General features: G+C 39.5%; 13 protein-coding genes and 1 long non-coding RNA gene across 23 annotated transcripts; 3 read left to right on the top strand and 11 right to left on the bottom strand.

Moving 5' to 3' along the window:
- The first annotated feature begins 14,367 nt into the window (after nucleotides 1-14,367).
- Nucleotides 14,368-18,139, top strand: LOC129716824 (uncharacterized). Its single transcript, XM_055666659.1, has 4 exons — nucleotides 14,368-14,542; nucleotides 14,626-14,690; nucleotides 14,831-15,106; nucleotides 15,167-18,139. The coding sequence occupies exons 1-4, from the start codon at nucleotides 14,503-14,505 to the stop codon at nucleotides 18,029-18,031; spliced, it is 3,246 nt and encodes a 1,081-aa protein (XP_055522634.1). The 5' UTR covers nucleotides 14,368-14,502; the 3' UTR covers nucleotides 18,032-18,139.
- Nucleotides 18,083-31,003, bottom strand: LOC129716825 (protein twisted gastrulation). Of its 2 annotated transcripts, none has more exons than XM_055666660.1 (4): nucleotides 30,904-31,003; nucleotides 29,317-29,760; nucleotides 18,745-18,886; nucleotides 18,083-18,684 (listed from the first exon to the last, which is right to left on the bottom strand). In XM_055666660.1, the coding sequence occupies exons 2-4, from the start codon at nucleotides 29,744-29,746 to the stop codon at nucleotides 18,492-18,494; spliced, it is 765 nt and encodes a 254-aa protein (XP_055522635.1). In that variant the 5' UTR covers nucleotides 29,747-29,760; nucleotides 30,904-31,003; the 3' UTR covers nucleotides 18,083-18,491. The 2 variants fall into 2 exon arrangements, with proteins under 2 accessions (XP_055522635.1, XP_055522636.1); XM_055666661.1 differs by lacking the exon at nucleotides 30,904-31,003 and adding an exon at nucleotides 30,325-30,844.
- Nucleotides 31,004-42,036: 11,033 nt separating this feature from the next.
- LOC129726934 (pyruvate dehydrogenase [acetyl-transferring]-phosphatase 1, mitochondrial) lies at nucleotides 42,037-44,954 on the bottom strand. 4 transcript variants are annotated; one of them, XM_055684235.1, is made up of 5 exons: nucleotides 44,786-44,954; nucleotides 44,554-44,724; nucleotides 43,703-44,011; nucleotides 43,352-43,643; nucleotides 42,037-43,296 (listed from the first exon to the last, which is right to left on the bottom strand). In XM_055684235.1, the coding sequence occupies exons 2-5, from the start codon at nucleotides 44,683-44,685 to the stop codon at nucleotides 42,620-42,622; spliced, it is 1,410 nt and encodes a 469-aa protein (XP_055540210.1). In that variant the 5' UTR covers nucleotides 44,686-44,724; nucleotides 44,786-44,954; the 3' UTR covers nucleotides 42,037-42,619. The 4 variants fall into 4 exon arrangements, with proteins under 4 accessions (XP_055540210.1, XP_055540220.1, XP_055540203.1 ...); XM_055684245.1 differs by having other exon boundaries at nucleotides 44,554-44,719; XM_055684228.1 differs by having other exon boundaries at nucleotides 44,798-44,954.
- A 4,365-nt stretch (nucleotides 44,955-49,319) lies between these two features.
- On the bottom strand, nucleotides 49,320-63,781 carry LOC129726930 (rho-associated protein kinase 1). Its single transcript, XM_055684204.1, has 11 exons — nucleotides 63,185-63,781; nucleotides 62,977-63,122; nucleotides 53,349-55,310; nucleotides 53,144-53,292; nucleotides 52,845-53,066; nucleotides 52,084-52,785; nucleotides 51,740-52,026; nucleotides 51,465-51,649; nucleotides 51,291-51,402; nucleotides 50,957-51,223; nucleotides 49,320-50,792 (listed from the first exon to the last, which is right to left on the bottom strand). Exons 1-11 carry the CDS (start codon nucleotides 63,205-63,207, stop codon nucleotides 50,699-50,701), a joined length of 4,149 nt encoding a protein of 1,382 aa, XP_055540179.1. The 5' UTR covers nucleotides 63,208-63,781; the 3' UTR covers nucleotides 49,320-50,698.
- A 2,553-nt stretch (nucleotides 63,782-66,334) lies between these two features.
- On the bottom strand, nucleotides 66,335-69,120 carry LOC129733837 (uncharacterized). 3 transcript variants are annotated; one of them, XR_008729730.1, is made up of 4 exons: nucleotides 68,744-69,120; nucleotides 66,838-66,930; nucleotides 66,710-66,781; nucleotides 66,335-66,552 (listed from the first exon to the last, which is right to left on the bottom strand). XR_008729730.1 is itself a non-coding variant. In XM_055695365.1 (3 exons), exons 1-3 carry the CDS (start codon nucleotides 69,047-69,049, stop codon nucleotides 66,523-66,525), a joined length of 429 nt encoding a protein of 142 aa, XP_055551340.1. In that variant the 5' UTR covers nucleotides 69,050-69,120; the 3' UTR covers nucleotides 66,335-66,522. The 3 variants fall into 3 exon arrangements, 2 of the variants coding, with proteins under 2 accessions (XP_055551340.1, XP_055551341.1); XM_055695365.1 differs by lacking the exon at nucleotides 66,710-66,781; XM_055695366.1 differs by lacking the exon at nucleotides 66,335-66,552 and having other exon boundaries at nucleotides 66,580-66,781.
- A 9,188-nt stretch (nucleotides 69,121-78,308) lies between these two features.
- LOC129718347 (carbonic anhydrase 2) lies at nucleotides 78,309-89,544 on the bottom strand. The gene is made up of 5 exons (XM_055669043.1): nucleotides 88,931-89,544; nucleotides 79,201-79,365; nucleotides 78,801-79,137; nucleotides 78,691-78,746; nucleotides 78,309-78,631 (listed from the first exon to the last, which is right to left on the bottom strand). The coding sequence occupies exons 2-5, from the start codon at nucleotides 79,345-79,347 to the stop codon at nucleotides 78,404-78,406; spliced, it is 768 nt and encodes a 255-aa protein (XP_055525018.1). The 5' UTR covers nucleotides 79,348-79,365; nucleotides 88,931-89,544; the 3' UTR covers nucleotides 78,309-78,403.
- An 11,835-nt stretch (nucleotides 89,545-101,379) lies between these two features.
- Nucleotides 101,380-104,704, bottom strand: LOC129717954 (IWS1-like protein). Of its 2 annotated transcripts, XM_055668255.1 has the most exons (10): nucleotides 104,563-104,704; nucleotides 103,604-104,484; nucleotides 103,497-103,547; nucleotides 103,338-103,436; nucleotides 103,151-103,276; nucleotides 102,749-103,089; nucleotides 102,317-102,677; nucleotides 101,966-102,255; nucleotides 101,794-101,908; nucleotides 101,380-101,733 (listed from the first exon to the last, which is right to left on the bottom strand). In XM_055668255.1, exons 1-10 carry the CDS (start codon nucleotides 104,576-104,578, stop codon nucleotides 101,611-101,613), a joined length of 2,403 nt encoding a protein of 800 aa, XP_055524230.1. In that variant the 5' UTR covers nucleotides 104,579-104,704; the 3' UTR covers nucleotides 101,380-101,610. The 2 variants fall into 2 exon arrangements, with proteins under 2 accessions (XP_055524230.1, XP_055524231.1); XM_055668256.1 differs by lacking the exon at nucleotides 103,497-103,547.
- A 5,221-nt stretch (nucleotides 104,705-109,925) lies between these two features.
- LOC129718046 (uncharacterized) lies at nucleotides 109,926-111,568 on the bottom strand. The gene is made up of 4 exons (XR_008726796.1): nucleotides 111,485-111,568; nucleotides 111,298-111,366; nucleotides 110,438-110,653; nucleotides 109,926-110,377 (listed from the first exon to the last, which is right to left on the bottom strand). It is a non-coding gene; the product is annotated as an uncharacterized LOC129718046 (long non-coding RNA).
- A 925-nt stretch (nucleotides 111,569-112,493) lies between these two features.
- LOC129718043 (adenosylhomocysteinase-like 1) lies at nucleotides 112,494-126,445 on the top strand. 3 transcript variants are annotated; one of them, XM_055668444.1, is made up of 6 exons: nucleotides 112,494-112,654; nucleotides 121,059-121,452; nucleotides 121,514-121,833; nucleotides 124,479-124,828; nucleotides 124,924-125,495; nucleotides 125,558-126,445. In XM_055668444.1, exons 2-6 carry the CDS (start codon nucleotides 121,443-121,445, stop codon nucleotides 125,683-125,685), a joined length of 1,380 nt encoding a protein of 459 aa, XP_055524419.1. In that variant the 5' UTR covers nucleotides 112,494-112,654; nucleotides 121,059-121,442; the 3' UTR covers nucleotides 125,686-126,445. The 3 variants fall into 3 exon arrangements, with proteins under 3 accessions (XP_055524419.1, XP_055524420.1, XP_055524421.1); XM_055668445.1 differs by lacking the exon at nucleotides 112,494-112,654 and adding an exon at nucleotides 112,841-112,982; XM_055668446.1 differs by lacking the exon at nucleotides 112,494-112,654 and adding an exon at nucleotides 120,951-120,973.
- Nucleotides 126,446-126,507: 62 nt separating this feature from the next.
- Nucleotides 126,508-127,151, bottom strand: LOC129718045 (uncharacterized protein C15orf61 homolog). The gene is made up of 2 exons (XM_055668448.1): nucleotides 127,010-127,151; nucleotides 126,508-126,948 (listed from the first exon to the last, which is right to left on the bottom strand). The coding sequence occupies exons 1-2, from the start codon at nucleotides 127,112-127,114 to the stop codon at nucleotides 126,628-126,630; spliced, it is 426 nt and encodes a 141-aa protein (XP_055524423.1). The 5' UTR covers nucleotides 127,115-127,151; the 3' UTR covers nucleotides 126,508-126,627.
- Nucleotides 127,152-127,214: 63 nt separating this feature from the next.
- On the bottom strand, nucleotides 127,215-128,921 carry LOC129718042 (NADH-ubiquinone oxidoreductase 49 kDa subunit-like). Its single transcript, XM_055668443.1, has one exon. It carries the CDS (start codon nucleotides 128,751-128,753, stop codon nucleotides 127,347-127,349), a length of 1,407 nt encoding a protein of 468 aa, XP_055524418.1. The 5' UTR covers nucleotides 128,754-128,921; the 3' UTR covers nucleotides 127,215-127,346.
- A 2,193-nt stretch (nucleotides 128,922-131,114) lies between these two features.
- On the top strand, nucleotides 131,115-133,704 carry LOC129718041 (transcription factor grauzone-like). Its single transcript, XM_055668441.1, has 5 exons — nucleotides 131,115-131,334; nucleotides 131,395-132,320; nucleotides 132,375-132,825; nucleotides 132,881-133,077; nucleotides 133,130-133,704. Exons 1-5 carry the CDS (start codon nucleotides 131,212-131,214, stop codon nucleotides 133,659-133,661), a joined length of 2,229 nt encoding a protein of 742 aa, XP_055524416.1. The 5' UTR covers nucleotides 131,115-131,211; the 3' UTR covers nucleotides 133,662-133,704.
- A 13,609-nt stretch (nucleotides 133,705-147,313) lies between these two features.
- LOC129718044 (uncharacterized) lies at nucleotides 147,314-148,390 on the bottom strand. The gene is made up of 3 exons (XM_055668447.1): nucleotides 148,124-148,390; nucleotides 147,756-147,929; nucleotides 147,314-147,695 (listed from the first exon to the last, which is right to left on the bottom strand). The coding sequence occupies exons 1-3, from the start codon at nucleotides 148,197-148,199 to the stop codon at nucleotides 147,481-147,483; spliced, it is 465 nt and encodes a 154-aa protein (XP_055524422.1). The 5' UTR covers nucleotides 148,200-148,390; the 3' UTR covers nucleotides 147,314-147,480.
- Nucleotides 148,391-148,503: 113 nt separating this feature from the next.
- LOC129718040 (zinc finger protein 1) lies at nucleotides 148,504-236,508 on the bottom strand. The gene is made up of 5 exons (XM_055668440.1): nucleotides 235,415-236,508; nucleotides 203,079-203,185; nucleotides 202,483-203,007; nucleotides 161,660-164,090; nucleotides 148,504-152,205 (listed from the first exon to the last, which is right to left on the bottom strand). The coding sequence occupies exons 1-5, from the start codon at nucleotides 235,491-235,493 to the stop codon at nucleotides 152,006-152,008; spliced, it is 3,342 nt and encodes a 1,113-aa protein (XP_055524415.1). The 5' UTR covers nucleotides 235,494-236,508; the 3' UTR covers nucleotides 148,504-152,005.
- Nucleotides 236,509-270,537: the final 34,029 nt, after the last annotated feature.

The following is a 270,537-nucleotide window of genomic DNA, read 5'->3' as shown; positions in this document are numbered from 1 at the left end:
AACGCCACCAATATCCCCTATCAACTGTTGCATGATGTTTTAAAATATCTCGGAGGCCGACGCCAGGCCAAATGGAAGTCGCTTACAGCAGTATCGACCCCATGGCGTCCCAAAAGTAAGACACTTCGATGTACGGTCAGTCACTTTAATCTGCCAGAACCCTTTTTTGCAATCTAAAAGGGTGAATCGAACAGAACCTTTAAGGCGTGCGGATATCTCTTCTATTGTGGTAAGTGGATGATGCCTTCTTAACAGGTTCTGATTAACCGGCGTTGGGTCTATGCAGATTCTTAATTTTCCCTTCTTCCGGACAATCACCATGGCGTTGACGACAGTGACAGTGAATTTTCGCCAAAACACCTAGTCTTCCCATACTAGCGAGTTCTTTTTTAACATCTTCCCTGATGCTGCGGGGTACGTTTCATGAGGTACGGACTTCCCATATCGGATTCCCAATCAAATCAATATCATACACGTAATTGCGCAGACATCCTAGGCCTTCATTCTTCTGGCCCTTATATGTCACTAGGTTTCTTGTCATGGACGGCTCGATGACTTCCGGAATGTCCTGCAGAAATTTCATAGGCAGTACGTTGCATTGGGCGCCAGTATCCAGCTTCACCGACACATTTCTTCCTTGGACCTCAATAATTTCATACCAATCATCGTCCCCACCATTGTCCACGACATGTACATAAAACTCTTCTTCATCATCAGACTCGTCACATTCACTCACTTGCTGTGCGATTTCACTCACTTTTTTGTCGAATTTTTCCTTCGTTTTGCACATACTTGCAAAATGACCCTTCAGCCTACAGGTATTGCACACTTTGTCGAAGGCAAGGCAGTTACCCTTTTTGTGCTTTCTTCCACAGCGATTACAGTTGATCACTTCTTCATTCCACACTTTCGTCTCGTCGGGTCGTCTCCCCGTCCTTAACACTTCCACTTTTTCGTTTTTGTTCAACTCCCGCGTTTGCATGTTAATTCGAAATTACGGCACAGCTCGATTGTTTTTTGGAGTGAGAGCTCATCGTCCAGTAACTGAGGCACTAGTTTAGTGAACCGCGTTCCAATGATCAACTTGTCTTTTATGAGCGAATCATGTAAAACGCTAGTAGCGCACTTTTTCGCTTGCTCTCGGACGCGAGCTACAAACACATCGAAAGATACTTCTTCTTTTTGCACGATTCTGTTAAAATGATATCGCTAGTATGTGATGCAAGACTTGAGAGTGAAATACTCATTAAACTTTTGCACTATCACATTAATATCATTTTCTTGCTCTGGACGCAGTCCGAAAGTATCAAAAACACGTATACAATCGACTCCAATTACACTTAGCAGCGTTGCTGCTTGCACTGCACTCGGCTTAGCGTCCAAATGCGTTGCGATCGAAAACCACTTGAACTGACGGTACCAACTCCGCCACTGTTCCGCCATGTTGTCACTCAACACTAACGCTTTCGGTGGCTTTAGACCTGCTGTTGAAGCAGCAGCCTGAGCCCCAGACTCCGCCATTTTTCTTGTGACGGCAAACTACCCGATTCTATATGTAAAACAAAACTTTTCCAACCACCGTCGACGATTCACACGTTCGCGAGGGGGTATTCACTGTTCAGCACCTCTTATTGGCAATTCTCAACATTTTTCACGGTCGAATGTAGCAAAAACTTTTCCGTTTCTCGAAAGTCGCTTCTGACACCATGTAAGCTGTGTTAAAAACTGACTTTATTCAAGAGTGGTCAATTACTAAAGTAAGAGTATATAACAAGGTGTGGCACTGAGCTTAAAGGCACGCTAAGGTGAAACTACCCAAGTTAACATGTTACAAACGTCACAAAAGTCGTCAAATTGCCATCGCTTTTAACACTGTCAAATTTTCCTCCGTTTGAAGACGAATATTTTTGTTTTACTCAAGCACATTACTCAAATACATTTGGTCGCTTTTTACGCGGTTTGTATTACGCTGATTCCGAAATTTACACGGATTTTTTTTTACGTGGTATTCAAGACACGACCGCATGACGTCGACTACCGCATTCTTATATTCCATTAAAACAAATAGTAGAGGGAATTGCAACGCTTCTATTACAAAACTTCGAGGCCGGCACCAAAAGGTACCAGTTGCCGATTATTCTTGTTTACTGGTTAGTCCGTCCAGAACTCCAGCCATTTTAGTATTTTGCAGTAGCCATGTACTACTAACCGCCACCAGCATTACGGGTGAAACTGGCACGAGATGACCGGTACTCTTTTGTCTTTCCTCCTTTCAGCTGCTAACACCTAGCGTCCGTATGTAACCGGTACGGTTTAGTAATGAAACTAATGGAGTGAAATGTTCCTTTTATATCAAGGGTTCGTCAGTTAGTTAGAAAGAAGGAGGGGTTAAGTAGAAAATGGAATAACAAGGAACGTAAATAAGCATCGAAAACAGAAAGTGACAACAACAACTGTTAACAAAGTCAGATCGATTGTATCCGTTAGTGTCGACTGTGCTTGGGAAGAGAGGTGTGATTGGCTGCGCGGTATGATTTAGACAATCGATTTTAATTACCAACTTTTCAATAGTGTATCTCAAACAATAGTTTGTTTTTGTTACATAAATTCAACCTCAAAGGAATTTCTGATCGATTGATGCCAAAACCTCGAAAACCTGATTATAAATGACTGAAAAATGAGCGCTCATAACCTGACCACTTTTCTCTGGTTTTTCCTGGTTGAATTACTAGATTTTCAAATTCAGGCGCCTAACTTTGATATAGACGTTAGTCAACGTCAAAAGATTACCCTATGCAAGTGAGCTAACAACGGCCTGTCAGCATCTACAAAATTTACATCAATGTTATCAAAGGATAAACAAATTTTAACCGAAAATCCCGACATAAGCCAAAACTGTGAGGAACAATAATCCACTTCAGTGAACTTGTGACCGATAACAATCACAATCACAATTAAATTAATCATAATGTGAATGCTATCGACTGTGACGTGTATCTATTATTGCTTGGATTTTCGGCTCATCAGTCTTAGACTGATGAGCCGAAAATCCAAGCAATAATAGAATTAAATTAATCTCCAATATTGATCCGCTTATCAAATAAGTACACAAGCGTTCACATTGATTAAAGTATATCCAAAAACATGCATTTATTCGTTCGTCATATAAACATACGAAGAAATAGAGAGAGAGAGAAAGCTTGAGAGTGAGAGGTAAGATTCAAAGAGAGTGAGATTGAGTGAACGAGAGATATTGAGGAAAAGAGAATGTCTCCAAACTTAATTCGATAACGTTCAGAATGTCTCATGTCCACAATAGTCTTCATTCAAGGCGGAACTCTCTTTGTATATTTTTACAAGTGACACATTAACTATTTTCGAGTCTTGTACCTATTAAAATACCGAAACCAGCCACGTGGTTGCTCCTACAATCAGTGGCGTAGCTATGGTTTGATGGGCCTGGTGCGGTAACAAAAATGTGGACCTCTAGGGGTAAGACACTATTGATATATTGCGAAATATTCCCAATATTCAATATCAAAAAGTATTCACCGTTCCATTTTCGGGCATCCCTCTGTCTATATCATAGTCCATTGCCGTTACACCAAGCGTTACATGATCGTTGGAGGATGTCAATTGACAGATAACCGATAAATATCAAAATATATCAACCAATTTCATGAAAATACAAGTGTCTTGCCCTTAGGTGGGTCCCCAATCAAAATGACTGGGCAGTTTTTTCTTTTTTTAGGGAATTAAGACAAACAAAAATTTTGGGTTTTTCTACGCATCTATTTCGGTTTCCGCAAAATTGAAATAAGAGTCATTTAGATATCTACTTTCCGTGCTTTTTGATCAGAAATTACAGATTCAAAATCAATGGAATCCGCAGTGGTGGGCATCATTCCGTTAATTCGCTAATCGCTAATTAGCGGCGCTAATGTTCAGTTAGCGAGTTAGTGTTTTCGCTAATTTTTGAGCTGATTAGCTGACTGTTAGCGTCGCTAAAATTTTGGCCCTCGAATCGCTAATTCGCTAATTTTGTAGATAAGCGACAAAAAAACACTATTTTCAAGAACTGTGAGTCGCTGATGGCATTCATAAATTACTTCAAATGTTGAACATACCTTACTGCAAAAGTTATTTTTGGAAAAAATGTTTTATACGAACAGATTTAATTGTGATAGTTGTCTACACACTTAAAATTTATTGCCGGGTCTCGGTAATTTTTGCCGAGAACGGCACCACTGAGTGTTCGGTTAAAAAGTTAATGACAGCTGTCACATTGTTTCGTAAATCTCGGTTCACCTAACTGAAATTTCGGCACAAAATATCCCTAATCTCGGTAGTGATACCTCGGTATTATTTTGTGCCGAAATTTCAGTTGGGTTGAGTCGAGATTTACGAAAAAATACGACAGCTGTCATTAATTTTTCAACCGAGCACTCAGTGGTGCCGTTCTCGGCAAAAATTACCGAGACCCGGCAATAAAATTTAAGTGTGTAGAATTCCTTTCTTTACGACACAAGTGCTCTCAAGTAAACTCTCAAAACTCAAAAGTAAATATTTTCGTTTGTTTTTATAAGCAATAAACATATCCATATGACAATCTATGTATTAATATTGGCGATTGGCGAAAGTTCCGTCAGTATGGATTTAGCGTTTAGCGTTTAGTGATTATCGAGCTGAATTTTCCAGTTAGCGAATTAGCGATAAGCGTCGCTAAACTTTCAGTTAGCGGAGCTCACCACAGGGAATCAGTGATTCCACGTTCGGATGATAAAATGGCAAGGTAAGTTAATCTCAAGTTACTCATCGTTGACCTCAAATAGTTCTTAATCAATTTTAGAGAAACTTCTTTCGCAAGCTGCAATACCAATTCACATCGTTAAAAAAAAACTGAGAGCGATTTCTATGTTTGGTACCTAATCGATCAATTTATACCAATAAATAAAATTCAAAGCTTTATCACTCCACCTAGATGAATATTGTTTAATTCTGTTGGAACCGAAACGTAGTCTTAGAGCCGTTTTCGTTCAATAAGGAATTCGTCTCTATCGATTTCTCCTGAAGCCTTCTCTAGATCCAGCAACAGGATCCAAAAAAATGTCGAGTGTTAAAAAAGCATATTCCTCTGCGAGTTCGTTAATCTGTTGAGATCTTGTGGCAATTTCCAGGATAATTTTGTTAACTGATGATATCATTTCCCGTCTTAATTCTTTCTTCTAGCTTAGTCCAGCGTTTGCGCTTCTTCACCTGGCATTCTCTACTTTCGACAAACACGTTCTGGGTCAATTTAGAGCTCATTCCACATTTTTTTCTCGCTTATTGGTCAAAAACTTATGTAATGCCATTAACTTGTTAGCACACTCCTGTATATTCAGACTCTTTTGCTGCAAGTATTTCTGAGTATCGTTGATTTCAATTAGAATTGAAGCCCAAAAACCAAGAAGATGGGCATGTTGACCGGTTCGGTGTTCGCAAGATTTTGGGGCCCCTTTGGGTGGTGGGCCTGGTGCGGACCGCACCAACCGCACCCCCTAGCTACGCTACTGCCTACAATGTTCCACCTTGAAATCTCGTAATCTAAGTAGGTAAGCGATCATGAATTTATCTCGCTTTTTGGTTGAATTTATCTTTTCCAAATGCCATGGCAAAGCTGATCATGATGATGACACAGTGCAACAACTGTTTTGCCTTGGTTTTTATATATGATTTTTTGAAGAATTATGTAGCAAAACTAAATTTTCCCGAGTTTGAACATATTTCAACTTGAGGAGCGATGGCGGGGGGCCTAGCGTAGTTGAAAACATCTCCGCCAACCTCGCTGGTGGCCTGGGTTCGAATCCCACGTTCCCGTTTTCGATTTCTCAAAAATTCAAAATGGCTCCATTGTTGTCCCTCAAGTTGGAATATGTCCAAACACAGGGAAATTTGGTTTTGCTTGAAAATACACAAAAAATCATATATAGTATCCAAGGCAGAAAAAAGTCAATTTTTCTTGTACTGTGTAATCAGGGATCATAAAACACTGTCATACGCAGGTGTACGTGAAAAAAACAACCGAAAACAACGTGAAAAAAAAAGAGATAACACGATGAGTGTTAGATTTCCTCAAATTAACTAAATACTTGATGGTGCGATAAAACTGTGACTGTAAATCATAATCATATCCCAAATATAGAAGCCTGCCGATGGACCTCTTGGCACAAAACTTATCTATCAAACTATTCATTTTATGGCAGAGACTGAATTAACAGTATTCTAACGGACAAAAGGTCACGCGTCAACTTCGAACTCAAACTCGTCCAACTTGTTGGAAACCGGCTCTCAGGATAGTAGCTCCGATCACTGCTTTTGATAATGTGAAAATTTTTACTTCATTAAAAAAATCCATCGACCATTTATTTGAATAAAACTTTCCACACGATTCAATTACAACAAAATTTATTCTAAACTCGAGGGTAATTTTTTAAAGGATTTAGATCTACATTTATATTCGAAAAGAATAATGTTTTGAGTTTTAAGTGCTTCTAACGTAAACGAGCAAACTGTGCTTTGAGAGAGAATTTTAAAACCGAAACAAATATAAACTCTATACAAGATTGTTGGGTTGAAAGTGCTCGGATTAGTTGACCCCTTCACTGAATGTGTTTAGATATGTGTACATTGCTACTATTCATACATTTCCTGTTATTTAAAGAGCGTTTTTCATGCTATCAATGCACTGAAAATAAACTGGATTTTGAGCGATTTTTATTACATTTTGACTTGGAAGTTTTTTTATTTTTGCTTCAGATTTGTTCTTAAGAACAACATTTTTCTATTTTAAGAACTAATCTATGAACAAAATTAAAATAACGAAACGATTTTCATCTTTATTTTTGCATTTTTTTCCTCAAAGGCAATGTTAAGTTTCAATAATCTCAACAGCGTATTACATAGTTTCTTTTTTTAAGAGGAGGATTTGTTAGTAGCTTAAGTATTTATGATAAATATTAGTAAATAATGAATATGTGTGTCCAATCACAAATGGTGACTGTTAGAAAATTGTAGTTTTAATTGTTAGGATTTGTTTGCTTTCGCAATTAGGACTCATCATTCGTGGGGATTTACGATGCTGCCTAACAAGCCAGTCGTCGTAGGTTCGAGTCTCGGCTCGGGAGAGACTGTTAGTGTCAGTAGGATCGTAGCGCTAGCCCTGCAATTGTCCTGTATACTGAAGACAGTCGGCTGCGAAGTCTGTGTATTAATAAACAGAAGGTCAAGTTCCGAATCGGAATGTAGCACCAAGGCTTTGCTTTGCTTTTGACATCGTTAGTGAGTGGAAACTGTGTGGTGTGCGGCTTTGGGTCTTCGGACAACCGGAACTTATGGAAGTGTGAGGGGTGTTCCCTACGGTTCCATGCCGCGTGCGGAGGTGTTCAACGAAACAAGGAATACCAGATCAGGTCTTATATGATGCCAGCCTGTAATGATTGCCAGGAGCGAATCGCTATGGAGTTAAATTTCCGTCACCTGGTCCACCAGCAAGCTCTTCTTGCTGATTTAGTGAAAAAACATAGCGAAGCAATCATGGGCGCCGACTTCATTAAATTATTGGGGGGCCCAAAGAGCCTCGATTTATTTAGTCTGATTTATCTGATTCTAAAAATATATTGCTTAGAGTTTTTGCGTGATAGGAATGGCGGTTTTGAAAGTAACTGTCATAGACCACAATTATGCAAAATGGCGTGAGGTTTGTGAAGTTTAAAAATAACAAATAAAATCAGGAAAACGAAAAAAGAGACGTCAATATTCTAGAATTATTGAGGGGGCAAAACGATACGTTGCCCCTCGGAAAAAATATTGGGGGGGGGTTGCAAAAAGTGTCTTGCCCCCTTGAAGTTGGCGCCTATGGAAGCAATACATAAATCGCCGTCAACATTACAAAAAATTGGAATCGTTCAAGAGGCACTCGAGCGGCAAAAGACTCTATTCGGTGAACTAAAACAGGAGCTTTCGTCTGTAAAAAAGTAAACTCTCCTACAAAAGTAATGAGACAAATCAATAACTACGTGACGACACTTTTCGACGATGCTTTAACTTCCGCTGCAGTTAACATGACTGAGTCGCTTGGGATACTTAGCAACTCGATTACAAATAAGCTGACCAGTCATATTGATGAAATAACTAATAAAGTCGACGAACAGCTTGAAGCTGTTAATGAAAATTTGATCGATGTGGCCACTTCTAAGACTCAATGTAGTGTACCTGAGATCTTGGAAAAGTTTCGAATAATTGGCAGCAGAATTTCTGAGTACACGCCAAGAATGATGCCCATTGAAAACAGCATTGGTTATCCAAGTGTGGCAGATGAAATAACTGTGGCCCGCCAGCCTTCAAATGAGCATTAAACATTACATTACATTACATTACAAAATTACACCGTATTATGCAGCAGCGAAAACAAGCTGACAAAGCAAGAAAACGGAGGGCCAGGAGACGAAATCATTATAGGCGAAATAATTACAATAGAAACAACAATAACTCTAGGCATAACCATATCATTCACAATAACAACAACGATAGTAACAACAACAACAACAACAACTCTGCCAATAACAATAGAAATAACTACAACAATTAAAACTACTTCAACAATAATAACAACAATCAGAACCAGAATCGCAACCTCAACTTTAACAGAACTCTCAATAACAACCATCAAAATAACAACCGAAACATTTACCTCGACAACAACAATTACAATCAGCTACCGCCTGACCGTGTGCTTCTTGCTGCAGCGAAGGATCAATTCTCGCGGTCCCCATCCGATCCTCAGCTTATTAATTTTCAACGAGAAGAAGTACTGAATCCATATCCGGCAAGTTCTTCATCACCCCCCTTCTTACCTAATGCGACATGTACATGCTTTTCCAAGAAACTGACGGACCCCTTGGCGGAGGACAACAATTCAGTTGAACAAGATAAGTACTGCAACACCGAATTTAATGATAGTGAAGAAATAATTATTTACGGCCAAAACTTCAACAGGATGAAAAATTCCATCAAAATTCATGAAATTCACTAGCAAGTAACTACTTGTGACTATTCTATTATATTAGGTCAGCGGTTCTCAACCTTTTTTTATCCGCGTACCCTTTGGCAATATTTTCCAAATTAATTGTACACCCTGGCTTCTAATGTCCTCACAGAGTGGGAGAAAGTAGTGGTAGATCACGTTGTGGTAGTCTAGTCCAGGTTTCAAATTGGACTATAGTTTGTTGTATTGCTACAGTCATGTTTTGAGAGCAGGTTTGAACAACAACTGAAGTATTATAAAAAACATTGCTTTGTCCGCCTTTACTGATTTTTCTTTCGCGTACCCCCTGAAGGCTCTCGCGTACCCCTAGGGGTACGCGTACCCCAGGTTGAGAACCGCTGTTTTAGGTACAGAAACGAGTTGGGACTCTAGTGTTAATAATGAAGAAGTTTTCAAGGATAGGTATAATGTGTTAAGAGATGAGCGCGACAAATTTCTGTCTGACAAAAAGTCTGGTGGTGGATTATTGATTGCCGTTTGTAATAAATATAACTCAGAAGAAATCAAACCGAGTAAATGCAAGGAGTTCGATCACGTTTGGGTTAAAAACACAATTGGAAAGCAAATTCATGTTTTCGCTTCCGTGTATTTCCCTCCTGAACATGCAAAATAGGAGTCATGCGAATAATTCTTTAGTTTTGCTGAAGAGATTATTTCCAAGTCCGATCCTGAAATTAATAATCACATTTACGGTGACTTTAATCAACGAGCAGCATATTTTATTGCTGATGACGAAGACGAAGCTCTTATGTTACCAATTATGGATGACAATGAAACGCTTTATCCATATTCGACAAAAGTGCGGCCATAAGACTTAATCAAATAAATACGGTTAGAAATCATAACAACTTAAGATTTATTATTTACAAACATGACTGATGACTTCTGCGTCACTGAGGCGCCAGCTCCTCTATGGAAAAATGAAGCATTTCACACAGCCATTGAATATTCCATTTTTATGCATAACAACACCACTTTGCTAGATGGCGAATTGTCCGAATCATTCTTTGACTTTAAACAAGCCAACTATGAGCTTATCAAGAGCAAATTAAACTCTGTCGATTGGCAAACCCAGATTTATAACTTGAGTATAGAGCATGCAGTGAATAAGTTCTACGAAATTATATATGATATATTAGAACAGACAGTCCCAAAGTGGCAAAGAAAACATACTAGCACATCAAAAAACCCAATATGGTTCAACAGAAAAATAATCAATCCTTAAATTAGAAAACAAAAGGCTCATAAAGCTTACAAAAAGGATAAAAGTGATACGAACCTTTTATGCTATCTTTATGAATGTGACCAACTGAATATAGAAATAAAAAGTGCCTATGATAAAAACAACACTAAGATAGAAAACAACATAATATTAGATCCTAAATCATTTTTTAATTTTGCCAAAGATAAACAAAAATCGAACACCTTTCCTTCGAAGATGCACCTTGAAAATAAGATTGGTCAAACTAACAGTGAAATCAGTAATTTATTTGCTGAATTTTTCCAGGATGTTTACACCACTCCAGGATGTTTACACCACAGCGGTTCTCAACCTTTTTTTATCCGCGTACCCTTTGGCAATATTTTCCAAATTAATTGTACACCCTGGCTTCTAATGTCCTCACAGAGTGGGAGAAAGTAGTGGTAGATCACGTTGTGGTAGTCTAGTCCAGGTTCCAAATTGGACTATAGTTTGTTGTATTGCTACAGTCATGTTTTGAGAGCAGGTTTGAACAACAACTGAAGTATTATAAAAAACATTGCTTTGTCCGCCTTTACTGATTTTTCTTTCGCGTACCCCCTGAAGGCTCTCGCGTACCCCTAGGGGTACGCGTACCCCAGGTTGAGAACCGCTGTTTTAGGTACAGAAACGAGTTGGGACTCTAGTGTTAATAATGAAGAAGTTTTCAAGGATAGGTATAATGTGTTAAGAGATGAGCGCGACAAATTTCTGTCTGACAAAAAGTCTGGTGGTGGATTATTGATTGCCGTTTGTAATAAATATAACTCAGAAGAAATCAAACCGAGTAAATGCAAGGAGTTCGATCACGTTTGGGTTAAAAACACAATTGGAAAGCAAATTCATGTTTTCGCTTCCGTGTATTTCCCTCCTGAACATGCAAAATAGGAGTCATGCGAATAATTCTTTAGTTTTGCTGAAGAGATTATTTCCAAGTCCGATCCTGAAATTAATAATCACATTTACGGTGACTTTAATCAACGAGCAGCATATTTTATTGCTGATGACGAAGACGAAGCTCTTATGTTACCAATTATGGATGACAATGAAACGCTTTATCCATATTCGACAAAAGTGCGGCCATAAGACTTAATCAAATAAATACGGTTAGAAATCATAACAACTTAAGATTTATTATTTACAAACATGACTGATGACTTCTGCGTCACTGAGGCGCCAGCTCCTCTATGGAAAAATGAAGCATTTCACACAGCCATTGAATATTCCATTTTTATGCATAACAACACCACTTTGCTAGATGGCGAATTGTCCGAATCATTCTTTGACTTTAAACAAGCCAACTATGAGCTTATCAAGAGCAAATTAAACTCTGTCGATTGGCAAACCCAGATTTATAACTTGAGTATAGAGCATGCAGTGAATAAGTTCTACGAAATTATATATGATATATTAGAACAGACAGTCCCAAAGTGGCAAAGAAAACATACTAGCACATCAAAAAACCCAATATGGTTCAACAGAAAAATAATCAATCCTTAAATTAGAAAACAAAAGGCTCATAAAGCTTACAAAAAGGATAAAAGTGATACGAACCTTTTATGCTATCTTTATGAATGTGACCAACTGAATATAGAAATAAAAAGTGCCTATGATAAAAACAACACTAAGATAGAAAACAACATAATATTAGATCCTAAATCATTTTTTAATTTTGCCAAAGATAAACAAAAATCGAACACCTTTCCTTCGAAGATGCACCTTGAAAATAAGATTGGTCAAACTAACAGTGAAATCAGTAATTTATTTGCTGAATTTTTCCAGGATGTTTACACCACTCATAATGATAAGGATCTTGATTATCAGTTTTTTTTCATATCTTCCTGAGCCTTTGAGAGATATCACAGTCGATGATGTAACCCTCGGCGAAATTTTGTGGTAAATGTAGCATCCGGTGTGCCACAAGGCTCTCATCTAGGTCCACTGCTATTTATCTTATTTGTAAACGATGTAGAAAGCGAATTTGATGTTTTAATATACGCAGACGACATGAAACTTTTTCTTGAAATACGTAAAAATTTTGACCTTGAGGTATTTCAGCCGGAAGTTGATAATTTTCACACATGGTGTATAAAGAGCTTGTTGGAACTCAATGTGAGAAAATGTAATTCTATTTCTTTCACAAGAGATCATTGAGTAATACATAGGGCAATAACTATAGATATGAAAACAGATGGAAGGAGCAGTCAAATTAGAGATCTAGCAGTTACACTCGACTCCAAATTAACCTTTGATGATCATTATAATAACACTATATATAAGGCAAGTAATATGCTCGAATTTGTAAAAAGATTTAGTTTGCACTTCAAAGATCCATACACAATAAAAACATTGTACATTGCTCACGTTAGGCCCCTGCTTGAATATTGTAGCATAGTTTGGTCACCATATCATGATACACATATAAATCGTATTGAGTCAGTACAAAAGCAATTTTTATTGTATGCTTTACGAAAGCATCATTCTACCTTTAACTTCCTATGTGGCACGTTGCATGTTAATAAATCTAGATGGACTTTAAATGCGACGAGATTTCGCAATGGTAGCTTTTATAAACGATATAATTGCACAAAGAGTAAATAGCACAGAACTTCTAACGAATTTGAACTTTTATGCTCCCACTTGTTCTCTAAGAAATAGGAATTTATTAAATATCAGTAATCAAAGAACAAACTATGACCAAAATGAACCTCTCAACAGAATGATGTCATGTTATAACAAATATTGTGAATTAATCGATGTAACAATGAATAAAACTACACTTAAGAAAATATTTTTTTTCAAGATTACCTGGTTAAGAACGAATTGTAAACAATATGGTCTACTTATGATTGGCGACAAATAAAGAAACTAAATAAACTTGGTTTTCAACGTATTCATCTTCGATCCAACTTTTTCTGTATCATGTTACAGCTTTATGTATTGTTCGGCGAATGCCTGGAACATCCCTATGACAAGGTTCATATCGTCAGCGATGTAAATAAAGTAGCTGGACGTACAAAAGACCGTACTCCGCATGCTGAAAGCCGTGCAAATTCATAACACTATCTAGTGTTTTTTTAAGGCAGGAAATGCCGTCGCCTTGTCGAAGCCCCTTGCGTTTTTCGAACGGGGTTAATAACGCTCTCGAAATCTTCATACAGCACTGTACATGTCAGTTTCACGAGGAAACCATTTTCCTCAATAATTTTCAATAGCTTTAGACGGTCGATAGTAATGTAAACGGCCGATCGATGAATAGGTGGTGCGTGATGGCTTAACATTCGCGACACTTTTGAAGAATCCGTTGTCGATTGTCCATCCATCAGGCTTCATAACATTCCACAAACCTTCTTGATCTAGGAGAGCATCTCTTAGGCTGCATTGAGAATCGTGATCGCTCGGTAGTTCCAACTGGTTGCTCTTCTTGTACTGTTTTAAAAAGAAAAGCGTACCAAACAATAATTCCGTTTATTTGAATACTGTACTAAACCGCCGATATTTGAAAAACAAATGCAAATTAAATACTTTAGATGAGTTCCGATATGTCTGAATCAGTGCATGAATTGTGCAAAGCTGTCGTTTATACCGAACTACAAAATCTTCTCCCCACGCCTTTCCTAATGAGAGATCTGAGAGATTACGCCTCTCTGAGTACCGGTGATTGGTGGAGAACAGATGCTGCTTAAATGTAAACAATAACATAAAGAAATTACGCGTTATCTCGGACGATATCATAATCGTTGCTAATTTTTAGTATTTCAATTTGTTAATTGATTCTACGTTTCTAACGAAATAAAAACTATCCACAATAACCTTCCGTCGTTAATAAACGCAACTCGATTTTAATGCATACTTTTTCGTTGTTTGATTCAAGTGGATGAGACACAACGCCCGGAAATACTACTCTCACTGTTATCTCTGAAGTCCCCAATGCCATTGAAAAGAGAATCCACGACCGCTCGACTCTTCTCTCTTTCGACTTAAAATAGACTTAAGTCATTTTAATCAATAAACTCACACGGCATTCAGTTTGCGTTCTCTCCTTGTACTCGAAACAAGAAAAAACCATTTCATGCGGCATTTCACTTATCATTCCTATGGCTGTGCAGCAGATTTCTACATTGAAACTATCAAATTTAATTGATATCTGTAGCTAGTTACTATCAGGGGCATCAAGATGAATCATACAGAACCGGGGATCCCCACGGCGAACGCCGGTAAGTTAGTTTTCGATTTTCTGTTGATGCGTATGCGTCGAAGTATTCATTCGGTTGCTTACATTAATTTATTCAATCTACAGAAGCAACGTTTCTGGTGATGAATGAAACTCGCAGCAGTAAACGACTAGCGAGAAAAGAACTTCAGGTGAGCAAATTCAACAACCATCCAGCCGTGTGGTACAACATATCGAAACACTTTTAGTGTTATCTTTTTTGATAGCGCAATATTTATTTGTTCGGCCACTCACGGTTGTCAACCAGTCATTATTGTCATGTATTTTGTAGTTATCAATCCACGAATGCTTCCAACAAGCCTTGGACGGATCAATTGATAATGGTTTGGAAAAATTTCGCTCCGTACTGGAGGATCCGAGGATCGAAGTGCTTAGGAATCTAATCGAAGAGATGAAGTACTGGGACACTCAAACTACCATTCCGGAGCCAAAAACCTTCTTGTTTAATTCTAAGCTACAGTCGATCTTGGATAAGATGCTGCAAGATACTATCAGGTACCAACCGTTCCTAGAGCAGTTTATAAATCGTTTCGATTGTGCGAATGAGGTAACGCAACCAAACCAACTACTCTAGTAAAACTAGTAACCCTTTCTACCCTTCAAACAGCGAGTTCACCCAAACTTGAACGTTCCACTGCACTACGCCGTTGAACAGTTGAACGTCAAGTTCATCGAATGGCTGCTAGAGCAGCCAGACTTAATCGTAAACTGCCGGAATAAACAGCGTAAGACAGCTCTCTTCCTGTTGTGTGAGCAGTATGACGCCCTCATGAACAGCCCTAAACTCAAGAAAAGATCATCACAGGCTAGGGCAATAGCTCCACAAGCCCAAGACATCCGGAAGGTCATATTGATGCTACTGAAGAAAAAGGCCGACTTCAACATCTGCAGTGATCGACTACTGTTGCCATTTGAGCTCCTGTTGCGGAACAAGTCGGAAGAGAACAAACGATTTCTGAAGGAGTGCGTGGAACATTTCAACAGTGCCATTGTGATTAGTAAAACCAACGAGTTGAAAAAACGAGTCGTCTGCTTCTACCTAAACGCGGTGCCGGAATGTGTGACTATAGAACTGTTAGAAATTTATTTGCGTTTTGGAGAGGAAGATAACTTCGCCCAGCAATTGGAGAGACTAGACATTCGAGCAGAGGATGTTTCCAACATTATAAAGTATCTGTTACATATCGCAGTTGAACTTGATTTGGAGAAAAGCGTTAAAAAGATGGTGGAATATGCGGGAAAGAAGATTTTCCAAATAGTGAAGCCAGCTAAAAACCCTCGAACTAGAGTTTGCTTTCCTGATAACGATGAGGAAGACGTTAAGGGATCTCAACTGCAATATCGAATTGAGTTGAAAGGTCTGTTGAAAAAAGCCTGCGAAAAAGGGAATGTTAACACATTGAGCCTTCTGTTAAGCAACATAACCGACAGACTTCTTATCAACGATGATCCGCTTCTAGTTATCACTTTGAATCGAGCAAACGAACTACGCAATCGTTATGAAGAGAGAGCAAGAGTGCTGCAGTGTGCTGACCTACTTTCTAGGGACCAAAAAATTCACCTCACTCGAACCGACAACAATGGTAACACCGGCCTTCATAGTGCCTTGAAGTTCGGTTTCACCGATATTGCTCTAGAGTTATTGCAGCAAAAGTACGCCTTTCTAGGCGCTCGCAACAAGGACGGTCTGACGCCCCTACATTATGCACGCTACGATTTTTGGAAAATGTATTTTGACCAGTGTGTAACAATTGACGTTAAACGATCGTACTACGATCGAAACGAGATCCGATTTAATTTGAACGGTTTCGATCCGTACATCTTTAAGAAACGAACCGATAAAAACAATAACCCTAAGGATCGCAATAAGCCAAACTTGTGGCGAATCGTGGAAAAAGCTTCTGTATCAAACATGATGCAAAAACAGGAACCTACATTCGTTACTGAGATGGATCCAATCAAAATCATCGCTAAATCAAAAGATCTCAAGCCCTTACTTATTCATCCCGTTATCTACTCTTTCATCGTAGTGAAATGGCTCAGACTGACCAAATGGAGTTACCTCAATCTGCTCTGTACGCTACTCACCGTATGTAGTTTCAGCTTACACTCCCTGGACGCCTGCAATGGCGGCGATTACTCGATTCTTCTAACCATTTTCACCCTTATTGGTGCAATTTACATGATAGTTCGCGAAATTCTACAAGCCATGTTTCTCGGTCTCAACTATTTTTCCTCTTTGGAAAATTTTTTAGATATGGCCACTATTATATCAATGCTCATCGTTCTCTCCGAAGGCTGTAACTCAATTCTATCGTCCCTAACCATCGTTGCATTTGCCATGCAGCTCACCGTTCTCATTGGATCTCTTCCCTTCAACAGCCTGTCGACCTACATGTACATGTTCAAGACCGTGTCAGTTAACTTCCTAAAAAGTTTTCTTCTTTTCATCCCACTACTAGCTGCCTTTACATTGAGCTTCTTTCTCTCGTATAACGATCAAACATTCGCAGGCCCGACTAAGGCCAATGCATCCGATGACGATAACAGTTTCAATCAATTCAAAACGTTCTCAAGCGCGGCCCTGAAAACGCTGGTCATGACCACCGGCGAATACGAAGCGGCTGCCGTAGACTTCAGCGGAGGTAAAATGTTTCTTTTTGTACTGTTCATCTTCTTCGCACCGATAGTTATTCTCAACCTGATAAACGGCTTGGCCGTCAGCGACATCACCGCCATCAAACAGGAATCTGAACTGATCAGCATCAGCAAGAAAGTTTTGATTCTCGAACGGTACGAACGTGGCTTGCGAAACCTACCGTTCGATTTCATCCGGAAGTGGTTTCCAAGCCCTTTTTTTGAAAACCACTCGTACGTGATAGCAGTGAAACCGAAGGAATTCCGGAAGATTGTAGTGCAGCGCATTGCCAAACCAGAAGGTGGCTTCAGTAAACTTCCCAAGGGTGAGTGGGTGGTAGTTCCGAATCTGCCCTGCCGGTGGTTTGTACGAGGAACCGAGGGATACTACGTAAACCTAAAGCTTTTGAAATTTCCCTTGTTTTCGACGCTCGATGAACACATTATGGACGAAGCACTGCGAATCGCTGACCAGAGCATTATAGTGAAAGAAATCGTGGACAGCCGAAGATTCGAAATGACACCAGTAGCGAATGAGACGCTGGAAACAGAAGTGAAATTCCAAGAGCTCAAGATGGAGATGGCAAAAATTACTCGGCTTTTGAATAAGCTTGTAACGGAAAAAAGTTTCTCCAAGAGAATAAAATCCAGGGAAACCTCCCAAACTGATCTAGCCGGATTTGCGGTACCGGGAAGTCTAGTTCGTAGAAGAGTTTTAAGGAGAAAAAATGTACGAGAGAGAAACGATGGCTCAGAATCACAACCAGAATTGTTAAGAACGGTGCATGTTGTGGGTGCAGCAAAAAAATTTAAAAAATATCGGAAAACTAAATGATACCGAAGTGTAATCCGAATCTATACTCCACTTGTTTCCAGTTCAAAAACATTACAATACATAGTTAAAATTTTATTGTACATAAAATTCTTAAATATTAGTAGTTAAGTGATGTAATTTCTTGTTCGATTTTTTCCCTGCACAAAAAGTTATAAATAATGATAGATTTTATTTGTAAATACAAAACGTCACAAAAGCCGCCTAATTGCCTTCGCATTAAATACTGTCGAATTTTCCCCCGTTCGAAGACGAACCTTTTTTTGTTTTGATTCAAGTACATTACTCAAGTACATTTGGAATACTTCGTTTGTGTTCAATACAACTCTTCTGTCCAATCTATACACTTCAAAGCACAACCGCTAGCTAGTTTTAAGGCACATTTCACCGGAACCCATCAGTTTCATACACCAACCAACAACGCACTGGCAACCATCATCAAGATCCACCATGCCGAAATCATTCAGATGTTGGTGGACTCAACACCACCATTATCCAGCGGTCCAACCCCGTCCCCATAGTCCAGCTCGTCCTCATTGGGTATGTCGTCCAAATCCTGGTCCTTGTTCTCCGGACAATCCCGGCAACGAGAGTTGTTGATACCGTAGTTGATGCACATCTGACCGACGCATTCGCAGCATCCATCGTGGAACCACCTGTGAAGTGGTGGTTAAATATTAATAAAGCGAAACGGAACTGCCACAAGCGACACAAACCGATAGCTAGAGGATCCCATGGTGCCACAACTTTCCTTGCACTTGTTCCAGGACATACACTGCGCCATGTAGGCCACGGTGCAGTTGACGGTTATCTTTGTCGGATCCTCGAAACGTGGCTTCAGGTCGTTGTCACTGGAGTCTGGAAATGTTAAGCATAGAAAATATTTTACATTTTTACCACAACTCATTTGTGTATCCAAAAGCAAAAAAGATCGATATCGAAATTAATAAAGTTTAATTGCCCAAATAGGAAGATCTAAACCTGGTTGACTTGTAGTCAGGCCCGGATTTGAGGGGGGAGGCAAAGAGGGCAAATGCCCCGGGCCTCCCGATTCAAGGAGCCCCCCTAGTCCTGAGGCGACCTTTTTTTTGCTCGCCTCACAAACAAATTTGCCCCGGGCCCCCCGCCGTCTAAATCCGGCCCTGCTTGTAGTTGCAACAAAATAGCAAGACATGCTACACTGCACGTGAAACAATGGACATTTTGAGGAATTAATTATCCAATGAGTTTGTTTTCTTAGATTAAAGAACTGTTTGAGAGAATTGTTCTGAACAAGATAGTGTCACATATCCATGACAAATAAATTTCTGAAGATGTACTGTTTGGACAACGCCATTCCAAATAACTAGAAGTTTGAATTTCACTTAACAAACGAACTTAGAAGCTAGCATAAGGTTAGATTTCCACAAAACTTTCTTACCGAACAGCAAAACACCTTGGAAGAAGTTTTCATTCAAATTTCATTCTCAATAAAATACCGTCAATATTTGGAAGCAGCTTAAAAGTTCATGAATTCCTTTCCATCGACACCATGAAGTTCACATGAAGTTCGTGGCCATCCACATTCCACGTGGATTTTTGACGATTATGATTCCCCCACTCCTCCCTAAGCTCTCTAAGCCGGCCTCTTAGCATATCCCAAGACGTTGGTCATTTCGATAACGCCATACGGCATATCTACCGAAAAGTTTTAAATTTCATCGATTTTAATTTTTAAAACAAATGACAAATGCTAAAAGGTAAAAAAAAATTGAAAAGTTCCAATGCTTACCTAATTAGTTTTCAGTAGGACATTTTGGAACAAATCCACTGAAAAAATCAACCTTTTTCGATTACTCTGCCGACAAAACTGCATGTCTTTTTTCTGAACGTAGAAGTTTGAAACAAGTTCCGCGTCAGAATTTTCTGAACTTTCGAGTTCGAATAAAGTTTTGTATGTATTTTTTCTGAACATTCAAGTTAAATAAGATGCCCCAGCTATGAACATGAAAGATATAAACAACAAAAATATCAGCATATCGATGCAAACCTCATAGTGCAGAAGCGGACTAGTGGTATGGATCCAGGTTTCAAAGGTTAGACTTCAAACCGGAAAAGTTAAAAATTATAACTTTTTAACTATTCCTGTGGATTTTGGCGCCCCTAGTGAAGATAACTTTCTTGAGTTTTTTTATAAGCCAACGTAGAAGCGACGAAGCCGGGGAGCAATTACTGCGCGCTAAACTGTCGTGAAAATTTACAGAAAAGGTTAAATAGCTATAATCTTTTAATGGCAACTATTTTGAGCTTTGGGGTAACATTGTTTTCGCTTCTGTCAACCAGTGTAATTTGCCATTATTCTTCCAATCTAGATTTCTGGGTCGCGTTAAGTTTGGGAAAGGTAGAATTAAAAAAAATTCATTTTTTTTAATATTGAGTTCATTCAAATTCTCTTCACGAGATGAACAACCCTCTACATAGCGACTTTACCAAACCTAATTTAAACTTCTAGTTCGATTAAGAGACTGCATTATATGCCACTCGGAGTTGAATCATCAAATGGGAAGGTACCGTCAGTTACTAGAAAATTGAGCTGAACAGAATTCTATTCAGGATCCTTCATTTGACTTATTAGGCTAAGAGATCTTTTTTTATCGGATTATTTGCTTAGGATGGGCATTTCTAAACTCATCAATTGCTCAGACTCACTAATATTCCATTGGAGCTACTCTTCTAGACACAGAAACACTGAACTTTCAGTTTCCCAATTTCCGAAATCAAATTTAAAAATAAAATACTCAAGAGTCGCCACTTTCCTAGTGCTAAACTGAGAGGGGGTATGGGATACGTGAATATTCTACGAGAGGGGGGTAGGTGGCCCACGTGAACATGGACACGATATTCCAAAAATATATAATCTGCTAAAAAATATAATGGCCTAAAAAAGATCTGCAGACATTCTGGTTGCTTTTTAAAGATTGTTCAGACATGTTGAGAACCTTGAGCTTGAGCTTGAACGACCGCACATTTCGTGATCGATCTGAGCTAGTGAAGTTGCACAAGGAACCACTATATGGCTACTTGGGATTAGTTTGCCATCTTCAGTGTACAACGATTCAGTATCTACCGGTTTGTAAAAATCGATAACAGCGCCAACCACTTCCTTACGATCATTAAGGATGTTGTAAGAAAAGAAGTGTAACAGCCCTTGTTGTTGAAGACCGAGTTTACTTCTGCATCTCCACGACTGCCACGAAGAGGAAGGGTTGTATCACCGTGGTAAGTGACGGAATTAATCAGTGTTACGCGCGAAGTTAACTCATTACAAAGACGAACGATGAGTACCTCTCTTGTATAACATCGCGAACTTTTGTGAGCGGCGTGCCCCAAGACCATCCATTCCTAGAAGCATCCAAGTGTTTAAAAATCCGGCAATTAGCAATCACGATTTTCCTCCAGCAAGCAAACGCACCTGGGTAGACGCGGTTCTTTGAAAAGTATACATTTCTTGGCTGTCAGATTAATCACGATATTTTTTGGCCGAACGAAACCTACTCCGATTTGCGATGCGCTTATATAAAAGCAACGAGCGAGCAATCTTCGGCTAAACGGAACCGAGGCCGAGTTTATATCTGCATCTCCTCGACTGCGTTTTTATTATTTCGTTACCTTTCTTGTCAAACGACGCGATCCTATGCGAACGACGCACGTGGAAAAACTATCCGCCTCCCGGGTCCTTCAGGCATGTTGAGAACCTTTCAAGAACTTCAAGTTAAATGAGATGAATTTCTTGTTTTTTTTTTCTACTTAAAAAGTTAACGCTAATTTGAAATCATTTTTCGTAAACTTTGTTCTAACTCTTTGACATACTTATCCATGAAATCACTGTAAGCCAAATTTGAAATCAACTTTTTTCTTTCATTTGAAAGCGTCCTGTAATGATTAGGCTGAATTTAGGGTGAAACGTTAAGCCGAAAACGAGCCGACTTCGAATTTTCAAAGGCACACAAATCGGAAAAAAGATAGCCCTGTCGAAGCATATTTTCATGTTTGCCGTTTGAACTTGAATCATATCCTATTTTGGATTTTTCCTCGCGTATGAATTGTTTTATTAATTTGAACCAAATTTAAAATCATTGTTTTTATTTTTGTTTTTTTTTTATCAAGCATTTTTGGTTAATGTAGAATACTTAGTTTGCTTTATTCGATTTTTGAAGGATTTTTTATAATTTAAGACGAATTTTTCTTTCACACCATTTTAAACTGAATTTGGAACTCTTTGTTTTTATTCTTTCAAGCCTTTTGAAGTGTTTTCAGATATTTTAAACTAGCAACATTTACTAGAGTTTTTATGCATTTTAAATTAATTTTTATACAGTTTGCTCTTGAGTTTGGTATTTATTCTGATTTATAGTTGCTTTTTTAAGCTATTGGATGCTAATTTGAGATCAATTTTTGAACTGTTTTTGTAATATTGGATTTTTGTTTCAATTTGCAATTAATTTCTTTTGAGGTGTTTTCCCTTTTTTCATTTTTTAGGCATTTTAACTGAATCATGTTTCTAGTCGTTCTGTCTTCTGTCTTCTAGAGTTATGTTTATGATTTTTTATTTTTATGCTAATAAAGCCGCCTTTGGAACCTTTTTTCATCTTTGGTTCGTTTTCCCAATCCTCTAAAGTGCTTTCAGTTATTTCGGGGTGCATTTTTGATTATTTTGTTTCAGGTTTTTCAGCTTTTAGGAGCGCTTCAGGTAAATTTGGTTTATTTTTCTATATCTTTTCTGCTTTCTTTAGTTGTTTTGAAATTATTTGAGGCTTATTGAAAATCAATTAATAGCATACTCTAGTCCACCTTTTAAACCATTTCATTCGGTTTTTTAGTTATTCCTGTTCTTGACACCACTTCCAGCAAGATTTAGTCCACTTCTGCTTTGGTTTATGTTTCCCTTAATTTGCAAAAATTTCAAATTGATTTCTGACCGTTTTGTTTATTGACGTAGGACTACGTCTTTGTTTTCTATACTAGATTACATTTTGTGAAATTGAAAATGAAACTGGCAAATGTTGCGTCAGATTTCAAACGATTTTAGCAAGCGAACGACTTAATGCATCTTAGTCATTTATATGTCGGTGGATAGATAAAATGTGTAACAATTGTTTGATATAATGTTCAACATTGTTGCTTTACTGCTTAATGGTGAAAAAAGGTGAAAAGTTCCAAGGTCAAGCTTTCCCATACATTTCCCTCGCTATTGGCTTGCTTCCCGAGCACGAATAACAATAGCATGGACGGAATAAACTCCACTGCCTACATATTTTGATTCAACAAAGTGTTTTGGTTTGTTTGTCTTTCTCTAAGTTGCGTGGCCACGCCCTAATGGCAAAAATCTACTCTGAACTCGATACAAAAGACTGCGTGTAGAAAATTCAGCTTCAGTCTAGTTTGTCACACAATAGCGAGTAGAATATATCTGTTAGAGGTACGCGACATTGTGAAACGAGAGCTGCATACGAGTCATATTCCAGGCCCTGCGGAACATGTTACCTTTATTTTGCATACGGCAGAAACAGTTACCATCGTACGCTGCAGAATATTTAGCTGGCACAGCTACTGGAGGGCACAGCGGAGAGCAAACTTTATTATGCGCGGTCAAGCAAAATATTCAATGCTACCGATGGTGCGATCATCGGCGTTCTGTAGCACGAATTTCTAACTGAAAATTATGGAATCGATTCTTTTCAGAGCTATTGATGCTTGAAGATAAGAGTTATGAGAATTTTCGCAACTACTACTAGTGTAAAATTTTCATGTATTCATGCATCGTTAGTTTTACAATAACATTATTATGTTTATAGGTCAAGATTGCCGCGGTTTAAGCGATTAATTATTTAAATAAAAAGATTAAATGGTAAACGTTGAACTAATCGTGAGCGGTACTGTGAGCAGTCAGACGTCAATGAGCTGCAGCTAGTCGTCATCAGGTGACAAACGCATAAAAAAACACCCACTGGGGCTGGGACGAAAAATCTGTTGGGACTGAAGCGATATTGCGACCTTAATTAGAGAAAATGAAGAGCTAGTAAACTGCAGAAGCCTAAAACTGTTAAAGTTCGAGAAGTTGAAAACGTGAAGTAATCGAATCAGGAAAGATAGACTGATCGATCAGGTTCGTAGCTTCAAACAACCAGCCTCCAGCCGACGGCCAAACACCATTTTGCAATTCCCCCCAATTATACCCTTGCTGAGCGGGGAGAAAAAAGGAAGGAGACGGCGGACTTCAAAAAAGGGGCCACGAAAACGGAAGTAGGAAAGAGACGAGGTAGGAAACAGGCAATAAGGAAGTGGAAGTGCCGATGTGAATGAAGAAAGTTGTTGAGACGAATTTTAAGTGTTTAATTAACCAACCCCTTCATCTGCCCAACACCCAAGTGCGTTAGCCGACCCTGAGGCGGTGTAGAGGGGATTTCCAGCATTGCTGACTCCACCGGCTTGCTAGTTACAGCTTGAATTAATGCACTTATATTTGTGGGAAGTGCTTCAGGATGGCTCCAACAGAATTCGGAGTTTTTCTGGTTTCCTGAGTTTTAAAAGAAATTTTAATTTTTTAGACTAAATTAAGATCTTTTTTTTGTTCAGAAAAGCTTCGAACCGGTTAGAAAAAATCAAAAACTGCTTTCATTTTTCATTTTCCTTGAATTTTTGTGTGGGAAATGTGCTTTAAGTCACTTAAATTTATATTCAGAATTATTTTCTTTTCGACCTCACCAGTATTTTAAGATTGTTTTTCTTTGTAGGTATGCTTTCTTTCTACCTTCCAGAGACGTTTCACTGCTTGCACTTGATGCTCCGTAAAACACTTGCAAATGCTCCGCGGAGTTTATAATAAAAATCAAAACCATCCGAAAAACAGCCTTTTTTCGGTCAGCTTTCCAAATCGGCGGAATTCCTTTTTTAAATCAAATTTTTCAAAATTAAACATCAAAATATACCTCCTTTCTTGAATCAATGAGAGAAACTTCTGCTCGCTCTTGCCTTTGAAAAGTGCAGCAGGGACCCCATCTTTTTCAGCTGTTTTGTGGCTTTTTAGCTGTTTACAAACTTTCTCGACCTCATTCAAGCTTGGCGCATGCACAGCTTGCATCTTCTTTATTTTTTCTGTGTTTTTGAGGTTTTCAGCCTGCGGCTGGTTCACCTCATCAATAGCTCTTCCTTTTTCGCCGTTCAATCTCAAAATGTTGTCATCGGTTAACAAGTTTACTTCTGTGTCGTTGCACATGGCAGGGATTGGTTTAGTCCTTCCCTTGACCATTTCATGAAACCTAATGTGGTGCCTGCAGAACCACGCCCCATTTCCACAAGATATCTTTCCCATTACTCGCGTTTCTTGCGTTTATGGAGTCTCATTCGGCCACTACGTCTCTCTCATCTGGCTTGTCACACAGTTTGTTACTATCATCGTACGTGAATGGGCTTGGTATGGACGTTCCGCTTCGAACCACGTGTTGCGCATGATTCCTGGGTCGTGCCTAACGCCTCTCGTTCAGATCTCCGGTTCACTAATCCATTTGTCAACCTTCCGAGTGTACTGAAGAGCAACCTTATCAGCTAGCAACCGCTGAATGTCCAACCGTATCCTTCATGAAGATCTCTCGCCAGCCGGGCGCGAATTTATACTTTCGCGAAATGGTGACATATCGATGACGTCTACGAAATGCCATTCGTCAACCAGAATATGGGCGGTTTGAGAGAAGATTTCACATCCTGCGATGTGTGTTTCCGGATACCTCTACGTGTAAAATATGTGCTCCAGATGGCAATTTTGCTGACTGCGACGAAGCTCACCAACCTCTTCCTCACTGGTAGTATTGAGGCTGTGTCTACCAATAAATGGACGGAAGAACTGTTCCCGTCCAACTTATACTTGTATCTTTACATTATGTTTTGGGCACTCTTTGCATGTTGATCGACGAGCTCATTGGTCAAACAGTAATTGAAGAATCCTCGCCTCGTTCGCTTTGGTTTGAAAAAGTGCTCCGCCGAGTAAAAAATCTGGAAACTCCTGTCCTAATATAAGGTAAATGGAGCAGAAAATTGTGAATCTTGCAATATTAAATGAAGGCGCAGCTTATTGCTTTGGAAGTGAAGTAGCAGCTGAACTAAAAAGTTAGATGCTTCGTGTCAAAGAACAACTTGTAGAGTAGACTTCAATGTTTAATTTAGTTAACAAAAAAACTATGTTTAGCACACATTTCAGGGAGCAAATTGCAGTTTAGTTCCTAAAAAAAACATTTGATTACACATTTGTTTCTTTCGAAGCGTCTCTTATTCTCTCTAACTCGACGTTTTCAAGCCACTATTGATAACAAAATTTTCTCAGTTTCCCAAGACAACCAACAGAATTGAGCTAGCTATCATATTTCCTATGCTAGACCTCGTTAGAGGCAAACATAACCGAAAACTTAAAAAAATGAATAACGGTTAAAAAAGTGTAGTTAAATTTTGGCCATATGTACATATAAGGATTTTTATTTTTCATCAACAGATTTTAAGTCAGCTCCATAACACACGGCGTGTAGGATAGGACTGGCACCAAGGCTAACTAAGTGTTGTGCGCGTTCCGTCTCAACGTAAAATTATAGTAATAAAGGGTGTTTTCCGCCGAGTAATAATTGACTAATTAGTGAAACTGCGAAGTTCGGGTTCCCCTTTTATATAGAAAAGTGAAGAGAAGAATCAACGGTCCGCTCTAGGCAGGATAAGTATTGTTATATTTTCGAAGTTTCTTGTTTGTTCTACGATCACTAAAACTAGCCACAAAACTCATCGACCAAGAAGTGAAATTAGATACGCTCGCAGCGCCACCGCCGTTCGCTGGCGGGTAAACGAACTAACTGCCATGGCAAAGTTGGGCAGATTCGTACACTGAAAACGAAATAAATTTTTATTTCATACTCAACGAGATGCTTAGATGCATAGCAGAAGGAAGGAAGAAGGAGAAGTTGGTAAGATCGTTCTGAAATATATTAGAGGAGTTCATACGATCAAGTATTATTAAATACGCGCCACTAATGCAAATTAGTATGAAAGTGTGAATACAGTCAGGTTTTTTTACGCGGATTTTTGAATTAACGCGGTTTTTTCTACGCGATACCACGCTAATTCAAAAAAATTTTCACGAATTTCCGAATTAATGTGGGTTGGAACCAGAAACGTTTAAATGTTTATCTAGTAAAAGACTTAGTCCAAAAAATACTCTCCGCCCACCGAAAGATCCGGAATAACCGTCAAAGAGGACATCTTTAAATACTGGTTCGAGAGCGTCTAGGGTTTTTTTTTCTAAAGCCCTTCTTGCTGGACTACTTTACGCGGATTTTTAAAAAAAAACGTGTTTTTTTTACGCGGATTTTTGAATTAGCGCGTTTTTTACGCGGATTTTCGAATTAACGCGGTTTTTTTACGCGTTTTTTTTTACGAGGTACGTATCCCCCGCGTAAAAAACCTGACTGTACAATGTTATATCCAATAGGTATAACAACGTATTCATGCGGGGCTGAGTTTTTATGAAAGCGACCTCGGAATGTACGAGTATTACCAGGCATTCTTGAAATGGGTCGTTGGATGAACATTAGAGCTGTCACCTTTCATCTCCAGGGCTAAAAATATTTGCACCTATATATTATGTAATGTATTAAAAATCAAAATATAAATCAAAATATATATAGTTTCAAACTGCTATCGTACTTGTAGTACTTTTCTTACAAAATTAACTAACAAATTTCAAGTGAAGTTGAAAATTTGCGTGAAGAAGTTTAAAAAATTAGATTTACGCTCAAATAACTCACATATTTTAATGGAGTTAGTACAAACCTGTATATATTTCGAAAACTCCATTTTTCCCCTTTCCAAAACGGCTAAAACATTCAAAATCAGTTGAAAAACTAATGAATTGAAAATTATTTTCATGCGCTGAGGTCAAAATACCGGCATTTTGACCATAACTTCAAGTTTTGGGGGTGTTTGGAAAATTTCTAGTATGAGCGAAAGTTGCACTCGACTAACTTACAACCTTCACTGTGTCACTTCTAAAATTCTTGCATTTTCATTTTCATTTGTAGCACCGTAGTATCCTCTCGGTAGTTAGACGCTTTGCTGTCAGAATACTTTTTAATGAAAAAAAAAGTTGTTCGAAAGCCCGCGATTGATGATTTTCCGGAGGGTCCCAAATGAAAGGTAAAAAGTTATATTTTCGAATAGTGAAGATTTTGGCGATGCCCATTTATTTTTTTAAATAAAGTTGTTCTACGATACACGCCGTGTAACACCCTGTATAAGAGCATTTGCAAATCCTAAGATTTTTTTACTGGTTTGAAGAGAAGTCGACCAACATGAGCTCAACATTACAGTTCATTTTTAACACTTCTAGCAATATTCGAAATCATTATTGTTTTTACAGAAAAATTTAGAATCAAGTTCTGCTTTACACTTTTCTGGTGTCCATTGGTGTGTCGTAGCCCTTTCAGGCAAAATTTTCGAAGAATTTTTTTCATTTATGGCTTTTCTAGTCAAAGTGGTTCTAGACTAATTTTGAAATTATTTTTGATATTCTTATCACTTAAACAAACCACAGGAACAAACGTTTTTCAACTTTTTGTTGTTGAAAATGTGCATGCAGTTCACGATTATCCACCAGAGTTAAGGACGAATGACCGTTTGGGGTTAATGTCCCTTAAAAAGAAATCAATCAATCAACCACCAGAGAGGAAGAGGAGATCCAAAACGATGATATTTCTTTCCACGTGGATTGTGGACGGCCCCTGAACTGATCGAATTCAGCAGTTTGTCAACTAGTTCTCAAAATCTGATAGATTTCCGATTACAGAAGCTGTTCCACAAGGTTCAGTCTTAGGTCCGGTCCTGTACAACATATTTTTTCCAATCTTTTTGATTACCTCCAGGGTGCACAAAATTGTTGCTTCCAGTGACGCAATCATTTCCATAAAAAAAAAAAACAAAGTCTTCGTGGCATATGCAGTCGATTGCAGAGAAGCTTAGACATTCTATCTTCCTATTTACAAAAGTCAAAATTCCTCCCTATGCTTCTTAAACTCATTTGATCATCTTTCCCCATAAGCCTAGAGATTCTTCTCAAACCAAACAATAATCATATTTTCGAAATGGTTTTTTTAACTTATTCCGATATGGTTAAGTACGTGAGTCTTATTTATGATAAAAATTATTATATAGTACCGGGATAACAGATGTTGTAATCTACTTTTTTTATCATAGTCGGTAAAAAAAATTCTACTTACGCATTAGATACTTCATGCCTCTCTCGGCATTTGGTCCGTACAGTGCCGCATCGAAATCGATCGGAAAAGTGAAAATCCTCCATCGTTCCTCCGGATCGTCATCGGATGTGAGTACGTTGAACAAATTCGGAAATCCCTCCAGCTCCTCCACGTGGGACTGCTTGCTTAGTTCGTTGGTTGTCTCGTTCGGTTTCGGACACATCTCCAAACAGCTGCAACACTCGGTGTACAGATAGCTCAAGCACTCGGAGCATTCCTTACAACAGGAGCAGTTTTTCATGTCACATTTGCAGCTTTGTGTTAGCATACATTTGGACACGATACTAGCGCAGACCATTTCATTGCAGGAGTAGGCAAATTGGGCTAAGCATAGAAGTCCCAGTGCCGTACCCACTGTCACGAGCAGAATTTTTCTACTTTCCAGTTTCATTTTTCGTTGGTAATCTGCAATTCAATTACTCTAGTTAGAACTGCCTATTTCTATGATTTTCTTTAAAAAGAAGATCAAATCAAGATCAATGTCTAACAATTTGTATCCATCACAAAAATAATTCATTAGAAAACAGCCGTCAAATTGTCTAGCAAATTAAATGGAAGACAATTTTTCACTTAATTTCGATACGCTCATCCAAGAAATTCACTTCCCACTTCTGCGTGGATAATTAGAATGTAAACAAATCCGCTTGCGCATTTTAGTCGAATAAGTGGATAAGAGCGGCCCAGAAATAACACAGAAGATCGATAAACAACCCGTCACAAATACAGAAGCACATGCGCACGAGGATAGGATGGGAGCCATTCCACGCTGCTTCGCGAATTGTCCCGGACCGATCGTTTACGACTGAGTTGCGGAATTTGTACGTTTGTCCAAATCCACAATACAAAATTATAAAAATTCAATATCTCACGAAATGCAACAACAATATTATTTTTCGATGTGTATTCTTTTCAAATTTAATAAAAAAAATGTTTTGTCATATTGCATGAAATTACTCTAAAGGGTAATACCTTTATTTCCATAAACCAAGTGAAGAAGGTTTACTGGAAAAATTCGTGCTCATCGCAGCAAAAACCATACAACAATTTGCCATATCTTGAACTGTTTCAAGCTCCATTTAGCTTATATCTTGTTCTAATTATGGTTTAAAAAACAACCGAAAAAATATACAGTTTCTTCCTATGTTTCCTGTTGATTTATCCATGATTTCCGCTATCGATGATCCGAAGTTTTTCTTCCCTCTGGTATTGGTGTTAGCTGAACCATCAAGTTATGATCGTCGTCTATCAGAATTCGATCGCCGCTACCTGTGTGTAGGTAACTGCAATCACCCAACAGCCAACAACACCAACACACGCACCCATCCGTTTCAAGCACTCTCACGCGTACGCCAAGTCAAAAATTCCTTTCGATCCAGCAAAAAAGCAGCGCATCTGCACAAGATCAAAAACTGATCCTGGCCGCCCGAACCGGAAACGTACGAAACAATTCATACTCTGTATCGAAAACAAAAACGACGCAACACCAAATCACATCAAAACTCGTTCGATAAATGGTGTCCCCAAAACAAAATCACTTCCACTACACACCTTTCTAGAAAACTTCTCAACAAAGCTGCTTCTCAATGGAGAAGTGGAAAAACCTGACCTGTTCTCAGACACACTCGATCTTTACTGAAGAAAACTGAACTTGCCCTAGCAACGACGGCTGGCGATCGTCTCGATCGTCTCTGCAGCAGCTCTCACGCACGTAGTAACTCGGAGCGCAGATAAATCTCAAAGGTTGCATTTCATACTTTTTACCAGCTGTAATTTCTAGATTGTTTACCTATCGCTTACATTTGATTTTTTTTATGTTTATCTAAATGTTGTCTCAATTTCAAGAAGCATAAACTTATTGAGTTGAATAACAAAGCGTGTAATTCCATTTGATTTTCTTTTAATGATTCAAGATGAAAAAGCGGATAATCCTCAGCTGTGGTTTCCAACGATAAACGATAATTTATCTTCACAAGTCGTCAAAAGGATGCCGTCACGCCGATACTCCCATAGATCAGTTCTCACTTGGCGCAAACGCAGTGGCACTCAGAGCCGGTTTTCATTGATTAAAGTCCACTCTCCTCGCTCAGCTGTACAATCGCACGAGAGAAGACTCACGCTCTTACTCGCGCTCTTCGCATTTTGTCATTCAATTATGGGCACTTCACGCTAGGACTCTCTCACACACGTGCTCAACGAAAACGCGAAACATGCCGCGAGACGCCACCGATTCAGGAAGAGATACCTACGTTCTAGGAAGTCTGAGTGAAATGGAATTTTGGGACAGGAAACCACGGGCGGTCTACCTGAGGACAGCGTTGCTAGGTGGTAGGTACAGGTAAGCTTCGATATAGCGTACATTTCAATTTTCAAGTTATACCGAAGCAACTCTTATCAAAATTAACATTACGTTTGTTGTTTGTTTGATTCTCTTTTTTCCTCTTGGAAAATCTGCGTCAAGTTATTGTGGTTTTGAGCCCTTAAAGAAACGAATAATATTTTTTGTTATTTCGCAATTTGATTCCTTACCACAGTTTTAAGCAGTAAGTTAGGAATATGACAAGATCTAGTATATTGTTTTCAGACTCTTATTTTATGATCGCTGAGCGTTCTCTCTTGAGCTCGTAAAACCGTTTCAATTCCAACGTTACCGAGTGACTGATATTGAATGTCGTACTGAGATGGTTTTAAAATGTTATTGTAGTTTTTTTGAATACCTAACGCCAGGGGTATGTACATCTAATTATACCTACAGTAAATAGCAAAGAAAACTCAAAGCTTAGACTAAGGCTACTACCAGAAGCTAAGCTCATGGTCGCACTTCAATTTTATCAGAAAAATATTTTTCATCAGTTATTAGCAAATTTCTTCACTCATCAGTTTTATATTTTCATTTTCAATGATTTACATGATTCTTTTTTTACTGATTTGACTTAATTTTCACCCATAATTTATAATGCACGCATTATATAAACGTCAGGAAAAGGGTAATTGTACCGAAAAAAAATCGCTTTTTACCACGATGGCAAAGAAGTACCTTTCCTTACCGTAATAGTCGTTAGAGATGCAAAGGTGAACTCGGTCTCTGACAACAACTGTTGTTACACTCATTTCTTCTTTCCTTTGGCCGACCTTAAGGACGTAGCCGGCGTCGTTATCGATCTATACAAAGCAGAAGCTACTGAATTGTTGTGCATTAAAGATGGTAAACTAATCTCAAATTAAGCCAGTGGTTCGAAGAAACATTTTTGTTACTACGATGAAGTTGCTAAGATACAAGCAACAACTAAAGTTGCATCGCTGCTTCAAAAAATTTCACAGCAACAACGTAATTCGTGGTTTGATTTGTTGTTTAAACGTGTAAACGACATTTGAAAACCTAACCTTCACTGAATAGATCTAGTGGGTGAAGCATATAAGTTGCCAACGTGATGCTTGCGAGATACACAAAACAAACACACAACAATACTTCTAAAAGTTGCTGTCATGTTCTCAAGCTATGTAACAGTAACTTTTGTTCGCTCGTTTGCCTTATATTTGTTTTTGAGATGAGGTTTTTGCTGCCTTGTAACTTTTGGATACTTGGATTAGAAGTCGTCCAAACAGTGAGGGTTTCTAAAATGAAATGAAATAAATTGCTTTGAATTTTATTAGCACGCTGAATTAAAGAAGCAAAATTTAAAACTGAGAATGAGCGTGAGCATGATAAGGGAAGTAAAACTAAAAACTGGGCCATACACTTGCAAGTGTTTCTACAGCGAATGATGTAAATAGTAAAAACGAGAAAACTGAATAAAAATTTATAACTGGAGTTGAATCCTCATTAAATTTCTGGAAATATTCAAAGATAAATCGCTAAACAGACAATCTTTTTCCATTCTGATCATTTGCATTTTCGTTGCTGAAATATGACCATGCAGCATTTACCATGTTGTTATCAAATTCCACGCATAAGCTCATACACATTACTGTTTCATTCTTGAAATTTGTGTTGAAACAACGAAACTGTTGCAGTTGGTTCTGCCCCTTGCGCTTTTTTTGTCATTGTATAAGAAACTGAAATGTAGCGGCAACTTAGTTTCGCATAAGAATTTGTTGCTTGGGATATTTCTCGGTATAAAGGGTGTTACGATCAAAAACTGGTCAACTTGAACTTTACGTATTTTTCTTCATTGAGGACTGAAAAAATCTATACAGATATAAAATGTAAAGATGTGTGCGTGTACCGTCATGTCTAAAAGGCGAGTGTCTACTGTTTCATTTTGACAATTGCTCTTCAGTTGTGAAAACTGGTATCGAAGCGAAAGAAGCTACGCGCTAAAATTTTACTCGGGCGTTGCAAAAATCAAAACAACTTACACGCCAAGTTTGCGAAAAAGGTGAATGTGGGTAAATCAACTGTCACCATCGAAATAAAAGTCGACAACCAGGAAGACTGGATTAAAGGGAAATTAAAAGCCAGAGGCCACAAAAATTACGAAAAGAGTGGCTAACTGTTTCAGGCAGAACTCCATCTTTTCGTCCGAAATGTTGCATAACTGGAAGTGTCATCTACAACACTACAACCATGAATCTAGTTAATAAACAACTCGGACTGTAGACCACAAGAAGGCGGTGGCTCCGAATAGTGACGATAAGCAAAACACATCGGACAGAGTTCTATCGCAGAAGCTGTCTATGTAGAAGCTGCTTCCTGGACAGGAATCTTTTACGGCAGCCGAAGGAAGAAGAGTTTCTCAAACACATTAAACACAAGCCAAAGTTCTCGAAGAAATATCGCGTGTTTCATGCCATCTGTTCCTGTGCCTTGAAGAGCAATAAATACATCGCTTCTGGAACCATAAAAAACTGCCTAGTGGTTCTGAAGGACATCAAACCTCCCGACAAAGCTCCGCGCAATATAAAAATATTGGGTCACTGTCAAGCGGGACCTCATGAATAAAGGCATTTGTCAGCGAGATGTAAATGACCAACAAAACCTTACGAAACTTCAAGAAGTCAAACGGAAGGCCCGGTAATTCAAATCCGCTATAAAGAAAGCGCACTAATGCACTTAACGGTGTGACACTAGTGTTCGACATCGGAACGAAAACATTGGGTCCGCGTTCCGGTCCGGTCCGGTAAAAAATCGGAACCAGCACGTTCCGGTCCGATTTGGGTCCGGTCCGATTGGCTTCGTTCCGGTTCCGGTCCGGAGACCGGTCCGAAGACCGGGAACAAAAGTTGCCAGTTTTTTCGAGAGCGTTATTTAAGTGGAAAAATTATCATAAAGACTTTTATGCATGTTGGAACTAAATCAGAACAGTACAAACTAAATTTGGCAATTTGTTTTTCTATTTTTTAATTATTTTTTTTTTCTAATTGAAAAATTTGGAGTGTAGTAACTTTTTGTTTGGCTGGTTCTACAATTTTCTTAGTTTTGGAACATTTATTTGAGCTATTATTTTGGTAAAAGTAGCTGCCAGATTCTTTTCCTACTTAGTTTGTTTCTGCGTGATGTGACGGCGTCCCGTCCCGAAGAAAATTGGTGCATTCAATTAGGCAAAAACTCAGAACAAGTTGTGCGAGTCTATCAGTTGCAGGGCCAGCGGTTCATGTGGGTATTTTGGGTACTAGTACTCACTCGGAAAATATCCCTGTGGGTACTTATTTCTGTGCGTGTTGGCTCCTAGATAAAAAATAATATAGTTACCGCTCGTGGCAATTTTGTAGTCTTATAGATTTAATTCATTTTGTATTTTGCACCAACCTGAATAATTTTCATTTTCACCATTTTTTGATAGTTAATTAGGGTTCCAATGGAAAGCGACATTTCGGATTTCATTTACGATAAAGTTCTAAAGTTTGGTTTGGTTTTCATGTAAAAATTTTCCATGATAAATTTTAGCTTAATCGGACTTCGGGAAGTAGAGCCACAAAGCGGTCGAAGTTTCAGTTTTTTGATCGATGGAAAAAAATGTTTCAGCTGGGAGTGTCTTTTGTGTGTTCTGGTGCAGCTTGAGTCTTCTTAAAAAAAAGTGATTTCGAAAACTTCGAGAGCTATTCTTGTGCATTTTTTCGTTGGTCAAGACTTTGTAAGACTTTCACGACTGTAAGTGAAACCTTATCAGAAGTCCGATCAAGCTTAAGTTTTGCATGGAGATTTTTTCGAGAGAACAAAATGCTCATAAAATGCCGATTTTTGCACGGGTTTACCGTTACACGCACTGACGAAACTACTCATGCAACATCAATCATAATAACCCATGAATCAGTAGAAAAAATTGGCTCGAACTCTATCCGTGATGGTGAGAACAGTGAAACTACTCAGTTCAGAAGTGTGCGTGCTCAAAAAACGTTACTCCGCCGTGTCAAAAACGGACATCGTACGGAAAAGGGACACTGGTTATGCTTGTTCCGGTACCTACAACATCTTGGCACTGTTGGACTACAATCAGAGCATCACGAAAAGTGGCTACAGCGCTGCGTATGCTTGATCGGAAGGTCGGCGCAACCGGCCAGACAGTGAAAAAGTACATGGCGATTATGGACATACATGTCAGGAGCCGATAGTCCCGTCCATTGTTCTAGGAACTGCTGGCAATGAGGCAGGGGCAGCGGCTGAATAAGATGGTTCAGTCAATTTTTCGGCGAATCGCGACGTGATGGTGGTGGTCGACGCTGAGACCTTTCTTATCTTGGATGGCAACGACTGGCAGGGCACTTCGTATTTTACTTCCCCCACGAAGGAAGTGAGCTGAGGTGAAGTTCATTTCACACATCAAGTTGCCAAAGAAGGCGAGGTGAAGTTCATTTCACGCACCAAGTTGCTGACAATCAGCGAGAAGCTCCGTACTGGCCGTGAACGGGGAAATTTAAAGTACACAGTGCCATGGGAAACTCATTAAAATCAATTATCTGTCTTGGTTTTTTTCTATCACCATCTGAAAAGAGTCCATTTTTTAATGCAAACATTACTATTTAGGGTTTGCAGTATTCCCGGAAATTGGTTTCCCGGGAAACGGGAATGAAAAATTTCATTTCCCGGGAACCGGGAATGGAAAAAAATCTAGCAAAAATAAGATTTCATATAAAGTTTATCAATTGAAGGTATCAAAAAATCGTTCACGATATCATTAATTTGCATGAAAAACAATTTAAAAACAAAACTTATTCAAGTTCACATCGGAAATTCACGATCGATTTTTGTTGCAAATATAAGCAGAAAAGTAGGTTTTCATGTCGTCGAACAATCGCTTCATATCCGCTGACAATTTTCCGTCCAGCCCGAATAGTGTTGTTTCCTCTGTAAAACTTTGCTCAAATTCGCTGAATCACCGCTGCTGTTTGATATCTAAAAAACTTTTAAATCACCGATTCCAGCTCTTGTTACATTTCATTAGAAAGTGTCCAATACTTTCAGTTTGTTGAAGATTAAGCTGACTGTTAGGCAGGCATTAAACAAGGAAAATATTTACTATATTTGGTACTGTATTTTTTGGGCAAAACATGTCTTCGGCCTAATATATATGCTATATTATTACACTATAGCAAATATTTGCTCAAAACTCTATTTGTTTTAACGTAGAAAATCCTGTTCGCTTATTTTTTATCGATCATATTTTTGCTATACCATTACCCGATGCATTATTTTCAAAATATAAACCGCGTAGCAAATCTATTTTTCATTGGCAGAACAATGTTTCCAATATATTTGACAAATTATTGAAGCAATTAATTTGATATTACACGGCAAGTAAATGTTGACCGTCATTTCAAGCAAATATTTCGTGTAATATCCACTCGAAAGCTGCTATACACTTAGTATCGCGTTAGATCGGATATTTAGTTTTATTGCAATATTGTATGGGAAACTATGTTAAATCTAACGAAATTTTCCGAAGAACTCTGGAATCCCAGGATTCTGAGAACAAATATTTCTATTCCCAGGATCCGGGAATCCCAAGAAAAGGCAATTCCCGGGAAACCGATGCCGGGATTGCAAACCCTATTACTACTGAACGAAATTCGAAAATCTGTTTTCTCTTATACATTTCATTTCATTATATATTTCATCAACAATAGGGTTGATGCACTGTCGATTTTTCGTAAAATTATGCTCAGGTCAGGTCACTCATGAACCTTCCCTATTGCTTACTACTCACTCGGGAAAATAATGTGACACCGGCTCTGATCAGTTGTTCACTAGTTTCGAAGTGATAGAAGGATGATAGAATTAAGCATATATTACAGGTTAAAAAGGCGAGCTAGGCAATATGGGTTGACTTTTATTAAAAGCAGCCAAGAAAATCAAATAGAATGAACAACGAAAATGTCCGGAGTCCGGAAAGCATTACCCGGTCCGTTCCGAAGTCCGGATGGCTCCGTTCCGGTCCGGTCCGGAAAATAATCGGACTTTGAAGGTTCCGGACCGGATCGGACTTTTACCGGACCCTACCCGGTCCAATGTCGAACACTATGTGACACTCGGTCCATGGCAGCTTGTCTCCAGTTTCTTAAGCATCCGACACCAGTGTGGCAGCGAAAATGGTCATGTGGTGACCGACGAATGGTCGGCGACCATGTACATTTTCTTTATTGACCTAAAAAATGATCTGAGTAAAATTTCAGCGCAATCGGACATGAGTATGCCAAAAAAAAGCACCGAAGGAAAGGTGGCTACACCGCTGCTTGCGTTTGGTAGGGAGGTTGGTGCAATAAGCCAAACATTGAAAAAGTACCTGGCGTACATGGATATACATGTCAAGAATCGGCAGTCCCGTCCACTCTGTCGGAGCCAGAGTCAAGTCGATTTTCCCGGCGAATCGCGACGTGTTGGCGATGATGGACGACTAGATCTATTTCACCCTGGATGGTAACGACTAGCAGGGCACTTCGTACGAAAAATGTGAGCTCCGAGGTGAAGTTCAGTTCGCACACCAATTTCCCCAAAAGGTGTACCCTGGCCTCCATACACCACCCTCATATATTCTGCCGAAAACTTTTGGAGGATCTTCTGCAGCGTGAAGATTGATTCCAATGTTTATCTCTCATCCACAAAACCAGATAGATAACTTCCCAAAAGCCTACGTACTAGCGTCAAGCGACGACGAAAAATCTGGAAGAGCAGTTTGTAATCTGCGTTGAGAATGGTGATCGCTCAGTAATTCTCACATTCCAACTTGTCGCTCTTTTTCCGCATTCCTTCTCGGTAGCTGTTCTGTATCCCAGGTCCTGACTATTAGCTGTTGCAGACAGGGAGCCAAATCTATCTGGAATCAGCTTTATCAGCTCCGCTGCAATTTAATCTTTTCCAGCTGATTTGTTGATCTTTAGCTGCTTGATCACATTCTTAACTTCACCTATCGTTAGGCTGACAAGATAAACGGTTTTTAACTGGACAGTACCATCTTCAACCTTTTTTAACAGTCCCGTATTTTTGCTATTTACCGTTTTTCGGCTACTCTGAAAAGCTTTTGAATTAGGCTAATGAACACGAACTCCATGACAGTTGCAAATCGTGGAGTTGGGTTGGGTTACAAAATGGAAAATAAGTTTCTATACTTCCAGAGGTTTGTTACGTTTTCATTACAAAAAATAGATCATATTGCCGACTTTTCATGGGTTTACCTTCACACGCACTGACGAAACTAACCATGCAGCATCAATTATAGTAGCGCATGAGTCAGCACAACAAAGTGACTGCTTTATCAGTTGAACTCTAACCGTGAAGGCGGAAACAGTAAAGCTACTCCGTTCAGGAGAGTGTGCGTTCAAAGAACGATACCCCGCCGCGTCGAAAACGGACATCGTGCGGCACTCCAAAGTATGCCAAAAAGGAAAACCGAGGGAAAACTGGCTACACCGCTGCTTGCGCTTTGCCGGGTGATTGGTGCAATCGGCCAAACAGTGAAAAAGTACCTGGCGAACATGGATATACATGTCAGGAATCAGCAGTCCCGTCCACTCTGTCGGAGCCAGAGTCAAGTCGGTTTTCCCGGCGAATCGCGACGTGGTGGTGATGATGAACGACTAGACCTATCTCACCCTGGATGGTAACGACTGGCAGGGCACTTCGTGTTTACTCCCCCCACGAAGAATGTGAGCTCCGAGGTGAAGCACATTTCCCCAAGAAGGTGCTGTGCTGCTGTGGCTGACAATCAACGCCTCGGACTGGCCGTGAACGTGGAAATTTCTAGCATGAGTTGCCTGCCGAAAGTTGCGTCGTTCATCAGGAAATACCATAAGGGTAAAGACGCGGTGTTCTGGCTGGATCTGGCGTCACTGCGCGAAGCGGCGATGTGTCACCCAAGTCGGCGAACGCGCCCAATGTCCCCCAGCTGCATCTCATCCAGAATTTCTGGACAAACTTCAAGCGTAAGATTTATTTCAACAATTTTATGACGAAAACAAAGGATAAACTTATAAATAAAACGAAGAAAGGACTCAAAAACATGCCTACACGCATATTTTCAGGCATGCTGCGTTGAGTTAAGCCACAGAAAGACGTCCAAGCAAGAACAAAATTGATCGAAAATTCTGTGTAAATTTTCAAAGAGAATTGCGTTATAAATCACTTGTATACTAGTGCCGCCTGGTGACCTTATCGCTACAATACTTATTTTTTCGCTGGTGTTTGAGTCTGGCGTCACTGGTAGCGCTATCTGGTTACGGATTGCTACTTTAAAAATCTCTACACAAGTTTGGAACTCAGCTTGGACGTCTGTCTGCGCTTAAGCTGAGAACCATAATAGTTGCAAGCCAAAATTTTGATCTTCCCTGTGATAAATTTCACGACCTTTATTTGATCAACAGCAAATTTCCTTGTGCAGAATGAGGAAGGTTCACCAAAGCAATCACTGCTTTGAATAATCATTTTTGTAATCTCTCTTCCCAAGTCCCCCGTTTATTGAACCAATTTACTTATGTTATATAATGTGGATATAGTAGAGAAAAGTCTAAAAAACTTATTTTAAGATACTACTTCCAACGAACATTTTATATCTTTTTTTTATTTCTCAATAAATTGGAGTCATGGCAACTTGATGTCTTTAGCAAACTTTATTGAAATTTCAAGTAGGGGAACTGCTCCATTATTCATCTCAGCCCATATATTCATCTCATACAACATGAAAACACAATTGAAAACAGGAAAAACGCTCTTTTTACTTAAACCAATCTGCTAATCCATGGAATGGATTCTTCTTAGTTCACTTTAGATTCCTCATAAAGTATAATCCTCAAAAACTCACTTGAAAGCAACTTAGTAATTTGATATTATACTCAGGCATCTGCACTCGAAAACTCATTTAATTCAATCGCCTACCTTAGAAAACAAAATCCGCGTATTGTTTTATACGGCTGCAACGGAACTCGTTCAGCAGCCAACCAAAGTTTTTTTCATCACTAGCGGACCACTTTTTATTTTAATCTCTAAACAAAATCACTCACTACATTAAGCATACTTTAATCTTTGAAATGTTCACCTCAAATTTCCTTAAAACAAGCTTGAATTGGCAGAAATATGTGAGTTAATTTTTTAAAAATAAATCCTAAATTTCAACTGTTTGTATTTTCATCTGTTTTTACTGCGTCGAAGAAAATCAAAAGTTGCCAAAACAGTTTCTGTTAATACGTAAAAATCATATTGAAAATGTTGAATTATTCCGACCTAATTGACATAAATCTACAGCACTGTTGTGGTTACCTAGGTTACCAATTTTGCACGTAAACAACTACAGCGGATATCTAGGTAACCTTCTACGAAGGGCTGCGGCTACGTTCATTCATGATAATGTGATTCATTCATGATTAACAGAGTGATAAATATGGGGGAGCCGTGAGATGAATAATTTAGCAGTGATTCAAGTTTTGAGATGGATATGGAAGCGTTGTACAAAAGGTTTGTTTTACAAAATCCAGGATAAATCTAGCTAATTTTACTTAATATACAATGCTGAACGATTCAATAAGAGTTTAGTTTATTTGTTCAATGATTCCGTGAAAATTTGGTGTTTAATCCGTGCATTCTTCGTGAATATCGGCTTAATGAGATGAATAATAGAGCAGTTCCCCTACTTCAACATTGTAGAACACATTTTTCCGCTATCGGTTGAAATAAAGAAAGTAATTTTTCTCAATACACTTTTACATACTAGAAGGCTAAAATGTACACAAACGTCACAAAATAATAAAATTCACTGTTTTCCGCTTTTAAACCTCTGTGCATTTGTCCCATTTTCCTTCCGAGAAAATCATATCAACCTACCTATCGTGAGGTTCGGTATGTCTCCCCCATCCAGCAAGATTCCTCCATTTTATCCCGACATACGACTATTTCAGCTCGCGACACAAAACTTGCCACTCGCGACACAAACTCTGACACTCCTCGGCGAACCAACCGTTACGTCGATTCCTCTCGAGGGACCCGATAGCACGCAATAACCGAGAAGTGAATTATTTGAAAACACATGTTGAAGAGGTATGAGAGTGTTTTATTGGCTTCATGTTCCCGTTATGTTTAATCTGGAACTTGTTTCGGAGCCTGTGAACCGACGCCGATAAAGTTCATGAGAATTTGAACGATCGGCAACCTTTCAAATGTAATCTGTTGCGTGTAAACTCGTTCACACATCTCCAAAATAAATAAATTGTAAGTCTTAATTTTATACGTCACCATGCATGACAAACATCGACAAAAAGCCATCAGATTATCATTAAATTTTTATTTCGACACAATACAAGCACAATAAATCTTTATAAGCAAACTAACTGGTCTTGAAGAGAAAATAAAAAAAAAATATAAAAATAACGAACGGCTCGATTATCCGAAGATTTCGACTATGTGAAGTAAAATATTTTTGAAAACTTTGCATAATCGAGTCCGACCTGTACTACAAACCTTATCTGGCTCGTACGACTTTTTGAAATTACAAAAAAATAGTGCTGTTGACTTCATGGAATAAACCATACAGCGATTTTCATTCTTCATCGTCTTTAACTGCTTGTTAAATGTGGATATCAATATTGAGCGAAAATAACACGAAAAAGTTTCTAAAAAAAATCAGGTTTATATACACACGCTTCCTATAACACTATGAATACACAATAATCCACGACAGATGAGAACCAGGTGTCCTGTTGTTCTATTGCAACAGACCCTTCAGCGACCTTGGTTAAAGTACAACGGCTCCTTCCGAATGAATGCCAATTAGTGTCATCCCGTGGCACCGACTGTCGATCTCGAGGCGAGGTTCGTAGTCTGTGGCAGTGGAAGCGACCTCCGCTGCTAGGTGGGGCAATTGCGTAGGTATTCCGAATCGAAGTACACCACGGTTATAGTGATGTCGTCTCGGAACAACCGAACAATGTCCTGAGGTAGCGAAAGCATGTGCGACAGCTTCGAATGTTCCACACCGTACTCGGTTCCGCCCAGGGCGTTTCGAATCAGATGAGTTGCCGCATTTCGATCGAGTGGTTTCTTCTGGAGACCTGCTTTGCGTGTACTGAGCATTTGACTGATCTCTCGGAACGTGACATCGTGCTTGGGCAGTTTGAGTGGCTGCAGGAAAGCTTTGCCGTACATGTGCTCACCCACTAGGTGGACGGTTTGCATTGGACTCATCGTATCCCAAAGGCCATCGCTGGCGAGAATCAAAAATTTATCCCGAGGTGTTAAGATGTGATGGGTGATTTCCGGACAGGACGACAAGTAAGGCGGGGTGAGATAAAACGGAGCTATTACCTGTTCACCAAACTGAGGCACAACAAGTTCCTGTAGTTGTTGCCGGGTCCACTTGTACCGAAAATCACCGATGGCACGAAGAGGGGCTAATTGACCGAGCAGTCGTTCTCCCCGAATAACGGTATCCCGTTCTGTGGCAGGATGTTCATTGAGTAACCGTCGAACCTCTCCGACGTTATCGCTGTTGTGTTCGTTGGTTAATTTTTTGGCAATCCACTGACCTGCAAACATAAATTTTAATTTATTTCATTATAGGATTAAACTGATTGTTGAAACCTGTATCGGTGACGGTTCCAAGGACAGCAGAACAATCCCCCACGGAGGCTATATGTAGATGCGGTCCATCAATGTGTGCCACCACAGCCACAGCACCACTCATGGCAACAGACATTGTTCGTAAACTGGGATTCTCTATAGCTTCCCGGGACAGATCCTGATCTAAACGGAGAAAGGCATTTTCCAAAACCTGGTGCATTTGAAAACCAGCCAGTGTGGAATTGGTAAGCTCGTTAGCAAACGTAATGAAATTACGTTCATAGATGTCCTTGATTTCGCTGACGAATTCAAGCTGCAAAGTGAATGTTATCATTAAAGTGGCGCTTAAAACGGGCTTAAAGCCTATCGAACCTTATCGTTATGGCAGTTAATGAAAGATTGGCTTTGGGCCCCGTTAGAAAGGTGCTGCTTTAGATCGTCAGGCGGAACCAGTGAGGCGGCGATGTAACGCATCAATCGCTTGCTGATGACTTGGGAGCATGCCGCACCAGCGTGACCATCAAAGATCCCCACCAGCAGACCGGACGTGTGCACGCAGCTTCCCTCACTGCGAGAATCCTCGATCGGTGAGTTCGAGGCCAGCTGGTTCGTGTCGTAACTTTTAACCGAACTCCCCACAAATTCCTGAGTGTATTCATTCGCACGGAGGATGCAATTGACCTGCCGGAACCGAACCATTTTTAGTTAGTCAATTCGTCCGTGTGAAACAGAAGCATACATCTTCCATTCTTAAAACTAATGTTATTTAAGATGAACATAATTCTACGTTTTAAGCAGGGAAGTTGCAATTCATGCGCGGAATATTACACATATCTGCCTATACCCTCCATGTGACCTTAGAACAGTTTTGTATGAAAATTGACGATCATTAAGCAAACTCTTCCTGTGTAAGAGTGGAATAAATGCAAACCATTTACTTTACTCCTTAAGGTAAAAGAGCCAAATTATCTTTTGACAGCAAGACGAAAAAATTAAATTAAATTAAACCATTTCTTCCCCATCTGAGAATTATTGATGTCAACAACATCGACTATGCACCGTTTGATTTGTTGATTTTACAGCAGTTAAAACAATCACCGGTTTCATCATGTAAGTGTGTATATTAAATGTAAACATCTCTCAACTCTCCTTGGTAAAATGTCACATTAGATCGCCGTAAATCAATCACAACCATTTATAGCTGTAGAAGTGTGGGTACTTACATCGTAAGGTGACAGCTTGGGGGGCCCGGAAGACTGCCGTTTTAGCGTTGTCTGGTGCAAACATCGATGACCGGCGGCTAGCGCAAACAGATGATTACGCTGCACCAGCAGCCGCTGGACAATATTGGGCATTTCGTTGACCAATTAGATTCTTACTGTACCGTGGCTGTACTGAAAATAAAAACGTGGAAAAAAGAGACGTATTTTGCCTTTCAAGGAGCGTTCAAAGCACCGCTTTAATTACACCATTGGGAAGCATAGTTTAACGGAGGTTGTGATGCAAATTAGGCCGAACTTCGAGCAAGAATTTGCACTAATTTGTGCAAATTTTTCACGGTTTAATCACGATACGCAAATGAGATTACTTGCAATCCGAATACATAACAGATACCACGGACTTTGACAGCTGCTTTTTCATTCCATTCCTATTGGATCAAGATGATAGACAACAAGGTGTAACAAAATGTTAGCTGACCACGTTAGTCCAAAACGATAATTTATCATAAAATTTAATTTTTTTAAAACAGTTTATAGGTAAACCGTATTAAAATGTTTGTGTAACTTTCCTCCGAGATTGAAATGTTTTAATTCTCTGAATCATGTAAGTGGTCTTCACGTCGAGCTGATTTACAAATACCCTGGCGTAAACTGTGTATCTTTCATTCCTCGTCAAAGAGGCGAGTATTTTTAAGGCTGGGTATTTGCATACGAGCTCGATATATGAACACCCATATAAATAAATTGGGGCATACCACAATAGATCAAATAATGGTCGCAGTCGTTCAGTCTCGGCAGTCGTTCAGGCCAAAGTCGAAGTAATTTTTGACAATCACTCCAATCGCCTTGCTCCTAGAGTCGTTGAGGACACTGCGTTCATCAACGATGTCATCACATTCGGCAAAAGGTGGAAATTGCATAGAGTCCCTGAACAACCTGCCCAAAACGCTCAAAAATTGCAGATTTCTTCTCAAGATACAGAAAGGGTCTAGGTCAGAAGGTGAATACCATCGGAAACATTTTTGCACCGACGAGCGTTTCCGAAGTATGGTCATCTCTTGTCCATATTCGTTTGGAACATCCACATCGTCCTCTGGACAAGCTTTTGCAGAAGTGCTGATTTCGGCAGTCCTTCGACCAATTCAAGGAAGGCTCCTCAAGCAGCTATTCTCTACATTTGGAACTCCCGAAACTAATGTCCCCGACACCAGATCGCAGTTCACGAGCTACAACTTCAAAAAGTTCTAAAGTCTTTCGGATGACTCCAAAACATCCTTAGTTAAACGGTTTGGTCTGACTGCTTCGTGGGTACCGTCTATAGTGGGGCTTTCCGTGCTGGAAAAAAAAGTCCTTAGAAGAAGCTCTGGAGACATTTCTGGCTGTATACCGTTCTATTCCAATACTGAAGACCAATGCGAACTGTATCAGCGCTTCTAAAATCTGCAGTCAACAATCAACAGCAAAGTAACCAGGAGGATGACTCACACCCGAGATGCTTCGAACCAGGTGACTCTATGTACGCTTAGGTACCTAACAACAATTCATAAAGTTGAGTGCCTGGTGTTTTCATTGAGCGCATAGAAAAGATCAACTTCAAGATGCTTCCTAACAAAATTCAATGACCAGTTGCAAAACCGGATAAACATATCACTTTAACACTTTAGGGACTTCCAACGGTGAGTTGGAAACCTGGAAGGAGTTTAAATTTAGCTCCGGCCCTCACAAGTTTCTATCTCACACCTCCACGAGTCATGCGATTATATTAGACTGCCAGCTGAAACATGGACACAACTAGTTGGTGAAGCCTGAGCAATGTTGTCATCCGACAGTAGCTAAGGGGCCATCCACATACCACGTGGACAGCTTTGGGGGGGTTGGCTAATGTCCACGGTCCATACATTTTTTTCAGAATTTATATGGGCAGTTGTCCACGGAGGGAGAGGGGGGGGGGGTCAAAATCGTTAAAAATCTGTCCACGTGGTATGTGAATGGCCCCTAAGTGAGAAGGTGCGACGCGATCATCGGCGCGTAAACCATCCGAGCGTCTGTTCACCAAAATGGTGCGGCTTAAAAGAGCGTCTGATCTCCATGCTAGAAGCGGCTGACGTTCTATTGCTAGCGTGGAACTCTAAACAGGATCATCAACGACGAGTGAATCCACGCAGCTTGGAAGATGTAGCACAGCAGAAATTTTGCTGGACATGACGAAAGTTGTGGCGGGCGGGCGAAAGGCAATGTACAGACCGGTGGTTGGGCCGAACAACCTTCACGCCATATACTTTGCAGCCTTACGTGGTATGATAGTCCGAAGCACCTTCTTCCCCCGGAAAGATATCCACAAAACTACCTGCAGACCACCCGACCAACGTACAGAAAACCAAAACGACCACGTTCTAATTGACAGGATATTCTTCTCCAATATTGTCGTCGTTCGCACATCCGCAGTTCGAATATGAATTCGGACCCAGGCCCAGATTTGAGGGGGGGGGGCAAGAGGGCAAATGCCCCGGGCCACCCGACTCGAGGGGCCCCCCTAGACGAAGTGAAGTCCTTTTTTTCGCTCGTCACCTCCCAGTGGAGTGAAGGCGTAGCACAATTTTTCGTCGAAATTTTTTGGACAAAAAAGGCCCCACAAAAAATCTGCCCCGGGCCCCCAAACGCCCAAATCCGGCCCTATTCGGACCGCTATTGCCATATTTTTTGCACTTCAAAGTACGACAGAAAAGTGTGACATTCACTATCGGAATGGGGGTTTATATTGAGGGGTTATATTTTTTTTTAGATCCCATTCTACCAAATCCTAAAGTTTGATATGTCGGAAGCCAGGTTTCAGAACCATTGTGCATATGGTCAGGTTCACCGAGGCACCCGATTTTTGCTCTATTAACCTCGGCAAGAGTGGAAAACTTGACTGTAGAGCGTGCTCATAGCGGTTATCAGGAAGTTCTGATGGTACGCTTAATTTTAAATGATGCGCCGATAATTCTTGATTATTCCAGAAAGTTTCATGTTTGAGAACTAAGTATTCGTACACATTGTTATCATTTTTCGGATGGCAGCACCGTCCACACGGATACTGAAATATTGTTTCACCTTTCAGCAGTCATGTCTTGGCCTTGTCGTCAGTTGATTTTGACGTTAAGTATACATCATATTAACAGTGTATAAATTAGTTCAACTTTTGCTCACGCGCAGCGACAATCATGTCCGATGAGTTCTGCAAGAGTCAGGTATCTTGTTCTAGTCATCTATGACGGCAGTCAATCTAAGCGTACGTGCAGATGATCACCGGTTCTCGGCCTTAGGCCTCTAGAAGATTGAGGAGGAAATAGACAGGTTGAAACACAACAAAGTCGCTGGTAGTAACCATTGCCATGGAAGATGTTATCAGGAGAGCGGCGACAGACACGATTGGTACGATCTCCAGACTCCAAAAAGTCCGGCCAGTTACTTGGGTTCGCCTACGACATTGAGATATTGGCACACAACTTTGAGACGTTGACGGAAACGTACAGCAGACTTAGGGCAGAGGCCAATCGGGTCGGAATAGTCTAAATACTTCTAAGACAAAATACATGAATAGTAGAGGCTCGAGGGAAGACTCTGTTAGTCTTCACTACGGATTCTAATTGACGATTACGAAATCGTGGTGATAGATGAGTTTATGTATTAGGGCTCACCTGACCGCTGACGTATGGCTGGAAATCGCGCTTACTTTGGACTACGGAAAACGCTTAGATCGAAAAAAACCCGCTCTACACAGTTGACCATCTACAACACACTTATCAGACCGGTAAACTTGGACCTTACTCTTGGAGGACCAGCGTGCCCTTGGAATTTTCGAACGGAAGGTGCTGCGTACGATCTACGGTAGGGTGCAGATAGAAGATGGGACATGGAAACGAAGAAATGAACTACGATTTGCCTCCGTTTCTGGGGGAACCCACTATAGTCCATACTGCTAAAGTCGGAAGGCTACGGTGGGCTGGGCATGTCGTGAAGATGTCGGACAAAAGCCCAGTCAAAATGGTTCTGAATAGCGACCCAATAGGAAAGCGGCTATTTTTTACTATTTTTCCAAATAAAGTCACATTTTTAATGAAAAAAAAAAAACAGTGAAAAGTTAGTTGCGCTTTTAATAGAAAAGATCTAACTATCTAACAGCCATCAGTACTGGCAGTGACAGTCTCTCTCAAGCCGGGATTTTTTTTCTGTGTGGACTCATCACCCAGGTGTTTTCTGTACTCCGCACTTCATATTATTGGCAGTATCACTATGGGAGTAAGTGATACGCTTATCATTCATATCCGTGCTTGTGTGTAAGTTGTACCTTTCCGTTTCAAGCTTACTGCGCTACTATACCGAGCCTCTGTCCATCCTATCAATATCGCCTAATTACAATTACTCACACCAGTTTTATTATAATAGGGACTTATTTTTGTTAGAAGGAGAGTTAACAGAGGTACTGTAGAATTCAGATTGAAGAAAGGGTACGTGGTGGGGAGCCTGAGAATTAACCCATGCTTAAGTCCTTTGACAACCAAATGGCCTGATTCTACTAAGATCCGAACCCATGACCACCCGCTTACCAAATCAGACTCTGTAACTTTGCGGCTACGGAGCTCCCTAAGCCGGGATTATATATGTTCAAAGCCGGGATTTGAACATATAGCCACGAAGATCCAATTTTTCGATTTCCAGGAGATACTGTGGGAGATTGCAAGCAACCTTGCTTCGGATTGTTTTAAAACAAATGTTACTCGAAGGCGTTTTCAAAATGTACACAGTTTTATTCAAAGAGCCGTTCGTATGAAAACTTGGGATAGAAAAGACACAACTAAGTATCTAAAGCTCACATTGGTTTCATTCTTACTCGTATATAACCGTCTGTTCTATCAGCTGTGATCCTGATTCGTTTCCTCACGCCTCAGCGATGAATTATTTGTTAGGAAAAATTATATAATAGGTATTTATTTAATTAGATTTAAAGGCACTTGTTTTGTAAAATGGAATTTGTTCACTATACATGTAAAAGTTATTTAAAAAATATTTTAAATATATATAATATGATAACGATTTCTCATACTGTACAAAGTTTTAACGAGCTTCGTCCGAAAAAATGTATATTTAAATGCTAGCTAAAAATACACAAAGGCTGCGGATCCTTAGCTATATTTATCTTCTCAGGAAAAGCTGCACTGGCATTCCACTTTTCAATCTATAGGTTAGGAATTTTGAATTCCACTACGATTCAACTTCTTTTTTCGTTAAATTCAAACCCCTAAAAAGTTACCATTCTACGGCGAAACAAAAAAAAACTAGAACAAATGTTAACTTTTCGCTTTCTTTTCATCAACTTGTTTTCTTAATAAAAACGAATAATTTATGAACATCTAAATATCTTATTATCTGCGTGTTTCAATTGGTCTTGGTTTTGTTATTAAGTAGAGTACTAGAAAGGGTGCCAAATAAAACAACAACGGATAGGAATCAGTTAGTCAGTCAGTCCAAGGTCTACATCAGGAAGCAGAAGCCAGTTTGTGTTAGCAGGAATGTGCAGTTTGAAAGATTTATAGCTGCCGTTATGATGAGGGTTAGAAAAAGTTCGAACCCGGTAAAATTAGTAAGTATAAGCTATGTCTAAGAAAATCGCTAATTGGAAATCACTAGCACACACAGCACTGCTGATTGTTTTGTTTTTATTCGGTTCGTTAAATTCTGCGTTGGGAATGGCGTTAAACTGATTCGGATGTGGGCGCGAACCTATCGAAAGTCTAATTTGTTAGATAACTACTGCTGTACGAAAGTATTAAATGCGAACGACGCTTGCCCTTAGAGTAAGTTTGTAATTTGCGTTATAGAAGCTAGTCCTTATAAACCATTATCAGTTTAATATATTTGATGAAGATTGAGCTGCTATTTGGAGCCAGAGGGTTTTTTTTTGCAATCTGCCACTGCTATTTAATTGTCGCGGTACGAAGGAAAGATTATTGTCAATAAACTATCACTAGTTGCTATTATATTTTTAGTAGCATAGCAGTTTAACCGTCGTAGTTGTAGTAATATTGTTGCAGCGCTGGTTTACGCTTGTTTACTCCGCTTCACTTGATTCGAATCAAACAAGCTAAATCTGACCCGTGAGAGAAGTTCACTGCTGTTGCTTCAGCGACGCATTTGCCGGCAGGGTAGCCGACCGTTGCACATTCACAGCGTATGGTTTGAAATTGGAACGTGTTGATTGACTGAGAAAAACGAGTGTATTAAACCCAAGTACCGCGTTAAGAATGATGAACGACATTAGCCACAAATGAAGAGTTATCAGAAGGCGAAATAGATAGTTGGTTGGTTCGATAGGTGGTTACAATTCATTCGGCCAAACGTCATCAGTGTTAAACTGGCTGCTTACCTCGGCGATATTTTGCTACCGTCACTATTTCCACTACTACTATTACTACTGGTGCTACCCCCAGCACCTCCAAGGTTGTTGGTCGAGTTAGCCTTGTATCCACTCTTCTGGATACGCTTCGACAGTCGACTTACCCACCGATTCTGGTCCTCGTTGGAAGAGGCAAGCAGAAGCATTTCGCGGGCATGATTCGGATCATGGTGTAACTTGCACGGCGCTAACGGGTTATTGTTGTCCACGTGCTCTTTATGCAACTTGAAGCGACATCTATAATATCAATCATTTTAGAATTATTCGAGAACAAAAAAATACTCACTGATGAATCTTGACTTACCTTTTGCACTCGTAGGCTGGCAACGATTTGAACACGTGCCAAAGGGTTTTCTGGCACGATGGCAAATCACACGTGGTTGGTATGTGGTAACTGATCTGAAGAAATTCATGACCTGCAACATCGACGGATGTTTTTTTAATGCTAGTTACAAATATACACACAAGTAAATCTTACCTTTGTACTGCAATGTCATGGGCCTTTCATCCGCCTTCGATGAGCTAACATCTAACTGCTGCTGCTCATCAGGCCGCCTTGCTTCACCCTCTCCAGCGTACAGCAGCTGAAAAATTCTTGGAATTTCCTTGGGGTCCGCCCTAATAACGTCCCCTTGCGTCACAGGTCGGACATGAAATACCTTGCTGCAAAATAAATCGTAAATCGTTCATAAATAATTGTGACTTGTAAAATCTGTGAGTCAATATTCATTCTGACATTTTTATTCTACAAACCTAAGATCGATGATCAGCAGCGGATCTATCGTATGCTGCTTGTCAACCTCCGAGCTGTAGAAGATGATCCGCTTGGGTGACACAACCACAAACTGCTTCTTCCAGCCGTACCGCTTGATGTTCTGCTTGTTCGGTATGCTCAACCAACCCTCGAATATTGCGTCCTGGTTGTCTTCGATGGTATCGTTTTCGGCAGACGATAACGAGGCCGTCTCATTCAACTTCATTTGCAGATGTTCGATCTCGGTCGCTTTACATTCAATCTCCATTTGAAGCTTAGTTTTGATCTAAAACAAGAGGAATATAAACTAATTGTTGGATGTTTTCCAAGATTTTTTACTCACATCAATTTCTCTTGATAATTGACTGATGGTTTCATTGTGCTTCAGGCTCAATTCATCGTACTTGGCACGTTCAACCGACAGCTCCTGCTGAAGACGTTTATTTTCTTTCTCCTTTTTCCTTAGATCCGCAGTCGAATTAACTTTGTTCTTCTGCTTGCCCGTAAGGTTGTTGTCCTTCCGGTTCATTATTTCGGCAAGCTTGTTGACTGCCTGCTGCTTCAGCATCGTCTCAGTCTTGAATTTTGTGCGCAATTTCTCCATTTCACTCTGTTCGGTTTTCAGTTGACCCAGCTCGTCGTGCAGCTTACGGTTCTGCTGCGTTAGATCGTCGATCTCAAACAGTTTGTTGTTCAGTTTCTTGTTCATTTCGGTCTCGAGATCTTTCAGGGACGTAAGGGCCGCTTCTTTGGTTGACAACTCGTTGCGATGCTTCGTGATTAGATCTTTAAATTCGAGCTCCTTCATGGTTTTGTCCTTCTCCAGATCGGCCACCGTTTCTTCGGCTATCGAACGCGCCAATGCTTCCGAATCAGCTCGTGCCATAGCCAACTGCAGCTGGTGCAGTACCGAGCTGCGCTCCTCTTCGAGCTCCTGAATTTGTCGGGTCTTCTCTTCCAGCTCTTCGCGAACTTCGTTGCTTTGTGTCTTATAAAGACGAGAAAAGTACTGTTCGGCTTCCAGTTGATCCTGCAGTTCTTTCATCTGAAACCCAATAAAAAATCGGTTTAGAAACAATAATTACACATAAGAATTTAACCTACCTGGAGTATATCAACATTGTGAGCATTTTTGATTTTTACAATATCTTCCTCGTACTTGCGTTTCGTCTCACGAAACTGCTGTACCTCCTTAACCAATTGCAGCTCCTTTGCTTTCAAGTGTGCCACTTCTGAACTCTGCAGACTAAGCTCTGATAGCAACGTGCTTTTCTTATTCTGCTCTTGCTCGAGCTGGCTGTGCAGTGCTAGAACTTTTTCCGATTCCTGCAAGGAATAAAAGCCGAACGTTTAATAGCTGTTAAACTTACAAATAACATGTGGTGTTCAGACAACTGAATTACCTGTCTGTATTCGCCCTCAAGCTTCTGCAACCTCTGCTGGATCTGACGGTAATCCACTGACAGCATCGAAATTTGACGCTCTTTCTCCTGTGAGTTTTGCTCCGCCTTCTGCCGTGCCACCTTTTCCTCATTCAACTTGGTTTGTAGTGCTATAAATATAATTTTATGATATTATAACTCGATTTAATATATGGTTGGGCATTACCTTTAACCTCCTGCATGTTAGCCTCTTCGTTGTTAAGTTGTTTCGACTTTTCCGTTTCCTGGTGCGCCTTTACCTCCTGATGGTACCGGTTCTGGACAGCTTTCAGTTCACATTCGATCGAAGCATGTTCCTTCTCCATTTCGGATATCTTATCGGTTAGGCTGCGGTTGTCCTCCAGAACCTGTTGCTCTCGCGTTATGGAACGCTCCAAATCACCGCTGAGGGAAATAATCTTAACTTCCAGTTCCTTTTGCTGTTCGCTCATCTGCAAGCGAGAATTTCTTTCCTGTGCTAGTCGCGACTGTAAATCCGCAACCTCCTGTTGGAGGACATCTCGCGCTGTCTGCAACCCGGCAAGCATCGATTGCAGATCGTTAGCTTTCTGCTCAACGTCTGTCTTGGAGAGACGTAGTTCTGCTACTTGTTTCTTCATTTTCTGGCTTGTTTCGGTCTCATTTTTGTACTTCTCCTGCATATCCGCCAGCTGTTTTTCCAACAAATTTATCCGATCGTTGCACTGTTGATTGTTGTTCATTTCGCGTGTTCGTTTGCTTTTTTCCTCCTCCAACCGCTGCTTTGTCTCGAGCAACATATTTTCTGTCTTTCGTCGAACTTCCTGTTCGCTGTCTGCCTTTCGTTGCATTTCACGATAGTTATGCTTTAGCATGGTCAGTTCCTTCTCATAGCTGTTGGCTAAATTTTGTATTTCGGTCTCGCGCTGCGTTATGATCTCAATCTGCTGCCGCAACGTTCGCTCCTGTTTCTCTAACATCTCTATGGTGTTGCGTTCTCGTTGCAGCATATTTTCCAACCGAAGCAGTTCTGCGTTGTTGGATGATCGATGCCGTGCATGATGATTTCGCCGAGTCGATGAATTTATTGCCGTGGGTTTGTTGTCCACATTGTCCTGAGCACCGGTCAGCAACTGAAAATCGCCTGTGTAGGTGAATCCGATGAATGGAAGATGGTCGCCCGAGAACGTCGTTGGGGTAGGGAAGTTAGCCTCAACGCTATTCTTCCGTTCAATTTCGTCGAAGTTACGTGTATCGTCATCGCTGCTTAGCTCCGGTACGACAGGTGGAACCGATTCACGCAGATTGTCGAACGTCCACACATCGTTTTGAAAAAACGGATGACACTTGATCTCATCTACACTGTGTCGACCCAATCGTTTTGTTCGATCGGTGAGAAACCCCTTGATTAGCGATTTTGCGTTCTGACTAATAGCTGCGTCCTGCGGAAAATGCAACGAGTTCTCGTGGTCCATGATTTTACTGTAAGTTCCGACTAAACTATCCGAGTAGAATGGGGTATCGCCGATCAAAATTTCGTACAGAAAGATACCAACCGACCACCAATCGCACTCCCGCCCATAGCCCCCTTGAGCACCTTGAAATTGCAGCACTTCTGGACTAATATAGTCGGGTGTTCCGACGGCGTTGGACGAACGCACTAACCCGTCTGGACCCATACGCATGCACGTGCCGAAATCGGCCAGCTTAAGATGGCCGTACTTGTCCAGCAACATATTATCGGGTTTAACATCGCGATGTATGAAGCCCATATTGTGGATCGTGTCCAGAGCCAGCACAACTTCCATCGTATAGAAAATTGCCCACTTCTCAGGAATTTCGTAAATATTCATCAAACTAACAATATCGCCACCCGGCATATAGTCCATCACCATGTACAGGTACTTATTGTCCTGGAAGGCATAGTGCAACTGAACGATCCACTCCGAGTTGGCGTGTGCCATGATGTATCGCTCCTCCCAGAAGAACGCCGTGTCCGAGCGGGTGATCATCTCGTACTTGGACAGCCGCTTCATCGCATACACCTGTTTGGACGTTTTGTGACGCACCAGTTGCACCTCACCGAACGACCCGCGGCCAATGAGCTTGATGGGGATGAAGTCATCCGGCTTCATGCGCAAATCGTTGATCTCCCGCGCAAGCTCCTTGTCTGTGTTGATGAAAAGGAAGAGAGAAAGATTTATGAGTAATTTAACGAAATGGTTTTATGTTATGTTATCAGAATCACTTATTCTTCTAAACGAAATACTTAAAAAAAATCGCCGGAAAGTGCTTTTTGGCCACCGGAAAAGGTCAGAATAAAAATGATCCCAAAATGAGCTCAGAATCGCTTCGAACAGTGCTTCTAAAGGTCAGGAAAGGCCAAAATAGAAAATGATCTCAAATTGAGCTTAGAATTGCTGTAAATCTCTTTCAAAAAATAGAAAATAATCCCAAACTGAGCTCAGAATCACTGAAAACCCTTCCTAAAAGCCAAAATAAAAAATGACATGAATCATCCAGCATTAGATATAACTATGATTGAATCTCCACCCGTGCAATTCGGAAATTATGGCCGTTTCAAGTTTAGATTTTCGCAGTGCTGGCCTTTTCTCACATCCATTGGGAATTTTCGAAATCCTCTCCACCCGTGAATTATGTCCTAAAGTACTTTAAGGTGAAACGGGACGTGGTCGCGAATAACTCGAATTTTGCAATCTAATTTTTTCTTGATTTATGAAGACTACGTACATGAAACTTTGATCAATTGTTTTCACAACTGTTGCATGCCTGGAGTAGCAATTTGAGTGCTGTTTATTTAGTGGAAGCCGAATTTTCTACGCTCAAACTACAAAAGTAAAAAGAACCCTAACCTCAAAATTGTATAGGAAAAGACCGTTTCACCTTAACTGTGCTATCAACTCAGACACCGATCGTATTGCTCGTAGTCGCGGAGACCAATAAAAAAACCCTTGGTTTAATCCTCGCCTTCGTCGTCTCAAGAAGCGGCATTCTTCGGCTTTGCGAAATTACTGTCGAGCGCGACACCTGGTTTCTAAGCATCGATTCAACCGAACCAGTAATCTCAAGCGACAAGCGGTACTCCTTCAGGATCGGGGCAACCTTAGACAGAATCCGCGATTATTTTGTTTGTTCGTGTATACCAAGCGTAAAGAAGACAGCTTACCATTGGAAATGTTTCTTGGTAATTATCATGGCAGGACACTGTTTGATAATTGCACTCTATTTGCCCGTAGTTTTAACGCAATTTTAACGAGCATACCGCTTCCGATACTCAGATTGGTACTACTCCAAGTGGCCTCTCTAGAGTTGTTATCGATGCCAATCTGCTTGAAATAACAAGTCGTCTTATGCGCCGGTGTCCTAATTCATCCATTATGTCTTCTGTTCAATTTATCTTTTCAGCAACGTGTGTTTCCTTGGATGTTTCCCGTTCGTAAGAAAGGTGATAGACATGACGTACGAAACTATAGAGGCCTCACATCTCTCTGTGCATGCTCCAATGTAAGGAAAATAATCATTAACGACGCTAAACGATATTCGACAACTCGGATGTACGTTCAAGTTGGTCAGCGAGTTCTATGATCCGTTTTGCCTTTGATCGCTGTACTACTTTTTAGTGCGATCAATCTTGAAATTCTGCTCTGTTGTATTGTGTCCATTCTACAACTCCTGGATTGTACTAGAACTAAATCCGTGCAACAAAAATTTGTACGATACGCTCTGAGATTCCTCTTCTGACGCGACCCCACACATCTGCCCCGGATGCCCCGGAAGTTCTCGACCACCTGGATGTATATGCCCCTGAACGATCCCTGCTTAGCCTACCCCAACGCAATGTACACTATGGTAAGTGCGACTCAATACGCTTAATGTCGTCCAGCTTCAATACGGTTGCAGATTCGTTTGGCTTCAATGTTACTGGATCAGATTTTGAAACAGACTTCGTGTTCGTGAATAGATTTCTGTGTGATCGTTTATTGGCTTGTGTTGTGTTGTGTGACTTGTTTTAGTATTAATATTTTTCTGCAACCATGATTTGCGGCACTTGAATTGAGGCGCCCACTCTCAAGAAGTAGTCTAGTCAACAGAAACCTCGCGCTCGATTATTTACCCGAAAACCGTACCGTGCCGTTTGTTAAATTGAGCATTCTGTTGATCGTTGACCATAGTCGGACCACTTGGAAGACACGACTTTAACAGGTCCAAAGTTATTTGTAAACGTTGACCTATGCATAGATGTGCCGGAGTTTTGTATTCTGGAACGTTTCTATTTGACGTTGACCGGTAAACTGAAAGATTCAAGCTTCTTGCTTGTGATTCTACTCGATCGATTCCAGAGTGTCCACGATAAAGCACTTGAATGATGCACTTGCGAATTCGTTCAGAAATTACAACACGATTATGTTTTAACATAACAAATTCTTCAGTAACTTGACGTGACAACAGGTCAGTGTGTCCAAAATAAGCGGTTGAAAGGTATTGGATATCCAAATTGTAGAGTAATATCATTAGCGCTCAACGCTGAAGACGATTGGCTGTGTATATGAAAAATTACTGGTTGGTAAAGGGCTGGGCACGTGTCACTTTGGACCCTATTGCATTCATCCACCTTTGCCCAGCAACTCCTATTCCAACCTCCACGAGGTGCCGACCGGGATACGAGTAACCTTAGCGGAGATCGGGTAACCTCTTTCTGGTGGAAACTATGGTCGTATCCTGAATGGGAAGGAGGATCGTACGCGGCTGTATCCCCATGTTAGGGGCGGCGTACAACGACGTCCGACTCGAAGCGGCAGCTGAATCACGAAACGCGGTGCCTCGCCAGTTATATCTAAGACGGCAGTAGATCCTATTGTGAGCATTTTATTTAAGTACCACATCCACTACAGTGGCGGGGAGTCGGAGAACTCCTCCGATTAGGAGGAGGAGTTCTATGAGCTTTTGGAAAAGACGTATAATGAGTACCTAGAACAGGATCAACATCGTCATCGGGGATGCAAATGCGCAGGTCAGGCAGGAGAACTTCTTCCGCCTCGTGATTGGTAGAGAAAGCCTCCACTCAACTACGAACGGTAACGACCTGAGGCTATTCAATTACGTTGCAGCCAGAGGTATGACTATATGGAACACTTATTTTGCACGCCGGAATATACGTAAGCACTCCTAGATGCACCTGAATGGAGAGGCCTTTTTCAAATCGACCATGTTCTGATTGATGGTCGGCACTTTTTAGACATTACAGACGTGAGGTCGTTTAGAGGACCAAACGTTGACTCTGAGCATTATCTGGTGGTATCCAACATTCGCGCCCGGTTATCCAACGTGTTCAAAACCAGGACCAACCTGCTGAAGGTTGATGAGCGGATCAAGGATCAAGTTGGAGGTACCCCGGATGAGCAGTGGAGGCATGTCCACAGTACAATCAGCACCACAGCAGGAGAAGTGTTAGGTACATCTGCGAAAGCCACGTCCAATGAATGGTTTGACGCTGAGTATCAGCGAGCGACGGATGGAAAGAATCGCGCTAGAGTTCACATGTTAGCCACGGCTGTAACTCGTCAGCTAGATAACGACTCTTCAGCTGAATAAAGGCTCCATCGCCGGAAGAGACGACAGCTTATTCTTGCGGAGGCGGAAGGTTGCTTCTCCAGGCACAATGCGAGAAGCTTTAACAAGAAGAGTAATGGAATCAGGAACCGATACGTGTCGGCCCCTGTCATTTGCAACGATGGGCAGGGGAACCTGATTACCGATACAACGGAGATGGCCAGGCGTTGGGAGGAACACTTTAATGTGCTGGTGAATGGTGAAGAAAACAGCGTAATTGAAAGTAGATGGAAGAAGGCAGAGAAAAGCTGAAGGACTGCAAGGCAGCTGATAAGGACAGCATTCCAGCCGAACTCTCCAAAGTCGTGCTTTACATTGGATCATACTGAGAGTGTGGTCCGATAAAGAATTACCCTCGGACTGGTTGGAGGGTCTCATATGTCCGATCTACAAGAAAGGCCACCGCCTGGACTGTAGCAGTTATCAGCGTATAACCCTTCTCAACACCGTTTACAAAATTCTCTCCATTATTCTGTTCCATAGACTAAGGCCATTGTCGCCGACCTCTGTTGGCGAATACCAATGAGGTTTTCGAGGGGGACGCTCCACTACGGACCAAATGTTCTCCCTGCGACAAATCCTCGATAAATTTTGAAAATTCAACTGACAGACTTACCATCTGTTCATAGACTTTAGGGAAGCGCACGATACAGTTAATTATGCTCGAACATGATTTTCCAACAAAAGTAAGTAGGTTAGCCGGTGAGATATCGGACTCCCTCGTGACGTTAGATGATTTGAAGCAGGAAGACGGGGTGTCAAACTTATTGTTCAACATCGCATTTGAGGGTGCTATACGGAGGTCCAGCGTGCGAAGAAGCGGCACCATTTTTACTAAGTACCACGTGCTGCTAGATTTTGCGGACGATATCGACATCATTGGTATCTACCGTAGAGCCTTCGGACCTCTCCAGAGGGAAGCTGCGAGAATAGGGCTCATCCAAAACAAAATACGTACTGGCTGGTAGAGAGCGTGGTAGTCCGACGGATGTTGATGCTGAGGTGGTGTTAGACGGGGAAACTCTTGAAGTAGACGACGAATTTATTTACCTGGGTACATTAGTGACATGTGACAACGAGGTTACCCGTGAGATAAAAAGGCGGATAGCATCTGCAAACAGGGCCTTCTACGGATTGCGTAACCAGCTGAGGTCCCTTAGTCTGCAAACCCGTACTAAACTTGCACTCTACAAAACACTAATTCTTCCCGTGGCCCTCTACAGCCATGAAGAATGGACGTTGAAAAAGGGCCAATCGGCGAGCTCATGGTGTTTTTGAGCGTAGAATTTTACGTTCAATCCTTGGCGGCAAACTAGAAAATCGTGTTTGGCGCAGACGCATGAACCATGAAGTGTATCAGGTGTAGAAATCGATGGATATAGTCAAGCGGATAAAACACGGCAGGTTGCAGTGGGCTGGGCATGTAACTGGAATGCCGGAAGAAAGACCAGCGAAGACTATATTTAGCAGAAATCTCGAGAGGCTATCAATTTCGAGGTAGAAAACTTAATCTGTGAAAGAAATAAACATTTTTCTACGCGTAGGTGAAATCCAAATTTATTAATGAAGTACACTGTTTAAACTGCAATCATGTTCCTCTTAAGCCCTTCTAGCGATCAATGTATCGTCCTGGTATAACTTCACACTTGGTGTTCCAGCAGCCATGCTATCGATTATCCTCTGGAACGCTCCAGGCGCATATTCAACACCAGGTGGTTATCTATTGTACTGGAACAAACCCTTCTTCAACTTCGACTTAGAGATAGGTATCCGAAAAATCTATAGAAACAGCTTGCGGCTAGTTCAGCGAAAATATCGTTGGGATGCGGCAGTGGATGTCTATCTGACTCGAGTGCGCCAGTGAGACCTGTTGAGTAGTCACTACAAATGCGTACAAAGACATCGGATTCGATCCCGAGAACGTTGAAAAATCTTTCTTCTTTTCATCACGGCTTTTTTTTTTTTTTATTCTCGCTTATTTTCCGTCGGTCTAGTTCCGCCACTGTTGTGGCCAATCACTGACGCCCAGGGAGGCGACTCCACACCCAGGCCCCTAACTCACGACCCGTTTATTAACGGAGCGGCGCCAACGGCTTGACTTCCTCATGTGATGGAAGGCGTGATCCCAGAGATTTTTCGCCTCAGAAAATCTCCCGGTGTCGGCTAGGATTGAAACTAGACCAGTTGGGTTGGTTGTGAGTGGATCACGCCACCTCACAACCATCGACACCTATGTCGGCGGTGGGATTCGAACCCAGGCGTCGAGCGTGGTTGGCGGAGACGTTACCAACCACACTAGGCCCCCGCATCATCACGCCTTGATCGACCATTCGTTTGAGAGTTTCAGTGTGAACTTCAATTATCTTTACAGGAACAAAGTTGCTAAGGGGAACACCAGGAACTTTTTCTCATCGCCAAAAATACAATGTTCTTTACAATGACAATGAATTGAATTATTCAATTTGTTCATATCATAGCTACCAATCATGGCGAACCAGGTACAATTCCGGATATTAACTTACTAGATATTCATATAATCTAGCAGCTTGAATTTCGGTCATTAGTTCCGAGGTCAATAAAAATACCATTAAGGCGTGCATCTAACAAGTTTCTCATTTTAATCACTATTACCATAACATTAGTGATATAAATTTTTATGTAAAGTGATTCAAATCTTTAGTTCACTTTACATAAAAATTGGATCTTCTTGTTCGTATGTATTCATGATCATTTCGAATGGAGAGCTACAAGAATATGATTTTGGAACCTTTTTTGTTCCTAACATGCTCTCAGTTATGTTGCTGTTAGCATGCCATGACAAACGAACGAAAGTTATGAGTTCTAGAAATTTCCAAACACAAGGTTCTATTTTAGAGTTTCTACGATCTGCTGTGCTAGTATGCTCTCGAGCTTATGTTATCGTGGTTATCGTCGATGGTTTAAGAACTACCGGATTTTCAGGATTGCGAGCGTTCCACAAATTATCAAATTTTCCGATGTGACCGTACACTCACTAGTAGTACACTCATAGTCCAGAGTTGTTAAAGTTGCCCCGACACTTAGAGATTACAATTTGCCCGATTTACATCGGCTTGTTGACGAGGATATCTTCCCTTCGAATCCATCAACCGAACAAAAGGTAACTTGCGTAGAAGAAATGTTTGCGAATGGCTCGAGTCAGATCAACTCTTATGTACGTTACTCAGCATCGATATAAACCATCGACCTTTTTTCTTAACTTTGACGTCGACTCAGGCTAGTCCGAACGATTACCGATAACGATTTATAATGTGAGGAGTTACAGGACTACTTCCATTCTCGATTGCTTGGCTCTTTATTCGTATAGAGACTAGTGGTGTAAAAAAAATGGAACGAGAGCAGTGTCTATATGTCGTACCTAAATACATCCGGCGATACGGCTGGAATTTCGCGGATTGTTCATTTTACATGAAAATTTAATCTTCTATGCTATGCTATGCATCTATGCTCTAAAGACACTCTACTGCACTTATGTTCGTAGCCTTCCGAAAAAGGCTGCTCACGACAACTACGAGGATCTTTTGTTTTTGCTGTTCCTCTGCACAGAACCTAGAACAATTCACTTAACTCTTTCCCGAAGGCCTTCAACGCCGTTAGTGTTCATTTCAACTTTACTATTTCTAACGATGTTTCAAAAATAGAATAGTGTAGTCTGTACGACTAATTCAAAACAAAACAATAAATAACAATTCCGTTAAGATAAACCGTTAATTTTGCCATTATTTAAATATGTAAAAAAGTAATTATCTAAATATGTAACAAAGACAAAGCAAGCAATAATAAATAAAAATTAAACCGACAATAACTGTAACTCGGGCATGGTGAATGGTTTTGAAGATAAAAACGATCATAGAACTCATTATTCTATTCCTGTCCAAATCTGACTCAAGGCAATTAAAGGAGCGATGTAATCATACCTAATATCACTACATTACAATCAAAACCCTCAAATGAATGAGCCTAGCAAAAACGCAAACTCGGTTTGATATTCTTTTAAGTTGACGTTGCATAAAAGGGTTCAAACGAAGATAGACTCAGAATGCCGCGAGCAGACGTAAGCAGACGAGCAGGTATGATTAGTCATTTTGCAAACAACAACAAAAACGCAGGAATCTCAGGATGATCTAAGCCTAAGTTGGCAGCCAGCTAGCCGCGCGTATACTTACAGCGCTTAATGTACGTTTCGATATTTTTGATAATTTTAACATTGTCGTGATCACAATCTGCAACCAGTGCCGTCACCGTGTCCAACAGACAGTCGACGTTGGCAATACTGCCCGGATCGCGCAACCTCTCCTCCAACGCCAGCAGGCTGGAATAAAGTAGCGAATCTCGATTATTGACAATTCCATCGTCCAAATTTAAAACTATTACCGTTTGTGACGATCCTCGTCCATTGTTAAAACTACCTTCTTGATTTCGGAATGGTGCTATCCTATCTATAATACTCTGCCCCCTTGCTCTTCTTCTTCTTCTTTCGGCTCTAGCAACTACAGAATTTGAGCGAGCCCTCGGCACTAACCCGGAAAGGCCCAACAATCGAACGCCCCGTCGACTCTGCGAGCAGCAGGTGCCAGCAGTTAGCGCGAGAACCACATACATAAGATCCGCTGGACGGACCAATCCATAAGCACTTTGGCCCTTGCACTGCGACTGCACTACGTCTTCTTCTATCACCTCCTGTTTTCTTTAATCCACTCTTCTTCTGGTGGTACTCCACAACAAAAGAATTCAGCATTCGAGCAAAAAATTATTCACACCTTCCGCCAACAATTCGGCAACTAGCGGACAAACCGTATTCATTCGCGACGCCCTTGGCACCTGCGCTACATAGCGATCGGAACTAGCAGCCCTGAAGCGACACAAAAATGTGCAAATTTTCTGATTTTTAGCAGAGGAAGAAAAAAAGATTCGTCCTCTTGACACACACTACACACAAAATATGTAATGAACGAGTGGAAAGAACATCACCATCGCTGCCCGTGCCCGAAATGATGATTGCGAAAGCGAGACCGCACCAAGCACGCATTTCGATCATTTCGATGCGCCGTTTGCGAAGCATTGTTGACAGCTGTCATGTTTTGAAGCCATATTTTCGAAAAAGAGTCTTTCGGAAAATGCCGTGTTCTGTCCCCCGCTCCTCGTGGTTGACATTGGACCACAGACAACAGGACAGACCGTTTGCTTCACATATGTCCATGTTGGCAAAGTACACCCACCAAATTTGATTTAGTTTCGTACTCACTTTCTTTTTGAGAAGAGTTGTAAGCACATCAATTACATGCAACGTTTGTGCTTTTTAACGCAGGCCAAACCTATTTCCTATCAATATCGCCGAATAGAACAAACAAATTCAAGTAATCGCAAAATTCGTCCAACAAACGCAACTAATGAGATCATGAAAGGTGATAAGTAAAAAAAAGCAAAGCCTTGGTGCTACATTCCGATTCGGAACTCGACCTTCTGTTCATTCATACACAGACTTCGCAGCCGACTGTTTAGTGTACAGGACAATTGCAGGGCTAGCACTACGATCCTACTGACACTATCAATCTCTCCCGAGCTGAGACTCGAACCTACGACAACTGGCTGGTTCGGCCAGCATTGTACCTAAAATAAATATAAGGTGATTAGTAAAGAATGTAAATCTGTAGGTATTTTCCATGTTCGATTAAAATAATTCTTAGATGCCGTACAAGATTGTGCAGACCATCGAAAGCAGAGAAGCTTGCCTGACTGTTGTTTCAAGTGAGTGGTAAGTAAACGGTACATTGTATTGGCCAAAAAACTTTTCGTAGCAAAGCTATCACTAGCAAAAGAGTCTGCAACAACCAAAAAATTGAAAAGTTTTACCTGCCTCAGGAAGTAGGTCGTAGGATTTTAAGATAATTTCTCTTTTTTCCGTTTGAAGCTACCATATTTTTAATTTTTTTCGAGGGGCAAGATGGTGAGATTTGAGTTTTTCTGACACCATAAGCGAACGAGAGCCACGTAAAAGCCTTACATCCCTTCTACCGAGCGCAAAGCCACTCGAAAAACTGCAATAGAACTCTCAGCAACCAGCTGTCACCGACTGTCTGCTCTGCTATACATCCACCAACCGCGCAAGCAAGCAAAATATTTTCTCAGTTCAGTCAGTTCTTTGAAAGAACGAAATTTTGTGATCGCTTTTAAAAGAACTCGCTCTTTTGATCAGCTGTGGCAAGGTTATTTATTGCTTGTTCTCGCGGCTGGTGGATGGGTTATGCCAAAAACATCATATCAAGCGTCAATTCGAACAGCGCACTTCATCTATTGAAGGTGGAAGAGATGAGCTATGCAAGCTATGAAAGTGCTGGTAATTACATCGCTGCGTTCGGCTTTCATTCGCATCGCCAGCACACACACTAGCATGCGTCAGATCCACTTTTATCCAGAAGACTGCGCTGCCAAAACTGTCTCTCAATCTCAAGCAGAGTTCCCAGTCTTCTTGATATGATGTTTTTTGTTGTGCATAGCAGAGCAGACAGCCGGTGGCAGCTGTTTGCTGGGAGTTCTATTGCGCACGGCTTTGCGCTCGGTAGAGGGGGTGTAAAGGCCTAAACACAATGGATATGTTGCGGCTGCATTTGCGGCAATTTGACAGTCAGCCCATACATTTTCTGTCAAATTAATGTCAACGCAACGCAAACATATCCATTATGTTTGGGTCTTAAGGCTTTCATGTGGCTCTCACTTGCGGTACCTGTTCAACGTAATCTGCTATCAGCTTTTGGCTTGAATTTTTATGCACCCAGTCGTCAATTAAGAAATCGTAAAATATTTTCGGAAAATTCTCACAGAACAAACTACTCAAAAAATGGCCCAATAAATCGCATGATGCGTCACTATAACCAGCACTGCGAAAATATCGACATCACCATGGGCAGAAATCAAATAAAAAAACGACTAACTACTGGAAATAATGTATAGAATATAAGAAAACATTGTATTATTATAACTGTAGTCTACATTTGCTTGACGAAATAAATAAATTAAATTAAAAAAAATTAAGAAGTAAGGGAATCTCATCGAGTACTTTAAAAGCTGAATGAGCTGAAAGCTGAAAAGATGAATGTCTGTTCCCTGTGTAGGAACGACAATATCACGAAACTAAGTAGCAGTTACTCAGTTTACCTAATTCACGCTGTAAGAAATCAGTAAGTAGTACTCAGCTTTTGACATATACTAGGGCTATTCAAAAGAGAGTAACAACATGACTACCACATACATAAGACATACGTAACACTCAGGAAGAAATCTTCCAAAAAAGTTGGTACAAAATGAACTACTGGAATGGTACCACCACATACATAAGACATACGTAACACTGGCGATTTTTTTTGGTGCACGTTGCCCCACAGTACCCCGTACTTTCCCCTGTCAAACTGCTCGACAAAAATGAACGTAATGAATATTCTTCTTCTCGTTTCTACGCGAGCCTCAAACAAAAAACGATAAGAACCTGTCAAAAAGTTGTTTACACTTTTTTTTATTCATGTTGTCCAATCCTGTCTAATCCATCTTACCGAATTGATTACAAAAGTTTTCTCGTCATTCTTTTCGAGGATTTAAAATTTTTAATAAGTTCTTCTGTACTTAACGGTTTAAAATAAAAATGAAGATCTTGACTCCAGTGGAAGTGGAGGCGGCAAGCAGGACAAGCATTATCGAATCAACCGACCAGTCATCATTCAAAGCCCATCGGCTGTCGGAATCCAAAACTAGAACGATAAGAGGAATGTGTTGATTTGATTGTTTGTTAAACTATTGACTGAAAAGGAGGGAACATTTTTTCGACATTACCTAATGATATTTGTTTTCGGTATTTAAAATGTATGTCTTATTCTACTCTTGCAGATCGGTTACCGGTGTACTTACAGTTTATCGACAGTATGTGACAAATTATAAACCATGCACAGGAGCGTTGAAATTCAACAAATGTTTTTAGAACTGCGGAATTCATCTGGCTATATTATTCATAGTTACTAAACAAACAAGTTACTTACAGGAACATTTGAGCGTTTCATATTTTTGATAAGATAAGTTTTATTGATAAGGATACTTTTGAATGATTTTCCAAACTGGTTTGTTTTTTTTTTCTGCGAATAAACAGAATGCGTTTTCTTTTTCATATAAATTTTTCGTTTTTACTCAAGATATATGATAAGTTATTAGATTAGATAAGTATTAGGTGTTTCCATGAATGGTTATAATTACAATTGCATGTTAACCCTGGAAAGATAATCCTATTTTTAAATGGAAAATTGATGCATGACTTTAAAATCATTGGAAATGCCAGTTTTTGTCTATAAATTTCCAATGAGTGTTAATTACGATATTGACACAGAGTTTAGTTGTTAAAGAAATGAGAACAGATTCGCATTATTTAAAAAAAAATAGAGCAACATATCAACACTATCACATATATTTAAAATTTTATTATATTAATAAAGTGTGATTGTTTCAGTGAATATACGCAAATTTTATACCTGCTTCAAGCAACAAAACAAAACCCGAACTTAAATAATCCTATGGAGTTCATTCATACAAGACCGGGGAGGACGCTTTTGAAAAACTTTCAAAAGCTTATTCTGAATCCTTTGAAGCATAATTTTCCTAATTGCAGGTAGGACTGCATATGACAAGTGTGGTCTAAATATTTGTTTGTAAATTAACAGTCACTTTTGACACAATATCTAGAATTCCTGCTAATAAGAGAATATGAACATTTTATAAACTCATTACACTTTGATTGGATGTTCTCTGGATGTGTTGAGGTAAGATCTCAGACGTCCACGTAAAAACAATATTGGTCAAAAATTTCATGGAAATTTTAAAATAGAAATACGTTATAAATCACTCGTACACTAGCGCCGCATGGTGATCTTATCCAAGTGTTTAACTTGATCAGATCAATTAAAGGCCACACCGGTCATTTTAACAACATGATAATTGACAACATGGAACTCTTGGCTAATGCATAAATAATATTAATTGTGTTTTTGATGGCAAACACGCATTACTTTCACCGCTTTTCAGTTTTGCGGAACAATGTTCAGTTCAAGAAAAATGTCAAACAAGTTCAAATTGATTTTCATTCTATCCAATCCTGTAGCATTGTTGTTGTACGAAAAAAATCCGACATCGAAAACGGAGTCTCTTCCGCAGTTATTAAAATGCCTGTAGATCATTTACTGTGTGCTGTTATTGAAGATCAGCTCTGCTTCATGAATACGAATATATTTAACAAATACAGTCGAATAGCTTTATATCAACATTGCAAGGGACTGTCGTTGAAGCGAAATGTCGCAATAATACGAATAATATTTGTATATGTAGAACAAAAGGTACCGTTGGGAATATTGTTACAGATTCAGCAATGTACTGTACTATTGTCGCAATAAAGAATGACAAGAATGAGTTTTGGTATGCCGCTATAGAGAAAGGTCATAATAGCAAAATGTCGCAATAAAACGAATACACTAAGGTCGCTTTTTACGCGGGGGATACGTGCCGCGTAAAAAAAAACGCGTAAATTCCGGAATCCGCGTAAAAAAACCGCGTAAATTTCGGAATCCACGTAAAAAAAAACCGCGTAAATTCCAGAATCCGCGTAAAAACAACCTGCGTTAATTCTGCATTCCGAGTGAAGGGAAACCGAAATCCGCGCAAAAAAAAATACCGCGTAAATTCCGGAATCCGCGTAAAAAAACGCGTAAATTCCGGAATCCGCGTAAAAAAAACCCGCGTAAATTCCGGAATCCGCGTAAAAAAAACCCGCGAAAAAACAACCGCGTAAGAAGTGACTATAGTGTAATTTTAGTGTGAAACTGAGTGGCCTTCAAGAATGCCGCTATAGTGAAATTTGTCGTTATAAAAAATGTCGATTTAGAGGGTTTTAACTGTACTTACTTGTTTATACTTAGTGCCCACTCCTCTAGCCATGATTGTAATAGCCTCATTAGTTAAATTAGCAGTATCATTTTCTTTATTAACTTTGAATACACCGTCGTTCGGGAGACCATAGAAGAAGTCGCTTTTCACATGAAAACCTATTGTCGGTTTCAAAGCCATTCCATCAATGAGTAATACAATCAACTTGTCCCGTTCTTGGAGTTCAGACGCAATGATAGACATACGTCGTATGATTTCAAGATTGAATCCCGGTTCAAGTGTAACGGATTGCTGCCATCTGGTGATAGATTTAGGATGCGGCATGCATAAAACATCTGCTGCTCTCAAATTTTTGTATGCTGATCCCGAATTTATACGCTGACAAGTTGCAGTGTATTTCATGCTCGGATATCTTCGTGCATTTTTATTGATACAAAAATTTTGTTGTTTTTGCCGATAGCAAATTCTTTGAAATCTGCGTCTTCGTTGCTGCTCCTCTGACAAACTACACTGAAGGTTTTCACGTTTCACTATCTCTAACTCGTATAATGAACGACAACTGCTGCAATCCATTTTCAATTGTACGTTTGGGATAGGTACTGAAACAAAAATAATACCTTTATTTTTTTATTTCTATTATGTGTTTTCGAATATCGATCAGAACCATCTGAACCATGGTAGAATGCACTTGCAATTTTGAATTCTGGTGAAAAACAAAGATGTCGACCGTTTCAATTTTATCAAAACAAAATTCTTGGAAATCAACAGATTTTATATTACACTCAGGACTTCAGTAATATAACTCAATGTGCCAGTGCCTAATATCCTGACCCAGCTATAGAGCTGAATGACTTTCTGGTTAAAAGCTCTAATAAAAATCAAAATCAAAAAATCCTGACCCAGCGGAACATACAATCAGCGTTGCCACTAAGTTTCAAATAAAATCTGGCAAAACGAAAACAAAAAGTCTGGCAAAAATTTGGCGCTCATTTTCGGATAAAATTCGTGCATCTCGAAGTTTTTCGAAAAGTTGATTTTTAGTCGCTTACTGGAATTCTTAAACCAGAATAACATCTTCCTCCCAGAACAGTTCGGATATAGGCAGAGTCACTCCACCGTTCACCAACTCACTAGAGTTACTCAGATCCTAAGGCGGAACAAGTCCGTTAGTAAAACATCTGCCAAGGCGTTGTTGGACATCGAAAAGGCGCTCGATAATGTCTGGCATGATGGCCTGGTGTATAAGCTGCAGTGATTAAATTTCCCAATCTTCCTCGGAAGATCAAGAATTATCTGTCGAACAGATCATTCCAGGTCTTCTTCAACAAAATCCCCTCAGATACGTTTAACGTAGACGCTGGGGTTCCACAGGGTAGCCTTCTTGGTCCCATCTTGTTCAACATATTTACCTGAGATGCTCCTCCCCTTTCCGGGATGGCATCCTGTCTATGTTTGCAGACGACACTGCCATTATCTACAAAGGTCGAGTGATTAGAGCTTTGCCGTGAAGACTACAGGAGGGTCTGGATGTTCTGTCCGACTATTTCAACAGCTGGAAGATCTGCATCGATGCAGCTGAGACCCAGGCTATTATATTCCCGCATTAAAAATCAACTTGACTTGTTCCACCTGCCAATGTGAGAATCCATCTCGATAACACTCCCATCGCATGGCTGAGTGAGGTTGTCTATCTTAGTCTCTCCCTGGACCGAAAGCTTCTATTTCGTTCAATTGTAGAGAAAACCTTTATCAAGTGCAACATACTGACCAAATCCCTCTATCCTCTCATTATTAGGAAATCCACCCTTTCCATAACCAACAAGCTTACCAAGCAAATAATTTTACCGGTCATAGAGTACGCTTTGCCTGTCTGCGAGGGCTACGCTATAACCCACCATCCTCAACTTCAGATTGTTCAGAATAAAATATTACGTATGATCCTAAACTCTTCTCCGAGGATCCATCGCCTGGCTGGTTTTCAGGTGCTGGAGGAACGAAGAACAACATCCTTGACTAGGTTCAGAGTCCTGCGCCAGATCACCTCACCAGATCATTTGTGAGCTGGTACCTTAGTTTTAAGTTAGTTATTCGTAGTTAAATAGGTTATCAAAAAAATTTTTTTTTTCAATCAAAAACAGGTCCCATATAGGATGAACCCCTAAACGAACACGGTTGAATCATTTGATTTTTCAGCATCGATTTAAACTTCTTCAGCCAGTCTCTATTCATCGTGGAAAAATTACTGTTGATGAATGATCAACACTTATTTGCTAGAAATTTCATTTAGATCAAAAGAGGTTCTTTTGAGTACCGTAAAGTATCGGTAAAAGGAGTACCATCAATCATCGGTAAAGTTTTCTCAATTCAGCATACATTCAATTTTCGTTTTTGTTTTTCGGTGCGCGGTTCTGTTTTAGTTTCTTGCACACAGAGACAAAAACAAACTTGTCTCTATCGTGAAAAATAACAAATCATTTAGAAATGCTCTAATCATAATTAAAGAAGTAATAAAAAATCCTGTCACTCGCCAAAACCTTGAAAACAACTATGTAAAAAGCGTGTATGAGTTCTTGTTTTTAAGTTATTGAAATACAGGCAATTTTATTTATATTTGAATTCATTTATTTGATTATTTTATTTTATTTTATTAAAACACATAAAGTTATATACTGGGCTGGAGCCAACCTAGCATGAGTTTGATCAGTTTAATGTCTAACAATTTCCAATCTTAGAATTTCCGCTTGAATCGTTCTGGTCTCCAATTTTAGATAGTCTCGTTGAGTTTGCTTTTCGCTAAGGTAGAAAAATATCCAATTCGCTAAATTAAATGATTGTTTTGGTAGTGCAGCTATGAAGAAAGATTTTTCTTAAGTGACAGCGCTTCTATAAAAGATTCATTCTTTTAATATATATAATTATTTATAACGCTTTAACGTCTCCGCATTTAGAAATGCACTGTTAAATAAAATTCCAGAAAATACTAGAGTAACAATTCCGTCTGCTATTTGTTTTAACGGAATGAAGAAATACCGTAGTCAACCTCATGCGGTCGTGTCTTGGATACCACCCTCCTACTTTTGTGCATTCAGCCTTTCGTATATGATACATACCTCTCAACCTTTCGAGTTTCAGCTTAACCACCCAAAGCTTTTTGAAGTTAGAAGGTATGATCGCCCGTGCAGTTATTCACTAATACCAATGAAATCGTTTTGTCAAGCCATTCAATTTTCTATGGAAACTATTTTTGGCTTCCATTACAATACATACACCACGACCCTTCAATCATACCTTTTAACTTCAAAATACTTTGCTAACCACTGTCAAAACGAGTGGAATAAAACATTTTACCAAATGTTGATTTACATTTCACTCATCTCGCTCGGTCTCTCTCGATTGATTCATTTTGTAGCAGTACGACAGCCCAAAAATTTTAGAATATATATTATCGTTTTCAACCTGATTTTTTCTTATTGCGAAATTGATTTTTTTATTCATGCTACTCCAATTACATTCACTAAATCACGAAAAAATATGTATTTTTTCAATTTGAGAACAAAAAAAAACATCTTGTAACATTTCCGAATGAATCTTTGCCTCTTGCAGGTAAAAACTCTTCTATAAGTTTGTATTTCTGGAAAATAAATGCTCTTTTGATATTGTGCAGGTCAAAATTGTTCAGCAAACATCAAATATTAAGTTGAATAGAAATAACCTCACAATCATCCGAAAATGTTTCTTTCTTGTTGAATAATTTATAATTTTTCATACCTGTTCTCCAAAATTTAAATGTACTGAAATCATCTCCTTGAGATAAATTGTTGATGACTATCAGCAGCAATATTACGCTTCTCATGGTTGCACACGAGTAGAAATCGAGTTCTGCTGCACTGATATACAATCAGTCCACCAGTACTCTGGCAAGGCAATCTTGAAATGGATCCTTGGGCGAACATTAGATATGTCACCGTCCACCTCCAAGGCTAAAAATGTTTGCATCTATGCATAGAATACTTTATAAAAATTATTAATAAACAGATGCAGATAATTTTTTTTCGGTCAGTGGGAAATTGTATTCTGGAACACAAACATTTTGCCAACCATAATTCTTTTGGATTGAGGAAAGATCAACAAGCTATGTTTGAATCATAAACGAACCTCTAACGACTCAAAACAGTTACACATTGACGATCGAGAACAATTGAAGATTCTGCAATAACAACATTCCCACCAAACAGTTACAAGTTTGGGGACTATTTTCCATGTATATTAATTTGGAAATATGCTTCTTAGTCAACAACTTTTACAAAAATAGAACTTCACATATAGAAACAAACCTAAGGGCATCTTCAGCGGTGGTCCAAATCGTTGTTTTGTTCTATTTCTATTGGAACAAACTCAAATTCACTGCTGCACCGGTGGTGTAAATTTTGTTTTATACCAGATCTAAATTGAAAAAATTTGAAACTGGTATACGTTTTGGTCTATTTTTGTCACTTTTTGGAACAAGAAATAGATCGTTTTAAAACCCTTTGTACGCTACCAATAGGTGGGTAAAATGTCATATTTTGATTGAATACCTCATTTTTAGCTATTTCCATATAAACGTTTTGCGAGTGTTGGAAAATAAACAAACAAAGATTTTTCATGACAATTCACAATATGTTTTTGTGGTTTTTCTGAAGAAGAAAAAGAACATGTTTGTCGTTTTTGGCTTCGAGGAAACCGACCAGCAAAAGGGGGAATTCTGGAAGACCATAACCGCAGGTTTATGTAATCAGCCACCAGGATGACAAATATGTTGGCCATTCGTTAATCGCCTTAATTGTAGTGGGACTAGAGGAGACCTCAAGAGGCCAGAATAATGTTCCTCGGAGACACTGAACTGAAAACGTTCACAATGCGGACTTGTTTCAATATCCTCAAAACCAAATCCAAGTTTAAGAACTGAAAGATTGATGAGACGAAAACGGAAGATGAACATCTTCGCGATCAAATAATTTTCGCTATCCTCCGAAGCCCTACTTGTAGCAGAAATTTTTCAATCATACTAATCCATCCTGAGAAATGTCACTGACGCTTGGGTCAAACCGTCAAATATATAAAGTTTTGAGGATATAAAGTGTCTTGCCAAAGTAATCGTTTAATGTGCGTAAAAATTATCCAATTTCCGTTTGTTAAATATTGAGTGCTCTTCATTATAACAAGTCTCATAAACTGATAACATGGGGTATTGAATTGTTGACAGTGTGACAGATGTCAGCGGTTCTAAAACAACGAGATATACAACACCGGTGCGGAGAACGAAAAGTTGGTCTAGGGTTTCGCTGGTGTAAATCTAGTATAAAATTGTTTCAAAAATAGATCACCGCTGAAGATGCCCTAAGAAACCTAGCATCCTCTAAGCCGGACGAAATCGATCACCAGGATATTCAATCGGGATGGTCTAATCTTGGAGGAGATGAGTTAACGGCGAAGCCACAGTTTTTTTTACCTGCAAACATGAAGCTAGGCAAATTGCATACTTGAGACACCGGACACCACAGGCATCGACGCATACATCGGACATCGGCAGCTGGCAACAGACGACGGCCATCGAGTAACCGACGTAGCACTAACCGTAGCCTGGATGTGAATAACATTGTATAACCTAATCGGAAATCTTTTTCATAGTGGAAGAATAAGCAGTAAAAATTAAAACCAACCTAGAATGACCAATTATGTAGTAAATTCTGGATTGTGATTTTATTTATGCGGGCAGTTTATAAAGATATATGTTTATATAAAAGTTGTGAATTCAAAACAATCTACACAATCTGCTACAACTTTGTACTCACCGGTAATATTTTTCTGGCCTAGCGCCTGAAGAACGTGTAATATTTAATCACAACTAGTGAATATTCGAATTCAAAACTATTTTAAAGAATAACACTTTCAAAACAAAATTAGACACTTTTAAAAACAAAATTCGGCACTTTTAAAAACTTCAAATGCAATTTTTCACGAAACAAAACCCGTATACTCTGGACAAAACATCACAAACACTATGCGCGTTCATGAACTCAAAAACAAAATGGCAAACTCATTCAGTTGTTGGATGTTTTTCCGTAGGATCGTTAGATTTATCGTTTGGATGACAGTTGCGCAGGTACACTGCCTTCAAAAACTACTCAAATTGGAGTTTTTTTAAAGGCTGGTACCATTCGAGTATTTCATTTTGTACCAACTTTTCTGGAAGATTTCTTCCTGAGTGTTACGTATGTCTTATGTATGTGGTACCACGCTCTGAATGAAATCACTGTTTGAGTTGTTTTTAAGGCAGTGTACCTGCGCAGCCCTGCATTTGTCTCGTTCCTACTCGAAAAATGCTGCATTGATTTTGTAAATAACTTTTTGACAGTTCCTTATGGGATTTTCTTTGGGGCTCGATAAAGCCGAGAAAAAGAAAATTTATTTTGCTCATTATTTGTCGAGCAGTTGGACAGGACGAGGTACGGAGTACTATGGGGCAACGTGTACCAGAAAAAAACCCCAGTGTTACGTATGTCTTATGTATGTGGTCATATTTTATTAAATTTAGAGTAAAAATGGCCGAGCGTGTAGAGTAAATTGGGGCATTGAACCAGTTCAATGGTATGGCTGTTCAGCAGCAAAAGTAGCATGATCCCCGACAACCTTACTAATTTTTCAAAGGGAAGGACCGTGATTCATCGTAAGTGGGTGTACAAATTGAAGTTGGACAGCAACAAAAACCTCAAGTGGTAGAAGACATTCCTCGTCATAAGTCGTCTTTCATAGCAAATTAGACTGACACAATACAATATTTTTCAACCACCCTTTACCTTGAACGTTAGCTAACCTGTGGGGGGCAAAGATGTTCGACAAATAGTTCACTCACATAGTAATAGCGGCTATCACAGTAGGCGGTTGGTATCTACACACTTAATGGCTCTCGTGGTCTCGGTAAACTTCGAGCTCGGCGAAATTTTTAATAAATGTCAGCAATATATTTCGACGATCGTTTAGCAAATATATCGATCTACCGTAAACCAGTATGTATTGACCAGGGGTCTGACGTTTAATGAGTATCCCGTATCCAAAATCTTAATGCAATATGCAATGTCATTTGTTCAGGAAACAACTTGAAAACCATGATTTTTCTCGACCACAGAGCAGCCTTAAAATTAAGATATATCACCGTGTAAATGGTGTTACCAAAATTATCACAATAATGATTGTCATTACTGGCAAATTTTGTCGTGTCTTGCGGTGTCAGTGGTACCGCAACGTCAGTGGTACCACAATGTCAGTGGTACCGCTATAAAATTTGGTAACGCGACTTTTATATCGGATTTGACGTTTATAGCATAGCCCACGGTGTCAAAATTTCGATTATTATCGAATTTTCATGTACCTCTGATTTTTTTTCGCAAAAATGTTGCCAACTGGATAAGAATCAAGGATCGGGAAGTAAAAAATATTTCATCGGCGATATTTTGCAAAATTTGGATTTTAAATTTTTTTGCGCAAATCTGCAAAAAAAATTCCCTCTAACTTCACTAATGTCAGTCATATTAACATGATCAGCAACCAGTGCATTTGAGGGTAGTGCAGTGTCATTTAATTTAAAAAAATTAACAATTAAGTCAGTCATATTACCACAGACAAACAGACGTACCACTCCATACAAAATTCTAAAAGAATGTGGTTCCGATTATTTTGTGCGACACGTACTGGACATATTCCGCAAATGATGAACTTTCAGCCTTTCTGTTGTTTCTGAATATGTCCAGTACGTGTCGCACAAAATAATCGGAACCACATTTTTTTAGAATTTTGTATAGAGTGGTACGTCTGTTTGTCTGTGGTAATATGACTGACTTAATTGTTAATTTTTTGAAATTAAATGAAAAAATTAACAATTAAGTCAGTCATATTACCACAGACAAACAGACGTACCACTCCATACAAAATTCTAAAAAAATGTGGTTCCGATTATTTTGTGCGACACGTACTGGACATATTCCGCAAATGATGAACTTTCAGCCTTTCTGTTGTTTCTGAATATGTCCAGTACGTGTCGCACAAAATAATCGGAACCACATTTTTTTAGAATTTTGTATAGAGTGGTACGTCTGTTTGTCTGTGGTAATATGACTGACTTAATTGTTAATTTTTTGAAATTAAATGACACAGCACTACCCTCAAATGCACTGGTTTCTGACTATGTTAACATGACTGACATTAATGAAGTTAGAGGGAATTTTTTTTGTAGATTTGCGCTAAAAAAATTAAAATCCAAATTTTTCAAAAAATTCTCCGATGAAATATTTTTTAACTTCCCGATCCTTGATTCTTATCCAGTTGGCAACATTTTTGCGAAAAAAAATCAGAGGTACATGAAAATTCGATAATAATCGAAATTTTGACACCGTGTAGCCCTGGTATTGACATTTTGTTTGCCGAAGTTCTTGAATATTCTGCCGAAAACTTGAAGAACATTTCGCTGAATTTATCAGCTGTTGAGTTCTCGGCAATAAAATCTAAGTGTGTATTCTTAAGGTGATGGATTCTTAATGTGGTTTTACCACATACATAAGACATACGTAACACTGGCGTTTTTTTCTGGTACACGTTGCCCCATAGTACTCCGTACCTCGCCCTGTCAAACTGCTCGATAAATAATGAACAAAATGAATTTTCTTTTTCTCGGCCTTATCGAGCCCCAAAGAAAATCCCATAAGGAACTGTCGAAAAGTTATTTACAAAATCAGTGCAGCATTTTTCGAGTGGGAACGAGACAAATGCAGGGCTGCGCAGGAACACTGCCTTCAAAAACAACTTAAACAGAGGTTTTTTTTTACAGAGGTTGGTACTCTCGAGTAGTTCATTTTGTACCAACTTTTTTGGAAGATTTCTTCCTGAGTGTTACGTATGTCTTATGTATGTGGTTTTACCTCAACGTCTGTGCATGACGTACTCACACGTGACTGTTTTTTGTGCGCGAAAATTTGACCATCAAACCTTTTATCAATTTTTAATACCCATCATGACAGGCAATGTTTTACAGTTATCATCGTACAAATCTGGCATGAGTCGATTATTGCAAAAAAAGACATGAAAATCCGTTTAATTTTGGCCCAGCTATCTAAGTTCAAACTCTTACATAAGACGGTTAATGAGATGCGAGAGAAATTTTGATTTGCATCCGCAAAGTTAAACGTCAACCATCGTCTTACAAAATCAATCCGGCAAACCCAAATTTTTCACTTTAACAGTTGCAACTGCTGCCTAATTGCAATTATGTTTTTACCCTTGAAGATAAAATAATGATTGAAACAATCTAGATTGAATAATAAGAATCAGCAGTTTGTCACCAAAGATTTGTATTGTTATAACTGATTTGTATATTCAGCACTAACTGACTTGTACTTTAGTAATTATATTTAGCACCTATATTGTTGGTCTTATCAAAATCAATTTGCATTTTTGACGTGTGAAAAAAACGCTAAAAGTTTACCGAACGCTCGTCACGCAAGCTAATTACCGACCTGCTTATTGAAGGCTCAGCAGTTAGAAACACAACTTAAAAAGAAACATTTTTATTCAGTACATACCAAAACATTTTTACAAAATACTGCTGTATGATACAAAATAAGGCAGTCAAATGGGGGGCATAGTTTACAGCTTCGCGCGCATGCGTCCACCGCTGTTTCGCACGAAAATTATTTCCGGGTGTTCCTTGGGTACCTGTACTTCGCGATAGTTATTGACTATCTTTTTATTGGAGTCTTTAGGACAAGATTGGAGCTCCCGGAATGCCGCTATCTGTAACCGGGACACGTACACCGGTGTTTTGTACACGATCCAGGTGACACTCTCATAGTAGGGTGGTGTTGTTAGAGAGCCCTATTTGGGAAAAGTAATGAATTAAAAGCGTCATTTTAAAACCAAGATATTACACCTACTTTGTAAGTGTAATAGTGCCGGCTGAGATCCTGCAGGCTCATCCAAGAGAGGCAATCTGGAAGTATGAGCGTTATAGCTTTCTGCAAAAGCTGTTTATTATGAGACTTACCGGCATCAATATCTACTTCAGAGTTGGGTTTCTTGATATATTTTATTCCGTTGACGATTTTGTCGAACTCCGGGCAATCCGTATCGCCATATGCATGCACAAAGAAACCCGTCACTGCAAGCCCGTCCGGCTTATCCACAGCCTCCGCGAAACTTCCATAGCGTGCATTGTAATGCACCGCGTGGGCTTCCATTGAGTAGGTATTTCCCTCCAGGATGTGCTCACAGCCGGAATCATCCTCGACGCCCCAGTGGAAGTGCAACTGCTCAAAGATGTACTTTCCGTCTAGTGGGCCTCCAATAACGAACGGTTGATAGGGTCGATCGGTGAACGTTATCTTGAATGATAAGGCGTAAGCTATTTATGCGTTGTCTGTGCAAAGTTTATGAAAAAAACATACCATTGCCGACGCGCCATTGTTGACGATTTTCGCACGCCCCCTGCCATCCCAGTGGCCAAAATATTCCAGCGGATGTAAACAGTCCTTAAAGTTGGTCGATCGCTGGCTTAGTACAATTGGGGACTGAACTGGCGCTGAAGTTGGCATTGTAGAATCCTAATTTGGCTGGAGAGAAGAAAAAAGTATGGTTTGAACGCCACCACAAACAGTTTAGAAATGGTTTCGGAGCTGAACAAACCGAGGCGTACCATCGGACCCATTGTGAATCTTATCAATTTTTATTCCGTTTTCTTTTATCGGAAGGATTTACCTTATCAGCACTGATGCTATTATTTTATCTTTTATCCATTAGAAAACAAAAGCTAGCGTAGGAGTGGCTTAACAGCAACGAGATTGACAGAAGCCGTAATAAATAGTTCCCTTGTTAATCTACTGAACAAGATTTCCGTCGACTGTCAACAAGATAAAAAACATTTTTGGATCTCTTTTCGTTAATTAATAACTAAAAGAGCGGGGATTATCTGAAGTAACTCAATAAATATTCAATGTTACTATTGTTTCATCTAAAGCGATTTCGAAAGAATCTGTAACAATTTTCTTGAGGAGTTGTAATTTTATTAATAGCTTACATTCATCATAATACGAATCAATCCACCTAGCGGTGTGACCGTTCCCATACGAACTTTATTTGACGAAAACAAAGTTTACAGATAATTTCAATTCTGAAAATATGCTCTCGAATTCTGATTATCTTCGCGATAATCTGAAAGATCTGAAATTTCAGACGATATAACTTTAACGATAAACTTTTTGTAGTTTATACATGTTCTGCGGGCAAATCGCGCCCTCGACGTATCAACGTATCTTGGTGAACAGGAGGGTAGATTTTCTATGTCGAAAACTCCGAAAACCACCTGCAAAAATCTTCTCACTGACACTCATAGAGTATACTCGTAGACGCGTTGATACGTCGAGGGCGCGATTTTCCCGCAGAGCATGTATAAACTACACTGTGTTAAACAAACTATTTTAAAACTTAACACTCATAAAGCACATTTGTAAAATGCGGAACAAATTTCTAAGTAAAATCAACCTTTTGTGAAACCAATAAAGGCTTGAAATCCTTGAACTTCGAGTACAGATTTTACTCTTCGACGAGCATTTGCAGTTAGCAGTCGTGTCACGGATGTATATAACAATCTTTTGCACTCATATTCTAATACTACACAAACAGAACTTCACGTTTTCGAAGCATAAAAACGAAACAACACCTCGCGCAACCATTTCGAACATTAACATTTTCGCTATTCAACGTGTTTGATTTCTCATCTAGTGTTCATCGATTCATTTCAAATGAATCTGTTGACTGTTTCAATTGACAGAATGATTGACGTAAAGTGTGACACTTTTCTTTCCTTCAGCGTATCTGCGCGTCATTCGAAATTAGCACTACTTCACGTCATTCAGTGATGCTCGAACGCGTAGGCGTGTTTATCATTCAATCGAAATCAAGCCGCAGTTCAGACGACGATGGGCACGCGAAAACTAAAATGACATGTCTCAAATGGCTCTCCAATGGAAAATCGTCAGGCGATAGTGACGCTGCATACATAGGACCTACGTTACACTGGCGAAGATATGTCTCAAAAATTCTGGTTCAAAAATGTCTTTCTCTGAAAAAAAACCACTAAGTAATTGGATAGTTTATGAAGCTCCCGAATAGTTTATAAAGCTCCTGCATGCTGTTTTTTCAGATTCGAAAGTAAGCAGCATAAATGTAGTAAATAACTCTTTGACAATTGCTCAACCCTGGAAAGATAGTCTGCGTCGATTTGACTTCTTGCTTTCAACAATATTGCCCTTTTTTCTACCAGTGTGTCCTTGTTTCTCGGTTTTCTTAATTTATAAAAAAAATATTGAGAGCTAAGCCCCCTAGTGCCCAGTGCCGGCTTTAGACCGTCTTCAGTTGAACCCATGGGCGCAACTAAGGAAAATTTCTAGGGAGGGCTTCCGAATTTTTTTGGGGGGCTAAAAATCAAAACTATCGAATGAAAATCTTACTTTTTACGTCAACATCTAGGGTAGGGAACGGCTTAAGCAGTAGCGCCTATTTTAAGCAGTCGAAGAAAACAGGCCTCAAACTCCTGCATTTTGATCAATATCGACAATTTCAATGATGGAAACGAAAACTTTGAGTGTCTAGCTGTCTTACGAATATAAGAAATACCGTTAATCCCAAAGAAATCTGTGAACAATTGCAATTGAAATAAATAAACCTATATTGCAGCCATTCAGGAGCCACTTTGGGTGCTGCAAAAAAACGCCTGCAAAACAGAGGGAAACTGCTTAAAATAGGTTCGGGGTGATTGGAATAGTGTCCCTCGATTGGTACCTTTGATTGATGATTATTAAAGTTTGCTAACTTAGTTTTACAATCTGAAAACAATTTCTGACGGAGAAAACGATAGCGAACAGATTGATAAACTACTATTTGAGTTTCACCCAACGCATTTCGAGTATTTCGTCTGAATACACAGGCGGTTCCTAAAGCTGCTTAGAATATGTTCCCTACCCTACCTCTTTTCACAAAGCTGCTTCAATATTGAGCAGAGCTAAGCATGAAAAACGATCCTTACAAAGCCACCTTTTTAATAGGCTCGAGAAAAAAAGTATGGAATACAATCATTCTGTGAGGAATTCTAGGGGGGGGGGGCTGAAACACTTTTAGGGGGGGGGGGGTCTATAGACCCCCCTAGCCCCCCCGTAGTTGCGCCTATGGTTGAACCTCTAAAAAGCTTCAATAAGAACCAAACAAATGTTTATAAAGCTTCATAGTGATTTTTTCGAAGTCCGCCTAAAAAGTAATTTGGGCACTAGAGGTTTCGATTTTTAAATAAAGAAAAAATCACAGGAGGGTTGTGTGCTAAGCCACGACCGCAAGGTTGAAGTAGAATACTTTTACAAGAAAGCTAACTTGGCTGCTTGCGTGTCAGTCATTTCGAAATCGGATTTGTTTCGTATATACCGCTTGTTAAGCACAGTATCAACAAATCGTAATAAACATCACACTGCTGTGCATTTGCAGCAGCATCAAACTCCAGTTGCATGATATAACTGGAAAAATAGGTGTGGGTAAATTGTTTCCAGTTATACCATTCTACAACGTTCGAAAAATTTTATTTCCTATGGCGTAATAATCATGTACGAAAAATACATCTCATTCATTTCAGTTTATTTTCAGTTCCTACAGATTTTCTCAGTTTCGCAACACAGATATACAAAAACGATTTCTTGTGGACATTATTTCGAGCCGGACCGATAGAGCTCTCATTAAGGCAATTTATTAAGCTATGATATGTATTGTGTCGTTTTGTGCGGCTTGGAAGAAGAAAATGTTCCCGTCCCCGTGTCGTATGGAAGTAAATTGTTGCGTGTTTGATATTGCCGATGGTAGACATGAGTATAAAGGTCGAAATTCTGCTGCGATGTCTAACCATAACCGTCTTCTTCAAGACGCTACATCCTTGTTAATGAAGTGTTGTGAATTTTCTAAAACAGACTCAGCATCGTGAGCAGAACGTACCGAAATTTTCTGTTTGAAATCGGATTTGTTTCGTATATACCGCTTGTTATGCACAGTATCAACAAATCGTAATAAACATCACATTGTTGTGCATTTGCCAGCACCAAACCTCAGTTGCAGTTTATTAATAACCATTCACTATGCTCTTCCAAAAACATTTAGTAGCCTTGAAAAAGGCCGATTGCTGCAATTGCAATTTTCATTCAATTATTGCATAAATGCTTCATGGTCAGATATACCCGCTGCAACTGCTACGCTATTCGTAGCCATGCCACAGTTGTGGCCGCTATACGCTGCCATTGGTATCCGCTGTCCCTGCATCAGCTGGTCCAGCTGCTATCGATGCTGAGATCCGCTGCAACTAGTGCGGTATCCATTGCTACTCCACAGCTGTGCTGTGGTCGCTATCCGCCAACGCTGATATCCACTGCTCTGCTACTGCTGCTGCTAAGGGATGACTGCTGTTGTCGCTGTCTAGAACTATTATGAGCGGCTTCGGCTAAAACAGGCTCTTATATAGGCCAAATAGCATATTTTCAATTGGAAGGTATATGATTCTGTCGACCGTGCTTGGGAAACAATCATATAAAGACCAACCAGAGGTCGAATTTTTCGTTTAGACAAGGCTTGACTATTTCCAATAGTACAATAGTTTGAATAATAAAATTACAATTCTCTTCAGTTGGGAAGAATCTTGGAAGATTTTCCAATCTATTGCTGCCAGAACGAAGGAAATCCATCGAATACTAACCGATTTATTAGCATTTGAAATTGGACATATTTTTCACTTTTTCCGGTTTTAGATTTTCATTTCACATCCCTATGTAGCCGAACTTCCTGAGAGAAGTATTCTACTTCAAAAAATCCCTTCAAATTGCTACAATGACAGTTGGTATATAAGCGATCTGTCATTGTAGCAATTTCGAGCCATTTTTAATTCGTGATTCAAAAATTGAAGGACAACGATAAAAGAAAATTAAAAATCAGGTTTTGCTTAGAAAATGCAGTTCTTTCAGATGATATAAAAAACTGACATAACTAAACAACCCAATTGAGCTGTAAAGATATACCTGATTTTTATAAATTATTCAAAAGATGCGTTTTCTGAGCAAAAGGTGATTTTAAAAAAATGTTCATCGTTGTCCATCGATTTTCAAATGAAGAATAAAACACTGCTCGAAATATGTTAAATAACAGTTCACCCACATACATAAGACATACGTAACACTGGCGTTTTTTTTCTGGTACACGTTGCCCCATAGTACTCCGTACATCGCCCTGTCAAACTGCTCGATAAATAATGAACAAAATGAATTTTCTTTTTCTCGGCCTTATCGAGCCCCAAAGAAAATTCCTTAAGGAACTATCAAAAAGTTATTTACAAAATCAATGCAGCATTTTTCGAGTAGGAACGAGACAAATGCAGGGCAGCGCAGGTACACTGCCTTCAAAAACAACTCAAACAGTGATTTTATTCAGGGTGTGGTACCATTCGAGTAGTTCATTTTGTACCAATTTTTTTGGAAGATTTCTTCCTGAGTGTTACGTATGTCTTATGTATGTGGTTCACCCATGTACTAACAAATTTCAAGTGGTTTTTTGTTCCTCCAACTCCAACTAATGAAAGTTCAATGGAAATACCCAATGAACTATAGTTTGACAACTTACATTAAATGTCAAATTTATTCGCCATAACCGCTCGTGGAAAGCTACATACATTACTTTAGGTTATGAGTCCAAGCGCAAACTGCGCTCATAAACCACCACCAACCGGGTTGCTGACTTCTACAGCATTCGCATTACCTCCGATTGAAAGACCACGTGGCCGGAAAAATTATTGTTCGTGGGCGTTTGCAACTAAGATGCTATGATCCGAAGGAAACTTGAGACGCTTGATGCACGTACAGTCATTGCGGGCATTAGCTACAATCTGTCTCAGCATTGAACCTATTACCTACAGCTTAGCTCAGAGTGCTAGAACAGCTAAGAAGGCTCAAAAATGCTTTCCAAGTCAATGAGATGATGAGACGGATAGGATTGCTACGTAAGTTCACAGGAATACGGCTGCATGAATGTTTATCGGTGGAGCTATACGTTAGCGAGTTAATGTCGACTAGTTGGCCACAAGCTTACGGAGGTTGGTTTTAACGTCGCTTGCCTGTTTGCTGTTAATGGGGCTGCCCGAAGTATGCGAGCGTATGGGCCTTGAGGCATCCGAAATGCAAATCACAGCGGATGCAGTCGATCGAAAATCCTTCAGGATGTCGAAGTAAGTACACACTTAATCTATCTCGGCAAACTTCCCAACAGCTTATTGAGCTCGGCGAAGTTTTTAACGAATGTCAGCAATATATTTCGACGAACATTTAGCAAATATATCGATTTACCGTAAACCAGCAAGTATTGACGTTTCGTTTGCCGAAGTTCTTGAAAATTCTGCCGAGAACTTGTAGAACATTTCGCTGAGTTTATCAGCTGTTGAGTTCTCGGCAATAAAATCTAAGTGTGTAGGGTTCCGAATGCAAGCAGCGACGAGGCTTTCTACAGTCAGCATCGACGAAGGAAAAAGATTTCAGACAAACCTAACCTCAAATTTTTTAAGTGTAGGCGAAGTAGATAATAGAGGTGCGTTTTCCCGTATGTGTTCCAGTTTGGACTCTACTTGAAAATGCTGAAAAGGTGACGAAACAGATGAATGAGGCGTAATAAGGCGTCGCTGGACAACCCGTCCCCCCCTCCAAATTTGCAGTTTTGAGCAAACATCACAGTTACGTAACGATCTCAATTACCCCCCCCCGTCCCCCTCTTCATGCGTTACGTAATTAGTGTACGACGCCTAAAAGCTATCGCGTGATGTTACCAGAGACGCCTGTCAAATCCGGAGTGAAACCGACGAATTAGTAACTGTCGGTCGGAAAACCAGTGGTCGCTACAAATTTTGTATAGCTGGTGAGCCGATTTCGTGTGCGGCTAAAGCCTTGTCAGACTACACCGCACTTCGAGTGTTCACACTACAGTGAGATAATATGGTTTGACATTTGCTTTGGTAATTGAAAAGAGAAGAACACAAAAACAGGTCAAGGCAAAAACAAGACAATCAGAGTAATGTAATAAGGATAGAGATGTCAGCTAGTTGGCTCGCACTAACGCGATTACTCATATGCAATTGTCAAAATGTGCGGGATGACAAAAGCGAAAATATTTCCTTCCTTCTTTTTCGCGTCATTTATCCGTGTTGCCAAATGCTGCAAATCCGGTTTTTATTGGTTTTCAAACATCCGCGATATCATGTAGCCGAGGTGATATCCGAGACAGCTCGATTGTATGGGATATCAGGTGATATGGAGGATAAAATGGCCTCCATAGCACGAATCGCCTGATATCAGGTGATATGCGATGTAGTGTGAACGGGGAAGGAAACGCAGGATTCATCCATGTCCATCGATGTGCATGAGCCACAGTCGTTTCGTGAAGTGATGCAGTCACACGACAAACAGTTGCAAAAGCATGCAATGGCTGAGTTCGAGGCACTACAATCAAATTTCACCTGGAAAATAACAAATTTGCTACCCGAAAGAAAACCTTTAAAGTGCAAGTGGGTCTACAAACGGAAGACAAGTCCAAGAAGATCCGAAGAACGTTATAAGGCCAGTAACGATATGGGCTTGTAATAGGAGGTTTGCCGAGCCATATATGACTACGGGCGAGTCAGGTAGGCCAGAAGCCAGCCAGGTACTAGGCAAGCGGATTACTCGGACCGCTGGGGTAGTTATGATTGACCAACAGCGGTACATCGAGGAGTTGCTGCGGCGCACCAACATGGTTGACTGCAATCCTGCTTTGGCACCTGCAGAAACGATTCAGTGATTGACGAAACCGTTGATCCCAAAAACGAAAGAGGAGAAGAAGAGTATCCAGAATGTTTCATATCGACAATTGGTTGGCGGATTGCAGTTTTTGGTACAGTTTACTCATCCATGTATTGCGTATGCAGTTAATGCGGTTTGTCAGAATCCAGGTGAGGTTAATTGGACGACAAAGCGTATCCTTCATTAACTTAAGGTATCAAAGAAGATAAGATTAATTTACCGGAAGCAAGCTAAAACAGTTCTCGAGGGACTCAGTGATGCGGATTGGATTGACTCAAGGCAGTCCATTACAGGTTACGTGTTCCAGTATTGTGGAGGATCAGTATCCTGGAGCTGACGCGAGCAGCCTACGGTAGCCTTGTCCACAATGAAAGCCGAAGTTAGTACCAGTTCCCAGATTCATCAAGGCGAGGTGATTCACATCATTTGCTGTAATGGGGCGCAGAATAATAGTTTCTCTAGCGCAGCGATTCTCAACTTTTTTTGTTCGCGTACCCCTTGGCGATATTTTTCATATCGATTGTACCCCCTGGCTTGGAATGTTTTCGCAGAGTGGAAGAGAGTAGTGGTAGATCATGTTGTGGTAGTCTTGTTTAAGTTTCAGATTGAACTATGGTTTGTTTGGTTGTAACAGTAATGTTTTAAGAGCAAGATTGAGAAACAAATGATGTATTTTAGATAAAAATTGCCTTGTCCGCCATTACTGATTTTTCTTTCGCGTACCCCCTGAAGGCTTTCGAGTACCCACAGAGGTACGCATACCCCAGGTTGAGAACCGCTGCTCTAGCGATTTTTACATCAATGGAGAATAATGATGTTTTAAACCCGTGAATTTTTAAACCGTATCCCATAGTTCTGAACAAAATAATCATTTCAATAGAACAATGTGTGTGTGTTTCATTTAATTTTTTTGGGTGTCTGGATTATTGCGGACACAAGCCTTAAGTCTGTTTTGCACTCTTTGACCAATGACATATTTAAAAATTGTAGAGTGACAAACAATTATCTTTGACCAAATTTTTATCTGTCAAAAATTGACAAATATTTGACGCTTGGTCAAAGAGTGTAAAACAGCCTTTAACATAGCTTTCTTTTTGGTTAATCATAATAGACAGTTTGTGTCTTTTCATGACATCTGTGAAAGGTGTGCCACAAATAACAAGTTTATTATTCGCATAACTACTACTTTCCAAAATTTTCAGCGCTGCACCATGAATCGATAATGATAACTAACGTACCACAAAATTGTTCAATATTGTATCTATCCAAAGATGTATTGATCGTTGTAATCCATCATGTGGTTATACAGTTATTACTGTTTGAAATCTAATCTAACATTTGATCGATTTTATTTCTATTGTCACAGAATGTACCTCAGGATTTGAAAACAAAGTCCGAAGTCAACATATTCAACATATTCATTCTCAAAAATAACATTACCATCTAATCATATTAATTGTAGAGCATTATTGATTGGTTCTGGGAACTTTATTACAAATGCTTCATAGCTTTCGATGAATCAATTCTACTAGAAGCTGAAAACGGAAAGATTAGGCTATTGTTAGTGTACAGGATACTTGCGTAGCTGGCGCTTCGATCTTTATGACAGTAACAGTCCTTCCCTAGCCTAGATTCTAACATACAACGACTGGGTTGATACACCAACCTGCATAACTCCACCCACAAGAATCTTGTGATCTTGAAGCATAGAAATCGAACTGTGAACCCTAGTCCAATAACAATTTTTAACGATGCACTTCATCACGCTTGAATGCAAATTTTCGCTTCACAAAATACTAAATGTCAACAAAAACATCGTTTGTGACTTGAACGCTAAACAAAAGAGACGAATTTACGCGTCGCTTGTATTTATCATTTTCTTACGTCATTACAAGTTTGTAACGATTAACTTTATGTGCGATATTCACTATATAGAACTTTCGGGTTTTCACAATGATTGCCATACCTTTCTAGAAGAAAGGCGAAAAAGAAACCCAAATGAGATAAAAAAGTATTTTTAAAATTAAACTTTTTGCACAGGTAATAACTAGAGCGGTTTCAAAATAAAAGATACGTATCCGGTCCCGAGTACGATAACGCTCTTTATTTGAGCAAGGTTTATTGTGCCGGCCGGTCACGTGCTCGACTGATTGTACGCGTAACGGTGGCGTTACACGCGAAACATTCTTCCATAGGAGAGAGACTCCATTCGAAAGTTGCAGAAATCACTAGTTTTCTAACCCAGGGGCGGCAAACCAAATTCAATAAGTACACTTACCTATCACAAGTTGTAAGACGATCCGAATAGAACCAACAAAAAAAGAAGTTTAATAGCACATTATCACAGTCACGTTTTGGTCTTTCAGACTTTATCGCTTGTGTGCCGCTTTCGACTCGACCTGTAGCCAGCGATTCAATTAGCGACCGAATATATCAGCAGATTTTATTGGCCACTTCTTCTACACTAAACACATCTGAATGTAACGTGAGATAGCATTTTATCGCCGCCGTCATTCGATTCGGTCATAAGCGTAAAGCAGAGATCGAAAATTGCTTGCTGTTTGTTGTTTTTTACACTTTCTATCACTGCGGGTTTACTTCGGATGTGTGTGTTTTACTAGCGACTTGAAATCGCCACGCATTCATCACCTATATTAGCGTCGTAAGTTATCTATTAACGGCGCAAATGTTTACGTATTTTTTGACATTCACCAATCCGGTAAAATGCATCCTTCATCGAAGTTCCTTCTTCCTTCTGCAACAGTTTAATCAGCCTGACACAGTGACGACACCTCCAACAGAGGCTTTGTGCAACGGTGCACACACTTTTCGTAGACGGTCTTTGAAATGCTGAAATGCAGACACACACACCATATAGATTTATCGTTTGCCCTTCGTTACTATCGATTCGACTGCATATTATTTATATGCCAGTGGTTGTTAGCCATAGTCTTGTGGGGCTGAGAGGTCGCCCGGTCAGAGTTTCGTTTGTTTGTCGTAAAAGAGTGGAAACTTATCCGCAATCTCAAAACCAAGCCCAAACTTTGCGGGTTAAACACCACTGGATATAAAATATGAGTATCAGTGTGCATACTGACGTCAGAAAATATTGATACATACCAACATAAATATGGCTCGCGGCCACTTGCCATAACTTAGCCGATCATAACTTTAAATTATTTATATTTTGTTTTAGTTTTTGATTTCTGAAAAATATTTCATTATTCACGCATTGGTAAATGCAACACGCAAAAATATGTATGTTTTATGAATGGGCATTTATGAATTAGCAGTTTGCGTGTTAGTGAGGGATACGATTTAACCAATGATTTACCACACCAACTATAGGCAACAGCCGGTCGAAACTGCAATTACCAATGTCACACTCCTATGTGTTTATTCATTCTTAACATTCTTTAGGTTTCTAACATATTTCAATAGAAAAGTGAGAGACTTAACATGCATATATTTCTTGCAAACTTACAGTAATGAAAAATCTTTTTTTTTTTATTTTTTAAGAGAAAAGGGACGATCTCATTTTAGTCAGGTTTTTCGGTTTAGGACAAAAGTAATCATATATTCGTTTTCCAAAAAAAATCCTAATTTTTGGTGTAAATAATGAAAATTAAAAAGAGGGCATTATGGCCACTAAATTGGCCAGTAGTGGCATTTTGGCCACTAAATTGGCTACTAAATTCAAACGATGGTCAAACAGTTTAAGATGATTTTCTTCATTATATTTTCAACTCAAAAATTTTTTTATGCGGTCCCATACAAGTTTGGAACGGACGCTCTATAAACGCTTATTTTACAGCTTTTGTTAAGCTTATGCAGTACATGAGCCGTGAAAACATAATGTTTGCATTAGGAAAAGGACTCTTTTCTGATGGTGATAAAAAAAAACTGTGACTGATGATTGAGTTTGATAAATTTCCCATGAAAGGTGAATTCTACGCTCTTGCAAGCGACCTTCCGGCAGTCAACCGGAACGTTGGCCTTGGTGGACGAAAACTTGCGTGAAGGCATGTATTTGAGTTTTTTCTTCGTTTTATTTGTCAATTCCTCTTCAGTTTTCGCGACAAAATTGACAACTTGGGTACTACATCGATATTCTGTCGCTCCATCTCCTCCAACGATCGCTTTAAGTACAGTCGTCGTTCGCTAACAGCAACATGTTTACATTTCAGTTATCGAATTCCGTTCGATAACTGCAACACTAAACACATGCCAAATTGTAGAGGGGGGTCCGTCACTACCATTTTTGTTTTCAATGATGTCGAAAAGTAATTTTTTTAATGAAATAGTGGCAAAAAATAGCAGAAAACTAAAACAGGCAAGCTTTTTGTTTAACCAGTTTGATAGTCATATTTCCGCATCATAATTTATTGCGTTTTAGTAACTACCTACTTTATATAACCAATATGTAGGCGAAGATAAAGTTCATCACTACAGAAAACCATTTTACGAGACGTTTCTGAACTCAATTCATGAATGAAATTTTGACAGAAAGCTCGGAACCGCTGACATAAAGCAAGTAAAAGCAACATCAATGTCAGCAGGATCCGTGACACCTGTCAGTTCCTAAAATTGTCTATTTAAGGCTAGGTCACAAAATTTTGGTTTTTTTAAAGGGGGGAGGGGGAGTTTTATGTACGAAAATATCTATTCAGAATTAATATTGTGTGTTCTGCCACAAATGGTGACATTTCAACACTTATATATATGTATATATATATATATATATATATATATATATATATATATATATATATATATATATATATATATATATATATATATATATATATACATATATATATATATATATATATATATATATATATATATATATATATATATATTATATATTTGTACGCTTTTTTATTATTGAATGTTATTAGTTTTCGCAGTTAAGTTAATGTAATTGTAGGAAAATTATCAAACCTACTTGTCAAGGAGAAAAAAAAGGAATAAAACGAAACTCAAAATAAACTTAAAACTATCTTACTGACTATAAAGTGAGCTAATCGTTGCAATTGAGGAAATGAAACTCTTGGCTTATGAGGAAAAATAATTAACTGTGTTTTAGAAGCATTAGGGGAAATCTTCCATTTTTGTAGGTATGAAGAAAATTTATCTAAACTTTTTTTATGCCGACTGCATATAACACGAAGGCTTTTTCCTTTTGCGGAAATGCTTGTATCGTCACAAAACAGAGATTTCTCACAACCTGGTGGTGAATCAGGAAGATCAGAAGTAAAAATGTTATATAAGAATGGGCCCAAGATACTCCCCTGAGGCACACCAACACCAACAGGCAATCTATTAGATTTATCATTTAGATAGTTAACCTGGAGAGTGCGGTCAGTTAAATAACTTTGTATCATTTTTTTGAGGTAAAGCGGACAACTGAAATTTGACATTTTAGCTATTAAACCTTTATGCCAAACACTGTCGAATGCCTTTTCTATATCTAGAAGAGCAGCTCCAGTCGAATAGCCTTCAGATTTATTAGTTCGAATCATATTTGTTACTCTAAGTAACTGATGAGTAGTTGAATGCCCATGGCGAAAACCAAACTGCTCATTTGCAAAAATTGAGTTCTCATTAATATGTGTTATCATTCTATTAAGAATTATTCTTTCAAAAAGTTTGCTAATAGAGGAAAGTAAACTAATTGGTCGATAACTCACAAAATATTGGTCGTGATCTACTATGCACTGCCTCACTGAGTAGTGAAAGCTATCCAAACAATGCACAAGGAATTTTTTTTTTTCTTATAATAATTACGGAAAGTGAACCACATAACATGGTGATTTTGTTTCATTGATTAATAGTGGAGATCTTTAATCTCCCATCTAGAATGAAGAGACAACAAGTAAACGGAATCGAAAAAAATCGAGAAAAATGAAATGTTCTTTTGAAATGTTTCTAGAGATTCAACAATTTTGATTTTCGAATGCATTTAGAATCCCCCGCGAGATTTGTCACTTCAATGTCAAATATGACTTTGACTTCAGATTCGACGGATTACTGTCCGATAACTGCAAAGTTGTTGCAGTTATCGGTCTTGCAGTCAAAAGCAGTTACAAGACTTGCAGTTATCGAACGGCGACTGTAGTGAGATCCGGCCAGAACACCGTCGCTTCGTCCTTTTAATATTTCTTGATGAACGACGTAACTCCCGCCATACAAATTTGTACAATAAATTTCCCCGTTCACGGCCAGCCCGGAGCAAAAGAAGAGCGGTTTGACTTCCCCTTCTCGCTGATTGTCAGCTACAGTAGCACTCTCTTGGGGAACTAAGTGTGTGAAATTAACTTCACCACAGAACTTCATGTAGGAAGTAAAATACGAGTGCCCTGCCAGTCGTTTCCATTCAGAGTGAGATAGATCTCGTCGTCCATCAGTTCCAAGTTTTAATTATTTCGCGGAATGTTTTAGCATATCATCTATTAAGACATTTTCATGCGGTTCCTTGTTGTGAATATTTCGGTGGTTGTTAGAGGTATTTTTGTATTTCTGATAATTCTGTGTTTTAATTCACAATGACTGTTAAAAAAAATAAGACACATCAAAATGTTCACCAAAAGTTTAAACTTTCAGGGAACGAACCACAGCATTGTGGTTAGGTTTGTACATCATTACCTTATAGATCATTTCACACTAACACATACGCGACTTCTGGGGGCACACATTCCGTCAAAACATCTGACACAAAAGGTAAATATTAAAGGAAAAAAGTATTTCTACGGTTGTTTTTTACTACTTTTCATCGTTTATCTTATACAAGAAGAAGGTAAAACGATTCTATGTGTGTCAAAATAATTGATTTATGTGACGGAAGAATATAAAATGCAAAATTCTTTCACAGTGCCTAAAATTCGTGCGGTGGTTGCATGCAGTTTTCGTGAGGATCGTGATGGTTGTCGATTCAGTCGATTTCCGGCAATTGTTCACAGAACGGAAGAGTGAATACGTTTGTCGACTTTACGACAACAAAAGTGGTTGTCCGCGTTGAAACGGGATGACTTGAAGGCTAATAACTTGAAGCACATCGTAGTTTGCCATCGTCATTTTATTGGAGGTAAAATTAGAATACTTTCATGTTTGACCAATTATTGTTCGAGTATTCGGAACCATACTTGCCCGATGGTAAAAAATCCAACTTTCAAGTATTACTGCTAACATTGACACGAATCAGGTTTGGATTTTACTTTGCTTAGTCATATGGCACACATTCCAATTAGCCATACGGCAACACTTTTTGAAATATGTATTTATGTTCTTCACCAACGATTGAAACATTTAATCACTTGGCATACACAAGCTGCGAGTCAAAACTTACCTCCAAGTTGCTTTCGGAAGCATTTTGGTGATAAGGTTATCGTTATAATCGAGTCTACGAGTTTTGATCCCATGAACTGGAACTATCCTGCTTGGAACATTTTGTACGCATCAAGACTTCGAAAGGCATTTAAGCATTCCCGTGTGTACGTACTCTCACGATGAATGAGGTATTCGACAATATCAAAATAAGCAACGTTTTTCGGTAAAGTGTGCTGTAAGAAGTTTTTCTGTTGTAACTGGTAGGGGTCGAATCCACCGCATAACTTCCATATTTTCTCTTGATACCGAGACTTAACCATTGTAATGTATAAACAGAGAACATATTGTATCATGCCATTCATTTAACAGAGAACATATTTTATCATTTTATTTTATAATTCCGATTAACAACGAAAAATACAACTTGCTCAGTATATTCTACGTTCATTTTCGCCTGGCTGTCAAACTTTGTGTGCCCCGCAGACCACTAACACACTTACACTTTGGCTAAAGCTCTATTGGATCTCCTTTCCATGGTCGCATGCCCGCACCTTGCCTAGTGTGAATAACTTATTTTGAAATTTAACCCACTGTTTCTTCAAAGCCAGCTCGTTTTGCGACACCTTCGGTAGGACAGCTTTAGAGCAAGCCCACAAGTGGCTAAATTGAAGTTTCTAAAGCTAGTTTGGCAACTCCCACCATAACGCGGCAACCGCACCGGGCGTTGCTATGTTGGTTTGGGAAATAGCAATCCCCACCTCGGGTAGTAGCGAGTTATTAAATTTGGCAACGCGATAGCAACGAGCCGAGATTTGATGAAATGTCAAACTGTTGTTTTTTTTTTTGTGCTCGATAGTGAATGTTCGTAATAATATTACGAAGATGATGAGTGTTTTGAATGCGGACTCAATTGGTCGGCCTCGGAAGACGAAGTGTTTTGCCTCGCTTGTTAAACACGTCGTAGGACGCAAGTGTCGGCATGAACCACTACTCAATTTTATTTCCGATTGAGCTGAAATTTTGCACAGGGTGTTTTTTCGGGCAGGTCAACATTTTGTAAGGATTTGAAGTAGAATACTTCTCTCAGGAAGTTCGGCTACATAGGGATGTGAAATGAAAATCTAAAACCGAAAAAAGTGAAAAATATGTCCAATTTAAAATGCTAATAAATCGGTTAGTATCCCATGGATTTCCTTCGTTCTTGCAGCAATAGATTGTAAAATCTTCTAAGATTCTTCTCAAAATAAGATAATTGTAATTTTACTATTCGCACTATTGTACTATTGAAAATAGTCAAGCCTTGTCAAAACGAAAAATTCGACCTCTGATTGGTCGTTATATGACAGCTTCCCAAGCACGGTCGACAGAATTATATACCTTGCAATTGAAAACATGCTATTTGCCCTATATAAGAGCCTGTTTCAGCCGGAGCCGCTCTTAATAGTTCTAGACAGCGACAACAGCAGTCGTCCTTCCTTAGCAGCAGCACTAGCCCTGTGGTTGGTCACCACGTCTCAGGAGCAGCGCGGTTTTTCTCAGTGTGTGTCGCCAGACTGCCATTATTCCCCCCGTGTTGGGGGTGATGAAGATTGCCATCAGGAAATCCAATTTTGGAAACCAAAATGCTTTTTTCAAGGCAAATAAACAGCTCATTGAAAGTTAATAGTTGTTGGATCCTAGCAATTTAAATCTGTCGCACCCGTCTAATTTACTGAATGTGAAATAGCTTCCACAGTGCATGTTGTCCGTGTATCTTAATTCCCCCACTGTTAGAGCAGCTCAAAGGTTGCGATCAGCAACCGATTTTTAACCGCAAAATGCCTTTTTCAAGGCAAATAAACAAGTAATTGAAGGCTAATAATTTTCTGGCAACACAAGCAGACATTCTGTGCGGGATGCAATCAAATTCTTTTGTAGTTGTCTAATTTTTACTTTATTGAGTTAACCCCCCACTGTAGGGGCAGCGCAAAGGCTGCGATCAGCATAACCGACTTTGAATAACAAACTGCCCTGTTAGAACGCGTTCACAAAGACAGTTAGGCCTCTGCCATGGTGAACGCGAACACAAGCGATGGGGCGAGAAACTTGCCGTAGGTAAATAAACAACTCTCTTTACGGCTGTTCGGCATTCTGGATTTTGGCAATCGAAACTTCTGCTGGCTGTCTGATTTTCAGTGTGAAAACAGCCTTCAACTTTGTTGTCAGAGTGCCTGACTACGATTTGGTAATATTGTTTAAGTTAAATGTTTACAAAATATTACAATATTCCTCTTTCTCACATTCAATAAAACAGGTAATACAATGCCTTCGTCATACGCAAGTTCACCATAACTCCCGCTATCGGCGTAACACAGAGATGCAATCAGCGCCATATCCGATTTTAAATTCAACGACAAACTGTCATTTTTAGGACAACCAAACAAATGAATTGAAGATTTAATATTTTCTCGTTCTGAGCTTTAACCAAAAGTTAATTATCTTAATTTGAATTCACATGTACATATACTCTGACTGTTGAAACTTGTTTGCGCCGTAAAGAGTTTGTTTTTTTCCTGTTCAGTGAGGTCGTATTTATATGTGCAAACAGAAATTGAGTAGTACTTCAACTACATTTGCACAGAATTTTCATTAGTGCCAATGGGCGGTCAACATTTATTTGCTAGGAAGAATGACTGACATGCAAGCAGCCGGGTTATCTTTTTTGTAAAAGTATTCTACTTCAACCTTGCGGTCGTGGCTTTACACACAACCCTCCTGTGATTTTTTAATGAGATGACCATTTTGGTTGGCATTTCGGTCTGCAACCTAAACGATGCGGAAAGCTCAAATCCTCACAAGATTGGCCAATATTATTCAATAAACCTGGAAGGTTTAAGCAAAACTTCTCGGGAGTATTACCAACTATTTTCCCGTTTCGTTCGGTCGTTGTATAAAAAACCATTTTTCTCCTTTACCGCTGTTTCAATCTGCAAAAACAACCTAAGATGCGTTCGAAAGCGGCGTTGGGAATGGTCATCGGTATAGACCGTTGTTAAAACGCTGGATGGCACCTTCCTCCGTATGGCGGTTTTTTTTGGGTATTTACTAGGCTGAGAGTCGCCCCGAATCTTTCCAAAAACCATTTTCTTAATCGCGTATAAGGAAATTTGTTTTGCGAAATCACTTTCTTCATCACTAGACTGCCGCGCATAGCAAGTCAGTCCCATTTGCATTTTCAGTAAAATTGAGTTATTACGCGTAAATGGTAGCTAACAATGCATAGTTTCGTAACAATGGATGAGCTCATGAACTTTGTTATGAAAAACTGCTGGAAAACATCCAAACATATTGTCCCATCTCGTAAAAAGCAATGTTTTAAAATCATATAAAAACGCGTTTTTCTCGGCTTGTTGAAAATGCAGGTGGGACTGACATGCTATTCGCGGCAGTAGAACCAATCAAATAATCGAAAACAATTTACGCGTTCTATATTCAAGTTCTTTTTGGCGGCAAATTTTCAAATAATAATAGCAAACTGTGGGAACCGAGACAGCATGAAATACAGAATACAACTAATGACAGTTCCCCAGCTTTCAGTAGAATAGTCATTTAAGCCAACGTTGCGGGACGTGCCCAGTTTTACGGAATTACTTTAAATAAACATATAAGGATGAAAAAATGTACGCACAAGTAAAAAAATCTGCAAAAGAATTATGCTATCGATAACTTGGGAGAACGGAAACAAAGTTAAAACAAAGTTATGTGAAATGGAGGGAACATTTTATGAAGTAGAAAGAACGTAGATCATTCCGGAAACGATTGACTGACGGATAAGTTGGTTATTACTAGATCCGCAAAAAATATGCGAAATACATCACAAACAAATATTTTGCCAACGCTGGCTAGTGACGGTCTTCAGAAATTGGCAACTGCCGGTGTGAAAAAGAAATAGTGGAATTGGTAATCCCCATTAGCAACGACCGGTGCGAAAATCGGTTGCTATCCAAAATAGCAACGGCCAGCGTTGTGAAAATAGCAACTCAAATGGCAACTCACCGGTGCGCGTGCCCTTAGTAGACTCAACAACTTCCTGGTCTTCACCAGATCAGGTCCGGTTTTTTGTCGCTGCCTGACCGCCGCAGAGTCGACTGGGTCTTCTTGAACTACCTCATCAACCGGAGCGCGGAAAATAGAATCGTTAGCAATCAATGAATCTAATATCTATCTTGACTGCACAGGAGCTGTTGTTAGAGTCAAAATTGTGAATATCACATATTCAGACGCCGGACTGTAGTTTGGTACATGAGAGTCTGTTGTTAACAAACACCGGTGGTTGAGAACAATGTAAGTTAATAAATTTTAGTTCGAGTATTGAGAAAACCTTTACTGAGTGAAATCCTTTCTCCAAAGGATCGAAGCAACAGTGCACATGTTTTTTTGGCGGATCTGCTCTTCTTTCAGCACCATCTCAATGATCACTCTACAGATTGGAATGAAATTTGGGCAACGTAAACATTATACCACTATTATACTCTTAGCTAGTTTTAGCCAAAATTTCCTCATTCTTCACCCACTCGTTGAAAAGAAACAACCTAATCAATGTGTCTCAATTGTTTTCGAATGAAACATTAAAATTTCATGCCATTTAGCAAAATTAGGCTCTATGTTGGTTATTGCCAAAACTGCCATTTCCAGCACGTCAATTTTAATACGTTTCACTTTTTTTTCCTAGAATATAATCAGGATTATTCGGTACCTCCCTCTATGGATTATAAAAATGAGTCTCACCAATGAAACTTTACATGCCTCTTAAATTTACTCAACGTAAGGGAAACATTCTTCCTTGAACATAACATTTCTTATTATCTTACTTCAACGGCCTCGAGCCGTAGTGACTAGTGCCGTACAAAGAATTTTTCTCTACTCTCTCCGGTCCTGGGCTACTCGTCGCCAATTTCCTAGGCGTCTTGACACTCACAGATCCGCTTCAACCTGGTTAAGCCACCTAGCACGTTGGGCCCATCTGATTCTGATGCCAGCAGGTTCCTTGACGAAAACCGATTTTACCGCACTGTCGTCCGGCATCCTCGCGACATGTCCAGCCCATCGCAGCTATAGTCACTGTATGTTTTACTAGTCTGGAGGAGTGGATTCGGGAATCTGTTAAAACTGTCAAAACGGGAACCCAGTCGTATAAAAACTCCATTAACTGGTTTCTGTTTTGATAGTTCAAATTGGTTCCCGAGTCCACTCCGCCAGACTAGTAAAATTTACAGTGACTAAAATTGCAGCTTCTCGACCTTTGTCAGGTTCACTATGGGAATCTCTCCAAGTAGTGTCTGCAGCTCGTGATTCACTGGTCTGCGCTTCTCTCCGCTTTCGGTTTGTTCTTCACCAAATATTGTCTGCAACGTATGCTCCTGAATACAAGTGTCCTACGAAGGCCACAAAAGGCCCGATTTCCAGCTTGAATACGTCGTTGGTTTTCTATACTTATGTTATTGTCGGCGGTTACCAGAGATCCCAAGTATACGAACTCAGCTACCCTTTTCGAGATCATCGCCGTCCATGATCACTGTCCGTGGGAGGCGAATCCATTTTCTCGTCTCAACCCTCTGCGCGCTTCGAAGGGGTGCAAAAATGTCCTCGATACGCTCACGTTACACATCACTGGATCCAAGGTAGCTCGCTTGTGATCGAGTATCCCTCTCATCCCTACATACATCTGGACTCGAGGTGTATCCTTTTCGGCACTAGTTAACTTTCTCGTTAAACTTGTGCGCGCCGTTAGTCCGAAATAGTTGCTTTAGCTCTTTACGATCTCTGTCCTCTTGCTGGCGCTTCTTTCTCCTCATAATCGTGGCAACTCATTTCGAGCTCGTCGATAATTGGCCGTGTTCTTAAACCAGTCATTTTGTCGGCTAAACGTGCCGTGGCTGCGACCTCTCCGATAGCCGAACAAAGCTTGCCCCATCCAAAGTCGAGAGTCGAAGTATAGCCCCCTATTACAGAAGATGAGGTGAGTTGATCAATGCAAATGGCAAGTCGGCTAGATTTTGGACGAGTTGCTCCTCTGTCACTCACCTGTCACCTGCCAAGATTTACTCGCGTTTCCTAATACATTTTGTTCGTCTCGTAAGTGACTGCGGGCGAGGAGAGTTGCTCACCTGATGGTGTAGTTGAAGAAACGACCTTCAATCCACATCACACATCCTCTCGTTGATCGCCTCCCAGTTGATCACACGATCCAACATTCTGCCGAGCACACAAAAACCCGTTCCCAGCTGATTGGTTGCTCCACCGCTTCGGTAGCACTGGGCCTTGCCGCCACGGACTTTCCACACCTTCTCACCTTTGTGACAGATCTTCTGCAGTTCTAATTGTTCTAACAGCAGTCTGTCTCCGCCAACGAATTCTCGTCTTTTAACCAACGTATTGCAGCATTCTGCTACCTTGTTTTGCTGAGAGGAATTGGTTACAATAAGTTAAACTTCAATTCTTGTAGTAGTTGCGTTGCTTTTCTTCCTTTCTTCCAGTTTCTTTGAACGATAGTCCTTTTGAATATACCTGATCTTACCACAGCGATAAAACTTGCCGGTAAACTTTTTCTACTGCTTCTTTCTACCTCCGATGAAAGCCGTCGATCAACATCTGTTGCTTGGCCGTCTCTGGCTTCAGGTTCTTCTCTTACAGATTCACGATATCTTCAAAGGGATGGCAGCTCTATCTAAATTCAACACGTTTGACAGTAGGCAACATTTCTATTTAAAAATAAAGCCGCAAGGCAAGCGCCCAACAAAAGTTTCATATACTTATCACTTCAGTCGGGAGGACATGTTACCGTCCCCCTGGATATCTTCACGAAGGCTTCCGCGTTATGAAAATAAATTATAAAAAGCAGAGATTTTTTGCAAAAAAAATGACAAAACTTATGTAAATAAACGAACGCAGCCACTTATTCACGGACAAATGGCAGCGTCTTTAGTGTGCTTATACTTTCTGGTGCAGTCTATAATTTTCTTAAAATGTTTTCTCAAAAACTATCAACCGGCATTCAAAATATCACTGGAAACACAGCGTTCATAAGCAAGAGTCGTGAAATATTAGTTAGTTTAGCATAGTTTACAGTCCCAAGAAAAGTGAAAAACACGCTGACAGTTCACGTGGTGAAAAACCCGCAAGTTTATACGTTGAATCGCCAACTGTTCATAATACACGTGACCTTCATCGAGTGAGTAAAGGTGTTCAAGGTTTAACCAGCACAGCATGTGACACACCTTCTCTGATTGCTTTATTTATCGAAAGCATCCTGTGAGAACCGCCTATTATCGATTACTACCTATAAATACATTTTTAATGAGGATGTCTCTTCCTTGCGGTTTGCCGTAACAGTTGTAAATATAAATAGGACAAATCGAATATTGTGAGACGTAGTATACCTTTATTGATATCATCATTTATTTAAAAAAAAAGTTTCTAGAGCAAAGTACAGTGTAATTAATAGCATACCTTGAGGCCAGTCCTGCCAGTTTTTGAAACTATTTTCTCTGGCATTTTGGTTATTGAAAGCCAAAGTATAGTTTAAAGGTTATCACGGTTTATATGATAGAATTAATCAACTATAACTTCCTCGTCGACCGTTGGGTCCAATTAAAGCGCCATTTTTCTGCCTTCGATGGAAATCTCAACGGCACGCCGCGAACCCTTCAAACGCTTAGCATCAATGAACTTTTTCAAGTGTTTTTCATATCGATTCATTTTCTTCTTGGTGATCTGTAATTAAACGAGAAACATAAATCGTTATGCTTTTCTACCGCTCCTCAAATTTATTACCCGTGTCATATCAATATCGCTGGTAGATTTCGGTCGTACGATATATTCTTTATCCGATGGCATGGGAACGCGAGCGCGCTGTACCCATCCTTTGTCTCCTGGACGTAAAGCACCTCTGCCAAGGGAAACAATCCGTAAAAATATTGTAGATAAATTACAAGCTCAAACTTACTTTTCCGCTTCGGTGAACGGTAGACCTTTTTTGCTAGTGCTACCTTGTCCCTGAGGTTCCGGAGAGTTTCGACGCTTTTTTGGCATCTGCTGCAGATCTCGCTCCTGTCTTTCCTCGCGAGACATAGCCTTAAAGTCAGTACTGAGGTTGAAAATTGGTCGTGCCCATTCGGAAATCAGTCTTCCCGCACGCTCACGATTCAATTTCGATTCCCTGGGATGTTTGTAGAGGTACATAACCGCTTTGCCAATACCCGACTGTTTCAGGTACGACTTATCAATACAAGGGAACTGCAACAAAGAATGCGTTAGTTACGAGAGCAGTTTTGTACTGTAGATATGCTGTACTTACATCGGATAGTAACTTCAAAATCGACTCTCGAATTTGTAAACAGGGTAACGATTTGTTCGGTAACGGAGCCAACCAATCAGTCAGGACATTTAGCACATTATGTTCCAAAAAGGCCAATTGTAGGTCTTTTTTTATCAACTGAGACATTGCATACTTTAGGATGGCAATCTTTTTAGTGGCAGGCTGGCCCGTATTATTTAACTGGCGATCATCTTCGGCTGCTTGGCGCATCTGTTGCAACAGTTGCGCAATCAGATCGTCGTTGTCATTGATTAAATCGATATCGTTGCGTTTGCGTCGTTTTGATTTCTCTTCTTTTTTGCGTGCCAACATTAACTCAAAGTCCGAGATAAATTCGCGTCTACGAGGAAAATAAAAGAAATATGTTGTTAGTAATAATCGAAAAATTCACGGGCTTAGCAATATACAGACCCGCTCCCTTCACGTACACCCTCATCATCAGAATCCCCGGTGTCGACCAACGGTCGTTCATTGATAGCGCTAGATTCGTCCTTCGATTCCTCCGTTCCTGGAACAGCGGGATCTGCAGTCTCCTCCAATTCTTCCCCTTCGTGGTCAGAGTCGGTAATTTTAGCACGTTTCTTCGGCGTTTTGTCCGCTGCTCCTTCATCGTCCGAGTCGCTCAAAACGGCACCCCGCTTCTTTGTTTTCGCCGGTGAGACCGATCGACTACCGGATCGCGATCTATCTGAACGTGACCGGGAACGGCTACGAGATTTTGCCGAGCTTCGACTACGACTACGGCTACGTCTCTGCGTTACATCAATAAGTATTACTTTTCAGCGTAAAAGAGATAAGTTATTGTACACTTACAGAGCTTGCTCGACTTCCGGAGCGACTGCGGCTTCTCGAACGAGATCTTGATCGTGAACCAGACTTAGATCGCGAGCGTGATCTGGAACCTGACTTTCTACTTCTGCTCCGACTACGACTTTGTCTCTAAAATAGAAATATTACATAATGCATACCGAGAAACCATTCCAGTTAATATTTCACTTACCGCACTAGACCGACTTCTAGATCTTGATCTGGAGCCCGACCTAGACCGGGATCTAGATCTACTCCTGGATCTGCTTCCGCTTCGACTACGGCTACGAGCCTAGTAAAATAAAACAAAAGTTATTCAATCTAAACGGAAAAAAATGCACATGAATTTCACCTTGCTTCCTGATCGACTGCGGCTTCGTGACCGAGACCTTGACTTACGAGCCTATAAAATAACATAAAGATCAACACCCAAATAAAGTAATTGAGTACAATGTTTACCTTGCTTCCCGATCGACTGCGACTTCGTGAGCGGGATCTCGACTTAGAGCGTGATGCTGATCTAGACCTGGATCGGGATCGCGATCGACTGCCTGCAGGTGACTTAGAGCGCGATATTGACCGTGAACGCGAGCGTGAAGCGGAACGAGCCTTAGAGACTGATCTCGAACGAGACCGTGATCTCGAGCGTGCTTTGGAAACCGATTTGGAGCGCGATTTAGAACGAGACTTCGAACGGGATCGTGCCTTGGAAGGCGATTTGGAGCGCGACTTGGATCGAGACTTCGACCGTGAACGTGAGCGTGAGCGTGAGCGCGCAAGCGATGCGGACCTGGAACGCGACTTGGATCGTGACTTAGAACGGGTTTTGGATTGCGATCTAGACCGAACTTTGGATGGTGTCACGGAACGTGATTTAGATCGAGACCTAGAGCGCGATTTTGATTTTGCAACACTCTTTGATCTGGAGCGTGATTTTGAGCGTGAACGTTTAGATCTGTTGGACCCGACACTACGGCTGCGGCTCTTCCTTGACGCAGGTGATCCACTGCGAGACCGGTTACCATTTCTGACAATTTCATTAGTCGGCGATTTAGAACGACTCTTGTCGCGAAGCGAATCGATACTTTCTTTAGTGCTATTATGCTCTGCCGTTGTATTCGGGCTTGGAGTGCGTGATTTCGATTTATGCGAACCCGCAGCATCGCTTCGAGCTGATTTTACGGATGATGAACGTGAACGTGAACGAGATTTTACAGCAGCTGCGTCAGAGCTTTTGGAAGGACTTCGTGGCTTTGATGGGGAACGCGATCGTGAACGAGATTTCCGTTCACCGGAAGGACTCGCTTCTCGAGAAGCCGATTGACGCTCGATGGATACGTCTTAAAATAAGAAGAAATGTGTTGAATATAAATTCTGAAAAATAAAGGTATACTCGAGCATTATTATCACAATCATACCATTTTCGGACTCCATAACTTAATATAGTTTAATGTTACACTGTTTTGTAACTTCTATCTATTGAATTTTGCGGCTTGCACGAGATTTTTCACCAGCCGATCACTTTTGTTCAAAGACGAAATAAATGTCCATTATTTTTGACGCGTTACCTAACGTTACGATGAACTGACAATGGTTTTTATAGTTGGTAATGACAATTTGCTATAATCAGACATTATAAAACTACACGCAGAAGTGTAAAATTTGTAAAACGAAGTAAAATTAACTTCTTTGCGTGAGTCAAATCCGTCTTAGCCTCCCAGATGGTGTTCTAAAGGCTCGTCGTCGTACGTTCGAATCCCGACTTAGGAGAGACTGTTAGTCTTAGTTTGATTTTTTTATTGCGCTAGCCCGACAAATGTCTAGTACAATAACAGAAGAAGACACCGTCAAATCAAGGCCCCAAGTAAATAAGGTGAAAAATTGCTAGGTGAATACTTATCGTACAGCGATCAGTGTTGCTTATTGCTTTGACTACTGGATTTTCAGCTCACTTCTTCAAGCACAGTTTGCATCTGTGCATTGTCGTTACAAAAAAAGATTGAGTAACACTAATATACTCTCTTCGGAATTTGATTGATTCCAACTAAATTTTTTTTCAATGTTCAACTAAGAGTGAAATTTATTGAATTTATTGCGTAACACTTATTAGATGTCCTTACATGAATATATAATTACAATCACAAACAAGATTTTCCAATAATTTTATTTTTTTTAATAATGTATTCTGACAGCACTGCCGCACACGAATAAAAGCAAACTGTCAAAAAGTATGGAGGGTGATGGTAATTTCGTTTTTGCGGTGTAGCTACACTCGTGTTACACTTTTTACCTTGTAACTCCGGGAACGGTGTAGTACCGTCGCGAAAACGAATTCATAAATGTCAATGAGCACTTTGATGCACACTTCTTTGTTGTTGCACTTTCAAACTGTGTATATATTTACTTATTTTTTCTATTTTTCTCCTTTTAAATAGTTAATATTCAAAGATTGGTGACGCTTACATCGTATTTATGCTATGAATATTTTGATTTTTTTATTATTATTTTCTTTTATTATATTTTATCGGTTGAACAGATAAAAATTGTTTACGAATATTTTACTCTAAATAGCGTTACTCGATTTTTAATTTTGCCCAAAGGGATTAATACTTATAGTCACACTGATAAGCAAGACAGGAAATTTTCTGGGGTTGTGTCACATTTCCCCGAAAACCTTTTTCCCGAAACCCGATTTTCCGAAAGCTATTTCCTCAAATGACATATCCCCGAATGTACCGGTTTTCCCGAATGTAACATTTTCCCGAATGTAACATTTCCCCGAAATCCAATTCCCCGAGTGTAACATTTCCCCGAAATCGAATTCTCAATAAAAACCGGTGTCACGTCGTGGGCCTGCCGACGCTTCTGCCTTAACGCACTCTGGGGCGTCCGGCCGTGTGGTGCTGTGGATCACCCGTTTGTACAATTGTTGGGCACGCGTGGCTCGCTCGCTCGCCGCGTCCGGGTTCATACGCTTCCCGGCTTGGGCCACAGTCATTGATAAACAGTCAATCCAGAACTGGCTGAGGGAATCCAACTGACTAATTAAAACAAAGCATTGTGATGGCCTGCGCAGGTGTTGGCACAATATGTTTTCTGCCCAGTGCTCTAAATGTCAACGTGAAGAAATTCAAGCAAGCGCGGGTAAACGGCGGGATTAACTATGACTCTCTTATAGCCAAATGTTCGTTTTCGTAGGTGTGATCCCCTAGTTTAGCATACAGAATACAGTAACTATTCGCTAACTGGACATGCTTTAACTGGGCTTCGTTTTAACTGGGCACTCGCTAACTGGGAGGATTCCCAGTTAAAAAGACAACAAACGTCAAATATCTAAACGAACGGAGGGCATGTGGATTGGGAACGAAAATTGAAAAATTAAAGTTTTTCTAATCGAGCATATTTAAAACACAAAAACAATCGCTAAATGTACTCGCTATATGAAACTAAAGTTTAAAAGCTTTATTTGAGAGATAAGTTTGTAGTTGTGGCTTCTCTATTTGGTGATCAACTTGAGAACGAAAGCCTTTTATGAAGTTGTCGCAAAGCAGCGTTATCCATCGAACTCCCCCTCGGCGTTGAGATGATATCCCAGTTAGCGAGCTGATTTCAATAACTGGAGAGTGCTCGTCGCCCAGTTAGCGAACAGTTGCTGTACATCTTAAACAATCGAGCCTTTCGTGATTCCAGCCTTTCGTGTTTCAACCTTTTGAGTTTGTTTTTCGACACTCCCATGCAGATAGAATGGAAAAATCTGAAGTTATTAAACAAGATATCAATGGAAACAGTTGGAAGAAGATTAGATAAACATATGTAAACGAAACAATTATCCCAATTTCACTTTATGCCGATGAATTTTAAGTGATTGACGCACAGGGCTCGCATAGTAACAGGCATAGTGTTTGTGGTATTTATTATAATCTCCTTACATTGCCTGACGAATTCTCTTCAAAATTGAAAAATATATTTGTCACGGGAATATTGAAAAAAAAACAAGACATTAAAAATGAAGACATTAACAGGTTGATAGTACCAATGATTGATGTATTCAAAGAGTTAGAAGACCATGGAATTGAATTCTGCATTGATGGTGAAACGAAGACTGTTAGATTTGTTCTATGTTTGCTGACCGGAGACAATTTGGGCATTCATACAATGTTCTCTTTATCAAGCGGCTTCAATGCCACCTTCTATTGCAGGTTTTCTAGAAGACCTAAGGATCTTCTCAAGAAAGACACTATAGAGCATGCTGACTGCCTTAGACGCATACAAGATTATCATGAAGATATCAGTCTGAATTTATTAAGTGAAACAGGAATAGCTGCGAATTCAATATTCAATTCTTTGCCTTCGTTCCATGTTGTAACTAACAAAAGCGTTAACCCAATGCACGATCTCTTTAGTTCAGGAGTAGGTAAATATGGATTGACGAAGGTCTTAAATCACTGTATTTTCGTGAAACAGTATTTTTCTATGAAACAGTTAAATGATAACCGTAAAGAAATTGGAAAAACCAGTATGAATGACGAGCTCAGACGAATGCCGGATATTACAGGGCATTATGTAAGTCGCGAAAAATGCAAATCGGTTCTACTTAGGATGTCATCGAGTGAAACACAGATTTTTACTCATTATTTTACCTTTAATATAGGTAAATACGTTCCAACCGATGATTTGGTTTGGAAATATTGTATTGTAATGATAAGACTCGTTGATCTATGCTTGAAATCGTCATTTACAGTGATGATCTGGCTCGAATAAGGCAGCTTATTGAAACGCATCATACCCTATACATTCAGTTGTTTAAAGAAGATTTGAAACCTAAGCATCATTTTCTAATTCATTACCCAACGGTAATTGAGACCTCTGGTCCAGTATATAAAATGATGTGTTTTAGAAATGAAGCCAAACGTCGTGGTTTCAAACAGTATGCTCATATAACGCCGTCACGTAAAAATATTTGCTATACGCTTTGCATAAAAGCATCATTGCAACTTTCTCACAATGTAATCAACAAAACACTTTTTGAATGTGAGGAAAACGAAGAGTTTGAAACACAAGATATTCGATTGCGAAAATATTTTCGTGAACTAGTTCAGCGGCTGTCTTTAAAAACTGACTACAACATTATGCTGTCACGGTGTCTAAATTACAAAGGCACTACATATAAGGCAGGAAATTTCATGGCCATGTTTAAAAATAGTGTAACACTCTTATACGAAATTGAATAAATCTTGTTTTTTGACAATTCATTTTATTTAATTGCCCAAATGTGGTATGTAGGTGACTACAATGAGCATTATCTCGCATATGAAGCACAAAATAGATTAGGATTAGTAGATATTATTAAGATAGATCTGTTTGACAGTCAGCCTGTATCGCTACATCGCATAGAAAACTGTTATATGTTTAGACCTAAGAACAATTACAATGATTAAAACATTTGCTACTGTAATGACCTGGACGATCTTGTTTATATTCACCTCATTGCATCAAATTACCCAGTTTTACGGTACCGCAGCTGCTGGTGCGTTTCCTCTACGTCAATAAACTTTTTCCTAATTCGCAAACCTCAGTTTTCATGTAGATAACTCTCAAATATCACGTAAGCTGTGTATTCTAATTGGGTTGTTTAGCTATTCACGGGTTTTTGATTTTTACATATCAGCTAAAAGAGTATAATTTCCTAAGCATAACGTGTTTTGATAAAATTCTATATTATTGTTCTTCAATTTTTAAATGAAGAATGACAATCGCTCTAAATCGCTTGAATGACAGTTGGTACATGGACGATTTCGAGCGGTTCGAATTCGTGATTTGAAAATTGAATAAAAACGATAATTTTCTTTTGAAATTTAAGTTTGCTTAGTGCATGCAGCTCTTTCAGATGATATAGAAAAATTTATGTAGCTAAACAACTCTATTGCTTGAAATTCACGTAGATTCCATCTTATTATCACGTACAAAGTACAAAGTATGTGAAAATCATGTGGGGTTTTTGCGTTCTGTTTATGCTTTCACCCAAATATCACGTAAAAAAGTACGTGAAAAACAGGTTCTAATTACCTGACCAACACGTAGATGGTTGGTACTAAAGTTGATACTAACACACTGACACATGGTTGGCTTTCGAAAAATCGGCAAAAGTTACGTGAAAAGAAGGTGGATGAGAATCAGTCACCTTTCCACGTAAATTTTACGTGCATTTTTTTTCCAGAGTGCATGATAGAAGAAACTCGTGGAAACCCGGATCACTTACGCGTGCAGCAGAACCCCAATTTTGTTTTCCAATAAATACCGAAACAGCGGAACAGTACACTGAAAACAGTTCTGCAGTCAGAATTACTATATTTTAGGGTTGATTCAAATACCTAAGGGATCATTCAAATAATACATAACGCTCTAGGGGGTGGGGGGGTATTCAGCGGAGCGTTATATTGCATGTGGCAAACATGTAAAATTGCGTTACATGGGGGTGGGTGGGTATTGAAAATTGCCGAATTCCGCGTTATGTAATATTTGAATGGTTCCTAACACCAATTGATTTGTGCAGACTACAACTAATATTTGTTTTAAGAGGAAAGTCGTTGCTTTTACTATAAGATCTACATCAAGGTTTAGTAGTAATAAATACCATGTTTCATAGTACTTTCGATAATTATACCAGGTGTATTTCAACCATGATTCGCGCTTGAATTTAACCCATTTAGCAGTAAACCCAACTGTGTGGTATGGTATTTTCAAGAACATTGAGAATGATATGGTTGAGCACATCGCAGTTATATTAACAGTTTTTCATTTTCTTTTTTATTTTAGTATTAAACGTTCGATTCCAATACATTTTATTCATTTACATAAGCATGATACATACAATGTTTATTTGAACTTTTTCTTCATTCGAAAATAACTGTTTGTGTTGTGTTTAAATTGGAGGTTCATCGAACTGATCAATATTAATTATATGAAACATTTGCTTTTCTTCTTTTACTCTAAATGATACAAAATGACTTGAATATTCTGCTATCTGCCATTACTGACAAGCGAGTAGACAATTAGACTGTCAAAACTTGACCTAGCTCGTATATAGTAACTAACTCTTTGAATTCAATAATGCGCAATAAGGTAAATCGAGGGGCCTTAAATTGATCAGATGTTTGTATAGAATGGGATTTTTGTATTGTTCTACCTCAAGCAATAAATGTGTCCTCTAGATGGTTCAACGTCCACGTCAATCTAAAAACTCAGAGAAAAATTAATATGGCTTATTATACTTTATTCTATAAAGCAGGTTACCAAAAGGTATCCATTTTCGTCGGACAGTCTTGGTCCTTCGGCCAGTATATTTATTCAACAAAAATTAATGTGATAGAACTGTCCAATAATCGGTATCAGTTCGTTGAAATTGTTGTCTTTCCAACAGAAAGTTTTTTTTTTGTGGAAGTGATCATATAGAAGTCCAGAGGAATGCTTTTTTCCTATCGTGCATTCTCGAGAATTATAATGAGGTTCCTGCAATAAAAGATAATAATAGAAATAGAATGATTATGTTAAGAAGTTAACATGTTGAGCTTTTCACGATTAGTTTTGGAGAAAACTGATCAGCGGTATACTGCACAAATTTGATCATATCGACAAGTGAGATGTAGCATTCGTTAGCAATATAATAGTCCACTATGATGTGCGTCAAAAATTTACTGTGCTGCGAGTCCAATCTTCGATGTTTATCATAGTAGTTTCGAACAATCCTTCCTTTTCATTCGTCTCTAGTATGTAATCGAGAATGTTTTGGGTAACCGATATTGATAATGAAAAATTTATAGACCGATCAGAAAAATATTTTCTTTCTGTCCTTCAGCGTCCTCCGGGAATAGTACACTTTCAGGCCATTTTTGTAATTTTCGCTTTCCCATCCACTTCGCTACAGAAAAAATTTCTTGCAACTCAGCTTCATCGATGTTGCACCATGTCTTAAATAAAAAAAAACGTTTACTTTCACGGTAAACGTACCGGAACTATCGATCGTTTAAAGTTGGCAGAATAAACGTTGTTTTTGGAGAAGGATGGCAGCTGTTCGCTAATTAGATTTGCGCTCCAGTCAGCAGCCAAACTATAAAACAAACAGAGAAGTACATGAAGAGTAACCAGGAACTTACCGATTAGGATTGATTTTTTTCTCCATTCATTCCCGAAGAGATCTCGAAACTCACGAATTTCATTATGCTCTGAAAATTGAAAATATGTTTAGATGTATTCGTTCAAAATACATAATTTGAGAGTTATCATGAATCAATGAAGGATACACCGAAATATCGTCAATTATTATTTTCACTTTATTCTCACCTTCGCACATTATCATAAATAACGAAATGACGCAACGAAACAAAAACCGCATCGGTCAACTTGGAAAACATAAATGATATCGGTTACCGTCCGTTACCGGTCTTCTTAGCTGTCAGAAAAAACTGTGGGCCAAATTATCATTGATATGTGCTCATTTTTACTATATGCAATTGGTTACACTGACAAAAATGTGTTTGATTAGAATGCATGATACAATATGTTCTACTGCAGAAAAGTTGTCATTTTCAATACAAAAAGTTGTGAAGAACACAACGACAAAATCGCGGCGGTCATAGTAATTTCAATTGTATTCACTGTATTTGTAACATAATATTTTTTTATAATGACAATTTTCAATAATAGTAGTTATGACAACAGTTTTATGTTTATTGTTACTACAACATTTGTTCCAAAGTAGGGATGGACGAACGGCTCACGAGCCGTTCATATGAACCGGTTCTTAGAATAGAGCGAAAGAACGAATGGCTCACGAAAAAGAGTCACGGTTCTTTGAGCGCCCCAGAACTGATGGGTTCACGCGAACCCGAAGTTTACCGAGAAAACACGAACTGTCAACGCTCGTGAATCATTGTGAACCATGAGCCGTTCATATAAGTCGGTTCGGAATGGTGAGTGAGCGGTTCAGAGCTGCTCTTACAAAAGAACCGTTTCGCCCACCCCTATTTCAAAGTAGGAGAAGTTAAGGGTTTTACAAAAATGAGTATAATTCTACTTTATTTGGAGTAAAATTCAACGAACGTATTTGATTGTCAGACATTTGTGTAACGCATATGAAACCAATGAGCAAGGTAGCCATCATACCAGATAAATCTGAAATTCATCAGATTTCTGATTTTGTGCCAATAAACTTTTAAATTGTTCAGATTTTCGATAAATAGCCTGTTTTAAGACCAATTTTCAAACTTTGGACGAAACATTACAATCTACCATCGTATAGTCATGTGATCTCAACCAAAAAATGAACTCTACTAGATTTTCTTCGAAACGTGCTGGCACCTCTGCCAACGAGACGTCTGATTAGCACTGATCGGATCGGACTATAGTCTGCGAGCCTGTTTGCGAGAGAGAATTCGCAACGCAATCAAAAAGTTTCCTCCGTCTTCTTGTGTAGTGAACAAACGGTGCTTATTTTTGACTGGAATAATAAAGGTAATTGGCTTTCCTTCGAGTATAAATTCGGTCTAAAATGCTCCCCCTTGCCAATCGTTACTGAGTGAAATAAACTTAATGGAGGAGTTGTTAACTATTTGAGTGGTAAAATATGAAACATCGTGTGTGAGGAATGTAATCTGGATCTAACACTAAACTGGAAGGGAAACCATTAGTGGACAACGTCGTTGGCAAAAGCGAAGGCAGCCATCATCAATTGCAATCATTTTGCGGGCAGTTCAGGTCAAAACATCGACTAGTTGAAGAATTGAATTCGTGTAGTAATTGTTAACGTGGGTGGACATAGTGCAAATCAAGGAGAGAAAAAGTACATACTTTTTATCCGCCGATCTCTAGGCAAAAGTGTACAGGCTAAGTACCATCTCTATTGGAATTCACTACGGCTGATTGGCCGATTGCTCAACAGTTCTCATGTACCAAAATTAGACAATATATTTTATCTGTGCTAGTCCTTCGGATATACGCCACGACACTACCGTTGCTGATACGTTGTCAGTGACCTTGACCACATCAGCCACCGTTGGCTAGTATTTTGATATCGATTTCTGATGCATTTAAACACCAGTCACGCAAACATAGGTTTATTTGCATTCTATCTACTGCTTCTAGGTGCATTTAGGTGGCAATGAATTCAAAAAATCAACATTTAAAGACAAAACAGCATTTGTTCATACTGCGAAAAAAGGGAACGGTTACCAGTGAACCCTTCCTGGTGTAGAGTATGAATTAATTTCAATTTAGATAAAAGTAGAGTGTTTTCGATGCGGCTTCACACAGCGACGACTCTAGTTATAGGTCTGTGACAACGCACTTTGTTGCATAACTGCTATTATTCGCAGTGGTGTAGCGGATGGTAATTCTCTTATTTTTCCTCTTGTACTGGCACTGCTGTGAATAACGCGGAAGCAGTCGTTTTCATGCGGTTTGCATCGTGATGACTAACCAACAGAGGATAGTAATTTATCGTTTTTACCTCATGGTAAACTCTAAGCGTGATTTCCATTTATTTTATCTATGTATTGATTTAATTTTTACGAGCTCTAGCTTGATTGATTGTACAATCTCATCTATTCTGCTGAACGCAGAGATCTATATGGATTGAACAGTCTAACAAAATCAACCCTAAACTAGGTCATTGCTTGTCAACGCTATTTTTCGCTTTAATTGCGTGTGTCTACTCTTTTAACCATCCAATTAAAACCGGTTCCACACAACATGCTCCTACATGTGTGTTTTCTTCTCTGCCTTTTCTACCAACATCGCTGGCACTCTATCTCTATTGCTAATAAGTTTCGACTAGTTGACACTCCATAGTCCAGAAACTATAGCCGTCACTTAATATTTCCACCATTCATTCATGTGGTTCCAGCGTGTGCTGATTTTTTTCTACTCCATTCCGCTCCACATGATGGCAGCTTTCAGCGAAAACATCGTGCAAACAATGCCTTCACATGCAGCAGGTGGATAGCGACAGCAAGATAAGGTTTAGAGAGGGCGGTCCGATCGGTGCCAGCGGAAAGCTGACGAAGGTTAACGAATGATACACGTGCCATATACATTTTAAAGCCACCGCAGGGTTGGCTAGGAGGATTAAGGTGTCGCACCGGTCCGATGCGCACCATCACGTGTATGTTCCGGTGCCTTCGTTGCGAAGGCAACGTTTGTTTCAGTTTTGAAGACAGAGCCGTTCGTACTGGGCCGAGAGATCGTGCAATTGGTTCAAACCTAATGCAACGTGCTATCAGATGTGTACAAACTTTTTTTTTATTTCTAGGTACCAAAATATTTTCATATCTAGTTCACGGGAATTTAGGTGACCAAGATTTTATTTTGAAATTATTATTGATGTCATTAATCAGGTATTTGAGGTTGTTTTCAGTAAATCTGAATTTGTCTTCAGTACGATTGATATCTGCGTTCTGTTTTCATTTCGGACAATTATATTTTAAATCTCTTTCTCTTATATTTTCCTCGCCCCCTGCTAAGATATTCCAACGCTTATCAATATATTTGACTAACAGTTTTAATTTGTTGATTCGGTAAACATACGATTACGATATACATATAAGATTTGAATGCCCAAAGAGTGTTGTAGAGTTAATCTTCTAGAAAAATGGTTTGATATGAACAATAATAGTTCCGTTACACTATGTAAAAAATTGGAAGGTGAGAAAAAAACGCTGTCACTAAGAGCAAATCATTAGCACAGTAAGCATGGAAATTTGACACGTGACTCAATGTCGTGCTCCTCTAGCCTAGCCATAAGAAAACTAAAACACAACAACAACAACAATGTCTTAGCTATCTTGTGTTGATTACAGGATTTTCAATATCAAAGGTCACGAAGCTATAGAGTTTAGAAATTGAATTTACTTTCTAAATACTATCATAGTATAATATTCACCATGCTTCCACTAACGAATACGTTTTGAACACATGAACGAAAGAGTATAAAGATAAGATTTCTCCTGCAATTTGAGGACGTTCAAGATGACTACCTTGTGGAACGCCAGATTTCACTTAACGGAGACGAAACATGGTCACCAATTTTGACTAATAGCCGCCAATAATCAAAATGGTATACTGATGTTTACTACATATTGTATAATATATGATAAAGAATGCAGGATGGTCAAAAAATAACCGATTTCTAAATGTTTTTTTTTTTTACAAAAAAAAAATGCCTGCGGTCGCTACAACCCATTTCTTATACCACTTTATATTGTTTTGCGTTTTACGCACGGCTTGATTATTTTACTCCAACTTTTTCATAGTAAACTCCTGGCTTCTGTAAACATTTCTTAACGACAAGTCGCGCCTTGCATCGCTGAAACATTCCAGAGTTCTATGCTAACGAGCGGGTCGCAGTCCTGTGGAACATTATCCTTAAGAAAACGGTAAGAAAGAGAACCACCACTTTGATAATCATCATACCTGGATACGTGCGCTCTCGATCGCGTGCGCCTTAACGGGGCTTCCTAACCCTCAGGCACATGAGCTTGTCCAGTTTACATCTCTAGCAGTTAGTATCGAACGCCTTAGACTAAACTTCCGCTTCATACCTGCGTATAGATGTAGTCACGCTGGCAAGCATTTTGCGCTTGCTGTCATATATCGCTGAGCTATCATTCATCATGCGCGATAATGCCCTCTTGCAGGCGTATTCAACGTGGCTCCCAAAGGTGAGGTTGTCGTCGATCATCACTCTTAGGAGTTTCCACTTTGAGGCTATAGTGCATTCACCGGCACTAATTTTCGGCTCCTACTCCGATTTTCGCTTGTTTACCACAATCACCTCCGTCTTGTGGTGCGCTAGCTTCAGTTTTATGGAGTGCATCCAGTCTGCTGCGGTTTAAAGTACAGCTTTCAACTCTACCTCTTATAAAGCATCGCCATAGACTTCTAGAGTTATGTCGTCCGCAAAGCCGGGTGGGAGCTTTAGTTTCAACACGCCATATATAACATTCCACAGCATCTGCGGTGTCTGGGACGCATTCCAGACCCTCGACTGTAATGTAAACGAGTGTACGTTTCTGGAAGTATTTTTTGCTTTATATATCTGGTGGTTTTAACCCTTAGGGTCATTCGCCACTCGTTTCTGGAAGTATTCCAAGATCTTATACAGCAACTTAAAGCGAGAGCTATAAAGTTCCAACTGGCGCTATTAAACGCGTTTTTCATGTCGAGAGTTGGAGTGCTATCTCGACTGTCTTAGTGACAGAGAGAATAGCATCCACCGTAGACCTTCCCCTTCAAAAACCAAACGGGCTGCTTGATAGACCGTTTTCATCTTCGGTGGATCCTACGAGTCTATTAAGGATAATCCTCAGGCATCTTACCCGCTGTGTCTAGCAGATTGATTGGTTTATATGCCCACGGGTCACCTAGTGGGAATTCCGTCTAGTCCTGACGCCTTGCTTATTTTCAAAAAAGTTGTGATATCAAAGAGTTCCTCATTTGTAACCCTTACCGACTCCTCAATCTATGTACGGCTCACGTTACTCACAGTTTGTGGTGGTTCGCCAACCGGAGGCCAAGGACTCGGATCGTGGCGTGGGAATAGTCCCTCAATGATCCGCGCTAACATCGATGGTGATTGGTCGGCCGGTGCCGACTCTCCTCTAGTCTTAGCCGTTACGATCCCTTAGACGTCACCCCACGAATTCGTGTTGGCACTAGCGCATAGTCTGTCAAAGCAGGCTCTTTTGCTTGCTTTAATTGCGCTTTTGACGCTCCTATATAGCAATTGGTTGATCAACACTCGGGTAAGACTTCCTACCTTCATGTTCTCTTCTAATTGCTTCCCCATATACATCGGCATCAAAGTGTGATGTCTTCCAGCCGTGGTTGGTTGGAGTATTGGCTCTATTGATCTACATGATGGCGCACCGAATTGTGGTTATTAGTATAACTATCGTCTACTCTCCAGTTCGTGCTAAACTCCGGGCTGCAGAACGTCACATCAATGATCGACTCCCCACCGTTTCTGCTGTAGGTGCATTTATCACCAATGTTTGCCAGATCCAAGTTGAGCTTCGCTAAAGTTTCCAACAGGATCTGGTTTCTCGGGTTTGTACAGCGACTTTACCACTTGACAACCCAAGCGTTAAAGTCGCCTGCGACAACTGACGACGTTCGGCACTTGGTCGATCATCTGGGTGAACCTTTCGATAGACCAACGCGGCGGAGCCTAGCAACTGCAGTAGAATACTCCGTCCACTTTGGAAGCTACTTACCCCTCTTTCGAGGTAGACATAATTTTCTGGGCCGGAAACCTGCCTGTCGTCCATATAACCGGTTTGCCAGAGCCGTCCGATATCCAGTTACCGTTTCCGTATGGGATGCGGTAAGGTTCCGATATGATGCCAATGTCAGACTGCGACTCGCATGCTGTTTGGTATAGTAGTGGTTCAGGTTTAATTGAATCACCCTCACGTCTGAGGTTCAGTAACCGGCTTGCTTGCCGGGCACTTGAGACCCTCCATGGTGTGTTTATCGTCCCGTTTGCCGGTACATACAAAAGCACGCGGCTTATTGGGGTGTTTTCACGCTTGTCTCGTTTTTCCGCTTTGTGTTTACCCGGAGCTCCATCCTTCTCTAGGGGCAGCTATGACGCTTCTAACCAGCGTAAAAAAGAGCATCTGGTCCTAAGTTCATTTGATGTTGAAAACATTTTCGTTACCCTGTTGAGAACCGCTGATTTAGATCATTACGTTGACCTTGTTTATAAGATTTTCTATCGCGGCGTGCATACTGATGTTCGTACGCATTATGATAGTGTTTTGTGTATCCGTTCTCAAGTGGTTCCTGCTTTTCCGCTCCTGCATCTCAAACAGATCAAGTATCACTCTATGGCGTTCGTATTGCTACAAGAGTTGCGGCAATTGGTGATGTCACTTCGTCTATATTTACTGCTCTACACCATCAGCTTATTAGGCTGCCTCCTGCTGAAAAAAAGGGTTGCTGGATTCTCGTGGAGTATTTCGATGCCATTCTATTCGATCTTCGCATCGGACATCATGATGCTGCATTGGTCACTTTGGCCCTTATGGCCTCGTTTTTCTGCATATCGATCTACGTTCAGAGCGCTTCGAAGGAGACTGTCCGTCTCGATCCAAATGGCCTATCGAGCGTTGTTTCTGTTCACGTTCTTGAGCGTTCTGTTGATGATTATCGTGCCGTTTACGCTAGTGTGATGCCATTGGATCACCTCCGACCATCTGTGGCTAATCAACTAAGTCGTTAAGAAAGAAAGGCCAAGCATGATGACAACATTGACCCGTTGGCTTCCATCGAAGACCACTGAAAGGGATTACGCTAAAAAGTTTATCACTCTGCCGAACTGGTTCCGAAGAAATCTAGTCTCATTCTGAACAGGGAGTGTTTGTCGGCCTTAGCACGTGTTAGAAAGATGACCTTCTGGGCTAATAGATCGCCTTTTACTAAAGCTTGTTGAGACAACGCAGAAACTGCGGAAACGGATGCGAGACTGGACGGAGAAAATAATAGAAAATTTTTCACTGATCTTTAGAAATATCTGGCGGGTTAGCGGATTAATCGCACCTTCTATTATCTGAAAGAAGAAGTAAGCAGTTACAACGAGTTGAAGCAGGACTATTTAGGGAATTCTTCTCCGTTAGTATACTAGTTCTACCAAGAATTACTACGGACTTAATACCCGATCTTCACCAAGGTTACCCGTATCCCCTTCGCACTCGAATAGGTTAAGATAAGGAGGTTTTCCTACTCATAGGTGTCAAGTCGCAGCGGGGTCTTGATTGACTTATCCAACTTAAGAATTAACCTGCATTTTTGAAACAATTTACCCATATATTCAAAGATGCAACTGCCCCGCCAAATATTTTGGCTTGAAAAGTTGCTTCGCTGAGCAAAAGATTTGGGAGCCTCTGATTTAAGACTTGATTCAGGTCGTTGATTCGTTCGTTTTTCTGAAGGTCACTTTTCTTTTTCACGAAGCTGCACAACTGTTAATTTAGAAACTTTGTATGTTCTTTTGTTAATTACCCCCGAGCCTAATTCACGAATATTACGTTGAAGATTAGCGATAGTTGCAGGAAGCTCAGTAATTTTGTTTTAATTTTTTTGGTCTCTACACTTTTCCAATCGATTCCATGCTCTCTATAACATCGTCGGTGAATAGATGATTGCTCTGGGCGCCATTATCCTACAGACTGGTTGAAATTACAGCATCTACCTCTTAGATACTTTGCCACAGCATTTTAGTATCAAATGTATCGGTTCCCATAAAAGTCGTTGACTGTCTGAAGGTCTGTAACGAGCCTCTGCTTATTGTACTCTAAATGGCCGAAAAAAAAAATGCGAGACGCATACAGAATCCAGATTTCTTCCGTTACTTGGCATTTCATGTTCATTTGAAGAAGGGCTGTCTTCGTTTATTTTTAAAAGTTTCCTTATAAGTTCTTTTTGAGCGGTTCACTTGAAGTGAATTTCTCGGAGACGGTGTTTCGTTTTTTCGACGGTACTCTTCCACATTTTGTCAGTACGTACCTGTTTTTACTATAGTTTTCTTCTAGTATAATCACGATAGATATTTTCGAAATCATGCAGCTAAGAATGTCTTGAGCATACATAAAGGACCTTCATATCTATTTCAACGGCACAAAATTTCAGCCATTGTTTCTATATTGTCCGTTCCTTCGGAAAACAATGAAAACTGCTACTTTTTCCAGCACACAACAGGGGACTGCACACTTGGGCATTCCAAAATACCTTGAGTTTTGCAACTAAATAGTCGAAATTTCTCAATCACCACGCTACAACAATGCAGAAAAACGAAACTAAAATATTGGTTTGACGCGGCATCTTTCCTAGCAACGGTAGTGTAAATAAAATCATAGTATACTGAATACGCTAAACTTCTGGTTTTGGGAAAGATAGAAATTATACCCACCAGTGCAAGGAGATATGTAAACAAGCTTTTTTTTTGAATAGGTAACATCGATTTTTCATGATAGGTAATTAGATTTTGATTTTGAAAATTTTATATTGGTATTTCAAATATGACCGAAGGTAGCACATTTCCTCAAAATAAAAAAAAAAGTGGTAAGCGAGTATGAATTTTTCTCATGGAAGTAAGCCACAATTTTTCCTCTTCAAAGTCTAGACATACCTAGCACGTCAAACTGCAAATTGAAATCGAGAAGTGTGCCACATGATTGCAATATACCATTAAGTTGATGTGTCATGCCTTCTGTAACACGATTGTTTCCTGCATAACCACTAAAATTTTCTGTGTCAATCAGAAAGTGCTGATAACTTGTCGGGTATCATATTAGCAAACACTGATTCAGTTTTCTATTCTTTTCTATAACAGGAAGCTTTATTCATCAGATAATGTCCATATAATGTTCAGAATCATATCGTAGACAAGTAATAGGCTTTCGTTTATATTTTATTCAAAAGCCATAGACAGATAATAGCACTGGCTTATGTGTTGCCAACGTCCGAACTCCAAAAGCGTTTTATTCTATCCCAATCATAACACGTTATAGCTCATAATTCGACGCACAGCCAAGCTACAGCAACATTGGTTGCATTGTAATCGGAGACTCTTTCTCTGCAGTGAAGCTTACAAAATTTTCTAAATTGGCTTCAATTAAGCCGTCCCATCTCCCTGCTGCTCGCCAGCTACCATCGATCAATGATCGTTCAGTTTCATTAATCTGCGGGCGATTGCGCTATTGGGCAGATTCGGTTGGTTCGAATAAGTTCACATCGGAGTGTAGTACCTCGGTGGAATCTTCCAAATTAAAAATGGTATCTTAGATAACACAGCAACTGCTATTAAAATGACAAATATTGTAATTCACCGTTGTCTACTTTCTTTGCTTCTTTTTTCTAGTATCGGGCAAATTAGGACGGCAAAGCACACTCGTACGGCAGTTTGGACGTCATTCGATGGGTGACTATTTGGCAATTATCGTTGGAGATATTAGTAAAAAAGGTCTGACAATAGCAGCAGCGGCGGCACTCAGTCGTTATGCAATAGGCGAAGGCATCGCCAGCGGTTATCGTGATTTGTAAGCAAAGCACTGCTATTGAAATCTTCTTCAATACACGCGACCACGACAAGCGATCTAGTAGCGGATACGTTCGTCGGTCCAGAGCACTGTGTGGGGTTGGAGCTGATATCGCGAAGCGCGACAAATAGAACTTATTTTCTGCTTCCAGTGCAGAATTTGCCGTTTAGCTTCAGTCAGTCAGTCTTTATCAATCCGTCGTCAAGATGAGTATGAGTAAGTGGAACTAATAAGATTTTGGGTTTTGTAGCCAATCATATGGATTACTCTTTTGTAGGTTCATATACCGAGAGTAGCTCCGAAGAGGACGATCTGTCCCCTCGGGACAAGGTGCAGCAAAACTCCAAAGGGCAGTCGGATTTTTGCGTGCGCAACATAAAGCAGCACTCGTTTGGTCGACATGAGATCGAAATTGCCGAACAGGAAATGCCCGGTATTTTGGCTCTCCGCAAGCAAGCCCTCGAGGATAAGCCGCTTAAGGGGGCGAACATAGTCGGCTGTACGCACATCAACGCACAAACCGCCGTACTGATCGAAACGCTCATATGTCTTGGGGCCAATGTCAGATGGGCCGCCTGCAACATCTACTCGACACAGGTACGTACGTAGGTAGCGCATTAATTCCAATAGATTGGCATTGCCACTGAACAAGCAGAAGAAAAGGTTTCTTATCGAAAAGCCCCGAGAGAAGATAACGCGCCTCAAGGGAAAGTGTAATATCGTGTTTGGCGTTGAGTGCTGTCCGTCGTTGACAAACGAGCGCTAGGCGTCACTTACAGTTAGTAATTGTTTCGTATGACCTTAATTTGTAGGATACTGAGCAAAAATTACGAGTAGTTTTGAGTAGATACAACATGCACTATAAATTGCTAATTTATAGAACTTGCTTTGGCGTACGACGCGACACCTTGAGAATAATGGGTTTTCTTTTCTTTTGTAGCACAAAGCAAAATGTTCGCTGTCACGTGTTCAGTACTGATTTTTCTAGTACTGTAGCGTCATTGAAATGGAGTGATTTTAATTATACCTAAGAACAATTTCAAAGCATATTTTTCTCTAATGCAGCCTACGTCTACTTCACACAGGCTCTAGTGCTAATTTTACATAAAGCTCAAATCAAATTGACTAATTCAATATCAGCTCTCATATCGAAGAACATATAACAACCGAATTGTTTAACACGGTGGAGCTACTAGAAACTTATCAAAATGACGTCAAACAACGTTTTTTTAAACACCAACTCTGATAAATTGGCACAAACACAAACAGAACCGTTTTGGGGCTACTATTTTGCAACTTGGTAAAAATTGAAAACTTCTTGTTGAGGTCCGACAAATAATGTAGTAGAGACGAGAAACAATTTGGATTTGGTGAAAAACTTCCGCTTGTTGTTCCATGGGGGTAAATAGGTTGAATTTGCACGATTCCCGCTACTACGTTGTTTCGAACAAAGTGATGTTTATTGCCGATATGCTTGACACGTTTTGACACTAAGTATTGTGCCAGCCCAATACATACACTGTTGTGAGGTAGGAACTGGCCCTTCAGGTTAGCAGTTGAGGTCGGCAAGTAATCCGTTTAGAAATACAGCTTGATTAGAAATTTAGAAGATGTCCATACCGTGGGTTTGTTTTAGGCTTCCCCATGATGAAGCTAGTGTGCAAACATCTGTTCTGACAGTAGTTTGGAAACTTTTTCGACTTTTAATTTTTTACTGCTGTATGGACCCATCATCGCGACTAGATGTATTGATCTTCTGTGATATCGCTCGGGTGTTTGTTGTATTCCGTACTTATATTATTAGGAATACACGCGCCTTTACGCCTACTACTCTGAGCTTCGCTGTCTCCGGTCAATATCATCGCGAGTTACAATCACCGGAGGAGCAGTAATGTAAGAGTGATAATGTAAGAGTGACCCACAGTTGCTCGAGCGTGTTGCTTATTGGAGCTGGGTCTCAGCGGCAGCAGTTCCTGTTCACTTCTTAGTTGGAGTTAGCTTTTTTGACGAGACATAAGTAAGAATACGATTCATGAAGAAAACGGTTTTTTGGGGGCGAATTTTCCCCACATGGGCTTTTGCCTCCGTTACAATTTAGCGGTGCGACAAAAAACCGATATTTTCATTTTTTTCTAAGTGTACTAACAAACTTTATGAGTTTCTAATCATAAATCCTTTGAACTTTGATCTTTGCCGCAGAAATAGGATGCCTATGGCATGTAGCTTTTAAGGTATCTAAAAAAACTAAAATTTGTCATGTCTCCATTAGCGCACGAAAGCGCAACCTGAAACTCTCAGGGCTGAAAGAATATTAAACTAGGTGTCTGCAGACAAATTTCAGCCCGGAACTCCTTGGAGCTTTTCTTCTGTGAGTAATTTTGTAAAACTCTACAAAATTAGGAATAAACGTGCTATTTTGTTTGCAATATTATGCCCAATGTCTACGGAGATTTTTTGTCCATTTGTCCAAAAAAATCAATATCTCATACACGATGCATTCTTGAATAGTTGTGACTTTGGAAGACTTTCATATTATTGGCTAATGAACAACTTTGTAGAAGAAACCATCCTTCTAAATTGAAAAAATGAAGACAAAAAAAATTAGTACTAATTTAGTACTCGTTCAGTACAAATATTTTCATACAAAAATATTCCTTGATTGTTCTAATAAACATTGGCGAAATCACTATCTCAAAAAACCAACACGATCCGGAGTTATTAATTTTGTTCCGCTAGATTTCATTCCTGGATCACTGTGCACTGTGCAGTGTCATTATCACGAAAAAATCAAAGATACTTGTTCACAATAAAACTCACCATAAGTGACTTCACAATCCGCTTCTTCGATGTTTACTCCGTCCGCTCCAGACGTCGGTGATCGCATTTAAATTCTTCGCAGCTTGCAGAAAAGATAGTAGTAATGAACTGTTATTTTTTAGTTGAAATTTACGTCTTGCTTGGACGAAATAGAAACGAATAGGAGAAATTTTTCGTGAGCTCAACACCCTCAAAACTTGCTGTCAGGTGGGGAAAAGTCTGCGGTTGCGTTGTTTTTAACTCTTCTCCAATTATTTTTTATAGTTTCTTTTATAAATGGAAGTTCCATTGATCAGCTTCCGGTATAAAGAAATCAATACCGATCAATGAACTCTTCATAATTATAGTCTTTCCTGAATGACGAATTGTAAGGTCCGAGGGTTACTTACAATGCATCCTAATTCTGCAATGGCTTTTTCTTTTAGAACGAGGTTGCCGCGGCACTGGCGGAAAGTGGCGTCCCCATCTTTGCCTGGCGTGGTGAAATCGAGGAGGATTTCTGGTGGTGTATCGATAAATGTGTCCATGCGGAAAACTGGCAACCGAACATGATCCTGGACGATGGCGGTGATGCTACGCATCTGATGCTGAAAAAATATCCCGTCATGTTCAAGATGATCAAGGGAATTGTGGACGAAAGTGTGACGGGAGTACACCGACTGTACCAGCTGTCGAAGACGGGCAAACTGACCGTACCGGCCATGAACGTGAAGGATGCCATCACCAAGACCAAGTTCGACAGTCTGTATAGCTGTAAGGAGTCGGTCATTGATAGGTATACTGAATTACTGACTTATTTTCGAGCTGTTGGCTCAGAAAATTCTACTGGGAAAGTTGAGCAAATTTAATATCATGAACTTTCTTTTCCAGTTTGAAGAGAGCCACCGATATCATGATTGGTGGCAAGCAAGTGGTTCTTTGCGGCTACGGCGAGGTGGGCAAAGGATGTGCCCAAGCCCTAAAGGGATTGGGTTGCATCGTGTACGTTACTGAGATCGATCCGATCTGTGCCCTCCAAGCCTGCATGGATGGTTTCCGTGTGGTCAAGCTGAACGAGGTGATAAGGACCGTTGACGTCGTGATCACGTGCACTGGTAACAAAAATGTGGTGACCCGTGAGCACATGGACAAGATGAAGAATGGGTGCATCGTGTGCAACATGGGCCATTCCAACACGGAAATCGACGTCAACAGTCTGCGAACTTCGGAACTGCAGTGGGAGAAGATGCGTTCCCAAGTAGATCACATCATTTGGCCTGGCCCAGACGGGAAGCGGATCATCCTGCTAGCCGAAGGACGTCTCGTGAATTTATCTTGCTCAAGTGTTTCCTCGTTCGTGGCTTCTATCACAGCGGCCACCCAAGCATTGGCTCTAATAGAACTATTCAACGCACCGTCCGGTCGCTACAAGGCGGACGTGTATCTGTTGCCGAAAAAGATGGGTAAGTGATAGCATTTTGTGTTCGAGCACGATAAATTAATGCTTGCAAACTTTCCCCAACAGATGAATATGTTGCCAGCCTCCATCTGCCAACGCTGGATGCCCACTTGACGGAATTGACAGACGAGCAGGCTCGTTACATGGGTCTGAACAAGGCGGGTCCATTCAAGCCCAATTACTACAGGTATTAGTATGCTGATGCAACCGAGAAGAATTTAGCCGGCCGACATTCCGACCGAATGTCAACTAGTATATTTCATTTCGCCATACCACCACTAAACGCGCGGTTGATTGTGTCGAAAAGAGAAAAGTTAATTTAAACAAACACAGGAAAAAAACAGCAAAAATAATTAATTTACCCATTAAAGGAAACATGTTAGTTGATAGGCATCGTAGAAAATTGTAGACTATTAGAGCGTGTAGAAATGCCGCAGCAGTAAATTGAAACGAAACTCTTCCGCTTCCACTACTATGCAAAGAAAACGGCACGGCCATGTTATATACTGCATATTATATAGAAATTTCGTTAGAATCGTCACAAAGCGGTGCGGCGTACCGGGACTAACCTATCCGATGCAACGGAGTCAATTCAAATACCACGTTTTGCGTCAAATCGAACAGGCAGAAGAACCGCTTTCTCACTCTATCAAATCGTCCGTATTGGTACGAGAAGCAAGCACTAGTATTCTAAGTTTTATTGATTGATTTATTTTTAAACTATAAAAGCATTTGGTTGTAAACAATTAAGGCATCATAATTACACTGTAAGAGTAAAGTTTACATCTGTTTCCAGTTTACAGGTACTATTATACTTACCTATATTTACTTTATGATTTTCCAAGAAGTTCTTGTCTTCTGTAAACTAAATTCGGATCAGGTCGAAAACGAACCAGCGAATGGCGAGCGATTGATAAGCAAAAGTTTAGGAATAAAAGGAAACTTCTTTTGGAACCGATCGCCAATCAATGAGGATGGTGATAATTTCACAGTCTTTTGGAGATTATAACAAATCATGATGTTTTTGTTTTATTTCGTACATTTTACAACGTTTTTCTCATCATAATTTGGAAAAAAGAATAATTTGGTCAACTCAACTTTACAAATCGGATCTGACGAACGCACGTTCTACTCTATTAATACTCCGAACCTTTATCTTCTTCGTAGAGGAAGTAAATGGGTACTTTGCCGTACTTCGCTCCCATATCCACCCATTCCACGTGTCGAATCAGAAAACGGGCCGCAAATCCGTACCCGAGCTGCGGAAGGCCAAGATTGATGACTTTAATAAATCGAAAAAACGTATCGTCTACGGTGAGGTCCTGAACGGGCCGCTTGGTACAATGATATTTCATATAGGGATAACAACCGGTGCGCAATATATGATAGTTTGTTCCCGTGTCCAAAGTCCAGTTGAAATGTGACCGGCCGAAGTGATCGTTTGCGACGTCCCGGTACTATGAAAAGAGAAGAATGATTCCTCAACATTTCGTGGTAGAAAATTCAACGAAAATTTACCTTGATGAAATAGGACGTCCACGGTGGTTCATTGCACTGTTTTAAATATGCCGTCAGTACCTCGGACACTTTAGGCTTTTGACAAAATAAAGTTCTTATTGACATGATCTAACACTAGAGAAAAAAAGCAGGAAAACGTGTTACGAAAGTATGCTAATTTTACACAACAAAATCCCTCTCGAGCCCACCAACAATTGAAACACTATTTTCATTCCACAAACAAGTTCTTTATTCTTCCGCTGTTTACTTCAATAGTTTACACGAAATATCTCAGTTAAAATTTGATTTCAGCGCGCACTATGTCTGTCTACTGTTCGTTTGCTTCGTATAACAATTATTAACGATCGATTTCACCGAACACGACGTCCAGTGTTCCAATAATAGCCACGATATCAGCAAGCATGTGGTGTCTGCCAACTTTATCAAGTGCCGCCAGATGGGCAAAACCCGGAGCCTTGATTTTGCAGCGGTACGGTTTGCTGGATCCATCGGAGACTAAGTAGACCCCAAACTCTCCCTTAGGGGCTTCGATAGCGGTGTACGTGGATCCTGGCGGTACTTGGTAGCCCTGAGTAAACAACTTGAAGTGATGAATCAGCGCTTCCATAGAGTTCTTCATTTCGGCACGGGTCGGCGGACACAGTTTAGCATCGTCCGTTCGGATTTCTCCAGCTGGCATCTGGTTCAGACACTGATCGATAATACGCAGGGACTGACGCATTTCTTCAACACGGCACAAATAGCGATCGTAGCAATCACCCTTGGTTCCAATCGGAACATCAAATTCCATCCGATCATAAACATCATACGGCTGGGACTTGCGAAGATCCCACTTAATTCCAGATCCTCTGAGCATCACACCACTAAAACCGTAGTTCAAAGCATCCTCAGCTGATACAACGCCAATATCTTGCGTACGCTGCACCCAGATGCGGTTGGTTGTAAGAACATCCTCTACCTCATCCAACCGCTCTCCAAACTTGGCAGAAAATTCGTAAATATCATCCAACAGTCCAAGCGGTATATCCAACGAAACTCCACCCGGTCGAATGTATGCAGCATGCATACGGGCACCGGACACACGCTCATAAAACTCCATTAATTTCTCGCGTTCCTCGAACAGCCAAAAGAACGGAGTCATAGCACCCACATCCAATCCATGAGTTCCGATAGCCATAATATGGTTTAGAATCCTAGTTATCTCCGCAAACAGTACACGAATATACTTGGCCCGCAATGGAACGTCGATGTTCAGCAGCTTCTCCACCGCCAAAGAATAACACTGCTCATTACACATCATCGAAACGTAATCCAACCGGTCAAAATACGGCAACGCTTGAGTATACGTCTTATACTCGATAAGCTTCTCGGTACCGCGATGCAAAAGACCAATGTGCGGATCAGCCCGCATTACGGTTTCACCATCCAGCTCCAAAACCAAACGCAGCACACCGTGAGCAGCTGGATGCTGAGGACCGAAGTTCAGCTTAACATTTCGCACTGTCTTCTCGACCGGAGCGATCTTGCTGTTCCACGGAGGCAGCTTCCATTTGGACGTAACCTCGTCCGGGTACATTACGGCCGAGTTGAACTGCTGGATAAACTCGGAGTCCGGGAACCACTTCCCGGCATTGCGAACCTGCTGGGAATTATATAAAGCTCCACTGTTTTTCAGCAAACAATTGGTTATATAAACATTCGAAGCCGCCCGCTTAACTACCGAATTAAGCACCGAAAAGGCCATCCTGCCAACGAAATGCAGTTGCAGCTGATGGATCCGCGACTACTTTACGAGAACGACACAATTTTAAAGAAATCTACACCTTTCCGAGTTAACTTTGCAAGTTTTTCGGTTTGATAGCCACTTTTTCGCAAATTTTCGTACTGAGGGACGTGGGCTGTCAAAGCATAATTTTGACAGCAGAAAGAAGCCCCCAATAAAAAATCTCCTGGATTTTCATTATGGAATGAAAACCAAGCGTTTCTGAAGGGTTGTATTCTTACAGAAATCTCAATGCAATACTTAGGCGATTTACACAAAGTTTTCCAATAAAATATGTATAAATGGCTGGCGTAAATATAATTAATCAATATCTGCATTAGTTAACAACAGCAAATCATCACTCTTGTCGATTTTCGATTTACCTTTTTTGTTTTGTGATGTGAAAATGTTGGAATTCTAGCCGCCCAAGCGTTATTTGGGGAAAATTTTCAATTTTCACTTTTAATTTAAAAATCTGCAGCCGAGGCACGTCGAATGATTGTTGAAAAATTCGTGGACGAAAAATTAAAAGTAAAACCATAACAGGAGCTCTCTATTGACAACAAATGAAGCATTTGAGCCAAGTATTCAAGGAAAAATGGCCATATGATATGAATAGATACGCCAAAATGATTTTTTTGCACGCCAGTGCTTGATCAATTATTGCTAACGTCATCAACACGTATCTGGAAACTCTGGAATTGGACGTTCTACCTCCACCACTGTATGTTCCTGGCACCACTCTATTCGATTGTCACATCCTCTGCTTAACTAACAATAGGGGGTTTTAATTTGAAAAAATACCTGCTTTTTCTTATACTGATTGATAACCGACCTTTCAGTAGGCATAACTAAATTTATCTTAGATCTCTACGAGTTTTCTTAGATTTCAAAATTGAAAAATTATATTTGTTTTAAATTTTCACCAACTGGCAAGTAGTGTACAGAGTGACATTGCTGTTGCTGGCTTTTGGGGAATATAACCCTGATAGTAAGCAAAGTGATATTTCTGCTGCTGGCTTGTGGGAAATATAACCCTGGTTTGCGTGTCATGACAGGGATGCCAGATTTGAAGACATGTCTTAATATTGAAAACATTTGAGCGCGTGTGAATAAGTGGAAGCCTAATAGTCGGTTGATTAACCGCACTCGATTTAATGTGTCACTGGAAGTTTTGTAAACTTTCAACGGAGACCGTGTTTACAGATTTCCTATGTATAAAGACATTGTTTTGTGGAGTATGAAGATATTTGAAAAATGACCTGGCCTCCCTGTGTCATGATTTCTTGACGGTGGGGTATGTATTTATATAAAGCGTAAAAAAACAGTTTTTCCGACAGAGAGCTCATTTGCTACCTAAAAGATTAGGAATAGATTTATTTAACGATGAATATCATTTTCAAAAAGCAAGGAAGCTTCAAATTAAAAAAAAGACGGTGTTCAGTTTGTACACCTGATGCATTTTTATTAAAGCTTGTTGAGTTTTATTTCAGCCGAAATGTAATAGTGCATTTTAACAAGCTATAAATTAATAAAATCGTTCGGTGAAATGCGAGATTTTGCTTTGCATTGCCTTTCACTTTGGAGCCTTCAACCAGCAAAAGTATTCCATGCAATAAAAATCGCAAACGATTTTCCGAGTGAGTGATTGTTTAATCCTTAGACAAAACTTTGATCTACAACTTTAACGAAGACTGATCAAAGACCTTCTAGATATAATGTAATTTTAATCAACATAGTTTTTAAGCATTTTTTTTAAATTTTTATTTTTTTTAAAGAAATTTCAATCTACACTCTAACAGCGATTTTTTATTTCACTGGGCCAGTGGCACTGTGTCTGTTAGCGAATTTCTTTATTCCACCAGCTCACCTCGATTTGACCTGGAAGCGCGCTAACTGCTGTCAAAACCCTTCTTTATTCGCTCGATTTTGACCCAGTTTTGACCTGCCGTGCTGCCCGAAGCGCACTGTAAAATTTGTCAGCTTCAACCCACCACCGCACGTGCTAAGTTCGTAAACAATTATCTGGCATCTCTTTCTTACTTGCGTCTTAAATGGCGATGACGTTTTATTATTCCTTGGCAGTTTTGCCCGCACACAGTGGAGTAAAAAAATTCGCTATGTGACTCAGTGTAGACGTACCCAGGAAGAAGGAAGAAAGAGAGATCATTTGTGAAATAGCCAGGGTGTCTGTTGTATTCCATACTTCTATTGCACTGGTCACTACAGGTGCACTCTAAAAGCTCAAACCGGAAAATAAACGAAGGATTATAGCTATTTAACCATTCCTGCGAATTTTAGTTTCCCTAGCAGAGATATTTGGCAGCACTGAAGCTACTCGAAATCCTCCTCCGGTTTCAGTTTGTTTATTTTTTATTTTATCAGTCGAAAATTTACAAAATCTGTTGAAAACTGGAACAAATTTGCTGGCGGCTCGAAAATGACGGAGAATTTGCAAGACTGCCTAACCTGTCGTAGAAAAACGGAAAACTTTCTAGGGATAGGTGACGAATCGAACGGAGAAAGTGTCGAGGCAATTCTTACTAAACACTTTTGGTTTAAGGTAATTTGGGTAAATTTGGTTCTTTAGTGTTAAAAGTTGAAAAACATTCTTATCACGCAGGCCATCGAGTACCGGAATCGGGTACTGTGTACAAGCTGTTGGGAAAAAATCGACGAATTTCACAAATTTTACTGCGAAGTTGAGGAAATATGGTGTCGGAAGACGGATTGTTTACTAGAAACCATGGTAAAAACGGAACAACTTTTCGACGCGAATGAAGTCCAGCAGGAATTGTTTGCCTGCGAATTGGTGAAAGAGGAGGAACGACCCACGAAAGGTAAACCCCAGCAAATCGTTACAACTGGTTGTGTTGAATCGGACACGGAATCAAATGAACTGGACCGGGATGCCGGTGATGATGACGATGATTCTAGTGATGATTCCTTGATCAAGGAGGAAAAAGAGAATTCAGAAGTAAAAGGTGAGGAATATACAACTGAAGATTCCGCTGAGGAATCATCGATTCCTATAGGGAAGCGACGCAGATCAACGACAAATCCGGCAGAGCCGGCTTGTAAGAAGCGGCATGTTCCTTCCCAGAAAAAAACGAATCTTGAACGTAATGGACTAATAGCAAAGCACGTACAACTGGTTTGTGATCTGTGCGAACAAGAATGCGAGACATTTTCCCGTTTATTGCTGCACTACAAAAAAGCGCACAAAATTCAAGGCTACGTAACGTGTTGCGATCGTACATTCCAGAAAAAATCCGCACTGTACGATCACTTGCGGCGACACGAAGCCGGTACACCCGATTACTCAGAGCCGCACTTGCGGTGCGATTTATGTGACTCCTCAAAGGCCTTCAAAGACGAGGAGGGACTTCAGCTGCACAAAGTTATATGCCACTCCAAGCAGGAGGAGAAAATTTATAAATGCAATCAGTGTGACAAAGCTTTCGGCAGCGAATGGTTGCTGTCCGGGCACCGGAACTGGCATCAGAATGTCGAAAGTTTGAACATTCGTTGCGACAAGTGCAATAAGTAGTAAGTATTAAGTTATTGTATTAAATAGTCGCTATTAATTTTCCTGTTTTTAAGTTTCAATTCGATCCGTACTTTAAACACCCACGTCCGAGCGCATCATGCTGATCCAGCTTCGAACTGTCTTGTCAATCATGCAAATAATCCGGTAGAGTTGAATCCAACGGACAGTCTAGCAAACAATTCCGAGCATGTGTCACTAGCAGGAAATCCCCTTACAGGCCTGCCGGATGTGCAGAAACCAAGTGTAACATCGGCTCCACCCAAAAAAGCTCTCAAGTCTGCCGATGAGGTTGCGAAGGAGGACCAACTGATTCGCCAGTTCTGTACGCTGATATGTGAAAAATGTGAGTACGCCGGCGAGAATTACTATCAGCTGGAAAAACACTACAAAACTGCGCATAACATGCGTGGTTACGCCATTTGTTGTGGTCGCAAGTTTTGCAAAAAACGTCGACTGTACGAGCATTGCCAGCGGCATATAAATCCGGACATGTTTCGGTGTGAGGTAGGTTTGGATCCCGCGCTGGGAGTTAAGAAATTTATTTTGAGATGTCTTTCAGCCATGCAACAAATCATTCACTGAAAGTGACGGTCTGGAGAAACACAACAAGTGGGTTCACACACCCGACTCGGAAAAGCCGTTTAAGTGTGAAATTTGTGATGCGGCTTTCTACAAAGATTATCTGCTGCGTAATCATATGAAGTATCATATTTCGATGGAGCAAAAAATCTTCAGCTGTAAAGATTGCGACAAATCGTGAGTTTTGGTGAAGTTTTGTGAAGCGATTTTTTAACGAAAAACTTTCCAGGTTTGGAACAGCCGTGCTACTGAGAGCTCACCAGCAGAACATCCACGGAGCCGCCTCAAGTTGGGTGTGTGATATTTGCGCTAAAGGATTCGTGCACAAATCGTTGCTGGAAACACATCGCCTCTCCCATTCGGCTGAAGGTGCTGCCAGTCTGAAGAAGCAGTGTGAAAACTGCAAGAAGTGGCTCAAGAATAAAGATACATACCAGAATCACCTGAAGCGCTGCTTGGCCGGTGGTCCAGTTACGTGTGATATTTGCGGGAAGGAGGCAGTCAACGAACTGGCGCTGGCTAGTCACAAACGCTTCAACCACGAGGAACGCCCTGGTTTCGCCTGCAGCTACTGTGGCAAACAGTTCAAGCGAATACTGCGCCTGAAGGAGCACGAGGCAAACCACAGGGGCGAGGTGCTATACTCCTGTCCGTACTGTCCGCGTACTTGCAATTCTAGCTCCAACATGTACACCCACAAAAAGGTCGCCCACCCGGAGCTATGGGCAGCTAAGGTGGCGGAGCGTTTCTACAAGCGGTAGGCGGATTGTAGGATATGGTAATACATCACATGTTAGAAAATAATTTCTACGGTGGTACACATAAGTATTCACTATCCTAAAACTACCCGAATGGCGTATCCGCAGTCCATAAAATTGGGTAAGTGAAAATATAAATCATTTCGATGACAAAAAGGGTAAAAATACTACGTTTGTTGAGTAAAAGCTTATCGTAGAACGCCATGAAGAAAGTATGGATCTGTGAAGGTGTCGAAAATTGCAAGATTTGGTTAATAATGTTCAGCAACGGTTTCCCAGTGTTGATATAGACAGTGTTACCTTTACGAGTCGTTTAAAATTTTTAATTTCAACCTTTAAAAAGTTGTGAAAGAAAAGTAACCGCACAAAGACTCGTTTTTTGACCGCGAATTCAGCCTGTGTAAATGGAAGAGTTGTGTTTGAAACCAAGAAATGTATCGAGTGAAAACGAAAATTGAAACTTTTTACCAAAATAAGCCGAAGAAGCAAACATCGTCGCTTGCAACGCATAATAAAAAAAAATTCACTTGAGGAACTAGATGTGGCGTCCGCTCTAAGTGTTCAGTGTAGAGAATACCGTTTGGCTGGAAAACGAATTGAAAATCTGATCCAATCATCAGAGTCTGTCAGAGACATACTTATGGGCGAAGGACATTTTGCGCTAGAAGTCCTGTGCAGGATCAATTTTTCGAAAAGCAACATGATATTCGAATGACGACCTTGAATGAAGGAATTCACTTATATCCATGTTATAGCAAGGTGTAATTGGCCAAAAAAGATACATATCCGAACGGTAAATATTAGGGGTAAGCGGGGTAAGACCCCCCCCCCCTTGAGCATTTCTGTTTATAGAAAAAAAAGTTGCGGCTGCAATTTCATTTTTCCTTCGCTAAAAGGTTCTTCTATTCAATACCCGCATTTAAAAAATAACTGAAATATTTTTGTTTATTTTCCAGCTTTTTTTTTCAATTTTAAAAATTCATTGAAAATGTGCAGATCTTTTTCATGCGGGGTAAGCCCGCCCACCAGCGGGGTAAGATCGCCCACCATTTTTTGAGGATAACAAACATTTTTAGGGCCAAAACGTTTGATTTTTTTGGTATAGTGTCTTTGACAAAGTTGTAGATGGTATTTTTTTTCTTTTTAATAAAATATACACTGAAAAATCTGAAAAAAAATTTTTTTTTCTATGTTTAACTTATTTTGTTTTCTGATTTTTCAAGTTCAAATCAATGTTTAGGTAACTTTTTTGGTTTTCAAAATAAATAGATTTTTCAGAATTGGGGTTTTTCAAGATATTCAATTTATAATTAACCTGTCTTTAAGCTAAAAATAAAAACTCATTAAACCTGTCTGTATGATTTATTTTTGAAGACTTTTTATGTATAAAGTGATAATAATAATTAATAATTTTTTATTCATATTTTAATTTTTTTTAAGTTTTTTTTTCAAGAACAAAATTACCAACGACTATAATCAAACAAACCGCCCAAAAAAAATCCTTTACAAAATTTGAGCTATAATTATTTCTATTACTCCATGATCCAACAACCATAAAATTTCAGCTTACCTTTTGTGGATTTTGCAGGTAAAAACATGATTTTTTTTTTGAAATAATTAAAAAAAAATTCAATTCTATTTTTATATCTTTTTTTTAATTTTTTTACAGTGTATATTTTTTTCGGAAGTAAAAAACTACTATTTTCAACTATGCCAGAGACGTCATATCGATTAAACAAACCATACTGGCTCTAAAATTATTTTTGTTTATTAATACCATTTTTACACAAATGTTATTTTCAAAAATTAGTCGCGTTAAAAAAATTTTTTTATAAAAGCTCAAACCAAATCGAAAATGGTCGATTAACATCGATGTCTTATGTGGCTTGAAATTGCTTTAATGATCCTGTAAATATTCCCTTTGTAAATCAAGGCATTTGGGTCTTGAAGTAAAACAACAAGCAGTTGTATACGTGGCGGTTTTACCCCAGGTATAATGGGCGACTCCACCCCCAGTGGAACATTTTCATATTCCATCGAAAAAATATTCAAAATTATAAGATTACTCACGGCCTTCGATATTTCCGAAAGAAGACAGATTCAGGCAAGCGGTTAAACGTATATTCGCGAATAAAACTATAGATTTTTTGACAGAAAAACTTTAAGTCTCGTTGCCACAAAACAATAGCGCATTGACTGGTTGCCAGCTGAAAGGTTGTTTTTGATTATTTCTGTGACCGTTCGCGCACTATCAAAAAAGGAAGGGGTGCAAAATGTTATTTAATTATAATGTTATAGACAAGTTAAAGAATTTTTTCAATTATTTTATAACTTGGTAGTAAAACTACGGTGAGCGGTCTTACCCCGCTGGACGGTCTTACCCTGTTTACCCCTACATTTGGTCTGTTTGCAAGTTTTTGTAATGCATTTAATTTTTATTCAATGGCAGGTATCACTGTTGAGCCATCGTCCGCAGAAGTACTGTTGCAATATCTGGTAGATCATACGGTTAAGCGCCAGATTAAGTTCCTCGACACAGACGTACTTCAAGAAGATTGGACTCAAGTAATTTTTAATTGGGGTTGTGATGGGAGCAGCAACCATTCAAGGTATGAAATATGAACCTGTAGAGTAAACGATCTATAATTCGCCCTTGCTCTTTCTAGTCCCTATACATTTTAGCCTACCTTGACAAATTCTTATGGTGATTTTGACTTTACATGCTGCGGTACAGTGCGTCTTAATATCCTATTCAATTTTTATAGATACAAACAGGATAGCGACGATGAGCTGAAGGCGTATAGCGATTGTCATATATTTGCGATTTCCCCTGTACCAATTCGAGTTATTCGACGACGATTTCGAAATGAGAAAGATGTTTTTTAAAATAATGATGTGACTTTTCCTACATCGCTCTGTCGGCTCATCAGCCTGATATTCTCCAATGAAAATACGCAACTGACAACAGCGAAGGTAGCTAAGATGGCAGCTATTCTAGAGCTGGATCCGACAAAATTGAATGTCAAAAATTTAGATATAAAAACTTCAGCAATGTCGTTTCATCAATGATTGATACGAAGGTGGCAATGTTACATTTGCCTGCGATCGGGAATGTCTTTGAATGATTCTGTTGAATGTCGAACGTTTCCCAATGTGTGGAAACTGTCTAAGCCTTCATGGCGTGTTAGCAAGAGAAACCAAATTTCAAAAGACCGTCAGGCTCCTAACCGGCAAGCTCTAAAAGTGTAATTAGACTTGGACCGGGTGGAGGCAACTTGAACGATGGCAATACTACCCGACGCTTTTTCGGAGAAATCGGCAAGGGAGCTGAAATTGCTGGACTATAAATTTAGAACCCTTCTCACAGTAGTTAACTGCGACCAAGAGTTAAATTTTCAAAGCATTCACCCAAGAAAAGCCCAAATTGTACCATTAATTGAATGACTCTTAGGTGCTTTCTCCTACAGTACCACTGGCGTAGCGTGGAAAGGGGGAGGGGGGGGACGGAGGGGGCGTCCTAGGCACCCATAGGGGTGCTTAGGGAATATTTGAAAGATTTCCATCCTGGGCGGCTGCTTGCTTTAGCCATGATCTGGGTCCAGGTCAGATTGTCATCGACTTCATTGGTTTCCTCTGCTGCGATATCCTGCTGGATATCACTCCAGCGCTTGCTTGCAGATTTGGTTTCCGCTCTTGAAGTATGTGGCCGATCCACACCCATTTTCGTTCTAGAATTGTTGTTCTAGAATTGTTGTTCCCGTGACACCGGCGATGGAGCTCGGCATTCGAGATCCAGTTGTGTGGCCACTAGGCACGAATAATATACCGCAGGCATTCGTTGACAAAGTTTTGCAGCTTCTGGGCGTTCTACGCCGACACACATCACGTCTCGCTGGTGTAGAACAGCACAGAATTCACTTTCGAAAATTCGGGGTTTGGTGCGCAAACTAATCGAGCAAAAGCAGTCCTAGCCTTCTTGATCCTTGCAGCTATATTACTTTTCGTATCGCCGATATTGGGATATTGGGATAATGCGGTGCGTGACAATATGGTCCATACAAAATCGTCCGGCACGGAATCCTGCCTGCTGTCGTCGGAGAGTCCGGCCGATCTTCTCCTGTATTCGATCTAGAATAACTTTGCACAGTGGCATGATACCTCGTAAATTGTCGCATGCAGCCAAATTCCCCCTCTTGGGGATCTTTATTAAGATGTCTTGCATCCAGTTAGCAGGAAATGTCGCGGTGTTCCAGATATTGCAGACTATTTGAAGCAGTCTTCTTGCATGGGGTCAGCATTGGGCATATCTGCTGATATGCGATTGACCTCAGGGGCTTCGTTGAATTTCATACATCGGATAGCTGCTTTGATCTCTTGCAGTGAAGTGGCCTCGAAGTTGACGCGAGTGATACGTCGTACCCTTGGCGGATCCTGCCGATTTGATGATGGCTGGTCGGCTGTCGAAACTAAAAGTGCTCAAATCAACGTTCAACTTGGTTAGTGGCATCCTTGGACTCATTCTGGCTTCACTCAGGTGTCATGAGATATCGTGAAGGACGCCAATCATCAGCCAGGTAGTCCGCACACGCTCGCTTGTCCCGTCTACAAGAGCGTTTAACTTCCCTCTATAGAGCCGAATATCGTTGACGGGCTTCTTTCTTGGCTTCTCGGGGATTCGCCCGCTCTATCGCGGCGTTTGCTTTTTTCCGCTCCTCTATCTTTCGCCAGGTTCCATCTGTAAACCACTCGTTCCTCTGGGTGTGCAGCTGGTCCAACTTGTTCTCGCTAGTCTAGATACCCATGTGACTTTGTGCACTGGTCGATGAGGAAAGAGTGAAACCCCTATGATCATGTCGTTGTTGACGCAGAACTCTGCAAAAAGCTCGTCGTTATCATTAATTTCTCCGAGACCATGGTGTCTCATGACGCGCTCATAGTCCGTGTTATCCAGTGTCACTGTAGATCTTGATGTCATTTTTTGAATCCATTTCCACGAGGGCATTTAGTCTTTAGTTTAGTCCCAACGGCAGCTTGTGTTCTCCAAAGTTTGGACAACGGACTTCAGAATTTTTTAGCTTAATGCGTCGAGTCTCGTTGGAAAGTTGTGCCAACTTTCTCTGCTACCGTTAGTTCATTCTTTGTTCCAATTCTTGTCATTTATTTCGCGCCAAAAGTTGTTACCATAAAATTAGTCCGTAATCTTTCTTTGTCGGTTTCTGTAACGATTTAAAAGATTTGGAGACAGTAGGTGGTTGAGCTAAGATCTCCTATCCCACACCTCTATGATGAACAGACGTTAGGGTTGGCGAAGCTTTTCTCCTGAGTGCCAATTATTGCGTCGCAGAGAAAGATGATAAACAAATTGTCATATTTATGTTTGTATTTCACCTTACACATTTCGAGTATATTTTAGATGCTCAATCCTCTAGTGCCCAGTGCCGCCTTTAGACGGTCATCAGTTGATCCTCCAAAAAGCTCCAGTAAGAACTTAAAAAATGTTTATAAAGCTTCATTGTGATTTTTTTGAAGTCCGTCTAAAAACTAAGTTGGGCACTAGAGGGTTAAAATAGGTTCCCTACCCGACATGTTCGATTCTATTACTTTCAGCGATTTCGCGATTTTAATACCTGACCACACCGGATTTTTGATGTTGGTATCCAAAATCAATTATTTTGTCGGCTTTCATCCTGGACAAGTTTTTTAAAAATTTAACGGGTCAACGTAATTTTGTGTACCGCCGGAAGATATCGATTTTTCAAACAATAGATTGCAGATACGTATTTTTTCCTGTATGCGCTTTCTCACTGCCGCCAGAACCGTAGATCTATTGTGAGATATGCCCAGGTTTCTACTGTACCCTGCACTTCTTTTATTAGCAACACCGCTATCAAGAAGCTGCATGCTTATTATTATTTTTGTCAGTGTTTGTGTGTAATGTGATTTGAGCGTTCCTTTTAGGGGCCGTTCAAAAACCACGTGGTCATATTTTGATCACTTTTTATACCCCCCGTTACCCCCCCCCCCCCGTGGTCTTTCCTGGTGTTTCGGCCACCCCCCACCACCCTTGCGACTTTAACCACGTGTTCTTTTCATATGTCGAGTCTCAAAAACTCGCTTGAATTTTTTACATTTCTATTATTAAACTTTCAGTAGTTCTATATTTCTAAAATTTGAACTGAATTCTTGACTTGGAGGCATCAATATTTACATTTCTATTATTAAACTCAATTTCAATTTTTACATTTCTATTATTAAACTTTCAGTAGTTCTATATTTCTAAAATGCAATATTTCTAAAATGAAACTTAATTCTTGACTTGGAGGCATCAATAAATTATAAGTCAGGAAAAAAAACTACGTGGTCATTTCGCATGTTTTAAGAGCAAGTTTGAACAACAAATGAAGTATTATAAAGAAAAATTGTTTTGTCCGCCATTACTAATTTTTCTTGCGCGTACCCCTTGAAGGCTTTCGCGTACCCCTAGGGGTACGCGTACCGCAGATTGAGAACTGCTGTTCTACTGTACCGAGCCTCGTTCTTCCTGCCAAATATAAAAGGAAGGGTAAGTGGTGGGGGAGCCTGAGAGTAAATCCATGCCTTGAGTCCAGTTTTGACATCGAATGGCCCGATTCTACTAAGATTCGAATTCACGACCATCCGCTTGACAAAACGGACTCTGTAACCTTGCGGCTACGCAGCTTCTCACGCATACTGTGCTATAAAATGAACAGTGGTTTTGAATTTTAAACGAAAAAACCTTATACCAACTTGAATAAATAATACAATATGCAAAGCACAGAAGCTAGGATTCTTCAATAAACTGGATTGTACCGCGATAACTGAGCACAATAGGATTAGGAGCCTTTTTGATTCAGACAGATATATCTGGGTGTAGCCGAATTGTAAACTGTTCGTCAAAATCGCTGACGGATACAGCGAAAAAATGTTGTCAAGCCGAAAAAGAGGATTAGGCAATTATATAGAGTGTAGAGTATAAACACTATATAGTGTCTATAGTGTAGAGTGGTTTTACACATATCTGCATCGAGGAGAATTTGATATTTTGACCGATTTTGAAGCTCTGGATCGTGAGACTCCAAGCGTTTAGTTACACTAAGGTCGCTTTTTACGCGGGTTTTTTTTTTGACCCGGTTTTTTTACGCGGATACCGGAATTTACGCGGTTTTTACGCGGATTCCGAAATTCAGGCGTTTTTTTTACGCACGTATCCCCCGCATAAAAAGCGACTTTAGTGTATAAGGTTGTCTATATCAGGCGAACATAATGTTGCAGATGTTTTGACTCGACTTAAAATACTAAAGCCTGAACTGAACCTTGACGTGGTGCATGGGCTTATAGACAAATCAGTAAATGAACAGCGGTCACATTCACTTCTGAAAGTGGGTCTAAACAAAAGTATGCATAAATGTTCTTAAATTTCAAGTGGGAAAAAGGGGAACAATTTCATAGAATGCGACTCTTGCGTTGTTCAGAAAGTGTTTTACTTTTCTCTAAAGTAAAGCCATAATAAAAGAATTGCATCTTGCTGCAAGGAGTGAACAAGGTTATTTCTGTTATCCTGAAAAGTCATGTATAACATGCACATGTGCAATTCATTTCTACGACTTAGTCGTTATATGTTACATTGATATAAAGGTAATAGAAATATTACCTGGGTCCTAGACTCAAGAAGGATTGCTGGTAACGGCTAAGTCATATTTTATTTTATTTTATTTTTATTTTATTTTACACACACACACACACACACATATATATATATATATATACATATATATATAAATATATATATATATATATATTTTCTAAATTTTTTTTAAAATTTTTTTTTTTGGCTGAGTTGTACAGATCATCAAGCTTGTGCAATAATAAAAGGTATGAAAAACTATAGTGTAAAGTATAGCAAAAACTCAAACCAAGTGTGAGATAATCACGTAGAAGAGTTTAATTTAATGCCTTGTTCACACTATAGCGGGTGTCATGTGATGTCGCGAGTCTTGAAATCAGGATCCATACATCTAGTTTTACGGGAGATTTGGTGTATGAAATTTGATATCGGGTTGGTGGATATCACATCATATTCGCTGTAGTGTGGATGGGTTATAAAACAGTTAAAAGCATAAAAACGATTGACGGATACAGTGAAATAGAGAAGTCAAAAGTGTTAGAGAAAACATACGGGTACAATGGAGAAAGGGGAAAAAAACAAAACAAAAAAAAAACAAAAAAAATGACAAAAAAATACTAAAAAAGAAAGGAAAAAAAATAATTTCGAAACAGATCTCAAAAATTATTTGCACTGCTACTTACTAAAACGTTAACCATTAGGATTCTTGTGGCTAGGCCAAATAAATAAAACCCAAAATGAAAAGTAAACCCAAACCAAAATCATACAAATCAAATCAATCCAAAACTTCCCATCTACATTAAACATAACTCTACTTATACTAATCTCACACTATTTCCCATTTACGCCATTCTCATCAATCTCTCATATGTACCGCCGAGCTGTCTCGTCGACTCAAGGGGCCTGGAGAGGAACATTTTGAGCAAAATAAAACATCTACGAACTTCAAAAGAAGAAGATGATATAATGAGCGCTGGATGTCGAGGTTTCTACTGAGGAACTGAAGAGGCTAATCAAAGAGATCAGAGAGTACCGTTTTTCATGTTTACATATATTGTTTTTCATATGTTGCGTCTGCGCTCAACACCAATTGCCCGTCGACCTTTGGTCAGGAAGCCTCCAGAATCAATTCGCTACTGTGTCTTTCAATGCCGGCGTAGGCATGTTTCGTCAGGCAGAAATGATTTTTGGAAACTCTCTGATTTGATGACTCGGGCCTGGTGTAGAGCTTCGAGCGCTTGACGCGCCCAGCCAGTAACCCCACAAAAGAAAAAAAAGACTTAAAATACTAAAGCCATTTATGTTCGATTCTGTGGAGGAGGTTGTTATTAAACAGATTGTGTCAGATGCTGTTACGATGTATGTCTTGGATTGGCAAGAAATCTTTTAAGCATTACAAGAGGACGACAAAATCTATCAGGTACTTCAGTGCTTAGGTCAGGATGAAAGCGGGAATTGCTACTAGCTTACCACATAATAATAGCCAACAAAATTTGTCGATGGGAAATGCGTATGATAAAATCTCACCTTCGAAGTGCCGTTTGGTGGCCGAAAATTGATTCAGAGAGGGTGGTTTTTGTGAAGAAGTGTCACTCATGTACGCCGGTGGCAGCTCCGGAACCACCTGTTCTAATGATTCGCGAAAAGACTCCATACGGAGGCTGGAAGATATCGCTGTGGATTATTACTTTCGGACGGACTAACACGTGATGGATTATTAGAAAAATTATTATAGTCGTTTCATCGAGGTCTGTGAGATGACTCAAGGCCTAAGCACAATGGATACGTTTGCGTTGCGTTTACGTTAATTTGACAGAAAATGTATGGGCTAACTATCAAATTGCCGCAAACGCAACCGCAACGTATCCATTGTGTTTAGGCCTCCAGACAGCGGCAAAGGAAATAATTCTGCAATTTTCGAAAATATTTAGACTGTAGAGTGTACCATTTACTTTTCGTGCAAATAATGGACCGCAGTTTAAAACAGCATTTGAAGAATCTAGTTTTTTCTATGGCGACATGGGCGTTCGAGTGTTAAACATAATTTCGTACTGGCCCAGCAAAATGGAGAGATCGAAAGGCAAAACCAATCGATACTGAAATGATTGAGAATAGCGCAGGAATTAGGACAGGATTGGAAGTAGGTCAATAATTACCTATCAACATATCATTCGTAGGAAACTGCCACAAATGATCGCGACCGTCAATAAAAGCAAAGGGAATAGTTTCTGCTAACTGGAAGCGACGGGCTCAGTAAAGCTATAAAACGGTCGAAGATCAAGTTTTGGTCAAATGGTTTCGAGAGGACAATATGCTAAGCAACCTCTCCAGAAGAGTTTGTGATCTCTCGACGCTCGAATGCAGTTGTAACATTACGGTCAAGGTTAATTGTTTTAATCATTATTCAAACTGTACAGCGACTACAGAAAATTGTTTCGGCTATAAACAACAAAACCAAGGACGAAAAATGGATAAAGTCGAGAAAAAAATGTTACTTGAGAAAAAAAACGTCTGCGAACTCCAAAACTGGAGACAGGATAATAAAAAACATTTCTTAGTTTTAAATAGTTTATTTGACACGGCACGATACAATTTATGTTTAACTGAGCCAAGTACATTTTTTTTTAATTTCTAAATTAGCAGGGAAAAGAGGGAGGCCTTTTCTTTATTCTCGCGGCCGACTACGAGCTAGTGGGGATTTAAGGTGAGAGGAGGGGAGTTACAATTTTGATTTTAACTATATTGAGTTATACGATTTATTTATTTGTACATGGCTAAGCAGTGATGTTCTATTTGAGCAGTTTGGACTGAGGTGTCTGCGTGAACATAAAAATGCCGAGTCTTCGTTTGAGTGTCTCCAGCTTAGTGTATCATCTTCTTTCAGCGGGTAGCGGGAATGGTAATCTGACAAATAGATAGAAGAGTTTCATATTTTAATACCAGCGTGTTTTATGAACACGTATAGCTGTGTCATGTACTGGAGATCACCGCTTCCCAGAATGTCTCTAACGGGTACGTTCGGTTGTTTTCCTCGGGCCCGAAGGGAATCTATAAGCTCAGACCTAACACCACAGTATTCGGTACACGACCAAACAACATGCTCGATGTCATGGTAGCCATCGCCACAAACGCAGTGATTACTGTCTACAAGCCCTATACGAAAGAGATGCGTGTTTAACGTATAGTGATTGGACATAAGTCTGGACATCACGCGAATGAAGTCCCGACCTACATCCAACCCCTTGAACCATGCTTTCGTCGATACCTTAGGAAAAATGGAATGTAGCCACCGTCCCAGTTCATCTGAGTTCCATGATGATTGCCAACTGTTGAGTGTTCTCTGACGCAAAATGCTATAAAATTCATCATAAGCAATTGGTCTTTCATAAATATCGCCGTCAATAGCACCCACCTTAGCTAAAGAGTCAGCCTTTTCGTTACCCGGAATCGAGCAATGAGAAGGGACCCACGCTAAGGTAACCCGGTAATTTTTATCTGTTAAAGCACTTAAAAACTGCCGTATTTTCCCCAGGAAATACGGGGTGTGCTTCACAGGCTTCATTGATCGCAGAGCCTCAATGGCACTGAGACTATCTGTGAAGATGAAGTAGTGGTCTATGGGTAGGGTTTCGATGATTCCAAGAGAGTACTGAATAGCAGCAAGTTCTGCGACGTACACGGAAGCAGGAGCATCGAGTTTGTAGGAGGCGGTAAAATTTTCGTGGAAAACACCGAAGCCAGTGGACTCATCTAGATTAGATCCGTCAGTGTAAAACCTTTTTAAACTTATTCGAAAAAATCTTAGGGATCTCTTGGGGTCGCAATTGATCCGGGATACCAGAAATGTCTTGTTTCATGGTGGTGTCGAAGAATATAGCATTATTAGAAGTATCTAAAAGTGCGACATTGGAGGAATCGTATGAAGAAGGATTAATATCTTGAGCCATATAGTCAAAATATAAAGTCATAAATCTGGATTGAGATTGAAGGTCGACCAACCTCTCGAAATTTTCAATTACTAATGGGTTCATAACTGTGCATCGAATAAGCAACCGGTAAGAGAGATTCTAAAAACGATGCTTCAACGGAAGAATACCCGCTAACACTTCAAGACTCATCGTATGGGTCGACTGCATGCAACCCAAGGCAATACGCAAACAACGATATTGTATTCTCTCTAATTTTATAATGTGCGTGTTCGCGGCGGAGCGAAAGTAGAAACAGCCGTACTCAAGAACTGACAATATCGTTGTTTGGTATAACCTTAGAAGGTCTCCTGGGTGAGCACCCCACCAAGTTCCGGTAATCGTACGAAGAAAATTAATCCTCTGATGGCATTTTTGTGTCAGATACCTAATATGACAAGCCCAGGTGCATTTAGAGTCGAACCAGACCCCGAGATATTTAGCGACTAAAACCTGAGAGATCGTTTTACCCGTTAGTAGGAGCTGCAGCTGAGCTGGGTTATGCTTCCCAGAAAAAACGACCAGCTCAGTTTTCTCCGGAGAGAATTCGATACCCAGCTTAAGAGCCCATTCAGACAAATTGTCTAAGGTATCTTGCAATGGTCCTTGCAGATCGCTAGCCTCGCCACCAGTAATGGATACAACGCTATCGTCTGCAAGTTGCCTTAGCGTGCATGAATTTGCAAGACATTCATCGATGTCATTGACGTAAAAATTATATAAGAGAGGACTTAAACATGAGCCCTGGGGGAGGCCCATGTAACTAATTCGGGAAGTTGTCGAATCGCCATGTGAGAAATACATATGCTTTTCTGACAACAAATTGAGCAAAAAGTTATTCAAATTTGGTGAAAGTCCCTGCGAATGAAGTTTCGCGCTTAAAACTTCTACAGAGACAGAGTCAAAAGCCCCCTTAATATCCATGAACGCAGAAGCCATTTGCTCTTTTCGAGCAAAGGCTAGTTGAATTTCAGTAGAAAGCAACGCTAGGCAATCGTTCGTCCCTTTGCCCCGGCGAAAGCCAAATTGAGTATCTGAAAGTAACCCGTTTGTTTCGACCCATTTGTCTAACCGTAAGAGGATCATTTTCTCCATTAATTTCCGGAGGCAAGAGAGCATCGCAATCGGCCTATATGAATTGTGATCAGAGGCAGGTTTCCCGGGTTTCCGAATAGCAATGACTTTTACCTCCCTCCAGTCATGCGGAACAATATTTAGCTCAAGAAACTTGTTGAACAAATTCAACAAGCGTCTTTTTGCAGAGTCGGGTAGATTCTTCAACAGGTTGAATTTTATTCTATCTAACCCTGGAGCCTTATTGTTGCACGACAGGAGAGCCATTGAAAATTCCAACATCGAAAATGGGGGCTCTTCCGTAGTTACTAATAACGCGTCGCGAATGGTTTTCTGTTCCGGTACAGAGTCCGGACAGACCTTTTTGGCAAAATCGAGTATCCAGCGATCTGAATACTCCTCGCTTTCATTCGAAACGTCACGGTTCCGCATGCGCCTGGCGGTATCCCAAAGAGTGCTCATCGCTGTTTCCCTGGACAACGAATAAAAAAACATTTATAAACATCACAAATTTAAAAAAACTTTATAAATAAAGTTACCGTTTTCAAGAAAAAAGAATCAAAAACCTAATGCCCAAGTTTTGTTCAATAGAAGATACGGTTGAACCCAATTCAATCGTGCCTTTTTGTTCGCGAATGTATTAGAGAAGGTCACGAAGTTGTGTGAAATTGACATTTTGTCAGTTTTCTAGTTATCTAAGTTTGACTGTGGATTTCTTCACAAGAGCCTAATATCTTATCGATACCGTTTTGAAATGAAATTAACTTCGGTGTTTGAACTTGTTTTTAGAACTGCTAAGAGTATTATCATATTAGGGAATTTTGTTTTCAAAGACAGTAGACAACCCAAGTAACAATTTATGTTTCATGATACTCTTGAAGACTCTCTTAAAACATATTTTGTACCTGTAGTACCTGTAATGTTGCTTGGGATTTGATATACAGGAATGGTTGAGTGACAAAAAACATAAGTTTGATATTTGCAGTCAATTTCCTAATTACACATTCACCTGTACGATCAGAGCAGCGATTATCGGTTTCACCCAAACGGTTACAACATCAAATAAATATAAAAAATCCTATTGAATTAACAGGTTGTCCAAAACATTGTTCCATGCATTCCACAAGCGAGTCCAGAATCAGCGAAATCCAATCAACGGGAGAATGAGACCAATTATCAGCGGCAGTGCGCTTATGCTGACCGATTGCCTGCTCACGGTAGCGCCATTACAGAGATCGCCTTGACAGAAGCACATGTACACTTTTTTGTAATTGTACACCGTGTACGCACAGCGATCTTCCGAATCGGACGGACCCCGCTGGACACACATCCGTTGGGTGGCCATATCGTAGTCTGGGAGAACGGAACTCACTTAGGTATAAGTTTTTTTTTGGATTAGAATGAAAAACTCACCATCCTCTCTGAAAGAACCTTGCCCTTCGATTACCTTCCCGCACCAGCCGGAGGCACAGGGCACGGCCGTCACTCCGTGCTCCGTTTCCACCTGGGTTGCATTGAACCTGAACGGATCCTTGCAGCTTCCGAGCTCACCCCGCGATCGGCACTGGTAGCAGCGTTTCAGTAGTGCTGAAAATCACATTACTAATTGTGGTGACCTTCACTGGCAATCTGAATGTTTGGCTCTGCTAGACTTCAATGAGCTCGCTGATGAGTAAGCAACGAACCTCGTTTTTCGACTTCCTGCTTCCCGACTCAATCGAGCAAAGCCAAAAAATGTTGCTGCCTTATGTTTGCGTAGCGACATTACGGTATTCACTTACCATCGGTCTGGGTGATATGATTAGAAAGTAGAACGAACCAAAACGAAACAAGTGCCCAATCCATCCATTTCGACATTACTGGAACGGTTTTGGTGCTACCTAAAACTAGAAGACGATCGCTGTTTCGGGGGGTAAACTTTTAACAAACAAAACAGCAGACAGAGCTTTGGCCTGTCTGGATTTACGATCTATTTTGATCTTTTGTGTGGTTTATCCTCCTTTCCATTCGTGCGTGAAATGATCGCTTCTGACGTCGAACGAGCGAACTACGGGCGGATCGTCGTACGTGTGTGTGTGAGGTGTGGTACTCAAGCATTGGCGTGGGTGGGATTTTTGTAGAGAGGTGTATCTTTCGGATGAAAACAGAAACCATTTCACAGTTTATTTTTTCATAATTATTTTATATTTGTATATATATAATATATTTTAAATTTTTCATATACTTAAGGACATACTTTTTGTTCACCGATTTTTGCTCTTCTTCTTCTTACTTCATAGTTACAACTTCCATTAAATCGGGAAAATACGTGAAGTAACTTGTAGTTTTTTTTTAATTTAATTTTTCTCAACATCATCGTCTTGCTTCAGTTGCTGGACTTGCTCTGCGTTGTTCGTTTTCCTCTGAGTCATGCAGTTGTAAAGTAGTTGCAATTTCGCAATCGTTTTTTTTTGTTTTTTTTTTATTCGTTCTGTTTGGCACAAATTGCACACCGTTCAGAGGGTAAAGTTAATCTCTTTGGAAGAATGAAAATAATAAAACTCTCAATAAAGTTAATAAAATGTTCAACGGGCAGATGTTAACTGAAAATCATACATTACATACGACGCGTACTGCTTTAAAAAGTTTCCTTAAAAACTAGAAGTTAGAAATTAAAGTTAATGTTTTGGCTTTGGTTCTACCATTTTTGTTCGATTTTTTAGTGAGCTCTTGTTTCACTTTTCTGTACAAACAATTTTGAAAACACTGATCAAAATCAAACTAAGAGCACTAAAATTGTTTTTCTTTGGATTGCTAGCTTTGGGTCCGAAAATTGTGTATGTATAAACATTTTCATCGTTGTCGGTTTTTTCTTTAATTTTTGTACAAACAATTTGCTTGACTGCAACTTAATAATAAAATTTTACTTACAAGCTAATTACTTCAGAAAGAGCAACTAAAACATGCTTGAAGAAAAAAGAAACAGAAGCATCTGTTCAAGTTAGTGCTGAAAATCGGGAGAACTTTCTTTTCGCCTTGTATGAGAGAACGTAACTTAGGAAAAACTGTTTGAGCAAACCGCGTTAAATAAGGCAAATCTAGAGCCGTTCGTTCTTTCCTAATGCTGCTGCCCGCCTTCGATAGGTAAGCGTTTGTATTTTCGGTTTGCGTCTCGGCTGTCTCTTCTACGTGTCGGAGTGCCAACCCGTTGTTGCAAGTTCCGTTTTCTCCGCAATTATTGTCGGTTTATGAGTTTTTCTTTGTTGTTACTGCTGTTGACGTTTTTTTTTATCAGATACAAGAATGCAATATACTGTAATTTGTCTAAAGTAGTTTGAAACTTGCTTAGTTTTTTTTGCGCAAGAGTTGCCTTTCCCTCTCCCGTTCGTTAATCAGCTTGCTTGAGTTAATCTTCCTCTTCTGCTGGAATGGTTATCTGGTATTTTCATTATTGTTTGCAAATTTTAGTTTTTTGTTGCCTTTTTTTTGTTTTGAGTATTCGTAGAAATATTTAACAGTACATTATTCTTTAAATATAATATTTTTCACGAGTTCTCATCTTTTACCCTTCTTAAGTAATAATTCAATAACTAAATAATGCTCAATAATAGTATTCAGTAGTAATAATAAAATTAGCAATTCAAGTTAATGTTAATTTAAAAGACACTTGTTTTACGCCCCGCAGATTTTTTTTTCCTCTACTGGAGAAACGCGTTCTCTCTCTCTCTTTCTCTGTCTCTGGAGGCAATACGTTTTTTTACTAAATTAACAGTTTCGTTGTCCGCTCGGTTATGGCTATTTTTATTTATTCACTTATTACTCTTTGTAATTCTGCACTTTGTAAAAAAGATTTTCAATATAACTCGATGTTCTTTTTTCATGTTTGCTCAACCAGCGCTTCTTGCTTGCTTGCTTACTTACTTACTTAGCTCTAAGGACCGCCTTACAAAGTTATAATACACAGCTTACGGGGTTATACTTTACATGGGTAAGCAAGTTTTATACTAAACCTTACATTCGTTCTACAGTGTGCTGTTTTTTGTGTGTCTCCTGTGTGCGAATATTTACAAACATTGTTTCTATGCTTTAGGATTTTTTGTTTGCAGTTGTTTTGTTTTAGTAGAAATATAGTAAATCTGTAATCAGTGAAGCTTTTGACTTTACATACGCGTAGGGCGGAAATGGGGTCCAACTGTTCACTCGAAGTAAAGGTTTGTGTGCTTCGATACGCGTGCGCGTTTTGCTGAAACCATATAAATTGATATCGCGATATCGAAGCGAAGCGCCCTTTTTCCTACGAGCGTCAATCGGGAGCCCCTTTCGCCCTTTTTCACGCTGCCGTATGGCCTTTTGCTAGCGTTTTTACAACAAGGAAGTGTTTTTTTTTCTGGGTAGGGAATCGCGAATTAGTTTTTGAATTTGGAAGGAAAAGTAGGGAAAAAGTTTTTTTTATTTCATGTTAGCCTTCTAAAGAATTTGAATTGTTTTTTCTTCATTATTTGTTAATACGAGTTAAGGGTTAAATTTACTTTATTGTATTGTCTTGTTAACACCGTGTGGTCCAAAAATGCGTATATGTTTGTCTGGTTTCTTCTAGTTTTTTTTTGGTTTCACTTAAGGATAGTTGCATAGGTTGTAGACGTAAAATAAAATTAAACAAACAAAAATTGCTAGACCCAGCCTTTGATGCGTTTTTTATTCGAATTTTGCAACATAACGGTTATTTTCGCTTTCGTTTATGGCAACAGAATTCACTTCGAGTATTCTACAGGTGGCGCGTCCACTATCCGCAGAGGCGCATAGTGCGAGGCAGCGCTTAAACTCTAAATTACTTAATGTTACAGAGAAATAAGTAAACTGGAAATCATAACGGATTTAAGTTCTATACACTACACAAAAAAAAAACCTTAGCGAAGGGAATGAGATTCAAGTTGCTTGCTTAAGAGTTTTGCTGTTTCGCTGTTTTTTTTCGGAGCCAACCCTCGCGTGGTCGGGTTCGGGCTCACAAGAAACCTTGAACAAACGATTTTAATTAAATGCACAGCTTTTTGTTTGCTTTTTTGCGGCGTTACTTTCGGCGCAGCAAATCGCCAAGCCGCTAGCCATACTAATCGGAGAATATTAGTAACTGGGTTCAGTTTAATTTTTTTGCGTGCTTTCGCTTCTTCATATTTTGAAATTTTAAGTACGATGATTCGTTGACTTCCGTTTTGGATTGCGCCAAAAATACCTCGAAAACCTTACTAATCAATAATCAACACTAACTAAATGAAGTTCTCCAACCTGTCCGGAAGAAAGTTCCGTGGAGAGCAAGTTTATGTACAGTTCTGCGTTCAGTGTACACCACCAAGTCCGCTTCCATAAGCCAAAAAGTTCGGGTTAAGATAGCTGTCCACCAGGAGCCGTCGATCGAAGTAGGAAACCGACATAGCAGGTGGGAAGGACCCAGTGGGAGGGCCCGTTCTCAATGCTGGCGGTGGTGGAGGCGGCGGAGGTGGTGGCGGAGGCGGTCCAGGATAGACCAGTGATGCAACCGATCCCCCTCGGCGACCTCTTCGGCCGGGTCGACCGGACTGGGGATGCTGGTGGTGCTGATGATGATGATGCTGGGAGGAAACAACAGCCATCGATGGATAGGCACCGTTGATGACTGGGGACGGAACTTCCCGTCCCTGGTCCTCATCTTATTTGCCTTCCCTGTACGGTTTGCAGTACGAGTATCGGTGGTTCATGTGCTGACTGTAGGAACCGGAGTGCGAGAAGCGCTTCAGACACTTGCAGCACTGGAACGGCTTCTCGCCGCTGTGCAGCCGCTTGTGTTCCGTCAGATGGTGTTTGTGTTTGAATGCTTTCGGACATTCCACACACTTGTACGGACGTTGTCCTGTGAAGAGAGGGAAAAGAAAAGTAAGTAGGTTTTGTCCAAGAATTTGTTCAACCAGAGCACGTTTCCGGGCTACCTTGGACTGCATTTTTGGCTGACTTTTTTGAGACTTCCAATCACTTAGGTGAATTATTATAGTTGTTTTTAGAGATCATTCTATAATCACTTACAATTTATTTTAAAAATATTTAAATTTATACTATAATATTCCTGTAAATAATCATTTTGAAACCATTCCTTGATAATTTTGAAACCAAATTTGAAGTCACTTAATCAAAGGCTTCTTTTAGAATTTGTTTGACAGTCATTATATAGAAGCATACTCTAATAAGGATCATTTTGGTGAAATTGAAAAATCGTTTCAAAATTCTTTCGCAGTTTGTTTTGTTACGTGCGCAACTAACTTCTCGCAATTTGTCAAAACAGGGCGCCGGCAACAAGCGCTGGTCGATTTTGACATATTGCAAACATTGTGAACCAAACTGAGAAATAATGTAAACAAATTGCTTCGACACGTCATCGATTTTTTGTGGCGTCATAGACTTTTAGTTGTATGAAAATGTCTGTTTTTGAGTCAAATAACCGTCATTTGCGGAAAGTGTTACTTTTCTCTTTTCATTTCAACGGCTCAAGCGCATCGAGAGTTAATAAAAGTTTACAGAAATGCTAATATAAGTAAAGCGATGTGCCGTGATTGTTTCCTCCGTCGTCTTAAAGACGGTAACTTGGGTGTTCACGACTGTCCGCATGAGGGCCAGAAACCGTCGAAGACAATGAATTAGAGAAATTGCTCGAGGATGGGAATCCATGCCAAACGCTGGAACAACCTGCTTCAGTTTTAAAAGGTATTCGCCAAACCATTTTCAAGCGAATGCATGCTTTGGGAATGGTTCAAAAGCAAGGAGTTTATGTTTCTTATGATTTCAGCGTCGTTTTTGGTCTGTGTACAACTGCTTCAGCGGTAAAAAAGGATGGGTTTTCTTCATCGCATCGTGACGGGTGAAAAATCGATTCATTACGGTAGGCTCAAAGAAAAAAAGTCATGGAAACCTTGTAGAATATTTTGGAATCTTCAGAAGTTTGACGTACGGGTTGAAATTATTTTTGGAAATATTCTCTATATATCAATTATTTCATTACAAAAATCATTTTAAAATGCTTTTTAAAACTTGGTCCTACAATTGAATCATTGAAACCGATGTTGAATGATTCCGAAATTTTATTTTTAGATTGTTTTTACAATTATTTTCAAATCGTAGAAGTAATTAAAAAAAATGGAATTGCTAGAATTACATTCAGGGCAGTCTTGAAATCATTTTAACTATTTTTCAAGAGATCATTCTTTACTCACTAGCTTAATAATTCGATTTTTGGGATCTGATGCCTGTTAAAGCTAGGGGTAATGGCTCAATTTGGGTTCAAAAGTAAGAAAAAAAAAACGTAAGTCATAAGACAAAATTTAATTAGTTCGTAAAGATAAATGTACCAAAACTAGATTTGATTTCTCAATTGGAAGCCAAAAATAGGGTACCAAGACAAAATAATAAATAGTATAATTAGAGGCTAAAAATAGGAAAAAGATGCGAAAAAAAGGTGGAATAGATAAAATGTGGCGCAAAAAATAGAGTAAATGTGAATCTCGGGTCAATGGCTCAACTAGGGGCCTACAATATGGCAAAAGTGCTAAAACTAGGGCTAATGGTTTAATTGAGGTCAACCATATGGTAAATGTGCCAAATCTAGAGTAAATGTGATTTTGTAAGGATTAACACCACTGGAGAGGGTTTTTGGCATAACTTTAAACCATTTGGGGTTATTTTGGAGCAATTCAGTAATTCGCATAATTTTAGAACCTGTTTCCAAAAATTTTAATACCTATTTTCAAATAATTTTAGAACTTTTTAATAGCATTTTGTCAAGAAATCTGGGAATTTTGGAATATTTTTAAAATAGTTTAAATTCACATTAGCGGAAATTAGCGGAGTTTTCAAAAATATTTTTCGAAGCTTTTCTTAAGCTTTAAAATCTGTATTTTAGAGATAGGTATCAAAAAACTTTTTTGAGTCGAAATTATTTTAGAAATATTTTGGATCCTATCTGCAATCATTATACTTCATGTAATGTCATAGTCAAGAGTTATACCAACCAAATTTGGTAAATGGCTAGGCAGTACGTACCATTAGTGCTTTGTGTACTTGCAGGCATGCTTGTCATTTTCCTCAGTATGTGGAAAGAGCGGAGAAAAAATTCACCGCGCATTTCCCTTTCAGTATGTGTCAGCGTGTAGCAAATGCTTTCACCACACTGCTTCTTTCTCCACTCCAAAGTGTCTCAACCAACTTACAAAGAGACAAACACAATTCCAGCTCATCCCACATCTGATAGAAACGAGAGGGGTGAATCACTATACAGAGAAAACGCAGAAGAACACCGCAGAGTCCTACCAGGCAAAAGTGTAGTCCTCCTGTAGCTACACCGCGAAAGCGAATTCGACCAGTGTAAACTCGACCGGCACGAGCAACGCAGTCTATTTTTTCCTCCCAATCTCTTTTCCTCTTCTGCCACGCTCAAGAAACAAACTGTAAAACGCACCGCAGATAGCTCTGCTTTCAGGAAGCTCACCAGATAAAAATCGTCTGTCGTTCTCTTCTACCATGTGCGTTGATTTGCTCTTTAGTGTGAGAGCAGTTGTTCTCGCAGTGCAAGATGTTCTCCTGCACTCTAGAGGTTTTCTGAGGAGAAAAGACAAGCATGCTTGCAGGTATGAAATAGACCAGCCGAGATACGAGTAACCAAGCGAAGATGAAGGTTACCACCCCGTGGTTCGCGTCTCTTTTTCAGGTTAGGGGCGGCTCACAACAACTTCTGACTCGAAGGCTGAATTAAGACACGTGTTGTCTCGAACGCTATAGTCAAGATGACAACCCTATCACGAGACTTGTTAGCATGCGGCACGGACCTAGCCAATAAAAAACGAACCAGGAATAGATCTCGGTTTTGTTGGAGGAGATAGAATGCTGCTTGCAGTGATGGAAACGGAACGAATATGATCTCGATTTGTACACATCAGATCGCAACTAAATTTGATTCCACTCAACCTCTAATGAAATGATGATATGGTGCATACACGCAAAAGTTGGATGGTGCGGAACCAGTACAAAATTGTGCGTTTTTAGCGCAATTGTTGATGTAATTTGGAACCAGTACAATGATTGCGTGTTGGGCATAACGCAATCAATGTTCTAGCATTTGTTCAATGTATTTGGCAGCTCCAAACTACTACACCTAAACAGTTTCAACTGGTATCAAGCAGCATTGCAAAGCGAGTGAGAGGCAAAACCTTTCTCATCCTTTCTGCTTGAGAACGAGACATATGCTAGGCTTCTCAAATCTTTTACACACACGCTTTCGAGATACTCTTTCTTCTTCATGCATTCCCCTGAGTTGCAGCAAGCACGCACCGACAGTATGAGTGAGACTAACAACACTATGGTATCAAGAATGTACAACACGGGTGTCTCGCTTATTTCGTGAGGCGACGAGACATTGACTTGCGCGTCGCAATCCGAACCGAAAGAAAAGCGAAAGAGCAATATGCAAATTGTATGTGATTTGTCTAGTCTCGTCGCACGAATATGGAAATCATACGAGCGAGAAAAAAAAATTCCTCCGTCGCTTGAAAAAAAAGCGCGTGCATAAGTTGTTGTTTGCTGCTTGCCCTGCTCCATGAGTAGCAGTCACTAATACACTCGACGCGAGAAATAAAGTGTCGGTATACGATACATATTCTGATTTCATTCTATGTCATTGTATTCGCAGTACAACTGTTGCGTTATGCGTTTCACACATTTATTGTGCGATTTCTGTGCAACATTTGTGCGAATCGGGAGGACACAATGTTTGTATAAGACTTCAACTTTTGCGTGTAGGTTTCAGGATGCAGGATCGCGTGATCAACTGGAGGGCGATCAATGAGAGGATGTGTTTGTTGAAGATTAAAGTTCGTTTCTTCAACCACAGTATCTTAAACGTCCACTGCCCGCCGAAGGTAGACCTGACGACGAGAAGGAATCGTTCTACGCACAGTTGGAGGCAACATACGATAGGGACATCAAGATCGTTATCGAGGATACCCAGGTTGGTAGGGAAGTAGATCGGTGACATAGCCTCACGACCAACGATGCATCAACTTCACAGTTTCCCGGAGCCTGTTTATTAGAAGCACCTTTTTTCCACGCAAAGATATCCACAAAGCAAATAGACCACGTCCTTATTGGTCCTTCTTATATACGCTCTCTTCGGGGCGCGAATATAGACTCAGACTAACCAACTAGTAGCAGTACACGTGCGCTCAAAACTATCTACGGTATTTTACACAAGACTAAACCGTCCTTCTTGGCCAAACATCCGGCAATTGCACAACCTGCATGCTGCCGGGGAATACGTGCGCTTACTTGACGAGGCACTAACTTCCACGGAGGAACTATTTCGACTCTCGCTCGGTCATCAGAGAGGCCGCAATTGCGGCACTAGGTGAGGTAATGTCGAGCCGACCAAATGACTGGTTTGAAGGGGAATGCTAGCGAGTGATGGAGAGGAAAAAACTGACTTAAAGAAGTTATCTAAGGATCATCACGAGAGAGAACGATATCAAATATCGATAATGAGTTGAACACGATTCTGAGGAGTAAGAAACGCTAGCAGGAGGACATAGATCGTAAAGAGTTGAAGCGACTGTTACGGGCTAATGACACGCGCAAGTTTCACGAGATATGTGTAGAGATGGGGAGAAAGACCTGATGATAAGCGAGCGCGAGCTGGTCGACAGGTGGAAGCAGTTTTTCGATGAGCACCTTAATAATGGAGTAACGGAAGGTGACAGAAGGCAAGTTTACTTACGAGTGCCCACAAACGATAACAGTGTCATTGTTCCAGATATCCTGGAGATTTAACGGAAAATTGGGTCAATAAAGAACAATCGAGCCACAGGTAAGGATAGACTGCCGGTAGAGCTCTATAAACAGCGGTAGCAACTGCACTCCACTGTGTGATTTGGGAGGAAGACAGAATAACGGAAGAATGGGTGGAAGGAGTTCCCCTCATCTATAAAAAACGATCGGCTACAAAGTAGCAACCACCGTGGCATAAAGTTCTGTTATGCAGTTCCGTCGTCTACCCCCTCTAGCAAAAAGATTCGGTACTACCAAGCGGACTTCACACAAGTACGCACTACTAAGGATCAAATATTCACTTTCCGGCCGATTCTTCAGAAATGCCGGGAGTACAACGTGCCCACACATTACGTCTTCGTGGATTTCAAGGCAGCGTACAATACAGTTGATCGACACCAGTTATGGGAAAAAATCCACGACTACAATTTTCTGGATTAACTTACACGACTTGTCAAAGCTATCTAAGGTCGAGTGATGTGTTACGTGTGTATATCGGAGACACTCTCGAATCCCTTCGAAGCGCTTAGAGGGTTGAGACAAGGAGCTGGATCATCCTGAACGTTGTTCAACACTGTTATTGAGGATGTAATCCGACGAGTAGACATTCAATCGAGATGCATGATAATCAGCACAGGTAGACAATTCATAGGCTTCGCAAACGACTTTGACGTTGTCACAAGAAACTTCGCAACGACGGTGGCGATCAACTAAAAGATTTGGACTATAAATTAATACCTCGAAAACCAAGTATATGAAAGGGAGAGACACGAGAGAAACAAGCATTTGTCTCCAACGGACTTGAAGTGGTAGATGAGTTCATAAACTTTAGATCTCTGGTAACCGCCTACACAAGTCAGGAGATTCGAAGACGTATTTAAGCTGGAAGTCGGGCCTTTTTTGGCCTTTGCAGGACGCTTCGATCCAAGAGCATAAGGCGCCGCCCGAAAGTGACGACGTATGAAACTTTAATTAAACTAGTAGTTCATTCTTTGGACTTTGAACCGCGCGGCTGTTCACGGAGGACATCCGCGCGTTGTCCGTATTTGAACGGAAAGTGTTGCGAACAATATTTGCTGGAGTACAAACCGAAAGCGGAGAGTGACACAGGCATTTGAATCATGAGCTGTAGCACAACTTGGAGAGATTTCCATTGTGCTCCTGACGAAGGTCGGGAGGCTGTGATGGGTCGGACATGTCACGAGAATGCCGGACGACACTGCGGTGAAATCGGTTCTCTTCAAGGACCTCACCGGCACCAGAAACAAAGGGGCCCAACGTGCTAGCTGGCTTGAGTATGTTGAAAAAGCTGCGTTTTTTAAGCAAAATGAGATTAAAAAAAATATGTCGTTGTCCTCCGGTTTTTAAATCACGAGTTGGCATACTAACTGTCCATATCATACGCAAACCACAGGCGTTGATATTGGCCGTGCGTCGTGCGTAGAATTCTTCGGAGCTCAGTTTCAAAAAATGATCTGAATGGCAGGGTAAACCCGTTGTTCACATATTTGCATAAATATATTTTGAAGCATTTTTTCTCAGTTTCTAATGGTGTGTCAAATTTGAAATCGGCGAGAATTACGCAAAATGATTGCTTAAGGTGAATCGGGACGTGGTCGCGATCAACTCGTATTTTGCAATCTAATTTTTTCTTGAATTATGAAGACTACGTACATGAAACTTTGATCAATTGTTTTCACAACTGTTGCATGCCTGAAGTAGCAATTCGAGTGCTGTTTATTTAGTGGAAGCTGAATTTTCTACGATCAAAATACAGAAGTAAAAAGAACTCTAACCTCAAAATTGTATAGGAAAAGGCCACAATCCCGATTCACCTTAAAAGCATAGAATGAATATTCTTAAAGCTATATTAAAATTGTTTTGGAATTGTTATTTCATTGACGTAAGATTTTTTTTGTAAGATTCGGACTGCTGCGACCATGGTTTTGATCTTTTGTGGTATAGGATTACGTATTAAAGGAGGATTCTCGTTACACTTTTTAAGTGGCATGCCATAAATAATGTAACGAAAATCCTCCTAAAATGCATGTTATGTTACTACCATTGAAAGGATTTTAAACGCCAATGTCTCGATCAAAAGGTGAAGGTTGCCCCATACTTGTTTTGTTGAAAGTAAATTAATGAATTTCTATTTTCATCAAACAGATCTTGAGCACTAATGTCTGAACCAATAGGTGAAGTTTTCATCAAAATTCAGGTATAATAATTAGTATATCTAGTATATCTGCTAACCAGTGAAAAATGAACTAAAAATATATTAGAAAAGCAGCAGTTATTCACGAGCTCGCTCTCTGTTCACGACGTTTACTTTAGACCCATGTTGAAAGTATATCCGCTTTTTTGTTCAAGTTATGCCATTTTCTCGGATTCGCGAGACGCAAAGAAATGTTATTCCGTGTGTAATACGAAAATGAATCTTATTTCGTGTTGGCAAACAGTAGAACTGAACCGATGGAACTCTCAGCCATGCAACAAAAAAACTTGTGTCGTGTTGGGGATTAGAAAGAAGAAAACCAAATTGTGCTCGTGTCGGATAGAAGCAGATAGCCGAAGATACAGCACGCTAGCGGCCACGCAACAGTTCATTACATAGTTGCGTGTTGCATATTGCAGTTGTGCGGCTGGGGTAAAGTCGAATTGACTATCTTTATTCATGATTTCAAACGATTTAAATGAAGCGCAATGTTCTGAAACGAAGTCAGAATTTTCAGCAGGACACGCTGGACTATTAGGATTGTATCTAACGTTGTTGCTGCACAGTGTTGATGAGTTGTGATGAACATCACACTACTGCGTATCTGTAGCGGATTTTGGTTGTAGTTGCAATTTGATAAAATATCATTTTCTACGTCTTCCAAATATATGGAATAACCCTGAGAAAGGCCAATTATTGCAATTTTAAAACGTGATTTAAAAAGCGAAGGACGATAGAAATTTTTTTAAAATCACGTTTTACTTAGAAAATGCAGATCTTTCAGATGATATAAAAAACTGATATAGCTAAAGAACCCAATTCCATTTATGCGATAAATGCCATGATTGGACCACGTACGATATCCGAAATGTAATGTTCCCCGTTTCGCAAGACGCAAAGATTCTGACTATTATTATCTTGTTCTGTGTTGCATATTTATTTATTGCCATTTAAGTGTTATTTTATAAAAAAAAAATCTATAAAACATGAAACAACTTTGGAAAAGTTCTAAAATTATATTGAAATCATTGAAAACCAATTTAATTTTAGAAATATTTCAGAAGTACACTAAAGTCACTTTTTACGCGCGATACGTGCCGCGGAAAAAGAAACCGCGTAAATTCCGTAATCCGCGTTAAAAACCGCGTAAATTCCGGAGTCCGCGTAAAAAATCGTGTAAATTCAGGAATCCGAGTGAAGAAATTACGGAATCCGCGTAAGAAAAAAATACCGCGTAAATTCTGGAATCCGCGTAAAAAAACCGCGTAAAATCCGGAATCCGCGTTAAAAAGCCGCGTAAATTCCGTAATCCGCGTAAAAAAACCACGGTAAAAAGCGACCTTAGTGTATTCTAGGATCAATTAGAATTTGTTTTTGATTAATTACCAAGTTATTTTACCAATAGTGTCTATTTTTTATCTTTTCTTCATCAAGAATAGCTCAAAAAACGTCCGCTTTGTACAGAATTTTTGGATAATACATTAAAATTATTTCAGAAAACGATTGAAATGATTTTTAAATTTTTGTTCAAAAAATTTAAAATTAAATTAATTAAATTTTATATAAAATGTAGATACATTTTGAATTATTGTAGATTCACAGAGAGCTCTGGAATTATCTCTAGATTTTATATTTTTTCCGAAATGATTTTAAATAATGTAGAGATCATTCTCGAGGGACTCGACATTCATTTGGCTCTGAAAATGTCTTTCAATTTTTCTGAACCGATTATGAAAATACTTTAAATCGCTGATGATTTTATTAAATCAATCTGGATTCCTTCAGGATAATTTACGAATCGTTTCCAAATTATTTACTTTTGGAACAGTGCATGCATAATTTGTATCAAAACGAGTTTGATTGTTTGTTCATAGTAAACACTCTTTTGTTCATAGTTGAAACGAAATTTCGATTATTCGATTCTCAAAAAACACTTAAACAATAACGCTTTTTGTCAGCATTAAAATATTCCAGCTTCCAGCACAACCGTTCCCGGTTGTTGCTTGTTAAGAGCGAAACAAGACGAACGAAAACAACAACTCATCACAAACAACGTTACACTGACTAAGCCCAAGCGCGTAAGCAAATCTAGAAACGTAGTAAGAGCTCCTGCTTTCCCTCCGCACCGCCACATTGCTTGTGACGTTGTTCGGCAATTTACGTTGCCGCGCCAAATGACAAGTCCAGGTCAAGCTCTTATCAAGCAGCAGTCGGAGGTCGTGCTCTAGTTTTTCGAATTGATGAGAGAGAGAGATGAATGATGTGAATGGACGCGGGGCATATCACTTACCTGAATGTTCGTACTTGTGTCGCTGGAGGGAGCTGTGCTTGCTGAACGCCTTATCGCACTGATCGCACACGTACTGTCCCTCGGCATCCGGTAACTCTTTGGCGCCGCCATGGTTCGCGGTGGAATATCCGAGCACTCGTTTCGGTACGTTCAGCATCGATTGCATTTGGAGTAGTTTGTGCTCGTCGTACGGTGATTGACTGTGGAGTTTTACGGCGGCTTCGTACTGCTCCAGGTCACGCCACGCGCGCTTTTCTGCCCCGGGGCTGAGACTTTCGGCGCGTACCGGAGCTCGAGCCATTTCCGGGGAGAACTGCTGAAGCAGCCGGTCCATACCGACGAAACCACTTGCGGTGGGTGTCATCGTGGGATAGCTGGAAACGGCTGGCGGTCGAATTTGCTGCTGGCGAGGATGGGCCGCGGTTTCGTTTGGTGACGGTGTTTGGCGGATCAGCATTTCCGCCGAAAATTGAGTGTACGGGTAGAGTCCTTTGTATGGGGTCGAGCTACGGGAAGACTTCACACTGAGATTCATGGCTTCGTCCAGCAAAGTGCCGCTTTCAGGTTGAGTCAGGGGAGCCGTACCGTAACGGGGTGAACTAGACGGGTTGGAGTCAGTTTTCTTGATCGACAAATCAAGCGGTTGCTCGGCTTCACCGGAGGAGGTCTGTCCGTTTGTCGTAGCTCCTGGGGTGAAAGCCGGAGAAGCGGGCGTGTCTCTTGGTGCCGGAGGGCGCACAATGTTACCCATCTTACGTTCCCTCGAGCGGTTGTTTTGGAACCAAACCTGCACTACACGAGCTTCCATACCAACGCGTTTGGCAATCAGCTGAAACTCTTCCCGGTTCGGTTTGTTGTTCAGGGCGTAATACTTTTTCAATTCGTTCTGCTGCTCCTCGGAGATGGCAGTTCGCACGCGAACTTTTCCACTGCGTTCAGAACCAGTCAGTTTGGAACTGTCGAAATCACCGTCATCTTCACTGCTGCTGTTCATCGGTAGATAGCTATTAGCGGCGGCTGCAGCAGCCGCTGCTGCTGCCATCTGCTTTTGAAACAACAACGATTGGCACAGCACTTGCTCGTGCTGCACCAGTTCTGTTTGGTGGTTGAAAGTGGCTTTGCACTGCTGACACTGCAGAAGGGTTGCTTCGTTTATCTGCTTAGCAAGATCAGCCTCTTCCTCCTTGGTTTCGCGCTTGATTGTCACCGCTGCTGGGGAAACCGGCGGTTCCAGACCGGGGGTGTAGTTGTCCGTATCAATGTTGAGCTCGGGTGACACAGACTCCGGCCGCTCCAGTTTGATCCGTTCATTTTCCACCGGCACAGGGGTGGACTGTCTTTGGACGATTTGATCCCCGGCCGACATGCGGTGAGCAACGTCTAGAATTTTCTGCTTCATATCGTTTAAAATGTTACGGTATTCGTTGTCGGATGAGATTTGCGAGAATGGCGCCGGATGGGGCTCTCTGCTGGCCGGAGAATTCTGCGCTGGATGCCGGTCATCGTCATCGTCTACTCTAATGTCTTTTCGCTCGGCCATTGAGACATCAGTTTCTTCGGTTTGCCCTCTCATGTTCTGCTCCTCGTCGTCTTCCTCGTCGACGTCTTCGTCGTCGTCCACATCCATGACCAATTTGGGCTCCACCTCCTCGGTGGCATCTTCCACAATTTCATCGATCATATCTTCTGCCTCGGAATGGCCGCTTGGGGTCTTGGAATTGCTCTCGGTGTCCTGCTTCAGATCTGCACTTAGCTGTTGCTGGCTGTTCAGAAGGATTGATTCCATGTCCGGTTTGGGACCACCAACCGCTGAAAGCTGCAGCAGACGCTGTATGCCGTAGGGACTGAACGCCGGGTTGCCCGGGTTCAGGGAAGCCATCGGGTAGAAGGGGTTGTGAAATGATGCGAGGAAAGCCGCATTCATGGCTTCGTAGTTTGACGGATACTTGGGTAGCATCGGGAGGAATGCGTTCGGGTTCGGTGCACTGTTGTTCGTGTTATGGCCATTCGCCAGCTGACCGTTGGATAGGCCAGCAGCCGCGGGACTACCACCCGGTAAGTACGATCCGGAACGGCGACTGCCTTTCTCCGATTTGCTACCAACGGGACTGGTGCTGCTGTTGTTATTGTTGTTGTTAGTAACGCTGTTGCTGTTGTTGTTCAGCTTGAGTCCCATGCTGATGCACTTCTTCGAGGTCATGTGGCTCGAGTAGGAACCGGAATGGGAGAACCGCTTGCCACAGTTGGTGCACGCGAACGGTTTCTCCCCCGAGTGGATGCGCACATGCTCCTTCAGGTGATGTTTGAACTTGAAAGCCTTATCACAGTCGGTGCATTTAAATTTTCGGAGCAGCGTCGACTCGTCGTGGGAGATCATGTGGCGCTGGAGCCGGTACACGTTGGCGAACTGCTTGTGGCACACTTTGCAGCTCTGGAAAATGAAAAGAGAGGGAGAAAAAAAAAAACGAAATGTTGTAAGTGACTGTCGGAAAATTTTAAAGCGGTTTTTGATTTATCGAAGATGCTTTCTTGCTTGAAAGCAGAAGAAGCGACTGAGAAGCGAGTCATTTAATCATCGGCTACGCGAACACGTAAGGATTGGATCGATTCACCTATCGGGAGGCTTGGAGTTTTTGACTATGGAGGAAAAATTAAAGATTGATAGCAAATTTAGAGCTCAAACTCTTGTGTAGACGTAGATTTTACTAGCCTACATTCATTTGATGTCCTGAATGTGAAGCTCAATGATTTGCTAATGATGTCTTGGAAGAAAATTTTCTTCTGATAACTGTAAATTCGTGTGATTTTCAAATAAAAGAGAAACCTTGTGAAAGTTAAAATCAAAAGCAAACTAATTAGTTCCGTAGTCTCAGTTTTTTTTAAGTTGATTCCACCACGCTTCAAAATATTTGCTTTTAGTGTGGGGAAACATAAACTTGCCGAGGCCTCGATTAGCGGGCAGAGAGCAGTGTGAGAACAAGTGCCAGGCATGTGCTGGCGTTTGAAGTGGAAGCCAGGGGAGGTCAGTTTATTGATAGGGAAAATTTGTTTTGATAGGTTTCTGCGATAGGTGGCAAAGGTGGTTATAAGTCGGTCGAACTGATTGATCGACTGATTTTTTTTTCTATTTTGGGACACATTTTCATATCAAGCCAATGGGAAGCTCCAATCACGCGTGAAATACGTCCATTTCGGGGCGGACTCCGGGAATGGTGACGAACGATAGCAGATCCACATATGCCGGGCGTTTCTGTTCCGGCGCATCCAGCTTGAATGATGAAATGGACGGGAAAAAGTAATAAAATTCAAATAATAAAAAGCGCAGAGCAAAAAAAAAGCGAAACGTTTCACGAATATCTGCGCGCAAACTACCGCAGCAGCAACGCGTCATTGCGCCAGTAATTTCCGTTTGCAATCAAAATATTTTTGTTTTTACACGTTCGATTTCTGTATGTTGTAAATTAAACAGCAGTAGTGGCAGTGGGGTGAGTGAAACTTACGGAACGGAGAGTGCTGTTGGGAGGGTTGTGGGGGATCCATTAAATTTTTATCATTCGTAGCATTGCTGGCTGACTGATAGGAAGTTCAAAAGCATTATTCCGAAACGATTTCGGTGCATTATCGCCGTGGTGGCGGCAAAGAAATTGAAACTTCAAAAGCGGAGATTCGCAAAACTATTACAATGTTTTTACCGAAACATTGAAATATAATATTGATTTGGAACAAGAACGCTTCGCGTGCGATATAAATTTAATTTGGAAAAAGTTATGGAACATTTCCACCGTGAGCAGCAGCGGGGGCAGAATCTACGTAACGTCGTACTTTTTTTCTCCAAGTTATTAATATCGGCACCGTTTCCCGTGTAGGGGGTTACGACGACGATGTACCTTTCGAAGCGTCTTGGTTTCTTTCAGCTTTTTTATTTTTCCACTCGCACCTGCAATCGAGTTTTCTCCCTTCCATTCAAGCATGACTAATGGAGAAGAGGTAATAATTTTTCCAATACGCCTTTATGGAAGCACAAGAAGCGCTCACCCAGAAAAAAAATGAAACTTCTAAAAATAAACATCGATCGTCGTCTCTTGGCAAGCCGGACGGTGATGTTTCATAAGGAGTTTTTCCCCGGTGCGTGTCCCGAACCGAGGGAAACCAGTTTACTCTTTATTTCTGTTCATCTTTTCTTGTTTTTTTCTCCTAACAAACGATCGGTACTTTTCTTCTCCGTTGACTGGAGAAAACTGTAATGCATCCGATAGGGTTACCAACTATCAACCGAACAGACGTGTTCTGATTGATTGGGCCCCAAAATGACAGGTGTGAAGCGGTTGTTGTTTACGACACTATCTCAGCGCCAATTTAACGACTGGTTCTCGAATGATTTATGTGGTTTGTGTTGCCGAACCGCGCAACTATTCGACAGCCGGCCATTGAAGAAGTTTGTTAACCCAAGGTGTCCCCAAAAGCCATCCGTCACGTTTGCCCTTCCGCAGGGGATGACGGCGCCTAGCTGCGGGACGGTGTGGACAATTTCCGCGTGCGGCAGCCGCAAATGATTTAAGCGTTCTACCGCCACTCGAAGCACCCGGTGTCAATTATTTTCCGTTGCCTAATTTTACACCTTGGGGAGTGGCGGCGGCCTGCAGAAGCGCTGTGCAGCAGTGTTGTGCCTGCCCGGTTCAGGAGAAAAATGGAGTCTGCCTGTCATAAATAATACGATATTTTGTAAATAATCGTAGCACATAATCATAATTAAGTAAATATTAGGCAAATAAATTTGTTTTTGTTTCCTCCGGTCTAGCGCTGCGAGAGCTGCTCTGGCCGTCCAGCTAGCCGAAAGGGACCGGCATAGCGGGCCCCGGTAGAGGTGACAGTGCGAAGCCGCGAGCGGAAAATCACGCTCGACGTTATAAAAATATTCACAGGAAAATCCTTTCTCTCCCGTGTGCGTCCTCCACACAAACGACGACGACGACGATTCGGAACCGCCGCCGCCGTCGCCGTTAACAAAGTATGAGCAAGAGCAATAAAACACGGCCTACATTTTTTCCGCTGTTCTTGCTCTGTTCTGGGCTTACATGAGTCAAAATAAATCAACAGCAGCGCGGTGCATTGCAACAACAACAATCGTGTTGTCATCTACCGGGCGCGCACACCTGTCCTTGTCGGATGGCTATGAAAAATCACCGAAAGGTGTTCCGATTTCCGAACTGAGAGGTAATAAAAGAAAAATGGAAGAAAGAAAGGCGACGGTAATGACAGGTTTACTTTGAACTGAATTTCTCCACTGGTTTTTCTGAGGTAGATTAACTTTTGAGAGGAAATAATAGCACGTCAAAATGGCCGCTGCGGTTTGGCAGCGGTTCACCTGTTGTTTCTCGTTTCCGATTTTAATATAGTGAAAGTGAGAAAATGATGCTTGAGTGGAGTAATTTTTGCGAAATCAGTCCACTGTCCTTGAGCACAAACTGTTATTGTTTAGACAGCTGTGTCATAGTTTGTTTGCAAACAATGATATTAAAAATAAACATTTGAGGGTTGCAGTAATTTTTGCAGTAAAATGCTTCTATACCATTTGAAGGCCGTGTAGAATGGCTCTTTGTGTGCGAAATATTTGCTAGATATTGGAATAATAGCGGCAGAAGAAAATATTCAATCTGAGGTAGCGCCGTTGTCATGACGGTTGTCAGGTAAACAGAAACGTGTTTGTGAATTCCTAACCTATATTTTTGGAATGACTTCTACTTAAGTGATTTCTGTGTTGGTTTTAGTTGATTGCTTAGGACTTTCGTAGTGGGATTTAGTTTGTCAGTAGCCGGAGTGATTTCTAGAGAAGTTTTCCCACTCTCGTATACATTGAGCCGACAGTCTTCGTATGTTAACGTAGTCTTTCGAAACGTTCGGGTCGTAATCGTCTAGTATTCAGTAATATCTAGTATTGTTTTGTTGTCCCGATCAGTCAAAAATATCTGGATTATAACAAATCTTGATATTTTTTACGAAATATGTGTATCAACTTGTGTCCTAAACTTGGTCTCGTTAATAGTTAAAATATCAAAATTCCTATCAAAATGACTTACTGATTATTACAACTTAAAGCAAGTTTTGCAAGGTTTTTGGCAGGAAACGATCAGAATTAGCTAGAATGTACAATATGGGTCATTCCATACGAAGTGTACATACCACTTGGACACGATCATCACAGATTTTGCTCAAAGTTGGGGGAATTATTCATCTACTGTCTCTTTGGAAAAATCCAAATTTTGGTGTCGATTGGAATACCCCCTGCTCTGTGGGACCCCCCTCTTTATTGTAAAGTCACGCAATTTTTGTTAAAAATCTCTTTTTTTTTCTTACAATTCATAGACGTAAGATGTCGGAAAAATACTGGTAAACGATTTTTGAAGAAAATAAACCAAGAAATCCAGAAAAAATATAACTATTGACCGAAAGTGTTGCCAGATAAATATTTTTGCATTTGAAAACTAAATTTACATTTTCCGGCGAATGCAGCCATTTTTATTTTAAATTTGATAATTTCATTGTGTTCCTTGGAAAATTTCACGTAAGAAACAACTATCATTCCGAGGTAATATGAGCCAATCTCGAGATATAACATTTTTACGAAAAAAGTTGTGACTTTCGTAATTATTTTTTTTTACAATTCATAGACGTAAGATGTCGGAAAAATACTGATGATTTTTTAAGAAAATAAAAAATGGTTCATAATACCACGGGTTGGTAAGTGTTTCTTACGTCCGAGAAATACGATGAAACCATCAAATTTAAAATAAAATCAGCTGCATTTGCCGAAAAATGCAAATTTAGTTTTAAAATACAAAAATAATCTATCTGGCAAAACTTCCGGTCAAAAAAAAATATTTTTCTGGATTCCTTGGTTTATTTTCTTCAAAATTCACCTATTACTATTTTTCGGGTATCTTACGTCTATGAATTGTAAAACAAAAAAATTAATTACGATATTTACAACTTTTTTCGTGAAAATGTTACATCTCGAGATTGGCTCATCTCACCAGTTCATGATGAACTCAAATGACAATCACGTAAACTCTACATGAAAATGACAGTGGAAAATATTCACATAACTTTTCCGGTAATTATAATGTGAAAAATATTTTGAGTGTAGTTAAGTTTATCAAGTTTTCCAAGGTTTTCAAACATAATTGATTGTGTTATTGGCGGACTCCGTTCGTGTTTTGGGTTAGCGACATCGTTAAAAATTACGTTTTTGAATTGAGCAGAAAAAAGAGTTAATTTCAGAAACCGTAAATCCCCAGCGAGAGAAGCCTAATTTGTCATGAATCCCAAAAAAGACCTACCAGCACGTGAAAAAAAAACGCAAATGTAAAAATTTAGGTTCGGTACAACAAAAATGCGCTTCCCAGGACTAAAAAAAAACATCAAACTGAGCTCATTATATCGTCGAAATGCTACTAGAGACCAACAAATAACGAAAAGAATAGCAAAATAAAGCTTGTTGAGATCAGAAAAGACCAGAAATCAGATTAGAAAACACGTTTTTGTAAAAATACTAAAAAAAAGAAAATGGAAATCAGTAAAGAGAATGATTCCGCATTAAACCATTCATACTCTAGTATTAAAACACTCGTGAAGGCAGAAAAATCGAAAAAATATCTTGTGAATAACGAATAACGCTTCTAAAATTCAGAAAGTCCTAAAAGCGATTACAAATTTGCTTCAAATTTTAAATATTGAAACAGAAAAAAATCGATTAAAAAATAATTAGAAAGTGTGCTCAGAATAACAAAAAATGCTGTTTGAAGGTTAGTCGACGCAAGCGAAAGAGAATCCAATTGAGTAAAAAAAAAAAAAGAGAATCTAATTGAGTAAAAAATAGTGAAAATCGTTGCAAAGACCAGACATAAATCCGGATTGCAAGTTTCAATACCTGTGAAAAACCAGTAAAGAAAAATGTTAAATCTTCAATCATTCATTTTTATGTCTTTATAAGAACAGTTTTCGATCTCGAAGTTTTTCACATTCGTCACTTGGTTCACGTTCACTTGCTGGTTCTTGGAAGAGAGAACTGTATGTGAGAGGGAGAGGGAGGGACGCTCACCGTTATGGTAACTGTCACACCAACACGAATAACGGTAATGCGAAACCATACAGCTCACCCATTTTGATGTTGACGGTTACTACATATAGCGCGTGAGCGTCTAGTCATTTCTCTTACATACAGTTTTCTCTAGTTCTTGGTCTCTTCGGAGCACTTCCTCCTTGTTGGCACTTCTTAGCTATCTCACTGACTTCGATTGAGTTTCTAATAAACGCTTGGATTCTATTCAACGAGAATAATGAAAAACTTCAAAATAATATTGCACTAGTGATAAAAGACAGCATGCTACAGTGGGCTGAACATGTAGCTAGAATGCCGGTAGAAAGAATGAGTAAAAACTGTATTTAGCCTGCACGCCGATAGAGGTCGTCAACTTCGGGTAAACTCTGCACTCGGTAGATGTATACTGACGACGAATAATAGGCGACTGGAGGAAAGCAGTCTAAGATCGAGTGATATGGCGACGTATCCTAAATTCGGTACTGGATCAATAACACAGTACAAAACAAATTTACTTTTTCTTTTGCCTTGGCTTCCATGTATGATTTTTTCTTGTATTTTGACAGATTTCTCAAAAATTCAAAATGACGCTACTGTTGCCCCTTACGGTGAAATGTGTTCAAACTCGGGAAAATTTGTTTTTGCATCAAAATACATAAAAAAATCATACATAGAAGCCAAGGCAAAAAAGTTGTTGCACTGTGTAATCGGTCTATTGTCGTAAAAGTAAAGTAAAAGTAAGTAAAAGGCTTTCACGTGGTTTGTAAAAATTCGCTATCTATTATCAACCTATTTCAATCAAGCAATATCGTCACGATAGCATGAAATGGATAAGAAAGAAGAAAAAGGGACACAAAAGAGAACTGCTAAATCATTTGCTACTTTTCAATCTACCTAAGAGAAAATAACCCCAACTCTTTCAATGCATTGTTTGGTTGCCCCGAAAAGTACAGTTTGTGTTGTGTGGCTGCTGCTAAAATGTGGCCGTCCGTTGCATCGTCCGCAAGTAAAATTTATTGTTTGAGCCGAAAGCATACTCTTATGTAGTCCAAAGAAAGCATTCCCGGTTAATTAGGCATAATATTTGGTCGACTGTGCTAGGAAAAGCATTGATGAATCGCATAAAAATCTGCGTTTAAACAAGGCTTGACAATTTTCAATAGTACAAAAGTTTGCGGAATAAAAGTACAATTTTCTGCGTTTGGGCGTAGCTAATTTATCAGCCGATTGCTGCAAAAAAAGAAAATCCTTCGACAACTTACCAAGTGATAAACGTTCCAAATTTGACATGATTTCCTCCCATATATACATGAATTGTGCACCCCTATAGATCTTCCTTAAGGACGTAGTTCTACGCCAAAAACGCTTATATAGACGAGAAAAGGTGAAAAAAGTTGGTAAACCTAAATTAGGTTTAGAATCAGGGCTCAACATTTACGAAATAAAACAATGAAACTGATTCTTCCGCGCTGTCATTTCGATTCGAAAGGTTCATTTTCACTTGATTCCTTCCGGCTGCTGCCATCGAATCACTTCTTTGTCTCTTTCCCGTTTGTTGTTCATCGGATCGTTTTAAATGGAACTGATGACTATTTCAACTGACGGAGAGAGACTCTTTCATTTCCTTCAGCGTCTCAATTGAAACCGCATCGTGTCGTTTGATGATAGTTTTCTAATACCTCAAGCAGCAGTTAAAACGGCGATGGCATCCAATAAATACGTCACACAAATTTTCTTCGCTGTTGATCTCTGGCGCTGCGTAACCACTTCGGATTGTGAAACTGGTTTTGGTGTTCTCCGTTTCATATCGTCACGGTTTTCTTTTCTCCCTCGTCCATATATTTGCACGAAGTACTGTATGGAAGCCCCCTGTCTCCGTTAGCGCTAATTGTCATTTTCGATTGAGAATCTTCATGTGAGACTGACGGTGATATTTTTTTTTTTTTCAATTAAAACGCATTTGTATCAGTTTCTAACCCTTCGATTGTCAAAATCAAAGCAAGAGCTTCCGAGTAGTTTTCATATGACGCACGAAGAGCTTGAGAATGATACAAAAGCTTTTCAATTGAAAGCAACGGGTTAAAGCGTCACTATAAGCTGATAATTGTCAATTGAAAATGACTTTGTCAGGCTCTGCTCAGAAAAACGAAAGATGCTCCTGAAATTAAGCTCGAAATAACAAGAAATGCTTCTGAAGACAAAAAAACTATCAAATTGAGCTCAGAATAACGATGCCACACTTCTCAAGTCAAATAAAAGGTGTTCAAAGATCGAAAATATGTATTATAATAATATAAAAAAACAAACTATCTCCCCGATGACGAAAACAGTTTAAAATTTTTAAAATAAGCAAGACTGTTAAAAAAATAATATATATAAGAGAGGTAATAATTTCGGAAAATATGACAAAACAAACCGAAAATTGTGAAAAAAAGTTAACAGCGGCGTATAGCGAAAGTCCCAAAATAAGTGCTATAAATTAAAAAGTTAAACAGATCAAATATGCTGAAATAGATAAATAAATATCAAAAGTGGTAACAAATGCTGAAAGCGATGCCGCGTGCGAAAAGCCGAAGATCTAAGAATGGTGAAGAATGTGAGAAAAAACATGCCAAAATGGTAACAATAATCAAGAGGGGAATGAAAAATGATGGAATCATCGAAACTGTTGAAAAGTTTGAATAAATTAAATATGCAAAAAAAATTAAAGGAGATAAAAAATGGTCAAACTGTCGAAAAAAAAAACAAACTACAAAAATATCAAAAAGGGCAGAAAAACTCTCAAACATGTGTAGAAAGGTAAAATAGGTTGAGTATATAAGTAGTTATTATAACTTTGAAACTAACGAAAAGATACCAATAGAACAGAAATGTTAAAAAAAAAATCAAAAATCAAGATCGCCATAGTTGTTCTTTATCGGACAATTTGGGACCCGCATATTTTTGTTTGACCCTTGAGGTGACACTTTCTGTTATAGGGTTGCCCAGAAAAACGACTTTTTTCAGTATTTTGAACTTTAAAAAATTTGGTACTTTTGAACTGTTTAACTGAATTTTAATCTTCTCGGATCATGTTACAGGTAGTTGATGGGCCATTCAAGGAAAACTATAAAATTGCACTGAAAATAAATTAAATAATCCCGAAGTACAAACCGTTTTTTACCGTTTTAAAGGGTTTGAGATTTGGGAAACCCTATTGTTTGTTATATATTTGGGTTCCTCAAAAAATCTTACACCGCATATCAAATTTTCAAGAATGTTCCTAAAAAAATCTTACACCGCATATCAAATTTTCAAAAATGTAGGTATATTCTTTATTTTGGAGATAGAAACCACAATGCGTCAGCATTGGAGATTAATCTTAAATGCAAAATGGAGATTAATCTCAAATCCATCAAAACAACCATGCGTCTCCATTGGAGAACTGCCAAAAAATCGGACGATGGAGTCTCCTGGGTCTTAAACCTTTTAAAACGACTAAATGTAGTTTATCATTTACTTGGATTTCAAATAACGTCGATTTCCGGCATCTGAGGATGATCTGATCTTGGTTTCAGAAATAACCATATTGGGTGGTATTTGGTAATTTTTGGAAACCGAAAGTAACCTTTTTTTTTTTTTTTAAGGGGGGATTTGTTAGTAGCTTAAGTATTTATGATAAATATTAGTAAATAATGAGTATGTGTGTCCAATCACAAATGGTGACTTCTCAACACTGTTAGAAATTTTAATTGTTAGGATTTGTTTGCTTTCGCAATTAGGACTTATCATTCGTAGGGATTTAAACCTACTTGTCAGAAAAGGGGAAGTAAACTTACAACTAACTTAATTGCTAACTTATTGGCTATAAAGAGAGCTTATCGTAGCAATTGAGGATTGCAACGATTTTTGTCGAAAATTGTTAATAATTTTATTTGACATAGCTTCTAATGGTTCAACACCAGTAAGTCTATGTAATTCGAGTGTACCAAACCAAGGAGGACGCTTCAAAATCATTTTCAGAATTTTATTCTGAATCCTTTGGAGCGTTTTCTTCCTTGTTGAACAGCAACTTGACCAGATCGGTACAGCATAAAGCATTGCTGGTCTAAAAATTTGTTTGTAAATCAAAAGTTTGTTCTTTAAACAAAGTTTAGAATTCCTGTTAATGAGAGGATATAAACATCTCGTATATTTGATGCACTTGGCTTGTATACTCTCAATGTGCTCTTTGAAAATAAGTTTTTTATCATAAATTAGTCCCAAGTACTTAACCTTGTCGGACCAACTTAAAATAACCCCATTCATCTTGACAACGTGATTATTGTTTGGCTTGAGGAAAGAAGCCCTAGGCTTATGCGGAAAAATTATCATTTGAGTTTTAGAAGCATTGGGAGAGATTTTCCACTTTTGCAAGTAGGAAGAAAAAATATCTAAACTTTTCTGCAATCGACTGCATATGACACGAAGACTTTTTCCTTTTACGGAAATGCTTGTGTCATCGCAGAACAATGACTTTGTGCATCCTGTAGGCAAATCAGGAAGATCTGAAGTGAATATGTTGTACAGGACTGGACCCAAGACTGAACCTTGAGGTACACCTGCTCTGACAGGAAATCTATCAGATTTTGAATTCTGATAGACAACCTGCAGAGTTCGATCAGTAAGATAATTTTTTAAAATTTTGATTAGGAAAATTGGAAAATTAAAAGTTTGCAATTTCGCAATCAAACCTTTATGCCAAACACTGTCGAATGCTTTTTCTATGTCTAAAAGAGCAGCTCCAGTGGAATAACCTTCAGATTTGTTAGCTCGTATCATATTAGTAACTCTGAGCAATTGATGAGTTGTGGAATGCCCATGGCGAAATCCAAACTGTTCATCTGCAAAAATTGAATTTTCGTTGATGTGTGACATCATTCTGTTAAGAATAATTCTCTCAAACAGTTTACTTATTGAAGAAAGCAAACTGATTGGTCTACCGAAAGTAACCTTTTTGAATGTCAACATGACGTCTGGATTTCATTTTCGGTCTCTTGACCATTTCTGGCTGTTTCTATTAACCGTAAGCTGCCAACTTGGATTTCAAAATGGTGTCGGTGTTCGATTTTTAACCTCTGTGGGGTGATATTTGATCATTTTCAGCTGGTTTATGGAAACCGAAAGTCACCATTGTAAACTTCAAAATGGCGTCTGAAATCGATTTCCATGCTCTGTGCATCATTCTGGTGCCAAAAATATCCATATTGGATGGTACTTGTTAATTTTATGCTGTTCCCCGGAAACCAGAAGTCGCCATCTTGGCACTTAAAATGGTACCCTGGGACAATATTTCCGGCCTCTAGACATCATATCGGCTTGAAAATAACTATACTAGATGGCAATCAATCTTGATTTCAGCTCTGAATGGTAGAAATCTGCGTTCCAAACATGGCTCAACATTTTTCAATAGTAAACGAAAAAAGTTGGTACAATTTCGTGCGTTTTGCTAAATAATATTCGAAGTAGCAGGCGCTTATGAACAATTTCAGGTAATTGGAATGTCCAAATATACAATTTAAAAAAATATGTCTGTTCTGTTGTGACAACATTGAAGGAACTCTTTAAATGACTGGTGAGTAGAGCAAGTTTAACTCATGAATATGGAAATGCTATCAAATTATCTTGAGCGCTCTGATGAAAAAAGTAAACTGAATTTTGCTACATAATAACCGAAAAATATGTGAAAAAAATGTTATACAAAAATCGAGAAAATGATTTTGATTTTTTGATCATAAATTTCGTCGTTTCACAACCAGCTGCCGCGTGAAATCCCTCAACAACCAACAATAACAATCCCAACCGTGTATCTCAAGTATATAATTTGTGCAATGCTGCCGCAGATGCGTTTGCATTCCGTGAGAAGGATGCACCGCTGGCACGGGCAGTGTCTCTTCTGTATGTACTGTACGTACGTACGAGAGAGGAAACCACATTATGGAAAGATGTTTCTGTTCTCGACAGAAACTACAGAATGCATCGATGCGTGGCACTAGGCGGGCAGGGCAACAGGACACGACAGGGAGAACGGGACAGGAGACTGTGAAAGTAGACTGTAGTTGATGGTGGGGGCATAAACTTAAAAGAAACAAAGAACGAAACGGACAGAACAAGGCAAGGCAATAGAATGAGGATGACGATGATGATCATGATGGGAATTAAGCGAAGTATGCACTCACACCGAGGCAAGCAGCCAGCAGAGGACTAGAAAGGTACTTGTCACCCGGTTTCTCGTGAAGTAGCCGCTTGATAGATGTGCAGACAGTCAGTCGAGCGGACGGCGGTGGATTTCCGAGCGCGATGAGTGAGCGTTTCGAAAGGGTAAGGTCACGGAAGGGAGCGGTGGCCGTGGCCGGTGTGGACTGGGGGAAATTAATTAAACATTTCCATGTAAGATAAATTAATTTCAACAACTAATTTTGCGCGGACGAAACAATGAGACCGACAGACGGCAACGAAGAGTGCAACATTTTGACGACAAGCAAAGGTTGGCCGCGGTTGGCTTGCTCAAATTGATACCGATCATTAGTTAATTGTCGAAGCTCTCGCTTACTACCAGCCACAGATTGGAAAACCAGCCCCTCCAGTCCACGGTCGCCATTCGCGCCGGCCGTAGAAATTTCGACTCTAATGACCTGTGACACCCGTGCGGAAACCTTTTGCAGCGAAAACATGGCCGCTGATGGTGGGTCAGCCACCGCATAAACAGGCAAAATTAACCGTCAAACAAAACCTCTGGTCGATGTGTGGCGGCATCTGCTGCCTGCCTGCTGCCGTTACTGCCGCGGTCACCAGTATAGAGTACCCCCTATGTTTATGGCGATGGATAATTGCTACTAATTTAATTTTATTTTAATTTAATGAATCCGTATCGATAGCCGATACCCAACCGGAACGGTCCTGTGCAGGCTTAGGATTATCACGCACGGTGGAACTCGGCAGCAATATGGTTGCTGCCGCGTATTTACTTTGCTTGGTCAAGCTTCCCGTCCACCAACCGGCGGCGCCGAGGCGAGAGACGCCAATTCTCGCGCGTGGCTATGAACACTCGATTAGGCGCTAATCGTTTGTCACGATTGTGTATGGCTTCGGGGTGTATCACCATTACTCGGAATGCTTCACTGGTCGAATGGCCAGGAGGAGGAGTGCGATTTCGATATCTACGGGAAAAGTTACGTTGGCTAGATTGTTGTTACGGGAAGTTATTTTCAATTAAATTTAAATCAAATTTCTTAAACATTGAAACGCTTCACCGTTGGGTTCATGCATGGCAAATGTTTCTGCTGTCGCACTCGACATATGCAATGCAACGACTGCATTTATAGGCCCAGTCTTCGAACGGTGAATTTTGTTTACCCTTAGCTCCGTGTCTTGGTACGATATCACGGTAATGTCGTTCCAATTTCATCACCGCCACAGATGGATGATTACGCGTTTTTGGACGAATTAATTCGCAATATATCTTCATCACTTGTTGTCGGTTGACTGGCCCGCTCTGGTCTTCGGTTTCTGGCCACGCCACACCGCACAGTTCGACGGCGAAGGGAATACACATACCTACACTTTGCGCGTATGGACGCCGTGATTTTTGGGTCCTTTTTTATGGTGTTTTACTTTGCCTGCAATGCCAAGCGGTTTATGTTTTTTTTTGCAGGAAAATCAGTCAGTTACGAACTTGTAGGATTACACTAGAGATGATCAAAATGACATAACTTTTTATAGTGATCGTAATTTACAATCTTAAAGTTACTAATTTTAAGTGCCTCGTGGAAGTAAGCTAGGGTCACTTCTCTTTTCTTATTTGACAGCAAGTGAAGCAAGAGTAATTCTATCGAATTTGAGGCGAAGAAAAGTGTAAAATACTCTTAGCTTTCAAATCCTTTGTTGAAGTTCTACCATTGACTGAGAAATTTTCATCTCTACATCAAACAAAGAGCGAACGCCAAAAATTAAACCCACCCGATAAAAAAGGAGAAACATTCCTCAAACGCGTACACGTCGTCGTCCGAATCACAATGCGACACAAAGCGTTTCTCATTCAGCAGCACACTAAACAAAACAAAACAAAAAACGGAATAGTAAATGGAACCAACTTTCGCCCTGCGCGATAACGATACAAAGATTTATAGCTGTTCGCCATAATTTGTGCGGCCGGGGACATTCGTTCTGTGCAGCAAAACCCACCGAACTTTACACGAATGTTATCTTTTTACGACTCTTACGCTGGCGATTTTTAGGCCGCCTAACACGATCTGACATAATTTCTTCTCACCCAAAACTAGACGGGGGAAAAAAACCTAACCTAACGAACGAAACAAAGTATCAATCGTTCATCTCTAATCGCTCAATGGAGCAGCAGAGGCTTGGCCCCGGGGACGATTATCGTTAAAAATGATTTAAATTTCCTGGCCCGCTCATCAGGGTTGCCGTCGTTGCCACAATGGGACCCACTGTGACCGTTCCGCAGAGAAGAGAAGCGGACAGAAAAATCCTTCGCTCAATTCGTTGAGGTCATATTTTCCTTCGGCACCATTACTTCTCCAACGGTGATGCTTTTGCTTTCGCTCAAAATCGGAAGACGCTGGCCACAGTCGAGAACATCGAGAACAAACAGCTTGATTCACATAAAAAACCTTTAAAAATTGATGGTTCCTCTACCGCTCGAAGCCGGCAAGCGGAGAACTTTCCGAAGATGGAACGTCAAAAAACGCATTCAACATTTCGCGCTTCATATAAGTTTACCTCTCCCTCTCGCTGCCTCACTCTATCTTTGTCCTTCGACCGAAAACAATAATCGTTTTGAAGAGCTGGAAAAATATTTTACTGCCTTTATGATGATTATTTCCAGTCCTGTCCCGCCCCGCGATGGCTGGACGGTTCCTCGCCCCATCTAAAGAGCAACGTGGAGCAACGGAATGGCCGTCGGTTACACCCCGTCGCAGTCTGCGAATGCTCCAATTTAATTTTTAATAAACACTTTTAAGTGCTTCGGTTTCGGTACGGAACGCCACTTCGTCGTACTTAACGAAAGCAGCATTAGTCACGGACTTCGCGGGTTCGCGATCCCTTCTATCAATAACTGTTTTGTTTCGGGAGCATGCTTCACTCGAATTAAACCAGATTAGTCAGCGCGTTTTAAGCAGGAAATTCCTGGACACTCCAGTTGATTAACCAAGCTAGGTTATGTTCATGTCAATTGACACCTTTCAACTGTCGTAGTAATGTCCACGGTCGCCACTGGATGGCGACAAATCACGCGCTCGTTTCGATTTCATTTCTGACCTATTAGCTGATCCAGCGGCCAGAACAGGGTCAATAAATTATAAAGTATATATATTGGCACAAGACATGTTTCTTCTCCCGCGCTTGCATTGCTTGTTCGCTGTCTTATCCCCCGTAGCCCATCGCCTCTCGGATGACCGCCTTCTGTGATGTAAAACATGGAAGTGCACTAAAAAACACAGCAGGATTAGATGCTGCTGCAACGATGTGACAAGTATTATCGATGTTTGGTTGGTCGCGTTGGAAACTTGTTACACTTTAATTCTTATTTTCACATTTCATTCGCACCTCGTGCGCTCCACCGGTTTCGCACCGGCAGCGGCCCCGGGATGTGACATTTAAGCAGTTATGCTCTCGAAATTTAGGAACCACTGACAGCACCCGAAAACGGCCGCGCGAACGAGAAACTATTTCCATTAGCGCCCGAAATTGCTGTCCAAAACAAGAAAAAATCCATTTCTTTGCGAGAATTCAACGGAAAACCTAAGTGATTTTTACGATTTTCCGTTTCTGTTCGATAGAGTGTCGATGGGCCGCAACAACCGCAACACAATAGCCAGTGCGATTCTGCGAACCAGCGAACGAATTGACGCCTCTTCGACGTCGGAATGCCGAACAAACAGTCATATATTTTGGGACAATTGAATTTATTGCCTTTTTAATCATTCTGTGACAATGGTGGGCGACAAAACTGGCCCATGCACAAACTTTTGTTTACGGACTCGTTCGCTCTCTCTCTCCGGCAGCTTCGACCTGGCACAATCGTTTCGTCGAATAAAATTTCGACTTTGACGTTTATTAGCTGTGACGAATTACCACGAGCTCGAGCTCGACCAGGGGAGCTAACGTTCATACGTGCCTTTTCTCACTCGCTCGCTCTCTCTCGCTATCTAATTAACATCAACAAATGAAATTTTATGTACGGCAAATTCTAGAACTAAACCGCTTAGCAGCAACCCTGTCCGGTGTCCGCACTGCTGCTGGTGGGTGGTGCTTAACGAAACTCTTGTTTGTTGGGATTGTGTCAGCTTGTCAACAGCTTGTGCCGAATTTTGCTTTTAATTCAAAGTGAAAGTACAGAAATGCTGCGCACCGTGTTGTTACCGTCGGTCGGTGGTTTTCAGCTAGTTACAAAAGTAACTTCCGTTTGTTTGGCCACATCAAAACTGCTGCCACGAGACCCGGGGAGGAGCCAAAATTCGCATGGAACTTATTATCCAGTTGTTCCGAACAGAACAGAGCGGAAGAAGCTGGCCAGAAACATTTCAATAAAAATCCCATAAAATTTGCGGTTCATTTTGCTGCTGCTGCTGCTGTCTTTCTGGGATCTATCATTTTCTCGTCTTTTTTTGCAGTCGCACGAAACGAAACATACAAAACAAATGGCCGCTGAAGTTAATCAGGATTTCCGGTCATGTTTTTTTTTTCGCTGCTCTCTTCCTTCTGGTCTTGGGTTGTTGGTTAGTTTTTACCGACAGCCATTTGTGTGAGGTATTTCGTACGCGGAGTATTATTACCGGGATGGTGTTTGTTATAAACTTCCACGTTTTGTGGATGAGTTTTGTTTAATTTCACAGTTGGTTGACGCTTTTCTTATGAGTATCGGGAGAATCTTTGATGGTCAAAGTTTTTTTTAATTATCTTCAACGGGAATTCCGGAACGGAAAGATAGTGAATAAACGATTTTAGTTCGCCGAATGTGCGGAAATCGCAATGGATGTTTGTATAATGCTAACAATTCGTTTGGCAACTCTGTTTAGATTAAACTCCAGTTTTGATGCGTGTTGTCCAAACAAAAATTTATTCTTCAGATGTCTCCAAGCAGTTGTCAAAAGGAGAATACGCAAGGCAAAAGGAGAATTTTCTTTGTAACTTTAAAAGCAATAACGAAAAATTCTCTCTTTTGTAACAAATTTGTCACTTGAAAAGCAATAACATTCATCTCCAGTCAAGGAACAATACATAGTCTCTATCTAATAATGACCGTTGAACCACACACAAAATTTTCACTTGTGACTTTAGCAATAAAGAAAAATTCTCCGTTTTGTAACAAATTTATTACTTTAAGGGCTGCCAGGTGTATTCTTCTTCGTCATACAGTTTGCAAATGTTGAAGATTTAGAAGACTTTATATGCTTCTTGTAATTACATCACGATCTGTAAACTGCGTTAGAATAAAACACAAACAGTTGCTTTTTTGCAAGCGGATGCAAGCCATGTTGAAAGCACACACTCGTCGCATCATGGGAACTTTTTTGGACCTGTTTGGTGATATTGATAGGGGAAAATAGTGGTGTTTTCAATTAAACATTTGAGACAGGGACACTACGGGAGATATTTTACATATAAGTGAATAAAGGGAATAGAAGTGAACCTGACGGTTGATGCGGCTCTTGGTTGTATGTTCCTTAACAGAATTACATACCAGCGCGTAACCAAAACACACAAAAGTAATAAAATGTTTTACATAAGTTTGTTTGGAGTGTACTAACAAATATTCTTATTTCAGCTCTGTTTCAACTCAGCTCCTATTCAGTTTCAGTTCAATGCTGGTTTAGTTTCAATCTAGTTTCTTTTCAGTTTTTCTACTGTTTCAGCTCAATTTATTATCACTTTTAGTTTAATCTTGATTCATTTAATGTAGATGCGACTACAAATTTTTTGACGTAGACGTAGAAGTCACGGTCGTAACACGGTCGACAGAATATTCTATCTAGTTAACCGGAAATGCACTCTTTGGGTTGTATAAGAGCCTGCTTCTGCTCAAACTAGTCATTTTAAAGAGTAAAAAGTGAGGAGTAAAAAGTGAAGAGTGAAAAGTAAGGAATAAAAGTTAAGAGTAAAAAGTAAAGAATGAAAGTGAAGGGTAATAAGTAAGGTAAGGAGTAAAAAGTGAAGAGTCAAACGCAAAGAATAAAAAGTGAAGAGTAAAACGTGAAGAATGAAATATGAAGAATTAAAAGTGAAGAGTATAAAGTGAAAAATAAAAAGTGATAGTAAAAAGTGAGGAGTAAGAAGTTTATAATAAAAAGTGAAGAGTAAAACGTGAAGAATGAAATATGAAGAGTTAAAAGTGAAGAGTATAAAGTGAAAAATTAAAAAATGATAGTAAAAAGTGAGGAGTAGAAAGTGACGAGTAAGAAGCGAAGAATAAAAAGTGGAGAATAAAAAGCGAAGAGTGAAAAGTGAAGAATACAAAGTGAAGAGTAATAAGTGCAGAGTAAAATGTGAAGAGTAAAAAGTGAATAGTAAAAAGTGAAGAGTAGAAAGTGAAAAGTAGAAAGTGAAGAGTGAAAAGTGAAGAGTAAACCGCAAAGAATAAAAAATGAAGAGTAAAAAGTGAAGAATGAAACAAGAAGAGTTAGAAGTGAAGAAAGTAAAAAGTGAGGAGTAAAAAGTGGAGAGTAAAAAGTGAAGAATAAAAAGTGGAGAATAAAAAGTGAAGAGTGAAAAGTGGAAAAGTAAAAAGTAAAACATGTAGAGTAAAAAGCGATGAGTAAAACGAGAATTGTAAAAAGTGCACAATAAAAAGTAAAGAGTAAAAAGTGAAGAGTAAAAAGTAAGAAGTCAGAAGCTAAAAGTAAAAGGTGAAGAGTAAAAAGTAAAGAATAAAAAGTGATGAGTAAAAACTAAGGAGTAAAAGTAAAGAGTACAAAATGAAGAGAGAAAAGTGAAGTGTAAAAAGTGAAGAGTAGAAAGTGAAGAGAAGAAATTGAAGGGTAAAAAGTTAAGAGTAAAATGCAAAAAATAAAAAGTGAATAGTAAACAGTGAAGAACGAAATATGAAGAGTTAAAAGTGAAGAGTAAAAATTAAGAGTAAAAAGTGAAGAGTAAAAAGTGAAGAAGGAAAAGTGAAGAGTGTTTCGTTGGGATCATCACTGCTTAATTTTATTTCTGTTGAATGATCGACGTTTATCGGTGAGAAATAAATTAAAAGCCACAAATTTCCGGACGTTTCGACTTACTTATTTATTTTTTTCAGTCATTTGTGGCTTTTAATTTATTTCTCACCGATAAACGTCGATAATTCAACAGAAATAAAAGTGAAGAGTAAAAAGTATGGAGTAAAAGTGATGAGTAAAAAGTGAAGAGTAAGAAACGAGGAGTAGAAGCGAGGTGTAGGAAGTGAAGGGTAAATTGCAAAGAAAAAAAAATGAAGAAAATATGAAGAGTTAAAAGTGAAGAATAAATATTAAGAGTAAAAAGAGAAGCGTAAAAAGTGATAAATAAAAAGTGAAGAGTAAAAACTGAGGAGTAAAAGTGAATAATAAAAAGTGGAGAGTAAAAAGTGAAGAAGGAAAAGTGAAGAGTAAAAAGTAGGGAGTAAAAGTGAAGAGTAAAAAGTGAAGAGTAAGAAACGAGGAGTAAAAGCGAGGAGTAGAAAGTGGAGAGTAAAAACTGAAGAGTAAAAGGTAAAGAGTAAAACGTGAAGAGTAAAAGTGAGGAGTAGAAAGTTAAGAATTAAAAGTAAAGATTAACAAGTGAAGCGTACAAAGTGAAGAGTAAAAAGTAAAGAGTAAAAAATGAACATAAAAAAGTAAATAATAAATAATAAATAGTGAAGAGTAAAAAGTGAAGAGCAAAAAGTAAGGAGTAAAAAGTGAAGAGTAAAATGTGAAGAGGTTAAAGTGAAGAGTTAAAAGTGAAACGTAAAATGTGAAGAGTGAAAAGTGAAGAGTAAAAAGTGAAGAGTAAAAAGAGATGAGTAAAAAGAGTGAAGAGTATCGAATTAAGAGTAAAGAGTAATGAGTAAAAAGTAACGAGTGAAAAGTAAAGAGTAAAGCATAAAGAGTAAAGAGTAAAGATTAAAAAGTAAAGAGTAAAGATTAAAAAGTAAAGAGTAAAGAGTGAAGAGTGAAGAGTAAAGAGTAAAGAGTAATGAGTAAAAAGTAAAGAGTAAAGAGTAAAAGTAAAGAGTAAAGAGTAAAGAGTAAAGAGTAAAGAGTAGAGAGTAAAGAGTTGAGAGTTAAGAGTAAAGAGTTAAGAGTTAAGAGTTGAGAGCAAAGAGTAAAGAGTTAAGAGTAAAGAGTAAAGAGTTACCAGTAAAGAGAAAAGGATAAAGATTAAATAGTAAAAAGTAAGGATAAAGAGAGAACAGTAAAAAGCAAAAAACAAAGAGTAAACAATAAAGAGTAAAAAATAAAGATTAAAGAGTAAAGAGAAAAAAGTAAAGAGTAGAGTAACGAGTTCACTGACTAAAATGTTTGCTGAATGATTAAATTGTTGTTAAGTAGTACTACGTCAACCTTGCGTTCGTAGCTTTACCCAAAAACCTGGTATTTTTAGGCCAGTTTGAAGCTTAGTTAGGCTTCAGTTCAGTTTCAGCTTTAATTCAGTTCTAGTTCAGTCGAAGGTTAGTTTTGCTCCAGCTTGTTTCAGGTTTGCCTACAGTTTTAGTTTAGAAAAACACCAGTTTTGGTTTCGATTCGGTTTCAGATCAGTTGCTGTTTAGTGTCAATTCGATTGCAGTTTATTTTCTATTTCAGCTTTAGTTCAGCCATAAAATTTTAATTCATTTCAACTCTAGTTCAGGTTCTGCTCAATTTTTTTCTAGTTTAGTTAATTCGCCGATCAATTTCAACTTAGTATCAGCATAGTTTCAGCCCAGTATCAGTTCCTATTCAGTTTGAGTAAGAATTCAATTTAGATCCTTTTATATTTTAGTTTGGTTTTATATTTGGTCCTTCGAGTTATTGTAGAAATGTTAGTTGCATATTTGTTGAAATTCATTCTACTTTCAGATCAGTTAAGCATAATTCTACATCCTATTCAACTCAGTTTCAAATTGTTTTCAACTGTAGTTCAGTTCCGAAAAACTTCAGTTTAGTTTTAATCCAGCTTCAGCTCAGCTTTAATTTAGTTTTAGTGTACTTCTTGTTCAGTTTAGTTTCTTTTTAGTTTTTCTACAGCTTCATATCAGTTCAACTTCAATTTGGGTGCAGTTCAGTTGCCGTTTAGTATCGGTTCGATTGCAATTCAGTTTCAGTTCAGCCGCAGCTCGGGTTTAGCTTTAGTTCATTTCTAATTCAGCGTTAGATCATTTTCGGTATACTTTCAGCTCAATTTAATTTATTTTTAGTGTCAATTTGGCTGCAGTACTTTTTTCACTTCAATTTTAGCTTAGCTTCAGTTTTATAAAATCGTGCAGTTCCATTTCAGCTCTAGTTTAGGTTCTGCTCAATTTTATTCTAGTTTTTCCAGTTTGCAGTTCAATTTCAACTTAGTTTCAGATCAGCATTAGTTCAGTTTCTATTCAGTTAGAATGCAAATTCAATTCAGATCCGTTTCTAATACATTCCAGTTTTGTTTTAGATTAGTTCAGTTTAGTTATTGTTAAATATTAGTTACGATAATTGTTAAATTTAATTTTGGTTTTAGATCAGCTTCAGCCTAATTTATCTTCACATTCAACTCAGTTTCAACTCGGTTTCAACTTTAGTTCAGTTTCACAGAACTTCAGTTCAGTTTCACAGAACTTCAGTTCAGTTTTAGTTCAGTTTGAATCCATTATCAGTTTATTCTCGGCTCAATTCAGTTTGAGTTTTAGCTCTTTTGCAGTTCAGTTTTAATTTAGTTTTAGTGCATTCTATGCTTAGTTTTGGTTTAGTTTCTTTCAGCTTCATACCGGCTCCAGTTCAGTTAAATTTTAATGCGGGCTTAGTTCCGTTGCCGTTTAGTGTCTGTTCGATCGAAATTCAATTTTAGCCCAGTCTCAGTTCGGTTTCAGATTTAGTTTAGTTTCGATTCCGCAAAATGTCAGCTCAGTTTCTCTCCATTTTTTTATTCATTGCATTTCAATTCAGATCTAGTTCAGTTTCAGTTGAGCTTTAGTTCAGCTGCTGCTCAGTTTCAGTACAATTTTTTTTAATTGAATTTCGGTTTAATCCTTAATCAGTTCAATTCAGTTTTTGCTTAGTTCTAGTTACATATTTTTTATGTTTTTTTTTTCGTTAAATAGAGGAAGATTGTTGGCAGATACTCAGTCATGATGTGTGACGTTTCTAACCTGACATTCCAGATGATCATATTACTTGTGGTGACGCCATACTTGTTGCATAGAAAAGCAAGTAGCTTTTCAACTGAGAATCACAATTGCATTGAAGTTCCATCAAGTTTCATCAAGGCACTTTTTTGTCGTTGTTGTTCTGTTCCGTTGACTCTGGCAGTAGGTATTGTTTCGCGCTCGAACGGATTGTTTATCCGTTTCGGTTTTAATCAAACTTGATTCGGTCGTCGTCTGTGTCTAGCTGCGGCCTCACTCGTTGGCTAGAAGCCTTTGCAATCCTTCCAGCCCAGATGAAGTGCGCAGATAGCGATGAACTTCTCGCTCGCTCCGCATGGTAGCACCAGAGAATGGGATGAAAATTCACTTAATTAACAACCATCGCAGCAACCTGCTTCTTGGCGTCGACCGGTTCAAACTCAGCAACAAGAAGCAAATTCATCCTACAGCAAATGAACCAATAAGGTTTGCAGTTGGAATACAGTGAAAAAAGAATGACTCGATATCTCCTGGTTGGTGGTAAAATAAACAAAACCTGTACCATGGCCGCCGCCTCCAGAACCTAACCTAAACTTGGTGGTTGGTTAAATGGCGACGGCGAGAAGGTTGTTGTTTTTGCTGTGTAGGCGTATCGAGAACCCGTCAATTCCAGTCAGTCAGGGGTGTCAGGTCTGTTTTTCAATTTCCCCGACTGCTAGAGAGCTAACTGAGCTGGCCAACAGAGAACACAACTTTAAGCCGAAACAAACAAGGGAGAAAACGATAACAAGCTTGATAACGGCGTCCAGCAAGCCAGTGACCGAAACGTGCGTACAAATACACACAGTCACACACACCCGTAAGTGGTGGTGTGTAAATAAAATAAAAAGAACCAATTGACTGCCAACCAAGCTCAACTAAGGAGGCGTAGGTGGAGAGGGAGACACGGCCGCAGCCAAGCGTGGGCACTTTTTAGACGCACGATTTTCGATAAAGTATATCTGGTTTCGCTGAGCGCCGAATTCCCCGAAGTTTGATGATTGGCTCCAGTGTGTTCTCTCTATTGGCAGGAGCTACAACGGTCACGGTTATCATCATAAACTATTTTTGGTGAAGCGCTGGAAAGGGAGGACAATCGGCGTCTGTATGTAGGTGAATTTTGACAGTTAGACGTATCGCTGTTGAACGACAGTTCGCCCTAGTCACTGTAAATCATCCCGTCCAGCTGCGTGATGGCCAGTTCGGGAAAAGCGTCGCACAACATTAGAATGACCGCACAAGTAAACCCAGACACACACAGGCTGCGGAGTGCAGGGAGTATGAGAAGATGATAATCATAACAATAATCGTAAAAAATATTTATTAATATATAAACAATCCGTTACGTCCCTTTATGCACGTCAGTTTTTTTCTCTCTCTCACTCTATCACTCTCGGTACGGTGTGCAAACTTACTGTTTGCGTTCTGGACGATGGAGAAACGGTGATCTGCCAGCCTGCCTGCCTCGAGGAAGAAATATCGTTCCGCTGTTTCCATTTCGGTGCGGTGCGCGGTGCGACGGATCAACTGAACAAATAAAGAGTCGAGTCCCCCCCCCTCCCTGCCTCTTCCCACGTTGTCTTCATCTCCAATGAAATGTGAAGGTGAAATGGCCGCAAAACCTCTGGGCAAGACGCGATATGAGAATATTCGCCCAATAAAAAATAACACACCGATTCTTCGTCCAGTTCAATTGCTTCGGGGCGCGACGAGTCGTTTTGATTGCCGGTTACTTCGGTGTTAGGTGGTGTGTGTATGTGTGTTTGTTGGCTCCTCTGTTTTACTCGAGTCAGCTAAAGATATTTCTTAGACATTATATGTAGATACGATTGCTTGACTAAAAATTACTACAAAACTACCTTTTTGTTGTAAGAGTCAGCATTGTTTTTTAAACGGTCAATGAAAGATCGACACACATCCCAGAAAACTGATGTTATGCTCAGTTGATGGTATTACCTTCACAAGCCCTGATCAAAAAAGGGGTTATAATGGGTTAAAAAAGATAGAATAAGATCACTTGACTTATCTCTCTAGGGAATGATTCAATTTTTCCTACTGATTCAGAGTATAATGTCCTCTTAAACTAATGCTGACAATTCCCCACATAGAACAATGTCCACTATCGTCATCACAGCATTCCAGCCATTGAACGGTGACGCCATGCCAGAAACCCAACACAGCACGGATAAGGTATCTTCTTCTCCGCACTGGGGACTCCGACTAGCAGGCCGGCCGGCGCAGATCATCAATTAAAAAGTCATTCGTCTAATTAACTGAAACCCCATCATGATGTGTGTATGTTGTTGGTTTTTTTCACTCTCTTTCCTTCCACTGCTGGATGATTCTTTGTTTGCTGAGTTCACGCTTGGTGGGTACCTTTCGGGAAGCTGTGCCGGGCTAACCCCTCCTGACTGGCTGGCCAGCTTTTGATTGAATTAAATTGCTACCAGTTAACGGCCGCGTTTTAATTGAGGAGCATTTCATTCGGTGACCTCATCGCGGCGGCCAGAGCGAACCGAAGCCACCTTGCTCTATTATTATTATTATTGGCCATGTCTTTTCTACGGTCGATCTTCCAACTACACAAACTTCCACTACACAAACTGGCCGGGAAGATCAATCAACTCATCCCCGCAGCCGATTTTATCGAGCGCAAGCGTCCAACTCCTGACAGGATGATTTAGAACTGCTTTTTTCTGATCAAATGTTTCCTGACTTAATTAATTTTAATTATGGCTCTCGTCCACCAACAGCATAACTCTCGTCTCCCTTTCTTTTTCCATTTTTTTTCTCATCCATGATGTCCAGAATGCTGGCCAGCATCAATTTAATCGCTCATAGCATGCCATGCTGCTACAGTCGCCGCTGCCGCCATTTTTGATCGATACCACTACAAATCCCTCGATTCCGAGCGGCTTTGCAAAAGAGGGGTAGTAAACCTGATCGTTTTTCAACCCACGATATGCTGGCACACCGCGGTCGGGTCGGACAAATCAACGGCCAGCCAGCCACACATTAGAGCTCGAAAGCACTGCACGGAAATACTGTCTGAGAGCTCTGCGAAGTTAATGAATTTTCATTTTTAATTTATTATTGAGTGATTTATTTATCGTTTCGTTCGCCTTTCCATTCGGCGTTCGGCACGAAACCTTCTTTCTGCCCAGCAGATCTCGTCTCTTCGTCTTCGACTTTGTTTTTCTTTCGGCACCGGTTACTCACGGTCAGGGATGCCAGATTTTTGTTTGGTTGTCGCATGTGGATAAGGTTTTTGAAAAGGTTGTATTCCATTCTAAATTGGTGTTGCTCTGTGATGAAAAGTCTACTTTCAGAATACACTATCCCCGATTCTTCCTCGAAACTCTAGATCGAATCAATCGGTCTGTATTATTGTTACTACATATCTAGGGGAAAGAAGGTAAAGACGGACACTGCGGGTAAGATGGACACTTTCAATATTTCACAAACTAGAATGTATTATGATAGTTGAGTGATGCGAATACCTTCTTTATAGTGTGTTAATGCTTTTGAGTTGCATTATCGGTTTTCAGCAAGCAAACTGTCAAATTTGTGAGTAAAACAAAGAATATTTTCTTGAACGCGCAATTTGGTGTAATTTTTATTCCACGGAAAATAGTGAGAAACTCGTGAAACTTACGTGATTTCATTTGTTCACAATAGTAAAGTGATAAATAAGTCTTTCCTCGGTTTTCTAGTGATAATCCAGCAGATTTTCGATGTTCCGATGAAGAGCTACGATCGTTTGAAAAATTTACAACCAGGTCTGGCAAGACGGACACACTAAGGTAGGGAAAAATGGACACACGGATTTTCCAAGAATTTTCACATGTAGCATCTGTTGTGTACTACAGATGTTCACAAAGTACACCCGCGAGAGAAACCAGCAGATATTAATCACTTATCAGTTAGAACAGGCCATATAGGCGGAGAATTTTCGCCTTCATCGAAACCCATCCTCTCAAACTGTTCACGTGATGTATAGATAGACTCTAATAACGTAGAGTAATGTATGGCCATCACTTAACATAAAATCAAAACAATACTTAACGTACTACATCTTTTTTGTGAGTGTCCACCTTTACCTTCGCAGTGTCCATCTTACCCACCCCAAGTGTCCGTCTTTCCCAACCATGTCAAAAAACAGCAATTTGTAGTCTTATTTTTGAAGACCAAAAACACATAAAGCTTGGAGGAAGTTCACTAATACCTAAAATGATTATGAAAACAAATGACCTTAAGTTTCAATTTGTATGACTACTGCGATCTAAATAGCAATACCTAAGTAATTATTTAGGTTAAACCTTAGGGTGTCCGTCTTTACCTACTTTCCCCTATAGATAATCGTGCGCTCAAAGGTTGAAAAGGTTAGAAAGTGTGAGCATAGTAATTGATATTTTGTGTTCGAAATAAGAAGAAACTCAATCACGAAAACGTGAAACTGGCCGCGTGAACAAATTAAAGCTTTTTGTTATTTCTACGATCAGGAAATTGATCACCTTTAAACCAGCGATAAAAGATCATGAAAAAATGACTCATTTTCACTGCAAAAAAGTACATTACAGAAGCTTCAACGAACAACTCGTGTCATTTGAAACACATGGTCGAAAAGAGTCGACTCATTTTATGTATATAGCCCGAATTCGATAAAAGAAGACTGTCAAGTAAGTAAATTGTCGGTGGACTTATTTTGTAGCAGTTTTTCTATTGCAGTAAATTTTATCAGTTTAACTAGCACTTTCCGTAAGTAAAAAGCAATAAAAATACTGTTTAATTTTTTATTGATTTCAAATATAGAAGTTCTAAACTTAGTTCAGGCTGGCATGAAAACATTAAACCCAAAAAATTGATTCGAATTTAGGCCTAAAGGGAAAAATGCTTTCGAAAGTTAGCAGAAAAAAAATCAAAGGCGGTTGAAAATGATTGAAAACTCAGGTAATAACCAAAATGTGAAATGAAACTGTAGAAAAAAAATTACAAATCGAAGTCGAATATCCGCAATGTTCCAAAATTCTCGTACTTTAATCAACATATCAACACACGCCTGTGCAACACTCAACTTTAGAAATTAGAACTGTAACTAACAGTTTGACTGAAGATGCTAAATGTTCACCATCAAATATTTGAGAGCAGGGAATTAAAAGAAAAAATCTAAATTCAACCCAAAAGATTTGAAAAGTAGAGAGGAAATATCTTCAGATGATTCTAAATTTAGCTTCTTCTAAAAAACTAACTAGCTAAACTAAAAATAAATCGAAGAAAATAATACAAAAAGGACTTTAATTTAACATTAAAATCCCTTAAAATGCACCAAAAAATACGAAAAAAAAACCAGAAGCAGTATCCAAATTATGTAGACATGGCTAAAAATCACTTGTAAACTTGAAATAGTCGAATTTCACAGCTAGAGGCCCTAAAATGACAACCAGAATGATGCATGATAAACAGTTGAAATCGTACCGAAAACCAGCAAAGAGAAGAATGGTCTTTGATAACAACTCTAGAAGGCAGAAATTGAAAAAAACAATAACTTCGAATTTATAAAATGAAAGGTGAACAAAAATTTAGTCTAAAGCCATGAAGACCGGAAATGAAAAGAATCCCATCACAATCCAGCCAAAAAAGCTAAGAAATGCATCAAAGGAACAGAAAAAGGCAAAGCAGTAATTGATTCCAGATTCTGATGGTTCTGAAGAAGAAAGAGACTAAAAATAAAAATGATGTTTGTCCAGAAAAGAGCTGAAATGTTGATGTCGTACTAGCCGTAGCAAACATTTTTATTACTTCTCTCCAATTCATGGAAGAATGCATAAAAACTATTGTCAAAGTAGCTTGAAACATCTGAAAACACTTTATAAGGTTTGAAAGAATATAGAAATGAAGTCCAAATTCAATTCAAAATGGTTACAATACAATTTTGAGGTTAGACATCTTTTTACTTCTGTATTTTGATCGTAAAAAATTAGGCTTCCACTAAATAAACAGCACCCAAATTGCTACTTCAGGCATGCAACAGTTGTAAAAACAATTGATCAAAGTTTCATGTACGTAGTCTTCATAAATCAAGAAAAAATTAGATTGCAAAATTTGAGTTGATCGCGACCACGTCCCGTTTCACCTTAAAGCAGGAAACTTCGCCGAAGAGACCATGATTCTATTTATTAAATCCTGCGAGCTACATGGAGTTTTCCATTAAAGGGTTCTAAAATAACAACTTTCACTCTAACTTTTTTCCTAAATTTTTCCGAACTTTCGAACCTTCTATAAAGTTATCAGTCATTCAAAAATGCATGTTTTCAGAACTATGTTATTTTTTGGCTTTCAAAATAAAAAATCTACTTGACTTATTTTATTATTTTTGTGAGGACTCTTATATCGAAGCAATTTTTTTTTTAAATTTATACAAGAATGTTAATAGTTACTCAAAGATACGCCTATTTTCCATAAACTATCAGTATTTTTAAACCTTTCTTATGCCCATTTAGAAATATTTTCAGAAGCAAAAAAATTTTTTTTTTCAATTGATACAAGTGGTCACCCAAAGATGCGTGAAAACCTATTTCCCATCACCTATCAGTATTTTTAAACCATTCTTATGCTCATTTAGGACAATTTTCAAAAAGCAAAACAATTTTTTTAATTTTTTTTCCTTTATTAACATAAAAAAGGCTCTACTGTCCCATCGAGCAAATTTGGCTGTTAATCTTTTCTACATTTTGTATATAAATGTTGGCTTGGGGTGCCGATTACATGCGGCTTTCTCGGGGATAGTCAATTACAGACACACTCGCATACATGCTTCTCGACCATTGCTTTCATTTATATCCACATTCTCACTTGCATTCATTCAAAGGGGTTAAGGGAATCTTAACCTAGCCCTAATACTAAGCAGTTAATCAAAACCGATAACCCGCGGTTTACTCGGGATTAGTTGTCAATACAAAAATCACAATTTAATTTTGGTCTTCATAACGAATTCGTCGATGTGCTGCATGGTTTCAATGTCCTTGTTACCAAGGATATCACGTTTTTTTTAATTGATGCAAGACTATTGAATTGTTACTGAAGGAAAACCTATTTTCCATCACTTATTAGTATTTTTAAACCTTCCTTACGCCCATTTTGGACAATTTTCGCATTGGTTTCATTGGTTTTAAAACTTACTACAAACATTTTTTTGAAGCAATTTATAGTCCAAAAATAGTTGCTGTATCATTTATTCTCAATTTCAATACATTTTATAAAGTTACGTTATATCAAGGTAAAAGTTACGTTATATCGAGGTTGCCTTATATCGAGTTATGACTGTAGAAGGTTTGAAAATTCGAAAAAATATAAAACGAGAATTACGATTCCTAGTGCTATTTTATAACCTTTAAATAACTTTATGTGACGCGTAATACATAAGAGATAGAATAATGGCGTCCTCGGCGATGTTTCTTGTTTTGAGATCATCTAGAAGTTTGCTGAAGACACTACGCGTCTATCTCAATCTGACGAAGAAATGAATTCTTCTATCTCACTTTTCGGTGGATTATTAGCATAAACATATGCTCTCTTGAATATCGTTGAATTTGAATCACTTTTTAAATAATTGCACGAACACGACAAAATAGAACACTGTGCAGTGGTTGGGGTTTAAATCTTATCTATGTAGAATTATACTTTTATACATAAAGTTCTGCAAAAACACTGAATTATCGAATCTAAATGAATTTTGCAAACGAATGGGAATGTAAAATGTATTTTCGTTGGGCTAATTTTCGACTAAATTTGCAAATAAAATGAAAAACTGAGTGATTTCTTATCTTGCATTACAATAACACTAGCATCAGAAAAGAAAGCTTTTTGGTTATGTCTCTTATAATAGTTGTGTTTAGAACTACAGACAACCTTGCGATATGCACTAACACTTTTGTGCTGTTTAAATGAGTTAATTACGTTCATTCTCATCCAAGTATGATGACAGTTCTACAAGGTATGCTACATTTTTGTCTATCCACGCACACAAACAAATCTCGTTATGAAAAATTTCGCGTGTCGTATGGAATTCAGAACATTTTTGAAAAGTTCTCGTTTTATGTTGTTTTATATCTAATTTTTTTGGTTGGAGAGTGAATCTACAGTTGAAACACACTAGAAATTGATATTAATTTAGATTTAGTGTGAAAAATTGCGACAATATGTCGAAATAAAATATATAAAAATGCTATATTCCTAATAGTTGGAGAATAATCTTAGTTATTGTCATAGCTCATGACTTTTGTTACTGTATGAAGCAAAAGCGACTCTATTTAGAAGCGCTATTAGAGTACAAGAAAAAAACGAAAAGTGCAAAAAGGTTACCGGCAAATTGATGAAAAACAGCATATTTCACCTAAACCGCAGCATGTTTATGTATTCCCCACAAATAAAACATGTTTCAACATCATTTCTATAACTTTTCAGGAAAGTATGTTTTATAAGTTTAGTTTAAAATGCAAAATCATTTCAAATTTCATACAAAATTGGAAAAAGTTCATAACGATCACTAATACCAATGCATCGACGTGAATAGCATGCCTCGTAGAACTGTCATCATACTTGGCATTCTCATCGAGTTCAGCCGGAAAAGCAAGAAACAAAATCACAATTCCATGCAGAAAAACAAAAGTCTGCATATCTAGCACCCTTGCTCGCGGTAGGAATAACCACGCGCGGGACACAAGCAAAAGAAATGGCGATGCGATGGTGATGCTTTCAGACGCACATATGGCCGTGGCTTGCTATGTTTTCGGTTGCTGTATTGGTGCCTGCAGCCTGCTACACAAGAGACTTCCAAAGATGCCTGATAAATAAGAGCACACACAAGAAAAGGTCTGAATCATTTTCAAGGATACATTAATCTTCCGTCGTGCGTTTTTCTTGTCTTCGTTATTCAGCAGCAGCAGGCTGATCCCTCATTCCCTCTCTTACTCACGGCCATCTTGCAAAAGGTGATCGTGTTTGCACACGCGGCCACCCACGGACAGGGCCTACTTTTTCCGGCAGACTGATAAGCAAATTCCAAATTTCTTTGCTGACTCATCGGTAATTTGCGTGACGAATCAGCACCACCTAATACCCATATACACGCCTGCATCCTGCCTGTCGCCCGATCCCGACCGTGTGTGCGATAAACAGAGTAGAATGATTATTGATGGAAAAGTTGTAAACAAAGACCCCGAGAACGATCGGATCGAACGTCAATAACAACGCTCAAATGGGGTTATCTCATCGAGGAGTTCTTCAGTTGAGCGACCGTTCAGGGCCAGCACTGCGCGCACTTGGTAGGCCCTGTCGAGCCGAGAGCAACTGCGCGGAATCAGGTTTTTACGGCGTCAGAATTGTTTGTTTTCGTTCGGTTTGGTCAGTGTTTCGGCATTCATAAACAGTTTCTGCTCGAAAATGGGTGAAGCTCTGTACCTACAGAATATAGCTCTTATCTTATCGGTGCGGGTTTGTAAATTTCCCAGGAATTCTCTCATCCAGCCCGGGGAAGCAGACAGACACAACGGATGCACTTGACGAGTGGTTTTCTCTTTTCCCTGTGCTGAAAGCTGGATGCTGGCTGCAATGGCGAGTGCGCTAATGAAAAAATTCCTTCGCGATCTTATACCGACCGCAAAACTGAACGCGGACTGACAGCGCGCACACAGCAGCAAATGAGCGAAATCGGTCCAAACCCACCACCAACTACTGGACAGGACTGAAACTGCTGGATTGTGGGCTGGGCTGGGGGCTCCCGCATTCCTGGTACTCGTTCGCGTTTCTGTTTCGTAATTAGACAGTCGCATTCCGCGGGGCTGTACAACTACTTGAGCTGAAACGACAGCCTGCGGTTGGGCGAAAGAAAATTCGCACCGGAGCGGAGCTAGCAGGGAAAAAACAAAGCTTTTTATTTTCTCCTGTGCCCGCTCTATCTGAGGCTGTGTGCGGAGCACGCGACGCGAGGTGCAGAAAATGGAAATTCCGCGAATCGCTTTCGATTCAGTGTGATAGTAAAAGAGTACCCACCAAGGAACGGGACGCACGCGATCCGGTGTGGGACACGAACAATTGTTTTTTTTTTCTATTTCGAAAGAGATAATATTTCCAAGTTCGTTTCGGTAGCCACTACTGAAAGGGCAGGATTCCACTTGCAAATTGCTAACCTTCTAATAAATTTTAAACGGTGCAAATTCTCGGAGAAATTTTTCTAGTACATAACTTGTGCAGAATTGAGAAAGGAGGGCGGCTTTACAAAATTTTAGAAATGTGGAAATATGTATAGGAATATTGACGGAAGATTCGAATCAACTAAATCGTACTGATTACTCAACTAAATCGAAGTCTTCTTATTGATTCCTAGTGTGTAGAATAGGTAAAATCCGTCCATGGCCAACAATATTTTCACAATAACAAAAACGTCTGTCGCGTGATTTTCCATGCACTAGAAAGAGAAGAAGCACGTCTATCTCTTCTAGTAGCCTAGTCAGCCGATCACGGCAAATCCACTGTCCTCCGCGTTCGAACAGCGGTATATTTTTAATTCAAAACAAACGCACAATTTATTGCATTCGAATGTCTAGATCTACTCTGTCTTGATGGCCCCGGCTGCGCTGCTGTTAACGACGAACGCACGTTCGAAGTCGAAATTCTAGCCAAAATTCTATCATTAACGCCGGAACGTGCAGCTCGGGGAAAGGTAGCTAGCGAAGCGAGTTGATACTCACAGACGGCACGAGAAAGAGAGTAGTGCCACGCATATTTTTAGATCGATTACGAGCTGTCTAATCCACGGCGGCACGACGAAAAATGTGGGCCAATAAAAAGTAACAAATTTCAATCTTTCAATTTAGTTTAATTCATTATTGTTGCTGCTGTTGTTGTGCGTGTGCAACTCTGCAACTCTGATAGATAGATGGCGGCGACAGCGAGAAAAAGAAGGTCACTGTGAACCGTTGTGCGTGCGTTCTAACGTGCTGCGCTAGCTGAGCGCTGAGCCGATAAAGTTCAACAATTAACGATGTTGACGCTAGGTGCATTCTGGAGCGCCCGGTGCCGGGTGCTGTTGCGCCATGAATCGATCGAGTTTCCGAGGAAAGAATTTTTCCGAATAGGTGAAAGAAAATCTAGACGTTAGAAGACAGGCGGGGAAGTGACACGGATATGCGTACAGTGTGCACTATAATTAGCTGTGATCTCCCGTTGTTGGAGAATGAGTCTTCTGGCTGATGCACAAACAAAGGATTAAACCCGATTATACGTGCTGCTCGGCAGTCCAAGTGACTGTCTAGAGAGCAAAATATTTTTATTTGGAAGTGTCTTTAGGCGACAGGCAAAAATGTATACACCGCTTTAACTTCTTTTGTTTTGACTCATTCGCACCGAGGCACATTTGGAAGAAAGATAAGCTTAGAATTCCACTGTGAAAAGGGGCGCGCGCCACCCACGTTGCGCTTCAATGTAATGATAGAGCTAATTTATAAACGAATTGCCGGAGATCACTGCTAAATTTGACACGTTACACACTCGCTGACACTAACGTGTCTCACATGCCTGGGGGCGCCATTTTACCACCTGTCATATACTCATCATCCGCGAGAGCGCGAGCGCGCACGTTCCTGCGGTCGCGGTCTTTTGAAGGTGCGACCAGAAACGGACGCTTATTCTTCAATTTATAATCCAGCATATTTCAACACCGCCACCTGCTCGGCACTTTCACTCTCGCGAGGTGCCGTCATCCATTTTACTGCCCTCCTGCTGCGGTGGCCTAGGCGCGCATATAGGGAACGCCCCTCGTCCGGTTCTCGGGTGCTCTTTTTTCACTTCACACCTCACGCTAATTATTTCCACTTTTAATTATAAACAGAGAAAACATCACAGCCCGTGGCTGGGTGTGAGATTCAATTGCTTCCCGGCTGGCGGCTGGCGGATTTTCGAACAACCGACGCACACAGGAGAGAGGTGATGTGACATTCAGCAGGATCGAGTCGATCGTGCGTGCGATGGGGGGAAGGGATGGGAAAGCTCCAAAACACGGCTAAGTGAAAGGTGCTAACGTAAATATGACCGCACAGTTGGTGTGGTGCGATGGAACAAATGACCTCGACAACGATGCGACGAGCTTTGATTTGATCAGCCGTCAAAAAGTTGACAGACATTGAACTTCGGAAAGAGAAAGCAGTTGCATTGCTTACTACTTCTATTCCCGTCTTATCGGTTTTGCTTCCGTTTTCCGAAAAAAAAATTCTCATCGATGGGTCCCCTTCACAGAGAAAAAATGTTCTATCAATAACTTTTCCGTCTAGTTTCCACGCTTTTTTCTCGTAAATTTGTTGCTCAAACACTGTAAATCAAACCAAACTTTTGCTTAAAATTGGAAATAAAAAACTGGTAAAAGTTTCGCAGAATAGCATCGTTTTAATTCAAACTTCGAACACTTTACAATAAACATAAAATTACTGAAGCTAGTGTAATAAAAAGAATGAATACTATATATCATTTCGTTTCTTGGAATATCCTTTACCCTGTGATGTATAGCTCTTTACTGTAGGACCACTTCCGGGGAATCAGCAGGCGTTGAAAAAAGTGACAGTCAGTATTCAAACGGTTTGTCTATCTATCTCTTAGCGATTACGTTGAAGTGTTCGGGGTTTGAATCAGAGCCGATCTAAATTCTCCTTGTTTCCATATACGAAATGTGTTTAAATCTATATAAATAGCACCTCAATGTAAAAACAATAAAATAAATTACATGCCAAACCTTTCTTAAACTTAAAAAATGTTTATAAAGCTTCATAGTAGTTTTTTCGAAGTCCGTCTAAAAATTAATTTGAGCACTAGAGGGTTTTTTTTTTTTTTTCTTCACATAACATTTATTTGACACGGCACAAATATAATTTAATGTTTAACGGCGCCAATTATATCTGATGACTTAAAAACTAAAGCAAATTTTTTATCCTCGCTGCCGACTACGAGCTGAAATTAAGTCTAACTTAAAACTAGCATGGGATTTCCAATCAGTGTTTTGTTGTTCAATGGTCGTCTGATAATCGTCGAATGGCATGTATGGATTCGTTCTGCTGAGCCACGATGTCGTGAGTTGGGACAGAGGCTCGTAGTCCTTGGGTCCTGGTTCTGTTGTGCGGGGTCTGGTTGCTGGTTTTGTGCTTAAGGTTCAAACGTGTTCTTGTCGTTTTGTTGGGTGTAGACGGAGGGGAACGGGACTAGACTGGGGCGTGGATGGATTTCAGGAAAACGTATATAAGGGACATGTAGGATAGGTCACTAGAGGGTTAAGTGTTCTAAATTTGATTCAGTACGGTATTTCCTTTGCATTAAAAAATGCATATTTTTTATGAAAAACATTAATAATTTTGAGTATTGAAATATTCACGATGTCAGCATTGCAAACTGTTTCTTTGAAAAAGCCCTAAGAGTCGTTCAGGGACAGTTTTAAGTTGAGGATTGAAGTTAAAAAGTTACAGCGCAAAATGTGTTTTTTTTTTCAATATAAATTGGTTGTTTTCAAAGATAGAGAAAAACTTTTTTTACAAGGTTACTTAAAATTAATGGAGCCATAACATTGTAGATCAACTTTTTCTTCTATCTTCGCTTAAGTCCGGTAGGCATCGGACAACACTGTTCGTATTGGTTATATAATTGGGTATTGAATTTTCTCTTTAGTCCGGTGAGCATAAAAAAAAATTAAATTTGGACGTGTTGCTAAAATCGAACATGGCTTGTATGTGATATATAAGTTGACACATTTTTTTAAATAGTAGGTTGGTGAAAAGATCAAAAAGATATTACTTTTACTGAACAGACACAAACGCCGCAATTAAGAGGAGAAACTTCTTCCTCAAACTTCTGATATAATGATCAACATATCTTTTCAATTGCAAGCCAGAGAAAAAATGAACTAAACATCAATTGGAAAATCAGCGGCTAACCAATTACGTGTTCGCTTTCTAATCGCGAAGTTTATTTTAGATTCATGTTGTAAGTTGCTCCGCCTTTTTTCAAGTTATGTCATTTTCCCAGTTTCACAAGACAAAACTTTTATTCCGTATGTGCTGTTGCGTGTTGCATATTGATATTTGGTTAAATTTTATCAAGAAATAGAATTATAAATTGCAACATCCTGGATATGGACGGATACGAAGCTGATTTTTCAATCGATTGCCGAGAGAACGAAGGTAATCAGTTGAAAACTAACCGAATGATAAGCATCAAATGCCATCCTAAATTGGACATGAACTCGTCCCCTGTTCCGATTTTAGTTTTCTTTTTACACCCCTCTAGAGGAAGAATGTAGTTCTACACCAATTAATACATGAAGCCTGATTATTTTTGTATTTTCGAGCTTTTTTGTTGTTGGCTATAAACTATAGGATCTACAAAATTGTGGTAAAAAAATATTGAATTCTGCTCAATCCACAATAAGCAATGTGAAGGTCGACTTCCCGTTATTATTTCTTTGCTTTTTGAAATACTACTTTATATAATGGAATATTTCAACAGTAGTTATTGAATGACTTTTTTTTAATGAAAATATCCTTCTTGCGAAGCATAAATGTCAAATAACTTCCAGAGAATATTATTGTTAGGTTTTTTTTTCCTTTGAAAAACATGTCCTCAAATGATTTTTTTAAAAATTTTAGGGTTGAGTTCTCCTGGAGTTTTGATAATATTCTCAAATTCGTGAGCAAGTCTTGCTTTCATAGCAATTTGTTTAAAAAGTTTCTTCAATTGCGTCACAAGGCTCTTGTCCGTGTTATGCGCAGTGAAACGGATTCAATTTTATTGGGGAATATAAAGATTTGGCGAGAAAACAAATGTGTTTTTTGTCTTTAATGTTTTCGCAAATGCTGTATTCTAGCGGCAGAAGAATATTCGGGGTTAGTGGGAAAATTTCTACTAAGAATCGAATAAAGAAACAAAAAAATCACTCACTGAAAGAATTTTTTCCGAAAAAAAAGCCATCTCTGATGAAAAAAATGTTATGAAGGTGCAAAACAATACACCTTTACAAAAAAAGTTTTTGTGTGCAAAATTTTTTTTGAATACATTTTAACTCAAACAATCCAGCTCGTAAATTCTATTCCTTGGGCTTCATTTTTGACGAACTTTGTAGTTATCTCATCAGTTATAAACTTGCTCAATCACAGGATACAATACATTGTGGTAGCATATTTCAAATAAAATAAGATAAAGTATCAAGCCCCTTAATCCCAAAAATTCTTCTGCCTCATGAAAACACTCAACACACCATGAAACGGATTCAATTTAAAGCGGGTTATAAAGATTTGGCGGGAAAAACTCTTGTGGTTTTCTGTCTCTAATGTTTTCGCAAATGTAGCTTCCGAATGAATAACAAATGAAAAATTCATTTGTTAAAGAAACTTTCCGGAGGGAAAAACGCCATCTTTGTTATTGAGTGCAAAGTATTATAACCTCTTAAAATTAGTTAAATTAAAATAGTCAAATTGAATTTTTATTTGCGGTTTATCGACAATAAACCACCACTGAGTATTCGATACACCTTTCTAAAAAGGATAACAGAGAGTAAACCAGCTTATACGATAGTTTTCGAACAACTCATTAATGATTTGAGATCTCAAGGATATAACTGATACAATAGTGGTTAATCTATCAGTAATTTCAGATCTGTTTTGAATGCTGTCAGTGTTGAATCTGGGTTTGCCTAGTTACAGTCACATTTTAATACAAACAAATGGGTTCCTGCTTTGTAAATTTTAAACCTAACGCTTCAATTCTGACGAATTTTGTAGTAATCTCATCAGTTATAAACTTGCTCGATATCAAGAAACAAAACATTGTGGTCGCATATTTTAAATAAAATAAATAAGATAAAAATTGTGAAGAGACCAGTTTCATGAAAATCCAATAGACCAGCTGCCAAATCCACAGCCGAATTTGTGTGAAATCCCTCTCAATGACAACCACAAACTTTATATTGAACGTTTTTTCCTCTGTTCGGTGCGTCTCTAACAGGTTCTCGAGTTATCTTCTTCTGCCAAGGGGTATATAAAAGATGTTAACCTGGTTTCTCAAGGTGTATAGGTGTGAGCAGCCGTAGTAGAGAGTATTGCGAAGCAAAAAAAAACAGACTGAACACCTTATATAGCATTAACGAGCGAGAGAGAGGGGATTTTTGTGGAGTGTGAGAGCGCAAAAGATAACGCGATTTTCCAGGTCGATAACACAGAATAAAAAAAAGTAAGCGAATAAAATCGAGTCTTTCTCGTAGTGGTACTTGGTTCTCGCACTCGTTGTGTAAAATAAATATTCACCGAGGCCCCGTGTGGCGGCCACGGCCAGTTCGAAAGAGGTAATGGAACAAAAAATAAGAGAGGAACTTACCACCAGAGCATTAGGTACGTGCATCAGCTCATGCTTCTCGAGTAAGTCACGGTTCGGGAATGAGGCGGAGCATTGTAAGCATGCGTAGGGTTCTCCGCTGCTGCTGTGGCCACCGCCGCCAATCCCGTAGCTGCTGCCACCTCCAATACTGCTGCTGTTGCTATTCGTTGGACTAATAGACCGCCCACCTTCGTCAGCAATTGCGGCAACGGTGGCAGCGCTAAGACCACCACCTGCCAAGGTACTTCTACTGCTACTATCGCTACTACTACTACTGCTGCTGCTGGTACTGCTGCTGTTGCTGTTACTACTACTACTTCTGCCATTAGTCGTCGCCGCCGCCAGGGAGGTTGGCTCGTTGCAGCTGCTGTCCAGCGCAGAGGAAGAAACGGGTGGAGACGGCAGGGAAGCACCTATTGATTGGAACGATTGCTGATAGAATGCCGACAGCGGGGGTGAGGGCGTTGCGGAGCCATGCTCTTGCTTAATCATGGAATGCACTGTTTCGAGATGCTCCTTCAGGGCCTGTGAAAAACGTGAAAATTTTAGCATGAAAAAAAACTCAACTTCCACGACACTGCCGTGCCGTGCCTCACCTGAAAACCCTGCAGCGACGCGTGACACTGTGGACACTGAAGGAAGCAATCTGTCTGCGGGGTGTTACTTTCATCGTCTTTCGGTAGCCCGGATGCCAATGGTGGAACTGCAAGAGAGAACAGAAAAAAAACTTTATAACTAACTGCCTGTCAACTGTGTGCTGTGTGCTGCGCTGCTATGAATTACGGGGTGTATTGAAAAAAAAAATTAAATAAAAAACACTGATGATCTCATCAGTTTTCCTCTTTCTGGTGCACACAACAATCCGACTCGGCTAAGACCCGTCCTGCTACACACAGGACAGGAGAGAGAACCCGTCGTGTGATGATGATAGCAATCATATAATATAATGATAATCTCATATTTTCTTCTCGCCTCAGTAACATCAAACAAACGTGGATGCACACGAATTGCGAGGAGGGCTCTCGACTTTCGTCCCGTCGCCTGCCTTCGGTCTATTCAAATTCCACGACCCGCTTGCTCCAGTAACTGATGGTGAGTGCTCTCACGCTGAGTCTGGGGTGAGTCACACGCAACCACCTTAATTTATATCAATTAACTGGACCGCAAACACCGAAGAGGACCGAAGCTCTTCATCAGGCACCGAGAGATCTGCCAGCGTCTGATGCTGGCGGCACAAATGATGGGGGCAGCAATTTAGAACTTTATGCCTTCGTCGGTTTTTATTTGCTTTTTTCCACGTTTCGATTTCTCTTATTCAGAGAGACCACAGAGAATCGCTTTGCTTACTACTGTCACATGTTGATTGTCTACTGGCTGTCGGCTAACAACGGCAGGAAGAGAAAAAACCTTATGTGGAGGGTTTTCACGCAACCTCGCCTTTTCCGGGTTTTAGTGAGTTTGATGACGTCGTTAATCTTAGCAAAACTATTTCCATTCAGACTTCGTTTTGATATATTTTTTGTTCTACAAAATATTGGTCAAAGCACATGTTTTCTACATAATTTTGCTCTTTTCCAACAAAATGTTGCTGAAATCGGCTCCATTAAACTTTGGTTAAATAATATCGTTTATAATAGATTTTAGTAATACTTTACAAGTCTAATTGAGGTAATTCTGCATACTTTAACTCTGAAAAAACCGCGTAAATTCCGGAATCCGCGTAAAAAGCGACCTTAGTATATTTAAAATTTAGCGGCGTTGAAACCCCACGCAAAATCCGAAATCCCTGTAAAAAAACCGCTCAAAAACCCGCTACAAGTGACTAAGGTGTATTTAACCGTCATGTACTCGACATTTTTAACACCCGTAAGTGTTCGGCAGGGTATCCGGATACCCACCAAAATGGAATGCTTCTAAATTTTTCAATTCATTACCAATTTCGGATCTTTACCCGTCAAAAGACTGGAAAATTCATCTATTTTTAGTATACGGGACCATGTGCGAAATCGGGAATCTGCTTCAGAATGGCCATTTTATCAGATGGACTAAAAACAAACGAAAATCTACCTGGAGTTGTTTGTAAAGACAAAAATTGGAACTTAATTACGAAGCGCCCTTCATCTTCATCCTACCTTCATAGTATCTTTGGAACAAATCAAATCATCAAAAATTATGAAAAGTAGCACTATATTGAAAAAACTACTAAAAAAAACTAACTTTTTTGTATTAAGATATAAAGGAATGGTTTATTTGACAAACTTGTAGAAAGTTAGAAAATATGAAGCATTGCTGAACGAACAAAATTCCTATCTTCGTTGGGTACAAAGTTATGAAGGCTATTATTTGAAGGTCACTTAAAATTAAATTTTTTGTATTTAACTTTTGTTAGTTGCATTTTACAAAAAAAAGTTGCTCATGGTAATTGTTAAGGCACTCAAATCACTAAAATATGCTGCAGCTTTATAGGAAAAAGCCCTGGAGTTATTTGACCTTCGAAAAAAAAGCATATTTTTTATGCCCCATTGCTTCTTTAACATAATGTTTTCTTGTAAAATACAACTAACAAAAGTTGAGTACAACAACAAAAAATTTTTAGTATATTTCATATAAAATAATCTGTAACTCTGTACCCAATGAAGATAGGAATTTCGCCTATTCAGCAAAGTTTCATATTTAAAGTTTGGTTTAGATTTTTGTCAGATTTGAGTCCGGTTTGGATCAGATGTGGGTCAAATTTGGAGTAAGTTTTAAGGCACATTTGCGGTAAGATATGGAGTCAGATTTGGAGTTGGATTTAAAGTCAGATTTGGGTCAAATTTTGTTTGGATTTGGGATCAAATTTGGGTCTGATTCCGATCAAGATTGGTTTAGATTTGAGGTCAGATTTAAAGTCAGATTTGGAGTCGGATTAGGAGTCTGAATTAGGGCAGGTTTGGGTCAATTTTGAGGTCAGATTTGGGGTCACATTGAGATCAGATTTGGGGTCACAATTGGAGTTAGATTTAGAGTCAGATTTTGGTCGAATTTGGGGTCATATTGGAGTCAGATTGGGAGCCATATTCGGAGCCAAATTTAAGATTAGATTTAGATCAGTTATGGCCAGATTTAGGTTAGATTTGGGTACGGTTTTGGTGAGATTTGGGTCAAATGTGGGATCAGATTTGGGTCAGGTTTGTGTCAAATTTGGATCAAATCTTGGGTCAGATTTGGGTGAAATTTGGTTTAGGTTTGGTTCAGGTTTTTGTCAAATTTAGGGTCAGATTTGGGGTCACATTTGAGGTCACATTTGGGATCAGATTTATAATTAGATTTGGAGTCAGATTTGAGATTATATTTGGGTCAGAATCGGGCCCAATTGGGTTGTTTAGTCATTCACGAATTTCTGATTTTTATATATCAACTAAAACAGTGTAATTTTCTGAGCAAAACGAGATTTTTTTAAACTGTATATCATTGTAATAAAAATCGCCTTAAATCGCTACAATGACAGTTGGTATATGGGCAAACGGTCATTGTAGCGATTTCAAGCAGTTTTAATTCGGGATTTAAAAATTCAAGGACAACGATAGAAATTTTTTGAAAATCACGTATTGCTAAGAAAATGCTTTCAAATAATATAAAAAACTGATATAGCCAAACAACCCAATTATGGCCATTTTTTAATCCATTTTTTGGTTCAAATTTGGATCCAAATTTGGGTCAGATTTGAGCCAGATTTCAGTCAAATTTATGTTCTAAAACTTTGCCAAATAAACCATTCCTTTATCTTTTCACACAAAAAAGACTGTATTTTTTATATATAAAAACCTTCGGTTACATATGCTTGCCGTACTCTAATATGGGTGGATTGGAACAAATAGAACCTACAACAGTTTGTAGTACTTGAGCTAACCGATAAGATTATAGCTTTTCAACCGTTTCTGTGGATTTAAGTGCCCCTCGCAAGCTCGAAAGTGCGTCAAAAGACCTCAAAATAATTACTCACCGGGTTCGTCGCTTTTACGTTTGCTTACGGGAAAGGATGAAATGAAGGATTGTAGCTTTTAAACAGTTCCTGTGAATTTTGGTACTCCTAGCCAAGTAGGTTCAATGAATTGAATTAAGGTTTTTTCGTAAGTGAAAGTATAAAAGATGAATTATTTTTTGGCCTTTTGACGGATTTTCGAGCTTGCAAGGGATACCAAAATTTACAGGGATGGATAAAAAGCAATAATCTTTCATGCTTGAATAGTTTGAGCTCAAGGCCAGAACCATTTTTTTTTGAAAATCTGGGGATATTTTTATGTAAATTTGAACCATTATTTTATGAATTTGTTGACTAAAATTGTGAAGAAAAGGATTTTTTGAGTAAAAAATTTCTAAAGGAAAGACTTGGAGTTTTTCCAAAAAGACGTCCAGTAAATACGTTTTTATTGTTGTTGGTCTTTGTCCATTATTGATTTTTGTTGAAGGTCTAATCCAATAGAAAAAAACTTCATTGAAGAGCTCAGTAATATTTTATCAATTTTTTTATTCAATTTTTTTCTCAAAATAAAATGCTCATTTCAAGATGGCTTGACAAAGTATTTTTTTTTAATTCTTTTAGCACCAATATTTAGTGGTTAATTTGTGGTTTCGAAATCCAATTTGTGGTAATTTGTGGTTGAGTAATTTCTGAGAAATTTTCAGAAAACTGAGTCAAGCCATCTCTGAAAATGATTTCGCTTCAAATGAATCGGACAACGATGGTATATACATCAATCGAAAGCTCTTAATTTGTGGTTCACGAAAATGTAGTTTTTATAGGCATACTTCATATTAAAATAATTAAAAAACTATTATTTAAATTTTTGAACATTGTTTACCTCTTGTTGTCAACACCGACCGTAAGCGGCGTTGGATGAGCATAGTACTGACACCTGCCGATGTTAGTGCTAGTGGGTTATCTAGAACATATCGACAGTCGTTCATATATATGACATACAGTTGTCGCTGCCGTTGAAAACTTTTTTGTTTTATTATTCAGGGGGTAGTTGTAGTAGCATATTCCTGAGACGAGAAAATATCGAATTTTAATTCTAGTCAGGACTCACACCTTTGGGCATTTACCATGCGTTTCAACCGTTTCCTACAGTTCTAAGGCCCATTCCCGACCTTCAGGCATCATTCCGGTTTCTAAAATACCCAACAGTCGAATACACTTGCGTAGTTGGTTACCAAAATATTATTGTATTTATCGAAACAAAAAATTGTTCTATATTTTTATCAGGCTGTAATTTATTCCAAGAGTTAAAACGTATGTGGTAATAGATTTTAACATATAATAGATTTTGTATGAGAAAGACCAGACCACGCCCCTAGGTGTATTAATTTAAGTTTTTTTTTCAAACAATCGGTGAACGGCAAAACTACATTTCCGGAAATGATTCGACCGAAGATCGAAAAAACTACGCTCGCATGTCTACGTAAAACTTCACTCATTTTGAGGAAATTTACGTAAAACACATGGAGGCTTGTCAACTACAAATATCTGCTAATTGTTCAACATTTGCATTTCGCAGCAAATCTGCACATATAGTATCCCTGCTGTTTACATAATGTTTCACCTTGAAATACTCAGAGGAAGAGATTCGCGGTGAAAAAAATCGCCAATTCGGCAACTGGGTTTCATATATCAGAGGTGCCAGATCTCTGCTCAAAGCGCAATGTTGACTAACATTCGACTTGTATAATCGGTGGTGACGATGAAAGTCCCTAAGAATAGTGGAGTGCTTCACAAAAACTGCTAAGGTGATATATTTTATGCTTATGTTTAATTTTATACACCTTCACTTATTTTGTTACCTATACACAAGGTTTGTTGAACTCCGGGTAAAAATCATTCATTCATTGGCAATAGAACAAAAAATCGTATAGAAATGAACACGTTCTTTTTTGTACCTGATTGCAATACCTCTCAATGTGGTGTTACCTTTCTTGTTCGTTTGGCTCCAATTTTGACGGTTCGTTTGGCTCACCGCATATCTCTCCCCCTGAGTATCTCTAGTTTCACCATACTCATCGCTACACGAAAGCTTTCTGAGAAAAAATCATCTTGATGGTCTAATAGCGCCGCGTACGGTCGGTTTTGACAACAAGAGGTAAACAATGTTCAAAAATTTAAATAATAGTTACTTTACGAACTAATTTCATTTTTGTCATATGACTTACATTTTAAGTTTTAGTAAAGTCCAGGCGAGGGAAAATTTTTTCTAAGCCTAAAAGTCACACCTTCTATTCCCGTTCATTTTCGCATCCTCGCAAACTGCATACATTGCCCGCTTTACTAAATAATAGTTTTTTAACTATTTTAATATGAACTATGCCTACAAAAACTACATTTTCGTGAACCACAAATTAAGAGCTTTCGATTGATGTATATATCATCGTTGTCCGATTCATTTGAAGCGAAATCATTTCCAGAGATGGCTTGACTCAGTTTTCTGAAAAATTCTCAGAAATTACTCAACCACAAATTACCACAAATTGGATTTCGAAACCACAAATTAACCACTAAATATTGGTGCTAAAAGAATTAAAAATAAATACTTTGTCAAGCCATCTTGAAATGAGCAAATAAAATTAAGATTTATTAACAAAATTTACTATAATTGTACTAATTACTTTGCGTTGTTGAAACGAGCGTAGTACTTTTCATAAAAGTTTAAACAATTTTTCACACTCCATTTTTCATCAAAATTATGTCGATTAAATAGCTTTTGAACATAAATTATCGGAAGAAGAGTTAAAATATCATGCAAAACTTGCAAACTGCAAAGATTGTGTCGATTTAGAAGTACACGGATTTCAGAATTCACGCGGGTTTTACACGCGGATTTCGGAATTGACGCATTTAATTTTTGAGCGGATTTCCCAGAAAAGCAGTTTTTTATGCGGAATGTTCTCAATGGTTTTTCATTCACGCTTGTCTACAGGAGAAGGGGAGGTGTAATGATTATGTCCACGTGAATACGATATTTTTTTCAAAAAAGGAAATCTGTCAAAAAAATACATGGGCTTATAATAAAAACTACAGATTTTCTAGAAGACTCTCTTCGTCAGCTATATTTGAGATAAATTTGGAATCATCAAAAGGTTTTTGAGACATGTTGAGAATCTCTCAAAAATGTTGGGTTTTTTGTTTTCTCTCGCTAGCATTAGTACTTTAAGGTTTTTATGGGATAATTTGAAAGTAATTTTCAAAAACTTTATTGTAACTTTTTGAGGCACCTTTAACTAAGCTGTGAGCTAAATTTGTAATCATGCTTCATCTCAGTTTCATCTATCTATGGAACCACTTTTAGCTAATTTTTTGCTTTGCCCTATTATTTTATGAAGAAGCGTTCTCCAACTAAAAACCTAGGCTAAAATTGAATAATTTCCTTTTCGATTTCTCCCTCTCGTTAATTAATAAAGTAATTATTTGAACCAAATTTAAGATTTTTTTTTTGTTTGGCCGATACAAATTTCATTTTCATTTTATGTTACCCCCCTTCAAAAGTGTTGAAAATTGGAAGGGGAAGAAAAAAAAGTTCAAGCCGTTTTGTTTGTATTATTAACTCTTCGACAGCGTACATGCCTCATTTAGCAACAAACAAGTCCAATGACAGTGAAAGTGTCATCAAAAGGCAAGCGATAATGTAATATTTTTCAGCACTATTTTGCATGCAAGTTACAAACGTCGTAACTTGCACACATTTTTTTTTATGAAAGCTATTCCTTTTTTTCTTCCCAGTGTTATTTATTTTTTGCCCTCCCCTTAGCTAACTTTGATAACCGTGGACATAAAAACTATTCAAAATTTTTATCAGCCTTATACATTTAAATTTATTTTGACGTAGAACTACGTTTTACTTTAGCATACCACACAGGGATGCCAACTGAAAAACTGGGACGAAATTTGTCCCTTTTCAAATGCTTATAGGTCGGTTGGTTTTCAATCGATTTTCTTCATTCTTGCAGCAATCGATTGGAAAATTATACACGCATCTGCCCAAATGCAGAAAAATGTTGTTTGAATCTACGAACTATTGAAAATTGTCAAGCCTTGTTGACATAAAAATACCGTCCTCTGATTGGTCGCTTGCTTGCTGTGTGTATGATATGGTATGATGTGTGTATGATATTGTGATGTGATGTGTGTATGTGTGTATAATATGGTATGATGTGTGTATGGTATGATGATATGGTATGATGTGTGTGTGTATGATATGATATAATGTGTGTGTGTGTGTCTGTATGATATTGTATGATGTGTGTGCTGTGCATGGTTTTTAACTCGGCACGTTCTGCTTACTGCTGAATCCGGTTCACGAGATTCACAAGTAAAAATATTGGTTTTGTCAAAGTTTTATAGCGCTCAATACAGCCAAAAAAGCGCTATTAAACTTTGATAAAACCAGTTGTGTTACTAGGGTAATGGAACACTCAATGCATTTGTTAATAGTGTACGTAGTTCTACGTCATTTATGCGGTCGTGTCTTGGATACAACCCTCCTACTTTTTTCTGGATTCCAAAGCATTCTTAAGCATTTTTAGTTAAATGGCAATTCTTTGTTTGCTTAATCCGTTTTTAGAGATTTTATTTTTACATTTTAGGACGAATTGTTATCTTTTTCTTTTTTCTTTTACCTAAGAAGCCTTTACATCCCTTTTTCTCTAAGTTTGATCATATTTTATTTTGAATTTTTTTTGTCTAATTAAAACGTTTCAAACTATCATTTCCATTGTTGGCTTTCCCAAGCCTTCAGAGTTGTTTCGAAACCATTTTGATCTTAATTTGGAATTCATTCTTTTTCTTTCTTCCAAGCTTTTCGATATTTTTTCATATGTTTAGGCTAAATTTACGAAAGTTTTCATGTTTTCTAAAACAAGTTCCATATAGTTTTTTCTTGACTTTGGTATTTTTTCTGGTTTATAGTTGCTTTTTCAAGTTATTAGATACTGATTTGAGATTTATTTCTAATTTTTCCAATTTAGAATTAATTTCTGTTGTGGTGTTTTTGCTGTTCTCTTTTTTTGTTTTCGTAAGTATTTAAAGTTAGGTATTTCAAGGTGCATTTTTGATTATTATGCTTCTGGTTTTTCTAGCTTTTTGTATCCCATCAGTTGAATTAGAATTGTTCTGTTCTTTCGGACGCTTTTGGTTATTTCCAGTAAAACCTGAGATCATAGACTTATATTTTTCGTAAATGCTTCAGAGCAGTTCCAGCTGAATTCGGAGTTATGCTGGTTTCTTTATTTGAAGTTTGAAATGCGTTTGATAATATGTATAAAAATTTTGAAAATAACAATCGGCTTCCATTTGGGAATTAAATATAAGTTTTATTGCTCTGTTATTATTTTCTTTTTTTTTGTCTCAACTTTCTTTCGAAGGTAATCTCCATTTTTTGGTATTTTGTCATTGTCCGCGGTTGTCCTTTGCCTCCTCTACATAGTCTTAATACATGTTTTTCTGAAAAGCTTGTAAAATCACCAAACTTTGCCTGCAATCCAGTAGAAAAACTTCTGATTCTTTTTTTTTGTCAGGAATTGATGGTCGCTCGCTTTCATTTACCGAATTAACAAAATAGATAACTTTGAAATACTGTTATTGTTGATGGCAAGGAGTTTTCATGGAAATTATCAATTCAATCTTCTTGAACAAATTTGCATCCATACCAAGTGCAAAATCAGTAGATGCAGGAATTGCAATTATTTTTTTTTAATTTAACATGAACTATATCATTTATCGAATTGCTTTCTGCAATCTCAGCTGTGAAAAGTTTCTAGAGTTCAATACAAAAAATAACTAAATTCTGAGAGAGTGTTGCCATCTCCACCGGCGAGTTTGCGTGAGAACCCTCTCTCAGTTTAATTCTATATATCCCACCACCACAAACCGCTTGCTTACTGTCACATGTTGAATGTCTACGAACTGCCGGTTAACAACAGCAAGTAGAATCAGAAAAAAAAACCTTGTATCGCAAATTATTTTGCAGAGTTTTGCGGTCATGGTAAAAGACTTCGCGACTAAAATCGTACGCCGCCAAACAAGCGTATCGCAAAAAAAACCCGACGGGATTAGAAATCCGTCAGGCAGATATTGTTCCCGGTCCCCCAGCTGTCTCGTATCTTTCCGCTACGGAGCATCAACAATCCGCCGCGGTTGCGACTTTGGCTTTCCTGTCTTTAGCACAGACAACAACCCATCTATTTGTTTTTTGTTATACGGTAGCAGCAACAGCACGCGCGACAGGAAAATCTCCATGCAAGTTGTAATGTGATTCGCGGTCGGTTGTCTTTGAACAAACCCCAGGACCAGGAAAAGAAAGTTGAATAATGAAGCTCATTATTTACCGAGCTTCCCTCCGATAAACCTGATCGAAAGTGACTGAGCGTTCATTCAGCGAACAAAGTGAAAGCATCTGTCAGAGCACTGGGCGGGCGGGAGGTCCGCCGGCCGACGGCGGTAAGTTTTGTTTAGACAACCACTCTGTCCGACAGATTTTTCAATATTCTAATAAAACTTTGTATATTTCATCTTATGCTCACGCGCTTGGTGCGCCCTACGCGAACGAGCGAGCGGCTGTCGGATGAGAAAATATTATGCACAGTTAAAGCCAATTTAAAAATACGCCTGTCAAGCTGTTCATTTGTCTCCTTTGTTTCATCTCGCTTCCTTCACCGGCGGACGGAGCGGAACCAGTTTCAAGGCTATGGGTTTCCCTCCCGCTCCCATCACTGAAATACCTGTCTGTCAGTTTACTGTTCTGCCTAATTGACCCAACCGCTTCGTTATGCCGTGTTCATTTTCTTAGCACCTTTTTTCCCTCTTCCCATTCTGATCTCAGCCATTAGTTTTTTTTTTGAAGGCTGATTCACATGGCCGCCATTTTTCGCGAACAATCGAGGTCTAGTCGATCAAACTGGAGACTGGTGGTAAGTGCTCGTAATGGGTGTGTTTTTCTATGGGGGACTCCCGCGTCGGCCAAACTGACCGCGGTCCACTATGATGATGGTGGTGTCGAACCTCAATTTACGCTTCTGCTACGCATTGACTACACCACGTCGGAAGCGGGTTTCGGTTTGGTTGGATCAGCTTCAGCTTCTTGCTCCTCTAACTTCAACCGAAGGCGACAAATTGATTACTTGTCGACTTCGAGCGGCTCGATTGACGCGAAGATGGCGACGACGACGTCGACGACGATGATGATGATGAAAATGATTACACATATCTTTGTGGCGTAAGTTGTCGTCGCTGGGTGATGAAGTTCTATGATGAATGAGTTTTGCGTTTTTTTTTTCGGTGACTGTCAGGGCTAACGCACTACCGGAATCTAAAAAAATTCAACAAAAAAAATCTGCTGTTCCACGTTAAAATGTTGTAACGAATGTCAAACAAGACGATACAACGAAAATTCAACGATGAATTTACTCAAGTAATCGAAGCGGCAAAGCGCACTAAGAATAATAACGGCTGTCATCCGAAGAACATCCGATTTCCCACTGGCAGGTGAGCGAGCCGCCCGCTGCGAGGGCATGAAACGCCAACGCGAAACTGCAACTGTGGAGTCGATTCTTCCCCGGTCATAAATCAAATCGCCATCCGCCCCATGTGTGTGTGTGCTCTCGACCGCGGTCTGAGCTCCAGTATCGCGCGACCGCTTTTCATCGCCGGCGGTAGTAAATTTCTTTCACGATTTACATTAATAAAATGGTGCTTCGTTCGTACAGTTTTTTTTTCTTCTTCATTAGGTTCAACTTTCACGAATCCATTTCAATTCAGGTTTCAGTTCACAGGCCGGAACCGGCCTCTCGTGAAGCCAACGTCAAACTTCCAATTTTTCTTCCCCCAAAGCGGCTTGTTAGCAGCACATTAGATTTATGCTCTTTTAAATGATTTCCCGGCTAACCGAGCTTACTCATCGATCGGTCACGTTACGGTAATAAAACGGGGCCTTCCACATTGTGGCAGGTGCCGATCGATCCAGCCTGAAGGCGTGGGCGCCACCAGTCCTAGTCTCCAAGAAAGAAAGATGCATTTTACATCCTTTTCCTTCGAGAACCCGTTGACCACCGACGGGGAGTGACCCCACGGGGCGAGCGAAAATTACAACAATAAACACAATTGTAATGGTCAGCCAAGATGTCATCGGTAATAAGCGTCAAACGGTGACTAGTCGCTCGAACAGAACGGGAGAGTGTTTACTTAGCCTCCTTCGATGTATTTCCACCATTTGTCAGCCGCCTCGTCGCGTCACCTCACGCGTGTCAGGTTGCGGGTGGTGAAATGGATTTTTAATACTCACGTCAATTTTCTCGGAGCTAATTTTCTATAACAAGAATGCTGACCACAAGCGAGTGGCGGGTAGGACTCATAATTAGTCGAAATATGACGACCTCGGTGACTAAAGTCGCTTGCTCGCACATCAATTAGGCAGCAGCCGCATAATCTACACGGGAAAAGGTGAACCAACAAACGTCAGTTTTCACGGCGACCGACGGCGGTGGCAAACCGTAATGTTCTCTCCTCGCGACGCACGGCACCGCGATCGACATTTGATTGAGGTGACTGACACATATGTATGTGCGCGCTTCTCCCGAGCGAACGGACGGACGGACGGTAACTAATGGCGCTTGGCATGGTGAGCGGCGGCGGTGGAGGTGTTCGTACACGAAGACGCACGGATGCTGCGTTCGGGAGAGGACGACTCCGTTTGAGCACCCACAATAGCGGGGGGGGGGGGGGGGGGGGGACAAGCCAAGGTACGGCAGCGATCGATGCAGGCAAGGTAAACACGAATACCTCCGCTAAACCTGACTATTTCGGGGGGCAATCTGCGGTGAAAGAGTTTAATGTTGTTTTTTGTTGTATTTTTTTTTGTTCCTACATGCGCTGCGCGCAAAAGTCGAGAGGAAAACCAATCGTAAAATAAGACAGGAAAATGTGGTAAGAACACTGTTTTCTTGCTTGTTATTCTTTTTTCAAACAAATATCGAGAGGACAGACTGGGGATTTTAGTGGATGACGACGGCCGGGGGGTCCACCGCGGGCGGGACTGTACCACCGTTTGTTTACACAAATGGTGGACAACGAGCTTCGGTTGGCCGGGGGCGGCATCGCAGTTCCAAAAGTTTTGTTTTTGTATTCTTCTTTGGCTTACCCGCGCGGTAAAGTGGTTTCTGTGTTTGGAAATAACCCGTATAGCTTTCCGGCCCCGGATGAGGTTACCGATAGTGGCCGGATTGCGTCACGCATCGAGCAGCGATAGCTCCGTCTGGTCCGTTGGGCTTAATCTTCATAAAAAAAAAAACGAGAGAGAAAATTTCTACTTTGCATGATGATTCGTAGCGGCAGCTGCAGCAGCACCACGTGGATTAACACGTCTGACATTTTGAGACTTCCGAATCCCTTTACGATACGACTACGTGGTAAACTATCGGGTGAATATCTGATGATTCGCACGGCAGATGAAGCGCGGATTATAAACAAAAACCCGCCTGATGCACCTTGCGCCCGATGGAAGGATGCCGTTCTTGGTGCACCGTCACGTTTTGTAAACATGCCGTGTTTCGACGTGAGTTACGCTGCTACACCGCGTTTCGTCGTCGTTGATCGTCAGTTCTGCGAACGCGGAGTGATTAATTTGAGACCACGTCGACGTCGTCGTCGACATCCCCTACTTCTTCTCCGCGTCCTCTCTTTGCGTAATTGGGTTACAACGCGCGGCTCACCGGCGGTTGAACATATTTTACAGTGATAATAGACAGAGAGCCACATCGCGAGATTTATACTCGGTCGGCTTTACGGTTTGTTTTTTGACCATTCGATCCGAAACCCGAAGGATAATCCCGTCCTGTCCCTTCGAGGGACATAGGTAAATAAATTTTGACTCAACTCTTTTTCAGTGACACTCTCGTGTGGCTTGCTACACAGCTACAGTAGGTCTAGGTTTGGTAGTAAACAAATAAATTTCAGTACCGTCCGTAGCACATTTGGCCGCGCACAGGACGGAACCATTTATCTTTGGGATCCACTAGGTAGAGAGGAAAAAAACACTAGCATAGTGTAGGGAGCTTGCCTTCATTGTTTCTCGGCACGGGATTATTTTGACTTCCAGGACAAAATACATCATGCAGTGCAAATTACACCGGAAATATTTACTCAATTGTGTTCAGTGAAAATAAAAATATTTCGATTCAGAGCAGTCTTTTTTAAATTCTTAAAAATCTAGCAGAAGCGACGCAATTACACAAATGACAAAGTTCAGTTGAAGTTTTGCCTCTCTCATCAAAAAAACTCTAAAACTTTATTTTATCCAGTAATTTTTCTGATACGAAAAATGAACCAAAATTGATCTGATAGACACTTTACTTCGTTGGAGAAACAATTGCATTAAAAGCAATTTTCGTCACTTTTCATAAGCTTTCACTGTTGCTATTAAGTCGTGAAGCTTAATAAAATTAGACAAATTGTGGAGTTTAACGTGTGTTTGTAATATTTTAGAATATTTTTAACAACTTTAACAGTCTTGATAGAGCCTCTCCCGGCTTTTGATAATTTCTACCAGTTTTAACGTAGGATTATGTCTTACTTTAAAAGGGTGTAATACTATGAAAAGTTATGAAAATGTGATTATTCAAATGATTATCACGTTGCTACCACTGAACGAATTTTGAACATCAAAATCATGGTCGGTAGGTGAAATTTGCCCCTTTGCATTCAAACCAAGACTATTTCTTGATAAACCGTCTTTATCAGGATGTTTAAATACTTTGTCTAGCTTGATTTTCGTTCAGAAGGTTGTTTTTCCTGTATGCACCCTCTAACTGTGACCAGAATCGTTGATCTATTATGAGATATACCCGGATGTCTGCTGTATCTCGCACTTATATTATTAGCAATACAGGGCATGCTTATTATTTTTCCGTGCTTGTGGGTAATACGATTTCACTTTTTTTTACACGCTTACTGCTCTATACCGAGTCTCGTTTCTCCTGCCAATTATAATTTCCTTGAGAAGTTTCGTTGTGCGTCCTTCTGGCCAGTTTTATTTTTATTACTGCCAGATTTCAAGTTCAAGATTTGAATGGTTACGTTTAAATTTACTAGAAATTGTGTTCACCATGGTCATGATTGAAAACTAGTTTTCAGGAGTGTTTATTCACAAATGGCTATCATTTTGACGAAGGTTGCTTTTTAACCATGTTTGTCGATGGTTTAAAGCAATCCTTTATAGGACGCTTTCAAAATTAAACTTCCTCCTGTATGACTAGTATTTTTTTTTGAGTATCGCGAGTATTGCTTATTTCATTCTCGAAAAATAGTTGTTGTAAAACTCGTTGGAAGCTTACAAGACAAACAATATTTATTCAAGATAGCCTCAAAATCAAAATTAGTCCTTGGAAATCATGAAATGAAAAGAGTTCAAAGATAAAATTATTTTTTTTAACTTTCTCCGCGTATCGGCGTCTATTGTGAGGGATGTTTGTAGTCTCTTCTTTTAGATAAAATGTTTTCAATAGAAATTTGTGAGAAAATTTTTTAGATAGATTCATCTTGAAGATGAGTGCCATAAAACATTAGAAAAACTTTTATTTAGTTTGGGGAAGTGTTTTCGAGATGTTTTTGAAAAGATATGAAATGTATAAAACCACTCACAGGGTGAATAATTTATTGATGACAGAGTTATAAAGAAGATTTTTCAAGTGTTCATCAATCACCCTTAACCGTGTCAAATTAATGCACTGCTCAAAAAATCAATCTTTTTTGAGAGCTGTTTATAAGGCGTCGTACACAAATTACGTGACGCATGAAGGGGGGGGAGGGGGTTGAGTCCGCGTTACTTATTGTTGCATAGGGGGGAGGGGGGGTAGTTGAGACCGTTACGTAACTGTGATGTTTGCTCAAAATTGCAAATTCGGAAGAAGGGGCAGGATGTCCAGCGTTAGGTAATTTTAGGGGGGGGATGGTCATATCGAACGTTACTTATCGTTACTAAGGGGGGGAGGGGGTCTGAAATCTAGGTTTTTAGCGTAACGTAATTTGTGTACGATGCCTAAATATAAGCCACAAGTACTTTAAAAAAACATGACAAATCATGATAGTCTCTAAAGCATATGTCCAATGAGGGGAGCATCCAGGTAGGAAAGCAGATTGCGTTGTTTGCTTTGAGAATGTTATCGAATTTATCTCAGCAGTGCTCACTACATAGGCGTAGCCAGAAGGGGGCAGGGGGGGGGGGCGTTATAAATAATTGTTTTCGTCCGCCATGGCGAATGTTCCGGTTAACTGCCGGAAGGCCGAACGCAAGATCCACTAAGGACATTGCAGCGGCAAAAGTACCGGGCAAATCCGTGTTGATCACTAACTACTAGTATTTATTTCTATACTTCAAAATACCATTTTTTTATTTCTAAAATTTTGAAGAACTTGCCCCCCCCTAATCGAAATTCTGGCTATGCCCATGGCTCACTACGGTGTACTTCTGTGTATTCTCACTAGAGTGATTCACCACTCTTGTGTTGTTCAGCTGTAGCGTAAGCAGCAAGTGTATAAATTTTCCTGCGAGCAGGAGAAACACAGCATAAAGTAGAATGAAAAAGTATGGTGCAAACAATTGCTACACGCAGCGCTCATGCTAAGCAAGGAGAGAACAGTGAATGTTCACTCTGCTTTTTCCACATATTGAAGAGAATAACAAGCCTGGGAGAGTCTATGAAGCTTCTTTTTAGCTGATATGAAGGTTTGGAAAAGTTTTCTAAAGTTACCGTAATCGATTGTTCAGCGTTCTACCAAATGAAATATGAAAGGAAAGCTGCCAAAATGGAAATAGAATATTTTTATAGAAATGAACTCAATTTATTAGGTTTTAAACAATTCTTGAACGCCGTAGCCTTTCCAGTTTGGTTGCAAGTGTGAGTCGCGCGATGATAATTTTTCATCAATTCTTAGATGATTTAAAAATTAATTTAACTCTAGATCGGGTGTTTTTTCAATGCTTACGTTTAAAATAGGCATTTCAAGCAAAAGCTTGCCTTTTGGAACTTGGCATCCTTTTGAAATCCTATTTCTAGAACATGAATTCTGGGGTGAAAACGACTATTTTCAAAATGCGTGCGAATGTGCGAAATCTCGTTGACTAATCGTTAGTGTTATAATAAATAATTTTTTCAACCTGCTTTTCAACTGTGATTTTATTTGTTTGTTTGTTTATTTGATCGGCCACCACATCTCAAGGCTTTCGGGCATCTGTTATTGTAGATAATCCTATCCTATTATAAATAATCCTAGTGATCATTCCAAATCCTAAAGCTCTAAAAATTTTCAACTTTCTATAAACGGTTTTTTCAAGGTACCTATTCCAAATGCGGTGGAATAGGTACCTTGAAAAAACCGTTTATAGAAAGTTGAAAATTTTTAGAGCTTTAGGATTTGGAATGATCACTAGGATTATTGAACTTCATTTGGAATACGATTATTCTTGAAAACCCAAACTAATATCTTGTTTAAAAAAAAAAAATAGAAATACCACAAAATATTTTTTATTAGTTTTACTAAACATTCAAAGGTTTCTAAGCTCCTATGCTTTAAATGAAGTATTGTAATTATGACGAAATATTGGCAGGAGGAACGAAGTTTCGATAAGGATTCTTTTTATTGATAAAATGTAAATCCCTCTTTTAAAAAATCCGACCAGAGCACAGTAGTACGAGAGCTCAAAATCGTGAACTTTTTGTATTCACTCTCCAAATAATGGTTTTAATGACAAACTGTCCTAAGAAGAAATTTAGTGTATTAAAAACCTAAGCGAATGACATTAAGTTTAAGTTCGAAACTCTAGCACTACTGGTGCTGCAAAATGTAACTTTTCAGTCTTGCACTTTAGAGAAATGGTGTCTTTAGCAAATTTGTAGGCAATGTTGTCACGAAAAACTTTACTGAAGATACTCTTCTTCCATCACCTCTTGCTTTGGAGATATAACAATTGTGTTTACATGTTGAATGAGATGAATATACGGGCTGTGATGAATAATGGAGCAGTTCCCCTATTTACAATTGTGCTGAAGACAATCATATCTCAGAAAAAAAAAGAGTTCGAAGAAAAGTGTTTGAACACACCATTCATCTGAACTAAGCTAAAGACTAAAACGTTAGATTTTACAGTGCCACTAGCGGTGAAGTTCCAAACTGAAGCTTATTGTCATCCTTTGAGGCTTTTTATGTGCTAAATTTATTATAAGCATAATATATCAGTTAATTCAGTATTTAGGAGAAGATGAAAAAAGTTCCCGATTTTGAGCCATTTTTTGGTAATAACTTGGTCTGTGTAGAAGCTATCTTTTTCGTGTCTTCTACAAATTTATGTGTTTTGATGATATATAAATACATGCTGACCATTGCTGCCTTCTAAATACTACAGTTTACATGATAAAAAAAACTCGAATTTTAAGGACCAGTCTAATACGACACTCCAAAATAAGAGTAGTCAGAAAGAAGGTATCCTCAACAAAGTTACCACTTTTCCACTTTGCTGAAGACAGTACACTAAAGTCGCTTTTTACGCGGGGGATACGTGCCGCGTAAAAAAACCGCGTAAATTCCGGAATCCGCGTAAAAAAACAGCGTAAATTCCGGAATCCGCGAAAACAAAACCATCGTTAATTTTGCATTCCGAGTGAAGGGGAACCGAAATTCGGGCAAAAAAAATACCGCATAAATTCCGGAATCCGCGTAAAAAAAACCGCGTAAATTCCGGAATCCGCGTAAAAAAAAACGCGTAAATTCCGGAATCCGCGTGAAAAAAAAAACCGCGTAAATTCCGGAATCCGCGTAAAAAAAGCCGCGTGAAAAAAAACCCGCGTAAAAAAAACGCGTAAAAAGCGACCTTAGTGTATTCCTCTAAAGTGTAAGACTGAAAAATTAAATCATCTCAAGATAGTATGTCAATAAAACAGGCATTTGGAGAGTAATTGACAAAATTTTTACGATTTTGAGCTCTCGTACCACTGTGCAGAGGCTTAGCATGAAGGACTACTTCAGGGAGAGTAATTGTGAGGAAGGAAGTTTCATCAGGATTCTGTCCTCTTGACAAAGTAGGTCCTTCTTATAGTGAACCGGAGAAATATTATTTCCATCCAAAGATTGAAAGTTTCTTAAATAAAAAGAAGAAAAAATCCTCTCCATGAAGTCTCAGTGATGAGTCTATACAGAGAGAAAAAAAACTAAAAATGCAAATGCAAATACGTGTGCATTTTAAAATATCTGATTAATTTTGGGGCATTTCAAAAAGGGTTCATGCAGATATACAATAGCACGAACTTCTCAAAAATAATATTTGACAGCTGATACGTTTTTACTGGAGCCTTCAACCAGCTTTAGGCTGAGGCTGAAGTCGTACATCAATTATATTAATTTGAATTCGGGTGGTCGACATTTAAGGCTGGCGGTTTTAATGGCCTCTATGATTTTATGTGGCACCCTGTGGGGCTGATTCAGAAGTATTGCTATTAACGGTATTTTTTTCGTGTAAAAAACCATTAATAAAGCATCCATTCAACGTTTGTTTCCTTCAAGAGCTTTTCGAATAACATTTCACCAATATTCATCAACATTACGAATAAGTTTACTTTTTTGAAGTTTTTTGTAATTTTAGAATAGTCCGTAATACCTCAATTTTTCATATTTGAGGAAATGATATGCGACTGAAGAATAATAAACTTACTGATGAAAACATTCAGTACTTCGTCTTAGGCAAAGCTTTCTGCTTGAGTAACCGATAATCAATTAGTAGTATTTCTGCTTTATTTTTGCATGTTAGATATTTTATACCTCCAATTGGCAATATTTTTTGATAAAAATAGCATCTTTTGCGACCTTGTTTTATATAACGGAACTCAAATAGGCATCATATACACAAAATTGTAGTGGGGTTAGAAATGCTGCTTTGGTGATGAGTCCGTGTATTGACATCTTAACGTCAAGGATTGAAGCAGTTCAATCACGATTCGTTCGTTATAAAAGGTGTAAACTGGCGGAAAGTTCCAACGCGTAATTTAAGGTATTTTGAAAGGTAAGCAGAGTGCATTCATATCAAGCAGCTCTTTGGTCCAGAACGCATCCTTCAGGACCATTCAACCGATACTTCTCTTCTTCACTGGAGAACTAAGTCCCGACCGATCGGACTCCGGATCCGCGTTTTCCAAAAGTACGATGCGCTGTCCATCGTCGTCCTGCTCACCCACAGACTGCATTCGTGTGCAGCGCAGCACACCGCGACGCGACGCGTTCCTCCTTCCCCCCAAACAAGCCAAAAAGAAGAAAAAACTTTAAACATGTTTATGTTTATGAGACTGCTGCTATTGTTATTATGCTTATGATGAAAAACGATGAAAAGGGGAAAATAATATTTAGGAAATGTATAGAATTTCGCTTGCGATCGCTCTTCGCGTATGTGCGGCGGCGGTGCACGGGGTACGGCCCGGGTACCTGCATCGAGGAGACGAAGACGTGATGTTTACCGGGTTCGAAAAAAGAAGGCAAGCTCCACGGTAGCTTACCTCTGTCATGTGCCTGCAGCAGAGCAACGTTATGTTCGTGAAGAAAACTTGCTCCTTCCCGGAATCCAGGAGTGGCTGGAGTTTATGAATGCAATTCTTTCTTGCAAGTGCACCCGAAAGAAAAGGAACGGCTAAAGTAATTTCCCGAATAAATAAATAATGAAGCATTTGAGAAGCATATTGCATGAATGATGCTTGTTGAGCCGTGGAGGGTCCGTGGGGGGGGGAAGGAATAATTAACAGTTAATAAGTGTTTGCCATATTGTTGATTAGTTCGGTTTCGTTTTCATTCGTGCAGATAAAAAATAGGCGTACAAGTGCAAGCACCAGACCGGTGGCCGGACGACGGTTCTTAGGTTAAGGAACTCATTTTTCCTATCGCTGCTGTGCAGCAGCCTGGCTGCGGCCGCTCCAATCTGGAAGCGTTGCTTCGCCGCCCGACAGCTGCAATCCATTCCGTTCGGTTGTGAGGTGCGCAATGCTGGTGTACACGGAGACGGAGAAACTCGACGCCGTTCGTAAACACATGGCAGGCAGGCAGGCTGGCTGGCTGGAAAGTAAGGTGCTCCGGCCGAGTGCAAGTGTGAGCAATTTCAAGGTAATTCAACTCCTTGTAAACACAAAAGGTTCGCTCGATCGAAGGTGCAGAAAAGGTGAGACCCTCTTTGTTTTCCAATCTGGTCGGTTTTGTTTATACTAGCGAGGGGCGATAAGCCGATAAATAGCGATGAATAAGAAGCTCTTGGATAGCACGGTGTACAGCAGCAGCTGCTGCTTGTTCAGCAAACAAACTTCCGAACGGTTTCAGAAACTGCTAAACACCGGAAAGGTGTCCTGACACTTCGTTTGGTGGTGAATTTTTAATTAAATCGATGACAGATGATTGCACTTTAGCCAAAACAAAGGAGGTGTTCGCTTTCAGCTCGAACTCGTCTATCGTTTTAAGACATCCTATTTATATCTGATTTTTCGATAAAATTGAACATGTGAAAAAGTTCTTTGTAATTTTGTTTCTTGAGATTTAATACTCTTATATACTCTGTAATACTCTTAACAATGATTGTTAATTTTAAAGTGTTCTATATAAATTTAATTGTATTATTCTAATTCCGTACAATTTTAAAGATCTAAAACAATCACAAAGGGATGTGAAAATCCTGCACTTGGCTATAACGTTAAACGCACAAAAGGTGAACACTCTTTTTGGTGGTAAATTTTTTAATTAAACCGATGACAGATGATCGCAACTCCGGCCAAAACAAAAGAGGTGTTCGCCTTGGTCGAACCTTCCGAATAGGTAGTAGCTCTTGAAATTTAATTAAACCAATTTCGCACTCTCATGAACAACGCATTAATCACAGGTTACTCATCCCTCAGGCCGTAGCCACCACTGGGGCATAGAGCAGAAAATCAAAATGTTAACCTCCGGTGCTCCTGAGGTTAACCTGCCGCTGCTTCTTCTACTACTGTTCCTCTCGACAAACAACAACCCCCCGAAGCCGTTCCGGAAACAACAAATGAAAGCGTCATATGTGTCGGGCTTCTTTTTTTGCCCCTACCGAAGGCTGAACATTCCCCTGATTGAAGTTGGGGATAATTAATTACGTGAACCTTTCCTTGTTCTATCTCTGGCCAGCTGCCCGCCTGTGAACCGCAGTTGCAAAAAAAGGTTTGACCAACTCTAATTGCTTCCACTCACAAAAGTGAAATCGTTGTTAGCCACTGGAAGCTGGAGAGCACACAATCACATTCAAAAAGGGTGTGAAAAGGTATTATTTGACCACAGAAGAAAATAAACAGCCTCTCCAGGCGGGCTCCGTACCTGACTTAATTTTTTTCTTTGTCTGCCTGCCCAATTCATTGGGTGACCTGTCGACTCCTTGTCCGCTCCTGCCAGTTCTGACAACTCTCTTCGCAGTCAATTATCCATTCGGTAGGACTCTTCCAGGGATTGAGGTTAGGAAAAAAGCTGTCTCACCCGGAGGAAACCTGACCTGAATGGATGACGTCGAAGTGACTCACAGGTTGTTCGCCGACAGGCAGTCAGACGCCCTCGCCCTCGGTCCGCAGATTGTGTACGCAAATTGAAGAATCATTTATTTCTCCCCTCTGAGTTCCTTGGTACAATTCCTCTGTCAGAATCTGCTATCGGTTTGTGTAACTCTTAGACTTGGTTGTGTCCTCCGTCTTACGTCATCCGTCGAGTCGAACCTGGTTAGCAGAGCAACACAGGGAGGGAAGGTTATTTCGTCTTTCTTTCTTTCGGTTCACTGCCTGAGAAAGGAAGGGGGAACTCTTGTGGTGAGAGAAAGGCAAAATTTGGCAGAGGGAAAAGTACAGCAGCAGCAGCCGGAGGAGGATGGGTCTAATTTGGGAGGGTTATACCTTGAAACGGTATACACTTTGATCGTCCCGAAAGGCGACACGATGTCGGCAGCAACGGAACCACGCGCGTGTGTGTGTCTCGGACTGATTGGTTGCTGGGGTCGGAGGAAACAAGTGCTTTCTTGGGCCAGAGTCTACACACCGCGAGGACAGGTGATTCTATGCGGGTGGGTAATTTTCGAAAGACTTGTCGTGAGTGTTATTGTGGGTCGACTGGTAAGGTTGGGCGAGATTTCGAATTTTGTTGAATTTCGCTAAATTCTGCTAGAAATTAACCGGAATTTGTCATTCAGAAACTGCACAATTATAGGAATTATAGACAAATGTACAGAAAAATCGTGACAAAGTGTGGAGTTTCGTCACCCAAAATCTCGATTTCGCCCAGCCTTAGTCTCAGCTGAAGACACCGTGTAAGAGGTTATCAAACGATATTATTTACAACATGCAGTGTGTGTACTTGCCTAGCATAATCGTTAACCAAAGTAGGCGCTTTATTTGGAAGTGATTTGGTGAGCTCTGGGGTAGGGGATTTCGCTAGCTTCGACGCGTGTCCGCATCCTGCTGGCCACGTCGTAATCAGCATCTGACTGAGTGAGAAGAGGGTGACGATTTAAATGCGCACATACACATCCACACTAGCGATGCGCACCTTGCCAGTTGCGGCGGTTTGCCTAGGTACACGCACCCTTCTGCGGACGAGTATTTTTAATTTAAATACAGCCAGCCGCGAGGGTGCGACCGGACTGGAACAAAAGGTGCACGCTGCTAACAATGCGATTAGAATGGACCTTTAATGATTTTAGGTTTCGACTGAATGCAACGTTGCCAAAGTAAATTTAATTTTGATTTTCAATAGTGCAACTCTCAGTGACAGTAATATGATAAAATCAAATTCTTCGCGTCCAGCCGGTGTGGTTGAACAAGCGCCAAGCTCCGCCTTCGCCTCGCTTTTAAAACCGGTTTCAGTGTATCAATCCATCGCCATTGCAGAGCCAGCCGGAGAATTTTACCTGTTGTGTAGTGCTACACACAGTGCCCATCCCAATTGAATTACGGCTTCCTCAATTGATGATACATACATGCACGCACACACGACGGGGACGATAGCTAAACTGTTCCCACTCACACTGACCAAACGAACGACTGTCAAAGCGACGGCGGCGTCGCTGACGCACACGTAGATTATCTTCGAAAAGTTCTTCGGACATTATGCTTTGTTGCTGTGAAAGCAAAAATCATTATGGCGACCGTAACAACGCGATGACGTGGCGCAAAAATCTCAAACACAAAATCGACACAATCAGTACCTGGTTCCTTATCGCCCCGCAAAGTGCTATTTTCGAAATTGTGTTGATCAAGCACCACCAGGAAACTATTCGGCTTATCAACTTTTGCCTTTGTGGAATATGTGGAACGCAGACTAAGTACACCTTGTTCGGCTTATCACCGAGCCGCGCTCAGCTTGCGATCGCACTCGTGTAATGCTGACCTCACCCGAGAGCGCACGGCGATTCTTGGAAATTGGGCCCCGCTTTTAATCAACCCTAATTGATCGAACGGAAGAACGCTGTCATGTCCGCACGTAAACCGACGACGACGACGACGAGCGAGTGCCCAAAGCAATAAAAAGTGTAACTTTATTACCTTTTCTGCTCGAGCACGGTACCGTGTGCGCGACCCATCCAAGATGGCGGTTGTCACCATCAGTTGAGCGAGCGAGAGATCAAAAGGTGTTCTGTACCGTCGCCGCTCGTACGTAATAAGTACTGAAGTTGATCGATTGGAACGAAGAAATATTTCCTTTTTTTGGTTTGCGTCCTTTTGATCAGCCCGGTACGTGTGCACTATTGCCACCGACAGCAGCAGCAGCAGCAACAGTTGTAATTGCAGCTTACCGATGATGAGCGATCGAATTTCCTACGCGCGGGCGGCTGTGACTGCGGCGGCCACCAACCGTCCAGTTCGGGCGGTTCTGGTTTGACAGGCCACACGATGGCGTCAGTCGGCGCGGTTCGCTGCTGGTGCGGTATTAAATTGCACAAGCTGTCGATCGTGGTCCGTGGTAGGAATTTGGATCTGGTTTTTTTTGCGCGCTTCACTTGCGAAATCTAGGAAGTACAGCGGTGGTGAAATATGACGGTTGAAGTTGTATTTTTTTTGCGCAAAACGGTCAAAATACGATTGAAATGATTGATAAATGGTACTCAAAAAACTCAATTCTCAACTCAACAATTTATTTCCAGATGACAGTCATAACTTCCTAAAAGTTAGTCAAAATGGAAGGAAAAGCCAGTAGATCGATCTAAACAATATAGAAGAATTGAAAAACTAGTTTAATGCTGAATCGATGCTGCTAAATAAAAGCCAAAATTTTGCAAAAATGTGAGTCTATTTATACTCGACAGGAAGCATCTGCATTTTCAAGCGTCATCTACTTGTTGCGCTTTCAAGAAAGTATACTAGAAAAAAATCAGTGAATTACACAATATGTGAAACGCATGAATCTTTTTTTTTTCAAATTAAAAGCAAGTCGAAAGACAAAAAAATCAGAATTACGTTTAGCGTCAATTGATTATTGATGATTTTGTGAATATTATTTATTCCAACATTAAATTGCAGCAAAATCATATAAAAGCTGTTGTCTCGATCTAAAATATGCACGGCGAAGCGCATGACAACTTACTATGATTAATTGTTAGAAATCTCTCGTATGATATTTCGTATTGGCTCTGACACAAGTGAAAGAGATTTTAAAGGCTGTTCGCACCTACGCGTTCTCATATGCAATTGTCAATTTATGTGTGAAAACAAAAGTAAAAATATTCCCTTTCATCACTTTCGCAAGTAAAAACTTAAAAATTCAAGTCCAACAAAAACTCTATGCAATAATATTTACTGTAACATTTTCAAATGAAACGTAACAGAAAAAATTCTTGAGCTTTCAGATCTGTTTTGGGATCATATGAATCATGGACTTGAACTAACGTAGTTGTGTCCGGAAATTATTTAGTTTCACACAAGTGCACATGACCTTCTTATTTACTTTGAATGCCAATCAATTACACTGGTCGACAAAAGCGAAAAAAATGTTGCTCAACAGCTAAAAATAGTTGTCCTAAAAAGATTATAGCTTTTTGCATTCCTGTAAATGTCAGTGTCCCTAGTATATGCAGAGGTATATCAAAACTTCGTCGCTTTAACGTTATGTTTACGATTAAACTCATTTAAGTTTCTGAAAAAAGGTAGGGACACCAAAGTTCACAGGAATGGTTGAATATCTATAATCTTTCATTTTTTCTGGCTTTAGGGATGCACCTGCGTTGACCAGTGTGATCGGACCAGCCATTTTATTTTAGATGTAAGTATTTAAAGTAAGTATTTGAAATAACTTTCCGTTAAATAGTGTAGTAACTCGCATGCAAAATTGTCCCGATCATGGTACATTTTCAGACTGTTCCAATCATTTGTCGTCATTAGAGGGTACCTGTTATGGTTTAACCTCCAATTCTGCGACTACGATTTGTGACGTAGAATTACGTCTTATATATAGGGGTAAAATTGGAAAACTAAAAACATCGAGAGCGCCACGAAAATTGTCCACTTTCAAATGGTTAAGACTCAGTCAGTTTCCAACGAATTTTCTTGTTCTTACAGCAATCGATTGGAAACTTAGCTATGCATCCACAAAAATGAGCAGAATTATGGTTTTGTGATGCTAATTTTCATACTATTGAAAAATGAGAGCATGACTTGAACGCGTGAACGTTCACCCAATCAGTGCTAAAACAAGGTCTTATTCCCTAGTCAAATACTTTATAACAAATTTGTTGTTGTTGTTTCACTCGCTTTAGTCCACAAAGACACGCCTAACGGAAGTTTATCTCTCAGTAGTCACATATAAAAGCTAACATACAGAAATTTAGTCATTATTGTGTAACCGATTACTGCAGAAAGAGGACGGTTTGCTCTTACTGGAAACTGGCTTGACCTGCAGCCGGCAGAGCAGCTGATTCTAGCGTTGAGCAGGCAACTCATTCGATCGCAGCATTCCACAGCAGACAAAGCAACTAGCGGACCGCAGCACTGCACCACATTGCTGAACATGTCCGGACAGGTTCGTAACTTTGTCCGGATTTATCGCGTAGCATCAGTAATTTACCCACTACTTGCGATCGTGTTATATAAACAGCCTTTTCAACTATTTTTATAGTTCCAGGACACCACATGCCTTCTTCAAGTTCTTTCAATTATGCAGTCTTCACCAGAAATTTTCATACAACAAAACACAAAAGACCAATCGAAAATTGACGAGAGTGATAGTTTGCAGTTGTTGGTAGAAGCCTCAGTTGATAATAAGACGTTTCTGATGTGGTATTATTAAGCATCTGTAAATGATGAAAAGCGGTGGTTTTCAATTTGTACCCCTGACATTTTGATGATAGACCAACAATAAAGTTAAATTATAAAATTTCAGCAGAAAACAGTAGTCTAATCTAATAGTTGAATACAAAAACAACTATTCAGTTTCATTATTCATTTAAAAATATAAACAAAAACCCAGGATTTCGTCAGCTTCCGATTTCTTATTCCAAAATTGGCTACAGCTTACAAAATAAAATAAAACAATAACATGAAATATCATAAAGTAATAAATATCATGAAACATCAAAAAATAACGAATCATGTATTGAAGATCTTACCGAGAAAATAAAATAATATTTGGTTGAATCAACAAACAAAAAACGCATGTCGCAAATGTAAAGTTATCGAAGTTATCAAAAGGACGTTTCCTTTTCAAACACCTGGACACGTTTCCCGTTAAGACAACGGGATTACACCAAGGCATGTCTCTGAAGAACAAACGGACAAATCGTCTCTGCACACGCTTTAATCTCAAACTCCTCGATAGCTGATGCGGAGTCCAAACTACGCTTGCGTTTTCCAACATGGGACGCACCAAAGAGTAATATAATGCTTTCGAGCAATGGGAGTCCTTGAAATCATATCCAACTTTTGCGATAAAATCGAGTTGCCTAATGGTTCTAGAAATGATCACTGTACGGTGCCTTTCAAAGGTCAGTCTTAGGTCCAGGATAACGCCAAGATCGGTTACGTGATCAACTCTTTTTAGCACTTGTCCGTCAATGACGTACGCAAAAGTTATCGGTGATTGGACCCGGTGATATGTAATCACTTCACGTTTTGGTGTGCTAGAATTTACAACACGTCACAAAGCAGCCAACTAGTGACTGTGAACGATAATTAACGTTTACGATTAAATCATCGGCGTAAACATGTCTGCAATCAATTTCTGAAGCGCTGGCAGTGTCGTTGAAATAAAAATATAAAAAGTGTCCCTAGATTACTACCCTGCGGTACACCAGGTTTATTCATAAAGGAAGCTGAGACAACTGAGCCAAGCTTAACTTGCAACTTTCTATTACACAAGAGTGATTCTAACCACATGACGAAACGCAATGCAGCTCCCAATCGGGATATTTTCTTCAGCAGTGTACGATGGTCAATACGATCAAAAACAACTTTTGGGCTGGTATATATAACATCGACTTGCGCTTTGCGCTCAATTTTAGCGGCACACTTTAATGTGAAGTTTATGAGGTTCGTTGCTATAGAACGGCCAAATACGAAAGGGGCCATGCCTAAACCACGTGGTCATATTTTGATCACTTTTTATACTTTTTATATTTTTATCAACACATTCATGAATATTTTTCGTGACAAAGTTCTAAAATAAAAGATACTATTCGTGACCAAATCACGAACATTACTATTTTAGTGTTTTTTTTTTATTTCGCCGATGAAATTTAGAGATGATTGAATGTGTACATATAAGTAATAACTAGAACAAGTTGAATTGCGATAATTGCCAAGAGCTATTTCCAAACGCAATCCCCTTTTCATGGAGAAAGTATATCGCCTACCCCTTAAAATTTTCTCGCGCCTTCAAAAGAATTAGGCTTTAGATAGTATTCGTAGTATTTTTAATATTTTAGAAACACGAAAAATTAAATTTATTGATCTTTTGAGGCAAATGTCTGTTATAAGTAACTCATGTTGTATTCTTGTTACAAAATACATGAAAATTTTCAAGGGAAACGTCTAAATCATATTATGGTTTAATTTTATAATCGACTACTTTCGCCCCTTCAGCAAGTATTTCTCCCATTTTAGTGAGCCAACAAACTTCAGGTGTTCGTCACCAATTATTCTTGGTGATTTTTGTAAACAAGGTGCATTCCTCCGATTATAGATCATTTCTTGATTCTTCAATAAAGATCAATTGATGCGGGGACTCATTTGAGACAATACCGATCGAACGTTAGTTTCAGGGAATATGTAACCTTATTAAATTGAACTATATTTTTTGTTACTTGATTAAAAAAGGATAGTTACTAAAATCCGGAACTTTCATAAAGATCACATATTCTTCAATGACAACATTTGGCATATGTTTCCTTACAAAAGTCACGGTGACTAAATAGTAACATTTGTTGGCCAAAGCCCGATGTTTACTTTTTCTGATTTTTATTTAAACCAAAAGAGGTGATTACCAAAATCACTGTGACAATGTTTATAACTTATCAGTTTTTTCAAAAGGTCACGAACTCTATTAAACAAAACTTTTTTCAAATATTTTCTTACAAAAGTCACATTGACTAACCGGGGAAACTATTTCTATAAAAAGTCATTGTGCATTTGTAAGAAAAATTTAAATGTACCTCTTAATTTATTGGTGACTATTCTAAGACAAAAATCCATTTGTACTTCAAATTATCACCGTGACTACATAATGGGAAAAATACTTTCGTTTCACAAGTGAAATGAATTCGTTTGTGACTCATTAGAGAAAAATAAATAAATTGTAGTTCAATGATCACGGAAACAAAATAAATGAAATATTTGTTTTTTGATCATAGCTTTAGTGTCTTTTGTAAGAAAATAAACATAAGTTTTTATAAAAAAAATAAAGGTTACTCTATTACAAAAACTATTTCCATATTATTTTAAAAACGTTCGGGGGACAATTGTAAGAAAAAAGTCCTATTCTATTTGTGACTCTCGTGCGGATTGGGAAGTCAAAGTTCAAACGTTTCGGGATTGTTTTCTACGTCATTTTTTCTCACCCAATTTAGTCTTCTTACGCGGTCCTTTACAAATTTGGAACGCATCTCCCGCGTAAAAAAACCTGACTGTATGTCGCATTATTACAAAAATCTATAAAATTTATTTCAATATCGGCTATTTACTAATTACTGTTTTTTATATATCAGCTTGAAAAGGGTAGTTTTCTGATCGAAACGAGATTTTTAGTAAAGTTTTATCGTTGTCCTTCGATTTTTAAATGAAGAAAAAAAGAATAACAGTAAAAATCGCTCGAAATCGCTGGAATGACAGTTGGTACACGGGCGAACTGTCATTGAAGCGATTTCGAGCAGTTCAAATTCGTGATTTAAAACCCGAAGGACAACGATACAAAATACCAACAATAGATCTACTATCAATGGTCGCTGTAGTTCAGTCTCAGGAAAAAAAAACGATATATAATTTTTGAAAATCGCGTTTTGCTTCGAAGATGCAGCTCTTTCAGATGATTTGAAAAACTGGTATAGCTTAACAACCCAATTGTTGCTTTTTTCCAATGTTGTATTGTTGTTATTTTGTCATAAAATTTACTCTGTTTTTGATACCAAGTTAATTTTTTTCCCTGATGTTTTTTCAGTTTTCCCTAATATTTCCTGAGTTATCAGCTTTACCCACGGGTTTTTCGAACTTAGGTATCAAAAAAATGTTTTACATTTTATCTATCCAATGGCTTATGAATTACTGCAATCCATTGGATGATTAAATAATTGTTGCCTTTTGAAATATGACGTAATATTCCAGGAAGCTTCGTTTTCGCTTTCGCAGAATGTATCACAGTAATGGCTGCAAATTATCGACACTTTAAACAAAAATGGCTAAAACAGTATTTTCACTGTCTCAAGTTGAAACGACATTCAGTATCCAGGTAAAAATGCCAAATGTTTTTTTTAACCTGCATTGAAAATCGTACAATCGTGGCAATTTTGAATGGTGTTTTCATATATGTATTTTTACATGCAAATTGGCTGACGCAATATTTATGTGATGCGAATAAATACGTTGAATAGGTTTCAAATATCGGATGAAATAAATGACCGAAAGCTTCGTCAAATATCAAACAAATGTCACGCAATCCACATTGAAAAAATATTGTTCCGATTTTCAGGGTTCTCCGAATTTACCAGTCCAACATTCACACGGGAATTGCAGTTATTAACACAAATACTAAATCTATATGTATAGTGCCGTGTCGATTAAACGTTTCGATAAAATAATCGGGACAGAGGTAATAAGATTAGCAGGGGCGACTCGTGGCTGTTGAACCTACCTGTTCAACTAGAAACTCTGAAAATCAGAGTTTGGGGAAGTAACTACAATTTTATCCGCGAATAAAAGCAAGTAATTCCCTTTGTTACTATTTAAAAATAAAACTAAAAAATAAGAAAATAACAGCATGAATTTGGATTTTAGATTCATTTTTTGCCTGACGTCCCCATCTGCAATGCACAGGTTGCACCTACGGACGAGTCGCCCCTGAAGATTAGATTTATTTTGGTTTTGATACATTGCCTTCAACATTTGCAGTAGAAATTACTGCAACTAACTCAGCTTCTCATGTTCCTATAAAATGATGGGAAATGTTTTAGGGTTTTTGTGCCTTCAGTATTTGAAAACGAATTTATTTGTTTTCATTTATTTTAGAAATGATTGTTAACTAAGTCTCAAATGACTGGCTTGTCAAAATTTGATTACAGAAAGAACAGTTTTAGAAACTTATATAAACTGATCTATAATTTTTCCCATTATTTCACTTTTAAACACTTTTAAACTTCATTCAAAATTGATTGTTGTGTTGCTCTGAACATGCAGCGCAAAGCCTATTTTAACACTATCAGGATATTGTATGACTTCATGCAGATCAGAAATACACTGGAATTTTTTTTGTACAAGTTCACTTAACACTTATAATCAGATAACAAGACAGTAGTGGTTTTTTCAAGTCAAGAATGGAACCGTTTGTAGTGATTTTGGTTATTTTCCTTAATTCAAGTTTGAAAGTAGTATAATTTTGCAATGATCTGCGATTCAATTCTAGGGTGTCATGAAAAACAAACGAAAATGGTGCCAACCGAGATCAATCACCCTTAAATCACAAATGTAAACAAACTGAATTATCACTGTCTGATGTAAACATTACAATCCGAATCTTGAAAGTTTTTTTTTTATAAATAAAACATGTATTTAATAGTTGAAATTACTCAAAACTCTTCTAAAAAGCACAAGTATTCTATCAGTTTTTGTGTATTTTTCGCTATCTTTCGGTACCAAACTACTTATTTCATCGTAACAGTTACAATCGAAATAAATAATAAACCTTCAGCTTTTGTTACAAATCGAAAGAGGAAACAGTTTTTACACCCCAATTGGAGTAAATTTGCATTGTCATTATTTTATTTTAGTTGCTTTTTCGAGGTTTGCTGTCATTGTCAGTTACACCTTTATCTTAGTTCACGCTAGAATCGAAGGTAACACTTTTTCTCCAATTATTCTGCACAATAACGGTTCTGGTTCAAGTTCCGAGACCATAAAATGAAAACCAAGTTTTTGTTTTGCTCACAGGTAACAAATTTGTGCAACTTTTCTCTTTGTTCTTTTCAAACAACAAAGGTCGCAAAAGGCTATTGTTTTAGGTCTGGTATGGTGGAATAAGAACCAGAAGAATTTAAATTCCAACAAATCGTAAACACTTCTTCTTTTGTTGTGTTTCTCCACATCCTGCAACAATTTATTGTGTCAAGGTGATCACAACAATGAACTTTTCTCGTCCATTTTAATTTTTTTCAACAAAAAAAAAAAAAGAAAAACAATAGTATGCAATACGTACACTGCAGGGCGAACTTCGCCGACGACGGCATGATACTGTCCTCTTGTCCGAAGCGGGGCGGCACCAGGCAAGACAACATTTGGAATCACTTGTTATTTTTTGTTTCGCGCGGGGGTTGATGCCCTTACCGCCGCTGCTGCTACTGCTATTTGCCCTTGCACCTTCCTTACTGCCACGCACAAAAACAAAACAACAGAAAAGAAAAACAACTCCGTTCAAGACGTAGTCACGGTGCTTTGGAACAACTATCTACTACAGGCTCAACAATCGATCGCGAAGGGAACACAATTGTGTCAATTTTCTACGTCGATCAGCGAACAGCATCCACTGTAAGTTGGGTGCAACATTGCACTGGCAGATGATTCCATTTTGTCGCTTTTTTTCTCCCTCTAGTCACTGGATATTCCACACACTCTGTTTTGCGCGTTTTTTTTTCTCTCTACGAAACACTAAACTCAATCGGGCGGACACTTGAGGGGGAACCTCGAACCAAGAGGATCACCTTTTCGTTGTTTCAGGTTACACGGCTTTTGTCATTAATACACGGCAATTTTTGTTTTGTTTTCGTTGTCAACTTGTATTGCGGTCGCAGATTCTTGTTCCGCCTTTCTTCTTTCAGCAAAACTACACTTTCAGGATCTTGTCACCACTAAGCGCTAAGTATTCCTTTGTTTTCCGCGTGACACACCAAACAATCACGGTAAGGTGTGCGATTCTTTGTTGGACCGGCCAATGTTTTCTCCACCAATTACGACGGAACGATATTCGCTCTTAACTTGACTGCTGTACTGACGGGGCCGCGCGTTTCGTCAACTCGACAACCGGAAACGGATTAACCGCGCGGTTTGTTCACCTACTATCGGAGACCGTGTGGTAGCTTTCTGTGCGCTACCTTCAGGGGGCGGAGAAGGGGGCTATTCACGGATCTGTCGGGGTTATTTTGTTGTTGAAATTCTATGTATAATCAAATCACTCTCGGGACACTCTACACTAGCCTAACAATTGCTGTGGACATTCCGTGGAGCACCCATAATCTCGTGTTTACGCTGCGACGTTTCGGTCGCTACTAAATTGTATGTACGATAGGTACAACACACCGCATCAACGCCAGCACCAGGCGTATATCTCACACCGATGAAACGGCCCCGACGACCATCAGAAGATCGTCCTCCTCTCCTGCTGAGTACCTCCACCTTCTCCTTCCTTCGTACGTTCGTACGTACGCCGTAAAACACGTTTCAGTCAACGATTGTGTGTAGAATCAATCCACCGTCGTTGCGTCGTCGTTCGTCGCTCTCAGCCGTATGTGTATGTGTGTTTGTGTGAAGTCCATCTACCGGTGTGCAGCAGCTCACCAGCAGCACCCTCATCTTTTGCAATCCTGTCAGAGAATACACGACAGTAAAAGAAGAAGACAAAAAAAACAGTAACCTACCAGATGATGTTTGCTTGCTTACTTGCCGTATAAGCTCGTAGGTACGAATCGTACAATACATAACAACTCCGAATCTCAGGTTCACTGCAAGCACTCATTCACTCACCTCTGCAGGGGAAAGAAAGTTCATCCATTCGGGTCTAACGAAACCCTTCTACGCTTACTTTGCCGAGTAGGCAGATGAACTTTCATTCATCATTTCCGCTTCGGTGTGTGACCCTCGTCGAGTGCTGCTGATACCGTAGCTTGCTGTGATGTTTACATACTTGTGCATGCCGTTATGCTCTATGCTATCTAAGCTGTTGGTGTAAGAAGAAAAGGAAGGTGGAGTTTCTTCTGCTGGTGTGCGTTTTTCTTCTCCGCTTTTCTCGCCGCGTACGTACACGGACCTGTACACACGTGAAGGAGAAGTTGCGCATTTCGTTTCTTTGCTGCTTTTCGTTCAAACCGGTTGAAAGACGCATTGTTTTCCTCTTTGCTGGTGTGTGAGCTTAGGTGCAAACGTGCGAGCGAAGCAGAAGAAAACATTCTTACATTTTGATTACTAGCAGGAGGCTGTGAACTGCACACCATGAAGAAAGAGACATGATAACCTCTTGTTCTAGAGTTGGGTTCGGGATCACGTGTTTGCATAGCGGAAGCTTTCCACGTGAAAGCTTACACGAAAAGTTGCACAGCATAAAGCTGGTGCTTGTGGTGGAGCTTTCGAAGTGAGTGAGGTGAAAGGAAAACCAAAATGTTTAAACTGTGCACAACTTTGTTGAAAAGCGTGAACTGCTACACTAATTACTAGTAACCTAAATCAGATCATAGACTAATTTTCATGCCATATTTTCACCGTTAATGTCACATTAAATCATTAAGTCGAATCAGTATATCTTCCTAGTTTACATAAATCGTAATTTACAGCAGGTCCGATGTGAATTTATTGAAATAGAGTATCTGTTCTGTTATCGTATGGCTTGTGCTATTACCGTCTGGTAATAAATGATGTCTGAGAACTTAAACTCCTTGCCTAATGGCTAATTTTTTTTCATCTACTTTTGTGTATACCTGAATTTCATTGAGTAGATATACAAAATACGTGCAATGATGAAGAAAATTATAAAACTAGCAATAAATAAAAATGATGATCAAGTATGTTTGTGTATTTGTGAAGCTATTCCTGGAAAAGAATTTTAAAACCAAAATTTTTCTTAATGAAAATGTTTTTAACAATACAAATTATTTTTCCCTACTTCTAAATACAAATAAAATAGTGTAATAAATAGTAAAATAGATGTAAATTATTAGTACATTGTGTGGTAGTGTGTGTGGTAAAACTCATCATGAAATTAAGCACAAGGAAATTGAAGCGGTGAAGTCTGAGGAGTAAACTGTAGTAAATTTTCATTTTATAGGAAATAATTTTGTTCAAAAAGTGTTTTAATACTGTTATCTCCTATTTATATTTAACCAAGTTCTTCTTAATGATTTTTTGTTTAATTTATGGTATCGGATCCCGTATAATTTGAATTCTTTTCAAACTTTGCCATTTTTAACATTGTCTACCCTTTCGATAGTAGCATCCCTCTTATGGTCGATATTCTCTTATGAACCTTCAATTTAGATTAAGTTCAAGGTAGCGAATAAAACCGCTTGATCTGGTAACAAAATAAAAAACAACTTTACGAATCGCAGCTTGTTGTCTTGTAACTGAAATAACTTGAAAAATAATGTATTAAGGATGCTTATTATTATAAGATTTTTGGTTTGAAATATTAATCTGATTTTTTAAAATCCAATGATTCTGGCCTTTATTAGGGTTTTCCGGCCATTCTGAGCTTAATTTGAGATCATTTTCTATTTTGACCATTTCTGGCCTTTAGAAGGGTTTTTTGGCCCTTCTGAGCTTAATTTGGGATCATTTTCTATTTTGGCCATTTCTGGCCTTTAGAAGGGTATTTCGGCCATTCTGAGCTTAATTTGGGATTTTTTTTCTATTTTGGCCATTTCTGGTCTTTAGAAGGGTTTTTCGGACATTCTGAGCTTAATTTGGGATCATTTTCTATTTTGGCCATTTCTGGCCTTTAGAAGGGTTTTTCGGCCATTCTGAGCTTAGTTTGGGATCATTTTCTATTTTGGCCATATCTGGCCTTTAGAAGGGTTTCTCGGCCGTTCTGAGCTTAATTTGGGATCATTTTCTATTTTGGCCATTTCTGGCCTTTAGAAGGGTATTTCGGACATTCTGAGCTTAATTTGGGATTTTTTTTCTATTTTGGCCATTTCTGGTCTTTAGAAGGGTTTTTCGGACATTCTGAGCTTAATTTGGGATCATTTTCTATTTTGGCCGTTTCTGGCCTTTAGAAGGGTTTCTCGGCCGTTCTGAGCTTAATTTGGGATAATATTCTATTTTGGCCATTTCTGGCCTTTAGAAGGGTATTTCGGCCATTCTGAGCTTAATTTGGGATTTTTTTTCTATTTTGGCCATTTCTGGTCTTTAGAAGGGTTTTTCGGACATTCTGAGCTTAATTTGGGATCATTTTCTATTTTGGCCGTTTCTGGCCTTAAGAAGGGCTTTTCGGCCCTTCTGACCTTAATTTGGGATCTTTTTCTATTAAGGCCATTTCTAGCATTTAAAAAAGTTTTTCAGCCATTTTGAGATTTAAATGGGATCATTTTCTATTTTGGCCATTTCTGGCCTTTAGAAGAGGATTTCGGCCATTTTGAGCTAAATATGAGATCATTTTCTATTTTGGCCATTTCTGGCCTTTAGAAGAGCTTTTCAACCATTCTGAGCTCAATTTGGGATCATTTTCTATTTTGGCCGTTTCTGGCCTTTAGAAGAGGATTTCGGCCATTTTGAGCTTAATATGGGATCATTTTCTATTTTGGCCATTCCTGGCCTTTAGAAGAGCTTTTCGACCATTCTGAGCTTAATTTGGGATCACTTTCTATTTTGGCCGTTGCTGGCCTTTAGAAGAGGATTTCGGCCATTTTGAGCTTAATATGGGATCATTTTCTATTTTGGCCATTTCTGTCCTTTAGAAGAGCTTTTCGACCTTTCTGAGCTTAATTTGGGATCATTTTCGAGTTTGGACATTTCTGGCCTTTAGAAGGGTTTTTTGGCCCTTCTGACCTTAATTTGGGGTCATATTACATTTTGGCCTTTTCTGGCCTTTTGAAGGCCCTTCTGACCTTAATTTAGGATCATTTTCTATTAAGGCCATTTCTAGCATTTAGAAATGGTTTTCAGCCATTTTGAACTGAAAATGGGATCATTTTCTATTTTGGCCATTTTTGCCCTTTAGAAGAGCTTTTCGATCATTCTGAGCTTAATTTGGGATCATTTTCTATTTTGGCCATATCTGGCCTTTAGAAGGGGATTTCGGCCATTTTGAGCTAAATATGAGATCATTTTCTATTTTGGCCATTTCTGGCCTTTAGAAGAGCTTTTCAACCATTCTGAGCTCAATTTGGGATCATTTTCTATTTTGGCCGTTTCTGGCCTTTAGAAGAGGATTTCGGCCATTTTGAGCTTAATATGGGATCATTTTCTATTTTGGCCATTCCTGGCCTTTAGAAGAGCTTTTCGACCATTCTGAGCTTAATTTGGGATCACTTTCTATTTTGGCCGTTGCTGGCCTTTAGAAGAGGATTTCGGCCATTTTGAGCTTAATATGGGATCATTTTCTATTTCGGCCATTTCTGTCCTTTAGAAGAGCTTTTCGACCTTTCTGAGCTTAATTTGGGATCATTTTCGAGTTTGGACATTTCTGGCCTTTAGAAGGGTTTTTTGGCCCTTCTGACCTTAATTTGGGGTCATATTACATTTTGGCCTTTTCTGGCCTTTTGAAGGCCCTTCTGACCTTAATTTAGGATCATTTTCTATTAAGGCCATTTCTAGCATTTAGAAATGGTTTTCAGCCATTTTGAACTGAAAATGGGATCATTTTCTATTTTGGCCATTTTTGCCCTTTAGAAGAGCTTTTCGATCGTTCTGAGCTTAATTTGGGATCATTTTCTATTTTGGCCATATCTGGCCTTTAGAAGGGGATTTCGGCCATTTTGAGCTAAATATGAGATCATTTTCTATTTTGGCCATTTCTGGCCTTTAGAAGAGCTTTTCAACCATTCTGAGCTCAATTTGGGATCATTTTCTATTTTGGCCGTTTCTGGCCTTTAGAAGAGGATTTCGGCCATTTTGAGCTTAATATGGGATCATTTTCTATTTTGGCCATTCCTGGCCTTTAGAAGAGCTTTTCGACCATTCTGAGCTTAATTTGGGATCACTTTCTATTTTGGCCGTTGCTGGCCTTTAGAAGAGGATTTCGGCCATTTTGAGCTTAATATGGGATCATTTTCTATTTTGGCCATTTCTGTCCTTTAGAAGAGCTTTTCGACCTTTCTGAGCTTAATTTGGGATCATTTTCGAGTTTGGACATTTCTGGCCTTTAGAAGGGTTTTTTGGCCCTTCTGACCTTAATTTGGGGTCATATTACATTTTGGCCTTTTCTGGCCTTTTGAAGGCCCTTCTGACCTTAATTTAGGATCATTTTCTATTAAGGCCATTTCTAGCATTTAGAAATGGTTTTCAGCCATTTTGAACTGAAAATGGGATCATTTTCTATTTTGGCCATTTTTGCCCTTTAGAAGAGCTTTTCGATCATTCTGAGCTTAATTTGGGATCATTTTCTATTTTGGCCATATCTGGCCTTTAGAAGGGGATTTCGGCCATTTTGAGCTAAATATGAGATCATTTTCTATTTTGGCCATTTCTGGGCTTTAGGAAAGCTTTTCGACCATTCTGAGCTCAATTTGGGATCATTTTCTATTTTGGCCGTTTCTGGCCTTTAGAAGAGGATTTCGGCCATTTTGAGCTTAATATGGGATCATTTTCTATTTTGGCCATTTCTGTCCTTTAGAAGAGCTTTTCGACCATTCTGAGCTTAATTTGGGATCACTTTCTATTTTGGCCGTTGCTGGCCTTTAGAAGAGGATTTCGGCCATTTTGAGCTTAATATGGGATCATTTTCTATTTTGGCCATTTCTGTCTTTTAGAAGAGCTTTTCGACCTTTCTGAGCTTAATTTGGGATCATTTTCGAGTTTGGACATTTCTGGCCTTTAGAAGGGTTTTTTGGCCCTTCTGACCTTAATCTGGGGTCATATTACATTTTGGCCTTTTCTGGCCTTTTGAAGGCCCTTCTGACCTTAATTTGGGATCATTTTCTATTAAGGCCATTTCTAGCATTTAGAAATGGTTTTCAGCCATTTTGAACTTAAAATGGGATCATTTCCTATTTTGGCCATTTCTGTCTTTTAGAAGAGCTTTTCGACCTTTCTGAGCTTAATTTGGGATCATTTTCGAGTTTGGACATTTCTGGCCTTTAGAAGGGTTTTTTGGCCCTTCTGACCTTAATTTGGGGTCATATTACATTTTGGCCTTTTCTGGCCTTTTGAAGGCCCTTCTGACCTTAATTTGGCATCATTTTCTATTAAGGCCATTTCTAGCATTTAGAAATGGTTTTCAGCCATTTTGAACTTAATATGGGATCATTTTCCATTTTGGCCATTTTTGCCCTTTAGAAGAGCTTTTCGACCATTCTGAGCTTAATTTGGGATCATTTTCTTTTTTGGCCATATCTGGCCTTTAGAAGAGGATTTCGGCCATTTTGAGCTAAATATGAGATCATTTTCTATTTTGGCCATTTCTGGCCTTTAGAAGAGCTTTTCGACCATTCTGAGCTCAATTTGGGATCATTTTCTATTTTGGCCGTTTCTGGCCTTTAGAAGAGGATTTCGGCCATTTTGAGCTTAATATGGGATCATTTTCTATTTTGGCCATTTTTGGCCTTTAGAAGAGCTTTTCGACCATTCTGAGCTTAATTTGGGATCACTTTCTATTTTGGCCGTTGCTGGCCTTTAGAAGAGGATTTCGGCCATTTTGAGCTTAATATGGGATCATTTTCTATTTTGGCCATTTCTGTCCTTTAGAAGAGCTTTTCGACCTTTCTGAGCTTAATTTGGGATCATTTTCGAGTTTGGACATTTCTGGCCTTTAGAAGGGTTTTTTGGCCCTTCTGACCTTAATTTGGGGTCATATTACATTTTGGCCTTTTCTGGCCTTTTGAAGGCCCTTCTGACCTTAATTTGGGATAATTTTCTAATAAGGCCATTTCTAGCATTTAGAAATGGTTTTCAGCCATTTTGAACTTAAAATGGGATCATTTTCTATTTTGGCCATTTTTGCCCTTTAGAAGAGCTTTTCGACCATTCTGAGCTTAATTTGGGATCATTTTCTATTTTGGTCATATCTGGCCTTTAGAAGAGGATTTCGGCCATTTTGAGCTAAATATGTGATCATATTCTATTTTGGCCATTTCTGGCCTTTAGAAGAGCTTTTCGACCATTCTGAGCTTAATTTGGGATCACTTTCTATTTTGGCCGTTTCTGGCCTTTAGAAGAGGATTTCGGCCATTTTGAGCTTAATATGGGATCATTTTCTATTTTGGCCATTTCTGGCCTTTAGAAGAGCTTTTTGACCATTCTGAGCTTAATTTGGGATCACTTTCTATTTCGGCCGTTTCTGGCCTTTAGAAGAGGATTTCGGCCATTTTGAGCTTAATATGGTATCATTTTCTATTTTGGCCATTTCTGTCCTTTAGAAGAGCTTTTCGACCTTTCTGAGCTTAATTTGGGATCATTTTCTAGTTTGGACATTTCTGGCCTTTAGAAGGGTTTTTTGGCCCTTCTGACCTTAATTTGGGGTCATATTACATTTTGGCCTTTTCTGGCCTTCAGAATGCCCTTCTGACCTTAATTTGGGATCATTTTCTATTAAGGCCATTTCTAGCATTTAGAAATGGTTTTCAGCCATTCTGAACTTAAAATGGGATCATTTTCTATTATGGCCATTTTTGCCCTTTAGAAGAGCTTTTCGACCATTCTGAGCTTAATTTGGGATCATTTTCTATTTTGGCCATATCTGGCCTTTAGAAGAGGATTTCGGCCATTTTGAGCTAAATATGAGATCATTTTCTATTTTGGCCATTTTTGGCCTTTAGGAAAGCTTTTCGACCATTCTGAGCTCAATTTGGGATTATTTTCTATTTTGGCCGTTTCTGGCCTTTAGAAGAGGATTTCGGCCATTTTGAGCTTAATATGGGATCATTTTCTATTTTGGCCATTTTTGGCCTTTAGAAGAGCTTTTCGACCATTCTGAGCTTAATTTGGGATCACTTTCTATTTTGGCCGTTGCTGGCCTTTAGAAGAGGATTTCGGCCATTTTGAGCTTAATATGGGATCATTTTCTATTTTGGCCATTTCTGTCCTTTAGAAGAGCTTTTCGACCTTTCTGAGCTTAATTTGGGATCATTTTCGAGTTTGGACATTTCTGGCCTTTAGAAGGGTTTTTTGGCCCTTCTGACCTTAATTTGGAGTCATATTACATTTTGGCCTTTTGAAGGCCCTTCTGACCTTAATTTGGGATCATTTTCTATTAAGGCCATTTCTAGCATTTAGAAATGGTTTTCAGCCATTTTGAACTTAAAATGGGATCATATTCTATTTTGGCCATTTTTGCCCTTTAGAAGAGCTTTTCGGCCATTCTGAGCTTAATTTGGGATCATTTTCTATTTTGGCCATTTCTGGCCTTTAGAAGGGTTTTTTGGCCATTCGGAGCCTAATTTGGGATCATATTCTATTTTGGCTTTCTCTGGTCTTTAGAAGGGTTTTTTGGCCATTCGGAGCCAAATTTGGGATCATATTTTATTTTGGTTTTCTCTGGCCTTTAGAAGGGTTTTTCAGCCCTTCTGAGCTTAATATGGGATCATATTTCATTTTGACCTTTTCTGGCCTTTAGAAGAGCTTTTCGACCATTCTGAGCTTAATTTGGGATCACTTTCTATTTTGGCCGTTTCTGGCCTTTAGAAGAGGATTTCGGCCATTTTGAGCTTAATATGGGATCATTTTCTATTTTGGCCATTTCTGTCCTTTAGAAGAGCTTTTCGACCTTTCTGAGCTTAATTTGGGATCATTTTCTAGTTTGGACATTTCTGGCCTTTAGAAGGGTTTTTTGGGGTCATATTACATTTTGGCCTTTTCTGGCCTTTTGAATGCCCTTCTGACCTTAATTTGGGATCATTTTCTATTAAGGCCATTTCTAGCATTTAGAAATGGTTTTCACCCATTTTGAACTTAATATGGGATCATTTTATATTTTGGCCATTTTTGCCCTTTAGAAGAGCTTTTCGACCATTCTGAGCTTAATTTGGGATCACTTTCTTTTTTGGCCATATCTGGCCTTTAGAAGAGGATTTCGGCCATTTTGAGCTAAATATGGGATCATTTTCTATTTTGGCCATTTCTGTCCTTTAGAAGAGCTTTTCGACCTTTCTGAGCTTAATTTGGGATCATTTTCTAGTTTGGACATTTCTGGCCTTTAGAAGGGTTTTTTGGGGTCATATTACATTTTGGCCTTTTCTGGCCTTTTGAAGGCCCTTCTGACCTTAATTTGGGATCATTTTCTATTAAGGCCATTTCTAGCATTTAGAAATGGTTTTCACCCATTTTGAACTTAAAATGGTATCATATTCTATTTTGGCCATTTTTGCCCTTTAGAAGAGCTTTTCGGCCATTCTGAGCATAATTTGGGATCATTTTCTATTTTGGCTTTCTCTGGCCTTTAGAAGGGTTTTTCGGCCATTCTGAGCTTAATTTGGGATCATTTTCTATTTTGACCTTCTCTGGCCTTCAGAAGGTTTTTCGGCCATTCTGAGCTTAATTTGGGATCTTTCTCCATATTGGCATTTTCTTGCCTTTAAAAGGGTTTTTTGGTCATTCTGAGCCTAATTTTGGGATCGTTTTCTATTTTGGCCTTTCCTGGCCTGTAAAAGGGGTTTTCGGCCATTCTGAGCTTAATTTGGAATCATTGTCCCTTTTGGCCATTTCTAGCCTTTAGAAAGGTTTTTTGGCCACTGTGAGCTTAATTTGGGATCACTTTCTATTTTGGCCTTTTCTGGCCTTTGGACGGGTGTTTTGGCCATTCTGAGCCTAATTTTGGGATCATTTTCTATTTTGGCCATTTCTGGCCTTTAGAATGGTTTTTCGGCCGTTCTGAGCTTAATTTGGGATCATTTTCTGTTTTAGCCATTTCTGGCCTTTAGAAGGGTTTTTCGGCAGTTCTGAGCTTAATTTGGGATCATTTTCTATTTTGGCTTATTCTGGCCTTGAGAAGGGTTTCTCGGCCGTTCTGAGCTTAATTTGGGATCATTTCCTTTTTTGGATATTCTGGCCTTTAGAAGGGTTTTTCGGCTATTCTAAGCCTAGTTCGGGATCATTTTCCATTTTGGCCTTTTCTGGCTCGTAGAATGCTTTTTCGGCAATTTTGAGCCTAATATTTAATCATTTTCTCGATTGGCTTGGTATTCAAATAAAAAACCTAAATTAATCCACCTAGCGGTCAGACTCAGCCTTTCTCATTCAAACTTATTATTTGTAAAAATAGATTAACATGAATGCTTAAATCCAATAAATGTTTATCCACTCTTTGGGTTCTAAAATATTGATGTTGTAATAAAGTATAAAATATGAAATTTGACGTAATGTTAGTACTTAAGAAATAGCGAAATAAAAGCAATGACTCCTTATTTCGAACAATTTAATCACGAGCGATGCCGGGAACGTTCAGATAGTACGATATCACATTTAAATCATGTTGAGGCCATATATATTGATCGAAGCAGGTAAAGTGTTGAATAGTCTTTGAATTTCTGTTCTTTCTAAAACTTTTAAACAGCATATCAAATTGTTATGAAGTTTGTTATTTGTAAGTTTGAGAGATGACTCATTTGTATGACACTAGTTATGTTCAAATAAGTCGTGTAGTACTTGAGATATAGACTTTCGTTGTTTTACAAATTAAAACATAACGCTTGCTTAAGCTTGATTACAATCAAATGAAAAGGTAACGTATGGGGCAGCCAAACTTTGAAACCACGTGTTCAATCATAATTCATCAGTTAACCCTTAACTAGCCCGTTCATCTGATATCAATATTGTTCAAATCGGTTGTGTAGTTTCTATGATAATGAAGTTTCGTGATTTTCACATTTCGATACATTACAGACGAAGTTACAGTCCGATTACTGCAAAATTCAATAGGGAGTTATGAGGTAGGTAGACCTTTCATTTGATACTAATTCTGTGGAAATCGGGTCAACCATCTCTGAGAAATATGAGTGAGTCCAAGTAAGTTGTCTTGGAATATGTTTCTTCTCATAGCAGGATTTCACATTTTTAAACATAACAGGCAAAGTAATAATCCGTTTGAAAAAAAAATCATTAGGGTCTTATGGGGCAACAAGACCTTTCATATGACACTAATTTTATAATATCGGGCCAGCCATCTCTGAAAAACATGAGTGAGATTAAATAGTCTCCAGAACACGTTTCTTTCCATAACTCCTGAACCACATGTTCAATCTTCATAAAATTCAAAAGTTAAGGGTTTTTATGGTAGCCCGTTCATTTGAAACTGATTTTAATCAAATCAGATGTGTGGTTTCTGAGATATTGATGTTTCGTGATTTTTACACTTTGATACATAACCTCTAAACTAGACATCAGATTACAATAAAATTCAATAGGGTCTTATAGGGCAACTAGACCTTTCATTTGCAATTAATTTCATTGATTTCTGTTCGGTCAGACCATCTCTGTGAATAGTGAGTGCGAAAAAAGGTGCACATACACACGTACACACCCACACACAAACATATACACCTATACATGCTTATATGCAGAAAATGCTCGATTCGTCTAACTGAGTCGAGTAGTATATGACATTCGGCCATTTGGATCACTTTTCTACCTTTTAATTAGCCAGTGATCGTTAGGAGGAAGTCAATATGTTAACTTTCATTATGTGATTTCACATTTTCATGAACAACGGACAAAGTTACAATCCGATTGCAATGAAATTCAATAGCAACCTATGGGGCAACTAGACCTTTCATTTGACACTAATTTTGTGAAAATCGGTTCAGCCATCTCTGAGAAAAATGAGTGAGTTTAAACAACCTCAGGATTACTTTTCTTTACATAACTTTTGAACCATATGTTCAATCATTACGAAATTCAAAAGTTTAGGGTTCTGGAGACAGCCCGATCATTTGAAACCAATTTTATTAAAATCGGTTGTGTGGTTTCTGAGATATTGATGTTTCATGATTTTTACATTTTGATACATAACCTCTAAACTAAAAATCCGATTGCAATAAAATTCAATAACAACCTATGGCGCAACTAGACCTTTCATTTGCAATTAATTTTATGAAAATCGGTCCAGCCATCTCTAAGAAAAGTGAGTGAGAAAAAAAAGTTGCACATACATACACACACACACACACACACACACACACATACACACATACATACATACATACATACATACATACAGAAAATGCTCAGTTCGTCGAAAGAAGTCGAGTGGTATATGACATTCGGCCATATTCGACTTTTATACCTTTGGTTTTTCCAGTGATTACTATACCTTTCTAGGAGAAAGGCAAAAAATGATTATATGTTCGCTTATTTTTCAAATCATTTCGCATGGAAACGCTTGAAGCTTTTGCAGACTATAATTCCAGGAACCGAATAAATTTTTTCCCGGAATGTCCGCAAATTTCATCAGTGAATTGAACCGGTCTGTGAAGATTATTATTTTTTCCATCTTCAACAAAAATAGCAATCTCTTTTGAAAAGTCACTCGTAGTTCCTTTATCCGCTCCGGTGTTTCATTATAGCTCTGAAAAACGCCTGAAGTTTTCTATGATGATATCGATTTCACAGAAATCTCAACTTTTTTAACAAGTTTCCCAAACAATTTTTGTGCAGACCGATTTGATCACGTTTAGCGCACATACAAACCACGAACCTCCATTTTCCGGGCTCTGCTGTGTCCAAATGGCACCCTCTTACCCTGGAAACCTCCCTTGGCGTCTTCTGGGCGAGCAGAAAACTCGTAACATCTTCTTTGGCGTTAATTGTCTCAAATTTGCAATAGAATAATTCCGATGTTCTGATGCAGCACTTGAAAGTAAACGTAACCAAATACACTTTCAACAGAAATAAGTCATTAGTTGTACAAATCAATCCAATATAAAAGTTCAAACATTTTCGCCTTTTTTCCCGCCGCACCCAGTAAATTTAGGCACTCACATTACAATAATTAGGAATTGAAGAAGAGCCGAAATTGACTATGGCTCATAATATTACAGCTAGATTATTGCAAGCATGTTAGCAGGTATAATCAGAGCAATCCCCTGCTCCTTTTTCCCCAAGTGAAAATCCTGTCTACGACTATGAACCAATGGAATCGAACGACCACACTCATTCCAATCAGGATATCAGGCGAAAGTTCACTCCGAATCATTCGGTCATCCGCGGATCGAACAACAATCGCGAGCGCAATTCGTAACCTGCCGCAACATAACGTGGAACCTAACCTAACCAGTGCAGCTGCAATCCTGACAGATGGCTAAGAAGTCATCGGTAAGGTTGTAATTTCGGTAAATTCTTTCGTAAACACCAACCGACCGTGACAAAGCGGATGAAGCAGGAAGTCGAAACCTGTGAAAACGCAGGCAGCACACAGACAAGGGCCAGACAAGGTGGAAAACCCATAATCGTCATCTGTTCAATTTCCACGTATGAATGAACGAACCGGTAGGCAATCCTCCCTTCTGATCAGGCAGTTTTGTTGGCTGTGTGTTGGCGAGAAAGTAATTGGATTTCCCTAAGCGAACACTCGGATACAGTGCTGCGCTGTGCGACATTCATCACTACGCTCTAAGGGTCGCGTACGCTTAAATCTTTTATTCCTGCGATTAGAGTGCAGTTTCACTGAGCGATTGTAAATGTATATTCCAGCAGCGTACAGGGAGAGAGAGAGAGAGAGAGCGGGTCCAGGAAGTGTTACGTGCTGAGGTGTTTAGTCAACTGTCTTTACTCACGTTTTGGCCCGCACATGTGCTCCTGGACCGACATCTAGTTAACTGCTGCTGATGCTGTTGCAGCTCAAATCCCTCGCACTGTGAGATGAGGGTGAGGACGCACGGTGAAAAAGGTACAACGTTTCCCTCGATTAAAATCTCCCTGTGCGTCCACGCGGGATGAGGGTCAGGTATTAGCGACTGGGTTCCTCGATGAGGGTGTATAAAATTAAAGGTACGTGAGTACAAATTTCATTATTGCGATTTTGCACATGTGGCTCAAATGTAATTGCTTTTCGAAACAGTTTGTAAATGAGATTCGAATTTTCTGGATTTAATTTTAGATTAAACTGCGATTGAAATGAAGATAATAATGTGCAAGCAGTTATTTTTTTTTAGTTTCAATTGTTTTTGACGTGCATTATTGATAAGATAAGAAGTTGCATGTTCCTACAAAATGTCAAAAAAAAAGCTTAGCATGAGTGAAATACATCAAAAGATAACAATTTCCAGAGTATGATCCCATAAAATATAAAATTAATGACCCCCCCAAAAACCTCCCCTATGCACACGACCATGCTCCTGGGTACAGAGTCGACTAGTGTGATTGATGGCGGCGGCCGGCCGATCTCTAAGCAATGGCAACCACCGGCTACACCGTGAAGAAAGAGTTCTTTTGTCTACTTTTTCACTAGAACCGCCTTCTTTCTAGTTTTTGCTGATAAGAAATACCGCAAGTCGCTCGCTACAACCGAACGGATGAACGGAATTCAAACTTCAACCGCGCACTTCAGCATCAGCATCATCATGATCACCACCGGTCGATCCGTCATTCATCGTGTGTCGTGCCGCGTTGTTTACTCCTTGTTGTTCCTTGTTTTTTTTTTATTTCTTTCCTCCAAACACTGGGCCTCGTTCTTATTCTTCCACGAACGGTTGTAGGTCTTATCGCTCCAACACTTCCGCCGTCCCAGTGTTGTTTGCTTTGTTCCATTTTACTTTTCTTTTTTTTTCTGCTGCTGCTGCACTGCAAGTCCGCGTCGGTCATAGTGATTACGCTTCTTTTTTTGCTGTTCTTACTCTGTGCACTGGCTCTATCAATAAAGAATTTACGACGGAAAGGAACAATGCTCCAGGCATCTCATTAGTAATACACAGATTGTACCAGAGAGGTTGATTACACCCGTTCATTGTTCGGTAGCCAGTTCGAGGTACTCGAACGAGAAAAAAAGCTCATATGAAAGAACCGTACAGGCAGAAATGCACAAGACTTTTTTTTATCAGTGAAGTAAGGTTCGGTTCGGTTTTAGACTTCTTGGAAGAGTTTGTCGTCTTGCACTAGAAATGCACTGAGTCATCGGGTGCAGAATGTTTTTTTTCTTTATCTGAAGACTTTTAGTTTGGCATCTTGTCCGGGGGTTTTTCATATTGTTGTTTTTTACTACAGTTTATTCTAGTCCAAAAACCCCCAACACCTACTGTAGTTTGATTCGATAGCGAAAACTTTTAATATTTACTCATCATGCTCAAAACTGATATTTTTAATAGTCCTATAAATTATAAGAAAGAGGGACTCTGCGAATCTGACTGTTAGCATCCCAATCACCATACATAAAAAAGTTCTGTAGAATTGTAAGTAGTCCATACGTTGATGCGTTTCGGTGGTAATAAACTATTGGCACTCTATACTGTTATCAACTCATTATTCATCGGTGCCATGTGTAAACAGGTGTTGATTATTAGAAATAACTTTTTTGTGTATCATAAATTTGTAATGAAGCAGTTCTAGGATTTAAAAATGTATGATTATAAAGTTCTTTTAATTCTAAAGTATTATAATATTAGTTTCAACATTTTTTTCTGGGCCGGCCCCACATTTTTAGTAATTGTTTCTGGTTTTTTAACCAAAAAGCTTAACCTCAGAGTTGTATATAACAATGTGTTTTTATATTTTTTCAATTCCAACTTTGATCCTATTCACTGAGTGGAAAAAGATATCTCTAGTTTTCCGACGGAAAAAACCTTTATCTTTCTTGCACGATAGGAATTCGTATTTTTTCATAATTCTTTGCATTTTTTGATGGTTTTTCATTTACAAAAACAAAATTGTAATTCCCGTTCCTAATCTCTCTCGAGTTTCCTATTTTTATTTTTGTAGGACAAGTATTTTTGTAGGACGGTTTTCTTTAAATTGTAGAGAGAGGGACAGTGTCCGGCGAGGAGTTCCGTGATGATGCGTAGCTCACTACGATTTAAACTAAGTAGCCTTTTGGTAACGGTAAGGTTAGGGAAGATAAACTGTTTAGCTTGACTACAATTCTGCGCACGTTGCCTATGAGATGCTATTTCTAGCTTTTCCCATGCACTTGGTTCGCTTTTAATGGCGGATATGGAGGTACCCAGAAACGGTTCTGGTCCAATGAATTGCTGAGCAGATACTTGTCTTGCTAGGCTGTCGGCATGTACATCTTCCTCGATTCCACAATGTCAGGGTACCTAAAGTAGCGTAACTTTGTTAAGGCGGGAAAGTTGTTGCAATGTACTTTCAGACTAGTTTGAAAACACATGTGGCAGACTTTAAAGCCAGCAGTGCAGACTGACTGTCTGAAAAAAATCCGATGTTCGCATGTCTATAGTTGCGCTCCAGACATGTCGTAGCACAGATATATATTGCGAACACCTCTGCTTTCCCAAAGAGATAGTGAACTTTATACCTGGTCCATAAATCCCTGATCCAGTCTGGGACCCGATTTTTGAGCCATCCGTGTAGAATCGGATGATGCCCGATGAATGACCAGGCCCTCTATTGTTTCACACCGAACGATCTGTGTCAATCACCCTATATGGAACGTCCATGTTGGGTTTTCCCTCCATCCAGTCTGAGACCGTTGTTATTAAAGATATCAGCTTGAACTCCTTCAGGATGCGTTGTGTTTCTTCGTATCCTAAGTGCACCAAGCTCTCCCTCCTTCTTCACATGCAGATGTAGAGGCAGTAAGCAGAGCATGGCTTCCATGGCTGTAGTCGGCGTTGTGCAAGCTCAGATCGCCTTCCTGATAGCGTAATCTAGTTGAGCAGTCTGATTTGGCTTTTTATCCAGAATGATTCCAAGGTATTAGGTCTCATTGCTGAAACTCAGTCTTACTCCTTCAATGGTGGTGGAGTAATTGAATGCACCCTTCGCTTGGTAAAGGGTATAATGACTGTTTTAGTGGGGTTAATGTTCAGCCCTTCTTCTAAGCATCACTGGAAGGTGGTGTTGAGAGCCGTTTGTATTCGACTAGAGAGAGTTGTATCAGTTGTATTTCCCTTAACAATAAGGACTACAATATCGTCATAACCAATGACTTCGTAGCCTGGCTGCGAAAGCTTAGTGAGAAGAGCGTTTTCTACCAGTGCCTCAACTGTGACAGACGTATCTCCCAATGCAGCTTTGATTTTTCTGCTCGAAAGCATTGCTTGAATCCAGCTCATTGTAGTATTATCGACTCCTTGATTTTGTAGAACCCTGTGAATTGATGAAAAGGACGTGTTATAAAACCTCCCTCAATGTCAAGAAAAGTGCAGACCGCTGTTTCTTCATATTTCAGTGTCTTCTCGATCTTCGTCACTAGACAATGCAGTTTCTGTAGATTTCTGTAGATTTGTCCTGTTGATAGGCATATTGATGCCTATAAAAGGGCAAATTCTTCAGAAACTCGCTGCGGGTGTAGTAGTTATCCACAATTTTCTCCATCAACTTGAGATGCGTTGACGATCTGAAAGCCTTTGGCAAACACCACCTCAACGTTACGCCAGCTGACCGGGATGTGTCCCAGAGTAAAGCTGGCTTGAAAAAGGTTGATGAGTTCGGACATGATGACTCTGTCCGATTTTTGCAGGAAGATTGGTAGAATGCCATCCGGATTCATAGGCTCAAAAGAGTTTAGTTCCCAGTTGATAGAAGTCTCCGTGAACATGCGACGAGCAAGCATTGCGGAGTCACGTAATGTCATGCATCTTGATCCGATGCTTTGTTACTCTTCAATGTTCGACCCGGTGGTCACTGTCGAGCCAGGAAAGTAGGTGTTCATAAGAACATCCAGCGTTTCTTTGGTAGTGAAAGTCATACTCACGTCTCCCCTTTTCAAATGATTTGATTTTGCAGTCGCGTAGCCGCAGACAGAGTCTGAATCCTCACAGAATCGGACTCTGGATCTCATTTTGGCCCTGTTGAACAGGTGTCTAGCTTCCCGACGAAGGTTGCTAAGAGTTTAATCCACCAGGCCAGATAACGGCAGACTGTCTGTTTCGTTAACGGACAGTTTGAATTGAAAGCTTCCGTGATCCTATCGAATATTTATATGGCAAGATGTCCTTGAGCAAACCAGATGTTCCTTGGAGAAGCTCCAGTTTGTTTTCTTAGTATTCCTAAAGTGTTCTTCTCTAAGAGGGGTAGCCTCGATGTTAGTTCTGATATCTGATATGATGATCCGATAAACTAGGTTCATCAGAGACATGCCAGGTTTCGTTATCGAGGCGCTACATAGAATGAGATCTAAGGCCTTTTGTCTGGTTGCATTAAAAAAAAAGTTGGTTCGTTCCCAACATTGCATACATTAACGTTGTTAGTAAGGTATTCAAGCAGGTACTCACCTCGTGTGTTCACATCCGAGCTCCCCCGGACTGTGTGGTGCGCGTTTGCATCGAAGCCGACGATGAGTAGCTTATTGATGCTTCGGCAGTACTGCACAAGCGCTGTAACATCGGATGGCGGTATATCGTTCACGTCCCCCGGGAAGTAAGCGGAGGCAACGACCATTACCTGAGTGCCGTTGGTCGTCTGGAATTCCACCGCAATGGCAACCAAATCCCGTTGGATGAACTCTGTAATGGGAACAAATTTAATATTTCTGTTCAAAAAAATTGCAGTCCTAGGGTTTGACGTTGGGCTGCAATAGATCAATTTACCGTTTGGTTTGGCTAAGCCTGGTGTCGTGGATCCATGGTTCTTGGATTAGCGCGACGGATAGCTGATCTTTGGTGAACCTCCGACAAAGAACACTGAAAGCGCTTTTGCGTGGTGGAGGTTGACCTGGACGCAACGTATGCTGCTCACTCTAAGTGGACGGTGTGAACTTCATCGGAACTTGTGGAGTTCCGATTGGCGGACGATTGCCATCAGCGGGGACGCTGAGTTGGGTTGTCTGCGCACCATCAGCAGCAGGTTTTGTTGCAGCAGACGGCAGGCGACAGACGTACGACTTCCACGTTTTGGCGGATTGAGGCTCTGAGGGTTGCGACTGCTCAGATGCTCATGCTAACTCCTCTTTCGATTTTTCGGCGAAACTTTCTTAATTGTCGCTGGATTGCAACGTGCAGATGGTAGCGGTGTACTCCCTGAGAGAGTCTCTAAGCGTACCTTTCCTGTGCAACAGAGCCTTTCACGCGTGACTTTCTACCAACCTGCCGCATGCGTGTTTTGCCGAACGTAAAGTTCAGCAGAATGTTTTGTGCCGTTATTCGGTTCGTAGACTGTTGATCCAGCTCCACTATCAGTTCGACGGTCTTTCCAGTGACGTTGCGGTGGCATCTTTGGACATCACCTTGTAAACCGTCGTTCTGGTTTTGGAGTAGACGGAGAATTCTCTCGTTCGTGGGGTCCAAACTGTTCTGAAAGTGCCCGACAAATCATAGTTCCTTTGGCAGGTCCTTTGTGTAAAATACACGAAGGCGTGCTCCCTCCCACGGTTTCAGAGAAGACGCCGTAGTCTCCAGCCATCTGACTGTGTCGCTATCGGCACAGTGAAGTTTAATAGGCCGTTTCTTAGTCGGCAGCTCCTAATTTTGGGCCTGATAGCGGATGGTTCCTGTTCCACAATGCAGTCCACGACGGCATCACGAACAGTTTTCAGCTGTTCGGGGGTAAGTCGGGAAGCTGGATTGTCGATCGATGTGATCGACAGGCTTGTTGCCTCTAGCATCTCCCTATACGTTACTTCTGACATTTGACGCGGTGCAGGAGGCTCTGCGCATGCTAAGTCCAGAGGTTTTTTGCAGCTCGGGCTCTTAGCGTTCGTGTTTGGCGAAGCTGTATCAATCGATCGTTGTCGTTTGTTTGCGACTTGACCTAAGCGGTCAATCTGGTCGACTGATTGACGTACTAAGCTTGCGGCCTCCTCGCGTGAGTTGCCTTGGCTTAGCAGCCTTTCAGTCGCCACCATTGCGATTGGGCGATGCGTTTGACAGAGGCACGAGATGGGGGCAAGTTTCTCTTTGTCATTCGGCTGCATTACCGGATCGGGGAGACAGTCTGTCGGGCCCTTCTCTTTCCCGCTAGGCGAAGGTCCTCCATCCAGCGATTCGCTGTCGTGGTTGAAGTCCTTCCCAGTTCCATCTTCTCCGTTCTGCCTGTTGCGTGCGGCCTTGTAGGGCGCCGGGCACGTCCTTACGATCGTTAGGATAAAGAAGGATGTTGTAAGGAAGGAAGTGTAACAGCCGTTGTGGTCGGAGACCGAGTTCACCTCTGCATCTCCACGACTGCGACGGAAAGGAAAGGTTCATTTAATTTTGAATTAGATAACGATGTGTAAATATAATCTTGCAACAAGTTTTTACTAGTCACAAATAAACAATTTCTTGAAAAAAAAAAACTGATAAAAAAAGAGAAACTCCAACTGCTCGAGGCATCACTTCTCGAAGTCTGATTTACCTGGAATTTTGCTTGAGAACTTTTTTCGAAGACACGAAACATTCAAGCCTTAAGGTCGAAGGTCGATTTCCAAATTACACTGGCACCCTAATAAACATTATCAAGGGGGAGGTTTTTTTCTCTAAATTTTCTAACTTTTAACTTGGTTAAATATTTGACTGTTGGTGCTTGATAATTTTTTATAATTAGTTATGTAAATAAAATGTGCGGACCCGAATGACGAATAGTAAAAAGGTCCTTAAAATAAATAATAATGATAATAAATAAAATGTAATGAAATAATAAAGCAACATTAAGATTGATAAATTAACTTAAAAAAAGTTCATAATTATATCACTGGTCGTCAAAATGTAACTAGTATATTTTTCATCTTGCCTCTTTATTTCAAGTTTCTTAAAAATTAAAAAAAAAACAAGTCGTTGATGATTGAAAATTTAGTGTTCATTGAAAAATTTTGATGTCGAACCTTTTTTGTTTTGCTTTGTCTATATTTTATTTAAAGCATTATTGGTTGTTTACAATTCGTTGTTAGGCAATTCTAATGAACAACTAAGGGTTTTTGGGCTCCAATGCTTTGAACAAAAACTATACTACAGTTTGCTTAGTCAAACATGTGCAAAAAGTTTCATTCAAACCAAAAATGGTCGTTAAAATATTTGTGAATTTCCTGATCATCTTTTAACTAACTTTTAATCCATATTTTCATGTTTTTTGTTCTACTATACTCAAAGAACAACGATGATATTGGCTAAACATTAGAAAATTTTCTTGGATCTTAAAGCTCAGCGAAAAAACGGCACACTCAATTCCAGAGCAGCTGATTAAAATCTCTGCAATTTTTACCTTCACCCACAGACATTCAACCAACTTTCTATTCCTATATCATGACGCAGCTCGAAGAGCAATCAATTCGTTACACACAAAAACGTGGCACGTGTACTTTCCTTGCACAAAAGCGAACACAAACCAATTTGTCTTACCCATACAAACGCGCACGTGAAGCGGAACAATGCGAATCGGAAGCGTTATAATTTCGAAATCGTTCGCCCTTCAAAGGTTGCAGGACTCCCAAACAACGTCGACGTAAATAAAAAAAACACACACGCAGAACGGACAATACCTTTCACACCGTGTGCACTGATCGCATTTGGCAGACAAATCCCGGCCAACAATCCCATCAATTCCCAATATCTCACTCGTTTGTTCCCTCCTCACCCCCTGGGATTCTTTGCTCCGTACGGCCTACGAGATGCACCTTCTCTCGTGTCGCGTGTCCTCCGGCGGCAAACCGTACATTTATTGGCATTGTGTACAACGACGGTTACCTTTCAAATGCGCACTCACACATCCACAGACACACACAAAAGCATCCGATTAAAAACCAAACCGTCAACTTCTACCCTGCCTGGTTCCTGGCTGCCTTCCTGTCGACGTCACCCGCCGATGAATGCCTGATTTGCCACATCAGAATGCATGGCTTCTCCGCTATTGTAGCTCAGATCGGCCTTGCTATTTTTTCCGTCGCCTCTTCCTTACCGCTCATCAACACAAACGGTCCAGAACCGGTAAAAATTTAAATCCCATCATCCCTTCGCAAAGAGGCACCTCCGGTCGGGCCGTTGATCGTGCGTTCCGGCGATGGTTAAACATTCAACTCTCGCTCGAAAGTCGTTCACCCACCCTGACGGTGCGAATGCACCCCTACCTGTGCATTTCTGGCTGCTGCCGAGAAGGATGATTTATTCCTTTTCAAATAGTTTCCCTCTGGACCGTGATGATGAGCTGGGGTGCAAATTCGGTAACTTATCTAGAGATGTTAAAACGGCGCTGATGGACATTATAGGTGGTACATTTCGAGGATCCCTACTCACGCACAATAGCGAACACAGGTTACTGTAGTTTCATAACTGCAGACGAAGGTGAACGTCCTCCTGGTATGTAAGGCATAATGCTGCTGCTCCTGGAGGTCCATACGGCTCGAAATGTGCATGCATCCATAGGTAAATTGGCGATAAATCGTATTGAATTGATCCTGGGGTCGTGCGTTATTTCATACCGGATCCTGGCGGTAGATGAGGGTTGAAAGCTGTTATAGTTTTTTTTTTGTTGGACATGCATAAATCCATGCGGCAGCCAGCAGCGAGTGGCATACCTTACCGATAGGTAAGTTGATATACCCTGCACTGCCTACCACTATCGTTACACACTATCGAGACAAAAAAAAACGGACCTTTCACTGCTGAATCTTTCGCTTATAAACTGTTGTGTTTGGATAGAGGGTGACCGGGAACCGGTTTCAGATTTCGGGAGTTTATTCGGATGCAGATTTAGGAGCAAATGCTTTTTAGATTCGTAATCCGTGCAGTGCTTCTGGATATTTTTTTTTTCAAATGATGCGTTTCGATAAATGACATTTTGTATTTTGTTTCAGTTCATTTAAGAAGTGACAACTGTTGGGAATAATTGTGAAGGAACTAAGCTTAGAAATGGTACTACTTTCATTCGTTGATGATTCCATTTATTTTCGCAATGATTATACTTGAAAAGTGGTCTGATTATAACACTTTTCATTTAATACTCGCTTTTGCTTTTTGTCCTTTTAAATTTCAATAGAAAATATTCCATGCGCATCCCAAAAAAAAAAACAGATACCATGTCAGTGGTTGAAACTTCCTTCGCCAGTCTAAAAAATATATTAATTTGCTTTTTGGTAGAACTAGAAACGGAAAACAGTCACATGAATCCTAGAAGCAGCTCATTTGGTTTATAGAAAAATTTATTCACGATGTGAATTAGAATGTAGAATTTTTCGCTCTTTCAGCAGCTTTTTTCCTTGTTTTTGAGCCCTCCTTGAATTCAAGATCATATTCCTTTTTCACGTTTTAAACCTAAACAGTCATTGTTCTTTCTAAAATCTTTTGCCGCGATTTTAGCTCAATCTGGAATTATTTCATTTTTTGTTACTGTCTGAACAAAAAAATTGAATGTTTGACATTCCTAGCATTTTCAGTACTACTTGTTACTTTTCGTATTCTAGACACTAGATTTGATTTTTTCGTTTTTGAGCTCGGTTTGAATTTTTTTTCTTAGTTTACATTGCTGGCTTTTATAAGCGTTTTCTAGCGTATTCTGTGTTAAATTTAAATGAAGTTTCCGCAATAAGTATTCCGAACTTAATTTGGGATGTTTTTGGGTTTGGGTGTTTGAATTTCAATATGGATATAATGTTTCCCTTCCGTTATCTCCTTCATCTTAAACAAACATATAACTATAATCAACGGTGACATTTACGAAAGGCCCATTGCTTTTGAATTTTTTGGAATTTCTCGTCAGAGGACACTCCTTAGCTGGCGGAACTTATGGGACAAAGGGGAATTGGGGCTGTGGCTACACTCTATCATCCCTTTGGTATCGACGAAACCGTGGTTCGGGCGATTGTACGTAGGTCGAGACTTCATTTGTGTGATGTCAAGGCTTATTTCCAATCACTATACGCTTGATGCACATTTCTCGCGAATTGGGCTCACGAATAACAATCTTTGCGTTTGTGGACAAGGATATCATGACATTGAGCATATTGTTTGGGTGTACACTGAATACCCTGACGCCAGATCCCAACTATTGGACTCCCTCACACTGCCAATGAAAACACCATGAATCATAAATGCTCCCTGCTGCAATATTGCTGTTAAGCAACAACACTTATTTACCACTTAATCTGCTGCAACAGAGGGGAGTAATGAAAACCAGTATCGAGAATCGATGTGTATTATAATTTGTAGTTTCAATAATTAATTTGATTTGAGGGTTTTAAGATAGCTCTAAGTAATAATTGTATCTCCCCTCCTCTCACCCAAAATCCCCACTAGCTGATAGTCGGCCGCGAGAAATAAAAAAGTGCCTCCCTCCTTCCCCTTTCTAATCCAACTTAAGTTAACATTGTATCTGGCTCAGTTAAACACACAATGTATCGTGCAGTGTTAAAAATACCAATATTGATTAAAAAAATATAACTATGATCCTACAAACAATTTAAAAATTACTCACACCGCAAGAGTAACTAAAAAGCAACATGAAATTGAATATCGGACAAGATTTTAGATTTTTAAATATAAATTTGGGGTTCATCTGTTCTCCAGTTTGCATTCAATTATTCCTAATTTTTAGAGGAATATTTTTTGACTTCTTTTAGTTCTTGAGAATTATTTTCATCCATATCGGCTGCAACTAGGATTACGTTCTGACCTTCGTTTTCTGATTATAGTGAGTTTTTTTGGCGTTTGAATCTTTTTGATTGGGTTAGCTTAATTCGGAATAACTACATTCGTTGGCTGAACACTTCCATTGAATGCTTTGCAACATTTCTACAATCAATTTGGAATTTCTTCTTTATTTTTATCTGTTTCTAAGATGCTTTCGCCGATATCAATTAATTTAGGATCATTTATTTAGCAATTCTGAGCTCAATAAATGTTCAATATTTAAATGATTAACCTTTACCATTTTTTAGCTATTTTTCTGCCCATCAAAAGAAATAATCTTCGCTTTTGAGATCAATTTGGCGATCGTTTTCTTCTTTTGGTTTTTTGACCAACAGAACAATTTCATAGCGGTTTTGTGATCAGTTTAGGTTCTTTTTTTCTCGTGGATTCGCCCATTTCAATTTAAGCCTTTTTCTGTCTGTTTTGGCTAGAAGGGGGATGGGTGGGAGGCTAGTTTCAAAGTCATGATTTTTTCACAAATAAGTACTAGGGTTGGGTAAAGTGAGTTTGAGGTCCTAAACAATTTTTAACTTACCAAACTTCGATTGGTTTTGTGCCCGCTTGGGGCATTGCATTGAAAACCCACTTTTTTGCATTTTCATTCCTAGAGAGCTTACTAACGTTTTTTTACTAACGTTTATTACGTTGAAATAAAGTATTTTAGATGCAACAATTTTGCTGAAGACACCGAAGACCTAGGATGTCTAGAGTCCGAGGTACGGAATAAGATAATTTCCGTTGAAGGCTACGTTTCCGTACGTGTGGAGTAATAAAACGACCGGTCGGTATCAAGTCTGTTGCGAGATTGTTTCTATTAAACAAATTTTACTTACACCTATCTTTCTGAGACCCCAGATGAGAAACAGTTTTTTTCCGATTTTTTTCCTGTCATTCTCAAGCTTTGGCTTTGTTTCTGTCACTTTAAATAGTTACCAGAAAAGGAAACATTATAATTACTCTTTTTTTTGTCGCCTATTAGTTTCGCTACTATGCGGCCGTCATTGTTTTTCCGCGAAACAAGGTGTCTAGTACCACAACTTTATTGCGGCGAAAAAATATACCCTTTCGGTCTGTGCAACAGAAGGCTGCTGTGAAAGTCTGCCAGGGGGAATCAGAATTGGCAGATCTGCGGATTTCTCCGTAGATCTACGAATTTATTCCAATGTATGCAATTCAGTAGAAATACGCAGAAATCCATCGAATCTACGTATTCACAAAAACAGTTTTAGCATCTCTATTGGGAATGGAGTTTTGTTACTATACCTGGTTCTTGGAAGGAGACTGCTGCACGATGGAGCTGGAATTTTCATTTTATGTCATGCAATAAACAACAATTCTCATGTTTTTCTCGAATTGAGCATAGACTGAACTACAGCACGAGTGTTGCACGGTAAGCGGTATCGCTAAATATAGAATGAAAACACTTCATCTCGTTATTCTCTTCCATTCTATCTTTTTTAAATATTGTCCCCCACTTATATTTCAGGGCTCAACATTTTCGAAACAAAACAATGAAACTGATTACTCCGCGCTGTCATTTCGATTCGAACAGTTTTATTTTCACTTGATTCCTTCCGGCTGCTGTCATCGAATCACTTCTTTCTCTTTTCCCCGTGTGCTGTTCATCGGATCGTTTCAAATGAAACTGATGACTATTCCAATTGACGGAGAGAGTGACGGAGAGAGAGACTCTTTCATTTGATGATGATGATGGTCCCACCTCATACCCCTATATCGGTTTGAGCTGGACGATTTATCAATATGAGATATTTTTAAAAAACATGCAATGTAACCAGTTGGGATTTCCTTAAGCGTCTCAATTGAAACTAGCACCGCATCGCGAGGTTTGATGATAGTTTTCTGATACCGCAAGCCGCATTTAAAATGGCAATGGCATCCAATGAATACGTCACGCAAATTCTGATCAATATTTCGGAATTTTTTCCGCAGTTGATCACTGGTGCTGCGTAACCACTTCGGATTGGGAAACTGATTTTAGTGTTCTCCGTTTCATATCGTCACGGTTTTCTTTTCTCCCTCGTCCATATATTTGCGCGAAGTACTGTATGGAAGCTACCTGTCTCCGTTAGCGCTCGTTGTCATTTAAGATTGAGAATCGTCATGTGAGAGTGACGGTGATAATCTTTTCATTCAATTGTAACGCATTTGTATCAGTTTCTAGCCCTTCAGTTGTCAAAATCAAAGCAAGAGCTTCCGAGTAGTTTTCATGTGACTCACGAAGAGCTTGAGAATGATGCAAAAGCTTTACAATTGAAAGCGACGGGTCAAAGCGTCACTGTAACCTGATAATTGTCAATTGAAAATGACTTTGTCAGGCTCTGATCTCTACTACAATGCAATGCAACTCGTATTGAGAGTGGGTGATGTGAGTGTGCCAAACCACTGTTTTTTCCAATCTCGTTTTGGTACATGGCAATCATTGATTTAAGTTACTCTCTTCAAAACTCTAAAAATTTACATTTTTTATCAAACACCCCCTTCCCCCTCAAAAGAAACATTTGATAAGCGTTAAGCGTATCACTTACTTTAATAATGATATTGCCAATGATATGAGGTGCGGAGTACTGTAAACACCAATAGATCAAATGTCTCTGATTGCAGTGATGAGTATACAAAGGAAAAAAGCTATAGCTACTAAAAAGTTAAGTATGTCGAATTTAATGCAGAAAATCATTTTTTCTGCCAACACTTCCACTCTTGGCTTAACAGTTTGGCTTAATTAAAGATAAATTTGTTTTACATTTTTTTCCAAGCCATAGAAGTGTAAAATCATACTTAATTTGAGAACATTTAATTTTTTACTTTCAAAGCGCGCTTGGAAATCATAGGAAAACGAAGCAGGCTGTGGCCGGAATTGGACGTTAAAATTTTTGCTCGCGTAATTTTTCGGATTAAAATTTGTTCAACGTCATATTGCATGTGAGTTTAAAGAAGTACCGCAAAGTGAGTTTGAATTCGAAATTTATAAATGTTTTTTTTTTTTTTTTTTGGTAAAGTTAGTAGATAGCGTCAGTGCGGTATAGCTATGCTGCGTGACAAAATGGCGGAATACGTCACCGTCGCACACTGTTTCCATAGCTGTCAAAACATGATCGAAATTGTGTTGTCCCAAAAAAATAATCATGAAGCTGTAGTATTTTCAGCAAAGTTATTTTATTAGTTATTCTTCATTTTTTAAAAGTTACAATTCTATGGGTGATCCTCCTAAAAGAGAAAAACGATTTTTTTTTTGATTTTATGAATTTTTTTTTGATTTTACACCATATTTCTGCCTGCCTTTTTGAAAGGGCTTGTGTGAAGTAATTTTACACTTTTTTAATGTTCAACATTATTGTTTAATATAACAAAACACACAATTTCACTGAAGAAAGTTAATTTTTATATCTGGTATTTCTTTATAATTTTTTTTTGTTCAGTTTTACCTTTCCGTTTCAAGCTTACTGCTCTACTATACCGAGCCTCTATCCATCCTAACAATATAGCCTAATTACAATTCCCTGGCGAGAATTTCCATATCTTACTCACACCAGTTTTATTATAATAAGGACTTTTTGATAGAAGGAGAGACAACAGAGGTACTGTAGAATTCAGATTGAAGGAAGGGTACGTGGTGGGGAGCCTGAGAATGAACCCATGCTAAAAGTCCTTTGACAACCAAATTGCCTGATTCTACTAAGATCCGAACCCACGACCACCCGCTTACCAAAGCAAACTCTGTAACCTCGCGGCTACGGAGCTCCTTCGAAATAAGGTACATTTCGATTTTTAAAATGTACTTTCTATTGAACTGTACCTTATATCGAATCATGAAATATTTTTCACAATATGGTTTCAAATAATTTATTTCGTTGCTGTATATTGCCTACGTATAGTTTATTTTGTGAAAAGAATTCAACTAGAGGCGTGTTTAATCACAATTTCACATTTTTCTTTTTTTTGGTAAAAAGCCAAAAAAAAAAAGTGAAATTGTTCTTAAACACGCCTCTAGTTGAATTCTTACACTTTTAGACTTGTGTACAAGGTAGTCTCTAAAAAGTAGGGCATCTAGAAAATTTGAAAGGGAAAAAAATTGCAGGTCGTAATGTCATTATTGCTATTATTTCAACATTTTTTGCATTCATACAAATTTGAAATGAAACTTTTTCTTATTTTTCTTCGCATTGTTATTTAGTTTTTGGTATTATGTTTAAGAACCATGACTATCCGCTCACGGATTGAGCACTTTCTCATTAATTTCTTCGTCCTTCAGGATTTCGGCTTCTGCATTTTCTTCGTTGAATTAGGTGACCGTTTGAACTTAAACTTTCCATTACACATTAGAGTGGCCCAAAATTACACTATATCTGGAAACCTCGAAACTCACTCTTCAAATGAAAACTGAGGGTGTAAGAAAGATTTTTTACTATGGCCGAATCTTTGGAAAACGCAGTTTAGAGCGTGCACAAGTGCGATTTAAAAAGAAACTTGTTTCGAAAGATTTTTTAACATTTCTCTAGCACTTAGAATTTGAATGAAACATCAAATTGAACTTTAAGTAAATTCTTTTTATCAGCTCCCTTCGCTCTCATCCACGCTATATATTCTTTTTTCAGTATCATTACATTTTTTTCACGGTTTTTCAAATTTCCGCTAAATGTAACATAATTTATGGACACTCTGCAAATAATCAATAATAACCTGAGATGTTGACTAGATAACCAATATATTGTTTATAGAATTTTCATTTCAATTCCGGAGTTATTCGTAACATAATAAAAATAAGTACCCTTTTTCAGGGTGACCACCCTTTTGTCAAAGCGGACTCTGCAACCTTGCTTCTACGAAGCTTTCTAAAGTACCTTATATCGAGATAAAATGTACCTTTTATCGAGTGATGCTATATCGAGGGTACGTTATATCGAGGATACCTTGCATCGAAGTTCTCCTGGAGTTGCTTTCAAGTAATCAACTGGATTGTGCAATAAACTGGGTGGATGTTATAAAGTCGTTGTGTCTTCAGAAAAGTTCTTTTATTAATAAGAAGTTATAAGGTGAGAAATTAATTTATTTATTTTTAGGCATAATCGTTTGACATCAAGTTTTGCGATAAAAATTTATAAAAGAACACTTACCTACCCCAACAAATTTAATCTCCTTGTAGAAATATTTGCACTGGATTGACGAAAAGCGGAAAGTAAACAAAAGTACAGCTTGCGCATAGTGTCTCCAATTTCTAGGTGTTGACAGTTGACAGATGCGTCAGTGATGTTATTGTGGTCACTTTTTACCTTCAAATGTTCATGCACCAAATTATAGGTTGATTTACTTCAGTTTTTTTAGGGCAAAAATGTAAGCAAAGTCTTGGTGTGCTGCTACATTCTCAATCAGAACTCGACCTTTTTGTTTATTATTCACAGACTTCCCGGCTTACTGTTTTGTGCATAGGACAATTGCAAGGTAAGGTGCTACGATCCTACTGGCACTCACAGCCTCTCATGAGCCGAGACTCGAACATATGACGACAGACTTGATAGGAAAGCATCGTTCCTCAAGATCAGCAGGGAGGCATAATCGTTTGACGGCATATTGAACTAGAACCAGTTACCGGACATACTTTTTTAATTGACTTTTTTATAGTTTATGTTGAGATTTGGGCCTGAGTCTTCTCATCTTACGTGGACTCCCCGCGGTGCTTTTCTTTTTCTTTCGGTTATCAATTGTTGATGCGTTGTTTTGCAATTATTGCAACGCTTGCGTAAATTTATTTAAAATTTAATCTGACAACTTTTCTCATAAATTTTTTTTGATTTCTCGGATAATTCAAGGTTATTGAAAGAGGTACCCGAAACATTTTAATTCCTGAGATTTTTCTGTATCGCTATAAACGAACTTTCATGATGACGTGTTGTCTCCCGGTGGCTGGATACCTAGAGACCGCGAAGAGAGTATCATTCACTGGAATCATTTCCGGAGTGATTTGCGATAAGAGCGCAACTGGCAAAAGATAAACATTGGGGAATATCAGTTTGAAAATTTGCAAGTACATTTTCAAATCGTTATTTTAAAGGAAGTGACTAACATAAACATCAATACCAAAAATCGACGTAAAATAAACCTGGCTTATCGTTTCCTAACAATACTACATTAAATTTGTGCATTTATTGCTTAAATCTGCGCTTTTCTTCTAACCTTTTCCTAATGAGCCTTAAAGCATTCTGACAACGAGGTTCGCCCATCTTTCTTTCGCCTTGTTTTTATTTTTTCTTCAGTTGCGCCTTTAAATGCGCCTTTATTTTGAAAATAAAAGTTGATCCGCCCTTTACTGTCGCCTGTTCACGGAATATTTCGCAAATAAGCCCGTTGCTTTAAAACAATGTAAAGGGCCTAGTTCCAACGTATCTTTTGTTTTGGATAAACTGTTTTATCGCCCTTCACTAAAAGCTTGATTTAAATAATTTTATCGATTTATACAAAAGAAAGGATTCTTGTCATGAATTTTGTAAGTCTTTTCGAAACCAATAGTGTAATAAAACCATTTGTTTACATTTTGTTAGTTGCGCCCTATTCGTGAATCACTCCGGATTTTTATTCGAAGAAAATTGCTCTCGGTATCAAACTTGTATTATACGAAAACTTTTGTAAGTTTCTACGAATAATAATAATAAGAGACGAGATATAGTACGAGAGGCTCAATTGCTTACTTAAACGCACCGTGCTGCAAAACTTATTCTTTTTACCGAAAATTTCAGTGCACTGTGGGCAAAACGTGGAACCTCACTCATTAACGCCTTTTGTCTTAAGCTTAACTCAATAGTGTCTTTGGAACAATTTAATTTAATAATTTTGAAGTCTCTTAAGTTAGTTAAAGCTTTCTATGATGCAAATAAAAAAAACTAACTTCTTTGTGTTAAGAGATAGAGTAATAGTTTATTCGGCACGGTTTTAAAAAATGTAGTACATAATATGAAACTTTGAATGAACAAAGTCTCATCTTCATTGGGTACAGAGTTAGAGAGCACTTTATTTGAAAGTTACTTGAAAATATTTTTTTTTTACTTAACTTTTGTGAGACGCATTTGATAAGTAAATGTTGTTCTAAGAAACTGTTGGGGCACCCAAATTCACGTCTTCACTGAAAATCACACAGTATTCAGACTTTACTTTGCAAATTTAAAGCACGTTGTAGCTTTTTTCGATAACTTCAAAAACGTATAGAGTCGAAAGAGGCAAGTGGAGGTATGACGACAATACATTTTCTTATAGCTTAGCTCACGTACCTAAGTTCTATGTTTCATTTGTCACAATCCACTCATATTAAAGTACGGCGAGCATAAATTGCAGGTTTTTTTTATATATTGATTCAAGGTTTATTGAAGCTATCCATGAAATATATGTTTTGTTTTGGTTTTCAAAGCGTAAAATGCTTCCGAAATTCAGGGAAGGTACAAAATCAAGTATCGAAAGTTTCTAGAGCATTTTGTGCTTTGAAAAAAAAAAAAGACACACAAATAATGCATGGCAATTTTGCTTAATGGTGTTTTCTGTTTTTTCCTATTAAACATTATTACACTTTAAATTCGTTCTCATTTTTGGCCATGATTAGAAGCATTTTGCAGCGATTCAGCTTCTGCTTAATTTTTTTGTCTTCGAAGCTTGATCGGAAATCGTTACCTTTTTTGCTTTTAGAGGCGTTTTCAACCGATTTTGTGCTCATTGTGAGAACATTTTCTGTTTAGGTCTTTCTAGCCTTACGAAGCATTTTTTTGCTAATCTGGTCTTAATTTGGGTCATTTTTATTTCAGTTCATTTTGAAAAAAAAAACTTTTCATTAACTTGAAGCCTATCTTTCAAGCAAGAATCAGATGCTTATGAAAATCTGGTTTTTATCAGTTCGATCCAAGATAGCTCAAAGCTGCCCGTTCGAAAGAAAAAAATTAACATGCATCTAAGTTTGACCAGCTAATTTGAACCGCATTATCTAGTCGATTGGACTTGACCGGGCCGGAGTTACTGGATTCTAGCTGCTTCGATGTCGATCATCACTTCCAATCAAATTTGCATATATTTGCACTCAATGAGTGGCAATGTACAGCTTAAGCTCTATACCTAGGCGCATAGACAGCATAAACATTGGCTATCTTGTTTCGTTTTCTGTTATTTTTTTTTCTCTCTCAAGATTCTGCCTAGACGCGCCTCAAATCGAGCTACAAAAGAAGAGTGAAGTAAACCAGGATATGCTCGCATCTGGTCAGCATATGCTGTAACCTTCTTCGGTCCTCCTGCAGAGAATCGAACGAAAGTCAACGGGCGAAGGAACGTGCTAAAACCTTGAAGCCAAAAATTGTGAATGAAAGTCTCCGTGCAGCAAAACTAAATCCTAAGCTTGGTCCCCATCAGAGGTGTGAAATTGCTAATTGGCTTTTGGCTTTTACTGTTTACCGTCCCCGGGAAGGCGCTTCGGAGCGCCTCTCTTACCTGCGTAAAGTCAATATTTATGATCCGTTCCGGCGTTCGAAACAATGTTTGCTCAATAAATTGAAACTCATTTAGGAAGCCGTGGGAGCTAATTTGAATAACTGCTGTTCTCTGGTTGCCACCATCTGGCATTTCAAAGTTAGGTTAGGTACAATCTCTGGTTTACGTTTCTGAAACCTAAGCGATAAACGCGCTTCGTCATGGCTTTCATAGTTCAGCTCGAGCTCGTAGAACCGGAGTCACTCGAACGGGTTGAAAAAGTCCGCCTCTCGTGCAGCCTCTTTTTTCCGACTGGTGCTACTACTGCTGCTACTGATAAGAAACGGCGCTGCGCGACGCGGCTGTCTGGCACCGAGCGCTAGGAGAGGAAAAACGCTGATAAGCTGGCCGCTGCCAATCTCCAGGCAGGAATGCGCACACCACACAGCTCAGAGCGGAGGCCGTCATAGGCGGAATTTATTTCAGTCGAACGAATCGGGTTTGTGAGCTCGCCTTCAACAAGTTGGGTTGGGATTCCGCTGATAAGTTTGCGGTGACTGATAAGAGTGTAGAGCGAGAAATGAAATACCTCGTTTCCATTGTGACGGGTATTTTTGTTGTCACTCCAAGTGCTGGTACCTTTAGACACACGAAGCGATGTTTTTAGGTAAGGAAATAATTTCTTTAAACAGAAATAATGGAATGGAGCTTCCAAAGTGGTCACACGCAATGAACATGCGAAAATTAATAGCCAATTACGGTTAGACGAAATTATGCGGCTTTCAGCAGAATCATTAGAGAGGATTCAGGTTCTGCTCAGAAATGCATTTCGAATTGTCCGCAGTTGCTTAATATTGCTTTTGAGGAGGGAGTTGACCTGCTTCATGATTAAGTGAAAGCTAAAGATGTCCGATATTCATTCCTGAGAGAGTAGAGACTGTGATGACGAGGTGAACGGTTTGGGGTTGGGAAAATAATCAAAAGTTTTTTGATAACAGGAATCATGAAAACAAAAAAAAAACACAGAAAACAGAAAATTATAAAAAGACATATAGAATTTAATTTGCCGATCACCGGTTACTAATTTAGGCACACCTTGTAGTAAGTTTTCCGCTCGGGGGCTGATAGTAGGCACGTTGTTAAAATACCATAAAACGCGTCGATTTCTGCAACAACGTTGCCGACTACTAGATTGCCGTCGTCCGTGCCGCATTTACAGGAATGGCCGCTGCATGTCCGTCGTTCAGTTTGGCGGGCCCGGTTATCCTGTTTCGCAGTCTTGCGTGGCTCCGATGCGTGGCGATCTCTT

This window comes from Wyeomyia smithii, chromosome 1, assembly GCF_029784165.1.
Source record: "Wyeomyia smithii strain HCP4-BCI-WySm-NY-G18 chromosome 1, ASM2978416v1, whole genome shotgun sequence".
In the NCBI taxonomy this organism is placed as follows: Eukaryota; Metazoa; Arthropoda; class Insecta; order Diptera; family Culicidae; genus Wyeomyia; species Wyeomyia smithii.
This window is presented reverse-complemented; position numbering and strand designations above follow the sequence as displayed.

What these genes read in the sequence shown, in the direction of transcription:
- LOC129718044 (XM_055668447.1), bottom strand. Translation starts at nt 148,199, where the DNA reads ATGTCGAAATGGATGGATTGGGCACTTGTTTCGTTTTGGTTCGTTCTA. An exon ending in TCATATCACCCAGACCGATG is followed by an intron (nt 147,930 to 148,123) that starts GTAAGTGAATAC and finishes TGTGATTTTCAG; the next exon opens with CACTACTGAAACGCTGCTAC. An exon ending in AGGTTCTTTCAGAGAGGATG is followed by an intron (nt 147,696 to 147,755) that starts GTGAGTTTTTCA and finishes CCGTTCTCCCAG; the next exon opens with ACTACGATATGGCCACCCAA.
- LOC129718045 (XM_055668448.1), bottom strand. Translation starts at nt 127,114, where the DNA reads ATGTCAATAAGAACTTTATTTTGTCAAAAGCCTAAAGTGTCCGAGGTA. An exon ending in GGACGTCCTATTTCATCAAG is followed by an intron (nt 126,949 to 127,009) that starts GTAAATTTTCGT and finishes CTCTTTTCATAG; the next exon opens with TACCGGGACGTCGCAAACGA.
- LOC129716825 (XM_055666660.1), bottom strand. Translation starts at nt 29,746, where the DNA reads ATGAAACTGGAAAGTAGAAAAATTCTGCTCGTGACAGTGGGTACGGCA. An exon ending in AGGCATGAAGTATCTAATGC is followed by an intron (nt 18,887 to 29,316) that starts GTAAGTAGAATT and finishes TAACATTTCCAG; the next exon opens with ACTCCAGTGACAACGACCTG. An exon ending in ATGGGATCCTCTAGCTATCG is followed by an intron (nt 18,685 to 18,744) that starts GTTTGTGTCGCT and finishes ACCACTTCACAG; the next exon opens with GTGGTTCCACGATGGATGCT.
- LOC129717954 (XM_055668255.1), bottom strand. An exon ending in CTAGAAGTCGGTCTAGTGCG is followed by an intron (nt 103,277 to 103,337) that starts GTAAGTGAAATA and finishes TTTCTATTTTAG; the next exon opens with AGACAAAGTCGTAGTCGGAG. An exon ending in TTTTGAAGTTACTATCCGAT is followed by an intron (nt 102,256 to 102,316) that starts GTAAGTACAGCA and finishes TCTTTGTTGCAG; the next exon opens with TTCCCTTGTATTGATAAGTC.
- LOC129726934 (XM_055684218.1), bottom strand. Translation starts at nt 44,685, where the DNA reads ATGCCCAATATTGTCCAGCGGCTGCTGGTGCAGCGTAATCATCTGTTT. An exon ending in CCAAGCTGTCACCTTACGAT is followed by an intron (nt 44,012 to 44,553) that starts GTAAGTACCCAC and finishes CGGTTCCGGCAG; the next exon opens with GTCAATTGCATCCTCCGTGC. An exon ending in TGGAACCGTCACCGATACAG is followed by an intron (nt 43,297 to 43,351) that starts GTTTCAACAATC and finishes TTATGTTTGCAG; the next exon opens with GTCAGTGGATTGCCAAAAAA.
- LOC129718041 (XM_055668441.1), top strand. Translation starts at nt 131,212, where the DNA reads ATGACGGAGAATTTGCAAGACTGCCTAACCTGTCGTAGAAAAACGGAA. An exon ending in CTAAACACTTTTGGTTTAAG is followed by an intron (nt 131,335 to 131,394) that starts GTAATTTGGGTA and finishes CTTATCACGCAG; the next exon opens with GCCATCGAGTACCGGAATCG. An exon ending in CGGACATGTTTCGGTGTGAG is followed by an intron (nt 132,826 to 132,880) that starts GTAGGTTTGGAT and finishes GATGTCTTTCAG; the next exon opens with CCATGCAACAAATCATTCAC.
- LOC129718042 (XM_055668443.1), bottom strand. Translation starts at nt 128,753, where the DNA reads ATGGCCTTTTCGGTGCTTAATTCGGTAGTTAAGCGGGCGGCTTCGAAT.
- LOC129718040 (XM_055668440.1), bottom strand. Translation starts at nt 235,493, where the DNA reads ATGTTGTCTTGCCTGGTGCCGCCCCGCTTCGGACAAGAGGACAGTATC. An exon ending in GGCGAAGTTCGCCCTGCAGT is followed by an intron (nt 203,186 to 235,414) that starts GTACGTATTGCA and finishes TCTCTCTTGCAG; the next exon opens with TTCCACCATTGGCATCCGGG. An exon ending in CGTCGCTGCAGGGTTTTCAG is followed by an intron (nt 203,008 to 203,078) that starts GTGAGGCACGGC and finishes CGTTTTTCACAG; the next exon opens with GCCCTGAAGGAGCATCTCGA.
- LOC129733837 (XM_055695365.1), bottom strand. Translation starts at nt 69,049, where the DNA reads ATGCCGCATCCTAAATCTATCACCAGATGGCAGCAATCCGTTACACTT. An exon ending in TGGGCACTAAGTATAAACAA is followed by an intron (nt 66,931 to 68,743) that starts GTAAGTACAGTT and finishes GTTTATTCGCAG; the next exon opens with AAAAAAAAAACAAACCAGTT. An exon ending in TGAAACGCTCAAATGTTCCT is followed by an intron (nt 66,553 to 66,837) that starts GTAAGTAACTTG and finishes TTATCGTTCTAG; the next exon opens with TTTTGGATTCCGACAGCCGA.
- LOC129716824 (XM_055666659.1), top strand. Translation starts at nt 14,503, where the DNA reads ATGAATCATACAGAACCGGGGATCCCCACGGCGAACGCCG. An exon ending in GATCCCCACGGCGAACGCCG is followed by an intron (nt 14,543 to 14,625) that starts GTAAGTTAGTTT and finishes TTCAATCTACAG; the next exon opens with AAGCAACGTTTCTGGTGATG. An exon ending in GTTTCGATTGTGCGAATGAG is followed by an intron (nt 15,107 to 15,166) that starts GTAACGCAACCA and finishes CCCTTCAAACAG; the next exon opens with CGAGTTCACCCAAACTTGAA.
- LOC129718043 (XM_055668444.1), top strand. An exon ending in AAGGAGTCGGTCATTGATAG is followed by an intron (nt 124,829 to 124,923) that starts GTATACTGAATT and finishes TTTCTTTTCCAG; the next exon opens with TTTGAAGAGAGCCACCGATA. An exon ending in TCTGTTGCCGAAAAAGATGG is followed by an intron (nt 125,496 to 125,557) that starts GTAAGTGATAGC and finishes TTTCCCCAACAG; the next exon opens with ATGAATATGTTGCCAGCCTC.
- LOC129718347 (XM_055669043.1), bottom strand. Translation starts at nt 79,347, where the DNA reads ATGCCAACTTCAGCGCCAGTTCAGTCCCCAATTGTACTAAGCCAGCGA. An exon ending in ACAATGGCGCGTCGGCAATG is followed by an intron (nt 79,138 to 79,200) that starts GTATGTTTTTTT and finishes TTATCATTCAAG; the next exon opens with ATAACGTTCACCGATCGACC. An exon ending in GGCACTATTACACTTACAAA is followed by an intron (nt 78,632 to 78,690) that starts GTAGGTGTAATA and finishes TTTCCCAAATAG; the next exon opens with GGCTCTCTAACAACACCACC.
- LOC129726930 (XM_055684204.1), bottom strand. Translation starts at nt 63,207, where the DNA reads ATGGACGAGGATCGTCACAAACG. An exon ending in CGAAACGTACATTAAGCGCT is followed by an intron (nt 55,311 to 62,976) that starts GTAAGTATACGC and finishes TCATCAACACAG; the next exon opens with ACAAGGAGCTTGCGCGGGAG. An exon ending in TAACATGCAGGAGGTTAAAG is followed by an intron (nt 53,293 to 53,348) that starts GTAATGCCCAAC and finishes TTATATTTATAG; the next exon opens with CACTACAAACCAAGTTGAAT.